This window comes from Pan paniscus, chromosome 5 (assembly GCF_029289425.2).
Source record: "Pan paniscus chromosome 5, NHGRI_mPanPan1-v2.0_pri, whole genome shotgun sequence".
NCBI classification, from domain to species: Eukaryota; Metazoa; Chordata; class Mammalia; order Primates; family Hominidae; genus Pan; species Pan paniscus.
The window spans coordinates 70160253-70448610 of NC_073254.2; the positions used below are offsets into that span (position 1 = coordinate 70160253).

General features: G+C 34.7%; 1 protein-coding gene and 1 pseudogene across 1 annotated transcript; both read right to left on the bottom strand.

Moving 5' to 3' along the window:
- Window positions 1-57290: 57290 nt before the first annotated feature.
- On the bottom strand, window positions 57291-181604 carry BMP5 (bone morphogenetic protein 5). Its single transcript, XM_003828929.7, has 7 exons — window positions 180389-181604; window positions 125679-125871; window positions 97895-98043; window positions 77674-77868; window positions 64108-64184; window positions 62658-62768; window positions 57291-59334 (listed from the first exon to the last, which is right to left on the bottom strand). Exons 1-7 carry the CDS (start codon window positions 180876-180878, stop codon window positions 59185-59187), a joined length of 1365 nt encoding a protein of 454 aa, XP_003828977.2. The 5' UTR covers window positions 180879-181604; the 3' UTR covers window positions 57291-59184.
- Window positions 181605-244193: 62589 nt separating this feature from the next.
- Window positions 244194-245031, bottom strand: LOC112440058 (nucleophosmin-like; annotated as a pseudogene).
- Window positions 245032-288358: the final 43327 nt, after the last annotated feature.

The following is a 288358-nucleotide window of genomic DNA, read 5'->3' on the forward strand; positions in this document are numbered from 1 at the left end:
TTTTTGTCTGAATCTATAGAAGGACTGAGGGGTTTGAGCCATCTCAACATGGTGGAGAAGTGAGCCTTATGGCCACAAGTTAGCTTCTGAATCCATGCTGGTTTCTGCTGCAGTCACAGGTCTGATCTGGCCCCTGCTCATTGTCCGTTTAGATACAGTTATGATACAGAAAGAGAGGCAAATGTTATTGGAATAAAGTAATTGTCAGGGAAGAGCAAAGAAGAATAGTTTGAAGGGGAATTGTTCACACTTTAAGGAAATGTAATGTGACTTCAGAAAGAAGACCCATTTGAGGATGGTGATCATTAATTTATTGAGAAACTAGCGAACATAGCTGCATTTTTCCTCCATTGATTCTGGGGCAAACAATATAGAGTTGAATCCAAGCAGGGTTGGGTTTTTGCTAAACTAGCTAAAGGTAGAATAGCAGGGTTAAGAGAGTCTCAGTCTAAGGAGTTATTGTTTTGATGGGGTCTTTGCTGGGTTAAGGGAGAGATCAAGACTTGAAGGAGACAGAGAAGAGCAAAATGTAGTGGGGCCGATGAATAGGGAAGCATTACTAGAATTGCAGTGTAAGCTGGAAAGTGGAAAGGAGGCATGATCAAAATTAGATTTATACAGGTACTGCAGTTATAATAATATCTAAATATGACAATGGATGTTGGTGACTGTGGTAATTGATAATTTGACTACATATGAATCTGGAGTTATATATCAAAACAAATACAAAAATTTGCAGCATATATAATAAAGGGCTAATAAATGTACCAAATATCTTTTTCAAATCAATAAGGAAATGAAAAACATCCCAATAAAATTGGGAAATACAGGCTTAGGCAATTCTCAGAATAGAAATACAAATTAATAATAAATATATGAAGAACTATCCAAGCAAATTAAAGCATCTGTCAAACTGGCAACAATATTTGCAAATTGTAGTATCCAGTGTTAGCAGATTTATAGTTATAAAATCACTCTTGTACAATGCTGGTGTAAAGGGTAAATCAGAACAACTTTCTCAAAGTCACTTTGGCAATTATTTTTAAGAATCTAAAAATGTGCATAGCCTTTGACTCACTAATTCTGTATCTAGGAATTTTTTCTAGGACACAATAAGAAATGTGCTTCTGATTTTTATTTCAGCATTTATTTAGCATTATATTAGTGAAACATTGGAAATATCTTAAAGTTGAAACATCTTACAGGAAATGATTAATGATAGAATGAAATATTGCACAATCTTTGAATATCATTTTCAAATAAAATTTAATAACCAAAAAATTATTTAGAAAGTACTAGGTAACAAAAGCAGGCTACAAAATGCACACAGATATTGTTCCCTGAATAATTATGTGTTCCTGTGCTGTGTTCAGGGTGTTACGTGTGTGTACAGTAGCATGCATAAAGCCTGGAAAACAAACTCAGTTGTCCTTTTATCTGGATGCTGGATGACTTAAAAAATACTTTCAAGCTGGTCTCAAACATAGCAAAACCTCATCTCTACACAAAAAGAAAATTAAATAAAAATTAGGAAAATAATTTTAGTAGTATTCATGCCCAAGACCGTATGTGAACACCCAGCTACAGCTTGAGAGCAGTCAAGTAGAAGGAGAGGTGAGATAACAAAGTTAGGAAAAGGAAGTCTTGACATTATTTGGGTTTCTGAATCTAGTCATGCATAAACAGTTCCCTATTATCCTTCCCATGATTTTATTGAATATACAAATATGTTGCTCCCACTTTTTTGTTTTCTGTTTTTCCTTATGTAGATTTCAACTGGGTTTCTATCACTTGAATCAAAGAGTGGTAGACAAGATTAACATAATCACTATTATGAATTACATAACAGTGAATTCTTGGCACATATATCTTTGTCCAATTTTTACCCATTTTCTTATAAGAGATTCCTAGAAGGGACTGAATGTATCAAAATCTTACTGGCTGCTGTGGCAGTTAAAAGAACTGTAGCATAGAGATATCATCCCAGGGCCAGCCAGCCGTATAGGCAGGGGTTCAAAACACGACCATAGGTGAATGTATCCACCAGTTCTTTTTTTTTTTTTTTTTTTTCCAGACAGAGTCTTTCTCCGTCACTCAGGCTGGAGTGCAGTGGCGTGATCTCAGCTCACTGCAATCTACGCCTCCTAGGTTCATGCTATTCTCCTGCCTCAGCCTCCTGAGTAGCTGGGACTATAGGCGCCCACGATAGCGCCCAGCTAATTTCTTGTATTTTTAGTAGAGACAGGGGTTTGCCGTGTTAGCCAGGATGGTCTTGATCTCCTGACCTTGTGATCTGCCCGCCTCAGCCTCCCAAAATGCTGGGATTACAGGCATGAGCCACCGCACCTGGCCGAATATGTCCACCATTTCTAATTTTAAAAGTCAAGAAATTGAATTTTCATTAGTGAAAACAAGTCTCAGAGATAACAGTATCAACCCTAATAGAAGTGCTAAATTATGGAGTCAGAACTATTACCATTATGCCAAGTAAAATATCCGTGGCCTTTGATCAGTGCACCTCTTTCTACAGGGAAGCAAAATCCCCCCACCCACTCTGGCAGCAATATCTGAAGACATGTTTTGTTGTCACAACAGAGGATTGCCACTAACATCTAACCAGCAGAGGCTAAGATGCTGCTAAACATCCTACAAGGCACAAAACATGGTCCCCATGACAAAGAATTATGCAGCCCTAAATGTCCATAGAGCCAAGATTGAGAAGCCTGCAATAGAGACATGTACTTGACAAGTAATTGTTTATCCTAACTGATCATTTTTATAAATGGGAAATGTTAGATACAAATTAATACTTTTTTGACCGTTATTTCTAGGATCCAATTGACCCTATTTCTAGGCTCCATTGATCACTTCCTAATACAAATGCCTCCAGTAAGGGTACAACACAGTTAAACACATTACAAATTTCTCGGTTCCAAACACATTCCACCTCTGCCTCCCTAGAATTACGACCAAGTCAACTTGATTGCAGTGCTTCATTCACATGGACAAATCTTTATCATAGTACATGCATATTTCGGTTTTTCCAGAAATAGTCAAATTGGTTGTGTCAGTTTACACTTCTTCCAACAGATTTTTACCCCATAAACTAACCAATAGCTGGCACTTCTGGACTTTAAATATTTGTCAATCTGGATATAAAGTAGTATTTTATCATTATTTTAATAAGCATTTTTTCTGAATTCTAGGGCGATTGAGAGTCTTAGCAATAGTTTTATAACCATTCTGGTTTCTTTTATTAAAATTTATCTGTAATATTCATCTTTTTTTAGTTTTTTAATGTTTCTTATAACTTTATAGAAAACCTTATAATTTCCTGGTACCGAATTATTTTTTTCTGTTTAACATCTTGCAATACAATTTAGTAATGTTTATTTATTTATTTATTTGTTTTGGTGTTTTTTGTTCATTAGTTTTTGGTTTTTGGTTTTTGAGACAGGGTCTCACTCGGGTTGTCCAAGCTGGAGTGCAGTGGTGCAATCTTGGCTTACTGCATCCTAAACATTCCGGGCTCAGGTGATTCTCCCATCTCAGCCTCCTGAGTAGCTGGGACTACAGGCACACAAACCATGTTCAGCTTTTTGTATTTTTAGTAGAGATGACGTTTCACTATGCTGGCCAGACTGGTCTCTAACTCCTGGACTCAAGCAATCCGCCTGCCTCAGCCAGACAAAGTGCTGGGATTATAGGCATGAACCACTATGCCCAGGCAGTAATGTTTCTTTATCATTGCAATACTTGGGATTGAAAAGACATTTCAGATTATCTTCATTTTTAGTCTAGGAAAATATATACCTGAGTGTTATCTACAAAAATACTACTCCCTAACAGTTTACTAATTTCATAGAAGGAGGGGTAATCATCAAGTATTATGTTTGAATAAATTTTTCACTTTTAACAAATATGTTCCAATTGTAATATAATCTTCTACTTTTACATATTTATACTTCAGGGAACTTTAATGAGTTCTTTTTTTAACCTTTTATTTCCTTTCAAATCACAGATCTTGTGTGATAAGTTTATCAATTATTACTTATATTTATGCCACTTAAGGTGGTCATAAATGTTTCACCTAATGATTTTTAAAAAGAATATGATGTAATTTACCGTTGTTCACTTTTTTTTTTTTTTTTTTTTTGAGACAGAGTCTCACTCTGTCACTCAGGCTGGAGTGCAGTGGCACGATCTCGGCTCACTGCAGTCTCCGCCTCCTGGGTTCAAGTGATTCTCCTGCCTCAGCCTCCTGAGTAGCTGGGATTACAAGCGTGCACCACCATGCCTGGCTAATTTTTGTATTTTTAGTAGAGACGGGGTTTCACCATGTTGGCCAGGATGGTCTCAATCTCCTGACCTTGTGATCCGCCCACCTCGGCCTCCCAAAGTGCTAGGATTACAGGCACGAGCCACTGCGCCCGGCCCGTTGTTCACTTTAACAGAGGTTTATTTTATTTTGTACAGAACTGCATGGCACCTCTCTCATTTGCTGGCTCAAAAAAATATTTATTGCATGCACTCTGAGTGCCAAGTAGTGTTTTAAGTACAGGAAATACACCAGGATACAAAACAAATTTAATTCCTGCCCATATGGATCTAACTTAATGGAGAGGGAGGCAAACAATAAACAAGACAAATATATAAAATGTCAGCTAGTAATAGTACTAGTAAGGCCAAAAGTGGAGTATCTGCATGGAACATAAGTGAAGGATGTGTGATTTTTCAATGGAATCGCCAGAAAAGCCTCACTGAAGTGATATCTGGGGGAAGAGAGAGGGCGGTGGATATAAGGAGAAAGGGCATTTCACCTAAAAGGTAAAATGAGAACAAAGCCCCTGAAACACGAGGCTTTAGACATGAGGCTTGGATAGCTAGAGATAGGAGAACTAGAGAGAGAAGAATGGGAGATAAGGTCAGAAAAATCATGCAGGAGCCAGATACAGATTTTTAGCTTATACCCTGAAAAAGATGGGAAAGCCCTGGAGAGTTTATAGTAGACAGTAACAACATCTGATTTAGATTTTAATTGGATCGCTAGAACTTCTGTCGCCAGGAAGTCTTCAGGAGGCAAGGGCAAAAGCAAGATCAATAAAAAGATGTTGCCTTCACTTTTCTCTCTACCCTTTATCTATCTATCTATCTATCATTTTAATAGAGACAGGATTTCACCATATTGGCCAGGCTGGTCTTGAACTCTTGGCCTCAAGTGATCCACCTGCCTTGTCCTCCCAAAGTGCTGAGATTACAGGTATGAACCAACCTCCATGCCCACCCACCCTTTCTCTTTTTAACACACTCCAGTGGTGTATTTGCTGTGACTCATTTTCCTATTAAGGACAATAATGATCTCCACCTAGGTAAATTCGGTTGTCCATTCTATTTCATCTTCACAGACCATCAGCACTTTGGCCTTGATACACTTTCTCACTTGGCTTCCAGGATAGCATAATCTCTCCCTTTATCTCCTAACTTACTGGCTTTTCCTTCTCAGTTTTCTTTGCTAGTTTCACCTCATGCCTCCAGACTCTTAATGTACAGAATCCAAGAGTTCATTTTTTGTTTTCTCATCTCCAACTAGACTGACTCCCTGCATGATCTCATCCAGTCTCCTGGCTTTAGATATCATGTAAATGATAGCAGTTCCCAAGATATATTTTTACGGAGACTTTTCTATTGAGCTATAACCTCGTATATCTGATTATCTGAATAAACTCTCCACCTAGATGTATACTAAACATGTCAAAATCACTCTGCCTAACCAAAATCCTGATGTTCATCCCTAGTCCTTCTCTATCTGCAGCCTTATTTATCTTAGTTATTCCAGTTTCATTCTCTAGGTGCTTAGGCTAGAAACCCTGGGTTCTGAAATTAGGGTTTGAAAAGTGAGCTACAAATATAAATTTAAGAATTATCAGTACATAGATTATTTTCAAAAAATTCCCTAAAAATATGTTTTGGCTGGTATTTAACAGGATAGTCATATAAAGTATTTTTGTTTCTATAAGGCACTCTTCAATACAAATGTATTTCTTACCTACATCTTATGTTAAATCTATAAACACTTAAACATTTAGTTAATTAGGCAAATAATTATTATAAATAACATTTATAAAGCATTAATTGATGAATGACTGAACTAATACAAAGTATTTATTATATGGCTAAACACAGATTTTCTGAAGAGGTTTGACTAGCTGGTCCGTTTGAAGCTAACTAAACTAACAACAGTTATTTATTTTCTTTTCTCCCCTCTTTCTTTCAGATCCTGTAATCAATCTCTTAATAATTTTTGTTTAAGGATGACTTTCCCAAAAAAAGTAAAATCATTACTCTCATACAGATAAAAAGTTAGCATCTGTAAGATACCTCATGTAATTCATTATTAATGAAATAAGTGAGCAAGCGTTAAACTGCTCAAAGGAGAAGTCAAAGAACAGACACATTTATGGATAAGGAATATTAAAACGAATTTGCAAATAGACACAAAACTGACTTATTACATAGTGGAGCAGGGAAGTCTCTACTTGACAGAATTTATTTGCATGTCTATAGAGAAAAATTATTTTGGGTCACTACTAAGTGCAATTTAAGGAGTTGTAAAATAGCTCCAAGAGAGTGAAGGGCACAGAGCCCCGCAGAATTAGAATCAGATAAGCCAGGGGAGGAGATTGTAAGTAATGCAGTTTTTCATTGGAGACACCCAGTATTCTTTTTTGCTTATTCCAAATTTTATTCTGTAAATACTTATACCCAGTATCTGTCATACAATAGAATAAAAATCCGAAAACTGGAGAGTAATAACATGAAAAGAGGAAGTTATTATTTTTCATTAATCCATATGTATTTAGCTTCTTCATAAGAAATGAAGTTATGTTAAACATAATAAACATACTTTAGTAACAACCATTCTTCAAAAATTTTTATGACATTAAAACATTGTATTTTTAGTTATCAAGTTTATATTCAAATCTTGTATTATCATAATTCAAACCACAATACCTCTAACAGACTATAACACTATTATTCTCTGTAAAAAGTAAAAAATGGCACTTGAGAAAAAATTGGTCTCCATTATCTTAAAGATTATCAATTAAATAACTCCAGTTAAATTTATATATGTGTGATATAATAAAAGATTTCTACTCCTTGTTATCCATTTCTGTCTTAGAGCTTCAAAAAACTTGGAATTTCCTGAGTGGAAATTTTCTGAGTCAGAGTATTTGTTAGGTTAATTAGGTGACTCATTATGGGACCTTACACAGATTCTGAATGGGAGTTGGTCACTGAAAACACCCACCACATGATTGTGACTAGAGGATTGAAACTTTGGAATAGCTTAGTCTCTGGCAAGAACCAGGGGTACTAGAATTTGAGCTCAATCACATGGCCAATGATTTAATAAATTATGTCTACATAATGAAACCCCAATAAAAACTCTGAACCTGGGATTCAGTGCAGCTTTTGGGTTGGTGAGCACATTGGTTTGCTAGGAGGGCAATAGGCCAGATTCTACAGAAGTGCATGGAAGCTCTGTGCCCCTACCCCACCCCAATCTCAGACCTTGCCTATATGCCTCTTCCATTTGACTGTTCCTGATATGTATCATTCATAACAAAACTGTAATTGTAAATACAGTGATTTTGGTGAATTCTGAGTCATTCTAGCAAATTATCAAATCTGAAAGGAGTGGTGAGAACTCTTGATTTTATAACTGGTCAGTCAGGTGTGCCTGTGGCCCTGAGATTTGCAGTTGATATCCGAAGTGAGTGTAGTCTTGTCTTCACAACTGTTTGTACAAACTTGTAAGGTCTGTGCTAACTCTAGGTAGTTAGTGTCAGAATTAAATGGAATTAAAAGGCATCTAGCTGTCAGAGAATTGGTTTTAGAACATATGTAGATACTGAGCAGTGTAGAATATTAAGTCAGCAATAATGGGAAAGTATTATGTTGAAGTATTATATTTAAGAAACACATAAGGAGTGACTGAACTTCTTACTGAGTCTGTCCATGTGCTATTCGATTATCTGCTCAATTCAGTTAAAATAAATCAAGCCACAAAACAAAGTAAGCTCTTCTATCTATGAGTATTGAGATCTATTGCATATAAGTTACAGTAACCTTTACTAAAGCAACTTTTCCAGAGGGTTTCCTTTTCTACCCACATAAAAACATAAAGAGGAAACTTGTGGGCCAGTTCTTCCTACTGCAAAAAGGAAAATGGCAAGTATCCAATGGTTGTGAATAGTGTAAGTGGTAAGCCTGGATGATGTCGGAAAAAAAACTACTTTTTAAGTCATCATATTTCATTACTTACACAATTTTCTGGCATCAGTGCATCTTGACTTCATCTAACCAATTTTTTCAGCCATCTACAAAATAAAAATGTAAGGCTTTTACAAAGAAATATTGGGTAAAATAAATCCAGACATAAACAGTATGTCTGCAGGATTGTTATAGCAGCTCCAATTATAATGAAAGCAATGTTTTTAAGCTTTCTTGCATTATGAACAGAATGCTCCCAGTATTACAGAATCCAGGAGTCTATTTATAATGGTCTCAGCCTCCCTCACTATACCAAATCCTTAGCATGCGAACTGAAGCCAGAAAACCAAGGATCCAAATTACACCATGCAGAATGCCAAAGCAAGTTTCTTTTTCATTTCCTAAAGCGTTAAGACTAAGAATGTAAAAAAAAAAAAAAAAAAAAGCTAAAAATATGCTTATCCTTGAATCTTCAAATGTGTAAAATAAAAAGGATTCAATCTCTATTTCTTTATTTCTTGAATCACACATGCATAAAGCAGCATTGAAAGTATTTTAAGCTGATTTTGTGGCAAAGAGGAAGCTTTGCAAAGAACTGAAACAGCACAAAGGAGTTAAGTCCACATAACACATCATCTTTGTCTTGCAAGACACAGTAGAGAGATCTCACTGATTTCAAAAGAAAAAGAAGTGCTATTATGTTAAAAGGTCTAAGCATAAAACTGCTAGAAAACAAAGTACTACAATTATATCTGCTATATGTAAATCTCAGGTAGTGAAAGGAACAAAATGATTAGATGGTTGATGAAAATCACTGTAAAACTGTGCTCTTGATAATGAGTAAAATTGGTTCCTTGAAAACCTTCATTTCCACATAAGTCATAATGAGAACACTGGTTTCATACCTACATGTTGTTAGGCCATTTTACAAACTAAAACACCCAAACTTCAGAATTTGAGCTATTTTTCTTCTGTTTTCCATTTCAACTATTGAATTAGTAGCAAACCATCACAACTGTTTGTTATTACACAAGTTAAAAGCTATGAAGCTCGGAACATATCCATTATAAAAATGTGTTACTTCCTAAAAGTACTAAAACGTTCTTTAGCCTGGAGATGTCCATAGTTTTTCTAATCCAAAAATGAATTCTGAACTGTTTAATTTCATATTTTCAATTTAGAAACAATAAATCAGTAATATTTTAGCAGACATTGGCTTTTGTTTTTTAAACTCAAGATATACATGGATGGATGTCCTTCTCCTGCTCAGTAGGCATAAAACTTATAACGTGTAACACCCAACTGGACTCACATAAGTCCTGACACCTCATGCCTACAAGCAGGAGAGATCCTAGGCAAAACTTCAAGGCAAATGAAATGTCTTCTCGTAACCCTTAAGGTCCTTTTCATAGCACTTCACAGCTTCAGAATCCCTTCTGTTCTATGATCCCATTCTTACCAAGGGCTCTTTTGAGACTTTTTATGTTTTAAAGGGTAGTTTCTGAAGAGGGCAATGCTTAACAAAAAGATATAAATTATGTTAGATACATTTCAAGTATTTCATACTACTTGATCTGCTTCCACATTAGGCTCTTTCAGCCTCTGTACAGTGGTGGGGAAAACTGTCTTTATAATAGTGAAGCTAATGATTTAAGAATGCTTAGGATTGATCATTTAACCCAGAAATATTTTGATTAAAAAATGCTGTCTTTGGGTAGATGGCACTTATTCTTTATGAAAGCCTCTTTCTAAAGCTAGAACATTTAAATTATTTCCTTGTTCAACTTATCTATTATCTGTCTCTCTTGCTCTTGTTGTATTCCTTTCTCTGCAATTCCATCCTGATTTTAATACTTTATCCTAAACTTCTAACTTTTAAGTTATTTCTTGTAGTATTCATAAACCTAAGTAACCTTGTGAAATTATATTAGAAGACAGTAGGCATTCTTACTGAGAAAATATGAATCTCAAAGACCATTTATTTTAGAAGTAATCATAAACACTACTTTCAAAATTCTCAGTCTATTTTATTACAGCACTTGACCTGGGTTAGCCCCAATAAATTCAAAAGTCTTTTAATAGTGACCTAATATTTTCTATTCATTTAAACAATATTTTATTCCTGGTGAATTACTAAGCTTTTCGATCTATTAAATAATCTCTTCTTTTTTAAACTAAATATTTTTTAAGCGTGTTCATAACACATTTCTGTGCAATTTATTTCTACATAAGTAAATAAAATTCAATTTAACAGTGTTACTTTGTTTTTATTATTTCAAATATTTTCAATGCGTTCCTGAATAAGAAAGCTTTTTAGTTTTTAAATATATTTTAAAAAGATAAGAAAATAAGTGCTATATTTTTCTTTTATGACTCTAGCAAGTCTATAACCACAAATATTCATGTATAATGATTATTTTATTTACCAAACTAATTTGGTAAATATGTGTTCTCTATGGGCATATATAAAGTTCCAATAAAAATTTCACTTATTTGGAGGAAACATTTATAGTAATCTCTAAGTATTTTTTTTTTTTTTTTGAGACAAAGTCTCTCCCTGTCGCCTTGTCTGGAGTGCAATGGTGCAATCTCAGCTCACTGCAACCTCTGCCTCCCAGGTTCAAGTGATTCTCCTGCCTCAGCCTCCTGAGTACCTGGGATTACAGGCACTCACCACCAAGCCCAGCTAATTTTTTGTATTTTTAGTAGAAAGAGGGTTTCACCATGTTGGTCAGGCTGGTCTCGAACTCCTGATCTCATGATCTGCCCGTCTTGGCCTCCCAAAGTGCTGGGATTACAGGCATGAGCCACCACGCCTGACCAGTAATCTTTAAGTATGTTTTTAATTATGTTATTTGACAGATGAAAAAAGAAACCTATTCCTGTATATCTTAATGTCTACATTAACCTGGCTTCAGTGGTCTTTATGGAATTGTCTTTTTTGTTTACTACAGGAACTTTTGAAAAGACTTATCAACTTTTCAATAGAAGACATAAACAGACAGTTAACCTAACAAGATTCTTTGAACCCCTTGCCTAAAAATCTTGGCATTTCTGCTTGTACCAATTATAGCCTCTTATGTCATAAGAATTTCCCAAAGCTAATCAAGCTTCCTCCTACAACCCCTTCTTCCTGCCCCATTCCCTCCATTGCTTTCTTTAACCAAGTTTCAGAATCTCAATAAAATTCAATCTTGCGCTTCCTAGTCTGAGACATTCCCAAATCTCTGTTGAAGTGGTGTTCTCCCACACTACAGTGAGCAATAAACTTAACTTTGTCTTATCCACAGTTGGTGATATATGAGGAGCTGGCATTCAACATAAACGTAATTGAAAACATTTTTTCTCTCCCTCAAAATACAAATATTTCTAAATTAAACACAATTTTGGACCTATCATTTAAATTGGCTGGAAAACATACTTTTTTTGGAATCTCTTTGAGAAAATCTAAATAAGTGTGTATTATAGCTTTAAAGCTTTGAAATGGTTACCTGAGTAATATGGTAGTAAAAAGTTCACCGAAAAGACAAGGTTTTTCATGTTATAAACGTAGTAATAGAAAGGAATTTTTCTCTAAACTTTTTCCAAGTTATTTTAAAGGTCTGTTTACTGTGTTTTTTATAGAATTTATGAAGTTTTACCACAAAACGCAAAGCATTGAAAAGGTCATTCACTACTATGTTCAAAGCAGTTGGAAAAAATCACATTTGTGAATTGCCCATCTTCTTTTTAGAGAGAAGAAACATACATTAATTCCTTTAAAAATTGTCATGGTTAAAGTACTTGTGGCAAGACTTTTCTGAAATTTAGATATAGGTCTACATTCATGACTCATTCCACTGGACCGTTCCATATTCCCACAGTGTTGCCCTAATGTAGAACCTCATATACTACAGTTCTGTTCAACAGCAATGACAGAGCCAAACTCGTGCTTCTTATTTTGAAAGTCCTGTGTTTCTTAAGGGTAGGATCCTTGTCTTCTACCCATTAAGTAAGCAAGAAGTATTTTAATGAAGCCAGTTAAAGGAATGAGGTAAAGGCAGGCCAAGAAAGTGGAGAGATGTCCAAATGGGGGAAACAAGTGAGAAAGAGCTCCCAGGGTTTATGGACTTCTACTAGAGGGTGAGGAATATGTGGAAACACATGCACTGTTAAGTTCAGTTAAGATGAAACAGGAAGTCAGAGATACAAAGACACACAAGTGTACTTTTATTGTCTAGAATCTTGTAGATCCTTGTCAAGCTCACTTCTTAATTACACAAACACACACAATCATCATATGACGGTCAGTTCACTTATATGCTAATTGGTAAGATTTCTTAAGGATGGTTCTAGTATCCTTTGAAATTAGCTTTAAATTGATGCCAAGGTATGAAACATTAGTTTTTATAATGGCCCATTCTAAGGATGCTTTGCTATTGCTTATTTTGAACTGTGCCTTTATGCTTTATCCCAGGTACAAGTGCCTTTCTTTAAGAAGTATTCAACTTAAACTCCTGTGTGCACACAGGCTTCAGGATATCCTTAAGTGGGTAGATTCCTTCCTTTTTAATTAAAAAGTGAGATATATCTCTTAGATCCCCTAAAACTTAACTGTACATCTTTTTCATGTGTGTAGGTAAACATTGGTCCAGAAAGTTTGAAATAAATTTTATTATATAGAGTGTGAAGATAATAGTGGGCTATCCATTTGAAAAGCACGTAACACATTTCTGGAGAGAAATTCTGGCAATTATTTGACAGCAGTTTTTCAATTGCCTGGCACCATCACTGATCTTGTTCTGATGTCTCTTCCGGGTCTGCAAGCCCATGATATTAAAACTTTTAGATTTTTATCTACCTTGAAAATATATGTCATTTTAAAAATTAGATAATGAAAAAAGTCAACTATTTTAATACCTGAAAATTTGATTAAAAAAAAAACAGTGCTACCAATTTTTGTTTGTTTCTGTTGTTTTGTTTCATTTGGAGTGGAAAAACTATAGGAGATTTTGCCAGTCATAGAGCTAGTAGAAGATGGAAAAATTGGATCAAGATTAAATGTAACAATTTATAGAATATGCAAAATTTCTAACACAATCCATACATACCATAGGCTCTCAATAAGTTTAAAATACTCACTAGGCTCTCAATAGTTTAAAACACTTACTTCCTATTCTGTGTTAATGACTACGTACCTATTTAGTTGCACTGTATAATCCTCGCACTATGAGAAAAATTAGGATATCATTAATCCCATTTTCCAGCTAGGAAACTGAAGTTAGGCAACTTTCCTAAGGACAAAGAGCTGATAAATGATAAAGGGGCTTTTTAATCTGGCAGTCTGGCTCCAGAGTCCCGGCTTTTAACCACTGAATTATACTGCTGTTTCAATTGTTGTCATTAATACAGTTGCTTACAGTGGGAAATTCTTTAAATATTCATTATATTGACAGATGAAGTAAAGAAAAAGTGGAGATGCATAAAATCAAGATATGCCATTTAAGCATATATAATTTTCCTTGTTTGACTTATATTTTAAAATGCTATATGAATAGTACCTTTGAAGTTTGACACTTAGGTTTGAATTCCGACTTTCCTATTTACTAGTTTAAGTTATTGCATCAATATGAGATTTGTTTACTCACATTTGAAACCATTTACATGTAAGGGTTATTGCAAGGATTAAGTAAGTTTTAATGCACATAAAATGCCTAGTAGATAATACACACTGAGTAAATGGTTGCTGTTGTAGCAGTCATAGGAGTTTTTATGTTCTTCCTACTCACTCTCTATTTTTTTTTTACTCCCTCTTCTCAAAGGAGAAAAGAAGAGGCACATAGGAAGATCCTGGAATGACCTAGTGGCCTTGGGCTATAACGTATTCAACTGTCTGAGGTGGGAAGACAGGCAGAAACTATATGTGCAAAGGCCCTGTGGCCAGAGGAATGATTACTAAAAGCAATGGATTGAAAAGGCAGATAATCTCAACTTTAGAAAGTGAAGAAGCAGATGAGACTGGAGAGGTATCAAGGTACCAGATCACAGGGGCTTGTCAGCAATTTAATGAAGTTAATCTTTATCCTAAGGACACTGGGAAGTCACTGAGAGATTTTTATGCAATAAGGTACATGAACAAATATGCCAGATTCGTATTTGACTGCAGTGTGGAAAATAGAATTAAGAGGCAAAAGTGGCAATCAAACAAATTAGGGTCTGGGTTTTTTTGTTTATTTTTGCAATGTCTAGTCTAAAGAAATACGATCTGGGTCTAGAAAGGTGCTGTGGGAGATGAGGTGCTTGGGGGATCTGCTTCACACTACCTAATAAATTATTACACTAGGAAATGAATTCCGTGGTAAGCATTGTTTTTTCTCATGGCAGCATCATTTCTATCTAAATCAATTATCCCCAGTTGTCATCACCCCCACATTCTCTTTTCTCAAGCAATATACTTGCACACTTTTACAAAAGACTTTATATTTCGTTGGACTTAATAAAATAAAAAACCCTCATAAAGAAAAGTCTTTAAAAGAGAGACTAAAAATTATTAATTATAGAATGAACCATAGAGAAAATCTTGTGTCTATATGTACTTGTTCCAGACAAACAATTACAAACATTTGGTGAAAGAAGTGAAATGGCTTTCTACTTACTTGGTCTATTTTTAAAGTCAGCAGGTATTTTTATTTGTTGTATAAAAATTTATTGAATTTATGAAGTGCCTGTTTGGTGCAAATTTCTATGAGTGACACTATACAAACTAAACAAAATTTTTTTCAAAATAAGAAAGGTTCTTTTTGAGAAGATGCAATTCATTCAAAAGTTTATTTAAATAAATTATGTATTATAATGACTCCAGGAAAAAATATAGCCACCTCTAGAAGTCCTACCCTTCATGGATTTTACCCATTTGCAAAGCAACAATTACATCACAATAAGTAAAAACTAAAGATTCAAGGAAGAACAAATCAGGTTTTCTAACCTAGAATGACTACAGAAGTTAATATTAACTTAAAATTAAAAGCAACATTTTGTCTCACTAGAGACCATGTTATATAGCATATAAAGGACTTATTTTGAATTGTAGCAAATGTAAACTGTAATGTCATCCTTATTATTTAAGGGGTCTCAATTTACTTATCTGTAAGTGAGGATAAGCATATTCACTTTGAATTGTGGGGACTGGAGGAAATAATGTATGCTAAATGTCTAGCTTGGTGCCTAACACATAAATGGAATTAACCATAATTAACACACTGACAGGCAGATCCCAAACTAAATCTGCATTTGAGACCAATACCTTCTCTATCTCAAATATGGATTCATTAGAATAAGCAATGTAGCACATTATTGAATGCAGGATTTGGGGTAGATATGCCAGAAATGATAAAGAAGCAGGGATGGATTGTTGTGGGGATAGGAATGGGCAGCATTTCTGAGTAGTGTGGCTCCTGACCTGAGATTTTTTTTTCCCTGGGTAGGAAGAAAAAATATAGAAAAAATTTACACATTTAAGATTTTGCATTAATTTAAAATTGTTACAACATCGTGGAGAATTAGACTAATCTCACCTATGAAAAACCTCATCTTTAGAATAAGAATTTCAGTGTAGAATGATTTAATCAAAATGTTAAAATAATGGCAAAGGATTCAGAGTCTTTCATAGAACAGCGCACTGTGTTTTAAAAGTGTGCTGTAGTTGCTGTAGATTTTCCTCTCATTTAGGGTCAGGATGTGAGGCTAGAAAAAAGGGTACAGATGATTCAAAACCACTAGATTAATTTACTTTTAACTAATGATAATTAATATCACTTCAAGACTGTTTACATTTCTGCTGTCATCCATATGCATTAGCACCAGGTTAATGTAATAACCATGAACCAAATAATAGCTTGCATAAATCTCCACTGTATTCAGATAGTAAAGTCCATTGCCCTGTTCTTACTTCCTGGAAACAACCTTTGATCTTCAGATCAACAGTAAAAATAATTACTGGCATTGGCCAAACCAGGATTAGTCATTTCTGTTCTGAGTAGCTGCACAGCTGGAGACAGATGTGCAGGTCTCTCTGCACAGATCTGAAAGGATCATCTCCAAGCGTTTATATCATGCTTGTCATTCGTTTATCAGAGGCCAAATGTTTTTCTTTGTAAACGTGTGTAAAACATTCTCAGAATTTTAAACAATAACAAATCAGGGCTGAATGTGGCCAACATGCAAAGAGGAAATCTCCCATCTGTCCAAATCAAACAGTTGTATTATTAGAAACTGAGGGCTAAAAACTGTGCACATACACAGACACACATATTATTTTAATATAGATTTTCAATAATTGGTCTAGGATAAGGATAATATACAGAGAACATGCCAAAAGTTTAAGCAAGAAGAAAACAAAGACTGTTACTATGGAAAAATGAAAATAGATTTTAAAACATGTTAATTCACGTTACTTTTTGTTAAATTTACTTTTCTTCTTTCACTTCTTACCTGTCAATGTTATTAATATTTTTAGGAACAATAAATCACATTAATTCCTTATCTCATGTGAAATTTCATATTTATGATTGATACCTTTAAATGTCATTTGTTGAAGGAAGGTTATTCATTTTTTCATTCAATAAATATTTTTTAGAATAATAAGTCCCAGGCACAAGACCAGTATTATGTTCTAGGCATTGGGGATACCATGTTCACAAGACAGACTATGATTTACAGGATCAGATGTGGACTCTCAAATTCGACTGAGAATAAAACAGACACTAAACAAGTAAATAAAGTTAATTTCAAGTTGTAATTGATGCTAGAAAGACAATGAAACAGAGCCATGTGACCAATGAGAGAGATGAGGGTGGCAGCAGCCTGTTTTAGATAAGGTACCTGATTGGTGGGATTGGAAGACCTCTCTGAGATTAGTGTCTTCAGATATGCCTTAATGATATGAAAGAACCATTCATGGGAAGGCCTAGCATTAAAAACCGTCTAGGCAGAATGAGCAGCAAGTGCAAGGGTCCTGGATAGGAATGAGCTGGATGTACTCAAGGAAGAAAGAGAAAACCAGCATAATGAGCAAATTAGCTCAGGAAAATTTGGCAGGCACTGATTTTCACTGGGCCTTGTAGGCTATGGTTAGCAGCACCAATTTTATTTTAAAGATGATTTGGTGTTTCTAAGCATATTTTGAATCTTTTCCCCTAAAGAGCATTGACAGCATGGAAAAGCTAGAACTCTCTCTTTAATAAAAGTTAACGAATAGGAAAGAAAAATAGATAGAATCAGGCCTATTCTAACATTTAAAAAATCACAGACTCCTCTTGTTTTGAAAAAGAAATATATAATCCAGCCAAATTGTTTTCTGCTCATCTCTTTAGGCTGTTGTTAAACCCATGACGAAAAGGGAAATTTCAGGTTAGATTTCACACCCCTGGGGGCTGATTTTTACATTTTATTGAGTTTGGCTCCTGGATCATATGATTTGAAAGAGCTGATTTTACCAGGGTATTACACAGACACAGACTAAATAAATTTGCAGCATTTCAGGAAATCCATTGTTTTTATTCTAGTTGGTTGCCAGAGTTGAGCCCCTTTCTTGCTCACTTGAGAAATCGCCATTCAGAGGCCTTACCTCACTTGAAATTAGCTCATGATTGACATTCTCAAAGCTAAGCAATAAGTTCCCAAAGAAATTAATAGCACTTTAAAGAATCATTAACTAAATAGTATTTTAATTTATCTTCCTAAAGTCAATAATTTTATTCTGATTACTGAATAAAATTGCTCCTGCTGTGGATCTGTGCTTTAAGAAGTGTTTCCAAGAAAATGCACTGTTTAAGTAGAATGTAAATACAGGATTACTGATGAACGCACAAGCAGAAAAAAAAGTATGAGAAGGTAAAATCCTACCCTAAGAACGGCATAACCAACATTGGAAAGTGGGAAGAACAATTAAATAAAATAGGCGATATTACAGGTGAAAAAGGTGGGCTTGCTATAGATTTAAATTGTATAGAAGAGAGTAGAAATACATTGAAATAAAGATATAGAGCAAACTTGTTCAAGCCATGGCCCATGGGCCACATGCAAACCAGGACATCTTTGAATGCGGCCCAACACAAATTTGTAAACTTTCTTAAAACATTGAGATTTTGAATTTTTTTTTTTTTTTTAGCTCATCAGCAATGGTTAGTGTTAGTGTACTTCATGTGTGGCCCATGACAATTCTTCTTCCCGTGTGGCCCAAAAAAGCCAAAAGATTGGACACCCCTGAAGTGAAATATATTCCCTTTTATTTTAGACCAGTTAACTAAATTGCCTGAGCCTGCATTTTCTCATATGTAAAACTAAGGTAATAAAAGCGATACGAGTCTGACTCTATCATAGGAAAGAAAGGAATGCAACTCTATTTTATGAAAAATTTACGGTACAATCCTGATCTGTCCTGAATAAGAGGAGAGCTAAGCTGTAAGTACATCTAAAACAAGCCACGTGTTTATCAGACTTCCCACTCTTCTTCCCTCCTGCTCCAGTACGTCTTCCATTCATTTTTTTTAAATAAGAGTTTTCTTGAGATACAATTATATATCATAAGGTTGACCGTTTTAAAGTGTTTAATTCAGTGACTTTTTAGCATATTCTCAAACTTGTGCAACCATCACCAATAATTTCAGAACACTTTCATCACTCCCCAAAAAACTTCATACCTATTAGCAATCACTCCCCATTCTCCCTCCCTCCAGCACTAGGCATCTGCTAATCTACTTTCTGTCTCTCTGGATTTACCTATTCTGGATATTTCATATAAATGGAATCATATATAGCCATTTGTATCTGACTTTTCTCACTTAACCTAAAGTATTCAAGGTTCATTCATATTTACCGTGTATCATAACTTTGTTTCTTTAATCTCTGCTTCATTCTTCTTTTCTCTGTCAATGGAAGGCCTTAGCTGCAATGGCCCACATGAAGGAAAACATGGCTGCCAATACATCCAGAGCTTAACTTCTTACAGATTCACACAATGAAGAGAATGGTTATACTCTCTGGGATCCAAATGCAGAGAGAAGAGCTCAGGATGGATAAACTTTGATAAGGCTCATCATTAGATCAATCCATGAGACTAATGTACAAGTAGCTTAGTTTTGGTTCTTCCTTGGTATCAACCAACTGTAACCAGGGAAAAATTTACCAGGTTATAAAATTGTCAGATTTGAGGAAGCCTTGTGACATAGAGGTGGAATTGGATCTGGGAGGTACATTTTTCAGAATATTTGGGGATAGTTGGTGAGTAGATGAAATAATGTGCTTAGTATAATACATATCTGTCAAACTAGTGAAGAATAATAAAAAATAATAAATTAAATACATACCAGTATAAAACTGTCAATTGGCATATCCAAGAAAAGCTTAGATATTAAAAAGAAATCATGGAAGGATAGTGGGAAAAAAAAACAGTTGCCAGGATTTTGATGAGTGAAGATTATAAACATTTTCCTTTAATGAGCACTGGTAACAACATTTAACTCTTTATCTAGGAAAATGTAGAGTTTTGTGAGATGGAGTCAAAATTTCTAATTTTCTTTGAATCAAAAGAAAGGATGTATTAAATATTGATTAAGGCAGCTTTTTATTTTATTTCAATAACTCAGTTCCTTATTTACCATAAGCATCCTAAAAACAGAGGTGTTTTTAAACACCTTATGCTACCATCACTAATAATATTGATCAATTTATAGCACAGATTGTTGACTCACTTAAATATTGTGCTGCAGCATTTTTTTCTCCATAGCCTATAAAATAGTTGAAAAAATCCTTGCATATTATAAAATTAGCATCTTTTTATCAGTAGTTTTTCTGGTTGCAAAGGAGGTTATAATTGGAGCTTGCAAATACTGACATTTTAAAACTAAATTGTTAAATCATTTGTTCCATTAAAACTATTCAAATGTAAACATCATAGCTATTTGGTACCTATCATTATAAATTTTAAAAATATATGAGAAGATAATCAGAAATTTTGCATTACTTATTTTGAAATTATACTTCCAATCTAATTCTACCAAAAAATATTCTTCATATGTTATAATCTTACCTAAATAGGTTACATATGGAACACCTTGTCATAACTATAACAAAAGGATATATATTTGGAATTAAATAACATTATTTTCTGTAACTCTAACTGTAAAATTTTTCAAGGTTCAGTTATTCAGATTATTATTGAATAAATATGTTTAATATATTAAACATAAAAATAAAATGTATTTGAAAGTGTGTGTGTGAAAATTGGTGTGATTCTAAAATTAGTTGGTGTATATGTAGATGAATATTTCCATCGCTGGAATGAGACAGGACTCAACATAAATTATACAGTTAGTTTTCACGTTGGGAATATAAATTGTATGAACTTCAGTTACCTATAAATAGTTACATAGAAAAAAAGAAGTCTATCTCTGGATTTATCACTTAATTTTTTTAATACCCCTTCAAAGTTTTGTATTAAAGTTACAATAAAACTTACCTTAAATATATATATGTGTGTGTATGAGTGTGTGCACGTGTGTGTCACCCAGACTGGAGTGCAGTGGTGCAATTATGACTCACCGCAGCCTTGGCCTCCTGGGCTCAAGCAATCCTCCTGCCTCAGCCTCCCACGTAGCTGGAATCAAGCGCAGATAATTTTTCTATTTTTTTTTTTTAAGAGATGAAGTCTCACTTTGTTGACCAGCTTATCTTGCACTCCTGAGCTCAAGTGATCCTTCTACCTTGGCCTCCCAAAGTGCTGAGATGACAAGTGTGAGCCACTGTGCCCGGCCAAAAACATTTTAAATAATATACCAGATTATATCTTATTTAAATTATTTCTAATTTTGTTGCATGAAAACAAGTTGTGTGAATTGCAAAAAGTTTTATTATACAGTCATAAGAGTAATGATCTTTTTAGTTACCCTAAGAATAAGTGTCCCTCAGTTTTGTGCCTGGATGGGGGGTTTTTACCCTTAAAAAAGTAAGAATCAGGATGGGTGAGTGAGATGTGTTTATTTCACAACTTGGGTAAAGAAACGACAATAGTGAAAGGGGTAACTGGAAAGGAGTAACAGAAAACTATGTTCTCCAGGTAGATCAGTTTTACAATAGTACAGATGGAAGTTGAGGATGTGGATCCTGATTCCTTTAAAAATTCTGGGTCTGCTTAAGTCCAGACCCAAAGGTCTGAGTGCCTCGGTTTTAAGACAGCTTGTCTTGAATGGTGGTCTCCAAATGAGGTGCACGAATCCAAAAGGATGCAGAAGACCATCACAACAACGCACAGGAATAAACCGGCGCTATATTTATATTTTGACCCAAATTAAAAAAAATTTTTTTTACATTATAAAATATATGCATTCACACTGATATCCCTTGTATCTAGCATTATAGTAAGTCCTGGGGAGAGTGAGTGCCACATGATCACTCATTTGTTTTCAGCATATTGCCAGATTGAACGCCATTGTTTGCTTATGTGAATTTTGGGATCTTATTATTATAAGTAACAGAATCTTTATAACTCTGATATGAAATGGAAAACGATCATGAAAAATTTTGTGTATCCCACATACATTCACCAGTTACTGCATGACAAAATATTTAAAGAAGTTGTTGAATATAAAACTTGTCCCAAAAAAGAATTTTAAAAAGCATAAAATACTATAATACATTTTACTATGTGAAAAATTAAGAAGGTATACTCATCAAAAATACCATAAAAAGTATATAAAAGCAAGCAACAATTCAAGAACATGTATTTCTAACTCATATTGCATATTCTGAATGTACATTTAACTTCTACAGATCAGTAAGAAAGCATAAAATACCCTGCTACCACCATTTTACATAAAAGGAATTAATAGGAATTTAACAGAGTAGGATACAAAAATGGCTCTAATCTTAAAAGATGTCCAATCCTAGTAGTAATTAGGAAAATGAGAATTAAAACCAAAATGAAATACCCTTTCATATCCACAATTTGTCAATACCATGTGCCCATGAGAACGTGAAACAACAAGAATCATTTTACTATTGCTGGCATAAGTAAAAAAGTGGGCAACATATTTGGAATATGGTATGTATCACACAGTAAGGTTGAACATGCATGTAGCATGTATCCAAGAAAGCCTACTTCTCAAGAGTTAGGTGTTAGAAGCTTTTACACGTTTTCCCAAAGGTATGCATAATAAAGTTCATAACAACCTTGTTAATAATAACAAAACAAACAACATCCGGCCAACCAAACAAAATACTTTTGAACAATCCTAAAGTCCATCAGCAGTAGAAATAGACAAATAAGTGGTGGTGTATTTATACAGTGGAGTATGATTTGATAGTGAAAATGGGTTAATGAGAATCATAGGCATCAGTACATTAAAATCATGGAGATGTACTATTGGGCAAAAGAAGTCACAAATAAATATATGGTATGATTCTATTTATATAAAGTTCAAAGCCAAATAAGCTACTGTTTACGATTTTCTACATATACGTATGTATAAAATCTGTGAGGAAAGCCAGTAAATTCAATATTATGGTTAACTGGTTGCAGGAGGAGGCATTGGAAGTGGGCAAGTAAAGTCATAGATAAGGAGCTTTTAGAGTGCAAGGTTTTATTTATTAACTTGGTAGTGGCCATATGGATATACACATTTTTTATTGTTTTAAAATTACACTTGTAAATTTTCATTCACTTTTGCATATGTGGCTTATTTTACAATTACAAAATTATTATTGCCCTCAGGGAGGGAAAGAATATGAGTTATGGATATTTCTTTTACAAAAAGACAAATGTTTCAAATGTGCTGCCCTTTTCTGCAAAAGATGACTGACCAACATTTATATGTTGCCAAAGACATATTTGGGGATGGGGAGTGAGAAACACATTTTATGTAAACTTCAAAGTAAAAATAGTGTTTGTAAAAAGGACATAAGAGAGAATTTTTCAAATTATTTTAGAAAATTTTTATCATTACAAGATTTGTGGTAAAAAATAATGTGCCTCACCTATGAAAATTATGTGTACACATAAAATTAATTTGAGAAAAGAGTATTGTTAACTAGTTTTCAAACATTCCAAATGAAAATTTTCAATGGGTTTTAAACAAGTTTAATAACATTATTAAAATAGTACAACTTCCCGGTGATGGGTGCACCAAAATCTCACAAATCACCACTAAAGAATTTACTCATGTAACCAATACCACCTGTTCCCCAATAACCTATGGATATAGAAAATAAAAATAAAATGGTACAACTTCAAAAGAATATTCAGGAAAAATCAATTGAAATCAAGGAAGACGAAAATTTCTAGCCAAATTGCAAAATTTTTTTATCTATGTATCATTGTGAATTTTCTAGTTATAATGGCAGCAAAACCAAGCTTGAAAGCCAAAAAAACCCTCAAAATCATAAAATACTCCCTCTGAATGAAGTTAAAAAAAAAATCATAAGATATGTTTAAATTGGTGTATCATACATTACTAAACAAATATTCTAAAATTCATGAAGCAAATTTAGTTATGTTGCACTTACTACAATGTTGGTATTTAAAATGGTTTCTACCATTAATAGAAAAATTAAAAATTTCTTAAATTTTATATTTCAAAAATACTGATTTCAATTTTAGCAATTTATTTCAAAATCGTATTTCAAAGCTAACAGTTTAGCTCACCTTTTAAATGTATATTTAGGGTATGCATAATGAACAATAATTTTCTGCCATTCCAGTGGTTTATGCATGTAATTTATATATGAATAAATATATGCATAGTGTATGTTCATGCTACAAAACTATAGTGATAAGAGTGCATGATTCTAAGAAGTTTGGAGACCAATGGTCTAAAAATCTTTCAGCAAATGAAATATTAAATTTGGGTTTCTTGCCATTCACCATAGACATGCGGCCAGAGGACCAGATTAGCCATCAGATTAAACAAGTATTAAAATTCCAAGTCTTTGCCATACAAATCTGTATTCTTATACAGGTATCAACTTTGCAACGTAATTGTTTTAAATATTAATATAGTTTGTTTCATTCTTCAGCATGAGTTGCTAATGAGTTGCATAGAGTTTGCAAGTGTTTTCTGGTTTTTCAATATTCAATGTACCAGTAGTTAAATAGTATGTTATATAGACTATACGACTGATTGAATTTCTAAACAAGCAGGACATGATTCAGAAGGATGAATAATTTCTAATACATGAACTGTATAACTATGATTTTAGGTCCTTTGTAGTTCCAAACATTACAAAAACATTTTATATTTCCCCATGTGAAATGTCTTCTCTATTTCTTCTGGAAAATACTTTGAAAGCGGCAGTGGCTCACGCCTGTAATCCCAGCACTTTAGGAGGCTGAGGTGGGTGGATCACCTGAGGTCGGGAGTTCAAGACCAGCCTGGCCAACATGATGAAACCCCGTCTCTACTAAAATTACAAAAATTAGCTGAACATGGCGATGCACGTCTGTGATCCCAGCTGCTCGGGAGGCTGAGGCAGGAGAATCGCTTGAACCTGGGAGCTGGGAGGCGGAGGTTGCTGAGATAGCACCACTGCACTCCAGCCTGGGCAACAGATGGAGACTCTGTCAAAAAAGAAAAAAAAAAAGAAAGTCAGTCAGCAGATGCACCAACTAATGGAGGAATTTTCCCCTGTTTTCCTCAGCCAGATTCAGTCCTTTTTTCTTTGCTTTTCTCCCTCCTTCTTGTATGTTTCATTAGATTTTTAATTATTCTTATTACTTTTACCATAATGAATTGTAATTGTACATAGCCAGTTGTTGTCATTTGCATGTGTTTGAATTCATTTATGAATTGTAAATTATTTGAGGACAGACTTTGTCTTATTTAAACTTGTAAGAGATGATTCAAGAATTATTTCTGAATAAATAAAATAGGCATATCTTCAGTATTCCTTAAATCAGTGTTTCATAAAAAAAATTCAGAAGAACAGTACTATCTTGATAGTCTCTAGGTAAAAGAGTTCCATTGTCAAATAATCTTGTTTGGTACATAATAAATATTACACTTCCCTTCTGAAAATCAAAAATGCACAATAGTCAGAATTCCTACCATAAATAAACCTGTTTAAATTTCTTAATTCAGTATTTTTCAAATAAATACTGCAAATCTCTTTTTTTTTTTTTCCTGGAACACACATTAATGTCCTGTGGAAGTGGTTTTTCTATGTAATAATACTCTGGGAAATGCAAAAATGCTACATTTCAACATTTATATTGTTCAATGTGCATGCAGAGAAAGTAATTAAGGGGGAGAACTATAATTATACTTATGTTATTCAGGGGGCCATGCTGCAGCTAAAGGAAAGGAAATGAATTCTAAATAGTTAAATTATTTATCCACGTAGAACTGTGTCTTTTGTTTATATTAAAAACATATGTTGTAAATTGAGAGATAAATTTTATTCCATGTACATTTTTAAAGGAGAAAGATATGACTTTGTCTAAGAATGACTATCATATGAAAATGAAAAAATTAAGCTTTAAATTAACTAAATCAACAGAACTCATAAATTCAGCACAACAAATTTATGCTGCCCTCCATAGTGTTAGCCATCAGAATTGCCATATTTAAAACCATGATGTTAAATATCTCTGAGGAAAGTTCACCAATCACAAAAGGAAATCATTCTCATCTATTAATTTTTGGCATCAAAGAGCATTATGAATTTGATCACCAATTTTATTCTTCAAATTTAGATTTTAATTCTTAGTCTATTTTTCTTAAAGAAATTCTTAAATGGTATAAATTGTTACTGCTGAAGTTTCTCAAAAGGACTTTATTGAGCATATGAAAGTAATTTTAGTCGATAAGATTGATTCCAAAATAAAAATTGACATTTAAATATCAGTTTCATTCCTTCAAATAGCTGCCATGGTAGGAGTGCTTCTAAATGAATTTAGTAATGAACATGTTAAACGTTTGAGATACTCTTAGGATTACATATCTTTTAGACAATTGAAATGCTAAAAATTGCAAATATAGGCCGGCGCGGTGGCTCATGCCTGTAATCCCAGCACTTTGGGAAGCCGAGTCGGGCAGATCACGAGGTCAGGAGATCAAGACCATCCTGGCTAACACGGTGAAACCCCGTCTCTACTAAAAATACAAAAAAAAAAAAAAAAAAAAAAAAAATTAGCCGGGTGTGGTGGATGGCACCTGTAGTCCCAGCTACTCAGGAGGCTGAGGCAGGAGAATGGCGTGAACCCCGGAGGCGGAGCTTTAAGTGAGCCCAGATCGCGCCACTGCACTCCAGCCTGGGCAACAGAGCGAGACTCCATCTCAAAAAAAAAAAAAAAAGAAAAGAAAAAATTGCAAATTTAAATCATCTTTATTCATTATTTCAAAAAGTATTAGTTACCTATGTAACTAAAATGAGTTAATACCACTGAAAGATTAGTTTTAGAATATCTGTGTGGATAGTAAACCAGCATAATGTTTCACTTTTTTTTTAGTATCAGAAAATGCTATTTGATGAACGTTTTTTCACATGGAAAAAAATGAGTTGTTTTATTCAATCTCAAACATGTGATTTACAAGGCAAAAGGGCTGGAATAAACATAAAAACACAAGAATCTGACCCATAAGGCTTTGAAGCTCTTTATACTGCTGATTGGGATCCAGTCCTAGTGTATTAATATACATTCTGCAAACTCTTACTCTTTACATTTGTAGAAATCTTCAACACTAATGAAAGAAGGAAGTAATTTTCAATATCCTAAATATATTATTGTGTTCTTTTGGAGAAGAGGCCAAAGGATAAAAGTCTACTTTCTTCCAAAGAAGCATCAGAATTAAGGGGAATGTATCTTAATAATGAGGAAGCATAACATTTTCTACTCTTTTACATGATTAAATTGTCTAAAGTCAGTACAGGTGTACCATATGAAAGACTGTGAAATCACCAAGATTTAGGAGAAAGCACTGGGCTAATTTTTACCCTTGAACCAAATATCTCTAAGGGATTTTCTGTCATAGAGAAAAAGAAGGAGAAAAAAACGAAAGATGGGACAAAAAAGAGAAAACTAACTTTGTACAGACTTTTGGAACACATACTTTTGCTTTTTAGAAACTTCTTTGCATGGAGTTCTCTTTCCTGTGCAAACATTATTAGTAACACATACGTATTATTAATATAAATATAGACTGGAACTGAGAAGGATATTTAACAAAGAAAAGCTTATGAGTAGTGAGAGGAAGGGATGAAGTTGTTTATAAAAGCTGGAAGATGCAACGTTCTTTCCATACATAGTGGAGTCTTGCATGTTTATTTTAATACTTGAGTTTGTTAGCTTTTTTGAAGTATTTATTAATGGCGCTTACTCTGGTTTTCAATAAAATCCATAGCTGCTTCCTATTTCTATATATACAGCACTGTCATTGTGTGAATTTTCAACAATTTACATATTTTTGCTTAAGTCAAACAAATTAGTTTTATGTTTTTAAATTTGAAAGACTGATGACTTGAAATCACACATTCATTTCTACACATTTACATGCACAGTCACAGTACTAATATGTAGACATGTCTATAAATCATGCCAAAATAGAATGCACTGAAGCATATATACTGCAGTACCTGCAGTCTATATAGTGTGACCCTTGTTTAAAAAATGCCAGTTTCACAAAGGAAAATGTTAACTTGTCTGAGAAATATTCTATTGACTTAAAATTTAATTCTATAATCTAGCCTTTTCTTGCTTTTAAGAATGTCAGCCATAATTGCTAAAGATGAAGTTTTAATCAAACTTGGTGCTTGGGCCAAATAGTCACAATTGGGAAGGGGAGTGGGTCATTCAGTGAATTCCAGAGAATAGGCAGATAGAACAAGTGTTTACCAAAAGATATGGGGGCTACTGAAATAAGAGAAGTTTAAGGAATCAAGAATTGAGCTAGAAACAGAGTTTAGTGAGCTTTAGAGATAAGTCCAAATCAGGAGTCCAGAAAACATATCAGAAAGTAGAGGCATAGAAACTGGCAGGGCAAATTACATGGCTGCAAAGCAGGGAAGGCTTCTGAACAGTCATCTAATATGCAAACTATTGCCTGAGGCTGGTGTTAAGAAATTTATTGAGGGTGGCCTATAGAACATCTGTCAAATAAAGGACTGCCACTTTGGATTGCCTTTGATATTTTCTTTTCAGGGCACATTTTTTCCCCAAGCAAATTAACTTATAAACAATTTGAGAGAAGAAAAACAATCTCTTTTAGCTTTTGTCCATTTAAAGGAGAACAAAACAAGGTGTCAGAAGACCTTGATTTTGGTTTTAGTGTTTGTATAAGTTTTCTATTGCCATAATAAATAACCACAAACTCTGGCTTAAAACAACACAAAATGCTTATCTCTAAGTTCATAAATCAGAAGTCTAAGTTGGCCCAACTGGTTTCTCTGAGTTTTACAAGGCTGCAGTCAAAGTGCCCGCAGGATAGGCTTTTACCAGGAGGCTCTAGGAAATAATCTGCTTCCAGGTTCATTCAGGTTGTTGGCAGAATACATTTCCTTGTGGTTGTAGAACTGAAGTTCTTATGTCTTGCTGGTTGTTGGCTGACGGTTGTTCTCAGTTACTAGTGGCTGCCCACATTTTCTGGCTTGTGCCCCTCTTCCTCCATTTTTCACAGTTCAGTCTCCCCTCCTGCCTCAAGTCTCCAGCCTTCCTTTTCTGCTGCATCTCTGTCTGGCTCTGCTATTTTCATTTCCTGCTTTTAAGAGTTCATGTGTGTATTAGTCTGTTCTCATGATGCTAATAAAGACATAGTTGAGACTGGGTAATTTATGAAGAAAAAGATGTTTTATGGACTCAGAGTGTCACATGGCTGGGGAGGCCTCACAATCATGGCAGAAGGTGAAAGAGGAAGGCACGTCTTACACGGTGACAAGAAAGAGAGCTTGTGCAGCAGAACTCCTTTTTATAAAACCATCAGATTTTCTGAGACTTATTCACTATCATGAGAACAGCATGGGACAGACCCACTCCCATGATTCAGCTACCTCCCACTTGGTCCCTCCCACTATATGTAGAAGCTGTGGAAGCTACAAATCAGGATGAGATTTGGGTGGGGACACAGCCAAACCATATCGATGTGATTGCTTCCGGTGTACTCAGATATTCCATGATAATCTCTCTATTTTAAAGTCACCTGACTAGCAAGCAGAATTCCATCTTAACAACAATATCTACATTAGTGTGTGATTAAGTAACCCAGGATGGGACTCTTGTGGGGACATCTTTAGAATTCTGCCTGCAATTTTTTTTTTTTTTTTGGTTCCAAGCATTTAATAAAATTATTCAATCATTACACATTAAGCTAACAAAATTGTCAATTCAGTGAACACAAATGCCAAAAAAATACATAATTTACAAAATCAAATCAGAGAAGTTATTAAACAAACAAACATCAAAAATGAAAAGTAGCAAGAACACTCTACAGAGAAGAAAAAACCTGATATCCAGATTTCGCACATCATAACGTTCAAACTGTTCCAAATTCAGCAATACGTATGAGATCTGGAAAGAAACAAGAAAGTATGGCCCATACACAAAAAAGTGATCAAAACTAATTTAATAACCAGACAATTAATTTACTAGACAAATACTTTAAATAATTCCAATATGTTCAAAGATCTAAAAGAAATCTTATCTGAATTACTAAAGAAAAACGTTAAAATGTATCACCAAATACAGAATAATAATAAAGGAATATAAACTTTTAAAAGGAGTCAAACAGAAATTATGGAGTCAAAAAGTACAACTAAAATTAAAAAAAATATTTTAGAGGGGCTACACATCAGATCTCCACATACAGAAGGAAGACTCATTAAAGTTGATCAATTGAGATTTTCCATTTGAGAAAAATAGAGAAAAAAATGATGAGAAGATAAAGAACAAATCCTCAAAGACCTATGAGACTCCATCAAGCACACTATTATGTGTGCAATAGGAGTTTCAGAAGGTGTGGGAAAAGGGCAGAAACAAATATTTAAAGACATAATGGGAGAAAACCCAAATTTAATGAAAAATATTAATCTACACATCCAAGATTCTCAACGAGCTCCAAGTAGAATAAACTAACAGAGAGCCATGCCTATACATATTATAATCAAACTGATAAAAGCAGAAACACAAATAGGAACTTGAAAGCAGCAAGAAAGTAGTGACTCCTCACATACAAGGGATTAATACATATAGTAAGATTAACATCTGATTGTGCATAATAAATTATGGAGGCCAGAAATCAATGGTATGCCATATTTAAACTGCAGAAAGAAAAGAAAAATCTGTGAAACACAAATTTTATATTTGTCAAAATGATCTTTCAGAAATAAAGAATAAATTAATACATTCTCAGATTAAAAAAATAAAAACAAAACTGAGTTTGTTGTTAACATACCTGCAGTGTAAAAAAATGCTAAAGTCCTTCAGGGTAAATTTAGAGAAAACTAAACAATAACTTGAAACCATGTGAAGGGTAAAGATAACTACATAGGTAAAAATAAAGAGCAGTATTAATTTTTTGTTTCTATCTCTTCTTGTTTTCTATATATTATTTTCTATTTGCATAACATAATATTTATAAATATGTGTTAATGGGCACACAATTTATAAAAATGTAATTTGTCATAATAATAGAATGAACAGGAGTAAAATTATATAAAAGATTGTTTTATGACCAAAAAAATTGTGTGAAGCTGGCAAAGCAGGCATCTGTTTTGTAACTCCTCTTAGATAGTATCCCATTGAAAAACTCAGAAATTAGGCCAAATAAATGTTAACTTTCACTTCCAGCTGTCTATACCTAAAATCACTTGACTTGACTTTAATATAATGTCATGTAATCAGTTGCTGCCCAGTGAATATTTGTTTTTTGAGATGAAATAAATAACCTCAATTGTTGAATACTTGAACTTATACTTTTTGGCTTTGTTTTACAAAATTGTATTATATTAATAAAAGTCCACATAATTTGTTATTACTATATTCTATTATATATCTAAGTAAAAGTTCATATGACATTCTTACAGAGTAATACTGGCACAGAGCTTTTTAAAAAAATAGCTCCACTACCAAATTCTCTAACTTCAGGACTGGTAAATCTTGCCTATTATTACATCTTCCAATGCTAGACTTATGACTTCCAAAAATATGCTTTTACTTCTCTATTTTGATGTAGAATGTACCTATTGCTTAGCTACTATAAAAGATGAGAAATTTACCAAAACTGCATTTCTCCACTTACTCACATACTTCATATTGGTGACTGTGGCAGACTGTATTTTCCAAGATAGCCTCATTAAGATCTCCCACCTCTCATCTTACAGCATGATGCTGACTTTCCACTCATCAAGATGTGGGATGTTTTTTCCCTCACCTTGACTCTCACAGACTTGTGAAAACAGTAGAGGTGTTGCTACTTGACTTCCAAGGGTAGGTCATATAAGACAACCAGCTTTCTCCTGGTTCTCTGGGGATGCTTATTCTTGGAATACAGCCAGCATGCTCTGAGGAAACCCAGATCACAAGTATAGGCTATGTTTAGGTGTTCTAGCCAATGGACCTAGTTGAGGTTCCTCCTGACAGCCAGATCCAGCACCAGACTCACCAGAAAGCTTTGGAGATGATTATTGTCCCCATCATCATCTAGCTGTAATGACGAGAGACCCAGCTTGAGAACACCTAGCAGAACCTGGTCAACCCAGAAACATGAGAGACAATAACATGATTATTGTTGTTTTAAGTTATCAGGCTTTGGGTCAGCAATAGGTAACTGGAACAGCTACAGCTGTATTTTATATTCTTAAGTTTTATTGACTCAGCATTCTGTCAGAAGTTCAATTTTAATTTGTTGAATGATTTTAAATATTTTAAAATAAAAATAGGATTTAGTTTATTATGGTTATATATTAATGAATGCAACGTAATAAAGAATAAAGAAATGAGACTAAGTACCTAGGGGAGGAAATGCATGCTTGTCACTAAGTTCCTGAAACCCAAAAATGAATGTCTCAAACACAAAGGTCTGGTAAATTCTCTGCTAATATTTTTATAGTTGTAATCAGCTATCATTCTTCTTGTACCTGAAGACTTCCTCTTTTTATGGCCCTTTTTTATTTTCCATTTTTCTTCCTTACTGTCCTTACTTTTTTTAAGTAACTTTTTTTAGAAATTAAATTACTTAAGGAACTTACTTTTCTTATGTAACTTTTTTATTAGGAATAAATGAGTGGAAATATTCTGGGTTATATACTTTTAAATGTTTTTATTTTATACTCTTGCTTTCTTGATAGAGTGGCTTGATATGAAAATTTAAGTTTAAAATATGTTTTTAATTGAAGACATTGTATTTTTTCTCATGTCCTCTATTAGTCATTAATTGATCTTAATTTCTTTGTATGTAAGCTATTTCTTGATCTCTAATGGGTGTTGGAAATTTTTTTCTTTTCGGTAGATTTTAATTTTTCACCTAAAAGCATTCAGATGTAGGTATCTCTTAGTCTATCCCTTTTGGCAATTGGGAGTCCTTTCAATTTGAAGAACTATGTCTTACTGCAGCTTGGAAAAATATATATATATATGTATACTTGATTGATTTCTACCATCTCTTTTCTCTGCTTCTGGATATTTTATAAAATGATCTCCGAGATCTATCATTTCTCTTTTACTTTCTCTCATGCTTTAATATCTCTCTTTAGCTTTGCATTTGGGGAGTTCTTTGTGTTTATGTTGTAGATCACTAGTTTGGTTTTTTAGCCTAACCCATTGTATTATTTAGTTTATTCATTTGTTTTGTCTCATTTTTGGAGATAATATTTGTCATTTTTGTCTTGATATCTAATTGTTTATTTTTAGGAACAAGTTGTTTTTAATTTATTGATATAATATCTCAAATCTCTTTAAAAATACCCTGTGTTTCTTAAGAGAATTCCCCCCAATCCCAAGATATTTGGCAACATCTGGAGACATTTTTGCTCGTCACAATTGTGAGGGTTGCTACTGTTATCTAGTGGGTAGAGGCCACGAAAGCTACTAAATAGCTAATAATTAATTCCTAGGACAGCCCCCTGTAAAAAAGAATTATCTGGCCCTGAAAGTCAACAGTGGCAAAGTTGGGAAGCCCTGGAATATAACTATTAGAAATATGAAAAATTCTCTTTATTCCATATATCGCTTTTGATTCCTCTGGATTTGATGGATATATTTTCTTCTTTCTTTTATTTTGTGGTTTTTCTTCCACCAAATATGTGTTGATCTTAGCTCCTAGTTCTCAACATGTACAAAGTTGAGTCATAGAATTTTCTTTCTGGTTGTGTTTACCTGTTTTCCCAAGAGCTTCTCCTTTAAATGAGAGGGCCAACCACTGATTTCTCTTAGAGAGCAGGGTCATGTCAACAAATCAATACCACTGTAGGGTGCTTAGGTATGGAGCAGGTAGGCTAGAGATCCCTTCAATTATCAAATTAAGAAGAGTTTTACTCTGGAGATAAAGTATTTTACTGTATTTCACTACTAGATGAAATTTTTGTTTTCTTCTTTTACTTGATATTTTCTTGGTGTCTGAAGTAAATGTCTGGAGCTATTTCAAATCCTTCTCTACTTCTCTCTCAGGCCAAAACTCATTCTAGAATACCTCTCCAGACAAGTGTTAGGTTCTAGCTTGGAGGCAAATACTACTGCTGTCAGCCATATCATCTGCATATATTCCAGAGGAGGAGAAAGAAAAAGGTCTCTCTAGGTCCAGCTATTAATAAAGCAGTTGTTTAATTAATTAATTTCCATGATGATTCCCAGGACCCTCTCCTATTCTTTGCGTTGATGTCATTGAGTTTAGAATTTCTCATGGGCTCCATCAGGATTGATTGCTCTCACTTCTGGAATCTTGGCTTGAATTCTTCTGCTCTGTTTTCTCCATTAATCCCATTCCACTTACTTTTTGGTTTCCAGGGTTTGTTAAAACTTTCTGGTCCACTGGTAGCACTTTTTTCTGTTTCCCAACACCATTATTGTATTTTAAAATGCTGATCCTAACCATTTTGATGAAACAGTGTGCAAGAGGAGAAATAAACATGGAAACGAGAAGCTACCCTGAATCAATTATAGATCCCAACTTTCATAGATGTTTGTCACTTTTTCATTGTCAGTCCCCCTGTATTAGATCATGTTCCCTGGTAGCACATCTTGAGCATGTCTTGTGCAAGTGATTTATTGACAAATGCTCCTAGGGAAATGGTATGGCAATACAGGGAGCAGGATGGGCGAGGAGGAGGAAAAATGTCAAGTCTGAAAGGCAGAAAACTGCCACACCCAAAGACGTCCAAGTCCTAATCTCTGGAACTTGTAAATACATTACCTTACATGGCAAAATGTACCTTACAGCTGTGAATAAATTAAAGATCTTGAGATAGTGAGATAATCCTGGATTAGCCAGGTAGCCCAAATATAATCACAAGGGCCCTTAAAAGTGAAAGAAGGAAGCAGGAGTATCAGAGACTGAGAAAGAATTGAAGATACTATGTTGCTGGCCTTGAAGATGAAGCAAAGAGCCACAACACAGAAAGCATATGGCTTCTAGAAGATGGAAGGCAAGGATGGCAAGGATGTGATTCTTTCTGAGAACCTTCAAAAGGAATCCAGCACTATCAACACTTTGATTTTAGCCCAAAGGAACTAATTTTGGACTTCTCAGGCAAAGTCCATGGGAGAACATCTTTGACCTGATCCCGCACGAGAGTCCTATGGTGTAAGTACTGCCTCAGAGTTGTCCCACAGATGACAAGGGGTTCAGACTTTAATACTGACACACCTATATATTTTCTGGTTATAGTTAAATTCCCAGGTATTTCTGGCTCTCCACCTGAAATTGGGAGAGCACACGATTGTCAAAAGGGATTCAGAGCTCTGAAATGAGCAGTGACATTATTTGCTAGGCCTCTCTTCACCTAATCTTCCTTTTAGATACTCAGCTATTATATATTCAGAATCATAGAGAGGCGATGCATCTCTAAATGTCCATTTCCAAGCCTAGATCCCCAGCAATCAACTGATTCTCTATAACCCTACTTTCCAGTTTTCTATCCAAAAGAGTTTTATCTTGACTAAAATACAATCCATTTCTATTCCTTGCACCATAAAATATGAACAACAAAGAAAATGTGGGGTGGGAAATCATTCTTCAGAGAAATGAAATGAAGTAGAAGGCAGCAAAAGTCTTATTCCAAGGTGGGAATCAAACAGCTTATACCATGAAGTGATGACACCTGATTAAAGATATAATCAAAGGTCATGAGTAATAGAGTGTCCTAGAGAGGAAAACATCTGGGCTATTGTGAGTCTGGTGCCAGAAAACAGTATAAATGGTATTAAAAAATCAAAGGCTAAGAGATGGGTAATTAATTCTGGATTTGAAAAGTTAACAACAAAAAAAGATACTCATTTAAATACTAAGTATTAAGCTCAAGGCAAAATTCCAATAACACCCATTTTGATGTCTGAATCTCTGCTCTTAACCTAATAAATGAGACAACCTAAATGAAGTTATTTAACTAATACATCCTTTTGCCTACTAATGCGTTTATAATTTGATTATGTCTATAAAATGTTGGCACCAGTCTAGATGCTAGAAATAAAGAAAAATAGTACTGTACGTATTCACAAACAATCTTTGCCTTCAGATAGCTTATAGTCTCATAGTGTAGGACACTTATAAGAACCTAAATATAAAATATACATATATCTTTGTAAACATAATATATTAAATATATTATTTGAGTTCTTTGATTTCATTATAAGTCTTATAATAACATAAATCTTGCAATTAGATTATTAGAGATAAGCAGGTTCAACAGGTGCTATGGTTGATTAAATAGTTATCCTGAAAATTTAGGACCGACAAAATGCCCAATCTAACTCACAAATTTCTTCCTACCAACACACTCTTCCTGATTTTACAAAGACGTTTCCTTCAGTTTTTGTTTGAGAAACTAGATTACATATCATCTTCACCATTAAAAAAGTAATCAGATCAATGTGGTAGTTAAATACATAAACATTTAACCAGCTGTTTATTATTTCACCTATCTTTCATTTTACTCATATTAATATAAAATTCAGACAATTGTGTAATGAGAATTCAAGACTCTCATTGGTATAAGAAAGGAGCTTGAAATTTAATTTTCATATTGACACTTTATATAATCTTAGATTTGGAATTGTTGGTTTGAAAATAAGATTCCATTGACAAAATAAAACTATTTTGCCATCCTAGAAACTATTCTAACTTATATTATAATTAAATAACACAATCAAGTTGTATCTATTTATGGTAATTGAGTAATTAAGTTATATTTTTTTGTTAAGAATTTCCCCCGAAGATACTCAAATTTAAATCTTTAAGATATTTATGCTTAATTTTCCTAGGTTTGAAATTGTATCCACAGATTTTGTGGTAAAATGAAAATTTTAGCAGCCTAACAGAATGCTGATAAATTGGCTCCATGTCTCTGGTTTGTCAATCTAGTTGCTGAAATCTAGAAGACAGCAATCATGATTCAACTAGATTGACCCTTTTCGTAAGCCAACAATACTTTAGTCAAAATTTTAAAATGTTAATATATGATTTTTAAAAGATCCTCATCAACATTCAAGACTAATTGAAATGATTAATATGATCCAATGACCGATATTTTATAGGTCTTTCTCTATTGCTTTTGAAATACTTCTCTTAAGCATTTGTAGTATTCTTCCTCTGCTAACAAAAAAACCTGCTGTGGCATTTATTTGTTTTTGTTTTTGTTTTTGTTTTTGTTTTCACAGGGAGTCTCACTCTGTCACCCAGGCTGGAGTGCAGTGGTGCGATCTCAGCTCACTGCAACCTCCACCTCCCAGGTTCAAGCAATTCTCCTGCTTCAGCCTCCCAAGTAGCTAGGATTACAGACATATGCCACCATGCCCGGCTAATTTTTGTATTTTTTAGTAGAGATGGGGTTTCACCACGTTGGCCAAGCTGGTCTCGAACTCCTGACCTCAGATGATCTGCCTGCCTAGGCCTCCCAAAGTGCTGGGATTACAGGCATGAGGCATTGTGCCAGGCCTATGGCACTTATTAACTCACTTTTCATTGGTTTTATGTGGCATACAGAACTTTTAGCCAATTATCAATAGTTTATTAGTTTATCATTGCTGCTCCTGTTTCAGAAGTTTGTTGTATTTTTTTTTTTTTTTTTTTTGTAGCAGCTAATGTTGTTTTTGCCATGGAGCTACAGACACAATGCCATTGGTTGGACTTTTATAAGGAAGAACATAGCTAGGGGTTCAAACTCAATATTACAGAAAGTAAATCCTTCAGGATCAAGTCTTGGCCAAGGAAAGTCCAGTAACTGACCCCATTTGTATTTTGCCATGGAGCTACAGACACAATGCCATTGGTTGGACTTTTATAAGGAAGAACATAGCTAGGGGTTCAAACTCAATATTACAGAAAGTAAATCCTTCAGGATCAAGTCTTGGCCAAGAAAAGTCCAGTAACTGACCCCATTTGTATCTCCATGTGACCCAACTGTACAAAAGTCTCTTTCCACTGAATAGCTTCCAAATTTCCTGTTATCAAATGAACCACTTTCAAATTGTATCTGAAATTTGTAACTTCATATTTAGTCTTCATTTTATTGACACTGAAATCTATTACTTGAGGTAAGGTGAAACATTGAACTAATGATCTCACCCTTACAACTTCCCAGACATAAACATACTGAGAGCAGAACCAATCAAGAATGACACCTAGTGATACATGGTATTTGGTTTTTTAAGGAGAATATAGAAGAGACAAAAGGAATTTCTGGCCTCAGAGACCCATGCAGACATTCCTAAACTGGACTAGTAAGAAATATGAGCCTTCCAATTACCTGAGAGGGAAGGAATCTGAATTGGTATGCTGTTCTAAGAAAAAATTATTATCTTAGCAAGAGGGCTAGGGGCAGACAAAGAGGAACGTAGTCTTTCTATTCTACATATTTTCCAGGATGAGCCCTTGAAGGATGTCACAAAGTGAATACTTTCCTAATGGATTTCTTTCACTATAGTATACTCTTCCAGAAAAATTTCCAGTTATAAGTGTTTTGAGTTTGTAAATGAAGTTTTAATCTTACATCTCTCACCCAAAAAATAATCAGTCATGTCAAAAATAACCTTATGTTACTTAAAACATAAACAGCCAACAAACAGTCAAATAACTGTATAATACAACTATACAGATAAGAAACAGATACCTGTATATATGAATATATAGTTGTATACAGGTACACAAATTATAAAACAAAATATATTAGCTAGTAAGAGACAATATCTAAGTCTCAGGATTTTTCTACCATGTAATTAAATTATAAACTCTCCTTTTTCCCCCAAGATCTTTACTAAGTATTTACTTAAAAAGAAATTTTAAAAATATTCTTGGGAAATAACTTAATCTTTAGGTCCCCCAAAGTGACATTTTGAGAACTTTCAACAGAAACACATTAGTTGTTCTTAATTGCCATCAGTACTCATGGAAGATAAAGTACATGATATAGGACTATATGTTTACTTTCTGCAAAATTAAAGAATAAGAGATAATGTGAAAGTAGTTTCAACTGTAAGTAAATGTTGTTTGTTTAAAGAATATTATAATAATCACTTGTGATTTGACAACCATAATGAAATTTACTTGATATGAACAGCAAAATTAACTTTAGTTTCTTCCTTTTTTATTATAAATGTAATATGGACTGTCATCTTAAAAGTAGATCTTGAGTTTCATTCCTATGGAAAAATAAACATATATTTATTCTAGAAATAAGCTGTAAAATACATTGATCTCTGTGCTTGCCCAGAGGTAACATTGCTGAGAAATGAGAGCATAGTAATATTTACATTAAGAGCCTTTCTTATATCAACAAAGTGTCAGTCGGTGGAGCCAAGATGGCCGAATAGGAACAGCTCCAGTCTACAGCTCCCAGCGTGAGTGACGCAGAAGACAGGTGATTTCTGCATTTCCAACTGGGGTACTGGGTTCATCTTACTGGGGAGTGCCAGAAAGTGGGTGCAGGACATTGGGTGCAGCGCACCGTGTATGAGTTGGAGCAGGGCGAGGCATTGCCTCACCCAGGAAGTGCAAGGGGTCAGGGAATTCCCTTTCACAGCACCTGGAAAATCGGGTCACTCCCACCCTAATACTGCGCTTTTCCAAAGGGCCTAACAAATGGCACACTGGGAGATTATATCCTGCATCTGGCTCAGAGGGTCCTACGCCCACAGAGCCTCACTCATTGCTAGCACAGGAGTCTGAGATCAAACTGTAAGGCAGCAGAGAGGCTGGGGGAGGGGTGCCCGCCATTGCTGAGGCTTGAGTAGGTAAACAAAGCGGCCAGGAAGCTTAAACTGGGTGAAGCCCACCACAGCTCAAGGAGGCCTGCCTGCCTCTGTAGGCTCCACCTCTGGGGGCAGGGCATAGGCAAACAAAAGGCAGCAGTAACCTCTGCAGACTTAAATGTCCCTGTCTGACAGCTTTGAAGAAAGTAGTGGTTCTCCCAGCATGCAGCTTGAGATCTGAGAACAGACAGACTGCCACCTCAAGTGGGTCCCTGACCCCCGAGCAGCCTAACTGGGAGGCAACCCCCAGTAGGGGCAGACTGACACCTCACACAACTGGGTACTCCTCTGAGACAAAACTTCCAGAGGAATGATCAGGCAGCAGCATTTGCAGTTTACCAATATCCGCTGTTCTGCAGCCACCGCTGCTGATACCCAGGCAAACAGTCTCTGGAGTGGACCTCCAGCAAACTCTAACAGACCTGCAGCTGAGGGTACTGACTGTTAGGAGGAAAACTAACAAACAGAAAGGACATCCACACCAAAAACCCATCTGTACATCACCATCACCAAAGACCAAAGGTAGATAAAACCACCAAGATGGGGAAAAAACAGAGCAGAAAAACCGGAAATTCTAAAAATCAGAGTGCCTCTCCTCCTCCAAAGGAACACAGCTCCTCACCAGCAATGGAACAAAGCTGGATGGAGAATGACTTTGACGAGTTGAGAGAAGAAGGCTTCAGAAGATCAAACTACACCGAGCTAAGGGAGTAAGTTTGAACCAATGGCAAAGAAGTTAAAAACCTTGAAAAAAAATTAGATGAAGAGCTAACTAGAATAACCAATGCAGAGAAGCCCTTAAAGGACCTGAAGGAGCTGAAAACCATGGCATGAGAACTACGTGATGAATGCACAAGCCTCAGTAGCTGATGCGATCAACTGGAAGAAAGGGTATCGGTGATGGAAGATGAAATGAATGAAATGAAGCATGAAGAGAAGTTTAGAGAAAAAAGAATAAAAAGAAATGAACAAAGCCTCCAAGAAATAAGGGACAGTGAAAAGACCAAATCTACGTCTGATTGGTGTACCTGAAAGTGACGGGGAGAATGGAACCAAGTTGGAAAACACTCTGCAGGATATTATTCAGGAGAACTTCCCCAATCTAGCAAGGCAGGCCAACATTCAGATTCAGGAAATACAGAGAATGCCACAAAGATACTCCTCAAGAAGAGCAACTCCAAGATACATAATTGTCAGATTCACCAAAGTTGAAATGAAGGAAAAAATGGTAAGGGTAGCCAGAGAGAAAGGTCAGGTTACCCACAAAGGGAAGCCCATCAGACTAACAGCTGGTCTCCCAGCAGAAACTCTACAAACCAGAAGAGAGTGGGGGCCAATATTCAACATTCTTAAAGAAAAGAATTTTCAACCCAGAATTTCATATCCAGCCAAACTAAGCTTCATAAGTGAAGGAGAAATAAAATCCTTTACAGACAAGCAAATGCTGAGAGATTTTGTCACCACCAGGCCTGCCTTACAAGAGCTCCTGAAGGAAGCACAAAACATGGAAAGGAACAACTGGTACCAGCCACTGCAAAAACATGCCAAATTGTAAAGACCATCAAGGCTAGGAAGAAACAGCATCAACAAATAAGCAAAATAACCAACTAACATCATAACGACAGGATCAAATTCACACATAACAATATTAACCTTAAATGTAAATGTGCTAAATGCTCCATTTAAAAGACACAGACTGGCAAATTGGATAAAGAGTCAAGACCTATTAGTGTGCTGTATTCAGGAAACCCATCTCACATGCAGAGACACAAATAGGCTCAAAATAAAGGGATGGAGGAAGATCTACCAAGCAAATTGAAAACAAAGGCAGGGGTTGCAATCCTAGTCTCTGATTAAACAGACTTTAAACCAACAAAGATCAAAAGAGACAAAGAAGGCCGTTACATAATGGTAGAGGGATCAATTCAACAAGAAGAGCTAACTATCCTAAATGTGTATGCACCCAATACACGAGAACCTAGATTCATAAAGCAAGTCATTAGAGACCTACAAAGAGACTTAGACTCCCACACAATAATAATGGGAGACTTTAACACTCCACTGTCTACATTAGGCAGATCAACGAGACAGAAAGTTAACAAGGATATCCAGGAATTTAACTAAGCTATGCACCAAGCAGACCTAATAGATATCTACAGAACTCTCCATGCCAAATCAACAGAATATACATTCTTCTCAGCAGCACACCACACTTATTCCAAAATTGACCACATAGTTGGAACTAAAGCTCTCCACAGCAAATGTAAAAGAACAGAAATTATAACTGTCTCTCAGACCACAGTGAAATCAAACTAGAACTCAGGATTAAGAAACTCACTCAAAACTGCTCAACTACATGGAAACTGAACAACCTGCTCCTGAATGACTGCTGGGTACATAACGAAATGAAGACAGAAATAAAGATGTTCTTTGAAACCAATGAGAACAAGACACAACATACCAGAATCTCTGGGACACACTCAAAGCAGTGTGTAGAGGGAAATATATAGCGCTAAATGCACATAAGAGAAAGCAGGAAAGACCTAAAATTGACACCCTAACATCGCAATTAAAAGAACTAGAGAAACAAGAGCAAACACCTTCAAAAGCTAGCAGAAGGCAAGAAATAACTAAAATCAGAGCAGAACTGAAGGAAATAGAGACACAAAAAACCCTTCCAAAAAATCAATGAATCCAGAAGCTGGTTTTTTGAAAAGATCAACAAAATTGATAGACCACTAGCAAGACTAATAAAGAAGAAAAGAGAGAAGAATCAAATAGATGCAATAAAAAATGACAAAGGAGATATCACCACTGATCTCACAGAGATACAAACTATTATCAGAGAATACTATAAACACCTCTATGCAAATAAACTAGAAAATCTAGAAGAAATGGAGAAATTCCTCGACACACATACTCTCCCAAAACTAAACCAGGAAGAAGTTGAATCTCTAAATAGACCAATAACAGGCTCTGAAATTGAGGCAATAATTAATAGCTTACCAACCAAAAAAAGTCCAGGACCAGATGGATTCACAGCCGAATTCTACCAGAGGTACAAGGAGGAGCTGGTACCATTCCTTCTGAAACTATTCCAATCAATAGAAAAAGAGGGAATCCTCCCTAACTCATTTTATGAGGCCAGCATCATCCTGATACCAAAGCCTGGCAGAGACACAACAAAAAAAGAGAATTTTAGACCAATATCCTTGATGAACATTGATGCAAAAATCCTCAATAAAATACTGGCAAAGTGAATCCAGCAACACATCCAGAAGCTTATCCACCATGATCAAGTGGGCTTCATCCCTGGGATGCAAGGCTGGTTCAACATATGCAAATCAATAAATGTAATCCAGCATATAAACAGAACCAAAGACAAAAACCACATGATTATCTCAATAGATGCAGAAAAGGCCTTTGACAAAATTCAACAGCGCTTCATGCTAAAAACTCTCAATAAATTAGGTATTGATGGGACACATCTCAAAATAATAAGAGCTATCTATGACAAACCCACAGCCAACATCATACTGAATGGACAAAAACTGGAAGCATTCCCTTTGAAAACTGGCACAAGACAGGGATGCCCTCTCTCACCACTCCTATTCAACATAGTGTTGGAAGTTCTGGCCAGGGCAATCAGGCAGGAGAAGGAAATAAAGGGCATTCAATTAGGAAAAGAAGAAGTCAAATTTTTCCTGTTTGCAGATGACATGATTGTGTATCTAGAAAACCCCATCGTCTCAGCCCAAAATCTCCTTAAGATGATAAGCAACTTCACCAAAGTCTCAGGATACAAAATCAAGGTGCAAAAATCACAAGCATTCTTATACACCAATAAAAGACAAACAGAGAGCCAAATCATGAGTGAACTCCCATTCACAATTGCTTCAAAGAGAATAAAATACCTAGGAATCCAACTTACAAGGGAGGTGAAGGACCTCTTCAAGGAGAAATACAAACCACTGCTCAACGAAATAAAAGAGGATACAAACAAATGGGAGAACATTCCATGCTCAAGGGTAGGAAGAATCAATATTGTGAAAATGGCCACACTGCCCAAGGTAATTTATAGATTCAATGCCATCCCCATCAAACTACCAATGACTTTCTTCACAGAATTGGAAAAAAAACTACTTCAAAGTTCATATAGAATCAAAAAAGAGCGCGCATTGCCAAGTCAGTCCTAAGCCAAAAGAACAAAGCTGGAGGCATCACACTACCTGACTTCAAACTATACTGCAAGGCTACAGTAAACAAAACAGCATGGTACTGTTACCAAAACAGAGATATAGACCAATGGAACAGAAGAGAGCCCTCAGAAATAATGCCGTACGTCTACAACTATCTGATCTTTGACAAACCTGACAAAAACAAGCAATGGGGAAAGGATTCCCTATTGAAGAACTGGTGCTGGGAAAACTGGCTAGCCATATGTAGAAAGCCGAAACTGGATCCCTTCCTTATACCTTATACAAAAATTAATTCAAGATGGATTAAAGACTTACATGTTAGACCTAAAACCATAAAAACCCTAGAAGAAAACCTAGGCAATACCATTCAGGACATAGGCATGGGCAAGGACTTCATGTCTAAAACACCAAAAACAATGGCAACAAAAGCCAAAATTGACAAATGGGATCTCATTAAACTAAAGAGCTTCTGCACAGCAAAAGAAACTACCATCAGAGTGAACAGGCAACCTACAAAATTGGAGAAAATTTTTGCAACCTACTCATCTGACAAAGGGCTAATATCCAGAATCTACAATGAACTCCAACAAATTTACAAGAAAAAAACAAACAACCCCATCAAAAAGTGGGCGAAGGATATCAACAGACACTTCTCAAAAGAAGACATTTATGCAGCCAAAAAACACATGAACAAATGCTCATCATCACTGGCCATCAGAGAAATGCAAGTCAAAACCACAATGAGATACCATCTCACACCAGTTAGAATGGCAATCATTAAAAAGTCAGGAAACAACAGGTGCTGGAGAGGATGTGGAGAAATAGGAAGACTCTTACACTGTTGGTGGGACTGTAAACTAGTTCAACCATTGTGGAAGTCAGTGTGGCGATTCCTCAGGGATCTAGAAGTAGAAATACCATTTGACCCAGCCATCCCAATACTGGGTATATACCCAAAGGATTATAAATCATGCTGCTATAAAGACACATGCACATGTATGTTTATTGCAGCACTATTCACAATAGCAAAGACTTGGAACCAACCCAAATGTCCAACAATGATAGACTGGATTAAGAAAATGTGGCACATATACACCATGGAATACTATGCAGCCATAAAAATGGATGAGATCATGTCCTTTGTAGGGACATGGATGAAACTGGAAACCATCATTCTCAGCAAACTATTGCAAGGACAAAAAACCAAACACCACATGTTCTCACTCATAGGTGGGAAATGAACAATGAGAACAAATGGACACAGGAAGGGGAACATCACACACCGGGGACTGTTGTGGGGTGGGGGGAGGGGGAAGGGATAGCATTAGGAGACATACCTAATGCTAAATGATGAGTTAATGGGTGCAGCACACCAACATGGCACATGTATACATATGTAACCAACCTGCACGTTGTGCACATGTACCCTAAAACTTAAAGTATAATATTAATAAAATTAAAAAAACAAAAACAAAAAAAGAAAAACAGTGTCTTTCACCACTGACAATGAGAGCAAAGCTCATGAAGCAAAATAATAACTTATGTTTATAGCTCTGTAACAGTAAGCTAAGGCCACAATAAGTCTGTGTAACAACCAACCACAAAAATCACAGCAGAATACACAAACAATCACTTATTACTCACAATCATACAAGTGTTTTTCAAGGCTTTATTCATGTAACACCCTTCAACCTTCCATTGGATAAAGTAAGTCATGTGGTCCAGTACAAAGGCGAGGAGTGGAAAAACACACTTCACCTTTTTAGTGAGAGAAACTTCAAAGTTTCAATAGCAAAGGGTATAGATGCAGGGAATGATAAACAACTGGGTCTATTAATACAGTATACCGTAAGTCTCCCTGGAGCACATAGGAGTCTCCTCCAGCTTTACCTCTGGCTGCCTTTTCTAACTCTATGGGCCCCAAGAGACATCATACTTCCCATTGTTAATTTTTATTTGCTTTTGAACGCATGTAATATCATTTCTCACTTAACGATCTTATGCAAACATTCACAATTAATTTTAATATAATCAAACCTCTCTTGATTCACAAAGGCCTCATTCAGAAAATACGTCTTTCAATCTGCCTATTTGGGGAAGTATTTTAGGAGAATGTGATGTCTGAGGCTCATTCTTTCTAGGAATGTGTGCGGTACTGCAGGCCAACATTCGAGCATCACCTTTTAATGAGGTCCTTAGTAGACACCAGTGCACAACAGTATGAATGCAATAACCAAAGAGCAAAGAATAGCAAAGTGTGTTGGGAATGCATATTCTCCTACCTGGCTTCCTGTCTCCCATCCATTCTCTAATTAAAGCTAGGGTAGTATTTACACTATTTCTTTCTTTCTACATTTTCGGCTGTATTACATCTCCTCATTTTTAAAAATTCTTCCTTACAGGCTATATACATGCAATGTGACAGAAGGTAAACAATGAAGATGAACAAATCTCAATAGTTTTAGCAATTACTTTGAACACATTTAGATGTTTATCCACAATTATCTAAACAATTTCTCCTCCCTGAAATTGTTTAGATTCCAATTCCAGAGTTTCTATAATGAGCTTATTACGTTCACAAGGATCCTAAGAAGAATCAAGAATAATCTTACACTATTAGGGTTTCTGACTTCCCATCTCATGCATTACCAAATAGCAAATAACCAATGTTTGGCTAAGAAAATGTTCAGTTTCTTTAAAATAAGTAATCTATATTTTTAAAGAATCAAGTAGCTTCATTTGAAGGTAATAAAGTACCATCTCCGTGTTCTTTTCACTGGCCTGATTAATATGGACTTGAACTGTCAGGAATTCAGGAGGAAAGTTGTGCAAACATGTTCAGGATGCTACAGAAAGACTTATCTTCAGAATATCATTATACCCTGATAAATTCAGAAACTCAGGAAACTTGATCAGTTATTCAAAAAATCATCTCAAAGATATTGTACTATTAATTCCATTATTAAAATGGCTTTCTTCAAGGCTGGTTTGTATGCAGTGAACTCTGTTAGCCAATTTGTTTGCCTTAATAACTTCTTGCTTCCTACAGTCATACTCCATGGTAAATTTTAATGGAGTTTGCACAAGATTCTCATGCCATCAGAATTATAGCTACCATTCACTAATTTTCCTCTTTGTGCCAAGAACTATATTTGAAAATATTATTACAAATATTCACAAGAACAATCAGGTAGTTTTTGTTATTATTCGCAGTTTAAAATGAGAAAACACACTCCAGGACACTGAGTCTTGTATGTTAGAAATCTAGGATTTTGTTTTTAAATAGGTGATAGGAAGTAACTGAAGAATTTTAAGCAAGAGAATGACATAATCCGAGTCACATTTTGGATAAATTATTCTGGTGGCAGAACTTAACTAATTCTTGGGTGATCTGCCATGGACAAGAATGAAAATGGATGCTTGTTAGGAGGTCATCATACTGTAGTAAGGGTGATGAGAAACACTACAGGCTAGAATTAAGGTAGTGACATTGTTAGTGAACTTCAGCTTTTTAATTAGTTTTAATGTGTAAACTTACCCTAAGACCTTTCTCAACAGTCTTTCATGCAGCCTTTACAAATATATAATAATTGACATGCATATAAATCATTTTTGTTATTCTTGCCAAGATTTGTGGTTCCCTACTATACATATATGTTTTCACACTGCAGCCTGATTACTTGTATTAGCTACAATGGCTAATGCCCTAATGAAGAGAAGCCAAAGTAAGAAAAAAACTCTCTCACTCTATGTATTTCTCTCTTTCTTTCTCTTTCTCTGTCTCTCTCTCTCTCTCTCTGTCTCTCTCTCCCTCCCCCCGCTTTCTCTCTTTCTCTCTCTCCACTGACTGAAATATCCCACATTTCAGTAGGAGGGTAGGGAAACAGAAACAATCAACTTTTTTTATCCAAATGAAAAAAATATAGCACACAACACTTCCTCTCCCATTCTTTAGTGAGAACTTAGTTACGGCACCAGAACTAGCTGCCAGGTAAGCAGCTAGTTTCCAATAGGGCAGCTATATGTCTATAATGAAGAGAAAAAAGGGATCTGAAATGACAACTGAAAGTGTACAACAAAATTCTTCCTTAACGTTTTTCTGTGTCATTCTCATAAATACAATTCTTCAATTATTTTAATTGTCGCCCAAACTTTAAACCCTTTCTCCTATTATCCATGTCCTGTTTTATCCGACTCTTTCCTACATACAGGGTATTATTTCCTGTTGCTGTCATTTAAACCTTGTTGTTTTAGTAAAAAAAATAAATAAATAAACAAATCCCCCCTTACTCCTTTCCCTTTTTTGCTTTATCCTTATATTTTCTATTAGATTGCAATTCATTCTGACTTCCAAAAACCCTAAGCCTGCATATCTTCTAATCCCATATTTAATGTTTTCTCTGCTACAGAGCCTGACTTGATCCCACCAACCAGAATAACCCTTCTTCCATTGAACATCTTGAGATCTTGACATATATCACTTCATAGGTGTTAATCATTTGATTTTTAAAAAATTTAAGCACTTTTATTATTGAATATTGCACATATGCAAAGTAATATATAAAAATAAATGTGATAGATTGTTGCGGTAATAACCCTCAATTTGTTCGAGCCTCTTGTAGCTGTGTTTTTGTGTAATTATCTCCCTCTGAGGTAAAAATCGCATATACATTTTTAAAAATTTATAAGATCAGATTTTTAACTATCATTTATACTAAGAAGTAGCATTATAAATATCTCCCTCACCTATTAAATACTGTGCCATAATTTTGGGATAACCATTATGAATTTTAAAATTTTTAAATCATTCCCTTGCTATCCCTTAATGTACATACATATATGCCTAAAATATTGAGTTTTGCTTTATTTTGAGTTTATAAAAAGTATATCATACTATATGTAATCTTCTATGATATACTTTATTTCTAAAACATTATGCTGTGGGATTCATCTATAGAATTGTGACTAATTTATTTTCACTGATATATAATGTGATATATTTGTCCATTTTCTACAGATCAATATCTGTGTGACATCCGTATTTTTAGTTATAACATACATGCATGTATTTATTATTCTCCAAGATAAAGAGTTTTGTCATAAACCTTCTCCCATAATTTCCAGGTTCAGATCTCCAGAATTGTTCCAAGGTAAAAATTTAGGAGAGGAATCTCTAGGTGGTAGGTATGTGAATGTTCTTCTTAACATTATTATATTAATGGCTTTCAAAATTATTTTACCAATTTATACTCCCACCAGCAACATAATAATACATAATAATATTCTCTTCAACCATGTTAAAACATTCTTTAAAAATTATTTGCCAATCCAGTGTGTATTGTGATATTACTTTGGTCTTTATTTGTCTTTTCATAAATGTTAGTGGAGTTGAACATTGTTTTATATATTATTTGGCCATAACTGGCTTGATAACAGTTATTTCAAAACAGATAAAGTATTTTTCTTTCTAATTGACGGTTTGGCACTCTTTATGTCCTTATGAGGAGATGCTTGAAAGAAAAAGTAAGAAAACAGACTTCTTCAATGTGTTCATTCTAGTTTAACACACAGCCATGAAAGAGGATAAGCTCTTTCAAATCAACTCCTACAATATTATTTAGGATGTAGCATTTCCTATGAGAGCTGTTAGAAACCTTGAATAATAAAACAGATAAAATACGAAGCATTTTAGAAGACTTCTTCAGGCTCTAGAGACAAAGTTTGAGGTACTAATGTTTAAAATTAGTGAAGTTGAAATAAGAGAAAGCAGCACAGATTTTAAAAAGTCATCCAAAAATTCTACATATTTTATTAAATTAGTATTGTCAAAGAATACATTATTTGTCTAATAATAACATATCTTAACCCAATAATATGTTCCACTTACGGAATGATCACACTAATACTACAACATCTAGAAGTGTTTGGATTAATATTAACATTGTTTCCCCACGACACAAATTCTTCTGGACTAGTACTAACTGTTCTTGGAAAACCAACTTTCTTGATAACTAGGTCTTAATGCAAAAAATATAGCAAGTTTACAAAAAGAAAGCAGATGTAATTTTAGCACAAAGTGAAGCTGTGTAAATCAAGTAAATCTTAAGAATATATAAAGGAACTTAATCGAAAGTAAGGCGAACTATCTTGTCAATGGTGAGAGATGAGGATGATCAAATATTAACATCTCTTCTGCAAAGGGTTTTTCAAAGCCTTTTCTTGGAGAGCCATTTTAATGTTCAGTGATATTTTAAATCAGAGAAACCTTCTTTATGTCTCTCCTAAACCTTTTATGCTACAATTTAAGCTCTTTTTTCTCACCACGTATACAGTATTGGTGAAAAATACATATTACTTTTTTTTGTTTGTTTTTCATTAAAAACTCATCTTCATGTAGCATTTACATCAATGAAATGTTATACAAATGTTCCCAGATGTTTAGCTTCATTTTTTTTCTCACTGCCGTATTCATTTTCCCAAAAGCTCCTTGGACTATCTAAAAGTTTCAGCAAGTGAAGACATTTAGTAACTAGTACCTAGATTTTATTTTCTGAAAAACATATAGAGATTTCCAAATGATCCTTCTTATTAAACAGAGATAATGTGATTCCATAAGAAACATCCCCAGCACTATGCTGATGGACTCCACCTCAATACCTGTTTTCCACAGGTAGACCCTGGTGTGATTTAGCTGAGTAGTAAAAGTTGGAGAAGGGTTCTTATTTACTTCCAGTACTTCGCACCTACAGTAGTAATCTTGCTGAGTATATGGTTTTAAATGCCATTACTTGCTGATGACTTACAGATTTATATCTCTGGCGCATATGTCTCCTGCAACATCAGGACTTACATTTCTAACTGCTTTCCGGGCATCTCACTCCAACATTAACATGCCCATAACCAAGGTCTCAACTCCTTGGAACAATTCCTTTCTGTCCTATGCTGAACCTAATAAATGATTCCTTCTTCTTTCTAGTTACTTGAGCCTTATTAACAGGAGTTCTTAACTCACTTTGGATGTTTGTCCCCCCAAATCTCATGTTGAAATGTGATCCCCAGTGTTAGAGGTAGAACCTGGGGGGGGGCGGTTTGTGTCATGAGGGCAGATGCCTCATGAATGGCATGATGTCTTCCAGGTGGTTCTGATTTCAAGCAAGATCTGGTTGTTTGAAATGATCTGGGACCTTTCTCTCCTCTCTCTTGCTCCCTCTCTTGCCATGTAACACGCTGGGTCCCCTTTATGCCTTCTGCCATAAGTAAAAGCTTCCCAAGCCCTCACCATAAGCCAAGCAGATGGTGCCATGTTTGTATAGCCTAAAGAACCATGAGCCAAATAAACCTCTTTTCTTTAGAATTCACCCAGTCTCAGGTACTTCTTTAGAGCCATGCAGAATGGAATAACACATTCGCTCTCTTCTCACACCCCATTAACTCACCTTATCAACTCTGCCTGTGAAATATTTCCAGATTCCAATTACCTCTCATCACCTCTACCATTACCACACTAGTCCAAGTTACCCTATTCTCTAGGCCTGGGTTATTTCAGTGTCTTCTAACCTGCCCTCCTTTCTTTCTGCCTTTACTGTAACACCAAGTAGTCTCCTCACATGGCCAGATTCCTTTTAAAATACAACTCATGGCCTCTTCTGCTCAAAAACTCCAAATGGCTATGCATCGCTGAGTAAAAATTCAAAGTCCTTCCAGTGGCCTTCAAGATCCTATACAACCTGGCTGCCTACTATCAGCCTACACTTATGTTCTTCCTCTTTTCCCATCAATCACTCTGCATGGCCACACTGGCCTCCTTGCTGTGTCTCTAATATGCCAACCATACTTCTGCAATTGTTGCTATCTTTGCCTGAAACGCCCTTCTCATGGATATGTACATAAATCATTCATTTTGTCTCTATGCCCAATTCTGTATCACCACTATGTGAATTAGGCAACACTTTCTACGTTGGTGGGAAGCTTTTTTCCCCTCTTATAATTTAGAAAAACGAAATCATCCTGTGGGTTTCATATTGTGTTTCTTGTTTTATCTAGATTAGCATACTCTAAAAGTGAAAGATACTTGGGATATATTGGTTTTAAAATAAGGAAATTACTCCCCTCACTTTCTCAATTTTGATGATGTTCCTTTTAGATGTGCTATTTGTTTCCCATTAAACAGTAAATTAGACCATTTTCCAGTTATTTCTAAATCATTTATTGAGCATCAACTCTGAGAATATCTTTGTGATAACTTTTTAAGGAATTGATAAATTCATGAACGTGCTAAGATTTCCCTATCTTTCAATGTAGAGGGAGTATATTTCCAAATAACTGTAGTAACTGACATAATGGGATGATGTGAAGCATGTATCAAAATAAGAGTGCTATAGTTATTTATTAGAGGGATTAAATACACATGGTTTTGTGTATTTGGTCATTTTGAAGGAATTCACAAATGAGAAAAGTCTCTAGGAATCAATAGAATATCAGCAGGCAAAACTTAGAAAGGACATTACTGGTGAATAAAAAAATGTTTTCAAGGTGCATTGGGCGATACAGAGTAGTTAAACTTATTTTCACTTAATAACAGCCCTCAATAATAGAAGGTTAGTGTGAGATGAGATTCACTGGACCCCTATGTTCAATAGCCAAGATTTTTCAAATATTTCCTCTTTCTATCGTGACATCCTTGGAGAAATGCTTGCCATCTCAAATAAACTAAAGTTCTAAGTAGAACACCTTAGAAAGGCTTATTGCCCTCAAGATGTATTGTTTGGTACAATATTGTTGACTTTCACCTTTAAAACAAGTAATTGTCAAATAACCAGCCACTATGTGACACGTGTCTTTGCTCCTCCATCTTCCTCCATGATTGTGAAGCCTCCCCAGCCATGTGGGACTGTGAGTCCATTAAACTTCTTTCCTTTATAAATTACCCATTCCTGGGTATGTGCTTATAGCAACGTGAGAACGGACTAATACACCTGTCATATTTGCTTGAAAATAATGTATATTCTGCCGTGTTCTACATATGTCCATTAAGTCATATTTGTTAATAAGGCATCTGCTGTATTCTCAGTAATCTTTTTTCTGTTAATCTATCAATTAATAATAGAGTTTGCTAAAAATCCTTCACTAAAATTGTACACTTTTGATTTATTCTTATAGTTCTAACAATTTATAATTTATTCACTTCTAAAACATAGTATTAGGTACACTTAAGCTTATTAAGCTTAAAATAATAATGATGATTGAAAACCTTATCAATATGTGTTGATCTTCATTGTCTCTAGTAATGATTGTTTTGTGTTAAAGTGTAAACACACTTTACACATATGATTAAGTCAGAGTTTTTGTTTCTGTTGTTGACTATTGTTGTCCTGATATATATTTCCCTTCATTTTACTTTAAACTTTTCTGTGGTTTTGGGTCTTTAAATAGCATGTAGCTACTGGTTGAAGTTATTATTTTTAAATCTAATATGGTAAAAGTGACTTTTCAATACACTTAAACATTTAAAATTTCATGAGTTTATCTGGATGTGTGTGGGGGCGGATGCGGTCGGGGGGGCAGTCAGGGTCTTACTCTGTCACCCAGGGAGGAGTGGCATGATCATAGTGCATTGCAGTCTCCATCTCCTAGGCTCACGTCATTCTCCCACCTTAGCCTCCCATGTATCTAGGACTACAGGCACATGCCACAATGCCAGGCTGATTTTATTTTTTTTAAGTAGAGATGGGGTCTCACTATGTTGCCCAGGCTGGTCTCGAACTCCTGAGCCCAAACCATCCTCTCTCCTTGGTCTCCCAAATGCTGGAATTACAGATGCGAGCCACCACACTCAGCCTAGATTTATTTCTATCATACTACTCTATGCAACATTTCTCCCTTTTAATGTGTCTCTTTTATCTTTTCCTCCTTTTTTTTATTTTGTTGAAATAATTGCATTTTATCACATTGCAATTACCGGTTTAGAACAGGGGTCAAAAGTTTACAATTCAAGGACCCAAATCCAATCCAACACATCTTTGTAAATAAAGTTTTATTGTAATAGACCTACACTCGTTCATTTAGGTATTGTTTATGGTTGCTTTCACACTACAGATGCAGAGTAAAGTAGTTGGAACAAAACTACGAAGCCTAAAATATTTACTGTTAGGTCTCTACAGAAAAAGTGTGCTGACCCTGATTTAGAAGATATATATTGTTTTTCTGGTATTTTGTCTTTGCACTTAAAACTTTACCATGAATTCTGAGGCCAAATCAAATTTAATCATCATCATCGAGTAAAATGCAAAACATGTATTTTCAGTTATCTACCTTCTTGCATACATTCCATAGTTTCACTGTATTTTAAACTCTATCTTAACTCTTTTAACACTATTCTAACTCTACTCTGCTTTTTTTAACCATGGTTTTTAGACAATACTATTTATTTTAATCTATCCCCCATGTTTACTATTTTTTCTTATCAGTTTTGCATATATTTCCTTTTGGAGTTTATTTTCTTTCTTCCTGAGGTATAGCCATTAGCAGTGGCTTTGCTATTAATGATAAATTCTTTTTCAATTTTTGTTTTATTGTCTCAAAAACATTTTAATTTGCCCTAATTATTGAAGATAGTTTTGCTGGATATAGAATTCTAAATGGCAGTTATTTTTCCTTATCAATTTAAAGACAGTAATTACAAGTTGACTGACTTTTAAGTTGAGAAAACAGTTTGATTGAGAAGCCAACTGTTAGCCCAAAAATTGTCCCCAATTTTCTGGAAGACTGATTAGATGGATGTTAGAGCTCCTTTAATCCCCATGTACTTTTAGTTCTCTGTTAAGATTTTCCATCTTTTTATCTGGCTTAATGCTGCCTTCTGGATAGTTTCTTCAGATCTGTCTGCCAGCTCACTATTTCTCTTGTTCCTGATATCAAAACCACTATTTATCACATCCAATAAAGCTTAAAGATTTTTCTTCTTAGATGTTCGATATGTTCATTTAAAATATGTTTATACTTACATTCTTATTCTTTCTTTTTGAAAAATCACATAAAATATACTTACTTATATTCTATATCCAATAATTCAGTAAACAGGACACTTATGAGTTTGGTGTTACCCTTTTTTATTTCTTATAGCTCTTATGGTGCCTTGTTTGTACATTTATTGTGATAGTTTTTGTTTTGTTTGTTTGTTCCTTTGGTTGTTTTGATGTGAGCTTATATTCCTTGGCATATTTTCAGTGGGATTTCCTTGAGTCCTAGATTGAACGTCAAGTTCCAAAAGATAAATTTCGCGTTTGCTTCTCTCAAATGCTTTTTCAGCTTCACTAATCAGATCTGAGACTTTTAAAACTTACATTTATGCCATAACTGCACACGAGTATATGTGTATGTGTAGATGCCATACATAGTGTGACTTCTAGTCTGAAATCTGAGCTCTGATCTGAGCTCCTGCCCTGCACAGACCTAAGGCTTTGGTTCTTGCCCCATGGAATGATCATTGACCAAAGCTCCAGGCTAATAGAAATCAGAAAATGCTACTAATACAGTACTCATTTCTCCCCCATACACACGTGTGTATTGGAGAAAGTGATATGTAGTCTAAGCTATCTTATTGGGCTTATGCTCAGGTTTGAGAATTTTTCTCCTACTCAGCTTTTTCTGTAGATACCTGAAAGAAAATAAATATAGTCCCGCTTTTTAAGTAAGTTCTACTAGATTTCACTATATAGTATTATGCACAATGAACTGAAAAATATATTGCTTATATCCCACTAAACTCTTGGGTTAGGTCCTGTTTCCAGACTGATTCTTGAGGCTGTTTATGCAGTATTATCTACTTTATTCTCTTCTCTATAATTTACAGAAGTTGAGGCTCTACTGTATCTACCCATCCCCTACCTTGACCCTTCAGATTTGATTTGATTTGATTTGATTTGATTTTTGAGATGGAGTTTCGCTCTTGTTGCCCACGTTGGAGTGCAATGGTATGATCTCAACTCACTGCAACCTCTGCCTCCCAGGTTCAAGCAATTCTCCTGCCTCAACTTCCCAAGTAGCTGGGATTACAGGCATGTGCCACCACATTCAGCTAATTTTGTATTTTTAGCAGAGATGGAGTTTCACCATGTTGGTCAGTCTGGTCTCAAACTCCTGACCTCAGGTGATCCACCCACCTCAGCCTCCCAAAGTGCTGGGATTACAAATGTGAGCTACTACGCCTGGCCCAGAATTGATTTTAGGCTAGCTGCCTTAGTGAAGTTGAAACAAGGATGCAAAAGTTAACATACATGCTTTTAATTTTTGAAATTTCTTTGTAATTTTCAAAGGCTGTATCTGATGTGACTTTTCCTGTCTTTGAAATCTCTGTATTTAAAACAGCCTTTAACAAATATCACAATAGACTTTTAAAATTTTGCAGAGCCTTTGCTGTTTTTTTAAAATTGCTAACTTGGATATAGCATCATTTTCTACTTAAATAAGCATTGACATTGATTGTTACTTTTTGTACTTTCTCTTCAATTATGATCTTAAAGAAACTTGATAAAACACAGATGTATGCCTGTATACCAACAATTTTTATGCTTTATCAGCAAAGGCATCTTCACTTCTAAATTTAAAAAATTCCAGACCAAAAAAAAAATTGTGAAAGGAAAAATAGGTAATCTGAGATGGAAATTAGATAATAGATTGAGCACTGGACTGAATGGTTATGAGATGGTTACTTGTGTTTGGGAATGAGGATTTCTTCTGCCTTGAATGGAACTGGAACATAAGCTAATTATTCATTGTAAATGTCTTGGGAGATGATATCTGCCAGCTTGTGAAGTACCCAGTAGACTCTGGCTTGGGTTTGATGATGATGATACTAGGATTATAAAATGACAGTTCTTAGTTGAGAAAAAAATAATTTTGGATTTTCTGCCTGTGTTTTCTTAATTTCTTTAGTTTAATGTAGACTATTTTTGCCTCAGTTTTAAAGAATTTGAATATTTATGATTTATGCCCTTCTATTTCCAAAAAGGATTATGGCCACTTTACAAAGTAAAAACAAGTATAAAACAGAAAAATTAAAAATAAACAATCAAAAAAGTGAGTACATCATTAACGAACTCAAAAGACCTGAATGAAGACCTGTTAAAATAGGTCAAATTATTCTGGTGTCTAGTAAGAGCTTGAGTATCACCAAGGTGATACTAAGAGTTTACTGTAATAGTTATTAGAAACTAATGTGACGAGTATATGTGCGTATTATACTACACATATGTAATTTTAGAAAATGCAAAAGCACTGATGCCAATTACCTCCCTTCTAATATGAAAAAGAACAAATGAGGTATTTCTCCATTCTAATTATTTTTTGCTATTTTTAAAATTTGTTGTTTGAACAGATTAAGAAAATCTTTAATTCATGGATTGTTGCTTTGCACATTTAATAGTGAGATAATTATTAACAACACAAAAAACAATTTTGGCAATTAAGAACAACATAAAGAATCATGTGATCCACAAACAGTTTACATTTGATAAATATTCTTATTGTCTCAATTTATGAAATACTTACATTTTGTATTCCTTTTAAATAAAGAACCAAATCAAGAACAACAGAAATTAGCATCCGTTTAATATATTTTAAAATATGGAAATATATTTAAACAGCACATTTAAGGAATAAAACAATAGACTTCCATTTCTTATTCTCTCAATGGTACACCATTAATTAAAAATATATTACTTAATGTACCCCTTAATATAGTTACTGTCAAATTTTCTTTAAGATAAACTGTATTTCAAAACAACATTTTAATATACCCGAATTACAAACAAAGCCATAACATTTTTGAAGACATTTTTGGTATACGTTTGGTTTGAAAGATCCAAAAGGATGATTAATAAATGGTGCTTTATGAATACTTTAGATTAACTGTAAATAAGCCTAACCACAGAGTCACCATAAATAGCAAGTTGTCAATCTAAAGATCATTCTTCAAAAAGTCAGTGTGTGTTAAAGAAAGGCCTTAGAGGGCATTCTAATAGATAGAGAAAATAAATTAATTTTAGAGGGAAGAACACACATGCACACACAGACACACACACACACACACACACACACACACACACAACAGGACCTTCCTGTTTGGAATTATTTGTGCTTGGAAGAAGGTTTACAAAATCCCTTTACAAAATAAGGTTTTCATTGAGCTCACTCTCAAAGATATGAAAAATGAATTTCAGCTGTTCTTTAGAAATGGCAATTCTGTCAAAGCCATTCTGGGACTTTTGGTAATTTCCTCCAGTTTAGTTTCAGTGCTTTTACTTCTAAATAAAATCCCTTGCATCACATCGATCAGCAAACTCAGTTATAAAGGAGAGCTAAAGAAAATGGTTCTTTCGGCATCTTCTGCTCTTGTACATTTTATGCATGCAGTGACTCTTGCCTGTGGGGAGGAAAGTGGAGCACATGTAAATGTTTCTTTATTTTGGACTAGGTTTTTAAATCTGAAAAAAAAAATTCTGCAGCAGTAGTGTTCTAGATAATAGGCAGACATGATTTATTTGAGGTAAGAAGGTTGTACTACAATTAGTGTTAACTTGGAAAGCTATGGACACAGGCTCAAGCCTGTCTCCTGAAGCTTTGAGCTCTTTGCAAAATCTACAATCCACAAGCCAAAAAGGAACATGCTCCTACAGTTACACCACTTCTGTTAAAGCAAACAGTTAAAACAATTCTGTGCAATCTTTCAGCTTCTATGTTCTGCCTACCGTTTATTTATTCAAATCCAGTTCAACATTTCACTTTATCTAATAAAGCAGGAACTCTAAAAGAGAAATTGTGTTTATCCAAGAGTTTTTGTTTGGGTTGTTATTTTTTTTAAGTCTTATTTCTAAATAAATATTCTATCATGGTTTTCATTGGCACAATATAACTAAATTATTCAATTTCCTTCCACAATATTAAACAGTCAAAGGAGTTCTGTCTAATCTCAGAAAATTATATAAAATTGTATTAGAAAAAAATGTTGAAATGGAATTGAATGGACTCAGCATAACCCATTGAAAATTAGACTAGATGATCTATTGTATAATGCAGTGGCCTATGAAATAGATTTTATTGATAAAGCCTCCACAAAAGAGAATATATACCTTTAAATAAATAAAAATGACTATATACATGATATTGTACATAGGAAAAGAGTCAAAATGAGCCAGACTAATTTTAGGAAATTCCCCGTTTGTCTGAAAGTATGCTTTTTATTGCAGCCATAAACCTTAATACAGATCTTTTTGTTATTATCAATATTATTTAATATTAGTGGCAGCCACATGAGCGTACTACCATATTTCTATATTTTTTCAAAATGACATTGGAGCTGTCATCAAAGTACAGAACAGAGATGGCATTTAATTTGGTTGGAGCACAACAAGGCTTTGGTACGTGGTCAGGAAACATCAGATGAACCTGGGAAAGAAAAAAGGTTTTGTTTTATTAAGAAATAAAATACACATTCTTTTACAGTTTTAAAATGGTATGCTTATTTTATCACTCATAATCAGGCACACCATTAAGCTGATCGCCCTTCTCCCATTTATTCCATGACTGGGGTGGGGGACTGAAGGATGTATTCTTAAGCATTAACACCTGGAATCAACCCAGCCAATTCAATTATGTGTTTGAACCTTGAAAAATATCTCACCAAATAAAGAAAACTTCCTCTATAGAATATTCAGTGGAAGTTTTCCTAGGGAAAGAACACAGCAACTAGCACTTTGTTGCTTTTAGTTGAAATGACTATTTCTATATATATCATGAGGAATATGGAAGTTACAAGAGCAAATCAATGAAAACACATAGTTGCAGAAAGATTTGGATCTAAGAATTATCTTTTAAAAGGAAAATTAAGCAATAAATCATACATTTTATGCCAACTCTTAATTTTCCATGGTAAAAGAAGCATAAAAATCATAATAAAATAAAATCCACGTATAATCCAATACTTGCCTTAAAGCAATGATTTCAGCTCTTCATAGAATTTTTTTATCACATTGGCTGGAGTTTAATATCCATTTACTTTTTTTCTCCCTTGCCTGCCCCCTAGACAAGTGCCAAAAAGCAGGCTAAGCTAAATCAGAAGCAAAGGGCCTAGAGACTTTACAAATGAACATCCACCTCCCCAAAAGCCTAAAAAGGTGTCTGTACATGAAAAGTGAAATGCTTAAGTAAAGGGTTGATAATAATTTTGATCAGACTGGCAGTCTGCCTATGATTTGAAATAATTGAGCAAAGAGCCAGAACACAGTTCCCCCATTTCCCACCCACCTATTTTGGCCCTTCCCCCAGAGGAGTTTATGGGAAATCCCACTGATGAGTCTTACGGGATCCACAAAAAGCAAATACAGCCTCTTACAGTTTTGGCTGTACAACGTCCTGGCTGAAATGATATAGGGGCCTTGCATGTGGACACAAACAGCAGGAAAAATGAGGTGATCTGACATGAACTTGAAATTTCCTAAGACCTCACAAAACTAAAAGTTGGATAGTTTCTACAAATTTCTGATGCTGCTTATGTCCTTCATCAGCTTTATCTTCCATAACCCACACATACATGATTGATAATCCTGCTGTTTCAATGGCCTTGGCAGCCTAACAGAAAAAAAATGGATTGTTCTTGAATGGTTTCTCAATATATTAGACACAAACATGCTTTCCTCCGTCTTTTTGTTTCATGTCCTTCACAGAACAAACATAAAGCGTGCACAACACCAGGGAAAAAAAATCAAACTTCCCGTGTATGCTCCAGTTTTGCAATGACTTATGTCCTACATCCCAGGGTAGAGATACAGAGCAGACTCTTGTTCCAAGTTTGTGTCAGATTTTTTTTATATTTGTTTTTTGATACTTTACTATAGCCATAAGAGCTGAAAATATGTATTTATTTATTTTAAAAAAGAAAAAATGAGAGAAGGGGGAGTATTTGACAAAGGGTATTTTTCAATAAGTAGGCATTGCTTAGCCTGAGGGAATCTTTGATACATTAGATCCATATCTAAGGAAGCAAAAGTCTGCTTTCATAGTCATCAAAATGATGATAAAAAGAGGCAAAGAACTTTCTGAGAAATTAAGTAGTATTACTTCAACTGATAGGAGTTATTCTATGACCTTACAGAAAGACAGTGATCATGAAGTTCTCTTCATAGGATGAAACAATAGTATTCTTCTTTATCTGATATACTTTCATGTCAACATGAATTCTCATATACAAAGAGAAAAGTTAGCTTCTTAAAAATTCTTTTAGTGGTAGAAGTTTGAATGCAAAACATCCATCCTTGCAAAGCCTACCTACACTCCACACTCCTGGAAACACTATTCCATATAAAGAAGAGCTTAAATTTACAGATAGCAAAGGTGAAGTCATATCAGACTTTAAATCCCCCTAGAAATTTACTCTTTACCTTGTATATGGCACTAAAGTAGGCATTCTCACTGGTCATGAATCAATAAAAAGAAGAATATTTATAAATCATTTATTATCAAAATGTATATTTGCTTTATCTTTCTGTTGCTCTCTAGCCCAAGGTTATTTCCAGTCTTTGATAACGTTCATGCTCTAGTTGTTATAGATTGCACTTTTTGGTGTCTAGATATTCTGTAGTATTTTATGAAGTCAATAAAGATGCCAGTAAATATCAAGTCATTCAAGTATCTGCTTTTGCCAGTTCACAGATATCATTGTTTATTCCTTAATTCAGCTTTCAGTTTTAAATTAATTGTGGGGGAAAATAGCAAACTTATGGAGAGTCGAATCTTCACAAATTCTAAGAGTAATTCTTTCTTTTTCCATAAATAAACCTCACCCACAAAGACAGGATTTTCTACTATCTACTTTTCTCTTACTGGCGTCCACCAAATAATTCCACTCCCATCAAGCCTTGATTCTAAAATAATGTGTTCTCTCTCATTCTTCTTAAATACAAAAGTTAAAATTTTTATATTAGCCCAAACATTGATTTAAAATTATGTCACATAGTCTGGTATGTTTTCTAGGAGCCTCTCATTTAGTCTTAGGGAGATTGTTCCTCTGCCAAATCGATAGGCCAGATGCTATGAGGTACATCAGACTCTCAATAGGTTTCATGAGCTCATTAGGTAGAAGGCAATCAGTTAATCACGTCAACCCTTCAGTACATTGTTCATAAAAATAAGCCTAGATTATTAGAGATTTAATCACTGCTAAGTTTCTGAGATTGAGGAATAAAGAAAAGGAAGTATAATTTCTACTTTAAAGATTACAGGAGGAGGAGGAGAACAATAAGAAATAGAAATTAGCTTCCTATTCGTATACTACATTGAAGAACTTTTATAATACCAAAGTATGTTATAGAACATTCTTAAATAATTAAAAACCCTCAGATGAAATTTAGTACAGCTATTACTCAATGTTTTTGCAATGATTACTAATGAATTGCTAGGTTAGAAACAGCCCCAGGGAACCTGTGTGCTTAGTCATACTGTGTAATGAACAAACAGTTCAAGATGACCATTTCATGTTATTACTCCAGTTTTCCTAGCTGAATCCTTCTCCATTGTGTAACTGGGATTACTCTAAACCAGCCCGAGTTTCCTGACTATACCCACAGTTGTTACTTCAGCTCTAAAAAGAAACAAATGAGTTTGAGAAGATAAAATAATGCATTAAAAATTGTAAATAGATGCTTTCCTCTAAAACAACTTTATAATATGCTTGCATTCTAAGCTTTTCTTAATCCTTCAAAAACAAAGCTTACCAGAGTCTGAACTATAGCGTGGTTGGTGGCATTCATATGGGCGTTAAGTGGAAAAGAACATTCTCCATCACAATAAAATGCAGCATATCCTTCTGGTGCTATAATCCAGTCCTGACACATACACACACACACACACACACAAAAAAAAAAAAAAACAAGAAAAAATATCACCAAAGTAAAAATTTTTTAAAAATCTTAAAAGTTATTGAAATATATTGTATCTGAATAGGTTTCTATTCTTGGTCCAACAATTATTCTAATGGAATTATCTTCCCCACACCCTTTAATTTTAAGCTGAAGTTTAGGACAAAAGTATAAATATTTTCACAAGAAATTGTCCTCTCTAATTACTCCCAAGGGGTAGTTACGTAAGATATTCATAGTATGTATTAAACATGTATTCATGAATAAAACTATTATAAGAAAATAGCATTCTAAATATTGTTTAAACAGGAAATGATGAACTCTGGAAAGTTCAAGTGAACCCGAAAGAAAAAGGAGAATCAAGTTAATTGAGATCATTCTCATTACTTCTTAAGAACTCATTCTTAGTTTTATAAGTCTGACAACATCCTAAAGCCTTAATATTTTTTCTGCATGCTGTTTTTCTTTCCATTCATGCATTAACTTTATGGTCTCTTTAGAAAAAATAAATTGGAGCAAATTCCTAAAAACTGAACATGATAAATATCGGGAAGCTAAAGAATTGGTACATGAATGGTTGCCTTGATATTTTTCCCACAGAGAAATAAAACTTGGCACAAATGTAGGAATTATTGAGTTATTCATGTGGAAAGTTTATCATAAATTTTGAATATATTTATATTTTAATAGTATTTCTCAATACAGGAACTCATATATGAGAATCCATTGTAATAGAATATTAGGAGAAGTCTTAAAATTTCATTTTAAACTGTCACCACATAGAGCCATTAAAAAATTACTTTGGTGAAATTTTCCTCCTCATCCTGTTTCTAAAGGCTATCCAAAAGATAGCAATACATTTTTAAGTGCAAGAAAAAAAAATGTCTGTCATCTTCCCCATGACAGGGACATTATAGTTGAGGGCTCTATTTCCTAGCCCAATAGTTGGAGACCCTCAGAGGCTTAGTGGAGTTACTTATACTAATATGAACAAATCTTCCATTTACAATAAAATTAAAAGTTTGGAATACTTAAACAACGGCACTCTTTTTTTTCTTTCTAAATATCTTAGTGTTCTATGTCTCATTCAGCGTAGTTTTTTTGTTTGACTGTGACACCTACTAATCATGTTTCAATGGTAAAAGGTTAATTGAGAAATGAAAATAAAGTGAATAAGCCATATTCTAAATGATCATGTCAAAAATCATTGGGTATTATATTGGAAAATTACTGCCAAAGACTATGACTTATTAAGGATTTATGATAATTCAGAAAAGAAGCACCAAAGTTGACTGAAAATTCCTACCTGCCATCCCAGATCCCGGAAGCTCACATAGAGTTCGTGCTTCTTACAGGCTTGTTTTTGCTCACTTGTGTTATAATCTGAAGATAAAAACCACATTTTGAATAAATGGTTGCTTACAGATATACTAATACTTCTTTTGTGAGATCACTGGTAAGATTTTTTAAAGGGGTTTTATTTGAAGTTGTGGAAAAATGAGTTTCAATCTTAAAGTTAGAACTACTTACTAACCATGTGAACTTCAGTCAAGTTACTTGTCCTGAGTTTCTTCTTCTGTGAGATGTAGACAATACCATTTACCTGATGAAGCTCTAACATGGATTCTGTTAGGCCATCTACTTGACAGGGCACAGCGTGGTGTCTGTCGTTCATTGAGTACCATCTGCTCAATGAATACTTATTCATTAATTCATTCATACTCTAGGGGTACTTAATATATTGAGAGAGATTATATATATATAATATTTGTGAAATAACTTGTAACATCTTCCATGAGGCAGATACTGGGATCTTACTTAGCTGATTTTATTTTAATAAATATCTTAACCTCAGGATACCACAAGTTGAGCTTCTAATCATCCCCCAAAATCCTGTCCACCTGTAGACTTTCATTCTTGACTAATGGTAGTTGCCTGGGTTAAAAAATAAAAACCAAAACAAAACAACAAGAATCAAAATAGTTCTCTTTTTTTTCTTTCATTTACACATCCAATCTGTCAGGAAATCTCACACACTATCTTCAATAAGTCCAAAATGCACCTGCTCTCACGCCCTTCATAATTGGTCTTGGTCCAAGACACCATCATCTCTGGCATGAATTACTGCAATATCCTCATTGCTAGTCTCCCTGCTTCTGCCCTTGCTCCTCTATAGCAAACTAGTCAAGTGGACCTTTTAACAAGTAAACTTAATTACATCACTTCCCTGCCAGTCCCTCTATGGTCTTCATATCATTAAGAGTGAAATATTCTCAGAGTGGTTACAAGGCTCTTTACATTTTGGTCTTATTACCCCTCTGACTCATTTGATCCTATTACCCCTCTGACTCTCTCTTCTTCTCCTTCACCTTGCTCCAGCCACCATACCTCCTTGCTGTTTCACTCACAGTCAACCTTGCTCCCACTTTAGAGCCTTTTCTCTCACTAGTCCCTCTCCCTGGATAGCTACATGGCTAATTCCTGCATCTTCATGTCCTTGCTTAAGCAACATCTCAACAAGGCCTTCACTACCCTTTTAATATTGCAACTCTCACCCTGATACACCTGATTTCTCTCACTTTGTTCTGATTTTTTTCCATCTCAATTATCACTTTTAGAAATGCTATGCCATTTCCTCATTTATTTATGCGTGGCTTCTTGTCTGTTTCCTCCCACTAAAATATAAGCTTCATAGGGGCAAGAATCTCGTTTGGCTCTGTTTTGCTCACTGATGTATCCCTAGTGCCAGGAACAGTGCCTGGCATACAATAAACATTCAAAAAAGTATCTGAGGAGTTAATGGACAAATTTCTCATAGTGTTCCATAAGTGATTTGAGGCAAGTGAAATACTAGCATTACGTATTTTGGAATGTAATCTGAATACCCATAACTTTTTATAATTGTTTTAAATTATTAAATACAAATGTAGAATTTCAATCTTGCATCTGGAATAAAGTAAAATACTGAAGAAACACAGAGATTTATGGAACATTTTTCATTCTTGTCTTGTGTTGTGTTTGCTCACATTTTGTACAAATAACATTCGAAAAACTAGTCCACTTTGATTATTTCTAAAATAAAATATTAAAGAAATAAAATTTAAAAATAATTTGTTTTACAGTTTTTGTAAAAGTGTCACCTTCCTGTTTAATTACTCTCAACCTCTAATGAAAGTGTAGGCAAGTTAGAGATCAAAGGAGCCCATCATAGAGGGCCTTGCTTCTCATGGTTACTTCAAGTAATTATTTGTTTAATGTTAATCTAAAAAACAAGCTAATGATTAAATTTTGAAATCAAGGTATTTTTCTTCTAGGTTATTTATTCCTACTATGCAATTAACTTCATTAAAACAGATTAAATAAGTAGATAATGGGAAATGGGGGAGAGAGGATTTATTTCAGACTCTACATTCTGGTTCTTCTTCAGGGAAATATCTCCCTTGCAGCTAACTTTGTTCAGGCAATGGACAAATAACACTTTAACACTAAACATGAAATGGTTAAATTTCCTCATTCGTGTTTAGAGAAAAGAAATAATTGATTCTACTATTGGTTTGTTTTCATGAACTCCTTGATATACAAAATGGGGAAAAACAAATGTTAGCTATGCATTGGACCAGGGGTCAGCAAACTTTTTAAAAGTTTTTTAAACTTATTTAAACTTTTTTTTAAAGAGACTGATAGTAAATATGTTGGGCTAAGTGGTCTCCTTGCAACTACTCAATTTTGCTGCTGTAGTATAAAAGTAACCATAGACAATATGTAAATGAATGGGTGTGGCTATATTCCAGTAAAACTACCTATGGATACTAAAATTTGAATTTCATATGATTCCCACATGCTGCAAAATATTGTCCTTCTTTTCCACGCAAACATTTTCAAATGTAAAGACCACTCTTAGTAGGTCATACAAAAACAAATGATAGGCTTAATTTGGTTATTAGGCCTTACTTTTTCAAACTCTGCATTAGGTAATAATGGGAATATTTATCTATTCATCTTTGTCTTAATTAAAAATATTAAATATGAATAACAACATTGTAGCCAATATCACATACATGTTTATAAGAAAAGCCATAAACTACAAATATGGTTATTTGAATTATATGTATATAAAAAATAAAGAAAATAAAACTTAAAAGTCAAAATATATCTGTTCCATATATATGTCTTTTTATGCAGGCTAAGTGATGTATATAATGTAACATCACATAAATGTAACAAGCAATGAAATGTATAACAGAATCTGGTTCCAAGAGTCTGATTTCATAGAGCATTAGGACCATATGCTTATTCTGTCAGAAATAAAAATTAATGGATAGTGAGTGAAGTAAATGTTGTACCCAAACTAGAAAAACCTGCAGTTAGGTTTACTCTAAATGCTTGGCAGAATAAGCTGTGGGAGGAAGGGCAAGGAAGTTAGATTTATGTCTTTTAAAATACTGATGGGCAGCCTTTAGAAGATTAGTATGAAATGGATATAATTCTACTGTTAATGAGCCTGCCTACAAATGAAGAGTCATGGCAAAAATTATTAAAATGTTCTAAAATCAACACTAGAAAAAGTAAACCAACATGTCTTATCCATAGTGCAAGTGTTATCAATAATATTTCTCTGTTTTGTCTCTTAATAGTAATAATATTAGGAAGCCCATGCCAAAATAGTAAAAATATCGCTAAATACTTTAAGCAAATTTCTTTATGGTCAATTTCTAGATATTGTATAAATTTAATCTTTAGTTTGATTTTCTTTAGTTTGATTCTTTTTGTCTTAGAATAAAATCATGAAAAACAAAATAAATATGTGGAGGTAAAAGTTGGTAAAACACAAAAATTCCTGAATATGATAAGAAGAACACTAGTACACTGTTGGTGGAAATGTAAATTAATACAACCACTTTTTTGATGTTCCTCCCAAAAGTAAAAGTAGAGCTACCATATCATCAAGCAATCTCACCACTGGGTATATATCCAAAACAAAGGAAATCAATAAGTTGAAGATATATCTGCACTCCCATATTGATTGCAGCACTATTCACAAGATACAGAAGCAACATAAGTGTCCATCAGTGTATGAATGGATAAAGAAAATGTGGTACATATACACAACAGCTTATTATTTAGCCATAAAAAGAATGAAATTGGCCTGGCGTGGTGTCTCACACCTGTAATCCCAGCACTTTGGGAGGCCAAGGCGGGCGGATCACGAGGTCAGAAGATCGACACCATTCTGGCTAACACGGTGAAACCCCGTCTCTACTAAAAATACGAAAAATTAGCCAGGCATAGTGGCGGACGCCTGTAGTCCCAGCTACTCAGGAGGCTGAGGCAGGCGAATGGCGTGAACCCGTGAGGCGGAGCTTGCAGTGAGCGAGATGGTGCCACTGCACTTCAGCCTGGGCGACAGAGCAAGATTCTGTCTCAAAAAAAAAAAAAAAGAAAGAAAGAAAGAAAAGAAAAAAAAAAGTCAATTAGAGCAAGATGGATGAAACAACTGGAAGATGTTAAGTGAGATAAGCCAGGCACAGAGAGACAAATAACCCCTGTTCTTAGTCATATGTGTAAGCTAAAAAAAAAAGATCTCCTGAAGATAGGTAGAGAGTGGAATGGTGGTTACCAAAAGCTGGGAATGGTAGCAGAAAGAGGGGATGAAGAACAATTGGTTAATGAACACAAAAATACAGCTTTTTAAAAAACTTACAGAAGAAATCAGTTGTAGTGTTCGATAATATCACAGTATGGTTACAATGGTTAGCGATAATTAATTCTACATTTCAAAATAACTAGAAGACAAGATTAGGAATGTTCCCAATGTAAAGAAATGATAAATATTTGATGTGATGGATATCTTAATAACCCTGATTTGATCATTACACATTGTATACCTCTATCAAAATATCACATGTACCCCACGAATATGTATAATTATTATGTATCAATAAAAACAAATTCCAGAAATCTGCATGGACTGTCAAAGCTCTGCATACTAGCTCCTGAAAAAAACAAATAAATAAACATGGGATAGACTTGCTGTGAACTGGACAAAGACAATCCAGGCCAAAAACCTTCATATACCATTTTTTTTTTCTTCAGAACATAGTATTAGTTTATCAAAGGGATGAAACACAGATATAGCTATAAAAGCAAAGAAAAATCAGAAATAAAACTTAACATTTAACCATGACAACAGCTTCAATGAGCTAAATATGATGATATGCTGCTGTTTCAAAGCAAAAGAGGAGATGTTAGTTTTTTCACTCTTATTTCCCAAAGAGAAAAAGGGAAAAAGGAAGTTGATACCTAAAGCATCAGGACAGAAGACCTTAATTTATTTATAAAAATTTAAAATGATAAATGAATGAAGGTACAAGAGTTGAAAAAGCAGGAATGGTGCTACCATAATGTGAATTTTGATATGACCTTGGGGGTAGAAAAATTCAGGATAAGCCCAAAAATAAATAACAATCCTACCCAAAGATAAGGGGCTTTAGAATGCTACTGTTGCTCTAGCTTAATCATTATCTTCTATACCCAGTGAATTATTCACTTGCATTTACACACAAGCCAGTAGTAAGTACTGTTGTTTATTTTGTAGATATATTAACACAATTTTGTGTTTGTGTGGGTACCAATGTGTGATGCAAGACACCACAAAATAACTCTGTAATGTGTTTGCATAACTCTGCTCAGCAAAGTATCCATGTGGATCATGTAATTAACATCCTCATTTTAGAGCTCCTTGATATAAAAATCTATCCACAAACCTGAATTTGCTAGACACCTCTAAAGGACAGTTCCCTGATGCTTCTTGCTCACTATTTCTACCTCTGACCTCACACTCAATGTTCACTATTTTTGTTAATAGGACCATCAGTCGTCTAGGCCAGAAAATTTAATAAGCTTCTTGATTTTCATTTTTTCCCCTCTGATCCTATATTAAATGGATCCACAAAGCCTCATTAGTTGATCAATTTCACTATTTAATCTAGGTATCCTGTTGGAAGCCCTTTGCACTCTTAGTTGCCTCATACTCCCTCAATGTCCTCTTCTGCTAACCTTTTCTAAAATAACACTTTATCCCTGCTCCTCTTTGACATCTCTGATTTTTTTTGGCTTATTTTATGGAATTTCTTTTTCTCCTCTGCCTGTACTTACAGTGTTGATGTTCCCCAAGGAGGCTCCATCTTATATTTTTTCTTTCTTTGTTTCCTGTGGCATTTGGTCAGCCTCATCCTACATCTAACAATTTGGCTTATAGCTATGTCTTTTCCCTACACATTCCACTTACTCTCAACACTCCCCTCTCCAGAGTCCTGGGTTATCCACCCTCTTCAAACCCCTGCTGGCCTTGTCCAGTGTGTTTTGGTTCTTACATCTCTCTCTCCAATCTATGATCTTCATTGCTTGGAGTATTATACTAGACCCTAACCATTATTTGAGTTTTCTGTCTCCACCCTTGGCATTCCATTCTGCACTCCATGGCCAAAATTAACTTTTTAAAATGCATATCTGGTTATGATTCTTCTTTTTCCAATTGCCTATGCGAAGACATCACTGCTCCTTATCATCACATACCCTACTCTTTATGATTTGGCCCCTTAATAATTTCCTAGCTGATACCACATTCCTCTCACATAAAAATACATGCATACCCCAGCCATTTGACAATGGCCCATGGCTCTACATTTCTACAACCTGAAATGGTTTCATCCATGTCTGTTAATTCTGGAAAATGTCTATTTATTCTCAGATAAGTCCCTCATGTAGTATTTTGGGCCATATAGTTAATATAGTGCATAGCATATAGTTATATAGCATATAATGCTGTGCCTGACATATAATGGGAGTTTATTTGATATTGAATAAATATTATTTATAAGAAATTATACCCAGATATATTCTTCCTGTGGATTTTTCCTAGAGAGAAATTTAACAACAGACACAATGCCTTAATGTCTACTGGCAAGTCTTTTTTAAAGTGTGTAGTTAATTGCTAATATAGATTAGCCAAATTAGGTTAAAGACTAAAATTTCTCTTGCTTCTAAAGTCTCAAAAGATAAGAAATCCTGTGACCACAGGTATGAGTACTTATAAGAGAGAGTGTGAACTTCTAGTTTTCTCTGATGTAAGAGTCTGAACTCCTTTTGTACCAGTTCTATAAAACCAATTATAATGTTCAACACTTAATGAGCATTTGCCATGTACCACTATTTTAAATTAGTTATATATAATAACTCATTTAATCCTCAGAATTCATGTAATCCTGCTCTGCAAGGCAGGTATAATTAACATTCCCACTTTATACATGAGGAAACAGTCAGAGAGAGGTAATATATCTTGTGCAAGATTATACAACTAGTAAGTAGTGAAATCAGTATTAGATATTAAGTGATGGATAGATGATAGATAAATGTATAGATACAGAGAGATAGCTAACGACATATTATATGCATCAACATACTTTTTTCAGGAGGGGTTTCCAGAATTTTTCATGATTCAGGGCACAGATAGCAACTTTTAATATTAGTTACTGTCATAATTATGTGGATTAGAAATATTCTCACTTGTGCAGCATTGCAGGATTTTCAGTACAGCATTTATTTTGAGAGTGCCAACTTGGAAAAAAAGTCTTTTTGGAGTGACATGATTAAATAAACTGATGCCAATACTAAGCTGCGACAGTTGAAAAGTATTAGCTCACATTATTTGAAATATGGCTAAACATTGTTTATAAAACCTGTAAAATATATAATTCATGTAATTAAAAGCATATAACAAAAATACATTCTCTCAAAAGAGATGAGAGAGAGGTTTGTACCCTGTTGATATCAGCATATTAAGGTAATCTATTATGTATGGATTAGGTAAACAAGGGAGAACTTTAGCTTTATTTATGATTTTATTATTTCTAAACACTAAAACACTGTATTAATTATATAATATAAAACGTTCAATGGAAATAACTTCAATTAATTATTTTCTTGTTTTGACTAATATCTGTTGTTCCAAGAGGCATAAATTTACATTGTATTTATTAGGCAAGAGATAGTGCCTATCAAATTTGAGAACAAGAATAGAATGTTTCAATTTTAGTAACTATGCATTTTATCTGATTTACAATGCTTTGACTTAAGATTTTTTAAATTGATGATGGTTTGAAAGCAATACACATTCAGTAGAAATCATACTATGAGTACCCACACAACCATTCTGTTTTTCACTTTCAGTAGAGTGTCCAATAAATTACATAAGATATTCAAAACTTAATTATGAAATAGGCCTTGTTTTAGATGAGTTTGCCCAGCTGTAGGCTAATGTAAATGTTATGAGCATGTGTAAGGGAGGCTAGGCTAAGCTATGATATTTGAGCTTATGGTACTGCAAACTTTATTTGGGTTTATTGGGATATAACCCCATTGTAAGTCGAAGACCACCTGTATACCAAAGACTTGCCCTACGAAATCACCATGGATGTAGGCAAGGCCACTACATGATTGGATTATTTTTCAAAGATTCTCAGTATCCAGCATACAATAGCAATCTTTCTTAGCAGTTCTGTAATGATCCAGGACTTGCCATTTGCCCTGTTAATTCTTTTGGATTCTTCATACAGGCATATGTCAGAGACATTTACTGGGGAGATATTGTGAATTTAGTTCCAGACCACTGCAATGAAGTGAACGTCACAATAAAGTGAGTGTCACAATATTTTTTGGTTTCCCAGTGCATGTAAAAGTTATGGTTACATTATACTACAGTCAATTAAGTGTGTAATTGGATTATATCTTTAAAAATGTACATACCTTAGTTAAAAATAATCTGTTGATTAAAAAATGCTAGTGATCATCTGAGTCTTCAGCAAGTTGTAATCCTTTTGCTAGTAAAGGGTCTTGCCTCAATGTTGATACCTGCTGACTGATCAGGTTGGTGATTGCTGAAGTTTGATGTGGCTGTGGCAATTTCTTAAAAGACAACGATAAAATTTGTCACATTGATTGACTCTTCCTTTCACAAAAGATTCTTTGTGTAGAGTGCAAGGCTGTTTGATAGCACTTTACTTTGTGAAGGCCTTCTTTTAAAATTGGAGTCCATCTTCTCAAATCCTGCCTCTACTCTAGTAAATAAACTTATTTAAAATGCTAAATCCTTTGTTGTCATTACAATTGCATTCACAATATCTTCACCAGGAAGATTTTATATCTAGAAACCACTTTTTTTGCTCGACCATAAGAAGCAACTCCTCATTCATTCTAGTTTTATTATGAGATTGCAGCAATCCAGTCATATATTCAGGTTCCGCTTGTAATTCAAGTTCTCTTGCTATTTCTACCACAACTGCAATGATTTCCTCCACGGAACTCTTGAACCCATCAAAGTCATCCAGGAGGTAGGAATCAACTTCTTCCAAACCCTGGTTAATGTTGATATTTCAACCCCTCATAAATCATGGGTGTTCTTAAATGGAATCTAGAATGGTGAACCCTTTCCAGAAGGTTGCCTAGATCCTTCAGGGGAATCACTATTTATGGAAGCTGTAGCATTACAAAATAAATCTTTAAAATAATAAAACTTGGAAGTCAAAATCACTCTTTCATGCATGGGCAGCAGAATGGATGTTGTGCTAGCAAGCATGATAAAAACCATTAGTCTACTCGTATATCTCCATCAGAGCTCTTGGGTGATCAAGTACATTGTCAATGGGCAGTAATATTTTGAAAGGAATCTTTTTTCTGGACAATAGGTCTCAACAGTGTGCCTAAAATAGTTAGTAAACCATGCTATCAACAGATGCACTGTTCATCCAGGTTTTGTTGTTCCATTTGCAGAGCCCAGGAAGAGTAGATTAAGCATGATACTTAGGGGTCCAAGGATTTTTGGAATGGTAAATGAGCATTGTCTTCAATTTAATCTCACCAGGTATATTAGCCCATAACAAGAGAGTCAGATTGTCAGAAGATTTGAAGCCAGCCATTGACTCCTCTCTAGCTATGAAAGTCCTACATAACATCTTCCAATAAGGCTTCTTAATCTCCATTAAAAATCTGTGGTTCAGTGTAGCTACCTTCATCAGTGATCTTAGATAGATCTCCTGGATACCTTGCTATAGCTTCTTCATCAATACTTGCTGTTTCACCTTGCACTTTTTTGCTATGGAGACAGCTTCTTTCCTTAAACCTCATGAACCAATATCTGCTACTTTCAGACTTTTCTTCTGCAGCTTCCTCAGCTCTCTCAGCCTTCATAGAATTGAGGAGAATCAGGGCTTTGCTCTGAATAAGGCTTTGGTATAAAGGAATGTTGTGGCTGGTTTGATCTTCCATCCAGACCACTCAAACGTTCTCCACATCAGCAAGAAAACGATTTTGCTTTCTTATCATTATTGTGTTGATGAAGTCATACTTCTAATTTTCTTCACGTACTTTTCCTTTGCAGTCACAACTTGACAACTGTTTGTTTGGCACAAGAGGCCTAGCTTTCAATCTATCTGGACTTTCAACATACCTTCCTCAATAAGCGTAATCATTACTAGCTTTTGATTTAAAGTGAGAGATGTGCAAATCTTCCTTTCATTTGAACACTTTTAGGCCATTGTCGGGTACTAACTGAACTTATTTCAATATTGTGTCTCAGGGAATAGGGAACCCAAGAAAAGGGAAAGAGATGGGGTAATGACCGATCGTTGGAGCAATCAGAACACACACAACGTTTACTTCCCATCGTATATGGGTAAAGTTTGTGGTGCCACAAAACAATTACCAATAAATATCAAAGATCACTGATAACATAAACCATAACAAATATAATAATAACAGTGAAATTTTGAAATATTGCAAAAATTACCAAAATGTGACACAGAGAAACCAAGTAAGCAAATGCTGTTGGAAAAAATGTCACCAATAGACTTGCTTAATGCAGGACTGCCACAAAACTTCAGTTTGTGAAAAACACATTATCTTTGAAACACAATAAAGCAAAATACAATAAAACATGGTATGCCTGTACTCTATTCTTTTCAACACTGAATATACTCCTTCAAGCAGTATCACGTTCTGGAGGTTTTTTAAAAAATCTTATCCACTTAGTGCCTTTATATCTTCAAGGATAGCTAGCTTAGAATTTAGCTATTGGCTCCATTTTCTTTCCTCTCATACACAAATTCAAAGAAATACCCTTTGCACTGCCTCAACATGAAACAGGAAATATCTTCCACAATGTGTCTGTTCAACCATCTTGCCAAAAACCTGAAGAGGAACAAGCAGTGCCGGGCAGTTTCTGCAGGAAACCTGGAAGTAATGGTTCTATATACCTTTACCTGAAAAACGAAGTTAGTTTTTCCTATGCTGTCAACACGTTAATTTACTCAACAAGTATTTTGGGGACTCCTATTCTGTGCTGGTTTCTGTTCTAAGCTCTCCCACAGGAATATGGAAGAAAAAAAGAACATCGGGAAGTCAGAAGGAAGAATCGTTGAAGTAGAAAAGAAATGTGATAAAGATAGCAGAAATGACTTGGGTTTTAATTCTTCTGTACTAATGGAGATTTTCAACATTTGATAACATGCTTTGCAAAAAACCCAGCAATCAGGCAAACAGGCAATACAACTTTCCTCCCTAACTCCATCCCCACCCCACCCCTTCTTATCCATAGAGCCTTTGCACAATATCTTATTGTAAAATCTTGTTACTATTACAACTTTGTTATTTATATTTGGATAATTTTTAAATTTCACTGGCATTTCAAGTCTCTGAAGTATCAAATTTTCTGTTTATATTAGCATTCCCTTTCCTTAAAGCCTTGTCTTTTAGACCAAATCCTATGAGGATTTTCCCAGACTGCTTGATTACTACCTATTGAAAGGTTAAGTCTTATAGACACAAACCAGCTACTTTCTTTCTTCTTCTTATCAAAATATGAACACACTCCAAAACCATCTACCACATATTTCACAGAAATGGTTGCCAATGACAAAATTTCAAAAAGAAAATATTGGTCTATATTAGAATAATTTTGTACTCTAAATGGTGTTAGGAAACTGGTGAAAAGTTACGTGATTTCTGCTCCATGTGTTTTATTCATCTCTGCTTATAGATGTACATTTGTTCCTTGTGGTTAGGAAGAGAAGATAAATAGAGTTAACCAATAGGGAAAAGGACTTTGATGATTTCAGTCACCGGAACACCTCTGCCAGAGTCATTATGAGCTCAAATAATAAGTATGTGACTTATACTTTTCCCTTTGTAATTTCCTCCAAAATTATTTACTATTCTATTCAAGGTTTAGCAAAACTTTTTCTTAATAAAGTCTGCTACATTAAATTAAAAACATTTCAACCAAACTTAGAACCATTCTACATGAAAAGAAAAATATACAAGTTTGACAGCCTAGTATTTACCAGGAAGAAAAGGTCTTAGAAAGTTATTTTTCTCCATCTTTCATATTAAGTAATTACAGCTTTTTGCCAAACTAAATATCTTGTGAAGATCTTTAAAAAATAGCGTTGTAATAAGGCACTAGTGTCATGCTTTACTAAAAGTGGTTAAATTTCTTTGTTGGAAAATTATTTTAAAACATCACCTTATAAGCAGCATTTAATTCAGTATAATGCAATTCCATACAGAAATCTTCCCTCCTGCTTCTGTTGCTTGCCACACAAATAGGACTTCTAACATGATTCTCCTGGTGCCTACCCTTTAGGAAAAGTCCAATGAATTCCACCTAGTAGTTTTATGGAGCATCTCTGAGCAAATAAAAACAAACAAATAAAGGTCGTCATCTATTTCTTATCTAAACACTCATGCATGTTTGAGTAATAAATAGCTGCTGTATGACCTGTCATTTTCAAGTAACCTGAGAAAAATGAAGATTTTAGGAATAATGACAAAGACTGTTTGAAGTTAGAATTTCAATTTGCTAAAATAATATATATAGGAATCATGTATCTTTTGCTTATTAGTTCATCCATCATGCCTGGCAGAGTGCTATGCATAAATTGGCCATTATCACAGAAGAATGCATATTTGACAAATAGATAAGTATGTGATACTACATTGAGATGTTCCAGGATGAGTTCCCCCTTCAAATTTATTTTTATACATGAAATCAATTTTTGGACTAAAATAGCCACCATTTTCATCTAACAGCTTACTGTTTGCATCCTGGACTAAACAAGGTACTTCTTGGTATAAATAATACGATTAAGCCACTACAAATTTTGGCAGTTAGATGCTTTCTGATCAATTGAAATTTGATCCCTCTATAATTAACAGATTAATTTGCAAAGACTGACATGAATTGTGCATTCGTAATATTTTGTTGAAAGACTGTGTGTGTGTGTGTGTGTGTGTGTAGACACACCTGAAGAAAATTATCTAGATAATAGTCCTCCAAATAATGAAAAGATAAATATTTTAATCATTGTCTTCTTATGTCTTTCTCCTGCTAATCTCAGAAAAATAAAACTGAGTAGCATAATTCACATGTATTGACTTAAGTACGAAAGAAAGGATTTTACATTTAATTTACCTGGTTGACCGTCCATTTTTGAAAGGCCCTGAGGAAGTTAGATCAGCAAGTCGTGTAGCTCAGTTCTGGCTAGATTTTGTTGATTAGCCATTTCATAATTTTATTACTGTCATCTTGACTTTAATTTGAACTGAATCTTTCAACATATGAAGGCAACTCATATGTATTTTAAAATGAATTACTGAGTGATTCACTGATGAAACATTCTGGGATGCTAGAAACATCACTGGAAGATTTAATGTACCATCCGAAGGTATACATAGAGGGTAAATTTATTGTGGCTACTTGATTTGCAGCATACGACCCCATAACTCTCTGTGCATAACTGCTGCTCAGGTTTATTCTTACCTCCAACGCTGGACATTCTGGAGGAGTCCTGATGAGAGCTGGATTTATTGCGGTTTTGATTTTTTCGTTTGTTGGCTGCTCTCACGGATCGAAGAAGTACCTCACTCGCCTTGAAGAAGGCCACCATGAATGGTTGTTTTGACTGAGGTCCCTGTCTTCCCACGAGACCAGCAGATTTTACGTTGATACTGCGTCCTAGAACGTAATACAAAAGCACTTGGTTTATGAAAAAGAAAGAACAATTACCGATGTGAATGAATTCTGAGGGTACTTTGAAAAGGGGAAAAGTTTTAAAACATTATCAGAATGCCTTCCTTACAGGCCAAGATTCTTATAAATATTGAGGCTTACTATTACAGACAATTATCCATCTATGGTGTTACATCTTGCATCATTCTTCCACCACAGAACACCCTCCAGCTGCTTTCACTCACTGAGAGCTTCTCAGACCTTGAAGTCAGGAATACTATAAATTGGAAGATTTGACTACTCATTCGCCTGGAAATGTCCACATTAAATAACAATTTTAAAAAATATTAGCTATGGGCTCTTCGGCACTAAATGCCCTGTAATTTTCCTTTAAGTTATAAAAGCTGAATACTTGGCAGGGTGTTTCTACTTTCTCCAGCCTATTCGAAGCCTTTCAAGTGTTAATTAGTGCTGATAGCCTTTCCACCTTCACTTCTGGCCAGTGCCCAGCAACCTTTACTAAGCTGCACTACACTTAAAGTTCTTCACAAGTCATTCTGGAAGCCTAGTCTGGGGATGGAGGTCTGCTTTAAGCCGCAGTTATTAAAAGTAGCGGCAAAAACTGCAATTACCTTTGCACCAACCTGATAATTATCGATATGAAGTATTGTGAAATACTTCATAAACATAGAAATTTTGGAATTCCTCCCCTTCTGAGTTTTGACACACCTAAATGTTTACTGAAAGGAATTCAGAAGAGGCAAACCAAGCCTGGAGACTCTCAGAAAGAAGAATAAACAATCCAAGTGAGCTTCAAGACTCAAATTTGCCTATAACTAGCCTGTGTCTCAGACCCTTATGTGTTCTTTGATGTGGTTATATATCAGTGAAAAGGGACACAACAAGTACCAATATAGGAGTGAGTTAAAAGTCAAGGTGCCCTAGAGATAAAGTTAATAAAGTACCTCTCCCATGTGGGTAGTAATAATAATACTTGAAACTATGTCAAATCACTTTGGAGTGGTTGCTGTGCTAGGCATCTTTCTAAGTAGTTTCCATGCATTATTTAATTGGATTCCACAAATGCCCTAGAGTTAGGTATTAATAGTATCCTCTTTTAGTAGTTTTTATTAGGCTCTTCTAATTTAAAATAATCACTGAAAATTATATTTTATATATATGTGAAAAAGAAAACCATTGATATCTGGTTCAATGAAAATCATTCAAAGATGATATTTAACCTTAAATTGTAAATTTGGTTAAGAATTACGTATATCTTATGCAAAGTTGCTACTCTAGATACAGAAGTTAACAATCTTTTAAGAGTAATATATAATGTGGTTTGAAATATGTGCATGATTGACTCTGGCTTGCCCCATGAGAGATGTGCATGTTTTCTTAAAATATTTATTCAGTAAAGACTGTGGAACAACCTCAGTCCATTATAAAACCTCACCCACCTTAGAAGAAAGGAAAGGAAAGCAAGTCCCCAAAATGGCATCAATGGCATTTTAGCAAATAAACCCTTGCTCTTAACAAAATTTATTTTGGCAGCATAAAAACTTTTGTGTATACTTCCATTGTGCAGAGAACAAGACTGTCAGAAAATGAGACCATGTCGTATAAGGCTGTGCAGCTGTTGAGAGGGACGGACACAGGGGTTCTTCAAATGTGGAGGTATTGGTTAAAAAAAAAAAAAGGCTGCATCAATTTAGACAGCATAGGTATCCTCCACAGTTGTCTTACAACCTACTGGGAAAAGTTGTCCAACTCCTACAAGTATTAAAATGGCCATCTGCCTCACAAATGCCACTATACTCAGTTCTACAAGAGAAGGGACTTACAAATAATCAAAGCAGTAAACCTTAAACAAATAAGCGTATAGATTTCTCTTTTAAATGCAAACTTACAGTGGCTCTATGCCAGAGTCTATATTTTTTAGAAAAACTCTATCACTGGCATAAATGAAAGAGGCAGTTTGATTTGTGGTCTGAGCAGTTTCCATTCTACTTCCACTGTAACAAATGTATTAATTCAGCTCAGACTTCCTCCTTCTGGCAGCCCTTTCACTGTAAAAAGAGAAATTAGAAGTTCCAGCCAAATACCATACCTTGAACTGACCCACTTCAATACATAAACACTTTTACAACATGTTTATTCAGGTGTAGCACTTGAAATTGGTTTAAGATGTTTCCAGTGACAGAGAGCTTAGCAAAGAAAAAAAAAAGAACTGAGAAACTTAACTGTTATAGAATAGAATAACTAGCAATCTGTTCTTTAAATTTTTTCTTTTTTTTTTCTGTCTTGGAGTACGACATAAAAAAGTATTTGTCGAAGCTTTTATTTTGATATTTTAATGAAGTGTTAATTTAACAGGAGCTAAATTTTAACTTGTATACATTGATGACTGCAGAAATCATTTTTAATGTATGATCTTTCTAATACTGAAATAGGTTGCTGAGAGATGTTCATAAATGGAATACAATAAAATCAATTTTCCATTCATTACAACACACACTGACTCTTTTATAGTTAAATAAGCACTTAACAAGAAGTTCCAAGTTTCCTTTGGGTTGCCAGGGGGTTTCTTTTGTTATTATTCCAAAGACTTTCAATATTTTAATTTTTATCTGTGGAGAAATAATACGGGTCTGAAGATTTATGTTCTAAAAACTGAAAAGATGTGTGTATGTTACAAATACGGGTTTCTTGGGTTTTACAAAGGTGGATATTGTATGTGAAGCAAAGTAGCCTCCAAACCAATGTGAACTCCCTTTAAAATAACTTTTAATATTATTAAGTTTCCTCTTGGTTTCCTTTTTACTTCAGCAATGGAGTGACTATTAAGATTTCATAAGTTAATGCTTGCTCAGTTACCCTTGGTCTTGAGCTACACCATAGATGCATTAACTATTTGACCTAGTCTTTCAGAAACAATACACTTATATTGATTATGTTGACTAAACCTTTTCAAAGACTGAATAGTTGTTTTAGTAGAAGTACTGAGAGAAACCCAGATTAAACCGCATGTATTAAAAAAAAAGTAAATTCTTTATAAAACTTTATTTGAACTTTTTAAATGGTATTATTAAACATACAGTATGTTTTAGATATTGCAAATATATAACTGAAGAAGCCTACCTAAAGCATTTTGATTTAGAAACACATTACCTTTACATGTGTGTATCACCATGGATTTAATTTTCAAAGCTCATTCTTGTTTTAGAGTAGTTTCTAGTTGAAAAACATACATAAAGATGAAGCATTGAATATACAGTGGAAATGAAAATTGGGGTGAGGTAACAAAAAGAACATTAAAATAAAGTATGGTAAGGATACCAGCTTGAGCCCAAGCTTAGTCACCTTAGGATTCAGACACATCCAGGCATAGCTAGAACAGTGATAGATTTGATATCCCAAGCATATATTTAAAGAAGATTGAGCAATTTTGTGGGCAAGAAGTCATCTTAAGAAAAAGATGATCTGCAGTGATTTTTTTTAAGTCTATAACTCAGAGTTACTTCTGGCACAGCTTCAATAGATGCATGTTTAACTCCTAGAAAGAAAGGGAATCAAAGAAAATCTAATACATCCCTTTTACCCAAAGTCTCTAAAATACTGGGAAGACAAGGTAGCACTACTTTGGAACTTAGTTAACAGACTGTGACACAAGTGGTGAACAAAGATTCTCTCTATATGAGAAGAATGGCTTCTGAGCAGTTCCACATTGGGTCAGGATGGCAGCAACAGAATGAGCTCCAAAATTATCTTCTGTATTAGTCATCAGCATTGACTTCAAAGAGTAGTACCAGCTCAAAGCTGAGCGGAGCAGCAATCTGACAACACTGGGAGTTTTAATGTGCATCAATAACTATACCAAAGCAAAGCAAGAGACAATGCCAGTGATGGGATAAAGTGGCTCCAATTGCAAGAGAAAAATTCCCTTGTATGATATCCATGTCTTGATGTGGACACTGGAAAGAGGGTAGGGATGTGATCTGCTAAATGGATGGGGTGGTAATAGGAGGTAAAAAGCTTGGTTGCTGGAAGCTGTTCAAGCTTAAACACACAAATGGGAGGGAAGAAGAGACAGCAGAGAGGAGATTGAAAGGGTTCTTGAAGGATGTGCCAACATTTCAGTGATCTTGCTGGTGGCAGTTAGACCCAAAGAAACATTGTTTATTCCTAATTATTTCAGGTTTGGGTATCATATAACACTTGGATTATGAAATGAAAGTGGTAACGACTATAATTGTAGGCATCCAGAGTTTGTTATTGGCATAGATATTGTCTTTTTGGATTTACAAAAACAAAACAAAACAAAAAACAAAAACATTAAATATTTGCTCGTGAAAAGTTTTTTTAAGAAATATTTATACCTTGTCCATCTTATTTTCTCCTCAAAATTATTGTACCGGAATCATAAAGAAACAATTTGAGCAGCAAATATATGGGTATATTATTTTACAGTTTTATTAACTCAGTGAACAAAGATAGGATTGGACTGATATCTTCTAAGAAATTATTATTCTATTCATAAAGAGATCAAGAAAGATGTAGATGAGGCTGGAGTGCTGAACTACTAAATTTTGTCATAATTGGGGCTGGAGATTCAATCCTTCTAGATCTGCTACTCTAACCCAAATGACTTCATATAAGTACTGAGGTCAGGGTATTGTGGTCACATTTGCCTAAGAACACAACTGAAACTATTTCAAATTTATAGTCACAGGGAAGGTAGACTGGCAAACCAAAGCTCTATCCCAGACTCACCGGTTTTGTATTTCAGACCACTCCTTTTGGAAAATATGATTTTCAAAATGTTTATTTCTTTCAAAACAGAGTTATTAAAGGAGATTCTGACATAAAACAGCTCTTCAGACACATGTTGATGTTATAAGGATAAGTGGTTCCAAATATGATCATTGAGTTTCCCTCTAGGATACACAGTTTGAAAAACATTCATTTGAGGATTTATCAGAGTCTAAACGTTGATATCACTTTGAGATGTTAGCATGCATTCCAGTTTGTTTTTTTCTCCTCTAAACCCACGGTAATTGACTGCTTAACCCAAAACACCTGTGATGGACCTTGTGCACTAATTATCTTTTCTTCATTTCAAAAAAGGCTCTTGCAGTATCTGTTATGGACTCCTTAGCAGTAGTCAAATCAGTGCATTGTCTCACATCCACACATCTATCTGATCTTCACTTATTTTCAACCTGTGATTAACTTTGATTCTGGTACTGTGAAATTATGGATTATATGACTCTAAATTATACTAGAATTCTACCCTTTTTAGAAACTGATCATTTAAAACGTACAGAATTCACCACCCAGCATACAGAATAAATCATTTTTATATGAGATTTTAAGGAATGTGAGGAAGATAGAATCTTGTCTACTTAAATTCTATATATACTTAAATTTACTATAATCTTAAATTAAGTATATTGTAATCTAGCTACAAATTTCAACTTTGTTATACTTTGATGAAAAATTTGCATCTTTTGTAGTTTTATTGTAAAAGCGCAGACCTGTTGCCAGAGTTAAGTACACAGACTTGAAGTATCACAAACAGAAATTTAGCGTTCCTCCTTATTACTTTCTTGTTTTTCAAATGGTTTACATTGCTTTATAAATTCAAACAAAAATAAGGAAAAGTTGGGATTTTAAACTATTTTTTAAGTATTAAAATTTTCTTTTAACTGTAGAGAACAGGATAAGATTTTTGAGTGATTCTTCACAGTAATTCTGGGGTTCTGTTTAACAAATGAGGTTTGGCGTACAATACCTTGGCTGGACTTTTCTTGTCTCTTCTTTTTACTGACATTTAAAAGAGTAATCTAAAAAAGAAGCCACTTTGCCAGTATTATATATTGATAATTATATATTATTGGTAATGTGTGAAAATCAAAGGAAGGGACAAATGTAATAATATGTACAAACAAGCATAGGATTCTGTGGCTCATAAGTAAAGGGGAAAAAAAAGACGGACTGGAAAAATGAAATCCAGGAAGGGCTATTATTAGTAGAAGTACCCTGACACACTGATATGAACTATGAGTTGAGAGTTTTCTGTGGATAAGAAATGTGCTTATGGCCAGGAATGGTGGCTCACGCCTGTAATCCCAGCACTTTGGGAGGCCGAGGTGGGCCAATCACGAGGTCAGAAGATCGAGAACATTCTGGTTAACACAGTGAAACCCCGTCACTACTAAAACAAAAAAAAAAAAAGAAAGAAAGAAAGAAACGTGGTTACAACTCCTGGTAACATATAGCAGTAGAAGAAATCCATTTTTCTATATGATTTGGGTATGTTAGGGATAAAGAAGTTTAAAGGGGATAGAGATTTTTTAAAGTGTTGACATTCTTTCTAAAAATTTTGCAGAAGATACTGTCGTGCCCCACAGTTTGATAAAGTGACGGGGCTTAGAAAAGAAACGGGATATTTGGTCAGAAACATTGGCAGGATAACTAAAGTCATGCAGGGGGAGAAACACAAACCCTTGAGAACCCAAGATCATGAGGCTCCAGGAAGTAGGGCCTGAGGACAGAGAAGCTGAGAACTGCAAAGCAGCATGGCCAGAGGTTTGTGCCCAGTTGTGGAAGCTGTCCAGAATGCTGAAATGTTTTATTGCATGGAGGGCAGGACTGAGGTGATGGAAAATGATTAGTTTCCTTCCATGGGACATCACTCTGAAATGAGGGGCTTGCTGTCTCGGGCATGACAAGCCCAACAAATGTGTTTTACTTGGTCCTTATTTTCAGCTGCTAGAAATATGAATCTCACGCTAGGGATTGTAGTTTACCTCCACAAAAGCACTTACTTTTTAATAGCTCTTGTCTTTATATATAGCACCTTTCCCCTGAGGTCCTATGAACTTTACAGACATCATCTGTCACATGCCCCAAAAAGATTGGTTAGCAGTTGGTCTTATAGCCCTCATTTATTTTAAGAAAGTAGAAACATTCTTTTCACAAAATCATGAGAACAGTGAATTATTTTTCTTCTTCTTCTCCAGTTATTATGTGACTTTTTAAAATAAAAATTATACATATCTTAAATGAAAGAATCTTTTCCTTCAGAAGCCTGGGGGATTTTAGTAAAACTATAGGGAAGCAGAATTTCAGCAGAAATCAACCAAAAACTTTAAAAACTCTTTCTTTGTGTTACAACATCAATGACAAAAAGCTTTTAGATGTCAAACACATTTGAGTTTGTTTCACAGCAGTGAAATTTTAGTATTCTGCATTTTACCTATAGTAATTAAAGTGGTCTTTGAAACTTAGTTACTTGGGAAACTTACTGAGTATCTAAAGGAGATACTCTTTTACCAGCTACTATATTATTCCAAAATTTTTTTTTTTTTTTTTTTTTTTTTGAGATGGAGTCTCGTTCTGTCGCCCAGGCTGGAGCGCAGTGATGTGATTTCGGCTCACTGCAACCTTAGCCTCCCAAGTTCAAGTGATTCTCCTCTTTCAGACTCCTGAGTAGCTAGGACTAGAGGCATGTGCCACCACACCTGGTGAAGTTTTTGTATTTTTTTAGTAGAGACAGGGTTTCACCATGTTGACCAGGCTGGTCTCAAACTCCTGACCACAGGTAATTCACCCACCTCGGCCTATCATACAGAAAATCGTATTTGTTAAATATTTGACCTTCCCTTTTGATTTGTACATGAACCTATCAAATGATCATAGGCTACTTCCAGGATCTTTGGATCAGTCTAGTACCAGCAAAATAGAAGAAAAATAAATTATTCGGCACCTAATAAAGAAAGTGAAAAAAAAAGTGAACTATATTTTCTAAAATATGCAGTAGAGAACTGATACTGAGATACCTAATGTAATATGCCATAGTAACTACTTCTGCAGGAACACATTTTGAATGCTGCTACCACAAAGAAATAATAAATGTTTAAAATGATGGATATGATAATCACTTTGATTTGGTCATTACACTTTGTACACATGCATTGAAACACCACATTGTACCACAAAAATATGTGCAATATTGTTTCAATTATAAATAAAAAGTAAATTTAAAAATATGGAGTTTTAGTATTTGGGGCTTATTTTCTTCACATATGAAGGCTGATCATAAAGCATTCTTCTGAGTAGAAGGAAGCAGAATTTTTCTTCACCATTTTTTCATGTATCTGGCTATGGCCAGAAGGCCATCTAGCCTGCCCCACATAAGGGACGAGTTACAAGGTGAAATCTTACACCACCATGATTCCTTGCTGGCCCCCAGAACAAAAGCATCCTGAACCATTTGCATGCAAAATAATAGCTGGTTTCCAAGAGTGTTTTCTTGTGCTCAATCTAGGTCAGCAGTGTCATCTGACCTCATAGCATAAGTACAACTTCCATATTTCTATCAGTTGTGTTACTTCAGAGAAAAATAACGTGAAGAATACTTCTACATATAAACATAACTGGTACCTGAGAGTAATAAGAAGCGTGTCTCAAAGGATCAGGGACATTGGGAATTGAAAAAGCCAATTCAACATTTCTGAAATTAAGAGAGAAGCAACAGCTGCCATGTACTGAAGACAACTATTTTATCAGTTGATTTGTATACATCTTATTTACTCCTCACAGCAAAGCAACTGTTATCCTCTTAAAATAAGGCTCAAAAAAGAGTCAGATTTTTAACTCAGCCTTGTCACACTACTAAAGTAGTATGCTTTTCCTCTAAGTACACAGTAGTCCACTTTTTAGAGATTGGTGGATACTTTCATCTTGGGTTCCTGTATAAATATTTTCACCTTGAGAAGAATGGAGGAAAAATAGCATGTCAGTGGCATACGTATTGTAGTTTCCAAGAATAATGTTATAGCTGCTTCTTTCGTTAAGTTCAGGATCAGACTTTCCTTAGTAAGTAAGTAGGAAGATGAAGACTCAATACTTCTTATTAGCCACAAGAAGGCAGGTGGCTTCCCCAGTTCCTATTCCACTCTAATTGAAACTTAGATTCAATTACTGTCACACTACAGAGAAATTAGCATACATTTTTAAGGAGTGGGGATATATAATTTAATTGTCAAAGTAGTATTAGTCTAATCCAAATTTTGATTGCCACTTCCAATATATACTACTGGATTTGATGGTTAGATGCCTTTGTTTTTTGTTTGTTTGTTTCTGCTTTGGTTTTCCTCTCTCTCTTATAATCTTATTACCGGCATGCCAAAATTTAACTCTCAGCAGTATAGATACACTGTGGTTGCTCATGCCTTATAAGGATTAAAGGTTCTCTTTTCTTCTCACTTGTGCTCTCTGCTCAGGATACAAATGCCAGCACTACTGCTAGTTTTGCAATATATCTTTGAGAGATATGTCAACAATAAGTTAAACTTAAGTAGAAAGAAAAGAAAAGAAAGAGTCAACTCTAGTGTATGATGACAATAAGTAGTATTTTATATTTTTCATGATCCTAAATTGATATTACCATGAAAATATTTACCCCACAGATCATCAGTTTAGCTAGAGTCTAGAAGAGAAAATATGACAAACAACAAAAACTAAAAAATATTTCTGACTTTGGTATTTGTTTGGTAAGACTGGTGCTCTATAGTTACTGTTCTGAATTAGGGAAAATCAAAAACAGAAATACAGATGTAGCCAAGCACTTCTGAACCCCTTTTCATTAAAAGAAACCTTAAAAATTAGTAAAATATATATTTTGCCAGATAGTGAACCACAACTAACTCCTGTTTGTAACTGCTTACTTTAAATCAATAATTTTAAAACCTTTTTTCATATATGTTTTTTAGTTGCGATGCTGAACTTTGGATAAGCAAACTATGTTAACCATATGGCTCTCATTCAAATATAAATAAACTAAATTAAAACAAAAGCTAAGGCTTCCGAATTAAGTTATTGTGATCTGCCAGTGTAAGATGTTCTTAAGTATGATCAAACCTGCAATTCTCCCCTTACAAATGTTACCTGCTTTGGGACTTGAAGAAGAGAACTGTTGTTTCTTAGTAACTAGACTATGCCAAACATTTCAGATATTATTCTTTTTAAAATGTTTACTGCTATGTAATTATCCTAAGAGGACATAACAAAGAGATGCAAGTCTTCAAAAGAAAAAAAGACTATTTTTAAAATATTGTTTATACAATGTACATGATAAAACAGCAAAATTTAGTCTTTCAATTTATTATTGAATACATTCTATAATCAATAACTATAAAGAGAAATTATTTTCTGCCTAAGAATCATCATACAAGACTAAATTAAGAAGAGGGGGTTTGTTATCAAGTTCTAAATAAAAAGATTAAATTTGACTAAATTACATGTTGAAGTGAATCATCAGCAGATGAAAAGTTTCTTTTTCTCCTTTCCTATTTATTAATTTATCAAATTAACTATAATTACACAAAGAGACAAAAAACATTGAAAAGGTTGATTTAGAAAATAAAAAATGTGACAGAATTACTGTTACATATTGTGGACCACATCACAATTAAACTCCAGGCAGAAAATATAAAAACCCAAAAATAATTCCCAACAGATACAGCAAAAATTCAATTCTCTCCCTTATAATCATTTTTAATGGCATTGTTTTATTTGGAAATTATAACAATACAATTATTTTTCAGTTCAGAATTTATAAAAGACTAATTTAATTTGTAAGAGTCAGCATATAAGAGGGTGGCTCTGAAAACAGATCATTTTCAGATTTATTCTTAAGCTACATTTACTCGTGTACAAAATGGGTTAAGAAGAAGTAGATATTTCATTTAAAGAGCTTAGCAAAATGGTTAACACTGAGTAAGCTCTCAGCAATATTAGTTTCCACTAATGTTATTTATTTGATTTCAGTTGTCCGTCACAGGAAATGCATGGTTTAAATTCTTACTGAAAATGAATTAAAGATATACCTAGAAAGTTAAACCTGGATTAACTATGTAGAATTTAAAAATACTAAATATTAGCATGAAAGAACAAATTGATATTGGCAAAAGGTATTGCTGAAATCAGCGTATAAAAAAGAGGATATTTGTGTAGACAGAAAATAAGTTGATAAGAAGAATGTTTGAAAATACATGGAGTATATTTTATGAAAATTCTATATGGCTAATAAGAGAATTAACGAGATCTCTGGTTGAACCAAGTAGAAATTTAACAGTGATCTGTTATTTATGTTCAGTTACTCCTGCCATGAAAGACATTTTGCTCATTTGTATGCAGTGGGCAAATGACAAAAAACTAAAGCATACAGGGAAGATTTATGTTCTCCGATGTGCTTTAAGACATTACGCGAGTTAGAAAACCCATGGGTCACAGCATTTGTGGGTTTGGAAAATTAACAAATACTGATTTCAGACCCCAAGGGAAATCTATGTCATATTTATTTTCAGTAGAAATCTAGTCATGTTTACCATAAATGTACAGGAATTCTCAATGACACTTTTGCTAAACATTCACATTAAAATGACCAACATAGTTGTTTCTCTTAGCCACATCTTTTAAATATTTCTCCAAGGCTTGATTTCTTGAAAAAAAAAAAAATTCAGAAAGTAACACATGGCCATAGATAATTTATGTTTTGATGTTTTTGAAATTTGATGAAAAAATTTGATAAAAGTAGAAGGCACTCTAAAATGTTATGGAAAAATTTAGATTGAGTTTTATGTTTTGCTATGATACTAAAGCATTTAGTATGGCACTTAAAAAGAAAATACAATCCTGCTAAATGCTGTAAAAAGAACTCTCTAGAAATCTTATTATAGATTTTCAACTATGAATTTATATTTGATCCCTAACACAATTACTTGAGAATGTGTATATGCCTGGGTATTCCATGTCTACACACCCATGCATGCGCACAGAAAAACATGTCTAACTTTCTCGCTTCTCTTTACCAGTTTCTCCATCACTATTTTTATACCATATCTTAAGTTGGGGTTTGAATGTAACTGTTTAATACCAGCCTCCTCTAAGACAATGCATTTCCATTCACTGTACCCTCTCTACATATAGTGTTTTTTTATACATGAATATAATGCTTAAAGTATACATATATGCTTAAAGACTACAATTGGCGTACCATTCCATGATGCAGCAAGGTTGTAAGTGACTGTAGAAATTACCTGAAAATTTATATTATGCTGTATAATTCCTAGACAAGAAGTCAACTAAATAGTGAATTCCTCAAGTCACATAGAGCTTATTCCTCACAGAACAAACAATTCTAAGGCCATTGGCTTCCATTATTCAGGCTTTTTTTTTCTTTTGTAAAGAGCCCTCAGTTTGCCTTTTATGCACATTGATTTAACTTGTGGACTGTAGAGAAAAAGTTCAATTTTATTTATTAATTTCATTTCTTCAGGTACTGGAAGATAACTATTCTTCTGCTGTCCTCCTAATTTATTCTTAAATATTAATCCAGAAGTCAAAGCTAATTATCCTTAAACATTAGACAATACATAAAGAACTACTTATTTATAACAATATTTATCTAGAGCAAATCATAAGTGTATATCTTCTTTTTTCCTTTCAGAACCTCCAGCAAGATATGTGATTCTTTCAGTTTCTTGGATATAGATACTCTCTCATTTGTTTATTTAAAACCAATTGTCATCACCATAAATTCAGCAAAAGGGGAGCCATATGGTTTTATGAACAAAAATGACTTAATTACTTCAAAAGATAAGATTCAGATAAGAGAAGGAAATATTATCAAATCTTAGAATGTTTAAAAGATCCTCAGATAAATGGACATAATTCAACTTTTTGAACTTAAATAAATAATAATGAGAAACTGTAGTCAAAACAGCAGGAGAAAAAGAAAAATATCACCCTTGATCTTTGAATTTCTTCTGCTACTTATTAGCACTGTCAGCTGATATTCAGATTACCCAGCCATATAGATCATCTAACCTTTGACACAGATAAATTAAACCTCTGACAACACAGAGGCTTAATTTGGAGCTCTTTCCCTGAGGTAAAAACGACTCTCTTAGGGATACGAAGAATAACACAACAAACTTAGGCAGATACTTCCATTTAAAAATAGCAGATTCTAGGACTTACTAAATTTAAGTAGATATTATATTAAGAACTCTGCATTTCTCACACAAATACACTTAAATTTTATAAACATAAAAGAATATTCAGTTGTAAATTATATCTTTGTTTAATATATAATCACATGTGGACTTTAGATACTGGAATATATGTTTCTAATTAGGAATATACTGCAATTCAAAAGATGTGGCAATTTTGGAAAAACTGAGTTTAACAGAATACATTTAGGAAATATTACTGGATATTTTAATTTGGAAAAGAAATGTTATCAGTATGTTAAATTACTGTGCAGGTAGGAATGAAAAACAACCCAATGTTGAAGAAAAAGATGAATCCTGTTCTTTGTTAACATAGCTGTAACAGTTGTCAATTACTGGGAATGAACAACAACAACAAAAATTATCACAGGTTGAAAAGGAGAGAACACAGAAGCATCCTGGGTAATGAAATGTAAAATTACCCACTTTCAAGATAATTGTCCTGATAACAAAAGACTTTATTTGAAGTTTGCAGAATAATATTGGTGAAAATAAAAGAGGAATAAACTGTTGGTACTTTTAGAAAATCTCTGATTTTCTAAAATCTAAATCTCAAAATCTAAAATCTCAGCTTTCCCAGCATTTTTTGGGAAATACCATTTACATGGTGGCGATTTTATGTGGTTTGCTATAAACATCAGCACAACATGTATTAGGGACCATTGGACCCTACTCTTTATCAAAGACTACTAATATTTATTTGATCTTGTGTTCTATGAACATTAAAATCCTGCTTGTAATTCAATTATCTTTGTAAGAATCCATTCTACTGTTTAACGCTTACTAATAGGTTTACTAACTCAAATACTAGTAATTTGTCCTGAGGCATTTTAAACAGGAGTTTTTTTATGCTAATGTTGGCCAGCCTTTAATAAATTAGCCCCATATATAATCCTATTGCATTAAGAAAAGCTTGTTTCCCTTATTTTCATTGATTAAATTAGTAATCTCCAAAAATATGTTGTTTTTCTAAGAACAAAATGGGTTCATTTCTATTGACTTCACACCCTAGATTGAAACAGGTTAAAACTTTCTTATTAGTAATTATTTTATCAATCAATGTTATTAAACATGAGCTTAATAACATAACTGCCTATATACTCTGCTGTCAACTCAAAGTTTCAGAATATATATCAATCTGACCTTTTCCCTGTGGACTATCACTTGTGAATTTATCTAAAATGTATTTAAATCATCTGCAAAACCTCCACAATAAAAGAACTAGTCCCAAGTTAAAGGAGTGATAACCAGAGCTAATGTAAGTGAAAAGTCTGTGCAATCTCTAGTCCAATTTATCATACAGAACTTTATTTGTGCCCTACCATGTGCCAGCTACTATCATCTAATACAACTTCACATACCTTGTGAGGTAATTACTATCACACTCATTTTATTGATGCAATGGCTAGAATGGTAAGTATTTTATCAGAGCCCAGATTTTAATCTAATTTTCCTAATGATTTCTTTTTAAAATGTTTATTTCCAGAATGTAGCTATCTGTTCATTTATCCTCCTCATTTAAATATCAAAACTTTAAATTCTAAGTTACTGTAAGCAATGTTTCTTTATTTTACATTTAAGTATCAGTGATCATATAATTTAATTTGACAGTTTAATACCTCTGAAATCTTTTTTTTTCTTGATTTGGGTACAAAATTTAGTGAAACTTTAAACTTTCTGACTTTAAACCTGAAGTTTTACCTTGATGTGGTTGAAAATTATGCTGACTTTGTTTTCAAAATGGCTCTTAAGTCCTACTTCTGAAAAATAACCTTATAATGTTTCTTGGACATTAAACAACTCTGACAAAACAACATTTTGATGACTTGAATACAAATGAATCAGAAACATACGGATTGAATTTTTCTTGATGTATAAGCAAGTTTGAATAGAAAGAAAAAAAGTCACTGGCAAAATTCATTCTGAGTATTGCCAAATCGAAAATGTCTGAAAACATAGGGCTTTTTAAAAGACATTCTAATGAACCCCAAAATGCTATCTTTGTTTTTCAATCTCTAAATTATTCTATAAACCCAAGTTTGAAAAAAAGAATTAATCTACTTGGAAGGCTTAAGCTATATAAAGCATCAAACAACGGAAAATTATAGTGTTTGGGGGGAAAACTCAAGTCTTTAAAGTTAGATTAAATTGCTATCTGTGTAATAAACTATGTGCATATGTGTATAGGAAAAATCATTACTGTAGATTTATTAGCAATGTTAATAAACACCTAGTATGTCAGTTAATTAATGTATCATTATAATGTAGGGAACTAGAAATCTTACAATAATTTAGGACAGATTTAAGCCTACTCATTTGCTATTAAAAACAAAAATAGAATTTATTTTATCATAGAGGTTTATTAACCACCATGAGAAAGTGCTTGAGAACTTTAAAACCAATTTTGTAAAATTGGATATAACATCTTGTCTGGAATGTCTAAATTTTGCCATTAAGAAGCGGCAATATATTTTTTCATTTGCTTGCTCATATGTTTGTATTATTTTGCTGAAACAAACATATGGAGCTCTGAGAATTATCTATTCAGCATGAAAAAATAATAAAATATTCTTGAACTCTCTTGCCAAATCCATTGCAGTTCATTTGTCAAATTTCTAAAAAGAGTATTTCATAAACTGACATAATTTCCACAGGCTCTCTGAGGAATCAAAATGCTACTTTTGATTTCAGCAGCCTTTTGATTCCCAAAATATATTTAGACCTTTTTGGTATTTTTTCTTCACAGGGGCAGGCTAAACAAAATTTAATAATACACATCACTGACTTTCTCCTTTCCTTATGATTTAAACTATTTAATTTCTGTATTGTGGTTTGCTCTACAAAATTCTGATCCTATGTTACATTAAACTGGTTTAGTTACTAATTCCAAAACTCACAGTTTGGAATGTCTTCTTAAGAGGAACATGTTCAGTGGCAAGTGAACTACAAGACCTTTTTAATTACAAACTCACTCAATTATCATTCAAGACATTTTCAATACCTACGACCTGCATTGTGCCACGCACTGAGGGTACAAGTGCGAATCAGTGATACAAGTCCCATGACCTCATGAAACTGACATTCATTCAAACCTGTAATCACAGTGGTGTTACTGTGATTGATTAAAGTAGTAAGTTTAGTTCTTTTTTATGGCTCACGATCAAGCTACAAGAGAATATTACATTTAATTTAGATTTCATATTCCTTACATGATTTGTTTACAGATCACTTGCCTAATAGCATCTGCAATCACATTTTATACATGAAAGTTGTTCTAGCCAATCCTGGACTGTTAAATTTTTCCAGAATATACCACGCCATTTTGACATAGTGTGCATTTACTTACTGTTTCTTCATCCAGGAATGAATTATCCTGCCCTCACCATCACTTCGCATACTTCCATGACTTCCCTTCCTCTTCATCTGTATTTCTTAGGAATCTAACTGCTGACCCAGTTTCAAGGCCACCGCTACCATGGCTCTTTTGGCTCCATCCCAGGTGTCTTTAGCCATGTATGTTCTGCTTTCCCATGGTGTCTTTGTTGTATCACTATTTTTCAGTATTAGGGCACTTTGTTATTTCTAAAATTAGCTACCTATATCTGTCTCTTAGGTGATATGCTTTTGTAACCTGCCACCTTGCATGCACAGATACTTAATAATTATATGTTGGACAAATGAATAAATGAATAGTAGTTTACAAATGAATTTGAAAGCAGACTTTCCTATCATCCTTTCATGATTTTCAACTCCTCTTGCTTAGAAGAAAACGTTAGGAATATATTACTGAAAATAAAAGATGGTCTGTCTGCTCTGAAGCAATGTCACATTGAGAACACAAGCAGTGGTAATGAGTGAAGCTGTAATAAGCTGAAGCATCTGGTTATTCATATTTATAAGGAAATGTCACATGTATATTCTCCATGAAGTTGCAGTTAATAAAACTAAGGTGCCCAGAGAATCAGTTGCTTTCCTAAGGCCCTATCTCTTCCACCTCTGGTTAAAATCTGTTTTAAGTATTGCCTAAAAGCAAAAAGCCAGCTAGCCTAGCATGTTTAACCATTTGAAAATTCTTCAAATTAGACAATATCAAAGAGATAAGGAAAAGCAACAAAAGGCTGTATATTTCAAACTGAACTCTCAAATATAGAATTTGGGAACCTTTTAAAGGAGTAAAACATTAGTTTACTCTAGGCTAAAAAATAACATACTAGTAATTTAAAGTAAAATTACCCATGTAATATAAGAGAAAATTAATCATAGAGAAAGGGAAAGTCAAAATATAGACTAGTTCTCAGAGAGAAAAAGATAAATTGAAAACAACATAGAAGTTAAATTATGGAAATAGTAAAAGAGAGAACGAATACAAGATAAGAGTGGGGGAAAAAACAAAAAGAGAAACTTTAGAAGGTCCACGTGGAGCATGAGGGAAGATGGAAATTAAAAGGAAACAGGCTGATCATATTTCATAGATTTCTTGATTTGTTTAGTTAGACATTTCAAGCATATCCCCAAAGAGGAGAGTGGGAGAAGCACATACCACTAATTTCATTTTTCTTGTTTGGGCCACATACCAGGGAAGGAACGATTGGCTTACCTCCCCAGTGCCAATTTCCCAGTCACATTTCTGACGATAAATGTACAGTAGCTTAACATTGTAAGAATTCTTGGAAGATTATTTAAATTTGTGCTTTACTCAGTCTACATTTATAATGCTTGAACTCTGAGGATCCTTTAATGATAATCTTAAAGCCATAATTTTACTCTAACCTATAATCCAGAATATTTGAATTGTTTATGAAAATTCAACATTGTAATTAAAAGCTATGGAAAAATCTGGATTTGAGAGCATAGGGAAGGTCGAAACGTTGCCTATAATACTTTCAGTGAGAACTTTCTTTTTCTAGGTCAAGATTTGAGACCCGGCCGGGCGCGGTGGCTCACGCCTGTAATCCCAGCACTTTGGGAGGCCAAGGCGGGCGGATCACGAGGTCAGGAGATCGAGACCATCCTGGCTAACACGGTGAAACCCCGTCTCTACTAAAAATACAAAAAAATTAGCCAGGCATGGTGGCAAGCGCCTGTAGTCCCGGCTACTCGGGAGGCTGAGGCGAGAGAATGGCTTGAATCGGAGAGGTGGAGCTTGCAGTGAGCCGAGATTGCGCCACTGCACTCCAGCCTGGGCAACAAACAGAGCAAGACTCCGTCTCAAAAAAAAAAAAAATATATATATATATATATATATATTTGAGACACATAAAACACGCACTAGACTAACCCTTTAATATATTCAATTTGTGTGTGAAATTCATTCCATATATACAATCTTTGCAGTCACAGCATCGGTAATGGTATTATCCATAGGCTGTGAAACTGGCTGCAGGTAAAACAACCCCATAGTGAAGTCTTAAGCATTTATAGCAATAAATCTCCTTGAAAAAGGTCCAAGACAGACACAACTTTTACTTACCTCTGTGGTTTATTAAACAAGACTTTTGTGTAACACCGCAATGAAAAATGAGGGGGGTAGACTGTAGGCCTAATGTTTTTCTTGCCTGATTCTGTGACAAGAAGAAGCAGTGAACCTTAAATAAGATACGTTCTCTTATTAATGATCTTTTTAAAAATTATCCTCCCTGTCCCTGGTGATAACATTTTTAGGGTAGAGAATAAGAGCACAATGTAGATCTCCATGATGTTTTTTATAAATATTTAAAATTAAATATTAAGTATTTAAAGGTAGGACACCATTAAATTATGTCTTATCCTCCTATCATGACAAATATAATTTTAAATGACCTGCAAGTCTAGATTTGAGTTTAGAGTGTTTGAACTTTGAGTGATCAAAGGGCAACAAAGATCTGAATATATTGGCCTTGGCTTCCTGAGCCTTCTGAGCAAATATGCCAGTATCACCATCACCACAGTCTGCAAATTCTGTTCCATATGTCTGAATTGCCTGCCCCCCAACTTCTTCCCCTAATCACATCTTCGTGTTTCAGACTATAGCTCAAATCTAGTCACCATCCTATGTTCACAGATCCATTGAACACCTCAGTGTGCTGTGATATGCATTCACTAATACTATTGTGTTATTACTACCTCGTGCATCACTCAAATGCAAGTCTCATAAAGCCATCTGCATTGGCTCACTTTTATATCTCCAGAATCTCACCAAGTGGCTCTTTTGGCTCCATCCCAGGTGTCTTTAGCCATGTATGTTCTGCTTTCCCATGGTGTCTTTGATGTGTCACTATTTTTCAGTATTAGGGCATATAGTAGGTGAGCATAAGAATTACTTCTGGACCTTCTTAAAAGTGAAGATTTCCCACAGACCCTTCCACAAGTAATTCTGGAGCAGTAGTCTTTGATCAAACATTGCAATACGTAAAGAATTAACTTGGTATTATTTTTCTGCAGTTTTTTGTGAGTCATTCCATCCCCATCTCCTCTCTCCCACTTTGTATTATTGGTAGCTCCTTTACTTCCCTAGTGTCTTTTTTGATACATATTTATCATTGTTTTAGTCAAGCTTTAAGACATAATTTGCATATAGTAATATTTATTCTTATTTGATGTACAGTTCCATAAATTTTTACAAATTGTATAGTTGTGTAACCACCACAACTATATTATTTTGGTATTGTTGTATTAGAGTAGTGCTACTTACTTACATATACAGGTCTTCAACACTAGACTAAAAATTCCTTGAGAACAGTAGCAGTACCTACGTCTTCTTTACCTCCCACCCCAGAGCCTGACAATAAATGTATTGGATAAATGTGTTCTAAATTGATTAACTAACTAATATAGTTTTGCACTACCCTATGGAATGTGTTGCCTTGGACATCATAAATATAAAACATATATTGGTTATATCACATAAAAAACGATAACTCTCAACGTGTCAAACAAGCTTCACAAAAAAATATATAAAATTCAGTGCTTACCATCCCCTGTTTCTGCACAGAGCTGTAAGCCCAAATTATTCTGGGGATTAATCACCCAATGATTGCTGGTCACAGTGATATCAAAGACAAGCCAACCCACATCTAAAGCTTGGGCCTTTCTTGTGTCTAACAAGAACAGATCTGCATCCCTAAAAAGAAAAGGAACAACAAAAAAAGTTAAAGGTTTAAATGAACATGATTATTTCCTAGACTTAAGTGAAAACATTACAAAAGCAGTTTGTAAAATAACAGCAGTTAAAGAACAAGAGGAACAAGTGACTCAAGTGATGAGTAATAAGATACAAAACCTTTGTTACTAGGCTCCCAACCAAACCTGGTACAAATTAGTAATCTCTATCTGAAAGTAATTTCCATTTTCCTGCTTTTCATTGGCCTTTATAAACTGACTTAGTGCTCTTAATTTGATCCCTGGTCATCAGTGTTCCCGGTAACCACCATCTGTAAGTAGTCCTCAAAACAAAGGATTAAACTGAATAGAGTCAAATGAAAGTAGCTGTTCCAGTTTGGATGAATGTGAATTCTCAAATGAATGGAACACAGGCAGGATGTAATCTGTTTTAGAAGGAGTTTTCTAATATTTTTTCTATTTTTATTATATAATTATTTTATGGATACCAAACACCAAGAGAGTATTACAGAGTAATACCACTGGTTTAAGGATAAATCCCATGAGTTGAGTGGCACAATCTATGAGAACTTTTGTTAATATCTTCTGCAGGCTTAAGTCCCCTTGGGACAGTAATGACTGTGAATATGAACTTACTTATATATTTTAGAATAATCTGCACAGTGTTACTGTTATTAACATTTATACTTGTATTGCTGAATCTTAATTTTAGCATTATATTTATAAATGTATAAACATTTGTTGAATTATAATGAATAATTTATTATTCTCTTACTACAGGCAGTTTCTGAGCTAAAATTACCTATTTCTGACATTTAATCTTTACAACAGCTCCTTAGTATTGAAAACATTCAGGCTTAAATAGGTTAACTGTAAAACACTGTATCTCCCTCAAGATAGAGTAGAAATAACACGATTATGCATTTTATGACCTTTGATATTGTATTGAATCTATTTAAGAGCATATTATTTATATAGAAAACAATAGAGCTATTCATTGTTTAATATTATTATACTAGGTTAAATATCAACATACTGTGTTAAATACTATTTTACTGCATTTTCTGTCTGTATACATCATAGAAGTCACTTTAAGGGTGGCTTACAAAATGTGAAAACACATTTTTAATAAATCATACTTTTTTAATGAAAAATACTCTAAAATTTAAAAGTGAACCATTTTAACAAAAACGAAGTTAAAAAATGTGTATCTTAGAAACTACATCTTCGTTTCTTAACTAGATTTTTTTCTATTAATCTAGAGAAATTCAAATAAATGTAATATGATAATGAAATAATCTAAATATCCTAATACAAACTATGAATGTTTTATTGTCTTTTCACAATTACAGTCATAGCGTTTACCAAAGGAAGGTTTGAAACGCTTGCTTTTTTCACATCTGATATAGGATTCAGTTTTAGATACTGCAGACTTATAACAAGCATATCATACAAAGCAGTAAAATGATTCCTTTAGTTCTCACTAGAATTTGTAGAACCCTTTATAGTCCCAGTGTGATAGCAGGTCAGTTAAATTCTTCCTCTTCCTCCTAAATTGAAAAATCCTCCAAATAAGCAGACAAGAAAATAAGAATTGTCTTAAAGTTTTGAGATATTTGGTAAATATCTCTGAGACCTTAATCTTGGAATTAACTCATTTATACTGTTCACTTCTTAAAGAGGAGCAGTCACCCTGTACCTTGGGAAATACTTGAGTGCTACACTGATTTCAGGTCTGCTTTCATTTGAAATATGGCAAAAATGTCCTAATCAATTCTGCAAGGCTCATAATGTCATCCCTTGGCATAATATTAATAAAGACATGAAAAACAAAAAAGAACAAGGAGGTAAACTTTCAGAAGCAAAATTAACAAATTTCTTTTGGTAGTCATTTCAATGATATTTTCTATTATTTTTAAATTGTGCCATCTCTTCAGGAAAAAAAAATTCTCCAAACTCTCCATGTTCAAATCCCAAAACTTTCCAGCATGTCTATGAAGGAGACAGTTCCAGTTTAAATGTATATATATATATATATTTTTTCTTATGGAATTTGTATTTTTTTTTCCTTTTTTTATTATTATACTTTAAGTTTTAGGGTCCATGTGCACAATGTGCAGGTTAGTTACATATGTATATATGTGCCATGCTGGTGCACTGCACCTACCAACTCGTCATCTAGCATTAGGTATATCTCCCAGTGCTATCCCTCCCCCCTCCCCCCACCCCACAACAGTCCCCAGAGTGTGATGTTCCCCTTCCTGTGTCCATATGTTCTCACTGTTCAATTCCCACCTATGAGTGAGAATATGCGGTGTTTGGTTCTTTGTTCTTGCGATAGTTTACTGAGAATGATGATGTATATATTTAGAAAAAGCATCAAGAATGGCCTAAATATCTGAATTTCAGTGATGCAAATTGCAATTCATTGGAAAGTAAATCTGGGAAGATGAAGTGGTATGGTCTAAAAAGAGCCATATATTTCTAGTTCACCTCTGAAAAGTTATGAAAGTTCAATTGATTTCATAAGTGCACAGTTTTCTATTAATGGTCAAAGCTATTTTACTTTTGACTGACAAATTATTTAATTTCTCCTTTCTCCTTTCATATACGAAGCTCTTCTGTATTACCTATAAACAACAGAATATGCTTGAGGAGAATCAAGACTATGAGTAATAAACACAGTGGTAATAATTCTGTAATTTTTACTCATATGGCCCCTTTCATAGCAGGTTCTTAAAAACAAGTCCCCCCCAACCCCATTCTGTAGAATGTTAGAGGGGATTTATTTTGAAGTATAAAATTTCTCCACTAAAATATGGCACTTATACTACCGGGAATAGTAAAATATCCTAAGTATTTCCCATGAACAGTATAAAATAAACTTGTTAAAGTTGTCCTGCCTCACCAGTTTTACTTCACTTTTTAAAAGAAATTCTTACAATATCCAATAAAAGAACATTTTAAATAGTAATGCATTTAAGAACAGTGCAATAGAGAAAATACATGTATAAAGAAAAAACATATTTATTTGTAGCAAAAATAATTCCATAAATCCTTTAAATAAGGTGCAGTTACAATACTTGAAATTAAAGCCTACATTGTAGCAAAGAAAAAGCCCATTTACATGAATGTGCATAAGCAAATATTTCAGAATGGTGTTTGTGATTATTTTCTTTCTTTTTTTTTTTTTTTTTTGAGACGGAGTCTAGCTCTGTCGCCCAGGCTGGAGTGCAGTGGCGCGATCTCAGCTCACTGCAAGATCCACCTCCCGGGTTCGTGCCATTCTCCTGCCTCAGCCTCCCGAGTAGCTGGGACTACAGGCGCCTGCCACCACGCCCGGCTAATTTTTTATATTTTTAGTAGAGACGGGGTTTCATCATGCTAGCCAGGATGGTCTCGATCTCCTGACCTCGTCATCCACCCACCTCGGCCTCCCAAAGTGCTGGGATTACAGGCGTGAGCCACCGCGTGTGATTGTTTTCTAAGGCTGTCATAACAAAATACCAGACTAGAGTTTGCAATTGATTTTCTCTCATTTCTGGAGGCTAGAATTCCAAAATCAAGGTGTCAGCAGGGTCGGTTCTTTCTGAAACCGGAGGAAAAGATCTGTTCCAGGCTCTCTCCTTGGCTCGTAGATTGTTGTCTTCTCCCTGTATCCCTTCTCATCATCTTTTCTCCTATGCATGTCTTTGTGTCTAAATTTCCTCTTTTCATAAGGACACCAGTCGTATTGGGTTAGGATTCATTCTACTGACCTCACTTTAGGTCAACTGCCTTTGCAAAGACCCTATGTCCAAAAAAGGTCACATTCTGAGTTACTGGAGGCTAGGACTTCAACATCGGGGGAGAGGGCACAATTCAACCCATAATACTAATACTAATACATAATACTAATAAAGCGGGTTTTTTTAAGGTGGGAATGTAAATATTCCTGGATGTGAATAGTCTGTCTTTATTGACAACATAGCACTTATCAAGACTGAGAGGTTTTCAAAAACAAATATGTGAAAGTAAATTTATATTAATAGAAATCATAATGACTAAAATTTGCATTTTCTTTTTCAGGTAAAATTTCATTGTTCATCTTGATTATGATATAGATCAGTATAATAATTTCCCCTATGGTTAATAAAGTCATCATGCCATTGTTAAATACAGAGTCAGGTTTAACAGATAAAGTTAGATTTGTAGTATCAAATAAGCTTATCAGATATGAAATATTTTGGAATATTAAGTTTATCTGCTCAAAGGTGAATAGTAATATATAATATACACATACATTTATTGTCAATACAAATACATTTGAGCAGGTCTGACTCATCATGACCAGAAGTTTAAACATGTCTAGTTATACATGGGCTATTGGTATGTTTGTGTATATTTACTTGCATGAGTGCCTTTTATTTTAGTGAAAGAAGAAAGAGTTTTGCATACATACCTTGAGAATCTTAAAATACCAGAAGGACACTACACTAAAGACTAAACAGCAGGAACCAAAATTCAGCAGAATTTAAGTTACTACCATTAGCATAACTCAACCAAAAATGCTAATTGGTGGAATGAGAATATAGAAGCTATATAGCCAAGAAATTAATATTTATCATCTTTTTATCAATATCAATCTAGTGCTATAAAGATTTGGAGATCAGACAGATCTTGAACAATTAAGGAATTCCTCAACCTCAATTTCCCTGTGTATTAAAAATGGTATGATAATCCCTGCCTTAAAAGGTTTGATCAAGACCAAGTGCAATACTTTGAATATCTATCTGGTTAAGAGGTAAATTACACTTAAATCTGCAATCTTTTATAGGGTCTGCCATAATACAAATGTCTCTAAATTGCTTCATTTTGACCTATGAGTTTTGGGAAAGTATTATTTAGAGAAGCACATTACCTTCAAATAACCTCGATCAGTGTTAATTTTGTATTTACAAAAAGGGGGAAGAAGAAAAAGAGAGGAGCAGAAAGAGGAGAAAAGGAGAAGGAGGAGGTAGAGAAAACAAGGCACAAAAAGTTTAGAAAGTATTTCTGGGAGTGTTGTTTCAAAACTTCAACTATTGACTGTCTTTAGAAGTTTACCTGTGGAGGCCAAAGCAACTCCATCTTGAAAGCTAATCCACTCTATTGGCTTCTGATTAACTTCTGTTCTGGGAAGCCCTCTAATATTTTCAGTTTATCTATCTTCCTTGTGTAAGAGCAGGTACTTACGCAAATTCTGCCTTTAGGTCAAACAACCTTTATGTTATCATACTTCAATTGTCCTACAGCTCCCTTCTGAACCATCTCTCCTCCCTGGGTGATGGTGTGGGAATCCACCATCTCAACTTGCTGCTGCCCGAGATACAGACATGGCTTCTGTTCCTAAGTCCCTATTAAATATTTCTTCCAAGGAAACTGGTTTTGTCAGCCTGTCTCTTCAGCCTCTCAGATTCCTGGGACTTTGGGGTAGGTTTGCACAGACCTCCCCACAGTGAAACATCACCTTTTTAAAAAGCACTTTAAAAAGCACTTATATAAGTACCCTTTCCGTATATAAGAATAGAGTTAGAGGTTGTATTGTGGATATAACATTTATGCATTTAAATAAATGCTAAAAAACAACAACAAACACACACGTATACACACACACACAACCTGTGGATTCCTGCACTTTCGATAGCATAGTATTTCCAATGACAGTATCATACACAAATATACAAAAATGCTACTTTTCAAACAACATAGATGGATCTGAAGACGATACACTTATTAACACTGTGATATATGATTAAAAATGTGATTCTAGTGATAAAGGCATAATGTCAAAGATGCATGAGACAAGTTTGAAGAAAAAGCCATCATATATATGTTTTGAGAGTGAAACAAGGAATACTATATTAATCATTTCAGACAACATGTGAGTTAAAATATGTATGCGAAATATTAACAAACTATTATAGTTTTGTCTATTTTAAGTGTATTCATTATCTACCTACGCTTATACAAAAAATCAAGTGTATAAACATTCAACTTCTTGCTCTAATTTGTTTGATCTTTTACTTGAGTAAAGGGAATATCATTTGATATGATTATATTATGATAATGTGTTCTCCTTATAATTCGATATATAAGGGATGTGAACAGGCCTAGTAGCACACCAGGCATGTAGTATTGGAAATGTTAACTTCCTCTATTTTTCTAGAGTATTCTCATTATAAGACAAAAAAAATTGACCAAGAATGTTTGATGTGAAATCAATGAGTCTGGGATTTTAACTCTGAAAGTGACCAAAATAAATCACAGAATACTAGAACTGAGTGAGATATAAATTACTTAGCCAAACTATTTTTTCATAAGGAAATTTAAAGAGAAATCAAATAATTTTCCATGTTCACTTAGCCAATGGGGGGATCAGAACCCAGTTTTCCATTTTCAGAACACTTTCTCTTATAAAATATCAGCTCCCTTTACTCCCAAACCATAATTCAATTGCTTTCCTTATCTTGAAGAAAAGCATTGATATTTGGACTGGACCACTGAAAGGTTGATCTGAGCCATTAGCCTAAAACAAGATGGGTAGAAACAGCTAAGAAGTGACTTTGGCTGTCATTTCACAAATCCATCTATCTATTAATTCATTTATTCACTTTTTCAATTTAACATATTTTCACACTCCATGGTGGTTTTATACTATATCAATTCAACTAAGCTGGAACTACTGTGTATCGTTTGGGATTAGGGTTGGCTGCAAAGGAAATTTGGGTAACATTTAGAAGGTGGCAGCGAAGCAGTAGCCATATTTATGCTTAGAAGACTACCTTGTGATCAAGTGTTATTGCAACTTAGACATATTGTGGAGATCTGCTCGTTCATCTTATTGGTGTTGAGCATGCAGCTCCTTCAGATCCCACTAATTCTCCCTATTTAGTTCCTCTGAATCTAGGGCAAGGCATCCACTTCTAAAGGAAAGGACTTGGCGGCTAGAAAGTCAACTGCATCATTGAAGTTGGAGACTTGGAGGTAGGTTCCACTTTGTCCTCATGGGTTCCAGATTATCTTCACAGGTTCTGTTTTGTCCTTGTTTCCCCCAATGCATCTTTCCTTTCTGACTCTGTCCTGTGGACCTTAAGCCCAGCTTCAGATGCAGAGCAACAGACTTAAATAGATTGGTTAGCTCTAGGAATGCATAAGGTCAAATCTCTACCATAAATCCTTGCAGAAGCATTTCCCAGGAGGATAAATCTCCACTTTGCTCTTGGCTAATTATACTGGAACACTTACTTCAGTACTGGAAGGGCAGTACTTCGTTCTCTCTGGAAAGGGTGCTCTGGATATGAATCTGTCTTCTTTGTCCATGATGCTTCTCCCCAAAATTACCACACATGAACTTCCAGAATGCCTTATTCACTTATCCATAGAATTCCATACTGCATCGCTTCTGATAAAAAATGGGCTCATGCTTACGGAAGTCACTGGTCTTCCCATGCTTCCCATCAAAAGGATGGCCTTTTGAAGACTCAGTTATGCCACAAGTTGGGTACCAATATTTTACAAGAATGAACTGATATCCTTCAGGGAAGCTTTATATGATCTAAATCAGTAACCAATATAGCAAGGATGACTGTTTCTCTCATAGCCAGATGTCTCATGGTCTGGAAATCAAGGGGTGGAAATGGAAGTGGTTCCTCTCAACTCACTATATATGATTCAACTAGCAAAATCTGTGCTTCTGACTCCCAAGACATTGGGCTATGTTGGTCCAGAGCTCTTAGTTCCCAATAGTACAATGCTAACTCTAGTGTCCATGGCAATAGTTCTATTAAATTGGAAGTTGAAACAGCTACCCGGCCACTTTGACTCCTCATGCCAGTGAATCAAGAAGCCAGTAAGTGGTTACTATATCATGTGAATCAATGATTCTAAATATCAAAGGGAAATTGGACTACTACTACCACAATATGGGTAATGAGGAGTATGCATAGAGTACAAGAGATCACCTGGAACACCACTTCGTACTCCCTTGTCATATGACAAAAGTAAATGGAAAATCACAGTTCATTGCAGGCATTATCGCTAATGGCCCAGACACTTCAACAATAAATATTTGATTTACCTTACTAGATAAGGAAAAGTGACCAGCCATGGTGCTTGTCAAAATAAACAGAAAATTGATAGCATAGTAAAAGAAGGAAATTATAAATACCAACTGCAACCATGTGACTAGCTGCAGAAATGAGTATTGTAATATGGTATTTCTTCCTTATTTTGAAATTAATATATTTATGTTTTTGTATTAAATATATATGTATTTTTGCCATTACTTTTAATGGCAAAAACCACAAGTACTTTTGCACCTACCTAATATATATTAAATAATTCTTTTTTTCCCCTTTTCTTCCCCATCTACCTCCCATCTAGTATAAGCAGTGTTGATAGTAGCTAATCACATATTTCAGTATTGAAGTTACAATACTTCAAAGGGGGAGTATGGCTCAGCTAGAAAAGGAATGAACAACATCCAAAGATGGATTAAAAGGCAGAATTACTTTGCTATTACATTTTTTATAAGTTATGAATGGTGCCGGGTGCGGTGGCTCATGCCTGTAATCCCAGCACTTTGGGAGGCCGAGGTGAGCAGATTACCCGAGGTCAGGAGTTCGAGACCAGCCTGGCTAACATGGCAAAGCCCCGTCTCCACTAAAAATACAAAAATTAGCTGGGGTGGGGGGGGTGGGGGGGGGCAGGCACCTGTAATCCCAGCTACTCAGGAGGCTGAGGCAGGAGAATCGCTTAAACCCAGGAGGCAGAGGTTGCAGTGAGCTGAGATCACGCCATTGCACTCCAGCCTACGTGACAAGAGCGAAGCTCTGCCTCAAACAAAACAAAAAAAAAAAAAAAAAAACAGGAAGAAGTTATGAATGGGTATAAAAGATGTATATTCGTGCCAAATTGACAAGGATGGACTGTTGTGGCTATGTACATTGTCATATTACCTAAACAGAAATGACAAATTCCAGAATTCCCTTGGGAATTTGTTAGGGGCTGCTTTGAAGTTAGCCATCAGAGAAATCTGCACAGGAGTTGGGTAGTGGAATGGAAGCAGCACCCAAGTTTATGATTGGATAATTGGTAAAGTGCCAGGCTTTTCTGCTGCTCGCATACATTGTCACTGATCTGCTAGCTCACCTTACTGTTGGGAGCACCTGGGCTCTTTCAGCTTCCACTGAGTAACAGCTCCGTCAGCTTCTCCAAATTCTGGCCCACAATTCCTTCTGCAAGATCACCTCCTTCAGCTTCTCTACATCCTAAGCAAAGGAGTTTGTGGAATTCATGGTGAAGCATACCAATCTCCCCTGCAGGCCACGCACATCATTAAAGTTGGAACTCCAAAGGCATGAGAAAGACATGGGTTCTAATTTGTCCTTCGGGCTCCAGCATATCCTGAAAAGTTCTAGTTCTTTTTCTCTCCAATTCTGTATCTGTTTTTCTTCCCAGCTGCCTATGGGAAGATAACTTTAGACCCATCACAAGATAGAGAAGCAACAGCCTTACAAGAACTATTTAACCAGGTCCCATGATTGCAGAAAGTAAAATCCCTATAATAAATCTCTTATTCCTTATGACTCACAATAATTTTATTTTTCTTATCAATCACAATCTAGCTTACTCCCTGTTATGGGTTAAATTGTGTCTTTCAAAAACATATGTTGAAGTACTAGTCCCTCACACTTGTGAATGTGATCTTATTTGGAAATATGCTTGCAAATGTAATCAAGTTAAGATGAGGTAAGCCATATTTCAATATAACCAGTATCCTTATAAGAAGAAGAGGAGAGACACAAAGATAGAGACACACAGAAGGAAGAGAGCCACATGAAGATAGAAGAGGAGATTGGAATTACAGTATCTTCACACAGCCAAGGAACTTCTAGGGCTACCAGAAGATGAAAACAGCAAGGAAGCATCATCCTCTAGAGGTTTTGGAGGGTGCGTGGCCTTACCAATTCCTTGATTTGGGAAACCTAGCCTTCAGAACTGTAAGAAAACAACTTCCTATTGTATTAAGCCATCACAGTTTTTAGTCATCTGTTATGGCAATTCTAGGAAACTAATATATTCCCCTGATTAGGATATTTCACATATTAAATAGGGAATGATCAACAATATCAAATACTGAGGAGAATAAGAAGAAAGAAAAAGTAAAAGATCTGGTAAAGAGGAGGCTGATGGTAGATGACTAGTTGAGTGGAGTTATGAAAATCAAATTACAGTGCATTGAGGGGTGAATTAAATATGAGAAAGAGAAGGAATTGAAAGTAAAGTTTTATATCTGTGAATATGGTTATGATGTGGAAAGGACAAATACTGTGGAATTTGGGGAAATAGGTGCAAACAGTCATGTAAAGGGATTTTTAATGTGATAATCATGAGGCTACTTATAGGATGCATTTAAGTTTGTATGTGGAAGATAGAACTTCTTGCACTATTTCAATGTAAGAAGAGATGTATGTACAGTACAGAAAATCTTCTGGAATAAGCAAATGTTTATTTACCTCTCTACAACACTATCCTTAGAGTTCAAATGCAAAATTTCATTATAAATGAAATCACCTCTTAGCAAGAGACATTGGGTAAACTAATATGCACTGGATGGGATGCCCATTCATCTTTTGCTGAAATCTCTTTTATCAAGAGTACTATATTATAGACACATGGCAAAAGTGTTTGCTTGTTTTAAAAATATAGTTGAACATTTCTCATTGGTATCAGGTGCCAATAAGCTGTAAGACTCACAGATACTTGATTTTATTTATTTAATTATTTTACTTTAGGTTCCGGGATACTAGTGCATAACCTGTAGGTTTGTTACATAGGTATATATGTGCCATGGTAGTTTGCTGCACCTATCAACCCATCATCAAAGTTTTAAGCCCCACATGATTAGCTATTTGTTCTCATGCTCTCCCTCCCCTTGACCAGATTCATCCATGTCCCTGCAAAGGACATGATCTCATTCCTTTTTATGGCTTTATAGTATTCCATGGTGTATATGTAGCACATTTTCTTTAACCAGTTTATCATTGATGGGCATTTGAGTTAGTTCCACGTCTTTGCTTTATAGCAGAATGATTTATATTCCCTTGGGTATATATCCAGTAATGGGATTGCTGGGTCAGATGGTATTTCTGGTTCTAGATCCTTGAGGAATCGCCACATTGTCTTCCACAAGGTTGAACTAATTTACATTCCCACCAACAGTGTAAAAGCATTCCTATCTCTCCACATCCTCACCAGCATCTATTGTTTCTTGACTTTTTAATAATCGCCATTCTGACTGGTGTGAGAGATGGTAGCTCACTGTGGTTTTGATTTGCATTTCTCTAATGATGAGTGACGTTGAGCTTTTTTTCATATGTTTGTTGGCCGCATAAATGTCTTCTTTTGAGAAGTGTCTGTTCATATCCTTTGCCCACTTTTTGATGGGGTTATTTTTTTTTCCTTGTAAACTTGTTTAAGTTCCTTGTAGATTCTGGGTATCAGACCTTCATCAGATGAGTAGAATACAAACATTTTCTCCCCTTCTGTAGGTTGTCTGTTCACTCTGATGATAGTTTCTTTTGCTGTGCAGAAGCTCTTTAGTTTAATTAGATCTCATTTATTACTTTTGGCTTTTGTTGCAATTGCTTTTGGCATTTTCATCATAAAGTATTTGCCCATGCCTATGTCCTGAATGGTATTGCCTAGGTTTTCTTCTAGGGTTTTTATGATTTGGGGCTTTACATTTAAGTCTTTAGTCCATCTTGAGTTAATTTTTCTATAAGGTGTAAGAAAGGGGTCCAGTTTCAGCTTTCTGCATGTGGCTAGCCAGTTTTCTCAACACCATTTATTAAATAGGGAATCCTTTCCCCATTGCTTGTTTTTGTCTGGTTTGTTGACAATCAGATGGTTGTAGATGTGTGGTGTTGTTTCTGAGGTCTCTGTTCTTTTTCATTGGTCTATCTGTCCGTTTTGGTAGCAGTGCCATGCCGTTTTGGTTAGTGCATCCTTGATGTATAGTTTGAAGTTAGGTAGCACGATGCCTCCAGCTTTGTTCTTTTTGCTTAGGAATGTCTTGGCTCTACACGTTCCTTTTTGATTCCATATGAAATTTAAAGTAGTTTTTTCTAATTCTGTGGGGAATGTCAATGGTAATTTGATGGGAATAGCACTGAATCTATAAGTTACTTTGGGCAGTATGGCCATTTTCATTATATTGATTCTTCCTATCCACAAGAATAGAATGTTTTTCCATTTGTTTGTGTTCTGTCTTATTTCCTTGAGTAGTAGTTTGTAGTTTTCCTTGAAGAGGTCCTTCACATCCCTTGTTATCTGTATTCCTAGGTATTTTATTCTCTTTGTAGCAATTGTGAATGGGATTTCATTCATGATTTGGCTCTCTGCTTGTCTATTATTGGTGTATAGGAATGCTTGTGATTTTTGCACATTGATTTTGTATCCTGAGACTTTTCGGAAGCTGCTTATCACCTTAAGGAGTTTGGGGGCTGAGACAATGGGGTTTTCTAAATGTAGAATCATGCCATCTGCAAACAGAGACAATTTGACCTCCTCTCTTCCTATTTGAATACCCTTTATTTCTTTCTCTTGCCTGATTGCCCTGGCCAGAACTTCCAGTACTATGTTGAATAGGAATGGTGAGAGGGGGCATCCTTGTCTTGTGTCGGTTTTTAAAGGGAATGCTTCCAGCTTTTGCCCATTCAGTATGAATTGGCTGTGGGTTTGTCATAAATAGCTCTTATTATTTTGAGATATTTTTCATCAATATCTAATTTATTGAGAGTTTTTAACATGAAGGGATGTTGAACTTTATCAAAGGCCTGCATCTATTGAGATGACCATGTGATTTTTGTCATTGTTTCTGTTTATGTGATGGATTACATTTATTGATTTGCGTATGTTGAACCAGCCTTCATCCCAGGGATGAAGTCAACTTGATCGTGGTGGATAAGCTTTTTGATGTGCTGCTGGAATCGGTTTGCCAGTATTTTATTGAAGATTTTCACATTGATGTTCATTAGGGATATTGGCCTGAAGTTTTCTTTCTTCATTCTGTCTCTGGAAGGTTTTGGTATCAGGATGATGCTGGCCCCATAAAAGGGAGGAAGGACTCCTCCCTTTTCAATTGTTTGAAATAGTAGCTAAAGGAATGGTACCAGCTCCTCTTTGCACTTCTGGTAGAATCCGGCTGTTAATCCATCTGCTCCTGGTATTTTTTCGGTTGGTAGGCTATTTATTACTGGCTCAATTTCAGAACTTGTTATTGGTCTATTCAAGGATTCAAATTCTTCCTGGTTAAGTCTTGGGAGGGTGTATGTGTCTAGGAATTTATCCATTTCTTCTAAATTTTATAGTTTATTTGAATAGAGGTGTTTATAGTATTTTCTGATGGTAGTTTGTATTTCTATGGGTCCAGTAGTGATATCCTCTTTATCATTTTTTATTGTGTCTATTTGATTCTTCTCTTTTTTCTTCTTTATTAGTCTAGCTGGTTGTCTATCTAGTTTGTTAATTTTTTCAGTAAACCAACTCCTGGATTCATTGATTTTTGGAAGGGTTTTTCATGTCTCCATCTCCTTCAGTTCTGCTCTGATCTTAGTTATTTTTTGTATTCTGCTAGTTTTTGGATTTGTCTGTTCTTGCTTCTCTAGCTCTTTTAAATTTGATATTAGGGTGTCAAAGTGAGATCTTTCTAGCTTTCTGATATAGGCATTCAGTGCTATATATTTCTTTTAACACTGCTTTGGCTGTGTTCCCCAAGATTCTGGTGCATTGTCTGTTTTCTCAATGGTTTCAAGGAACTTCTTGAATTCTGCCTTAATTTCATTATTTACCTAGGAGTCATTCAGGAGCAGGTTGTTCAATTTCCATGTAGTTGTGTGGTTTTGAGTGAGTTTCTTAGTCCTGAGTTCTAATTTGATTGCACTGTGTTCTGAAAGACTATTTGTTATGATTTCAGTTTTTTTTGCATTTGCTGCTGAGGAGTGTTTTACTTCCAATTATGTGGTCGATTTTAGAATAAGTGCCACGTGGCACTGAGAAGAATGTATATTCTGTTGATTTGGTGTGGAGGGTCCTGTAGATGTCTATTTGGTCCACTTGATCCAGAGCTGAATTTAAGTTCTGAATATCCTTGTTAATTTTCTGACTTGCTGATCTGCCTAATATTGACAGTGTGGTCATTATTATTGCGTGGGAGTCTAAGTCTCTTTGTAGGTCTCTAAGAACTTGTTTTATAAATTGTAATGCTTCTGTATTGGGTGCATATATATTTAGAATAGTTAGCTCTTCTCGTTGAATTGATCCCTTTACCATTATGTAATACCATTCTTTGTCTTTTTTGATCTTTGTTGTTTTGAAATCGGTTTTGTCAGAGACTAGGAATGCAACCCTTGCATTTTTTTTTCTTTCCATTTTCTTGGTAAATTTTCCTCCATCCCTTTATTTTGAGCCTATGTGTGTCTTTGCACATAGGAAGGGTCTCCTGAATACAGCACACCGATGGGTCTTGACCCTTTATCCAATTTGCCAGTCTGTGTCTTTTAATTGGGGTGTTTAACCCATTTACATTTAACGTTAATATTGTTATGCATGAATTTGATACTGCCATCATGATGCTATCTGGTTATTTTGCAAAATAGTTGTTGCAGTTTCTTCATAGTGTCATTGGTCTTTATATTTTGGATTGTTTTTGCAGTAGCTGGTACCAGTTTTTCCTTTCCATATTTAGTGCTTCCTTCATGAGGCAGGCCTGGGGGTGATGAAATGCCCCAGCATTTGCTTGTCTGGAAAGGATTTTATTTCCCCTCACTTATGAAGCTTAGTTTGGTTTGATATGAAATTCTGGGTCGAAAATTCTTTTCTTTAAGAATGTTGAATATTGCCCCCCACCCCTCTTCTAGCTTGTAGGGTTTCTACTGAGAGGTCCACTGTTAGTCTGATAGGCTTCTCTTTTTAGGTTACCTGGCCTATCTCTCTGGCTGTCCTTACCATTTTTTCCTTCATTTCAACCTTGGTGATTCTGATTATTATGTCTTGGGGTCATTCTTTTCATGGTATATCTTAGTGGTGTTCTCCGTATTTCCTGAATTTAAATGTTGGCCTGTCTTGCTAGGTTGAGGAAGTTCTGGATAATATCCTGAAGTGTGTTTTCCAACCTGGTTCCATTCTCCCCATCTCTTTCAGGTACTCCAATCAGTCCTAGGTTCAGTCTTTTTACATAGTCCCATTTTTCTCGGAGGTTTTGTTCATTCATTTTCATTCTTTTTTCTCTAATCTTGTATGCATGCCTTATTTCGGCAAGATGATCTTCGAACCCTCATATCCTTCCTTTCGCTTGGTCGATTCGTCTATTGATCCTTGTATGTGCCTCATGAAATTCTCATGCTGTATTTTTCAGCTCCATCAGGTCCTTTATGTTTCTCTCTAAACTGGTTATTCTAGTTAGCAGCTCCTGTAACCTTTTATCAAGGTTCTTAACCTCTTTGCTTTGGGTTACAACATGCTCCTTTAGCTCAGCAGAGTTTGTTACTACCCACCTTCTTCTGAAGGCTACTTCTGTCAATTTGTCCATCTCATCCTCTGTCCAGTTCTGCACCCTTGCTGGAAAGGCACTGCAATCATTTGGAGGTGAAGAGGCACTCTGGCCTTTTGGGTTTTCAGTGTTTATTCATTGATTCTTTCACATCTTCATGAGTTTCTCTGGTATTGATATTTGAGGCTGCTGACCCTTGGATGGGGTTCTTGAGGGGACTTTTTTTGTTGTTGATGCTATTGTTTCTTTCTGTTCATTTGTTTTTCTCGGAATGGTCAGGTCCCTCTTCTGTAGGGCTGCTGTGGTTTGCTGGGACTTCACTTCAGGCCCTATTAATCTGGTTCACTCCATCACCCACTGGAGATATCATTCAAGGAGGCTGGAGAAGAGCAAAGATGGGTGCCTGCTCCTTCCTCTGGTACCTCTGACCTCAAGGGGCACCGACATGATGCTAGTAGGAACACTCCTGTATATGGTGTCTGATGATCCCTGTTGGAGGGTCTCACCCAGGTGGATGGCATGGGGAGCAGGAGCAGTTTAACAAAGCACTTTGACTGTTCCTTGATCGAGGAGGTGTACTTCAGTGGGGGGAGAAACCCACTCTTCTGGGCTGCCTGACTTCCTCAGAACTAGCCGGAGGAAAGACTAAGTCTGCCGGTCTTTGGAGACTGTGACCACCCCTCCCACTAGGGGATCAGGTCCAGGGAGATCAGAGTTCTGTCCCTGAGCACCTGGTTGGAGTTTTAGAAGCTCCTGCAGGAAGGCCCTGCCCAGTGAGGAGGGATGGGTCAAGGTCAGGCCTGAAGAGGCACTCTGTCCACAGTATGCCACAGCTGATGTGTTTGGCTGTGAGGGATACTTCTTGGGACCAAGCCATCCAGCCTCCCTGGGTCCAGCTAAGGAAAAGTGCAGCCTGGAGCTATAGAGACAGCTGCTGCCCTTCTCCCGCCGTAGGAGGTTAATGTATTAGGCAGTTATCTGTCCCCGGTGTTGGCTCTCACCCTCCTCCAAAGACCTCAAATGGCTTTGACAGCAGTCAACCACAGCTGTGGTTCTGGTCACTCCTCCCTCTGTGAGCTCAGCAGGCTTAAGCAGATTCTAGCTTAGTGGCTGTTGAGAACCTGCACAGGTCCATGGCTGGGACCCTAGGCACTGGTGGCGTGGGCTTACACGTGGGATCTTCCAATCTGTGGGCTGCACAGTTCCATGGAAAAAGCATGTTTTCCCAGGTTGGATAGCATGCTCACTCACCACCTCCCTTGGCTGGGGGGTGGCGGCCCCTCTGCCCCATGAGGCCCTCAGGTGGGCCACTGCACCCCACTGCTCTTCCTTCCTCTCCGTGGGTCATACCAGCTGCCCAGTCAGTTCTGATGACAGAACCTGGATACCTCGGTTGCTGGTGTAGGATTTGCATGCTGTTGTGGTTCTTCTCAATGGGAGCCTCCTATCGCTACTGCTTCTAGTCAACCATCTTGACCCGCCCCACAGATACTTTAAAGAGCCACACTATCCATGTACCTTCATGAATCTAGGAACCACAAACATAGATGGAGTTGGTGCCTGCTTAATTTCAACGCTGACTTGCTATACTCAGGCTTTGCTTAATATCAGAAAAAAATCATTATGTTCTTTAAAGTTACCTTTCTTAAGTTATCTTCCTTCTTCTTTAAATGAAGATTAAAAGAAGATTAAATGAATATTCTCTAAATGAAAATTAAAGTAATGTCTACTTCAAAAATCTATTGCAAGGATAAAAGAATACACAAATAAAAATGATATACAAATTACTATAATTGCTACTTTCTTAACAAACTACATGTATAGTGTGTAAATGTATATGAGTTGTATGCATTATTCTTGCATCCAACTCATTATAGTCAGAAGTGATTTATGCAATTACTAATGTAAAAGTTATTTAACAATCTGTACTTAGAAACTCTGGAAATAGAAATTTATTCATCTTCTTTAACTTTAGGAATATTTTTGATACATAATCCATAATAAAACCACCTCTCAGTTCTACTGGAGAAAAAAATGGGTTGAAAACTTATAAAAAATAAGTAAAATCATTTATATAATCAAGAAGAAGGGATAAGAAAAGGAATATTAACCCTGGTTGCGGTTGTGGTTTCAATTACGTGATTATATGTATATGTGTGTATGCATGCATATATTATATACATATATATATGGAGAGAGAAAGAGAGAGAAAAAGGATACTTAACCAAGAGGATAGCCACATATGTTTTTATATACAAAGAGAAACAAAAAGGAGAAACCAATAGGATAGCCACTCTACTATCTAATCATGAAGCACTTAAACCTGGTCCAGAAAAGCTTTAAGAAATTATCTAGAAGCTACACAGACAAATTTTAGAGTAAAGGATGCCACACTACTTTATTTTCATAAAGTACAAAACTTGTAGTCCACAACTACATCTCCACTTTTCCCAAAGCTTCTATTATTATAACTATTTCACTTTCTTCCATCTCCTTTTTTCCTTGAATAGCTTATCAAGTCCAGTAAAAATATAATGATGGCCACCCAAGGAGAAAGCATACATCTCTCTCTGGGTATTTGTCATAAATACCATCATATTATTCAAGAGACTACACATTAATAATGGTAAATTCTAGAGTTTATAAGGTTCAAAGTTTCTCTCATGAGCAGCTTTTAGCTTATATGGGCTAGAATTTGAATTGGGTGTCTGATCGATGTTTTCAAATGGTAAATCGCTTTTTTCCCCCAAAATAAATGTGGGATTATGCAATTCTATAAATCTTACTAACCATTAATTTTCAGAATATCTGATTCCATGCTGCATTTAAAAGGTACAGATGAAAACTGGTAAAATAGTAATATTAGATGCAATTGAATGAAAAGCATGGCAGAAATGAAAAAAAGTTGGAATCTCACTAAGAAAATTTAATCACTTTTCACTGAGCAGAATTTTTTTAATTGCCAAGACATTTTTAATATTTAGTAGGTTTCCTGGCATTACATCATCTCATATTTTTCCCCTGCAGAGAAATTTAAACATGTGCTACCAGGAGCTCCCCTCATTCAACAAGCAAAAAGGACATGAGGCTATTACACAGACAGTTCAACCATTTTTCATGCAGTGAATGAGCAATGTACCCAGTACAAACTCCTAAGAGCTCTTTCATCTTATGAGTCTTATGATCCAAAATATTAAATGGTCAAAGCAAAATTCACTGATATATTAGTTTATGGCACAAACTATTTCCACTTTAGGTTTATATCTTAAATCTTCAAATAGAGCAAGATTTCTCAACCTTGGTACCAAGGACATTTTGGATCAAAGCACTCTTTGTGAGGCAGAGGAGCTGTCCTGTCCATTTTAGAAGGTTTAGCAGCATTCCTACCCACATTACTACTCCAGCATATCTACGCACTAAATGCTAGTAACAATACACACACATACCTGCCCCCTATCAATTGTGGATGACAAAATAAAGTGTTTCCATACATTGCTAAATGTCTCCTAGGGACCAAAATCACCCCAGGTAAGAACCTCTAAAATAGAGCATGATCCCCACACACTGAAGATATGCAAGCTATGCTTGTGTACCGTTCTAGACACTTTAGAAACAACATAATCTCCCATCTGAGTGTCCTGTTCTGGCACCCTGCTCTCAAGAGCCCAGGAAATCTTCCTGAGTGGAAAATGTCAGAGTACCTTCTGAAGTATGTCCGCAGAAGAATCACAAATCTTAGAAAAGAAGGAGGCAGGGGGAGATGATGTAAATATGAAGCTGACTGTGAACTGGAATGATGACAGCTTAACTATATATATCCAAGTACTGAAGGTGGCTAATGACATCGAGCAGGCTAGCTTAAAATGTTTTCACAATGGAGTACAGAAATTTATATTCATAGCAGAGCATTAGGAAAAGGTTGATTCTACATAGCACATTTTCTTTAGGGAATACATTAATATATATATTTGTGAAAAAATTAATTCAAGTAAAGCACTTAGCACAGCGCCAGACACATGGTGAGTGTCCATTAAATGTGTAAGTGCTGGCTGCTATTCTTATTAGTAGTAACACTGGCATTGATCATTTTATTGTATTAATTTAATTCATTATACGCTTAAACATTTTTATACACTTAAACATTTTAGTGCTTAGGAACATTTCTTCTGGCATACACCTCTGCCCTCTCTCTCTGTCTCTCTCTCTCTCTCTCTCTCCCTCCTTCCCTCTCTCTTTCTCTTTCTCTCTCTCTTTCTCTCTCTCTCTCCCTATTCTTTCCCCATTTGTTGTTTTGCCTATGGAAAGTGCCTACTCTTCTTGAAAAGTTCAGCTCAAAAGTGAACTCCTCTCAGAGGCTTTCCCTAAGGTCCCTTACCCTTCCAAGTAAAAAATTAACTAACTTTCTCTTCATTTCTATTTCCACAACACTTAGTGCATATTTACATCATCGTTCTTAGCACATTGTATTATAGTTATTAAAGTCTGTGTGTGGTAGCCCCACCACAGTCCCTGGCCTCCAGGCTATGAGCTTCTGAGGCCCTATTTACTCGGCCTTATGTCCTCTGTGCTTGCCACATGGTAGACGCTCAACAAAAGCACTCCAAGCTCAGCTGAATTATCTGGAAAATTCAATCACGTGGAAACCTCCTTTCCCAATAATGCCAGATATATGAGGTGTGACTATAGAGCAATGCCTTCTATGTAGAATTTGGGGCTGTCAGCCTTATATGAAAAGATTAAATAAGTGAAATGATGCAAAGTGTGTTAACTTTTTACCAAGTAAAATATAGATTTGGATAAGTATCAGAACATTCCTTTAAATTACACACATTTAAATATGAGTAGGGATAAATTGGGAAGGTGGGAGAAATGGTAGGAATAAAATATATAATTTTAAGAGCTATAAGTCTCACTAAGATAAATAAATAAGAAAAGAGGTGACATAATGGATCTACCATATTTTAAATTTGATTGCATAACACTGTCAAATAATTCATAGATTAGATGGTTAATAGATCAGACTGTGTCTTGAATATAAAACATATCCATAAAACATCAGTCTAAATTACTGTACAGATCTCCCTTACCCAGCCACTCCTAGGCAGTATCTTAGGGAAAGGAAACTTTACATATGTGAAAACATATATGCATTGTCAAATAAATTACATTAAAGAGTACAGTCTGCCCTGACTTTTCAATTGTTTCTGAGTTTAACTGAAAATACGAAGTAGATAAAATCCACAACTTTGACACGGAAGTTTTGAGAGGTGACTCTGCTTTAAAAATAGCCAGAGGTACTAGTTCCTTTTTCTACTTCCACTTTAGTTCTTTAAGAAATATATGAAGCCACAAATAATCAATAGTTAAAACAATCAGTAGGATTTTAAAATTACTTTTCAAATTGAAACTCCATTTTAACTGTGATCATGTGATATGTAAATAAAGTATTTTTAATGCAATACTTGTCTCAGAGAATTAAAGTCAAAGTTCCAAAGTTGTGGTAACTATTTTCCAAAACATATTTACTCTTCTCAGAGAATTCTCAGAGAATTAAAGTCAAAGTTCCAAGGCAGTGGTAAATTTTTTCGAAAACTAAAAAAGATACTATTTATCTTCATTTCCTATGAGAAAAAAATACCTTCCATGGCTTAAGAAAAAATGAGAGCAACTGATTTTTAAATCCTAGTGTTTTTTTATTTTGTTTTGTTTTGATTTTTTACTCTCTATACCTGGCAGAAGTTGGGAATGCTATTTTGTAAAGATGTGTGTAGCATAAAATCGTTTCATTACCTTTTTTCTCTCAACTATAATTATTCACATTGCTGTTTATACCAATAATGTTCATCACAAAAATTTTAAAAACACAGAAAATGTTGAAGAATTAAAATGTAAATTACCCACAGCCTGCAATGAATATTTGATGGGTTCCTTCAATCTGTTTTATATATAAATTTATTTAAAATAGTATAATAATGTATATAATAATGTTTCTTGGTTTGGGTCAATTAACATTATTATTTGAGCATTTTTCAGTGTTAGTAAATAGTTTTCAAAAATGTAATTTGGCCGGGCGCGGTGGCTCACACCTGTAATCCCAGCACTTTGGGAGGCCGAGGCGGGCGGATCACGAGGTCAGGAGACTGAAACCATCCTGGCTAACGGTGAAACCCCGTCTCTACTAAAAATACAAAAAATTAGCCAGGCGTGGTGGCAGGCGCCTGTAATCCCAGCTACTAGGGAGGCTAAGGCAGGAGAACAGCGTGAACCAGGGAGACGGAGCTTGCAGTGAGCAGAGATTGCGCCACTGCACTCCAGCCTGGATGACAGAGCGAGAGACACCGTCTCAAAAAAAATAGAAAGGTAATATGTGTTTTCTCTGTGCTATTTTTCCAAAAATTATACCTTAACTTTTTTCTTGTTCAATTATGTTCAATTTGTGAATTGTAAGCAACAATACAGCGATAAACACTTTTACATGAATCCGTCTACATCTGTCTATATCTGCAATGTTTCTGTAAGATAAATTCATAAATAAGAGCTCTCTCATCCCACACTACCCTTTCCCCATACTTCTCAAATGTATTTTAAAGAGTTTGACTATTTATCTAAAACTTGTGTTTTCAGCTATTATTCACAGAAAGATTCAATGATATTGCTATTAAATTGGGTGGCATTTATTTTATTATTACACTTCAAAACCTACCGATTTATTTTGCATATATTAAATTATGTAATAAAACTAATTATTTATTAAATAAAGACACCTAGAACATTTTACTTACTTTATCTTTACATAAAGATAGGTGTCAGAAAACTGTACCTACTGTTATTATAATAAAAAACAATTTTTTGCCATTATGTATATAGTTCTGTAAACTAACATAGATGCTCATATGAAGTTATATGAAAATATATTGATGAATGTATTTATTATCAACTATGATCTTTGCATTGGGATATGCATTAGCCCTTCCCACATCATCTGAAATTATTTTTCTTGATCTGAAATACTTTTTCATTTGTTTTTTATTTTTTCAGATTTGTAAACTGAGACTCCAAGAAATATAGAAATTTCCCTATTTGGGAATTTCAAGTCTATGCTCTTATGGCACTATATTATTATTTTCTGTGGTGACTTTAAAGTCCTTCATAGAAACCTGAAATATTCTATAAGACATATCGCTATTTCTATATGTTCTTTCCCTTAAACATCTTTCTTTGGAAGAAAAGGGGGAGTACAGAAAGTGAATCCTGCATCTATAGGTAATAACAGGGCACAGAATTGCATTTTCTTACAATGCAGAATAATGAACTTCTGTCAATGAACCAATGCTTATTTTAAAATAAAAAAAGTGTTTTGCTAGAGATTGTCATACCTGATCAACAGTATATAAAATTGAAATATGGCCAAGTGTGGTGGCTCACGCCTGTAATCCCAACACTTTGGGAGGCTGAGGCGGGTGGATCACCTGAGGTCAGGAGTTCAAGACCACCAGCCTGATCAACATGGTGAAATCCCCTCTCTACTAAAAATACAAAAATTAGCCAGGTGTGGTGGTGGGTGCCTGTAGTCCCAGCTACTCAGGAGTCTGAGGCAGGAGTATCGCTTGAAACCTGAAGGCAGAGGTTGCAGTGGGCTGAGATAGTGCCATTGCACTCCAGCTTGGGCAACAAGAGTGAAACTCCATCTCAAAAAAAAAAAAAAAAAAAAAAAGAATTGAAATACAAAGTATGAGTCTCTGTGAATATTTCAGGATTGAAAAAATAATTAGTAAAAAATTCCAAATACATTAGCAAAAACAAATATCACAGAGGACAATAAATATACTATAACCCTAGAAGATAAAGTAACAATCATAATTCAGTAACACTACTCAATAGCAGATGTTCAAAAATGTGAACTTGGTAGAACTGAATTAAGATTGAATTGAATTTTTAAAAATACTATTTGGCAAATTAAATAGAAACCTATCAAATCTATATCATCCCAGAGTTTAAAATGGCAATGGAAGAGGATGCCAGGTAAAGATATACATGCACTTTAGATTTTACAAATTAAGTCAAAGGAATTAGGAAAAATATCAGTGAAATCCTAAATCTGAGAGTAGATTTAAACACATGTTAAAATAAAGTCTTAGCCAAATTATACCAAAGAATACTGAAACAATACGTAGCTATAGTAGCAGAAACATTAAGAGTAATATTTTTTAAATCAGGTATAATTAGAAAAATATCAGAGGTGCAAGATAAACAAACATTTCATTTTTGTAAAGATAATTAAAATTTGCCAAAACTATGAAGTCACGTGAACTAAGCATCAATATCCATAAATATTCCAAAATGGACTGTTAATAAAAATAAGCATTAGTTTATTTAGAAATAGACTATAAAGTATTAATAGACTCTTAGTTCTTTATTTTTATCATTTTTGTCATGTGTTAAATTATACCATTCACATCCTTAGAAAATAGAAAGGTGAAAGTAAGCTCAAAGGGAGCTTCATTAGATGACATTAAGAAACATACTGAGCAGACAGAACAGTGGGCATACAGAAAAGATAGGAATTTTAATTGTGATCAATGTAAAATTCTGCAATTAAATACAATTAATAAATATATTCTAGAGGATAGAAAACTGGTATGCCAATCATTCCTGAAAAAAATGCTTAGGATATAAATAACCAACTATAAACTCAACATACATAAAATATATATAACTGACAAAAAATAAACATAACTCAAACATTTTAGGATATGTATATGGAAGTAGTATTCCAATTTTGAGTAATAATGATGTCAAAGCATTGAATCATACCGAGGAAAATGGTAGTGCTGAGGATAAAAATAAATAGCTTATCCTTATCTCTTCTTTAAAAAACTCATAATCCAAGTGTGAAAACAGACATAGAAAAAGATAACTATGAATAAAACAATTTGTTAGTTTTGGCAATATTATTAACTAACATTCAGAATATTATTTTCAATTCTTCTCACTAATTTTGAGATATTATTATTATGTAACATAAAAATAACATATTATAGTATTCACTATATATGCCTGGCCCTATAAGAAAATAATATTAGTATCTTAATTTTATAAATGGAACCATTAGATTGAGATTTTTAAAAAATAGTACTACACACCCAATGAATCCATAGCCAGATAATTTTGAGGAAGACTAGTTAAAATAGAATTGAGAGGGCATGTGCACATACGTGTGTGTGTGTGTGTGTGTGTGTGTGTGTGTTGTCACTGTAAAGCCTTTGTAAGACTTTAATATCCAGAATCTACAAAGAACGCAAACAAATTTACAAGAAAAAAACAAACAACTCTATCAACAAGTGGGCGAAGGATATGAACAGACACTTCTCAAAAGAAGACATTTATGCAGCCAACAGACACATGAAAAAAATGCTCATCATCACTGGTCATCAGAGAAATGCAAATCAAAACCACAATGAGATACCATCTCACACCAGTTAGAATGGCAATCATTAAAAAGTCAGGAAACAACAGATGCTGGAGAGGATGTGGAGAAATAGGAACACTTTTACACTGTTGGTGGGACTGTAAACTAGTTCAACCATTGTGGAAGATACTGTGGCGATTCCTCAAGGATCTAGAACTAGAAATACCATTTGACCCAGCCATCCCATTACTGGGCATATACCCAAAGGATTATAAATCATGCTGCTATAAAGACACATGCACATGTATGTTTATTGCAGCACTATTCACAATAGCAAAGACTTGGAGCCAACCCAAATGTCCATCAATGATAGACTGGATTAAGAAAATATGGCACATATACACCACAGAATACTATGCAGCCATAAAAAATGATGAGTTCATGTCTTTGCAGGGACACAGATGAAGCTAGAAACCATCATTCCCAGCAAACTATCGCAAGGACAAAAAACCAAACACCTCATGTTCTCACTCATAGGTGGGAATTGAACAATGAGAACACATGGACACAGGAAGGGGAACATCACACACTGGGGACTGTTGTGGGGTGGGAGGAGGGGGGAGGGATAGCATTAGGAGATATACCTAATGCTGAATGACGAGTTAATGGGTGCAGCACACCAACATGGCACATGTATACATATGTAACGAACCTGCACATTGTGCACATGTACCCTAAAACTTAAAGTATAATAATAATAAAATAAAAAAGAAATCTGCCTCAGAACTATCCACAATGACAAACACTCCTACAATCCAGAAGCCAAGGTGTAGCCTAATTGAATGTTAAGCAGCTGAAATAGCTTAAAACCAGAAAAACAATGTACATAATGGAAACCCTGATGAGTCCATCATATTGGTGGTCTTCTGTGGTTGCAATGATAATAATAATAATTTATTTAAAATAGCCAAGGTAGAGACAAAAGTCTTTGTGTATTCAAGCCAAACAACTCAGATGAATGGCACCCCCAGACTAACTTCTGAGTAAACCATACTGTGACAACATAAAGCCCTTTTGTGTGTCAGGAATATCGGGAGGTGCCGTTAGGCTGGAAGACCTGCATATATTCATATATTGTCCACAGCCTCCTTTTGGGTTCTGGTTGTCTACATGGGATGACTTTAGATGACATGTATACAGGGTGGATTCTAAACCAGAGGTAGAGCAGCATTAGTGTCTGGCTTTTTTTTTTTTTAATCTTTTGGTACCTAATTTGCAAAGCCACTCAAAATGACAAACATAAGTGATCTGATTATTATACCAGACGCATATAAAAAGTTTCTATTTCCTTACAAAGTTTTTCTGGCTCTCAAATATAATCACTGTTTTGTTTTTCTGTTGCTGTTTGTTTTTCTAAAGAATCAGAACAAGAACTTCCCTTATTTTAAAATAAACTATTAGTCTCAAACTTTGGGCACATCACAATGTCCCAAATTAGATTGTATTTAATTCAAGACCAAAATTAAATTGATTTAAAATAAAAAATTTAAAAAAAGACTTTAATATTCTGATATGCATTGTGAATCTCCGAGAGGATAGTCTAACAGGAAGGCTTTACCAATAGACATGACCTCAGAAGCTTTTTAACTTTTTCTTCATTGAGTATTGCAAGGCACTATTGCGAAATTCTGCCAAACTGGAAGACCAAGACAAATCTAAACATCAAGAACTGCAAATATTGTCAACAAGGAGAGAACAGCACCTTACAGGAGACAGGATAACAATCTTTAAATATTTTTCTCATCAAAAAAGGATATATTATTTCATCAAAAGGAAGACCTAGATGTGAGGAATGAAAGCTACTGGGAGAGAGATATCACCTCAATATAGGATTTCAAATAGATTTAGATACATGATTGATAGATAGATAGATAGATAGATAGATAGATAGATAGATAGATAGATAGATAGATAGATGATAGATAGATCTGAGCTGTCTGACAAAGGTGATTCATCACCTGAAAAAATGTGTTATCCAAGTGATTTCTGCATTTTGTTAAATATCAGAGAAAATGACTAAGGTCCCTTTTTAACACTTATTTTCAATGGTTCATTTGCAGTCATTATCAACTGAGGTTTTTATGCATTTAGTATTTCAGACTATCTGTCCATTTTTGTATCATTCCGAATTAACCAACTTATAGACAGAGGACATCAAAATACACATAAAAATGAACATACAATTTTTACACTCATGTCAGTGAAAAGTAAAGCAGTGCTTCTCTAACTTCCAGAACACCAAGTAATTTCATTATCTTAATTATACATTTCATGTGGGCAGAACAAAGTGGAAGTTTTCTGGGATGAAGGACAACTTTACAAAATAAGACAACAGACCTAGAAAGCACATTTTTAGAAGCATGAGACTATTTAGTATACGAATTGGTGTCAGGAGTAGGGAGCAGCTCTGGAATGTAGGAGAAAATTTTCAGATCGATTACTGTTACCTTTCAATATCTCTACCTGGCTCTAAATGTTACTACATTGCCACCAAAAAAATAATTTGTTTGATAGATCACATGAGTTATCAATGGCTTTTACTAGAATTTTACATATATTTGCCGGGATAATAAGTTAAATAAAAAGATTATACCTATTTGTGTATTCCTTGATGATTTGATATATGCTAATCTTAATTGTTTCATTTTCAAATCGGTTGTTGCTCCGGTCCTTGTATATCCGGAATTCAGCTGCTGTCACTGCCTCTCCATGAGGAATTTGGGTAAGATCAAATCGAAATTCTTTGTAATGCCTTCGCTGGTGAGAAAAATCCTTGTCTCTTTCAACTGAAAAAATAAAGGGGGTTGAGGGGAAAAAAGTTAGTCTTTTATAAAATATGGAAATTAATGATAAATTCTCCAGCTTTGAAAGAAAACAAACAAGCAGGATAGTATAAAACTGGAAAAACACTAAAACCACAAACTGAAACGTGTTTCCAGTTAAAGGAAATTCCACAAACCAACAGCCTTTAGTTCAAAAGCAACATAACCTCTGCGGTTTTATACAAATTCCTGGATCCTAAATGGAAAGGTTATCCAAAAATGTTTTTAAAAGTGAAGGTTGTAAAATGATTACTACTATGTATCAAGTATCAGACCATAGAAAATTTTATACAGAAATTCTGAATATGTCACTGTAACCTCCAGAGTTCCAGGTGAAATGACTGGAGAGACAGCACAGCCGTGGGAGGGAAATGGGAAAGAGGACTGAGTGGCAAGTATACAAGGACTGTGTTTATGGCCTTTCAAAATTCAAGTAAATAAAGCAAACTAATTTTTACAAGAAAGATTCCTTGTAAAATGTCTTCCCCAGAAAATTTTTTCTCTTTTTAAAATATTCTTTTCCTTAAAAACATTTTTTTTTTTCTTGAGAAAGGTCTCACTCCGTTGCCCAAGCTGGAGTGCAGTGGTATGATCACCGCTCACTGACGCCTGGACCTCCCAGGCTCAAGTGATCCTCCCACCTCAACCTCTAGAGTAGCTAGGACTACAGGCATGCACCACCACACCCAGCCAATTTTTTTATTTTTTGTAGGGGCAGGGTCTCACTGTGTTACCTAGACTGCTCTCGAAATCCTGGGCTCAAGCAATCCTCCCAATTTGGCATCCCAAAGTTCTGGGATTACTTGCATGAGCTACCCCGCCCCGTGTTTGTTTGTTTGTTTGTTTGTTTGTTTGTTTGCTTTTAAAGCATTTTTATAAATTCTTACCCCTGGTCTAGTACAAAGTCTCTCAAAAACCTCTGTCATTATTCAGAATTGAGAGGGGAACATATTTTCCCTCTTTAGTAACCTTCCAAACAAATGAAGTCAAAGAACTGTTCCTTTTGGGAATATTAAGAAATGCTGAAGAATTTAGGACAGTAAGTGTCAGACATATTATTATATAATCTGGCTGTGTAAGATAGTGTATTGTACAAGTGGTATTAATTGATTCACAAAGCTCGAAACTTGGAAATCTTTAGAAGATTAATTAAAATTTATAACACTGCTATACCTATATGAAACTTAGGATCCTAAGCTAGAAGCATTAAGATTATGGAAGGGAAAAGATGATAATGACCATCAGGAACAATGCCACGGAGCCCAGGCTGCTAGAACATCATGTTCCAAGGTCAGATGGGTGGCCACATTTGAAGCTCCTGACAAAGGAACCCACAATTCTTTGCCTTCATCCTCCATAGTAATCTCTGGTTTATTTTCCCCAGAAGAGTGGAAGGTGGTTCAAGAGAGAGCAAGAAGCTGATCCTCACCTCCATCTCAGACTCTAAAGCAGGCATACAGAAAAATGTAGCTACATTTGGGGGCATATTTTTTTAAATTTTATTTTACAGAAACCCTGGACTCAAGCCATCCTCCTGCCATAGCCTCCCAAGTAGCTGGGACTACTATAGGTGTTCCCCACTGCACCCAGTTGGAAGCATCTTTGTCCTGTGGATCTTGGCAAGGATGATGCTCTTTGGCTGTCTGACTACAGTAACACCACCTCACATGATTCATAAAATTATTCTCTTAAAATATCATTATCTTGGTCCTAAGAAAGGTCCATTTCCAGAGAGATTATTAATCAACTTTTCCTAAATAAGGACAAAAAACCCATTTGTAAGATGTTATTTTGGTCCATAATTTAAATCTCGTCTCTGGTGATAGTGCAGACTGCCATGATAGTGCAGACTGCACACTCCTCCTTCCTCTCCCTTTTGTCCATTTGACTGGGCTGTGTGAGAGTGGAAGTCTAGGGGAAGAAAATGCCTGCTACCTAAGTAGCTAGTAACTGATGTGCATGTAAGAATGCTAAAACTAGCCACAACTTTTGCTTTCAGGGAACTAAATCTAACTCACTGTATTCTTATTTTCTTATCCTAAATTTAAATGAAGTAGATGACATCATGTGACCATATCTAAATAGCATTTATATGCCAGACTATATTCTCAGTATTTTATCATCTTATTAATATTAACATATTCTGCCTCATAACAGCCTACAAGGTAGGTTCTCTTATTATCCTCATTTTAGAAATGAAGCAACTGTGGAAGCATGGGGAATAAATACCTTACCAAAAACTTTGAACCCAGGCATTTGGTGTCACCAATCCATGGTTGTTAAATGTCAGGATATGCTGCGTCTGCTTACACACTATGGCTTTGTCCTATTTTATTAACACAGACCTAAAATCTTGTATTTACAAGTCCAAAATCCAAAACATTCTGAAAACTATGAGTTTGTTTTCAAGCTCTTTTGACAGAAGAACCAGAAGTTAACTGACATGAAGTGATTTAAAGTCTCTTTTTATCCCAGTTTCTATAAATATTTATTGCTTTGCTGCAGAAATTGTCATGTGTTGGCCTAGGTGGCACTGTCCCAGACCCTGCTTGACAAATACTATATTCATGATATATGCACCAACCAGCCATTTGAAAATATATTTTCTCCATTCTGAAGGACAATATTCATAATTCTAAGTGATAACAACCATTATTCATTTTTAATTAATATTAAATTGTAAATTTAAAATTTTAACCAAAAAGCAACAAGTATAGTCCTAAAAATAAAGGCTAAGACATGAGTTTGCTAGGATCCAACCTAAAGTGTGCACCTGCTTAATGCAGATGAGTATTGAATTCATGTTATGTAAAGTAATCTACCGTTCTGGAATCCCCTGTGAGATGTTAGTGTAATAAAGTAGAAAGCTAGAATTTCAGCCATTATTATAAAATTTCAGTTTTCTAATCCAAGCTATTTAACTTAAACCCTTAAGGGGACTCATTTTCAAAGAGTTTAATAAAATTTTGTATTAAATATACCACACAGAACGAAATTGCATTGCAGACTTGTCTGGTGACTCAAATCCTTATATCCTACTGCTTTGAATCATAATTGCAACAATAAATTCCATGGGACATATTGGAATGAGTAATGGAATAAGACTTACAGCCTAATGATGCCCACAAATATTCAACAATGTAATCTCAGTTACCTCAAACAGTAACACTAGGGAGGTGGCAAATATTAATATCCCTGACTTAAGAATAAGAAATTGGGTGATGACAGCTACATGGTAACAGATGTCTGTCTCCTAAAGTTTATTATAAATCTTCGTTCAATACCTATACCACCTACATAATGACATCCTACTGTTCTGCACTTAGTTTAAACAATGTCTTTCAGCAGTACACAAAAAAGTGAAGAACAGAATAAGGAATTTGATCACCAAAAAGTATGTAGCATCTAACACATCGCAATACATAATCCAGAGAAGTCTTTTAATAAATATTAATTGAATGAAAAATTGCATGAATGGGTCAAAATCTAGTCATCTCTTTCCACTCAGCAACTCCTGCTGCATTCCCCCTTGGCTGAAGCCATGGTAACTTATTTAAGTATCATTTGCGTGGTACATATTTCATTTAATCCCCGTGACCCTACTTATGTCCACTAGTTTTATAACTTGTCAAAGAGCCCAAAACTTGTAATCAGAAGATAGATTTCATCCCAGGATTTCAATTTCCAAGCCCTCATTAACACAGCCGGAGTGTGTTTTTCTGAATATTGTTTTGTTTTGTTATGTTTTCAATCTAATTATTTCTTGGGAAAGTTGACCTTGTTTCAGTGCTTTCATTATCCTCTCTCCAAAGAACCCTTCCCCTTCCCTTTATGATGCTCCCATAATAAAGACATGCCATTCTTTCTGGACTCAGTTCATTCTTTTAGAATACACCTCCTCCTATCTTTATCTTAGCACATGTGTTTTTATTCACTTATTTAATATTGATTACATTTCTTATCTAAGGAATATTTTATGAATAAACAAATGATTATATAATTTGAGTATTATATACTATATATGTTAATGTAACATCATACTTTCACTACAACCATATGTTGAAATTTAATTATAGCTTTTAATTTTGACATAATTGTGATTCACCGGCAGAATTCCTTCATACCCAACCTTTTATTTACCAGAGCTGCTACCAAAATCAAAACTCCCAAAGTAGATGAAAAAGAACAAACACACACATTTAACACTCCTTAAATGTCAGCTTTTTAAGAAAGATCTTTGTCTTATTCACATTGTGACAAATTTGGTAAATATTAAGCATTCTGTCTTTCTGTATATTACAGTATGCTATAACCTGCTGCAGTGGTAAATGACTTGGGAAGGTTAAAAGATACACAAGTAAATGAGAAGAAAAAAAACAGAGAAGTGTATACTATTATTGGCTTTGAGATTCATGTATTCGGCCCTTTTAATTCATTCCTTAATGTGTATTTTACATCAACCAAATACCATGAATTTCCAGAATCTTTACCAGTATTTCCAGTAAAATCTGTTTTATCAGATATAGATACGCAAGACTCCATAAAAGCCCTAAACACATTCCCTCTTTGGTGGTGAAAAAGCATCTCTTAATTACCATATAAAAACAAATAAAACAAGACAAAGAAAAAGGCAGAAGGTTTGGCTCATTTAAGCCAGACCCAGACTTGTTAAAGGGGATAGAAGGACACAGAGTAAAGACACACTGAGATCAGGGGTTAATGCTTTTTTTCCTAGTACCATCCCTTATCTCAGACCAAAAATGACATTTCTCTCGTGTGAGAATAGAAAGAGTGTTTAGTAACAAACACTTGTGTCAATCAATTTGCTTCTAATAATTGTATTTAAAAGGAGACCACAGCAGCCTGTCCAAATTCTTACATGTGCTGACCTGTCTAACAAGACCAAGAGGGGGGTGCATTTTGCAATCAGCCATACATAGACTTCACTAATCCCAGACTCTTCTCTCGTTGTCATTTATGACACACACACGTTTTGAAGATTTCCAGGTGTAAGCCATTTAATATCACCATAAAAATGAAAAAAGGAAACTTTACAATGATACACTTTATGGATGGAGGTGTAGATCATCCCAAATATTATCATGTAAAATTATTCCATTCAAATAAGTCCATCAACATAGGGTTGTTTATTTATTAGAGCTGATGGTTGCCAACAGCACTCTCTAAAAAAATTAAAACAAGTTGCTTTCCTATACCCACACACATATACACAAACTCACAGAAAATAAAACATCAAAACTTCAGCAAAACGTATGCATTTTACCACCCAAATCACAAACACAACAATGATGGTAAACACACTTCCTTCTGCTTCTAGGGAGCAGGTTTCTTTGTGTGTACTCCAAACTATGTGAAATTACAGAGCTATCTAGAGAAATAGAAAACTCAACTGCACTGCTAGAAGACGAGAAATAATTTATTATTATATTTTGGTTTAAAAAGTGGTAACATCAAAGCATACAAGATGTAAAATATGAATCAAATTATTCACATCCCTTGATTAATGGACTGATAGTGAAAAGAAGCAGAATTGCCTTTATATAAGCACCAAACTATGTCCTAAGTGCTCTGAATTGTCAAAGTTCTGCAAAGGTTAAACTCTGTTTAAGACACACACTGAAGACTTTTATTGTTGAGATACAAGTTAACAGAAGTTAATGACTGATAGAAGTTGTTTTTTTTTTTTTCCTCCCAAGCAGATATCTCTCTGAATGACTTTATCACTAATAGAAACTGGATGAAATTGTCCTGGGCTAAATATTTTCATGTCTACATTATCTGAAGAGTAGAATTAATTAACAGAGGATTACAGTTTTATCTATGTAGTGATTTATCTGCAGTTTTAAGGAGATGCATTCATGGGCAATCAGTCTTAATCTCCCACACAAGAGCTGTAACTTGGAAGACACAAATAGCAGCAGTAGCTGTAAGGCAAACATAGCATTCTCCCAGGAGCCTAGCCAGCTGTTGAAAGAATACAGATCATTGTTTGCTGCTGAGTGCAAAAAATCATTAAGAGATTACTCATAGAATTATTACTAATCTGTGTTGCATTGTAAAAGTGAAAAAAAAGCAATGATATCATGTGACTACCAAGATGCATCACTTTCCAAGATATCCTTCGCTAACTAGTCCACCAAAAAACATAAACCTAGTTCTATAAAGACTTATTTATTGGTCAGTGAAATAATATGTACATGTTTTCCATGAATGGATAACCATTCCAGAGAGTGTGGCAAACTCCAGATTCCAGAAGTCTTAAGAGCCTGTTAATACACAGTAATATGTGACCTGAATGAAAGAAAATTGTCCCCCTGAATGTTTTGTTTCAAAGGATAATTTCAATTGACTTTCAAATTTTCTACAGTTATTATCCTCTTACTCATAAATACTTCATGAATACAGTTTTATAAAGAAGCAAAATCTCAAAGAATTATTAGATAGTTAAATAATTGTAATATTCTACTATAACTAAACAAATTGATTTTCAAAATCAATTTAAATATAATGCATATAATTTTGAAAATTAAGAAATTTAATTGTTGATTGAATATTAGTTTACTTTAAAAATATAATAGTTTAGAAACAAGAATTAAGCCTTACATAAAGCTCTAAAATTAGAATGAAGTTGGTCTCAAGGTGTTCCTGTTTTCTTTAAATTAGGCCTAGCAATGAGCTTTCAGTGATTATTTAGAATACTGTAATGATAACAGCTATGCATACCAAGCATTGGTATGAAAATTATATATTTAATAATTAAATTAATAACAAATAAACAATTGTAGCAATAAATTAATTAATGATGGAGTTAATATAATTAATAAATTTTAATTTTTTGTTTCTTCCCTAATTTGATCCAACAAGGTGGAGCTTCCATTATCTCCCTCATGGTACAGATAAACAATATTAACTTTCTCACTGTCACAGAGTTAGTTATCACAAAGCCGGAGATAATATCTAGGTCTTATTACTCCTAATATTCTTTGCATGAAAGTTTCAACTAATAACAACTGCTACATCTGTCTCAGGGCAAAGTTTTCCTATTCCATTCCAGAACAATGTTTCTGCTTTAGCCTTACTCACAAGCTCCTATGCTCATTCTTAGCGTGCTCTCTCCTCCTATGCATTTAGTTTCTTCCTTTTTCCTCTACCTTAAGTCAGTGTTGTGGAGACAATAGAACACTGGGAACACACTTGCAGATGAACAAAGTTGGGTGTATTGACTTGTTTCAACTTGTATTATGAGATGGATGCCACAGCAAATCTCAGTAAAAGGCTGTTAGAAAGGACTCATTAGGATTGTTAAGTAATATAGCAGAAAATTCTAAGAGGAAGGGTTTTCCTCTGACCTGAGTGCTCTTAGGAAGCAGAGGTAAATTAATCATTTGGTATCTTAATAAAATTTTCTAGAAGCTAGATGTCATTGTGGTTTTTTTAAAAATGTTTGTTATTATGGAGTTAAAAAAAACTGCAGGCTAGGTTCCTACAACAGTGGATAGATAAAAAATAGTTGTATTTACTTGACATCTTGTTTATATATTGGTGGAACACGTAGCACATATTTGAAGGTTCACAAATTGCCAAGAAATATCAATGTAATCAAATTTACTGGTTCTTACAAATTTTTTTTAAGTCTTAAAGTCATTAAGTTATTTTTATCACTGAGGATAACAATGCATTCCAAAGTATACACATAGTTTACTATTGTTTTTATTATGAGCATTTTAGAAAGGAAAAATTATTAAGTGAATGTTAGAAGCAAATACACATCTTTTTGGGTTAAATGTTAATATTAAATGTCAAAAATTAGCTTAGAATACCCACAAAGGGTGGTACTTGACTGATTCATTCTGTATAATGAAAAATGGTTAATGATGAATGAGTATATTTACTACACAAATAACAGATTTCAATGACACTATGTACAAATATTTGAGAATGTTTTGTGTTTACCTGTAACAACTTAAAATAAAGGCATAACTGTCTGATAGCCATCTTTTGGTCAATATTTAGCTCTTACATTTTCTTTAGTTGAAAAAATCTGTTCCTTTTACAGATTGTCTGGCAGCTAGAGGTCAACCATTCTAATCTCACCAGATTTCACTAAATGATCTTGTGAATTCTTCTGCTCCATCAGTAAAATAAAACAGTTTTTAACCACCTTTAGGTGATAGAGGTTACAGTAAGTCTATGTACACAAAAGACTTTCCTTTACATCTTGAAATCAGTGAGTTGATAATTTATCTACAGTGAATATTTGTGGTTACATGACAAAAACAGGTCAAAGGTTTTGTGAGTTTTCTTCTGAAATTGCTCAGTGCCTTCTCTAATGACTGATAATTGAAAACAGAGATTGGGACTATCAAATGTGGTGGGTGACAGATAAGTAGTAGATTAATGCCAATACTTGGTTACAAGACACTAAAAGGTCAGAAGTCACATGAATTAGCTATTGTGCTACTGTGAAAAGACAGACATCAAAAGTCTATTATCCCCTTTAATAGCTCTTAGCCTAGCTTGAAATCCATTCTCACTTCCTTAGATTATAATTTACAAGTAATCTCCATGCCATTTTACATATGATGTCAAAGTGAAGCCACTCACCCTAAGTATATCAATAGTTGGAGTTTACATATTTTATTTACATAATAAAGAAAGTTTGTTTTTAAAAAATCACATTTTTAGTGTATTCAATGTTTATCTTGGTATATTTTAGGAACATTTTATTTAGAAAAAAAATAATTATACTCAATGAAAAAAACCCTTGAAAAAATAAAGAAGTTGACAAGTATATGTTATTTGCTCAATATTTCTTTATGGGGGAAATGGAGTGGGTTTAAGACAGAGTTTGTGTAGTTTAAAGGATATGAGGATTTTTATAGCTGAACAAACAAATAAATATCTGAAATCAACCACTTTTAATTTTAAATTGGTATAATATAATAGAGTTCACTCAAGTTCAATTTGTGGTTCAATCTGTCATTTTGCAAAAAGACAAACTATGAATTTTTCTGCCAAATGGGTTGCATCAGTGAAGTTTGGTACATGGACGTGTAATCACAAAGAAATGTGATTATCATATGGAATAATATGTAATTAATAGAGACACATTAGTTTTACAGGTTTCTAAGATTAGGAATAAAACTATAAGAATATATTACATATACACTCTAAAATTAATATAGGAGTAGCTGATGTTCTGTTCTGTTTAGGCAAGAACTGCAAGTGGCCCACGTTTGTTTCCTAAGGAGTGATTATTTGCTTTATGTCTCCCCCAGTAGATTGTAAGCTTGATAACAGCAGCACTTTTGTTTTGCTTTCTACCGTACACTCTTCCTTACCTCAAACCCTAGCACACAGCAGGTATTCATATACATGTATAATAAATAAATATAGGAATATATGTTGGTTTTATTGTTTTTTTTCAGATTTTTTTTTATTGTTTCATAAGGGAGGCTAAATCCAGACTCTGCCATTCCAGTGAATTCAAAAGCAGAACCCCTCAACCATCTACTGTGGCACAGCCCTGCTCATGCCACAAAATAGTATTAATATTAGTTCTAATAGTATATATATATATTTTACTTCCTTCTTCAAAGGAAATTCAAATAAATAGTGATAACTAGACAGAATCCTAATGTCACACATTTATTTTCAGTTTCACACTACCTGTGTTGGTATTTAAAAACATATGCTAGCGTAATAGAATCTCTATAATTCTTTAATGAATATATTACTCTTGAGGAAGAAAAAAAGGTAATTCAAAAAATACATAACCATGCAAAAAAAATAACATTTATCTTATGGTTATTATCAGAATTGTATTAAAGTAATCCACAGAATGAATTACGCATTGTGAAACACCATATGTGACGTTTTTGAACATAATATGATAATTTCTATATTCTCATTGATTTTTTTCTTATGCATATAAAAATATTCCACCAAACTGTGTATAAGTAATATAACCAAATCTTTGGTAACATATTTATAATTTTTAAGCTTCTTTTTAAGGTATTAAAAACATTTGGTCCCTTCAAAAGTATGGTTGTTTTGTGTGTTTCTTTTATATTTGGTTGTTAGGACTGCTATTATATGTCATAAGTTTCCCTAATATCATCCTTACAAATTAAACTTTACCAGTCTTTACATTTACAGTTAGAAACTGGAATACCTAATACATGACTTGCTTAACATCTCTTTATAGCACATTATTAAAATGGTGAGTTATATGAATCAATGTATTGTATTTAAAGATGTATTGTATAATTGGAGAGTTACTTCAGAACATATGTGTATTTAATAAAGATTTAACAGGTGCCAGAATCAATAAAGAAATCACATGATCTTCCTACATTTTATTGAATGAGACCACACTGTAATTAGAGTCAAGGGATCCTTAGTGGTCTCAGTTCACAGAGTATTCACATGAACAGTCTCATATTTGGGTTGATATGGTTTCACACTCTTGGACTTTTCCTTTGTATTGGGATTTCAGGTCAACCACAAAACTCAGAGCAAAATTCAGCTACGCATCTTTGAGCAGTATCTGGTTTTGAGTTCAAATATACAAACCCTTCAAGTTTCTTAAGATGCACACCTGGAAACAACAATAAGTCTTTTGAGATTTATGTTAGACCATATTATTTTAGATTCAAATTTAATAATTTCCTGAGTCTCCAACCCAATGTTATGTTAGTTATCAGATGATCTGTTTTCTGATGCTTTTGCTGTTAAGTTTGACTTGTTCTTAATGTTATTTACTAATCCATCTAACTAACTCATATGTACTGTTACATAAAACCTAAATTTACAATAGAAAAGCCTGAATTAAAACAATTTAAGTCACATATTCTCCAAAATGGTCAGGAATTGATGATATCTACTATCTCCAGAAATGATTGTGTGAAGCAGATACAAGTTTGAGGTTAAAATAAGCATGTTTGAGTATTAGAAGTTTACAAAGCAGGTAGATTCTTAGGTTTCTCTTCACATTCTGTGCTTTTGAGTGACTGTTCTTTCCTACATGAGAAGTTTAGACTTTTTTTTTCCTAAAGAAGGGAAAACAGAGGGTTCTTCACTGGCAACACCAGGCACAGTTAGAGTGTGTTAGCATACTCAAGACAGAGGAACTAGACAAGAATATTCACCCTGAATGCTAAATTCCCGGCTTCTTTCCCCACTTGGTTGCCAGGATGTCGACAGCTAGGGTTATATCTTCTAGGCAAGAGAATGAGAATCCTCTTTTTGAAATCTGACACATCCAAGAGGAAAAGACCAAGTTTCCACAAAATAACAAAGAAACAGCATCCTAAAGGGAAAATAATACTGACAAGTCCCACCAATATGCTAAGTTGCTAATCAGCATTTTAATATCTCACTATTAAATAAGCACAGACAACCAATTATTACCAGATAGCTGAGAAAATTCTCCACCTTGAGATATAAACATAAAAATTGATTTTTTTAAGGAAAGGAACTTGAAGGAACCTACTAAAAAAACTGCTATATTATCCTTTAAGGGCTAAAAGAAATTATTGCATCCATGGAACAAGTACTTATACAAATCCTATAAAATAGAAATAGAAACAGTCAATGCTAAAACATCTCTTGGAAGTAAAGCAGAAAGTTAATCTCAGTTTGAAAGATTGAATTGAGCAAATTCTCAAAAAAGAGAGCAATTAGAAGTGGAAAATTAAAAGAAGACTTTAAAAAAAAAATGTCCAGAATTAGCCAAATAATAGTTTCTGGAAAGAGAGATGAAGAAAAAAAGAAAAAGGAAATCATCAAAGAAATAGTTCAATTCACTTATCTGAAGTACAAAAAATTTCAAGATTAAAAACCAGTGTTCCCAGCTCAGTGGACACACATTGTTGTGAACATTTAGAACACTGGAGGCAAACAGAAGATTTTACAGGCTTCCAGAGACAAAATACAAATCACATACATATAAGAAATAAATAAACCAGAAAGAAGACAAAGACATGGGTAACAGGATAGAGAAGGTCTAACACAGAGAGAGACAAAAATAATGCTTAAGAAGGGAGATTTCAGGACAACAGCTGTGCTCCAAGTATAGGAGGCAAATAGTCTGTATTGGAAAGCTATATTAAGGGCTAACATCACAAATATCCCATCTACCATTTGTACCATCTTTTGGACCTGACAAAGTCTAGGTGAGCCAAGACTTGAACTGTACCTACAGGTAGCTCTCCTGACATGTCTTCATGAAGTTCTTGCTCTCTCTTCAAAGCCATGCTGCCTCTTGGGTCATTTGAGAACACTCACTTCTCCCCAGTGAATTTTTGTTTTCTTTTTTTCCCTACTCCTGAGAGCTGTCTGTTGATCACAATGAGCCTGGAAACTGAGATTGCAGAAAAGCTCACCTCCCCTCACCATGTTTCAGTTGGCTGGACTGTACTTGGGCTTGCCACTTGGCAGATCCCCCAAATCCCCAGGACAATACCTCCCCAGAAAAGAGTCTTTAAAAACTGTTAGGCAAATTAAGCCAGGATTTTACTCAGAGGCTGTGTTTATCTCATCCTCTGAAAGAATCCACTAAGCACCTGTATTTAAATATCTAGCTTTGTGCTTCTCATCTGTTTTAATAGTAATTGGTTTTACATGTACTTATATGTGAAATATATTTGATAAAACATGACATATCTAATTGAAGAAAAATTAACTTATCCAAGTTCATAAGTATAGTAATCTATGGAGCATGCATTCAAATCGGCACGTAACCACATCAATGCCTCCTATTAAACGTGCCAGGAGGTTACTGAATTTCTTTTTGAGCTTTATCTTTTTGCTCTGTCACAGTGTTAATGCAAATTCCAAAATTCTGTGTCTCACTTTTCCTTTGGGTTTTGTTCCTTTAAAAATAAATCATAGTACAGGTGCAGTGGTCTATGCCTATAATCCCAGCACTTTGGGAGACTAAGGCAGGAGGATCACTTGAGGGCAGGAGTTTGAGACCAGCTTGTGCAACATAGCAAGACCCTGTCTCTACAAAAATTTAAAAAAAAAAAATTAGTTGGGAATGGTGGCACATGCCTGTAGTTCTAGATACTCCAGAGACTCAAGCAGGAAGATGACTTGAGCCCAGGAGTTCAAGGTTAAAGTGAGCTATGATCATGCCACTGCACTCCAGCCTGTGCGACAGAGCAAGATCCTGTCTCTAAGAAATAAAAAATAAATAAATCAGAGATATTATGAATATCTAACACTAGGGAGCATTTTCAGTAATCTGCATGGCATTGACCACAGTACAGGATGTTTAGACTCTGCAAAATGCAAGTGTTATTCCTACAATCACAACTAAGTACAACAAAAATTGCTTTTGTATAGAAACAGCAAATGTACTTAAAGTTCTGCTTCATTTTCTCGCCCCTTGATGTGTGTTCACAGCCTCAAATAAGGCATGACTTTGAAAACATATCAACATCACTAACCAGCCTATGCCACATTGGTTTTAACACATAATGAAAACAAAAATTATCTCAAACCTAAGTTGTGCTTTACATGTTTCCAGTTATGACAGGCTTTATTCTTTTTCTGCTTTTGAAGGAAACCAGCAAAACTTAAAATAACTCTAGGAAGCCATGTAAATAATCATTACACAGAACAGAGCTGACAAGGGTAATGGAAAGGATTAGGTGAACTCATTTGAAAGAGAAACTGAATGCATCTGAAAGAATGAAGGGCTAAAAAAGCTCATTAATATGTATTACCTAGTAAATTCAAGCAATATGTAAACAGGACAGCAATCTCTGAAGGATAAAAGTCTGTGTCGTTAACTATGTTAATAGTGGCACAGAAACTAAAGGATATAGTGTCTCTTTTCTTCTTACCCAAAATCATGCAGGATATCCCATATTCAATCATGGAATCCTAATGAATTTATAAAGCTTTGGTGTATATTCAGAAGTCCTACAATGTCCAGAGAGAACCACTAACAATAATGATGATGACTATAAAAATTTTAATAACAGTTATGAGACATTATGCAAAAATCTATAATTTCATTTAATACAATATGTATTTAGTAAAAGAAAAAAGAGGAAAACAGTTTTCATGTCTATTGAATGATTATCATTTAGCCACCATTTTGGGCACACGATTGGGGAACAAAAGAAGGTGGGAAAATGGGGAACAAAGGGTAACTTCCTGCAAGCAATCACCTAATTACCCTCTGAGGTGGCTTGATTCTAGATGAAATATAGGTCATGGAACTAGCATTAGTCAAATTGAGCATTTTTTCATCTGTGATTAATGTGTTGCTTGTTGAAATTTTAAATTGTCTTGTTCTCTTGAAGTCACTTTAGGGTAGACTTTACTAACAGAAACTTCCTTTCCTCGCTCCTTTAATCCTGCTTTTCATTACCCCTAGTTATATTCTGAGAAAAGAATTCAATAATAAAAGTAAATATTACTAATATTATCTGCATTCGATTGATAAGCAAAACTAGATATTCATGTATGTAATGTGCCTTGCCTCTTATCTCTGACATAGAAGGCCATATTTATTGTTTCTGAGGATTCTGAACTGACTCAAAGGGAACCTTGCACTCAGCTGCTTTCATGTTTGTTTGTCTTTTCAGGCCAATATACATTCATTTAGATTATGGCTATAAAAATTTAACTATCATTTTATTAAACTTTTTCATATGGCAGATACTATACTAGCTGTCAAGGGAATACACACCATCCTTTCCCCCAAAAAAGTAAAACTCATAATTTACAAACCCTCATTGACTTAACTATAAAAATAAATAAAATAACATGTTTAAATGGACAGAAACAGATTCTATATGTGCTTACATACCAAACAAATAACATAAAATTCCATATGGAGGCCAGGTGCAGCGAGCGGCTCACGCCTGTAATCCCAGCACTTTGGGAAGTTGAGGCAGGTGGACCACCTGAGGTCAGAAGTTCGAGACCAGCCTGGCTAACATGGCAAATCCATGTCTGTACTAAAAACTAAAACAAAAAAATAGCTGGGCATGGTGGCAGGTGCCTATAATCCCAGCTAGTCAGGAGACTGAGGCAGGAGAATCATTTGAACCCAGGAGGCAGAGGCTGAAGTGAGACGAAGTTGTGCCATTGCTCTCCAGCCTGAGCAACAAGAGTGAAACTCCATCTCAAAAAAAAAAAAAAAAATTATATGTGGAGTGAGTTTGAGAAAAATTCATTGTGAATAGCAATTCTTATTTGGTCTTTTGACACAGCTTCATTAGCAGAAAAATATTTACCTTATTTTTCAAGATATTATCGAAAAATACTTTTATGAGAACCAAGACCCTGTCCCCAATTTTTCCCACCAAATTCTCAACAATGAAAAAATAAGAAAACCCAAGATTGGATCAAAAGCATATAAAAACAGATGCAAATGTGTAACATGGGTGGGGCAAAACTTCCTAACTGAGCAGAAATTATTTCCTGGATTTCAAATGCACATGTACAGGAACACTTTGACTTGGTTAAGCAATACTGTTTAACATTTAGCATTACATACTAACTTGCAAATCAACTCAAACTGCAAATCTAGCTCTATTCATATTTACTGAGCACCTATTAGGTACAAGCTGCTCAGCTTGAAATTGTGAATGAAAAGCAGCTTTCATTGTTAACAATGCATGTTGTAGACAGTACTGTTGTGTTTAATGCTAAGCTATGTCGTTCTTTTCTCAGGAGTACATGGTCCTACTTTTCCTTCTCCCTCTGTCTGAGGCTTGGATTATGTTCAATTTCTAGAAATCCATTTTTCCTTTCTAAAATGCCAACTATAGCCTACATTGTGTTCAAGAGGGAAAGATAACAGAGCAAATTTGCAACACTTGAAAATCGCTTCAGTGGCAAGAGACTAAGAAAAGAATTTTCTGTCAGAAACAATTTGGGGAAAAGAATTACAAACAGTTTTCAATTTAAATGTGAAACTAAAGTAAGAGATGAATTTAAAGTTAAACAGCATTAGTTTGGAACTAAACAATAGGGATGTAATCTATACCACTGATGGTATGTTTTCAATACATTTTGATTTAACACAATACGGTATTTTCTTTCTTAAATATTAAATAAAATCATAACATCATCTATATGTTTATTTAAATGTAGGCTACCTAGCTCAATTTTCCCAATCAAAAAATTAACAAATTTGTAAAGTTGATTAAGATATCCAAAAGACTCACAAAATATCACAGGATAAACAATTATTTTAATTGTAGATGATGTTTATTGAGTGCGTAAAGTATTTCATGAAATAAATTGAGAACTAAAAACACATTGTTTTATTAAGTACTATATAAAAATCAATAACTACTGTTCAGACTAAGCTTGAAAGTGATTATTATTGGATTTTTGCAACAAAATTGTTAGCATTAAGTAGCAAATATTAACCAAATTATATAACGTGTGTATGTAACTATTTTGCAAAGACTAGAGAGCATATTTTAAAAGTAAAAACAAACAAACAGAAACCTTTTTCTATTACTCTAGAGAGGTTTAGATCTAGAAGTCCAGCATGAGAAGTCTAAATTGACAAAACTTGGTTAGCCAAGTTATGTGATAAATCAGTAGTCAGAATGAGATTTTTGTCTACTGACTTTGTAGATTGCCAGTTGACAATATCTGGGCTGTAAAGATCTTAACTGCCTAACCTCACCCCACCAACACACACACAAACACATACATACACACACACACACACACACACACACGTAGGCATTACTGGAAGACCTCCCAGGTTATCTTGTTTACCCTCCCAGCCTTTAGACTGGTGCCAACTAACATATTCCAGAGAGTGCTGTCAACTCTACGTTCACACAGCTGTACTTTCATGATTTTTTATTCCAGTGCAAAGAATCAGTGTTAGGAAGTTCCTTGAATCTATCTCAAATGTTGTTTCACACTAAAATCTAAAATGCTTCTTAAAGTTAACTACAGGGATATAAAAATTTTAAATCAGGCAAAATATGTAGAAAAATAAAATAACTGTAAGCAAACTTCTTCAAATTTATAAGAAGTAGGGCTGTCAAATGTGCTTTTTGGTATTGAAAGTATGGGAAGAATTGCTGAAAATTATGTAACTAGAAAAAGTTTTAAAGTAACTTTTTTTTTTTTTTTCTGAGAAAGAGTCTGCTTTTGTTTTCTAGGCTGGAGTGCAGTGGCGCAATCACTGCTCACTGCAACCTCTGCCTCCTGGGCTCAAGCCATCCTTCCCACTCAGTCTCCCGAGTAGCTGGAACTACAGGTGTGGGCGACCACAGATCATTTTTTCTTTAACTAATCATGATAATTAACACAGTATGTTTAAGAAGATTGACTTAACTTTATGCTTTCAATAAAACAGTGAAAGAAAAAAATGACTCTTTATATCCTTATAAAACTAATTTAGATAGATAGATTAGATAGATAGATGGTAGATAGATGATAGATAGATAGATGATAGATAGATAGATAGATAGATAGATAGATAGATAGATAGATAGATAGATAGATAGATAGATGATAGACAGACAGAAGAGATAGGCAGGCAGACAGACAGACAGACAGATAGATATTTACTTTGGTATACTTTGGCTAAATCAGCCAAGTCTTTTAAATCTGTTTCATTAAGTACTCCTTTATTTTTTAAATTTTTTTATTTTGAAGTTTTGTGGATACATAGTAGGTGTATATATTTATGGGATACATGAGATGTTTCAATACTGGCAGGTAATGTGAAATAAGCACATCATGAAGAATAGGGTATCCATCCCATCAAGCATTTATTCTTTGAGTTACAAGTAGTCCAATTATACTCTTTCAGTTATTTGAAAATGTGCAATTAAGTTATTATTGACTATAGTCATTCTGTTGTGCTACCAAAGAGTAGGTTTTATTCATTCTTTCTATTTTTTTGTACCCATTAACCAAACCATCCCCATCTCCCTGCCAGCCTCCCACTACCCTTCCCAGCCTCTGGTAACCATCTTTCTACTATCTATGTCCATGAGTTCAATTGTTTGGATTATTAGATCCCACAAATGTGAGAACATGCGTTGCTTGTCTTTCTGTGCCCGGATCATTTTACTTAACCTAATGATACCTAGTTTCATCCATATTGTTGCAAATGACTGGGTCTCATTCTTTTTCGTGGCTGAATAATACTCCATTGAGTACATGTTTCACAATTTCTTCATCCATTCATCTGTTGATGGACACTTAGGCTGCTTCCAAATCTTAGCTATTGTAAACAGTGCTTTAGCAAACACAGGAGTGCAGTTATCTCTTTGATATACTGATTTTCCCAGCAGTGGGATTGCCAAATCATTGGATAGCTCAATTTGCAGTTTTTCAAGGAACCTCCAAACTGTTCTCCATAGTGGTTATACTAATTTAGATCTCCAGCAACAGTGTACCAGGGTTCCCTTTTCTCCACACCCTCACAAGCGTTTGTTATTGCCTGTCTTTTGGATATAAGCCGTATTAACTGGGGTGAGCTGATATCTCATTGCAGTTTTGATTTGCACTTCTCTGATGATCAATGATGTTGAGCACCTTTTCATATACCTGTTTGCCATTTGTATGTCTTCTTTTGAGAAATATCTATCCAAATCTTTTGCCTATTTTTTTATTAAATTATTAGATTTTTTTCCTATAGAGTTGTTTGAGCTCCTTATATATTCTGGCCATTAATCCCTTGCCAGGTGGGTAGTTTGCAAATATTTTCTCCCACTCCATGTGATGTCTCTTCACTTTGTCAATTTTTTCCTTTGCTGTGCAGAAGGTTTTTAATTTGATGTGATCCCAAACCCCTGGGGATGTTTTTGACATCTGGACTTCTCCAGGTTATTTATATCATTTAAAAAATCCTTATCATTTAAAAAATCTATCCTATTATTCCCCCTTGGAAACATCTATAGAATCATTTATTTTCATGATGCTTTTGCTGCCATGCTTATCTAGAACAATTATAAACTGTAAATAACATGTTCCACATGGTGTTTTCATTCTAATTCTGTTTTGCTCAAATTCATTTATTTGTTTTTTAACAGAGCTCTTTCTTGAGACATAGTGAAATGCACAGATCTTAAGTGTACAATTGTATAATTTGATGAGTTTGACTAGATGAATACACTTATCTAACTGAATTCCCAATCAAGATATAATTTGCATCTCCATAGAAAATGTCTTGGAGATTCATTCGTGTTCTCAGGTCTATCAATGTTCATTTTCTTTTTAATGCTAAGTATTAATATTATATCATCTTGTGAGTATGCCATAACATACCTAGATTGCATAAGTCTATTGATGAATCATTGTGTCATTTCAAATTTAGGGCTATATGAATAAATCTCCAATAAATATTCTACTTATTTATTTTTATTTTATTTCTTATTTAATTTTTATTTATTTAGGGGTTTTATTTATTTACTTTTATTTGTAAGGTTTTTATTTTTTATTTATTCATCATTTATTATTAATTTATTTCAAGGCAGGATCTCACTCTGTCACCCAGGCTGGAGTACAGTGGTACAATCATAGCTCACTGCAGCCTCCTGAGCTCAAGCAATCCTCTCACCTCAGCCTCCCAAGTAGGGAGGACTACAGGCATGCACAACCACCAGGCTAATTTTTTAATGTTTTGTAAAGACAGGCTCTCAATATGTTGCCCAGGCTAGTCTTGAACCCTCATCTCAAGCCATCCTCCCACCTTGGCTTCCCAAAGTGCTGGAATTATAGGCATGAGCCACCATGCTTGGTCTGTGAACAAAGGTGTCTATTGTCTCTTGAATAACATTAATTAATACAAAGGAGCACAATTGGTGTACCATAGGTTATATGTACATTTTCTTTACCAATATTGTTGCTGTTATCCTTTTTAAATTTTGCCATTGTAGACAGTGTTATTTTAATTTACTTTTCCCTAGTGAATAATGATATTAAATACCTTTTCAGACTTTTTTTTTGCCATTCATATACCTGTAACAGGAGCTCTGCCTCCTCCTAAGTGTCTGTTCAATTTTTTGTCTGTATACTACTAGGTTATTTATCTTATAATTACTTATTTGTAGAAATCAATATATATTTTAGACACATGTGCTTGGTTCTGCATGTATATTGATAATATTTTGTCTGAAGCTCTGACTTTACTTTTCTTAATGGTGTCTTATAAACAGAAGTTTTTTATTTTGATGAAATCACAGTTCGCCTCTTTATTTCAGCTATGTTTTACAGTTTTTAATATAGAAATCTTAAACACGTTTTGTTAAATTTATTTTGATGCTACAGTAAATATTTCTTAATTTTATTTTCTAATTGTTTTATGTCAGTATACAGAAATACAATTTTTTATATTAACTTTGTATTCTGTGACCTTGCTGAATCCACTAACTATTTTTCTTTTATTAATTGTGTAGTTTTTTCTTAGGACTTTAAAAATACTTATGTTGTCAGTAAATAAAGAGTATTTTATTTCTTCTTTTTAAATCTTTATGCCTTCTATTTCTCCTGACTTATTTTCCTGGTGAAGACCTCCAATTCAATGTTGAATAGACATGGTGAGCATAGATAACCTTACTTTATTCTTTATCTGAGAGGGAATCCACTCAGTATTTTACTTTCCAATATAATGTTAACTGTAAATTTTGTATAGATTTCCTTTATGATACTGATACTATTTTTCTGGTACTCTGACGTTTTTCTTCCAGCATTTCTTATCATATAGATTGTGTTGCTTTGAAATATTTGTACTTCCATTCATTTAAAATACATCCTTATCTACTTTAGTCATGTTTTCCTACAAAAGTATGGATTTTTATCTTTTTGAAGTATTATTGCTTTGTCATCTGATTTCCAATGTTTCAAATGAGAAATGAGCCATCAGTTATATCATTGATTTACTACTCCATGTAATGTGTCTTTTTTCCTTTGGCTGCATTTAAGATTTTTCTTTGTGATTTTCAACTGCTTAAAGATGATGTAACTAGCTGTACATTTCATAGTATAGTTCTCCTTAGGCTTCACTAAGCTTTTTAGAAAAGGGGTCTCCAACCCCCAGGCCCCAGACTGGTACTGGTTGGTGGCCTGTAGGAACCGGGCCGCACAGCAGAAGGAGGTAAGCAGTGGGTGAGGGAGCATTATGGCCTGAGCCCTGCCTCCTGTCAAACCAGCAGAGCCATTAGGTTGTCATAGGAGTGAGAACCCTATTTTCAACTGTGCATGCAAGGGATCTTCATTGCATGTTCCTTATGAGAATCTAATGGCTGATGGTCTGAGATGGAACAACAGTTTCATAGCGAAACCATCCCCCACCCTGCATCCATGGAAAAACTGTCTTCCTCAAAACCAATCCCTGGTGCCACAAAGGTTAGGGGCTGCTGTTTTAGATCATTAGGTTGATGTTGATGTTTTTCACCAAATTTTCAGTTATTTTTTTCTACTTATTTATTTTCTCTTCTCTCCTTCTAGAACTTCTTAAAAGTTATTTTAATACACTGAACAGAATCTCATTGGTCACTGGAGCTATGTTTCTCTCCAAAAAAAATTTTGATTCTCTTTTCTTCGGTTTAAATTTTTTCTATTGATTTGTTTTCAAGTATAATGGCCCAGAGTCCATTATTGTGTTACTTTGCTAAGGCTGCCACAACAAAATGCCACAGACTGGTTAGCTTAAACCACAAAAATGTATTTCCTCATAGTACTAAAGACCACAAGACCAAACTCAAGGTGTCACAGGTCTGGTGGTGGTGTTTGTTGGTTTGTTTGTTTGTTTGTAGTCCTTTTCTTGGCATGCAGATGGTCACCCTCTTGCTGCCTCTTCACATGGCTGTCTCTCTGTGCATACACACCCCCTGGGGCCTTTCTGTGGGTCCAAATGTCCTCTTTTTATAAAGACATTAGCTCAGTTGAATTCCGTTTCACCTTAAAGGCTTTATGTTAACTTAATCTCATTTTAAATGGCCTTATCTCCAAATATAGTCACATTCTGAAGTACTGGGAGTTACAGCATCAACATATGAATTTGGAGAGAACAAAGTTCAGCCCATAACAGAGAGAGAGAGACAGAGAGAGAGAGAGAGAGAGATTTTTCCATCCTTAAACATATTTATGCATTTCCAAATCCTTGTCTGCTAATTCAAATATCTGTATCATCTTGCAGTCGATTTCTATTAACTGCTATTGATCGTGACTTTACAACACTTTTTAAAAAAATTTAGTTGGACATTATGAATGATATGTTGCAGAGAGTTTGCATGTTTTCATTTTCTAGTCTGTTGAGGTTTGTTCTGGAAGACAGCTAAATGTCTGGTGAATCCTCTTAGTCCCGTCAAAATTCATTTTGTGATTTCTTAGAGTGGATCTATTTCAGTTTGTTCTTAGTTCTAAGGCATGGTCCTATCTTAGGTATCTTTACTCCTAAGATGTGGCCTTTCTGGGGCCCTAACCGAATGTTCAAGAAGTCAGCAAGTTCTCTCCACCCTGATTGGACAAGAATGTCCATGTTTACATGACTTGGCTTCTGGTGTGCCTGTTCAAGTCACCTCTGTAGCAGCTGCTCTCTGCTAGGCCCTGCAGAGTCTCAGCCTACACATACAGAATGCACCACTCCCCCAGGTTTACAAGGAAAGCTCAGTGCCTCCACATAGCACCTTTATTTATAGTGTCTTTCCTAGAAAATTCGAACTGCCTCAGGAACCCCAGACTGCAATCACTGCCTCCTCAATTCACTGGCTGCTGCTCTCAGCTGAGGTTTCACCTTCTTGTATTACGCCGGCCCCTCAAAAAAAAAAAAAGGCCCCGACACAAAAAACCTGGGCAAATTGGGGTCTTCTTTTGTGTGTACACATTCTGTTGAAGATTATAATCTTCCACTGTCTGCTGTCTGATACCTAGAAAAGTTGCCTTATTTTTTTTTTTTACAATTTCATTGGAATTATTTGTTTTGTTGTGTTATGCTTCTTAGCTTTGAAGGTATAAGTCTAAAATTAATCTGCCACAGCCAAAAGAGCAAATCACATTTATATATTTCTTAAATATTTCAGCTAAAATTACATATATCAACTGTAAAATATTATTTCAATTCACCCATTTAATTGCTTCATCTTTGCTGTGAGACTGAAAAGAATCTGATTGCTTGTTTACACCAGATGTAGCCTCCTAAGAATAAACATCACTAAATTTCCCTATAATTGAAACAGATTCTTATGAAAACTTTACAGCAAAAAAAGTAAATAAAATAAAGCATTAAGATTTTTTCTAGTTTGCTTAATTTTTTTACAAGAGTAATTTGCACAGCTATATTACACCATGCAAAACACGTTTTTCTCTAATATCATAAGTTAGGATATATATATTTATAAACTTACTGATAAGTAATTAGCTTTTAAAGCAGCCTGGCTATTTCATTAAATTGTTTCATAGAGGCATACAATTTTTTAAAGTTTCCTTTAAATATTTAAGCATTTTATAAACTAGATAATTAAGACATTTCTGAAGTCAATAAAAACTACTTTAAGATTAAGAATACATCTTCATAATGACATTTGGGATCTCAGTTTTCAAATACTTGCATACCATCTTAACCATCTGATCATACTTACTGTAGTTTTTTTTTCTCCAATTCATAGTTACATTGTTTTCTGCTGTAATGTAACACATTGAGGCTGTGTGTGTTTCATATAGATTAAGCTGCCTTTATCGTTAAAGAACTAAACGGTTTTTCTACAAGCACATTCATTTAGGAATAGAGAAAAAGCAACTATAGATCTATTATTATTCCAATTTTATGGTGGAGTAATCTGAGATTAAGGGAAAAAATAATCTGAAATAGGAGAAACTTTCTGGTATACTATCATATCAAATGCAATCTTTGACACAAAGTATTAATAAATTTGTGCTGAATAAGTTAATAAGGCTTTTTAATAGTGCCTGAGCCAAGATTTAAATGCAGGTTTGCCTGACTTCAAAATTCATACTTTTATTATCCTGCCTTGAACAAAAAAAGATGATTTATTTAAATAATTTTAAAATATAAATTATGACATTCTTGTTTTTTCAAAGAGAAATTGTCCTTAAATTTTACTAGGTATCAGTCATGATTTTTCATGAAAAGTTGAACTTAGCTCCATTCACATCTCTATGAACATATACACTAAAGGTGAATGATCTAGGGAGAAGCTTGAATATGAATCTGTATTTATAATACAGGAAGGGTTGTTTTCAGTTTAATAAACTTTCCACCCACCCTTTCAACAAAGTATGATATTATTTATCCTAACACAGCATGAGCCTAAGAGTTGATTGTTCTGTCTTCTAGATTAAGCCACCTCCCCCACTAAGATTTTATATTCAGAAGAGCAAAAGCAAGTAAAGTTTGAAGCTGGTCCACTGATGATTTATCCGTTCTTTTAACTGTGCTGCTGTCATCATGCCTCATTAATCTAATTTTTATTTGGATAATCAAATAAAAACATTGGCAGATTCTCTTTCCTAACACATCAATCTAAAGATAGCAAGCTTTTTAAATTAAAACCAAAAACTATCAATATAGGGAAGATATAGTATCATAAAGCTATACAATTTTATAGCTACAACAGATTACACATATTTGTGAACTCATTTTTAATGTTATATATTTAACTTAGAAGTGATTTCCTTTCTTATAATGGATTTTTTTTCTCGAGAGTGATTTTATGAGTTCTACAAATTAACAGATTACTTTCTTTTCCAAACTTGAGATGCCAAAATAGTTTACAGCTGATTGTTAAAACTCAATGTGAATTCAATAATAGGAATACCAATGCTTTTTATTAAAATTTTTATAAATTACATTATCTTCTGAAAATTTTTTTCTTGACCTTTAAAATATGGTAAATACACAGTTTAACTCTTGCCATAAGTAGTTTTGAAACTCTAAGAATACTTATAATTTCATATAAATGAAATATACAAGAAATAAAACTTATCTAGAAAAAAAGTAATAATGTTGTTTAGAACCAACCAAAATGTTTTCCAAAAGACCTAAATGTTTAGCTAAAAATGCATATTTTGAAATATTGACTTTGACATGTTTAATTCATTTTAAGTTCATTTCAAAAACAAAAAGACAACTTGTTTATATCATATAGCTTTAGTTTAATTCACCATGTACGTGACTATCAATTATATTTATTATTGTCTATACACATGAAAAACCATAAACAAATGCTGTTCTTTAAGTTATTTGAAACATACTAAAATTTGAAGTCCCCTAAAGGACATTCAGCAAATTTTATGGCTAATATCTTAACATGGCACATGTGCATAATAAGAAACAGAGCTGTCATACTTACTTCAATGGACATTTATAATGAGATTTATATTTTTTGCCAAGAAATTTCAGTTTCATAACTAATCAGTTGTGCTGAGACAATGAAAAATAAACATGGAACTTTATTCTGAATTATTCTGAGATATGATTTTACCATACAAATTACTTGACATCTGAAGGAACTAAATCACTCTGCAGCATATTCACCTGGAACCTACAATGGGTCTATGGAGCAACTCTTGAAAAAAAACATGATCTGGATGCTTTGATGTAGTGACATAACCAGAAGGTGACGGGATTTCCGTGGATTGTGTGAATATGTAACACTTCCCTTACTGTTAAGGTGAGTGTCTCCTACTACCTTAAGATGTTTCTTATTTACCATGCAGATCTCTGGGTGATAGCAACATTGTACTGACACTTTAAAATTACTTTAATATCCAATATATGGACCTTGATTAAAATATGAAGTTGAACCACCATAAAAGAAGCCTTTGAAGGAAACACAGTGGATTGAGAATTGGTTCCTCTTATACAGGGAGAGAGGTTATGATGCTTCTCCGCTTCTATGATTTGGAGGTTACACCCTGAACCCCCTGGACTCAAGTGTATCAAATTCCTTCATGTCAGTCTTCTTGCAAAAACATATATTGGTCAATTAGGCAGGTATTCTTAACTCCTTATTCCCATACTTTTATAGAAGAAGGTATTTGGGAACAAGAACACCAAATCCAATTTCTTCTCCATCCTGATCCTACTCCTACTCCCGCTCCTCTTTCTAAGGCACAGAAAACCTTGGAGGCAGCAATGCTCCAAGGAACTATGCTCCAAGGAACTATGTAGAGACTTGGAACTATGTAGAGAGAGTTTGGAACTATGTAGAGACTTGGAATTTAGCTGGAAGAGCAAGTGCTATTTTCTAATGAGTCCCTCATGGTGAAAAATTTATTTTCTTGGGCCCCACACAGTCTTTGAATGGCCCACTAGACTAAACTCCCATAAATATAAATTGTTCATTCTTTAGTCACTAATAATAATGAAGAGTTTTTACAAGAATGTACATGAAAATACCAGTAATTCAGTGAATGTTCAACTTGGAGAGCAAAGCATAAGTGGAGCCAAGACATTGTCTTGAAATGTACAACTCAAATACTACATGCAGATAGAAAATAAAATAGAAAGGGAAATATAAATATTGATTTGATAATTTTCATTTGGTTAATATTTTATTTGGTGTTATTGAAGACACATGGTAGTTGTTCAGGATGGTTCTTACTTACATTATTAGACAGAAATGCCACCCAAAGTAGTTTAGAAAAGATGGCAACCTGAAGTGCTCATGGTAGAGTTACTTAATACCCACATTTGAAAAACTATAATAGTCTCTCATTTTCTCAACTTCTCTAGTAGACCATTTCTCTTGTCATGTACTTCTTCTTCAATTAAACTTGCACTCATATTCACACACAAATTAGTATCCTCTTTCATGTGCAACAGACCCAGTTTCTTATTTATCCAGACACTAATTTATATGCTCAAATCTCCCTGAATGTCTGCTCTTTCATTTTGATGTATTTCTTGAATGGAATGGGTTCTAACATCATGTCTCTTAAATTTGAATATCTTCATTACTGGTAGGTGCAAACATCTGATATTTTTATTGTTTTATCCACCAAAGTAATACCCAAGTTTTATATATTCAAATATATAATATTTAATAATTTTTTATTCTTTTTATTTTTATGTATATGCCTCAGCTGATATTTTATAATCGTATGTAGGTAGATTATATTTTTCAATGGTTTTCATTTCAGGGAAGCAAATATTTATAATTAAAAAGTAGCTTCAATATGAAATTATTGCTCTAAAATTTCAAAAAAAAAAGGAAAATAACCAGCAAGGGTAACCAGCAAGGGGCGCAGACCAGTCCCAAACATTGTATACCCTCTATTCCATTATCTCATAGACTAGGCACTGCAGTTCCTATTTTATCGATGTAAAATATAATATTCCAAGAGATTTGTTTGCCCAAGTTAGCACAGCTTAGAAAGTGGTGGAACTGAAATTCAAAGTCATTGCATTCCATAATACATTAAAGCCCCTGTGGTCATCTTTGCCAGACCCAGGATAAATATCCATGACTTCTCATCTTGTCCTGTCATTCTCAACCAGGGCAGTCCCAGCACTTCATTTTATGCTGTTTGTAACGTGTCCTTTTCCTATGCTGAGACAAAACTTATATGTAATGTGTCCTACTTACCCTCACTGTCTTGAAGACAGCAATACAAAATTAATCTTACAAAGTAATATAGGCATACAACAGAAGTGATCATAGTTTTACACCACCAGGAATGCAACGGCCTTAAAAGTAGACTGATAGAATTGCATTACCGTTAGTCATATTGTTTATCAAAACTGAAAATGATGCTTATTAAATTCCTGGGCCAAAAAAAAAGTGCTATTATTCATTGACTTCAATGACAAATATATTAATGGAAAAAAATTAATGTATATAAAAATGCAATAATTTTTTTTACTTTTATGTTAAGTGAGTTTAGTATCTAGGTTTTGATTTTTTCATCTACAGGAATGTCCAAAAGGTGGTCAGAAATTTTATAAAATGTAGTCAATTCTCCACTGTGTAGAATATCCATTACTGTAGAGTAACTTAGCCATCAAAATATCAGTGATGTATCTCAATATTGTAAAAATAAAAATTGCACTCTAAAATTTTTAAAAGGACTACTAGGGAAAATAGTATCACTTCTACTCCTATGGCTTTTTCATATAGATCACCAATATTGTTAAGGATGCTTTTAACTCTACTTCAATTAATTTTCCTTAAAAGGATAATTAATTGGATTTTAATTTGTACAGTTAATCTTTTAAGCCATTATTTTAAAAACAACTTTTTAAAAACTTCTATTTACTTTCCTAGTCAAAACTGGTGGTGTAGCCTAAGTTACATTTAGACTTCCCTGTGTGAGGTCAAAAGTTTCTACTTTCAACCAGAATGCTTCTTTGTGTATATTTCTATAACACTGCCTGTAAAATATTCTGTTTGTTGTTCTGTTTCCTGGAAGACCACCCTAATGTACGAATAAATATCCTGCAAAAATTCAGCTGACTCCTGGTTTCTGGTTGACCAACAGCTGTCACTTTGGTATAATCATTCAAAAGCCAAAAGAATGCAAATTTGTAAACAAAGAAAACACTGTTTCCCAGTCACTACACTTGATTCCCTATCTTTTCCATTTAGTAATAACACACAAAATTTAGATGAGTGATATACTACTTATAATTCAATATATTCATATTATTCATATATTCAAAATATACATACATTTATACACATACATGTAAGTCTAGCTACGATATGATAAATGGTATCACAATGTAAAGAAAGTTCTTGTTTATCTCATTTGCTGCTGTAACCTCAGGGTTGCAAACATTGCCTAGCAAGTAGTTAGAGGTTAATAAATATTTATTGATGACTGAGGAGTTGGGAGTTTACACTGTGGTCCGTGGATGATCATAGTTGGTTTTGTTGCAGAAAGATAACATCATCTCCTGGTTTTCAACTTCAGTCTCTATGTGATCTTTAGTCTCTGTCAGCCCTAAAATGCTATGATTCTAAATATGAGCCAGGTATCAGGTGGGACAAAGGATGCAGCAGGAATCATTTTTCCCTTATCTCCAGTCATAAAATCAAAGACTGCAGGATTAGACCAGCTCTTACAATTCATTTAGTCCAAATATGATCCTCTCTAAATCTTACCTAAGAAATTAGACTGTCACTGGTTGAACATATTCAGTAACAGAGAATAAACACACTTCATCTCTGAACCACTGTGACTGTTATTAAAAATGGGATTACCATTAATTTAGCTCTATTTTAGATTATGTCTAATCACACTTCTATGCAAAAGCAATTCAAATATTTGAAGATAACAATTAGCCTCATTGCATTTTTTTCTTCTTGAAGCTAAATGGTCCATCATTTATTCTTTCAATCAATATTTGTTGTGACCCTTCTGTGTTTCAGGCACACTGCTGTGGTCTGGGGCTATAGGAGTGAAGAAAAGAGGCAAAGTCCCTATCCTTATAGAGTTCATATTCTACCGGAGAAAACTGTAAAAGCAAGAACTAAGAATTGTTGAATATATAAATAATATCAGGTGCTGATAAAGGCCTTCTTATGTATGTGCTTACCTACACATGAACATACATATATGCAGACATGTGCACACATATACCAGGATAAGTGAATAGAGAGTAATATGAATGCTATTTTACATAAGATGATTGAGGAAGAAATCTCTGAAAAACTGGCAATTTACTAACATGAGAGTAAGCAACACACATAGATTGGAGAGGAATATTTAGGCAGTGTGAATGGCAGGTGCAAAGGCCCTGTGGAAGGACACTGTCTTATTTAAGGAAGAGCAAAAGGAGCAAACTAAAGCAGAGTGAGCTGCAGGAAGAGTTAGGAAAAATGTAAAAGGGCTAGCCAAAATAGATATTATTTAGGGATATGTAGAACAGAGTGAGGAGTTTGAATTTTATTATATGTAAGATGAAAAGCTTTTAAAAGATTTCCTTCAAGCATTCCTAATATATGATTTAGAACACCCTCACACCCTGCATTCACCTCCTATGAACATGTTAAACTTTCTCTATATATTTATTAAATTATGGAGACCAGAAGTGAATGAAAATCATCCTAGATTTCTCTGATCAACATGTAGATGAGGACTATTTCTATCCTACCCTTGATAATCTATTCTACTAATAAAACCTAAACTTACAGTACATTTTCTGGTGGACCTATCAATTTGTTTCCTCTGAAACTTGCGCTTAAACAGCATTTTGAAGTCCTTTGCATACATAGTATTTGTCAAGGTCTGTCAGGGCCATACTTTTTTAGTTTTTGACCAAGAACAGCACTTCATGTTTATCTCTAATACATCACCTTTCCTTGAAAAATCTGGATTCAAATCTCAGGTGTCATCTACAAGTTGCACAACCTTTACCAAGTTACTTGACTTTTAGCTTTTATTCATCTGTAAAATAGGGATTAATCATAGTATTTATATTGTAATTTTGTTGTTGAGGATTATATGAGCTAATACATATAAATCGCTTAGACATGCCTGGCAAATGTCAAGTAGAACATAAATATTTACCTGATAGAAAAGTTTATGTGTGTATTTATAGATAGGTAGTTAGGTAAGTAGGTAGATAGATAGATAGATAGATAGATAGATAGATAGATAGATAGATAGAGATAGATTAGAGGTAGATAGATAAATCCCTACCTAGGATATATTTAATATCCTTAATCAGGGATGCTGGGCCCCAGTGATATATACATACCTTATATATTCACACCACTGCTCAAGTTATTACTTTATCCCACAAAGTTCCTCTGTCACAAATTTTATCCAGTGTAAGCCTTATTTTGTGCACATTTTCTACCTTCTGCCTCCTCACAGTAATCCTTTCCTCTTCTGGCAAAGCATTCACAGTAATGCTTATTTGATAAAGGCACTGCCATTCATCATAAGCCATGTCTGTCTTTTATTAGAAATTCTTTCATCAAATATTTATTTAGCATCAACTAAATGTGTATCTGCAGGCTGTTTAGCATAGTGATTAAGAAAGTAGGTTCCAGTCCCATCTTCTTAAGTCATTAGTTGTGTAAATGTGGGCCTCTCCAAACCTCAATTTCCTCATTGCAAACAGGAGATAATAAACAGTTTACCTTACAAGATGTAGAATGCTTTAAATGATGAAATGTTTGTATACCATCTAGCATTTTCTGCACTGCATAGCAGCTGAATGGTAAAAGATAGCTACTGCCAAAGTTACTGTTTTGATCTAACAGACTGAATTTCTTAAAAGCAGTTTTGTGTATCCTTCTTTATATTCCTTAGAGCAAAGTGCATAGTGGCACAAAATATTAATGTTGTGGGTTTTTTGTTTTTGTTTTGTTTTGCTTTTTTTTTTACTTTAATAGAATAAGGAAAAGAACAGCTATTTATAATTTTTTTTCTCTTAATTTTCTTCTCCCCATTCTAAGCAGCTAGACAGGTCTCTGTGCTATTTTTTCTTTCAGTGGATGATTGCGCTTTAAAACAGAAAACAGAGCTTACTTGTACACAACTTCCCTTCCTGGCTTCTTTCAGTCCTATGACAATGTCATGGAGTGAGGAATATGCTATGTATGTCACAGGAGAAGGGAGAGAAGCTAATGCTTTTAAGGGAGATAGGCAGGAGCAGTAGACAAAGCAAGACTAGAGCGGTTGTCCAGAGCCAGTTCTCCCATGGAGGCAGGTGGTAGTACCTCTGGAAGAAGTGTGGAAAGCTGGCTTCCACCCCAGGGAATATTACTAGAACATTTCTGGAGAGAGGAATAGGCAGTAGAACCACTGAACTGCAAAGGAATCTGTGGACTTGGAAAATAAAGTGAACTTCTGTTTTTCTTAACAAAACTTTATAGCATGATTTAGGCCACGTGCAAGTATAACTTCGGTAAAAATAAAAATCAACTTAAGAGGATTAAGTATTACAAAAGTACTTTTAAATTTTAAACACTTGTCATGGCCACAGTGTTAATACTCTGATTAGATGTCATAGAAAGCACCTGATAATAAAAAAAATCTACATTCCCTCTAGTAAATCACAGAAAAGATTCCTTAATAGGTATGAAAAGCATCCTTTTAAGTATGGGCCATGTCAGATGTTGGGAAGTTTATTTTATTGCGAAGGTATCTTCAGTGAATGACTCTGCAAGAAAGTTGAAGATCCTTCTCATTTTTCAGTAAATTTAGAAGGAAATCGTATTAGCCCAAATTTTCATGCCTCCTATTCTATCCCCCCAAAATATTGTTTTTATATGCCAAGCACTTATTAGTAAAATGAATTTATTTCTGTTAGTATATCTATCTACTCTCATGATATTAAAATCTATCCAATTCAGGAAGCATGCTATATACAATTTGTTCTATTATAGCAATATATAAAATATTAAAATATTTAGTAGGGCTTTATAATGTACATTAAAATTTGGTAGGAAAATTACTAAACTTGCTGTTCCACTAGTTCTTAGCTGATTTTTATTTTAAGATGAGTTTTTTTGTATATTTTTGTGACGATCCAAGAAAGATTCAGTTAAGACTTTCAGATTGATAGTAAATTTATATGCAAATAGAAAGACAATATTTCGTCTCTCTTTTCTCATTCAGAAAATTGTGTCACAACTTATTTATACAAGTTTTTATTTATATAAAATTTAGTCATGAAAATCTTATATGTTCTTGTTAAGAATTCCAATTAAACTTTTCACACTATTATTTTGGTGTTTTTTTCTACTTCTACTGTCATTGGAATGTAATATTTTCATCATAGTCTCTGAGTGCTCTTTATATAGAAGAAATCCATTGTGTTTTTATTTTTAGTCTTATTTCTGCTCTCTTAGTCATACCAATTAATTTTAGTATGTTTTCAGTTGATTCCTAAAGAAAGCAATATTATCAACTGTATACAGTTAAAACTTGTAGCATTTCAAACTTCCAGACCTCTGTTAATTATTGATAGTGATAACCAGTACACTAGTTTGGTTTGCTGTCATTCTTCTGTTGTTTATTTTGCCTTAATTTGGAATTTCATTAGACATAATTTTATTATTAAAATATTTGTTGCTGGCCAGGCGCGGAGGCTCACGCCTGTAATTGCAGCACTTTGGGAGGCCGAGGTGGGTGGATCACGAGGTCAGGAGATCGAGACCATCCTGGCTAACGCGGTGAAGCCCCGTCTCTACTAAAAATACAAAAATTAGCTGGGCATGGTGGTGCCCGCCTGTAGTCCCAGCTACTCAGGAGACTGAGGCAGGAGAATCACTTGAAACTGGGAAGCGGAGATTGCAGTGAGCCGAGATCGCACCACTGCACTCCAGCCTGGGTTACAGAGGAAGACTACATCTCAAATAAATTAAAATAAAATAAAATAAAATAAAATAAAATAAAATAAAATAAAAATAAATTTGTTGCTAATTTGTGATAGATATTATTTATCATATGAGTAAATTATCTTTCTATTCCTAGCTCTCTCTCTGTCTCTCTCCCCCTCCACCTCCCCCGCTTTCTCTCTCTCTCTCTGACTCTCTTTCCTTAATAGGAAACAGAATCAAGTTTTATTGCATGCCATTAATCTCCTATTAACATCATTGCTGTACCAAGGTTAGGTGTTTAGAGCAAGCCCCTCTGGGTTCAGGAAAGAAAAAGATTCACTTTCTGTAGAGGATTTAAAAACAGTAATACAACCAACTATTAGTCATTCTGCTTTTTATTATCACCATGCCTCCAGCAATTCTAAACAGTGTCAATGACAAAATACTCCTCCCAGAAAAAATTTGTGTTGAGCAAAGTTTTAAAAATTGCTGTTGTAACTGCTGTATTTTCATAATATGTATGTAAGTTTCGAATTAGCACATTTTTATTATTTATCCTTTAATAAACATTGTATTCCATGGAAGCTAATGTAGAGAACTGCTGGTTATACAGTCAAACCCGATACACACGGGGTGAGTAAGAACTGAAGTACGGTTATATTTTTTCTTTATGATCACTGTGCTATCATTGTTTATATCAAATCTACTGTTTGCTTGCAGGAATATGTAGTACCTCATGACTTACAGACACAAATACTACCCTAAGTAAGCTCAACCAATTTCAAAACCATTATATACTTCAGAATTTTTTACCAAATATAATATAGCTTTATTTTATTTTTTGTAAGGATATTTTAGCAAACATTTTCAAATGTGAGAACTCTGGAAAACCACAACAAATCCAAAGAAACAATGACAGACTGCATCATAATTTCTGAAATTGATGGAGAAAAAGGTTTCTATGAATTTCTAACAAATTTCTTTGTGTTTAAGACATTTTCTACTTTTATATATGTTGTGTGCATGAAAAAACTTTCAAAAATAAGATTTATATAAATTATGATTTTATCAAGTAGGAGTGAAGACAGATTAGCAGATCTGGACATCCTGATACCAAACACAAATATATAAAGATCATTTTGATAAAGTCATTGACAAATTTGCAGAAACCTTGGAAATGAAAACTATTTCTTATATAATTGACCAAGATGTTGATATTGATCAATATTTTTTCATTTCAAAAAAATTAATGCAATTTAAGAGGGTTAATCTAATGTCTCTTTTTTATACTGTATTTTTTTCTTCTTTTATTGGCATTCATACACATATATGTATATGTGTGTATATATGCATATATATTTATCATTCAATAAAGATAATTTTCACTGTATTTTCTTTTTAGCCTTATTTTACTAGACTCATTTCACAATTATTGTTGAAGATAATTTTGTCACATAGAGGAGCAAGGTGTTGAAATGATTGGCTCTAAATATCAAATATTTTAGGTATGCCATAAATTCAGATTAGTTTCCTAATTTTACCTCATATGCTTCATTGAATTGATAGATTCCCTAAAATTAAATCATCCTTTCATTTCTAGAATTAAAATCAATTGATAAAGACAAACGACTCTTTTAAAAGTACTCAATTTCAATTTACAAGTATTTTAATTAAGATTTTTCCACAGTATTTTTGATTTTGATTTGCAAATAATTTTAAGTAAGATTTCTATGCAAAAGACTCTCTTTTTTATATTTTTGTATACATGTTATGCTAATTTATTAAAAAATACTATGCAGTTTTTCATATTTTTAAAATAGTCTGGACCAATTTATGTAGCATTTGATGTGTTTCTTTTTTTCTCTCCTCCCTAAAATGACAAATTTCCTCTTCTCCTTTAGAAAACAGAAAAAAACTTTTGATCATATTTTCAGCAACTACCAATATTGTTTACCTATTTATGTTTCTCATTCCTGGGACATCTTGATAAGATTTTTAATGAGGTGGGTGGGGCATGCTGGCTCATACCTGTAATTTCAACACTTCCTTTTTTAATTTTATTTATTTGTTTTTATTTTTATTCAATTAGTTATTTTTATTTATTTATTTTGGGGGAGAGTGTGGAAGGTCGAGGTGGAAGCATCACTTGAGCCCAGATGGTCAAAGCTGCAGTGAGTTAGGATGGTGCCACTGCATTCCAGCCTAGGTGACAGAGCAAGATCCTCTCTCAAAAGAAAAAAAAAGGGGGGGATTTTTAATATATTAGATATTAGCATAGAGTTAATGTAGTAATCATTAAAGTGCTAGTGAATATTTATACTATGTTATTTCTCTTTTTATTTGTTTGGGATTTTTCTATTTTTATTAAGTTTACCAGAAGTTTGTTGATTACTTGGTCTTGCAAATTAACAACCCTTAGATGAATTAATCCTATTGTTTTTGTTTTCTAACTCAGCACATTTTGCTTTCACTCCTGCATGTAGTCCTTTTAGGATTTCATGGAGTATGTTTAATCGGATGCTTAATTTATTAATATACATTTATTCTGATATTTTTCTTTTGGTACCAAACTTCCAAACACATTAATTTATCATACAGTTCTTTGGCTGCTACTTTTCTGTTTTGATAAATTTTTAAGTATTTTTTAAATGTTATTCCTTAAACATGTAATTTCCTCTCTTAATATAGCTATTTATTTTAAATAGCTCTTTTATATATTTTATGAATACTTGATTGTAAATACGGCATAATCTGCCTCTGTAATTTGCTTTTACCAATGAAATCTACCATTAGCTCTATGGCTTTTGACAAATGCAGAATCAGTGATCACCACAGTCAAGATACAGAATAGTTCCATTACCTGTTCATGGCTCTTTTGTAGTCAGTCTTTCACCCCACCTTTAATCCCTGGAAAATACTAATCTGTTCTTACATCTACAATTTTGCTTATTCTAGAATTTCATACAAATGAAATTAGACAATATATAGCCCTTTGGGTCTGGTATTTTTCACTTAGCTAGATGTATTTTAGGTTTATATTTTAGCATTATCAATTGTTCTCCCCTTTTAATGTTGCCAAGAAGTCTAATTCAATGGATGTGTCACTGTTTATTCAGTCACTGAAGGATGTTTAAGTTGTTTCCAGTTTTGGAGAATTGTGAATACAATCACTGTAAACATTCATGTACAGGCTTTTGTGTGAACCCAAGGTTCCATTTCTCTAGGTAAATACCTGGAACTGAGATTTGTGTCATAATGGCAAGCATAAGTTTAATGTTATCAAAAAATTGTAAGATATTTTCTACGTGGTTGTATTATTTTGCATACCTACCAGCAATTTATACGCGTTTTAGTTGGTCTGCATCATTGACGCACTTGGTTTTCTGAGTTCAGGGTTTTTTATTTCTTTTTCTATTTTAGCCATTTTTATGATGTGTAGTGGTATCTCATTTTAGTTTTAATTAGCAATTCTCTAATAATTGATAGTGTTGAACATTTTCTTACATGTTTATTAATTATCTATACTTTTTATATTTTTACACTTATATACCACCCGATTAGTGATTGATTTAACTGTTCCATGGAATCTCAAAAATCATGATTTCATACATATCAATATATTTCAAAGCACAATCTTCATTATGTACCATTTAATTTAATATTATTAATTGTATTATTTAAGTACAAAATTATTTTACATTTGTATGTGTGTGTGTAGGCTATTATGCAGTATTAATTTTATGGAAAGATTTCACACTACAGTTTTGCTTCTACCAATTTTTACTTACATTTCTAATCATCTTTACCTTAAACATTTTAATTTATTACTTTCCATATACAGAGTTGACACTGACGAAGCTTTGTAAAGTTTTATGTGGTTCATGATCATAGTGACTTGTTCAATGTCATTCAATTTTTTGAATCCTAGACTTACTAATATAAAATTTTGAACCCTGTTTTCTTCTCCTCATGCAGTCCTGATATACCTTATTATTTGATTTAGAGTTTATCGATCACTCAACTGCTTCTTCAGTGGCATTATTTTTGCAGCTAACACAATATGTTACTTGAATTTACATTAGTAATTGTTGCTTAAATGACATTTTAAAAACTATGCTATGATACAGTATTGAGACTCAAAAAGTTATTATGTATGATTATAAAATGTTTAAAGCTAAGAAAGGTTGATAAGATGATAAATATGTATAACGAAAACCTTACATTTAGAGACCAGGTTTAGCCAAAACAAAAATGCAGCCATACTTTCGCACTCTTTCATATCCCTTAGAAGTAACTATCAATCTAGAAGATACTAAAGAGATCAAGGTGCTAAAAGTGGGTTATGAATATCCTATGTCATTGTGATCATTTAAATAATTGCCGATGGCAAAAAGTTCCAAAACATCTTGAGATTCCGTGAAAAGACATGCTTTGACTCAAAAATCAAACTTGATACTAAACTATAAAGTATATAATTTGTGGGTAAATGCATGCAATTACTACTCAATTGAAAAATAATGTATACATTTATTTAGTAATCCTTCTCTGCAATCCCAAAATGACAGCTTTATTTATTTATTTTTGGTTTTTTTGAGACAGAGTTTCACTTTTCTTGTCCAGGCTGGAGTACAATGGTGAGATCTCGGCTCACTGCAACCTCCACCTCCCAGGCTCAAGCGATTCTCCTGCCTCAGCCTCTCAAGAGCTGGGATTACAGGCATGCGCCACCAGGCCTGGCTAATTTTTGTATTTTCAGTAGAGACGGGGTTTCACCATGCTGGCCAGGCTGATTTTGAACCCCTGACCTCAGGTGATCCACCCACCTCGGCCTCCCAAAGTGCTGGGATGACAGGCATGCACCACCACACTTGGCCAACACCTTTAAACAGTGTTATAAATGAGGTATTACATCTCTGCCATCCAAATTATTCTTCGCTCATATATACTTGAGCGTTTTATAATTAAGTTATAGAAGGTTATTTGAACATCAAGTTATTTAGACCAAATCTATTTGCTCACCTCATTTAATTCTAAAACTCTAACTCCTTGAATATTATAAACACCTCATTCTTCTCAATTTTTTTTCAGCAATTACCTATAGGATGACTTTGAGCAATTATTTTCAAAATAGAATGTTGACAGTATGTTTTTAAAATTCTTAAATATCTGGAAATGTCTTCACATGACTGCTATTTAAAAATAATGAGTTTGCTGAAAAGAGATCAAAGCAAACAACAGAAAAAAAAGTAAATAATTATTAACACCTAGTCACAGGAGGAATTTCTAAGCATAAGCTGCAAACTTAAAACTCCCCAAAGAGAAAATATAAAAGATTAATAAATCTCAGAAGAAACACAAATAAAAGAGTATATTTTAGATTATCAAGAATGTAAATACATAATATTAATTCAGGTTTCATTCTGGTAAAATAATACTAACGTTTACACTCATACAAACAGAAATTGAAACAAATTTACTGAAAAGCAATTTAGTGTATTTTTCAGGAGGCTTAAACGTGTATTTATTGCAGCACTATTTACAATGGCAAAAACTTGGGTCCAACCCAAATGCCCATCATTGATAGACTGGATAAAGAAAATGTGGCACATATACACCATGGAATACTATGCAGCCATAAAAAAGAATGAGTTCACATCCTTTGCAGGGACATGGATGAAGCTGGAAACTAACACAGGAATAGAAAACCAAGCACTGCATGTTTTCACTCATAAGTGGGAATTGAACAATGAGAACATATGGACACAAGGAGGGGAACATCACACACTGGGGCCTGTCGGCGGGTAGGGGGCAAAGGGAGGGAGAGCATTAGGATAAATGCATGCAGGGCTTAAAACCTAGATGATAAGTTGATAGGTGCAGCAAACCACCATGGCACATGTATATCTAGGTAACAAACCTGCACGTTCTGCACATGACGTGTATCCCACAACTTAAAGTAAAATTTTAAAAAAAAAGTTTAAAAAGGTATAGGATAGCAAGTGATTTAGCAGTGATATTGAAACACTGGTTAGTTTCAATTATCAGTGTTCCTGGGTTCATTTTCCTCAGGAACTCCTCAATGTAATTCTGTGTAAATGCATTAAAAAAGGTCACACCTTTTGCTCTAATAATTCGTTTTTCTAAGAACAGACTCTAAAAAACTGGTCAGGAATGTTTAAGAATATATGAGTAAAAATAGCTATTGCAACACAGCACACAATAGTAAAAACTAAAAAAATTGCATGCCCAATAATAAAATACTGTTTATGCAAATATGACAATGAATTGTCTAGCTGATATTATTCAGTCATCAAAAATATATTCATAAGGAGAAAATGAACAAATGAGAAAACTCAAAAACTTAAAAATCAAGAATTAAGTAAGGGTACAACCTTACATAAACAGTTCAACTATACAAAAAGGTATATTTTTAAAGTATAAGAGGAAATGTACAAAAACATCAACAATAATTGGCTCTAGATAATGGAATTGTAACTTTTTTCCTGCTCCTTTTTAATTTGACATAAAAATGACTACAATGTCAACAAATTAAAGTATCATAACCTTCTGTTTGCTGTATTTCCAGAATGGCTTTTATAAACAGTGCTTCTCCATAAAGGAAAGTTTCTCCCAAATACCAACGATCAATCATGTTAAACACTGTAACTTATATCCTCCTTGCAGAGATTCATAATGCTCATTAGCATAATAAACACACTGAGGAATCCTGTCCTGAAAACATAAGAACCTATTGAATTAGTTTCTTTGCATAGTTCAAATTTATTTGGCCACAAAATTTCAGACAACACCTCTGAAAAGGACAGAGAAATGTTTTGGTGGCTCATGCCTATAATCCCAGCACTTTGGGAAGCTGAGACAGGCAAATCTCACAAGCACAGGATTTGAGACCAGCCTGGGCAATATAGGGAGACTTCATCTCCAAAACAATTTTAAAAATTAGCCATGTGCAGTGGCATGGGCCTGTAGTCCCAGGTGCTTGGGAGCCTGAGGTGGGAGGACTGCTTGAGCCCAGGAGGTGAGGCTGCAGTGAGCCGAGATCACACCACTGACCTCCAGCCTGGGTAACAGAGCAAGATCCTGTCTCAAAAAATTTTTTTAAAAAGTAATGTTTTCGACGAAATTCATTTCAGGAAACCCTGACAAAGAACTCTGATTAAAAAGAGTAAATGATTGAAAGTGGCCAAGAGATTTGAATATAATTATAGTCAAGCACATGTTTTATCATATGTCAATGAAATTAGTCTAATAAAAATTAAATAAAATGTTTGACTTATTCATAAGTTCATCTGACTTCCTAAGCATGTCTCAGACTAAATAATTAGAAATCAGATATTAAGATCCTTCACACTTCTAGCATTACAATTGGGCTATTGGTAGATTGGGTACGAGTGGCTAAAGGTAAAGAGAGAGAGAGAGAGAGAAATAAAATAGAATTTTTAAGAAGCAGCAGGTGATGTCTTAAATGCTCATTTTTACTCTTAGCTACTTCTTGCCTTGCTTTTCAAAGCAGAGATTAGTTTTCAGTGTTTTAGCTAAACGTCAGTATGTTAACAACTGTACCTGCTTTTCATAATTCATTGTTTGGTTCCCTCTGTTTGGTATTGAGAGCTGAGGATAGCCGGGTCTGAACTGTCCTCATGTACTTCTGCATTTTGCTTTGAGAAATTTTGTAGCTCCAGAAATATTTTCTTTTGGAAAACAAATATATCCCAAGTCCTTACCCTTTAATTCATAAAATACATAAGGAGCAGAAATAATATATTCAGCTTTTGTGTGATACAGGGGCAATGAGTGAGCTATGGAAAGAAACTCACTTTACACATGCAAGAGATTAGGGCTGTAACTGCTACAAATCAAAGGATGTGTACTAAATATGGCATGTTATTAAATATTATCTAGAACACAGAGGAGTTTCAGTCATGACTAGCAAGATGAAGCAGAAGTTATCTGTCAGTTTCTAGCTGCAGCAAGCAGTAGGAGATTCCTAACTTGTCAGCTGTAGATGTTCCTGCAGCCCAAACTTCCACTTTAGTAGGTTTCTACTAATTTGCTGGCCAATCCCCAGTGGGGTCAGAGAAGCTGAGGCAAGGCACTCATACTTAGCAGCATGGCAGCCCTGCTTATATGGCCTTCTAGACCGGCCAGCAGGTTGGAAATCACCCAGCATACAAATACACTCACTAATACTTTATTCCAATCTCCAACCCTTCTTTTAAGGCCTATTACTATTTGCAACTTTGATATTTTACCTCTTTTCTATTTTGCCAAATGTTAATCTTGTTTATGCCAAATCTGTCTTTTAAAAGTGGGAATCAATAACACAGATCAATCTTTCCACTCCTCATTACTGACCAATTAGATTGCATGTCACAAATGTCAGTATCTTTGGTGTCTGCAAAGTGCTTCTTTTCCTCTGTTTCATGAGTATTTCCCTCCTTTGGAAGGCCAGCAACACAACTCATCTATCAAAAGCCCGTAACAGTTGAACTCCAGGGAGTAGACTCTCGGTAAACTCATTATTACAGACTTTCTTCTAAAATATTTTTATTTCATTTTATGCCATTTTATGTCCCTTACTGATGAAGTGAAAATAGTGCAAATTCAATATATAATATGTTGGAAAGTATATAGAACTTTACAAAGAATTCAACACAGCAGCCTTCTCAATAGCATTGACAAAGGCAGCACAGCATATCAGTGAATAGCTTGAGCTCTGAATCCAGTTCTTCCTATTACAGGAAGTAGGACTTCGGACAAAGAACTTCAGGGTCTCAATTTCTTCATCTATAAAATTGAGTGACTTTATGAAAAATTAAAATGTTAGCACTTGAAATGCTATTTGCATGCTCTCTTGCACATCATAAGCACTACGCTAGCTGTAGCAAACAGAATATCCACTAGAGAAGAAATCATTAAGGTCTTAACTTCTTCCACTTCTATTATTTCACTTTTATGATAGAATGCTTTGTTGATGTGAATTGATAGATGAACGCTAACAACTATGATGGTGTACCAGTACACTTATATCCATATTTTGATGCAATTTTTACTTCACGATCACAGTAAACTACCAGGAAAGAATAAGGAAGTCATAGAATATTGGTCGATTTTTCTCGACAATCAACTTAAAGTAATCATTGCCCAATCCCCAATACCGTAAGTAGATTCAAGGAAATGTATGAAAGTGGTCCTTATACCAATTCTCAGAATCCCCTTTTATTTCAATTTATAATTGTATCTCCATTGACTATTATATCCTGAAACTACATTATGTTCAATGTATACAGTAGCAAAGTAAACATTGTATACAGTCTTGTTAGCAGTAAAATATGGGTGAAAATCTTTATCCACCACAATTGAAGAAGTAAGATAGGGCCAGAGGTAAGATTTAGACAGCTCCAACAACTTAATTTTGAAAAATTGAATGCTCTTGTATCCTTATTTCCTGAATACAACACAAACAATGAATGTTTGAGACACACTTATATTTTGGAATGTACAATTAGCATCCAGTGTAAAATATAAAACCTTCTTTTCGGATATTTCCTTGAAAGTCACTGGAGCCTCCATACTAATAATTTCCCAGAGCTATACAAGCAGGCTTCTAACAGACTCTCCAAGCTTTGCTGCGACTTGGTTTTACCTTTGCTCCAGTCTTTTTGGACTAAAAGGCTTCCATAGGTTCTGTCAACTGGTAACAGGCTTTAAAAAAAAATTCTTTAAAGGGATTTTTGTTGGTGTTTTTAATTTTACTTGGTGCTAGATTTTGGGTGTGATTTATTTAAAGTATGTGACATTGAGCAAAGAAAAAAAAAAAATCCTGGCACAAGAATGAAGGATTCTGGGCCTGGACCTGGCTCCTTTGCCCTGTGATCTTGGCAGTAAAACAGGCACAGTCTTTCGCACAGTGTCTGGCCCAATAGTAGGTAATCAGCTTATATTTGTTAAATGACTGAATGAATGACCTTTCAGAACTCCAGTTTCCATAGATGTGTGTTGTGGGATCATATCTACTTCCTTGAGGGCTATATACTGTGGTAATTTAGATCAAACCACATAACGTATATAAAGATGCTTTTTAAAAATATAAGCCATTATTATTGTTGTTGTTAAAAGTTGTATACTTTTTAACTTCTTCAAAATTTTGTTACAAAGCAAAGCATAATGGTGAAGAATATAAAAACTGTCGCCAGAGCATGGCTCCAGTAATGATTCTGCCATTCACTAGCTGGGTGACTTTTATAAGTTATTTACCCTCAGAACACCCTCAATTTTTACATCAATACATTAGCAGAAATATATTTACCTATGGAATTAAGATGTGGATAAATTGAAATAACGCATAAAAATCACAGAGTCCAGTCTCTGCCATGGGAACTACATTTATTGTTGTTATTATTCCTTTAATTATCACTGCTACAACTATACTAAGACCTGAAAATTTTATATACGATAAGCAGCCACATAATGACAATGTTTAGGTCAACATGGATTGTATATATAACACTGGTCTCATAAGATTATAATGGAGCTCAAAAATTCCTATCATCTAGTGACATCATAGCCATCATAATGTAGCACAACCAATTACGTGTTTTCAGATATGTTTCAATAAACAAATACTTACCATGGTGTTACAATTTCCTACAGTTTTCAGTGCAGTAACATGCTATAGAGGTGTGTAGCTTAGGAGCAATAGGCTTTACCATCTAGCTGAGGTGTTTAGTAGGATATGCCATCTAGGTTTGTGTAAGTACACTCTATAATATTGGTACAGTGATGAAATCACCTAAAGAAACGTTTCTCAGAAGGTACACCCCCATTTTTAAAGATGATTAACCGTGAATGCATCACACATATAAAAAAAAAGCTCACTTAATTCTGATAAATAAAATTATTCCTCAATGTAAATTACTGAAGAATGATAACTTTTAATGTAAAGTGTAAAGAGAAAAACCTTAAATGGTGGTTCGAATATATCAATAAATATGTAGTTGGAATCTGTACTTATTTTAATAACTACCCATCACAATTAAAAATCTATCAGTAATTATCACTACGATTTGAGTATGTCCTCTCCTAAGCTCATGTTGAAAGTTGATTCCCAATATGGCAGCGTTTGGAATTGGAACCTTGTGAAAGGTGCTTGGATTATGAAGGCACTGCCGTTATGAATAGATAAATGTCATCTTGTGGGAGGGAGGGAGTTATTGGTCGCCTGGGAATGGATTAGTTCCCTTGAGAGCAGGCTGTAATAAGTCCAGTCTCTCTTGTGTGTCTCTGCACATACTCACGTTCCCTTCTACTTTCCACCAAGAGTTAAAACAGCATGAGACCCTCATCGAATGGGCTGCCTGATCTTAGATTTCTCAGCCTCCTGAATCATGAGCCAAACAAACTTTTCCTTATAAATTACTCAGTCTCAGGTATTGTGTTACATCAACACAAACAGACTGAGACATCATATTAATGACTTATCTTCCAGCATTTTATCAAATAATGAGAAAACAATAAATCTATGTTTTCCCACTCAATATATAATGAAATATCAAAAATAAAATGATTTTACAATGTGCATCCTGTAATAGAAGATGTCCACAGTTTATGTATGGCCTTTTGTGTGGCTTTGGAGACCAAACAAATACATTTTCATCCTGTTTAAAAAATTATAAGTTATTATAACAACTCAAGATAATTAACAAAAATATTTAATAGCCGCATCTGAAAAAAAAAACCCAAACAAATCGTCGAGGAAAGTCACAATACTTAAGGCTGAATGGTATTAAGTAGAAACAAAATTATAATAATGATTTAAGTAGTAACGAGAATAGCTGCAAATTATAAATCATAAATTCAGACATGATTTGAGTTACAGACAATACTGAAAGCTCCAGGATTGAAAGATTATTTGAATAGAGTGACTTTCCTGCTTCGAGTTTAAAAGTTTATACACCTAAATTTTCATCATGAATCAACTTCTTAAAAATTAAAACCCTCAAAGTGAGTTGACTTATGAAAATAAGCATTAAAAACTTTTCATTTTTTTTTTACATTCTTTCAAAGGGTTCTTTATAGACTGTCCATGTCTTTACAGTCAAATATCTTCTAATTGTATATTACTACCTTGGCTTCTAATTAGTTTCCCCTCCTTAACAAGCAAGGAAATGGAACAGGTAATATCTAAAATTAAAGTAAAACCATGGAATAGTTCTAGGACTCTGACCAAAGGTAATATGAAAAGCACCTTTCAGCAGCTAATCACAGAAAATGTTGCTTCTGGGTCCTCAGAGGAAAGCACCACAGTCCGTCTCATGAAGGCTCTGACATAGACTGACCTTTTCCAAAGCACTCTAGTGGGGGAACAGAGTCCATCAGCTGTCCAGCTTGAAGAAAGAGTCAATGAAATTCAAGGTTTTTCTTTTAGACAGAGGAAAAATTATGTGCATAATGTTTCAGAATTTCAGCAAGGCATTTATTTGACAAAGTCTTGTAGGCTGAATGTAGATTTCCTCTAACATTAGATCTCCATAGTATATTCTAGTAGAAATAGTTGTAATAGCAGTTGAGACCATTAATTTAGTATTTGTCTCATGTAGGCTCAAAAGTCTAGGACCTTACATTATACAGTCTTAACTCCAATTCTGTATTATGAGCTCCACTTAGATGAGGAAATAGTTTCAACGAAGTGAAATGGTTTGCTCAAGGATACGCAGCTGGAATTCAAACCAGTCTGGCTCCAAAACCCTAACACTGAAACCCTACTAAAACAGTTAAGGGAGAACCAAATGACCCTTCTTCACCCAGAGCAAAGAATACATCTACAAAAATTTTGACATAAAGCATATTTAATTAATAACCTTCATTGCTTCCCCACTAGATAAATAAGTCTTTTGTGTGTCTGCATCAAGGTTATTTGCAGAAGAGCCTACACAGTTTCTGAGTTGCACCCTCTCTTCCTCTTTTAATAATTATATGAGTGAAATTTCCAACTGTAGCAAATTTGATGGAAAACACAAACTGTACTGGAAAGGAGTTGTTCTATTCAGTGTTCCTCTGTGATTGAAGGGCAGGGAGTGGCTCTGGCCTCAAGGTTTAGTGCTTGATTATTTATGAGAACTAAATAGCTGACATACCTGCTCCACTACTAAATTCTGCCTCTCTGAGTCACAGATGGTCTGCCAGAGGAGAATAAAGGTAGCAAAGAAGAAAGACAATAATCCCTATCTAGCTCATTCTAACATTATTTTTGCCTGCAACATTAACTATGGAATGCGAATGCTGCATGTGAGAATATCATATGATTCCACTCAGAATTCAAAAAAGCTTTAACACACAGTCATGGATCATCTCAGGAGGTATGGCATACAATTGAGAATACACAGGGATTTGAAAAATATATTGCTCTTCATTTTGCTCTACATACTTGCATATATTCTTCTCGTTCCCATACTGAATTTTTTCATTGGCAATTGCAGTCTGCAGTTCATATTGTGATCTGAAAGTGCTGCTTTTTCTTGTTTTAGGGGCTTTTGTTTTCTGGGTAATTTTTGTTTCTTAATTTCAATTTTCTCTAAAATGGTTTTAATATATCACCTGAAATTATTGACCCATGTACAATTTAAGGATTTTTTCTTTCAGCATGCCATGCTTATATTTACCACTTTATTTCACCAACTCCTGAAGTAATTATCTCTCACACTAAATTATTATTCTCTCGTGAATTTTACTATAAATTAACTAAATAATACTAGGATTAACATATATATCAGTAACTTGCACTGAAATTGAAGTAATTCTAGAACACTTGCTGACTAAACAACCAATGTTTATTTATCTACATGTGCCAAATATCTTCCATTTGTACCTCAAGATCCACTCTCCACATTTCCCTATTCTGCTATTCTCACCAAGAGACTAACTTTTAGGAACTGCACCAATGGGTTCTGTGGCTCTCTGGCTTTCAGTGAGGGTGAACCAATGGAAGACCAAAGCATATGGTCTGGGTATTTATCCCTTGGTATCTGTATCCCCCCCGCTGAGTATCTAAGGATTAGATGCATGGCATCTTTCTCCCAATGCCACAGTTTCTGTCAGGGCACCTTCCCCACATATCTCTCCTCTGAGCTTTCTGGTAACTATGCCCCCTGCCCAGGAGTAGTGAAGGCTACCCTGCCATCCCAAGATACTATATGATCCCTTGTTTTGCTGCAACAAAACAAAACAAAACCTCTGCCCACAACACTATAAACATTATAACATTATTTAAACTCTCCTAAATAATTCAGTTTGCACATTCTGTCTCTTTTCTTCTGGAAATGCTGATACATCTCAGTGGGTGGGGCAGGCGGGAAGGGATGAATGGGACATGGTTTCTGTTGCCACAACATGTAATCAAACATGTAGGACTAGCATCACGGGCAAGTGACCTGCGCAGTTGCACAGGGTCCCGGGCTTAGAAGGGCCCTGCTCTTGGTGTAATACTCTGCTGCCACCATCTTGAAATTCTTAATAATTTTTGAATAAGGGGCTTGCATTTTCATTTGCATCAGGGTCCACAGATTATGTAGCTGCTCATGCAGATTATCTCAACATTCATCGAGGAAGGTGATCTTATTATCTGCACTTTTTAGATAAGCAACCAGAGGCACAAATAATTTAAATAACTTGCTCAAGTTCACGCTGCTAGTAAGCGTGGAATATGGGATTCCAATCCAAGCATTCTGGCTTCCTGTATACTACTCTATTTCTGCCATGGAAGCACAGAAAAGAAAGCAACTAAATTTACTTTATAATTGAACTTTAAAGTCATGTGAGCAGTAATATGCCATGAACTGAAGATTCTGGAGATGGCTGTGTCTCCTATATAGAAAGGGTAATCACAGAGTCAGAACAACAAATAACATTGAACTTTTCATGTCATTATAGCATTAAAATAGCTGAAGGATTTTGTACATGTTAATAAATCTTTTCTTGATTTAGACATGTGTTATAGCCCTGAATAAAATCTAAATAGGATTTACATCTGTTGATCCTGACATTTTAAAACTATTTTCTTTATTCCTAACAACTCCAGGAAACCTGTTTAACAAGAACAATAAAAGTTGCTAATTTTTTTTCTAGAAAGAAATTGAACAAACACAATATTGAAGACAAGGATCTTCATTGTCTTAGAAGTCATAAAACAGCACAATCTCCAGTTTAATTTCAACATCCAACTATTCAGAATTATACAAGGTTTTAGTTTCTCAGAGTTATGTAATATGTATTTAATTCACTGCCTTCCAAGCCGAGGTTAATGCATTCTTTTTGATTTATGGGGTTTTTTGTTTGTTTGTTTTTGTTGTTGTTTTCTCCCCAAACCACTAAAGACCTTTCTTACTAATCTACAAATAGTCATTTTTTTCTCTTTTTAAACATTGTACATTTTAATAGATTTTGTTTCTGCCTTTTAAAATTATCGTTTATCCACAACTTCTTGGTCAAGACTCATACAAACTAGGTGTTACTACTACTTGGTTATGCAGATTGTTTTAAACATCTCTGAAAAAGTCAGGTGAATACTCCACCATTATTTTTATCTTACTGTCAGACTTTGTGAGCTGAATCTTAAACATCCCAATCTGACATCAAAATCAAAACAGATCCCTTTCTCCTCTAAATAAATGAGCTGTTTGTCAGGGCTGACTAGTGTGTTTTAAAGGATATCTTAGCCAAGGGCATTATTTTAAGAGATGAGCAAATGGGGAAACCCCACAGCCCAGCCAATAAAATATGAACTTAAGGTGCAAAGAAGCACTCATAAATATTACTTAGAACAAGGGATTCATTGTTTCTCTCCAACCCTTTCAGTGGTTCCTCTGATCTCAGCCCCTCTCCTGTGCGTCAGGGAAGCCTCTTCCTTTAACCTGTGGTTTTTTAAAGCTGAGCTACTACATTATTTATGACTGTAAATGTGAGTAGCTTGTCTGTATGCTCCTTGTACACACATACTGAGATAACCCCCTCCTTCCCCACTTCGGTATTTTAGTGTGTAAGGATGAAAGGGTTTTCCCCTCGAGCTGATGTGGTTGGGGATGTTGAATTAGCTGCTGTTTGGTATGAGGTAGACTGAGGATTTCCCAGCACCTCCTCCACCTGTACAACTGAAAAGCCAGCCTTTAATGACTCATTTCATTCCTTTTCTTTCTTTCAGGCTCTTTTTCAAAAATATTTTCTTTCTTTCTCTGTCTCATCCTTATTCCTGTATGCCTCTATATCTCACTCTTCATCTCTTTATTCTTTCTCATTATCTCTTTTCAAAAAAATAATTTCTTCATGGAAGTGACAGAATATTAAATAAGGATAATAAACACAAAAGCTTTTTATAAACTAAACAGGAATGGCATGTTTGATGAGTGTTATTTTTGTTCATTGTTGATTTCTTTTTCTTTCTTTTACTTTTCTTGAAATTTTCCCTTTTAAATGTTATTTTATAAAATAAAGGCAAAACACAATTAAATTCTGTCAATGGGATCCTTAGGGAGAGATGAGGAGGCAAAGAAGAATGGGATGATGGAGAAACAATTACAGGGGATGGCAAGAGCCAGGGCAGCTCTGATGCCCTGGGGAGCTTTTCTCCCAGTGGGTGGAGGCTGCAATTGGCACATCATAACCTTTTCCTTCTCAACTGGAGAGAAAACAGGAGAGTGTACCTCAATTCTCAAACTGTAACTAATTGATTTTCAACTAATTTAAGCCTCTAGCAAACCAGGACGAAAGGCAGACCCCAGGAAGGGTGGGAGTGGTAAGGAGAGGGGTGCCAAGAGAGCCTGGGGCTACAGAGACCAAGAACAAGGAGGAAAGGCCAAAAAATACTGGGATGAGAAGGGAGGAGGGAGAGTGGTGATATTACAGAAAATGGAAGAATGAAAGGGAAGGAGAGGTGGCAGCTGAGGCAGTCCCAAGTTCTTCTTAGTTCCAGCTAATACGTCTCATTAAACTTTTAAAATTTGATATTTGTGAGTAACCACTACAATTTGAAAAAAAAAGCATTTAATTAAACTATGATTATAACTATCTCTGGCAACCCAGAGTTTGTCTGTCATGCCAATCACTTGATAATCAACCATCTTTAAAGGAGAAAAAGAATCCCATTGGTCGTGATTATGAATGTGAAGTGTTGTTGAAGAAGAGAGAAAAAGGTCTCCTCCCTCACTCAGCAATATTTTTCTCTTCAAAAGTTAAAACTTTTACAGAATGATTGTTGCTTTACCCATTATTAGCATTAGTTACTCCAGGCATAATTTATGAATATATACTATAATGGCTTTATATTATCTTTCCTTCCAACCCATCCCCTTTCAAAAAAAACTTCCATGTGTTTATGGGTGTGTTTATGTTACACAAGTGTTAATAACTCTGATGGAGAGACTACATAGATAGGCATCTTTAGGTAGATTTGTATATAAATTACTTTCCACTGGGCACTTGATTCAGCCAAAAACAATAATAAATTATCAATGATGTCTTTCAAATCTGTCAACTGAGAACATAAGCATTTTTTCCTTCCAGTACCAAGAGAACTTAATGATTAGGGTAAGTAGGCAAAAAAGGTTTAGTTTTTGAAAGCGTTTTTCTTTCATGATAACAGACTAAATATGTTTTTATATTTAAAAAATTTAACAACACATTTAAATACTTTTGTGCTTGGAATTAAAACGTATTCTTGAAATACATCTAAGAGAAAAACCATTAATAAACTCAAAGTTCAACTTTTTCCAGAGGAATATGTAGATACAAAGAATAATATAAAAGTAATTTTCCTGTTTTTACTTCCTCTAAAACATCTAGTGTTATGTCATTATGGTGATAATGTCACCAAGTAATCAAATAAAATTGGCTTCTAACTAAAAGATCTTAGAAATACACTACATGTTTTATTTGTGTAAACAAGAGATAAATATTGTAAGCAAATTATCTAATCATGTCTTTAACTTGTACTGGTATTTAATACATATACTAACACTTAGCACTTTTGACAAAGAGATGGTTAAAAAAGAAAATAAAACTAAACAGAAAAACATTTTTATTACTAACAAAATAATATTATATTGACCAAGGAAAAATTCCACTGATATTCAACAGTTTTAGGGAAAAAGCAAAGAATTCAATCTGTAAAATTTAATACTATGAGACTGATAAAAGTGGCCTAAGAATAATGAATATGATCGAAGGAATATTTCTCTTCACACAGTTAATAATTTATATTTGTTTCTTCAAAATAAACAAGTCACTAAAATAAAGGTTAAAATGATATGTTTGGTTTCATATTCAGATGTCTGCATGCCTTAGGCAATTTATTTACATTTTATTTTGCTTTTAGTAAATTCAAATCTATTTTTCACTTATGAATATAAAGCTAATCTCATCTGAATTTTAAACAGTAGGTATTCTGTTAAACATGATTCTGAGTTTGGATTAAGTTTAATTGTTCTTCGTGACCAAAACTATGTTGAAAAAAGAATTTCTGAATAGCAAGGTACCTGTGGAAAATCCATTATTTGACTTGAAAAGGACAACACACAAGCATTTTTTAAAAGGATGCTACTAGATCCTTTTTATGTAATTCTTCTAATTATGGGAAATGTCAACAGATTCTTTTCACATATTTAAATATCCAGGTGACTTCCTCAATACAAATCCCTTGCCTACTACTAATGTGACTCATTTGTACTTAGTCTCAACTATATGCATGTCTTTTAAGACAGTGAAAAAATAAAATCTAATCCTTTTTAGTCTTATAAGAACATGAAATAAACTACAGGTAATATTTGCTAACGGATATTACATTTAAAAAGCACTGACACTCTTATTGCAGCTAACAATGTTATTACACTTTCACCTTTTCTGAGTATGCTTATTTGTTTATTTGATTATAAAAGAAATGCAAAAGTTGAAGCTTTTTACTAAGCAGTGATCAACTATAAATCTTGAATGTATTTGAAGGCATGATCAAAGGATAATTAAACTGTGGTTTAATTTTCCTTAAAGTCTACCAAGAAAAACTCACCTAGTATCAGAATCAGTTTGTCAGTAATTTCATGTAAGACATTTAGTTTGGAATTATTAAATAAAGAAGAAACAACATAGTTTGTTATTGAATATAAAGCACTACTCAGAAGTTCAAGCATGATAAAAATAAATACACAGTTTCTCTAAAGCTTATAGCTAATATTGTTTCTCTAGAGTCAAATGAATAATTGTATTTCTTCATATAGGCAATAAACTAATAAACTGCTATGTTATTATAATCTGAATAATGTAACCAAAATGTCATTTATTTTTAAATGTGTTTCTCAATAATAAAAAAGTTATAGGAATCAATGAATAAAACTATTATTGGTTTTGACTTTCTTACTCTATGTAGATTTATAAAAAGTAAACACATAAATCCAAAAATCATGCTTATACTTCTCTTGTGAATGATCAGAACAATTCTAATAAAATATATTATGACATTCATGACTGAGCTATCGTTCATTAAAATATGTAACATATATATGCTTCTTTGTCAGATTTTAGATGATATGACCTGATTTTCTCAATGGTTTATGAATATATAAATTTTGCTAGGTTGAAATTTTTCTATTAAAATATTTAAACTACTTTAAATTCTTGAATAATACTTTAGAAATGTTACAAAGCAAAATGTACCACAAGCTACATTTGCATATCCCTTATACTAGGTAAAAGCAATCACATTAATTTGAAATTAAGCTATATTTTAATGACTAAAAAGTTCCATGTGAAGTCTGTTAATTATACGTAGAAGAAAAGGCCTCCAGGACACCTGATTAGTGCAACAAATTATGACTTACTCACTTAATAATGAGACCTTTGTCTCTAGCAACATAAAACGTACGATTTATTAAGTACCTTATCCTACATGCTAGGATTGCTAAGAGCAAATGAGCAGAGTATATTAAGCAACATATATTATAAAAGCATCCATGTGTTATTAAGATTTGTTGATAATCTGACTTTTCAAAGAATATTTCCTTTGAGATGTTACATGAGGAAGTTTTTAATTAAGTGTTTAATAAAACATGTTAATTTTAAGTCAAAGCAGATTGCGTTTTTAAAACAAAGTTCTAAAAGCTATAACATCGTAAAGTTCTCAATTCTTCCCAGTGGATTAAATTTGTTGATAGAGTTTTTAATCTTCAAAAATAAAATATATTCGACGTTATTTTCCTTTGACTGCCAGAAGATAGTAAATTTCACCTTCAATTTTTACTAAAACATTTAAAGAAAACAACAGCCCTTATAAAATAATTTGAAATTGGTAATCCATAATATTATTGTGAGAGGGAATATTGGGAACTAAATTATCATTTGACATTATCAGTATTTAAAAACCACCATGAAGTACCAGCTACAACTAAAACATAATTTTAAAATTTTCTCATTAATATTGTTGTGGTTTACAGAAAATTTCAAATATTTTATCTCATGTAGAAGGAAAATTTTGTATAGATAAAGACCACTAAAGCATGTTTTACATTTTTCTTGCCTGTGAAAAAAATCAAGTAGCTATAACATACTTTACTCATTACAGTTAAGAACTGTTAGATTGAAACTTTATTTCTGAAATATTTACTATAGAATTTCAGAATCCCTTCCTTGATTCCTTGATAGTAATCTTTTATGATGCTATTCAATCTTGGTTAATTTTACCTCTATATTTTTACAGTAGTTGCCTCCCCTAGATGAGAGATTTTTAAGTAGTATGTGAATATATACTTACATGTGCTTTAAATCACTTAAAAAAAAAAGTGCTTCCGAATGTCACTTTTACTTTCCCATCTGTAAGTGCTTCTTTTTTTTATTGTTGCCCATAGCATAGCTATCCTCATAAATTTCCCTGTTTTTAGACTATTGCCTTTGTATTCGTATATTTAAGCGAGGTTGAAATTTTAACAAGATCTGAAAAGACCCACACTATAAGTGTTTAAATTTAACTATTCATATTAAATACATATATATGACTTTTTGCCTAAGGCATCAATGAAAGAAAGAAAACAGAAGCTAAACAGGAGAGTTAGAGAAAATGTCTTTATATAAACATGACCACCTACCAAGCAGCTCCTTTACCATTAGGGAAAACTTCCACTTTGTAATAACATAGATTAACAAACAAATGAACAACATACCTAAGTTGACAAAGCTCATGACCATGTCAGCATCATTCAGAAAGTTGGTATCATGGAGGCTGGCTAGAGGAGGACTCTGGGTGGTCAGAGGAGTCGTCCGAGATAACTGTATGCGACGAGGATACCCATTGGGAGAGGCTGGGTATCCCTTTCTTGCCCCTCTGGTCTCTTCTGCCAAGGATGCCCTTACTGAGTACTCCGACTCTTCAGGATTTTCTTCATTGGTCATGGCATTGTAGAGATCCAGCATAAAGAGAGGTGCAGAGGACGCTTGTTTTCCAGGTGAAAATGGTCTGGGTCTGTGAGGCAAACCCAAGATAGAGAGAATTTCCCTTTGTATTTCCCGTCTTTCGTGGTTCCGTAGTCTTCTATAAATAAAACTGGAGTGAACATGATTGTCTCCCAAACCTCCTTTTGCATAACCCACTAGAACCCAGCAGCTCCAGAGGAAACCCACAATACCCTTAAGTAAAAATACAGTCAGATGCATTTTTGTCCAAAAGCAAAAGTTGATATTTTTAGTCCTTCTTGTCCTCTTTAAAAAAAAAAAAAACCTAAGGTTCTAGGAGGTACAGTTTCCCAGTAGCTGAAAAAGCAAATTTACCTATTTTTCATGACAGTGACATTTCTGAGCACAACATCCTCACCAATTTTCCTGTCCTATTTTAAATATTTTGGAATATGTCAAGAGTAGTTATTTCTAAGAAAGCTGAAACTCAGATTTCCAATTATCCACAGTTGTTAAGAGTTTTTGCTGCATTGATGTGGCAGAAGACGGCTAATATTATTTGATCAGATGACCTATGCATTCCTATATGAATTTATGATAATCAGGCCTTTGGTATTTGAATTAGCAAAAGTTGATCTTCTGATAAACTGTAGTTCCCAAAGTAATCTTCACTTGCTCTTGAGTTCTTCTCAACCCTTGAGCTCTTTCCAAAACAAATCCTGATTTCTGAATCACAGATCTATGCTGATCTGCACCTTGGTGTTGGAATATATATCTGTCCGGCAGCTTGGTGATAACTTTAACATCTTTTGTGTCGTCTTAGTGTAAAATAATACTCTAGGTTGTACTATTCAAGTAAATGTGTTTCCCTGAATTTACTTGAAATCCTTCCTGTAAGTCCATTCAATCCCTTTCTCCTTCTTACTGTTAATTCCACCTCCAGCAGGCACAAATATACCAGCCCTCTTCAAGAGAGATCTAAAGAGTAATGTAAGCACAACCCTGCTGGGAAAGAAGAGGCTTCTCATTGTAATTTGAAACTGGTAAAGCAAAAAGAACTTAACCCTTTTGCTACCAGAAAAGTCTCCATTTTCACAATTTTATAACCACGCATCTAACATGAAACAGTGATGCATGGGACATACAAATTCTAGGGGAAATAAAAGGCAGTTTTCAAGTAGTACACTGAAAATTTTGCCATCCATTTTACATAGTACTTCTTTAGATCTTTTTTCAATGACATGTACTTAATACACTTCTGTATTAAGTCTCAGGTTGTGCCTAAGTTAGCTTGATGAATCTCGGTTCTGTATTTGAGATTATTTCTAGTTTTTGTAAGTCATTAAAATGCACTTCTTAAAAAATAAAAGGATGAGTTGTAAATTGAGGTTAATTCACTGTTTCTTAATGACAGCCAGATCCTTTTAAAATAAAATACAGCAGACAATTAATCACTAATAAATATATTCTAGCTGCCAAAATAGTAGTTGTAATAATTCAATAGCAGTAATTAGATAACCTAGCTTTAAGTGTCTTTAAGTATTAAAATTTTAAGCAGAAAGTTGAAATACAAATATCCTAAGATGTAGTGTCATGATTCATAACTTTTAAGTTATTTCAGTTGAAATATACACAGACTTACAAATTAGATATTTCCCATAAATTGTACTCAATACTTTGACTTGTTTTAACCCATGCAAATAAACACAAATCAAATCGTCATGACTACATGCAGATTGAAATTTGAGTTTTTAAAATTTGATGGGTAAAATGGGGAAAGTGCACACCTTTCTAAAATACCATACTTAATCCAAGGAAATGAGCAAAGTATGTGTTTATCATTAATGTTTAATGCCTTTAAAATTTGGAAGTCTACAATGTTTTTGTGCAGCTATAATTTTCCTTACAGGCTCTCACTTAACCTTAGGGCTCACAGTACTTTCATTGTCTGGGATAGTATTCTGATACCAATGTAAATTTATCGAGCAAATTCTAGAGCTGTTATGAAGTTTTAATGTTTTTCCTTTACTCTACCTAGAGGCGCCTGGTTTCTTGTTTCTTTTTAAATATTTCCTCTGAATGTATAAAGAAAAGTCATATTTCTTAGAAGTCTTCAGTTATTGGTGAATACAGAATACTGAAAGGGTTTGCAGAATCTTATTGTACGCATCATTTTCTTATACAAAGTTATTGCACGAAAACTTGATGTTGTTATTTAATATTTGCTTTACTGAAATTTAATTATTAATAGTCATGTAGGATGCCACAGTAGCAGATGCAAATGCTGACATACATGCAACACCCTTGTAAAATAGATATCACAAAGAATAGCAATAGTGCAGGTTGAAAGTAAGTTAAGAAATACCACTTCAAAAAGAAATAGTTTAAATGGCTAAAATTCTTGACATTGCTTATTTAACATCCAAACCAAACTAAGAAACAAAGTCAAATCAATTACTTCAAGACAAAAAGTTTCTCTGCATTTATAAAACATCCTAGATAAAGCAGGCTACAGTTCTCAATATTTTAAAATATATCATCAAAGTTATGAATTTGCTTCATTTGTCTCTAGAGCACAGCATAGAGTTACAAAGTAAAAATTTACCACACTAGAGGAAGAAACAACTCTTATTATCTTCCATATGTGCGGATTTTTGTTCTAAGATACATGTGAAAAATAAAAATGAGACTAGGCATCACAAGTCTTAAAAACTCATTTTCCCAAAGCATGATTTATTATATCAATCAGTGTAATTATAATTTAATTGTTTCACCAGGCATATAGCCTACCTCTATATTGGAAATCAGTTGCTAGTATTCTTAGTCAGAATATTAAGTAATCACCCTCCCCGCCGACCTTCCCTTCCAACTCAGACTAGATTTGGCAAACACTCATTTTTCAAAAAGATCAACTTGTGCAGTGAGAGAAAGAAAATAAAGAAAAAGCCTTCCAGGAATAAGGAGGAAATAGTAATCGCCAAACAAAAAGTCAGATTCATTTTCAATTAAAAGTACATGTATTTTACTCCATCATTTGAATTCTCAGGTAGACTTGTATGTGAGAGCAATTTGAAGGATAAAGTATTTTGCAACTGAAAAGTATAAACATTCCAAATTTCAGAGTATGTATTTAAAGTTGTATAATGCATTGAACATACGGAATAAGCATATGCTGAGAAAGAAGACATGGGGACAGGAAAAACACCCAGGGCATCACAAAAATTGTGTCTAAAGATAAGCACATTTCAAAGAAAAAAAAAAGGAGCCTTGTAAAAATCTACCTTTCACAGTGTAGTATTTCCCTGGGTATATCCTAATGTTAGGAACCTTGTGGTAAGGAACAGAGACAATGCAATTCATGTAAGAAGTATTTCTCCACTGTCATTCTTTCTGATCATTTTTCTCTTTCCCTCATTAAAATCTGACACATTTCGTTCATTGATATATAAACCAACTATGTCCAATCAACCAATTTTTTTTTTTTTTTGGCTTTTTAAAAGAAACTTGCTCTGAAAAAATTTGAAGCGTTTAAGTCTGTTTTGCTCACAAGGACCTTTCTATTTCACTTTTGGCTTTTTGTTTTTGTGTTGTTTTCTCCTTGAAAACATTTCTCCTTTCTCTCTATTAGGAGAAAAATCTCCTAATATAAAGATATGACTGCAGCGAAAGACAAATACCCAATATAAATGGCATCTGCTTTCTAAATTGTCTCTCAAATTAAAACAAAATTCAAAATCCTTTGAATGTAATTATAAATCTTAAGCAAAAGCTGTCTTAGATTGTATTGGAGGGAGTAAGAGGAAAGGGTGGCGATAAGGCCACTTAGAATGTTGAAGACGCTGGAAGCAGTGGGATAATTTAGGGAAGGTATCACGTTCTAGAATCTTTTTGGTGACTACATGGACAAATGCATAACAAAGCAGCATCTATAGTATTAAATTGCTTCAGTTCACTCTCTTTGAGTGAAAAACATATAAATAGAGAATATGGTGTGGTCCAAAGGAAGGCAGAGCTGTGCCACACCACTACCATCTGACTTAGATTTGCTTGTTATAACCTGAAAGGGAACTGTAATCACGGGCAGCATAGGCTTTTTGTCCATCTTGATTTCTAGTTGTTAAGGAAGTCTTGGAAATGCATAATAAAATACAGTCACCAAAAACTTTTGAAATGTTTGGTATTATTTTTCATGGATGGTGACATTGCCGAATAGTTTTAAATGAACAGAAGATTTTTCAATATGCTTCATATTATTACATGTTCCTAAGATTGTTTTATATTATTTCTTGAGAGCAAATGTTATCCTATCAATAGATTTAAGGACATAAAATTATTATTTCAATGTAGTTATTAATCAAGGGAGATTTCTACTTTTTTTCTTGAGATTTTAACTGCAATGCAAACTGCATGAAAATAAGGGCAGAATTTATTTTGGTCACCGGTGTAAAGCAGTACATATTAGTGGCTCAGTTAATATTTGTATAACAGTCTATTTTCTTAACAAAGATGAACAATATTCCAGGGAATTTTTTAAGGGCAGGTCTCTCTGAAGTGATAGTTATAAGGATTCCTTAAGCTGATGAGTTGATGAATTGCTGCATCTCTTAGTATGCAGCCCCCCTAACCTTCTAAAGTTTCCTTTCATAAAGAAACTTGCCAGTTACACATCTTACCCCAGAGTTTTGAATCTAACTACAAACTTCTGTCAATACTAGGCAATTGTAATAACTCAGAAGAGAAAGCATTATATAAAGAATTACATTAGAACTTGCAAAATACCTTGGTCTATCATTACAAGGACAGCATATTGAATTAAAGTAGCCCTTGGCCCAAATGAGCAACTTCTACTCCTGTCAGTTAACACCTCATTCCTTTGCACTGTAATCGCTTATTGTATGTGTTTTGTTTTGTTTTGTTTTGTTGGTGCTGTTTTTATGACCCATATTACAATGCAAGAAGCCCTGAAAATGACCATTTTTAAGGAACATTAGCAATTAACAGCACACCTGCTAAGGCTCAGTAGGTACATGCAGACTTGAAACACATAGTAGACCCTGGGATGAGGTGGGGTCTGGAGCATGGAAGAATACACTAAAGGCATGTTTGTGAGTATCAAAGTAAATGCTTATAAGCCCACACTATTTATACTTTTGTAGATGGCTGACTCTAACTACAAGTATTTTACCAATAAGTTGACCAATTCAAAACCCGTGATAGTTCATGAAAGGCATGACTGCCAAGTTACCCCAAAATTCCCATTAACAGCAACTTGATCCTCAGAAGGAAGTAAAATCTACAAATGTCACTAGTCATGATATGTTCACAATGAGACAATTTAAAGAAAACTTAAAAATTATCTAATGCAAAATGGCCTTGATGGCAGACTTACTATTATCTGTAATGCTTTAATGAAATGGCCCTACTCTTCCATAGCATTCTTTTTTCCTAGGAAGCAGATAATATTTTATAGGGTCTTCTTCAAAACCTTTAAGATAAATTTACAGCCTAACAAATTGGCCCAAGATATATGACAGAAATTGTCCATCAGGAATGTAAAGAACTTGTGTATACATCATCCAAGATCCATTAATATTCTGTGATATGAGAGGATATGTACTATCTGCTTCCTAAGACATAATACCCTAAAGAAATATAATAATGGGGAACATAACAATAATTATTAATATTCAAGCTGTACATGTAAATATCCCTCTAACACGAAGGCTCTCAAACAAGGCTGCACATTAGAATCACAAACCGGGGACAGGAGGACATTTTAAGAAATACTAAGAGTAGGGCCACACCCAAGACCAATTATATCACAACTCTTGAGAATGATCCCAAGCATTAGTATTTTTCAGTACTGATTAATATGTAGCCAAAGTTGAGAATGACTAACAAATAATCTTGGCAACATATAGATCACTGCACATATAATAAGCTATATATTTCAGTATCATAACAACTTCAAATTAGAGCAAGATTTTTTTATTTTTTCCCTGATCGCTAAGTTTCTATGATATGTAAATAAATTATTCTTTAAACAGATACACAATGCTTGCATCAAGAAAAACGTTTCCATCCATTTAGAGACTAAACACTAGGCTATTCTGTACCTACTATAGCAGTAATTAAAACAGTTCCTACTCTTCCCAAAATTAGAGGTCAGTTGTTTCTAGAACAATTTCCTTAAGTGTTTGTATTTCGAATACTAAGCTTAAAATGCAGTTTCTTAGACACAAAGTGCTACTATTTCACAGAGGGAATAAGAATATATTTTTCAAAATGGTATCTACTTATTACACAGTCCTCTGCTCTTATTTGTAGTTTTTTTCTTAGATTATAATATAATGTGAATTATAAAGCCTCCTCTACTACAAAGCTTTAAAATCTAATTTTAAAAAATTCAGTCATTATTTGAACTCATATAAAAAGAACTCTTCTTATCTGTACTGGATATGTTCAGTTCTGAAGTTTTCTCATTTTCTTGGTTTTTGGAGAGAGCCGTGTGCATGGGTGTGCATGCACATGCATCTTCCTCAGAGGTGCATGTTTATTTCTGAAGTTTCCTCTTACACTGGATCTCCTTTCCGTCTTCATTTCCCAGTTACTTCCTACATTTAAAATGTATTGATTTTATCTCCTTATACTTTGCATTCTGTTTATATCTTTTGTTCCTCTATTTTACAATAAACTTTTTATCTTGAGTCTCCATTTTTAAAAGGCTTATCCCTCCTAGTTTTCTTATCTAGAACTCTCTTTCAAGTGTGTAACTGTTTTCTTTATCTCTCACCTTTCACCACCCCTTTCTTCCTACAGAGAGGGATTTAATCCTACCATCTCTTCTCCTAATCTCCAGTTCTTTCTTCTTTCTTCTAGAACAATTGTATTTTTATAGCTGCAGTTCACCAGCAAGACAGTGATGACATCGATCTGCAGTATAATAATATTCTTCCCATCTTATAACTTCATTTTACTTTTAAACTGCTTTTGCGGAAACAGATGCAAATATTGTACCCTATTTACCCAACCCAAGAAGATCAGTGTTTTCAGATGTAGATATAAATTATTTTGAAATATTCACAACTTTTTCACTATTTCTGGCCGAAACAATGATAATAATAATAATAGCAATAACAGTAATAATAACTCTAAATTTGTTTTTTAGAGATGCGTCTCACTATGTGTCCCATCCTGGAGTGCAATGGTTATTCACAGGCATGATCACAGCACACTACAAACTATAACTCCTGGGCTCAGGCAATGCCCCTACCTTTTCCTCTTGAGTAGCTAACACTTATAAGCATGTGCCACTGAATCCAGCAATAACTCTGAATTTTAACGAGATATGCAGCCTCATAGTAAGAATACAAGAAAATAACCTAAGTAGCTGTGGAAATTATATCCTGTCAGTTCTCACTTACAATGAATAATTATCTTTGACTCTAAGGAATTATCTTCTTACCATCCAATAATTTTATATTCTGGCATGAGATATTTTCTTTTAATAGTAGGCTCTAATCCAATATGCAATCTCACTTAATACTGTGTCTTCTAAAAAGTCTTCTAAGATTTGTGTTTTCCTCCAATCACTTCTAGGGAAATAAAGTTAAGCAAAATTGTCTACAATTTCTACAATAATCCAGAAACTCCACATATGTAAATATACTACATACTACATATATATTTTAAGCATGCTTCTTAAATCAGTGATAAAGGCACATTAGAAAAAGATCAATCTAATAACATCCCTTAAACAGAGTCAGACAAGTGTCAACACTCACAATTAGTCAAGCTTTTCAAGAGCTCTCTAGATGCCCAAAGTTATTTCCATGGAAATCTAGAGCAGTTCAAATATTCTCAGCTTAGTCTATAAATCTAAATATACAGATTTCAATGGGTGCTTGCCTCTACAATTGTAAGCCCAAGAACAGGCTAGCATGATCTTCCTACCAAACTGAAATATAAATCATCCATATATGATAGAATCAGAATCTCTTAGATGGATAAAATCAATAACTACAGGGCATAAGCTTAAAACTCATTACTCTATGATATGAATACTATATCTTTGCAACTATCCAAATGTCATTTGGATGCTTGAAACTTTTTAGTAGAAAGTTTCTATTCCTTATCACTTATCATGTAATCAAAGAATGTTGTAAAAATTCTTCAGTTCTCATTGCTTATGGTTTTTCCACTTCCATGACTAATGCCAGGGATATTTAAGAAGCATGGTGCTTGCCAAGGAAAGTGCATAGGGCTTGAAGCCAGGAAACAAGATTTATATCTTGTTTTTGCCACTTACTGTCTGAATGACCTTGGAAAAGTCACAATGGAATCACACAACTACAGAGTAACAGCAAAGAGTCACTTTTCTGAATCTAAGTTTCTTCATCTGTGAAATGGAGAAAAAAAGAGTACCTTATCATGAGGCTGTTGAACCCATTAAATGAGAACATGTATGAGAAAATGCTTCATAAAAGTCAACATGTTTCATAACTTATTATCATGGGCACTTCCCCCAGTAAAATTGAGATTCTTGTGAGCTTTTCCATTGGTTACTTCACACTGACAACCTGGGATTCAATGTTTGTATTTCTGTTTCATCACTTGAAGAAGAGAAAAAGACTTAAGAATTACTATGAAAAGATCATTTCACCAAATAAAATTGTTATGTCTACAGATAGACAAAGTTAGACAAAGCCAGGGATTTCATGCTGTTATCTTTCTGTACAATCTCCTAATATCCTGGAGGACATACAGCATTTCTCTCCTTGGTGATATTTCCTCATTGTTTTAACAGCACATCTCAAATCTGTTCTCATGGTATCCTACTGCAGTAGCAATAGAGACAAATAGGCTTGATTCACTAACTGCTCTTCCACTGCACAAGGAAATAAAATTAAAATGCACATCTACCCTGAGGTTTTTCATTAGTGTTAAGGGAGGCTGTCAACTTCTGAATATGATGAGTGAAAAGAGGAAAAGTTAGCTTGTTCATCCTTGAAGCAAGCAATACACAACCAACTAACAGCTTGGTAAAAGAATCATCTAAAGCATATAGATAATTGCCTACAAGGATGTGGTATTTGACAGTGGAGACGTTTACTTTACATAATTGGGGGCATTGGGTTTTGAATTAGAACTGATTCAAGCACTGGTTTTGCTACTGTCTGCTTTGTTACATGTGTAATGTCACTTAACACATCTGCCTCGGTTTCTTTACCTTAAAAAAGGGATATTAATAAGAAATATTTCAGAAGATTTTTATAATCATTAAAGGATGCAGTATGTGAATATTCTTTCATAAATGTAATCACTATCTTAGCATTTGTCACATTATTCAGATCACTGTGGAGAAGTGTATAATTTTCATACCTTTACAAAGAGATCGCCCAAAACATTTAGCATGCTACTGCACATTTAGATTTTTAAAAATATGGTAGTGAAGGGGAGGTGTAGTATACAGCATTTTCCAAAAAAATTTTACTATGGAATCACAGTATCTAAGGAGCTAAGAAGGTGATTATCCAAGGAGCTGATTGCCATCATGCAAAACATATCCTAAGACTGATTTTCAACCAGAACATCTGGAAAAGAGTACGTCTGTCTTGTTATAAATGGAGAAGCAAAATAACACAACAATTGAAAGCCTCTGCTCAGGAACTAGACTAAATTTGTATCTCACTCCACCATTTCATAATTGTATAAGCACTATCTGCCTCAGTTTCCTGATCTGTAAAATGGAGATAATGGCAGGTGCTATCACTTAGGGTTTTATGAAGATTAAATAAGTTAATAAACATAAAAAGACTTGGCATGGGTCCTGACACAAAATAAATAATAAGTGTCAAGTGTTATAATATTTTACTACTTCGTGAAGGATAGAAATTTCTTCTTATGCATTATTGTTGCCTCAGTGTTATAGGAACAGTGTTTGATATATAGATGTCCAACAGAATGAATATTCATAGAGTGAAATTTATAAATTTGCTTAAAAATATTTACAAACCATCTATAAACAATGACAACTATTAAATTAACATTATAATTATTCATATATTTTATTACTTTACTAATATTGTATCAAAGTCTAAGAAATGTATGTCACAATTGTGACTGGTCCATATAAACTTTTACACAGTTTATATGACAACACAGCTTAAAAAAATGCATTCTCCAGTTTAATACATAGCAGTCAAAATGCTTATCTACTAAAGGATATTTTCTTATGCCAATATGACCTATAACAACACTAAATTCCTTGAGAAACACACATAGAAGTAAGCAAACATAGTATGAATCCAAGGTATAAAAATCAGTTCACGGTTTTTGCTCTCTCTCTTCCCAAGTCTCACTGACCAGCCGTAGACAATTTGACTGTCATTTCCGTTCTTTCCATTGAGAAGCAAGTGAGTAGAAGAAAGATAAAATTATAACTAGTGTAACCTATTCTGTCCTAGAAGTCTTTCTTAAGTTAGCTGGTTAAGGAGTCTTACATGAATAAATAAGTCATTTAAAAAGACTTTGTCACTAACATTGATAACTGAAAAATAAATGCATTTTATTCATTTTGATAAAATCAATTATAAAAACTTATTTGGGCTTACCAAATAAAAATAGCTATCATTCAAATATGTAAAGGCTTTGTTTTAAACTTGTTTCAAATTTGCTATGAGTGGTTCATTAATTTATATTTAGTATTATTTGCCAAATATACCCAATTCATAACTTTTATATACACATTTAAAGATAAAATTCTCAAGTTCAAAAATGTAATTATAATAAATGGTAGAATTTACTTTTTCCACGTTTATGAGAGTAAAAATGAAAGTCTTTTGGTGTTCAGACCAAACTCAAAAAAAATCCCTAAACTTCTGTTTTAGAATTTTGATGCCAAGCCTTTGCTAAGGAAGTAACAATCCACAGCACTGTTGCAAACCTCTAAAGATATTAGTTTTTATACAAACACTGACAGGCTCTGACCATCAGTGGCATTAGAAGGCGCCACCATAATTGCAGTCTCCTTAAGACATAACTTATTTCAGGCTAAGTAGGAGAGCCAATATTTTGTATTTTAATTAAGAAACCTGGATTTTGTTTGTAATAATTGACTGTTAAGTCAATTCTTGCCAGGATATACTTGTAAAAGAGAATTTGTGCCTCCAATAAGCTTTCATTTAAGATTTTCTGGAACAGATTTGGAATTTGGGATCGAAATCTGTTTCAATTATTTATGTTAGCTGCTTTCATTGTAATACTAATAGCTGAAGATTGTATTTGTATGTATTTTCAATAGATGAAAATATTCATAAATGTTTATTATTTTCTTCTTGAAGAAAATGTTGAAAGATAATGATGAAATTATGTTGTCTGTTACGAACTCTCAATCCAAACTATTCTCCTTATTAACTAGTTAGACCTGAAGATAAATCACTGTTTTCATAGTGTTACAAAATAAATTAATTAATATTAAAGACAGAGTAGAACACCAAAGAGACAATCTAGTAACAAAGTATTTTAGATGTAAAACACCCATATGATGATGTTGAAAATGTCTAATTTTTGGCTGTTCAGATCAAACTATTCTATACAGTAATGCTTTAATGTTCTTATACTCAAAAAATGCTACTCAATTATAATTATTTTAAGTACATGTGATAGTAGTATTTATTAATTTAATAAAAGTTAATTGTTTTAAAAGTTAATTAGAATACATCTGAAAATTTTACCTCTGGAGAATGAGTTTCCAAAGGAAACTAGATGGAACACTGCCACCTCTTGGTTATATAAATTGTAAAGTTGCAGAAATTTACTGTAACCTTTTTGAATGGAAATGTTTAGACACACTTTAAGCTTTTAGAAATAATAATCCTATCTCTATTGCTATGAAAATATGCATCTTTAAATTTTTGCTTTTCAGTTACAGTTCTTTAAGTATTTCACTTACCATTTTACTAAGTTTGTCCAAAAACTCTTGAACTTTAGAACCTGGAAACAATTCTTCATGTTTATTTTGTAAAGAATGGCAAGTAATGACCTTGTAATGAAAAACACAAAGGGACTTTTATATCCTGGGTCTCTGTTGTGAACATTTCTATTACTTCTTTTATACCAAACCACACCACTAACCTACAGAACAGTATTTTGCAACGACACACTCAAATATGCCAAAACACTAATTACATTTCTTTCTGCTAGAAGGATTTATACCTTCTCACCCCATAAGTATTTTATGTACACAGTTTTAAATTATAGGGTAAAAAATTATACAGTAAGTACCTAGGCACATCTAGAGACTAATTTGGTGGGTGAAAAGAAATGAAAGGTTCTACATAGACATAGATTTCACGTAGGACAGGATCTGAAATTATGAGGTTGTCTCTACATGGGGTCAATGTAAAATAAAGGAAATCAAGGATGGGAAGGAAGATATACATTGATAAATAAAGTAAATAAAGGAATTGGTTCAACAACAAATTTCAAAAGTAAATAAAGGAATTGGTTCAATAACAAATTCTATTATTATTTTTCAGTACAGTTCTTACAACCTGACTGTAGTAAAAAAGCACATCTCTTGCTACATAAGTAAACAGTAAATCACATGTAATCAAAATAATGAAGTGAAATATACAGATGAGCTTAAAGGAAAATAAGAGAAATTCCTAGGCACCAACAACAAAGAAGAAATGTAAAACCAGATAATTTACAAAATGACTCAATAGATGTTTAGGGGGTTATCAGGCTCAGGAAAAGCCACATTTCTAGGGGATGCAGATTAACTGTCCATATAGAGACATGAATATTACCTTGGACTTACATGAAGATAGATGTTGAACTTGAGATCCTTATAGAGAGCTAGGAAAATAAAGGGGGGACCTCTGAGCAATTGAAGAGAGAGATAAAATAATAACCCCTAGTGAAGTAATATTTTATTTGGCCTAAGGATATAAGTGAAAAAATAAATTAAAATTCTCCTTTAAAAATTAAAACAAGGCCGGGCGTGGTGGCTCACAACTGTAATCCCAGCACTTTGGGAGGCCAAAGCAGGTGGATCACAAGGTCAGGAGTTCAAGACCAGCCTGGGCAAGACAGTGAAACCATCTCTACTAAACATACAAAAATTAGCCTAGCAGGGTGGCGGGCATCTGTAATCCCAGTTACTCAGGAGGCTGAGGCAGAGAATTGCTTGCACCCAGGAGGCAGAGGTTGCAGTGAGCCAAGATCGCGCCACTGCACTCCAGCCTGGGCAACAGAGCAAGACTCCGTCTCAAAAAATACAATACGATACGATACGATACGATATGATATGATATGATACAATAAATAAATAAAATAGTTCATGGTACTCTGCTGTCCTTAAGGTTAGTGGTAGAATTCCCAAGTCTCAATATTAAAAACTTGTTTTAAACCAATTGAACAAACATAGCATAGATACATATTAATAGTTTCCCTTTAAGCACTAGAGTCCACAGTATTCTGCACAGGGAGAAAATACTTATTAAAGAAAAGTTTAAAATCAAAAACTACAAACCATATAAGGAAGCAATCTAAACTGAGCAGGAGCTGTCAAGTAAGACAGCAGGAAGTACTGCACATCCCCAAACTGGAGGGAATAAAACCATCCAAAGTAAACTTTTAAAACTATGTTTAAAATGGTAAAGCCACAACAGAAGAAATAGAAATCATAATTTTTTAAAGCAGGACATTGATAAAAGAACAGGAGGATTTGAAAATTAATAAAAATTTAATAGAAATAAAATTATGAACACCAATTTTTTTAAAAATCAATCAATAAATGGTCAGATTTCACACAGCTGAAGGGAAAAATTTAATGAAGATAGATCTGGGAAATGTATCCACATATATTACAAAAAAAGTTACAGAAAGAAATACAAAAAAGATAGTTGGATATCTATCTTTTCAATACATGGCAGGTTTCTCTTAAACAGTGTCTTTGTCTCAATATAATATTTACAAAGAGATTTCAATAACAACTACCCTAATAGTCACTACTATTAATACTCTCAAGTATTGCTTGAAACAACCATAGAAAAAGTTTCCATGGTGCAGGTAGCCAAATAGTAAGAATGTCTTCAAAATTGTTAAAGAATATTCATATGTTCTTCAGTGTAAAAATGTGAATACCTCAAGAAAATGTTTTGGTTTAGGTCCTGATACAGATAATGGCAGCCTCTAAAATGGCCCCTGGTCCTCCTGCCCTAGTGTAATCCCCTCCCCTGAAGTGTGGGCTGAATTTATTGACTGCTCGTAATGAATAAAATACATAAGAAGTAATGGAACGTTACTTCTACTATTAGATTATAAAATGACTAACTTCCAACTTGCGTGTTCTCTCTTTCTCACTCTCAGGCTTTCTGTCTCTTGGATCACCAGCTGTCCTGTGGTGACGACTTTCAGAGGGCCTCTGAAGAGGCCCACATGGTGAGGAACTAAGGCCTACTAGCAACCACATGCGTGAGCTTCGAAGCAGATCTGAGGCCTGCCAAAAGCCACATGAATAAATTTGGAAGCAAATCCCTCTACCCACCCACCCCCATTGAACCATCAGAGGATACCACAGCTACATTCAATAACTTAACCACAGTCTCAAAAGAGACCTTAAGCCAGAGGTATCTATTTATGTTGTCACCAGATTCTTGATGCACAGAAAATGTAACATAATAAATGTTCATTGCTTTCACTTTCTATGTATAGGAATGTCTTAGTCTATTTTGCTGCTATAACAAAATACCTGAGATTGAATCATTTATAAAGAGCAGAAATTTATTTCTTATAGTTCTGGAGGCTGAGAAGTTCAAGATCAAGATGGCAGCAGTCTGTGTCTGGTGAGGGCCTTCTTGCTGAGTACTTAATATGGCAGAAAGGACACATTATTTCCTCATGCAGCAGGAAAAAGAAGGGCAAAAAGGGTCTAACTTAGTTCTCTCTGGCCCTTTTATAAGACACTGATCCGTTCATAAGATCATGACTTCCCCCAAGGCCACATCTCTTTACACCACCACAATGGAGATTAAGTTTTCAACATGAATTTTGGAGGCAATAGACACATTCAAACCACAGCAGGGAGTAATTTGTTATACAGCATTAGTAGTTTCTTTACCTAAAATATCCTTTGATTTAGAAAAATGATTAATATTAATATCTCAATATGTATAATGAAATGTTAAACAATATCACCTGATAATCCACTGTCTACAGAATATGAACCTGTCATAAATCAATCTTACAGATATTAACATTTTTATACTCATCAAAGAAAATAAATACAAAAACCTGTTTTATGATTTTCTTTAACATGAGCTAAGAAACAAGTTACTTAGAAAAGATAACTTAATGAGCAAGCCATTAATACACCCCTTGAGAAAATCTGATTTTAGGGATAAAGTATAATATAAGTCATATTACTTTAGTACATCTATAACACTGATGCTGAGAACATTGTTCATCTCTACATAAACTCCTATATGAGCATCACATGAATTTTTCTTTTAAAATTTAGTACCTGGGAAACGTGTTTCTTTTCTAATTTTATCATTCATTTACACATTCATTGAATACATACTTTATTGCCTTACCATAAGTTAGGCATTTAAGATGGTACCAGGAATACATTTATTAGAAGTAAAATATCTCTGCTTTCATGGAAGTAACTTTATTATTCTAAGGAAGAAGCAAACATTAAACAACTGACTACATATAAAAAGATGATAAAGTAGGAGTTTTATCCAATACCTTAAAATGGCAGATTCAGAAATCAAGGAGAGGTGCTAGACAAAAGTATTTTCAAAGGACGTTTATATAAAACCCAGCTAAACAACCAGTAAGTTCCTCACTTCCAGAGCAGAAACGGGTCAGAAGTAGAAAACCGGTGGGTTGTGAATTCCTCTTCTTTTTCAGGGGAAAGAGCTGAGGATGGGGATCTGCCTCTAACTTCAAACTTAATTACAGAAGCTTCAAGGAGTCTCCTCAGAGAACTTGATATGTGCACCTTAAAGTTGGAAGTTGCCGTGCCTCACATCTGGGAAGTGTTAAGACAAGAAACAACAGGCGAATGGCTCTGATGGTGAAGCAAAAGGGGGGAGCTGAGTTGGAATGAGCCTGTATTCCCAGAATTCAATAAAGCAAAACAAACTTAAAGGTTTCTATGGACCAGATGGGGGCCACAGGTAGGGGTGACTCAGTATGTTGAGTTATATTAGGGCCCATCCCATGAAGGCTACCTAAAGAATGAACTGGTTACAGTAGAGAGAAGTTAAAAGCCACCCTGGATTCCTAGAGACTACAAAAAAAAAAAAAAAGAACCATAGGTCAAAACATCACTTACATCAAGAAATAGTCAGTGAGAAAGCTATCCTACTGGAGGGCAGCAGTGGGTCATAAGAATCCACATAAGCAACTTTTCATAAATCCGCCAGCCATTTCTATGCTTTCTTTGGAAAAATGTCTATTCAGGTCCTTTGACCATTTTTTAATTATTTTTGATTTTTTTGCCATTAAATTATGCAAGTTCCTCATATATTTTCTATAGTAACCCCTTATCAGATATATAGTTTGCAATTATTTTCTCTTATTCCACAGGTTGCCTTTTCATTTAACTGATTGTTCCTTTGCTGTGCAAAAGCTTTTCAGTTTTATGTAGATATCTCTTAACTTAATTTTACTTTTGTTGCCTGTGCTTTTGATGTAATATTCAAAAAAAAAATATTGCCAAGATCAATGTCAAGGGGCTTTTCCCCTAGGTTTTCTTCTAAAACTTTTGTAATTTCAGGTCTTATGTTTTTCTTTAATCTATGTTGAGTTAACTTTTGAATATGGTGTAAGACAAAGGTACAAATGTATGAGATACTGTTTTCCTAACACCATTTATTGAAGAGATTTTTCTTTCTCATTGTGTATTTGTAATGCTCTTGTCAAAGATTCGTTGACCATATATGCATGGAGTTTTTTTTCTATACTCTATTCTGTCCTCCCTTGGTCTATGTGTCTGTTTTAGTGACAATACTATACTGTTTTGATTAATACAGCTTTGAAATATTGTTTGAAATAAGGGAGCATGATGCATCCAACTTTGTTTCTTTCTCAAGATTGCTTTGGATATTTGAGGTCTTTGTGGTTCTATACAAATTTTATGGGTTTTTTTCTACTTCTGTGAAAATGCCATTGAAATTTTGATAGGGATTGTATTGACATACAAATGGCCAACAAGTATATCAAAATGTGTCCAACATCATTAATCATCAGAGAAATGCAGGTCAAAGACAAAACAAGCTTTCACTTCGTACCTGTTAGGATGGCTATTATCAAAAAGATAGGCAGTAAGTGTTGGTGAGGATATAGAGGAAAAGGAACCCTTGTACGCTGTTGGTGGGGTTGTAAATAGAGACAGCCACATGGTAAACAGTATGGAGATTCCTCAAAAAATTAAAATAGAACTATCATATAATCCAGCAATCCTATTTCTCAGGCTATATCCAAAGAAAATAAAACAGTATCTCAAAGACATATTTGCACTCCCCTGTTGAGTGTGCATTACTCATAATGACCAAGATATGAAAACAACCTGTGCCCATCAGTGGATGAATGGATAAAGAAAATGATATATGTGTGTGGAATATTACTCAGTCAAAAAAGAAAGAAATCTTGCTATGTGACAACATGGATAAACTTAGAGGACATTATTCTCAGTGAACTAAACCAGATACAGAAAGACAAATATTATATAATCTCATTCATATGTGGAGTCTAAAAATGTTGCACTCACAGAAACAGAGTAGAATAGTGGTTTCCAGGGGCTCGGGGATGGGGGAAAGGGAAAGATATTGCTCAAAGAGTAAAAAATTTCAGTTATAAGATGACAAGTTCTGGGTATCTAATGTATAGTATGAGTAATGATGAATGTCTTAATTAATTTGATTGTGATAATCATTACAATACAATACATATATGTATATACATATATATACACTGAATCATCACATTCTATACATTGAACATATACAATTTTTATTTGTTAGTTAAATATTTTTAAAATAAAAAATAATTCACATGAGTACTTTACAAAAGAAAGGGGTCAATGTTGAATACCTGCAGGCCCAGAGAATATAAAACAAGCATGGGAAATTTTGCAAATAAGAAATAATCTGTTGCTTTCATCTTTCTGTTTTAGTTTCCTATGGCTTCCATAACAAATTACCACAAACTCGGTGGTTTATAACAACAGAAATGTATTATCTCACAGTTTTGGGGACTAGAAGTCCAAAATCAAGGTGTAAACAAGGTGTGAACAAGGTGTGAACAAGGTGTGCTCTCTCTGAGGGCTCCAGGGGAGGGCTCCTCCTTTGCCTCTATTAGCTGCTGGTGGCTGGCTGGAATCTTCAGTGTTCCTTGATTTACAGATGCATCACTGTAATCTCTGCCTCCCTCTTCACATGACCTTCCCTATGTGTCTGTCTCTCCTCTTCTTACAAGGACACCAGTTATACTGGAGTTAGGACTCACCCTACTTCAGTATGACCTCATCCTAATTAATAACATCTGCAAATAGCCTATTCCCAAATGAGAATGATGTTGTGGTTTTGTGTGGACATGCATTTTTGAGGACTCTATTCAACTCAGTACAGTTCCCTACCTGCCCATGGTTTAAATTCCCAAAGTGCTCAGAAAAGGAAGCAAGTGGTAGAGGAGGTGAGCAGTCAGCGAGGGGAAAAAAACAAAACAAAACAAAACAAAATTAAAAACTTACCATTTCACCTTCAGCCCCCACTCTTACCTCTTTCCAGCTAGATTATACATCTTCATTTTATGGCAGCCTCCACCTTTCAGTCACATTCACATTTAAGTTCCTCAAACTTGCCACAATCTCCCTTGCTATGAGGCTTTTACACTGCTGTTCCTTCCATCTGGAATACTCTTCTCTGTAATACCTACTTGCCTAAATTATGCCTATTCCTTCAGCATTCAAAAGAAATATCACTTCTTCAGGACCCAAAGTCTAGTCATCAGTGTCTTACCAGATCATGGCAAAGCTTTCATGACCAAATAAACCAAAAAATAAGTTATGGCAATAATGATACAATAAGGATATGTATATATATATACACATACATATATATACACACACACACACATATTTTACTGTATTATAATATCATATGTATATGCATATATATATGAGTATATAAATTTAAACTCAGGTATTAACATAATTGCAAAATGTGCTGTTTTGGAAAATCCATTTTTTAAATTCTTATATTTTGTCTTTCTTGCTTTTTTTCATAGAGCAGATGGAAGTTCTTTTTTATTGCCCTTAATTGTCAAAAATAAATTTAAAAATTCCAAAGGTGGCAATTTTGTGCATCAAAATTTGAAATTGTGTTTGGGAATCACAGAGACTCTAATAATAAGACTTTCACATGGGCCACTAGAGGAGGAAAAACTTGAAAAAAATACCCACCAACTAAAAAAAAAGGATTCTCCTTTCACTAACTAAAAGTGCCTGTTATCCTGTGGTTTTGACTCAGTTACTCTCAGAGCTTCTAAACCTGTTTTTTTTTTTCCTATATTTCCTTGGATCTCTACACCATATTTCTCAATCCATTCATTCACTGTAGCCTTAACCTACTACAGTCCAAATGGTCACTTAATTCGGTGTTGCTCTTCGTAAGATCTCCACATTTCTCGTCTCCTTAAATTTTTAGCATCCTCATCTGTATTAATATATTCACAGTAGCTCCTCAGGCTTGCTTAGTTGCCTCAGACTTTGACACTAATTCTATACTTTATGTATCTTCAGCTAATGCTATAATTTCTTGGGAAGTTTTTGTTTTTGTTTTCTTTGGTTTTGTTTTGTTTTGTTTTGTTTTGTTTTGTTTTGTTTTGTTTGAGACGGCGTCTCTCTCTGTCGCCCAGGCTGGAGTGCAGTGGCATGATCTCAGCTCACTGCAAGCTCTGCCTCCCAGGTTCACGCCATTCTCCTGCCTCAGCCTCCCGAGTAGCTGGGACTACAGGCACCCTCCACCGTGCCTGGCTACTTTTTTGTATTTTTAGTAGAGACAGGGTTTCACCATGTTAGCCAGGATGGTCTCTATCTCCTGACCTCGTGATCTGCCCACCTCAGCCTCCCAAAGTGCTGGGATTACAGGCGCGAGCCACTGTGCCCGGCCCTGGGAAGTTTTAATAAACCTAAAATTAATTCCCTTTCAACCTCAAAATGATTCTGTATCTATTTTCTTTTTCTCTTCTATGTCATGCAAAGAGGTGCCTCCCGAATCGTCACAATGTCCCTCTGTGGTTGCAACGCCATACCATACTGCCTTGCCAAAGTTTATCCTTCACCAGTCATTCCTTTTTCAATATTTTCTACCATCCCACCTTTATCAGTCATTTGCTCCTTCTTTTCCAATATTTCAATATAATGCAAACTTTTATGTTCACCTGTCAGTCCATCAAGTTATCATGTAATTTCTCACCTGTCCAAAATTCCACCATTTTATCACTACGTATTTGGTTATCTACTAGTATTAAGTTATTGTCCCCACAACTTAGCTGAAACTATTTCCTTACATGTCAACTCTCATCTCCTAGTTATAATATAAAATGGATGTTCTCTATCCTTAACTTTTCTTGTGTATCCCAACCACAGTTTTAAAAAATGTTTTGTAGAGAAAGGGTATCACTGTGTTGTCCAGGTTGGTCTCAAACTCCTAGTCTCAAGCAATCCTCCTACCTCATCTTCCCAAAGCACTGGGATTACAGGCATGAGCCACCACACCCCACCCTCAATAGCACTTGATACTGTAGTTATAATATTTAACAATGTTGACCCATTATTCACTGTGAATTTTTTTCTTCTCTTGAGTTATGTGGCACTGATTCTCCTTATTTCCTTTGTATATTTAGAAAAGCCTTTGATGTGTCTTTTTTATTAATTCTTTATCCTCCTATGCTTAGATAGATAGATACATACATACTTTTCATAACTTCAGCTAATACTGTGTTGAAGATTATTAGCAAACCAGCATCTCTAGTCCTGACTTATTTCTGAACTTCAAGTCCCACATTTCTAGTTGCTCACTGGGTATTCAAAACTAAATAAACCAATGGCACCTTAGACTCAATATGAACAAAATAGAATTTATTGGTCCCTCTTTAAAACCTGAGTCCCCTATATTCCATAATGCATATCCCCTACATTATAGTCAATGTCAATTAAGCATTTTCTATGCTTCTGGTACTATGCTGTGTCTTGTCAATGCCAATATAAAAGATATAGTTTCTATCCTCAGGTCTAATGGAGAAGACAGAAATATAGAATTTAGTGTATTTTAATAGAGCTAAACCCAGATTTCCGCAGGTGTTTATCCCAGACTTACGACAATACAAAACAAATTTCTGAAAGGATGCTATCTAAGCTAAGTCCTGAACAAACGTAAATCACTAGCAGAGTTCTTGTTTGTTTTTTCTTTGTGTGCTCGCCAGCTATTATTTAACAACAGTATTCAACCTTGCATGTGTATCACAGTGATCTCCAGAACTGTTTTTCAAAGATGAAGTGCCTGACCTCACCTGAAAATCCTGTTTTGGCAGGGTTAGGGTATGAGCAAAACCATTTTATCATTCCAAAGCTCCTCACTTTAAACTTTGGCACTGATTTAGGATATCATTAATTTGTCCCCTAATGGAAAGAACTAAAATCAACTACAGAGAAAGATTTATTTTAAACATAGGAAAGCACTCCTTAATCATTAAAAACTTGGGAAAGTACATGGCTGCTCTCATAGTCTTAGTCCATTTGTGCTGCTATGACAAAATACTTGAAGCTGAGTAATTGACAAATAATAGAGATTTATTTCTCACAGTTCTGGAGGCTGGAAGTCCAAGATCAAGGTGCTGGCAGTTTCTGTCTGGTGAGGGCTACTTTCAGTTTCCAAGAATAACATCTTATTGCATTCTCGGACAGGGAGGAATACTGTGTCCTCACATGGTGAAAGGGATAGAAAGGACAAATTTGCCCTCTCAGGTCCTTTTAGAGGGCACTAATTCATTTATGAGGGCAAGGCCCTCATTACCTAATTATCGCCTAAAGGCCCTACCTTTTAATATTGTAGCATTGGGGGTTATGTTTCAATAAAAATTTTGGAGGGAACACAAACATTCAAACCATAGCACATAAGTTCACTTCTTTCATGAAGTCTTTCAAGACCTTTCCCTCAATTCCAGAGACACCATCTGTGATACATCTCTATCGATGTCCTATCAATAAACTTATCTCTTGTGTCTGCCTCTTCCAACAGATAATGAGTTCCTTGAGAGCAAGGATTTTGGCTTTTTCATCTTTGGGATTCAGAACTAAACAATACTAGGCACATTGTTAGATGTTCTGTAATGTTTATGGATGAACTAATGAATAAGAATTACTCAAGTGAATATTGGCTAACAAATATGCTAAGAAAATGTAAGAGCAAATATAGAGGTCAGAAAAACCATGCTTATTCAAAGGTAGAATGCAAGGATGGTTGTAGCCAGAGATGAGGCTGGAGAGGCAAGCATAAATCTGATTGTAAAGAGCTTTGGATCCAGTGCTATAGTTTTTGGACTGTATCCTAAAAGTTATAAGGAACTTCTGAAAAACGTTTAGAAGTATACTGTCATTGAACAAATTTAAGTCATATTTTTAAGCTGTGCATTCAGGTGAGCAAAATTTTAACATACTTTTTCTGAAATGCACTTCAACCTCAATTTTGAATCTCCATTATAATTCTTTAGCCAATTCTATGGAAAAACAGTTATTTCAAATTCAAATGCTTTCTATGCAAGATTTTCTGTCCTTCTACTCCTGTTTCTCTTCAGGGGGTAATTCATGAAAGAAAGACATCTGGTCTCTGGCCATTGGCAACTGTCCATGCTGTCATCTACTGAAATGCAGAGTCAAGCAGAGCTCTTGGGATTCTAATTGGGTCAACTGGATAAATGTTATTACAGTTCACTAAGAAAAAAGATAGAAGAGTAAGACTTAGTCTGAGGAGGGGTCAGGACAGAGAATGTTATCTTTGCAGGGCTTCGATTACAGTCAGGAGATTAACTCAAGTAGGCAGATGGACATCTGGGATCTAGAGCTCAGGAGGAAAAGGTGAAATAGAGATGATGATTTTGGGATTCATCAACAAAATGTCTGGTAAAGACAGATACTCAATAAATATTTGTTTAAAAAACATTAGAAATTAAGGTTGAAACTATGGGAATGCATGTGAATAAGATGTAAAGGCTGAAAATAGAAAGTTAGGAAACTCCAACATATATGAAATGGGTTAAGGAAGCATTGTTCTTTAAATAACCAAATATGTAGGAAAAGAAACTAAGAGATAATGGTGTCACAGAAACCAAGATAGGAGAGAGTTGAAAATGATTAATTAATTACCATTATCAAATAGTTAGTGAAGTAAAGATAAGGAATAGAAATCTAGCCTATTAAGCCACAAAGAGATCATCATCAAAGACCTTTGCCTAAAAAGTTTTGGTGGAGGGGTGTAGATGGAAGCCAGATTTCAAAGGGTATGGAAAGCAAAATAATGAAAATAATGAAAATAATAAAGAAATATTTTATAAAAAATTAGAAGAGTGAAAGGAAAGGGAGAGATGGGTTTGCTACTAAAGACAAAATTAGAGTGAAATTCTGAATAGTTGGTTGCATTTAAAATCGAAAAACATAACTTTTTCACTAGTCGGTTTGTTAGTCTCAAACAGATATTTGGTTATACTCTTCTCTTCAATACATAACCTATATCAACATCAGTTGCTAAATGCTTTGAATTTCTTCCCTGTAGAAGTTTACATTTCTTTCATTCTTCTATTATGACTCCCATGAAGTATAATGTCTTTTGATTCTTCCTTAAGTCACCTTGCACAACACTCTTAATTACTAAAGTACTGCTTGGATCATGTCACACATCTTCATTGTTTTTGGTACTTTCCTATTTCCTATCAGATAAACCAAACACTACTCTTATTTATGGAGAGAAAGCAAAAAAGAATCTCAAATTGTTGCTCAGCTCAACAGCCATAAACCTCATTTTTAGAAGACTCTACCATTGTTCATGCCATTTCTTATGCCTAGAGATAATGCCCTCTTCACCTTTTCCACTATCCAAATTCCACTTATCATCTAAGACTCACTCTGGAAGTCATCTCAACAATGATATTTGCTTTAATCTCCTCAGGTGACAGAGATCCCTCTTTCCTGGTCAATGTGACAGTCCTGAATTTTTAGAGCTCCATCACCCTCTTATGCTGTTTGTGTTAAAGTTACTGGTGTCTTTAAATCTTCTGTGAGACAGTAAACAACTTGAAGATAGAGAATATGTCTTGTGTATCTTTTAGCCATCACAAAACTTTACATAGTAGATGTTCAACAACACCAGTAAATATATGAATCTGTTTGTTAGTAATGTTAGTGCAAGAAAGGTCCAAAAAAAAAAAAGCAGGTGCAAAAGAGTGAGACAGAATTATTTTACTGTCTATTCAGTAAACTGAGACATTCATAGATCATATATTAAGACTTCTTAATCAGGGTTATAAAAATCCATTTAAAAATGAATTCATGACCAGGCACGGTGGCTTATGCCTGTAATCCCAGCACTTTGGGAGGCCAAGGCGGGTGGATCATGAGGTCATGAGATCGAGACCATCCTGGCCAACGTGGTAAAACCCCATCTTTACCAAAAATACAAAAATTAGCCAGGCGTGGTGGCACATGCCTGTAGTCCCAGCTACTCGGGAGGCTGAGGCAGGAGAATCGCTTGAACCAGGGAGTCGGAGGTTGCAGTGAGTTGAGACTGTGCCACTGCACTCCAGCCTGGTGACAAAGTGAGACTCCATCTCAAAAAAAAAACATTATACACAAATGATAATGATACTAATAGTAGAGTCTCCAACATACTTTAAAAATACTATGAAGCTATGCACCTTGAAAGAATTCTTTACCTTCTGGCCAGTGCTAGAGAGGTAACAGGTCCTGCGTGCTTATTACCCTGAAGGGGTCTAGTAGTGAATGAAGTTAAGAATAATGGTCCCATGGAAAGCTTTTGAACTAAGAAATAATTCCCGTTTGAATTAACAAGTAAGTCTGGAGCTTGTTTTCTATTCAAAACAGTTTGTTGTTATATAGTAAGAGATAGGAAAAAGGTAAGCCACAGGACCTCCTCAAGAATCTTGAAGTCTAACAGGAGAGGCAGAAAAATTGATGATAGCCTGAGATTATCACCCAGCCTCAAAGATCCAGCCCTAAGCTGAACATGTCCAGGGAAGCCAGCAGAAATCACTCATGGCCCCACTGCCATTATGGACTGACTGTTGTCTCAGAGAGCCATCTCTGCAGCGCCTCTGCCTCTACAGACCAGAGATGGAAATCTTCTCTGGGATAACTCCAAGGTCTTCAGCTCTGGCTCCTCAGCCTGTGGAGCTTGAGTCTCCCAAGCATGATGGCTATGGCCTAGTGCACAGGAAGAGCCAGGTCATCTCCTCCTCCTCCTTCTCCTCCACCCTGCCAGCATTTATGCTGTCTCCACCCCTTACACCCTGCACTAATGCTCTTCAGCTCAGATTTACCACAAATCAGAGCTGTTCAGTAGAAATAATAATTCCACTCATCAGAGCCACAAATGTAATTTTAAATTTTCTGGTAGCCACATTTTTTTAATGTACAATGAAACCAGTAAAACTAATTTTCATTTTAGTAATATTTAAGCCCATATATCCAACATATTAGCATGTAAACATGTTATCAAAAGTTATTTATATAGTTTGCATTTTTATACTGTCTTTCAAATCCAGTATTGTATTTTATGCTTATAGTGCATTTCAATCCAGAGTAGCCATATTTGAATTCAGACTTGTAACACAGAGATTATCATAATGCACAGCAAATTTCTAGATATTTGACACCCATGTGGAGACTGAGAAAAGAAAAGATACTCAACACAGTAAAGTTGGGCATGTCCACCTTGCCTACTCTACAATACCCTAGTTACCAGATTCTGGAAGGAACATGTGGTCCTCTGAGCCCTTCCAGTGGTAATTATCAAGTATACTTAAGTACCCTTAGGACCTGGAGGTCCCAAATAATGTCAAATATGAAGAGTAATATTGAATATTCTCCTTATTCTTGATTCAAAAAAAAGCGTATCTGACATTTTTCTATTAAGTATAACATTTGCTCTAGATTGTTAGTATGTGCTGTCTATTATCCTTAACTTGTAATGTTTTTTCATCAACAATGAATTTTTATTCTTATCAAATGATGTATGTACTTCTATTAAGAACATCTGAAATTTTTTCATTCCTTAATCTGTTAATGTAGCAAATTTATTAATATACTTTCTAATGTCAATCCAAACTTGAAACTAGAATACAAGAATTTAATATTTGGTATATTATCTAAATTCAGTTTGCTACTATTTTGCTTAAGTGTTTTTCCCTCTATGTTCATGAGTAGACTGGCCTGTTATTTTTATTTTACTCCATCTATCTAATTTTGATATGAAGTTACTTTAGTACTGCAAAAAAAAAATCTATTCTGTAGTTTTCTACTGCCTAGGAATTTTTTTATGACCAAACTCATCTATACCTTTAAAAGTTTGTAGAACTCATTTATAAAATTGCCTAGATCTGATGTTTTCTTTGTGTAAAGATTAACTAATGATTCAATGTCTTTAAATGTTATTTAACAACCCAAGTTTTCTATTTTAAAAGTCATAAGAAAAGACAGACTAAAAGAAATGCTATACTACAGATACAGATGTAATTGCTGTCAAAATATTAAAAATTAAGATAGCTAAAGAGAAACAGAAAAGAAGAGGTTGTAGGCCCTAAGTTAAGATTTGAAAGATGATAGATAATAGGCCCGTGCTGGCCGGGAGGTGGAAATCCTGACACAATGCATCATAGGAGCATAATTTCAAAAGCATCAGCTGTGTAATATGTTCATGGAGGAGCAAATGTTCAAGTCTGGGTGCACTTCATAAAAAAAAAATAGAAGAAAATGAAAAGCAGACTGGAACTTGAATTCAGTGCTTAGGTGTTTGGACCTGACCTTAGTTATTTATAAGTTGTCAAAAATAATGGAACTGTTTCCTTGTCTTTGTTTATTGACAGATTAGAGCTGCCTAATATTGTTATGAATCAACATGTGTTGTACTCTTCTTGTTTACTTTTGTCAACATTTTCTAAGTTTACAAATTATTCTGTAGTGTTCTGAGAAAACTAGTGCTAGTAATGGTTACATCACATCTTGAGTGTCTTTCCCTTTAAAATTTTATCTGAAAGGAGAGAATCAGGCTCATGGTTAATCAGTTACTTCCTGGATGAAATAACGATTTTCACCCTACATAAAAAATAAAATGGAAAAAGTGTAAAACTTTAACTAGGAGTTACTTTATGATGGACTTACGTTATTTCTGTCCTAGCCAGTTTAATGCTAGAAATTGTTATAAAATACTGTGATACATAAAGAATAAGATACTGGTCCTGGCCCAGGAATTTAGCAGCTTGATAACTCTGAGAGAGGAGAACTGTAGGAGAGCTATAATTTATTGACTCCTGTTATGTGCCAAGCACTAAGTCAAGTGTTTTGCATATATAACTTCATTTCTCCTCGCTATAATTCTATTAGTTAGATATCATTTCTTTTGATTTAATAATGTAACCCAGGTTCTAAAATGTATACAGTCAATACAATTTTAAATTTTAATATTAATTTAAAAATAAAAGGCATAATTTTTTTCAAAAATACTTGTTAGATAAAACAACGTTTAATAACTTATACAAGGTCATACACATATTACTTGGCAGACACAGAACTGAACCCAGGTCTCTGATCCATTGACCATGCTCCAAAACATGTTTTATTGACTGTCTGCAACATGGTTCATAAAATACAATGTTGACTAGAAGAAAGAGGTGATTGTTATTTAATAAATCTAGATTTCTTATAAAACTGTGTAAACTACTTAACTCAGCACAAGGTACATAAAAAAACAGTTAATAACAGTCATTATTGCTAATATAATTAATACTATTTATTAATAAGTCTAGCCAAAATATTAAGCAGTAAAATTTCCAGTACAAAAATTGAATTACTGTGCTGGAATCACCAGATGACTATAAATTCTTCGCTTTGCTTAGGAATAAAAGAGCTCTGGGGAGAAGGATCTATGTGAAATGGATATGGAGGCTTTGTGTCTGCTGCAGAGACACAGAAGGGGTAAGAGCCAAGGCATTCTTAGGAAGAAAAGTTTAGAGTATTTGTTTTTCTTTCCCTAGGTTCAGATTTCCAGAGGCCCCAAACATACGCAAAAGAAGGAAAAAAAAATACAGAGTTGAAAGGTAAGGTTTAGATAAACGTGACTCATTTGTTCAGAGAAAGAGTTCGAGTTCCAAGAGATAATGGGAAGGAGCACCCTTGAGGACTGCGGCAGTCAGAGAAGAGGCCCAGGCTGGGTCATTTTTTTAAAAGAGACATGTCTATTAGGTTAAATAAGCCAAATAGAGATTTTGAGGGCAGAGAAAGCTTGTAAACCAAGAAATAACTCAGAATTGGTCAGGAAGCTGGTGATAGCAACACAAGCAGAGAAGGGTATGGTCTCATCTCCTCACCAAATAGCAGTCAAACTCGAGTATTCGATGTTCTGCCAAATAATATCAAGGTAGAGGTGCTCAAACTAAAATAAACATTTAAGATAAAAATTATTGTGGTTTTATCAGGTGGCGTTTAAAAACAAAGGACAAAAGCAAAGCTATAGCTTGGCCCTGTTCTCTATGTGTCTGTCAGCAGAGAAGCAAGCAAATGAGAAGGAAAAAAATAAACATAATTAATGAAGAAGAAATAATACCCATACCTCTGATTTCAGGAAAAGTTACTATAATGCCTAATTCAAAAGAAAAATTAAAAGTGCAAACAGTGAAAATATTTTATCCAAAAGAAAATTATTACTTTTTAAAGCATTTAGTAGTAAGAAACTATTATGTAACAAAGCATCTAAAGAAAATTAATTTTTAAAGCAATTTATTAAGGGAGCCAAGAAAGAGGATCACTTATTTAGTGCAATCTTGTTCCAACTGAAAATTGAAACAGAACATTTCCCACAGATTTAGAAACAATCTATTGAAAAAAATTTAAGCATCTTACCAATGCAAGAAAATTGATTCATTCCCTTCCCATTTAAAAAAAAAAAAACTCCCAGTTATTACATGCACTAATGAAGGGCAATGATCTTGAGTAGAGCCCAAGCCTGCGAGGTTATAGCCAGCTAATATGAGGAAGCAAGTTCATATAAATTTTTCTCTAAGCACTCTTTAATTTTTTTTCTATTTTGCACTTTTTTCAAGGTGGGAGGGGGGGTCCAGTGGAATTTGGATGGGTGACACTTTCTTTTATGCACGTGTTAATTTAATAAGGCCAACAGCACACTGTCAAAGTCAGTTTAGGCTGTTATAAAGGAATACCATAGACAGGGTGACTTAAACAACAGAAATTTAATTCTCACAGTTCTCACAGTTCTGGAAGCATGAAGTCCAAGATTGAGGTACTCAAAGATGAGGAGTCTGGTGAGTGCTGTCCTCCTGGTTTGCAAAGGGTCATCTTCTCCTTGTATCCTCACATAGTAGAGAGAGATCATCTCTCTCCTGTTTGATCTAAGGGCACTAATTCTATTAATGGGGGCTCCATTCTCACGACTTAATTATCTCCCAAAGGCCCATCTCACAAAACCATCATACTGGGTATTTAAGCTTCCATATATGAATTTTGAGGGTACACAAACATTCAGTGCATGGAACACACCAATAACTGTTAGAACTGTATCATTAAGAATATCTTCTAGTCTCAGGATGACAGAGGGGTAAATAAAGAGATGTCACTCTACTTTCTATGTCTTGACTTAAAATCTTCATCTCCACCACCCCAAGGAGCTCAGAAATTTAAATTTTTCTCATTAATTATACTCTTAAAGTTATTGTCCTCCCTTGAATGGGCACTAAAATGCACAGAAAGAATCCTCCCCAGACCAAAGACAGGGATGAAATTTATGAATAGTACAAACAAATAATGGCATTGACATGAATGGAAGGAAATACACATGGGCAAGAACAGAAATGTTCATGGGGCCAAGGGATAAAGGAATAAACTCATGACCATTCCAGACATGGTGCTATTTCATCTGAGTCCTCAACGAAGACCATTCTTTATTACAGAATTCTTTATTACAGAATGGTCTTCCTTTAGCTAAAAAGGATACCCATTTCAATCAACTCTGTGCTGTTTTAAGAGGCTTGGGCCAGAATTGGCACAGGAAGGAAAACAGAGAAATCTATATAGTCATTAGATGAATGAGTTGCCACAACAGATTTTGCAACTAATTTTCCTCCCTGTCAAAAATGGATCAATATACCATACTTTCTTTACCCACTTATCTATTGATAAGCACTTAGGTTGATTTAATAGTTTGGCTATTGTGAATACTGCTGCAATAAACATGGAAGTGCAAATCTCTCTTTGATGTACTGATTTTCTTTCCTTTGGATATATATCCGGAATTACTGGATCATATGGTAATTCTATTTTTAGGATTTTTTGTATGCTAAGTGAAATAAGCCAGGCACAGAAAGACAAATGAAACATGTTCTCATTCATATGTGGGAGCTAAAAAAAAAAAATATCTCAAAGAAGGAGAGAGTAGAATAGTGGTTATCAGAGTCTAGGAAGGGTAGCAGGGAGGGAAGAATAGGAAGAGCTTGGTTAATGGGTAAAATATTGCATTTAGATAGGAAGAATAAGTTCTAGGGTTCTATAGCACAGCAGGATGACTATACTTAATAATGTATTGTATAGTTCAAAATAGTTAGAAGAGAGGATTTTTAATGTTACCAACACAAAGAAATGATAGATATTTGAGGATAGAGAGTTTGATCAAAGTATCAAACTACACTTTGTAGTTTGATAATTTGATAATGACACTTTGTATACATGTATCAACATATCACATATGCCCCATGAATATGTGCAATTATTATGTCAATTAAATTTTTAGAACAAAATAAATCTATAGCAGCTGAAAAGAAAACACAGATCAATAGGATTTTCAGAAGATATGGGAAAGAAATTCTCTGTACTTTACAAAAGCAGAAAACAAAATAATTCAATTTGTGCCCCCAGGAACTTTGAGCAGCTAAAGTGCAGAGTGCATTTTGAAGAAGAGCAGAGGAAAATGAAATCAGGAAAACAGCACAGAACCAAAATGCAGACATTGCTTATGAAAGTTTTTAGCCCATCAGGAGTGGGGAGTGAAAAATTTATTAATCAGGTATTTTACACAATCAACTACCTATAGTGGTAACGTGGAGAAGACATAAAATGAGGAGATGTTGAGAGCAGGGAGAACAAGTGGAGGCAATAACACACAGGGCAAAAAGGGGTTGAACTAGAAGAAATGGAGAGAGTGGATCATTTTCAACTGTGTCACACAGATAGATTCAGTTTTAGAAATAAACTTTATCTTTTATCTGCATTTTGGTTAGCTAGGATTTGTGAAGAATTTTCCGACCTGTGAAATTAAAAAACCTTGGTCAATAAAGATTTACCTGAACCATAAAGACATGCAATGACTTCTCATAATAAATAAAAATACTTTTTATTCTTTAAAAAACGATCAAATCTTGATCATTTTAAAAGATCAAAACTTCAAATTGGCAAAATAATCATAGAAAAAATGTGTCATTCGGAGATTTCCTGGAAAAGTGAGATGCTCAGAAGTGATAGCTATAGGATTTTTATTCAATTGTAGAAATTAATTAAAGTGACCTCTCAGTTGCCTTGTCCTGAATAATGACCAGTAGAATCATTAGTTAATTATACACTATATGTTTTTAAACTATATAGACCATCAATCTATAAAAGATTTCAAATAACTGATAAAGGCAATTGTATATAATAGGACTGAGAATAAGCAGGGAGAAGAGAGTTAAGCTCTGTAAAAGAAAAGGGCTGATAAATGCAACCAAAATATGGGCTTACATAATTCTTCAAACTTAGCATTTAAAAATAAGCACTAGACTTCCTGGAAGCCAGTTATTATTTTTTAATATAAAAATTCTGGTCAGGCATGGTGGCTGACTCCTGAAATTCCAGCACTCTGGGAGGCCAAGGCGGGCTGATCACCTGAGGTCAGGAGCTCAGGGCCAGCCTGGCTAACATGGTGAAGCCCCGTCTCTACTGAAAATACAAAAATCAGCCAGGCATGATGATGGGTGCCTGTAATCCCAGTGACTCGAGAGGCTGAGGTGGAAAAATCGCTTGAACCTGGGAGGCAGAGGTTGCAGTGGGCCGAGATTGCACACAGTTGCACTGCAGCCTGGGTGACAGAGATGCCATCTCAAAAAAAAAAAAAAATCTTTTTAAATTTCATCTTAAATTTCATCTTAAATTTTCTAAAATTTTGTCATTAGCCATTTCTTTTTTTTATTTTTAATTATTATGGATACATAATGGTTGTACATATATCTGGGGTGCATGTGAAATTTTGATATAAGCATATGAAGATCAAATCAAGGTAATTAGGATATTCATCACTTCAAGTATTTATCATTTATTTATATTAGGAACTTTCTAATTCCACTATTGTAGATATTTTGATATACACAATTAATTATTATTAACCATAGTTGGCCCTATTGTGTTACTGAACACTAAACCTTATTTCTTCTATCTAACTGAATTTTGGTACCCATTAACCATCCCTTTATCATACCCAATGCCCCTGTCCTTCCCAGCCTCTGGTAACCATTATCAGCTATTTCATTTTAAATTCTTTATAGTCTCTTCCAAACTGATAATCAGACATATCCAATCGGATTTTCAGCCAGAGCTTTAAATGACATCTAAATTCATTATATTTTCCACTAAATCAATATCCTATGCTGGCTTCTTTGAAGTACCTATTAATGGCATCACCATTTTCCCAAAACACAGTAATTCACATACATTATCAAAAAAGAAAAGACTATAGAAAAAAGTAATAGAAGCACTCTTAGAATTATAGCTATAGCTATAGATATACTTTCAAACCTTTTCTATACATGCCTGCATATTATTTTAATGATGTATTTTACATACTACTCAGTGATCCATTTTTATCATTTAGCAATAGATTGTGAATATTTATGACCAAATATACAGATTTATATCTTCAGTTTTGTGACTGTATTATATAGATTGGTTCTAATTTGCTGCTTCAAAAACAAAGATTCAAGGCCAGATGTGGTGGCTCACACTTGTGATCACAGCACTTTGGGAAGCCAAGGCAGGAGGATCACTTAAGAACAGTTCAAAATCAATCTGAGCAACAAAGCCAGACCTTGCCTCTACAAAAAATTTAAAATATTAGCTGGGCATGGTGGCATGTATCTGCAGTCCCAGCTCCTTGGGAGGCTGAGGCAGGAGAATTTTTTGAGCCCATGAGTTCGAGGGTACAGTGAGCTACAATTCTGCCACTGCACCCCAGCCTGGGTGACAGAGAGAGACCCTGTCTCTAAGAAAAAAAAATAATAATCAAAAAAACAAAGCTTCAGGAAAAGGTTTTGTTCATACATATTCACATGTTTGCCTGAATAATTTATTGCTTCTGAAGGTGGAATTGCTGGTGAAAGGTATACTGTATACTTCTATTTTTATAGTTTCTGGCATGCATTCCCAAATTCCCTATCTGGAGATTTGGCTAATTTATATTTCCACTAGCAGTGAATGAATGCACCTGTTTATAGAGATTTTGGTCTTTGATCCATGGTGTTTTTTATTCCTTTTGTTTCTATCACTGTTAATTGTAAATTCACATTGTCTCAATGAGTCACAATCATGTACTCATCTACCCTACATCTTAGCAGGATGATTGCAATAATGTCCTGACTGGTCCCCAACTTCCAGTAATTTGCTCAGCATTATGGTGATACCAAATAACCAGATTGTCCATATGGGTGGCTGAGATAGTGAACCCATTGCTTTCTTTTGGTTCAATGTACACAAGCTTTGCTTCATGCACAAATTATTGAAAACATTGAATAAAATTATCTTCAGGCTATGTGCATAAGGTGTATATGAAACAAATAATTTTCATGTTGAGGCTTGAGTCCTATTCTAAGACAGTGATAATATGTATACAAATATTTCAAAATACAAAAAAAAATTAATCTGAAACACTTCTGGTTCCAAGCATTTTGGAAAAGGGATACTCAACCTGTTTATCCAAATAAGCCTATTGCTTAAGGAATAAAAATATAAAAGATTGAACTAATAGTACATATTAACAGCATGTGAGCTGGGAATATGCTAAAGACAGTTAAAGTAGTCTCCAAATAAGAGTAAAAATATTGATTACATCATTTTAGAATTCATTAAATTTAAGTTGCATGTTTCAATTTCTAAGATACCAATTAAAATAAATGTGGGCAAATCATCTCTAAACCAGAGAGAAAAAAGGTGAACTAAAGAAAAACTTGATCTGAAGGTAAGCAAGAAAAAAAGAAAAGAAACATGGAAACCCAAAATATAACATTAGAAATAAATTCAAATACAGCTGTAATTACAATACATTTAAATGGATTGAGTTCACCAGTGGAAACAAATTTTAAAAATGCCATATTGGTTGGACTTTAAAATCAAGCTATGTATTATTGGTAAGATATATCCTAAAATTTAATGAACCTTAAAGCTATTATAAAAGCATGATTTGTCATAAAGAGATTTACAACCTAATAAAAGTTTTAATTAACAAGGAAAATAAAATACCTAAAAATTTTATGCACTTAATAAGATAGCTACAAAACGGATAAGGTAAAAAAAAAAAAATTGAGAACATCACAAAAAGAAATGGAACAATCACCAACCACCAACATGGTGGGAGCATTTACATATATCTCTCAATAATGGATAAGTCAATCAAACCAGAAAGGACATGGAGCATTTAAAGAGCACAATTAACAAGCTTGATCTAATGGGATTATATAGAACTTTAAACTGGTAATTAAGGAATACACATTCTGTTAAGTTAAATGCAGACAACTGATCATGTAATAGGTCATAATCTAGTCTCAACAAATTTTAAAAATATGTAATTTAATACAGAATATATCCTCAGATCAGAATGTAAGTAAATTAGAAATCATTGTGGATAAGATAAAATGTTGTATAATTTTATTTAAAAAATTATAAGACACATGTTAACTCATAAGTCAATTAAAAATACAATGGAAATAAATATGCATCTAAAATTGATATATACATACTATATACAAAAGTTGTTAAATATAAGTAAAAGAGAATTTAAAGGGAAACATACAGTATAAATGCTTATATAAGAAGAAAGGTAGATAACTAATGTACTAATTGTGCAACTTAAGGAATTAGATTAAAGAACAGTAAAACTTTCTTTTTTAAGCCGTCACACAAGGTGAAGTGCTGTGGCACTATCATGGCTCAGTGCAGCCTCGACCTCCCGAGCTCAGTGGATCTTCTTACTTCAACCTCTGGAGTAGCTGGGACTACAGGCACACACCACCATGATCGGCTAATTTTTGTATTTTTTGTAGACACAGGTTTCACTGTGTTACCAAGGTTGGTCTCGAACTCCTGAGCCCAAGGGATCCTCCCACTTTGGCCTCCCAAAGTGCTAGGATTACAGACGTGAGCCACCATGCCCAGCCTAGTTTCTGAATATCTTCTCCCATTCTGTAGGCTCTCTGTTTACTCTGTTGATAGTTTCTTTTGCTGTGCAGAAGCTGTTTTTTTGTTTTTGTTTTTGTTTTAAGAGCAATGATCTATATTCATGTTCTGCTATCTGTTTTTTACAGTTTTTGAAATTAATCCTCAACCTCTAGACTTTTTATGAGAATTTAACTTTCTTGCATCAGAGTGATACCAGACTGTACTCTTGATAACTTTTAATGCAGGTTTTAATTATGTTATTGCATGCTTAATTTTCTTAGCTCACACAGCCAACTACTTTTGTGTTTTTAACTGTTTCTGAATCAGGTTCTCATTTATTCTCTATCCATTCTCTTAACCTTCTATCTTTCATTACTTTTAGAAGGATCTTGTAAGCGTGGAGCTGCCAAATAATGTTCCCACCTTACTGTCAAGTATCTGGGGCCCTTGGATCCTTGGATGCAGGTTATTTTAAATGTCTGAAATTACAACAGTGAAAATGAATCCAAGTGGAAGGTTTCTCCTCTCCCAGTGGTGCTCTTGCCTTCTGTGGAAGTCTTCCAGAATTCTCTGTGCTAACCTACTTCACCAAAAGGGAAAATTTCAAATTTGGCTCTCAGAGTTCTCATCAATCTATACCATCACGCACAAATTCCTGAAATGTTATGGCAAATTTACAGTATTTTCCCCTCATTCTATTATTTTTGTCATTACAGATGAGAATATAAGAGGAGGAACTAGAAGTCAGTGTTTAGGTAATCATTTTATCTGACAGTCCCTCAAATAGATTTTTTCAACTAAACATTTTAAAAATCAGGGAAGTGGTCAGGCACAGTATCTCACACCTATAATCCCAGCATTTTGAGAGGTCAAGGCGGGCGGATCACTTGAGACCAGGGGTTCCAGATCAGCCTGGGAAACAGAGTGAGACCCTATTTCTGAAAAAAAAAAAAAAAAAAAACTGGACATGGTGGCACATGCCTGTAGTCCCAGAGGTACTTGGGAGGCTGAGCAGGAGGATCACTTGAACCTAGGAAGTCCAGGCCGCAGTGAGCCTTGATCGCACCACTGCACTCCAGCTGGAGTGACAGAGCGAAATCCCCATCGCAATCAATCAATCAATCAATAAAAATAAAAAGAAGGAAAGTAACGCTAACTTTTCAGGGATTTCATGTGGCTAACACTGGTTTGTGTATCCTTGTAACACTAGCATCAAAAAGCCAATGTCACTAGGAATTGGTTATTTTTAAGTACATCAGCCCTCCTTGGCTCAAGTCCTTACTCAGAAAATGTGGGAAATCAGCCCATCTAAACAAGCTGACTCTCTCCCGTTTGTCATGATGCTAACAAAAATGAGCCAAGCAAATATTTAGTAATAGTTGACAGGCAAGACTCCCTGATTTCACAGAGACAAGGGAGGTAACCTCCCCAAAGTCAAGTACAGACCTTGGCTATAGACTCTCCTCTTACAGGGCTCACTTTACTTCCTGTTACAAAGTTTTCAGGGGTAAGCCCCTTCTCACAGGATCAGCTCACCACCCTGCACTCAGCAGGACAGACAGCTGTGCTTGAGTTGTTTACAGTCCCATCAGGTAGGCTGACCTTACAACTAACTGACAGCCAGTGTTCTCTCCTGCAGAGTTGAGATTATCCTCATTCTTTACTTGAGTAATTATCCATGATTCCTTTCATTCAAACATTTTCCTCAAAATTCACAGAAGTTGCCCTTACCTGAGAGAAGCTCCAATTTCATTGGTTGTGTCAATCAATTTTAGGACCCAAAAAATACAAAAGGACAACTGTAAACTGCTCAAAATTATGTGACTTTTTCATCTCTAGGGTCAAGTACAGTGTCAGACTCTTTCTAAGTGCTCAATAAATATCAAGAGCTCACATGATGACAGATGCTTTCTGTCATTATTTCTACATGACACAGTTAATTCCATTCTTAAAAGTTTTATCTCCTCAGTGCCCTTAATTGCAGTTTATGAGAGGATAGAATGTCCTTTCCATACAAAACAACCAAGCCATTTTAACTTTTCTTCAGTTTATTTCCATAAGGCACTCAAGAACATTTTGAAATTTAAGAGAAAAAAAAAAAAGATTATTTTGGCTCGAATGAAAATGCATTTAATTATTATTAACTAATTATAAAGAAAAAGTCAAAGGCTAATTGAAATCCTTTCTCCTAGCTTACATACAAGTTCTTTTAAAGCTAATATTAGAATTTTCATTGTAATGTAAACTGATAATGTTTATTTTCATGCAAATAAACTGCCTCACTATTAATGATGTTTTAAATTTCAACTTAAGATACTATCAGTGATGTTTGGATGGTAGAAAAAATTAGTTGCTGCATCATATTCCATGTATACAATATTTATTTCGTGCCAGCTTCAAACTGTAAAACTGGGTCAAGACAGAGACATAGGTTGTTAATAAATGTGGTATTTTTTAACAGGAACATATATTTACATGTTTACATATATTTATAAACATGTATATTTATATATAAACATGTATATTTATAATAAACATGTATACATATTAGTTCCTTAATATATCACAGCAGAGTGGCTTAAGTCCAGTGCCTTCATTCATAAGATTATTTACAAAAATTAACAAAAGGAATAGCTTCATATTTGTCAACACCAAATAATTCATCAAAATTCTAATCTTATAATATTCTAATTGTATTGTATATTTTATTTACATATTATATATACTGTGCAAAATATGGAAGATAATATGGATTGAGGGATGTACTAATAAATGTTTAAAAATCGGCTGGCTCTTAGTGGTGGTGGGGGGTCTGATGTGTATTATTTGTCAATTTTCATGGTGTAAATATTACTATATATTATATAAATTATATATTATATATTATATATTATATTATTAATATATTATTAAATTATATATAACTGTTATATATTATTATTTAACTGTATGTAAATATATTTATTTCATGGTATAATTTTTCCATATCTATCTTTCAGGTACGATTCTGAATACAAACACAATACCAACAGTTAGATGTATCTCACAATATTTATAATGGGACAAGTGAGCCTGAGGTCAACTTCCTCTGCTAGGAGGCAAAGTTGTCGGATGTGAGATGTTCCTGCAAATCATTCCACTGTCCCCTCTTCAGGTTCCTGAGTACTGGCAGGTACAGCTTTCTAATCCTAGGAAATCAGCTCCCTTCGAGTCTTAAACTTAGTAGTGCCCATAGCAACCATACGGAAGCATGAGGAAATTTTGATGAATCGATTATCTCATGCTCTGGAAATTTTCCCTGGAAGGCCGGGATGGGATCCCCTCCTTTAGCCCTCCACACATTTTGTAGGCCTTTAATTTAAACCTTTTCTGCTTAAAATTTGCTACACAACTGGCTTTGTTGGCACCCATTTACAACTTTAATTTTTTTTTAATTTCTGCATATCTGGTCGTGTTCTTTTCTCAATTCTCTTAAATATCAGCTCAAATATTACATTGTTATGAAATCTTCTTAGACAAATTTTTTTTTTCTTAAGCCGTATACCTCCTTGTCTGCGAACTCTTATAGGGGGCCCAGGTATGTACAAAGTGGTCTCACTTTAAAATGTAGACAAGTTCCATCAGGTTGGCAGGACAGGTTAGGTGTGCACAGGTTAGGTGTTGCACAAGTAACATATCTGCAAGAAGACAATAAGCACTTGGAAAGAAATTAACCAAAGATAAATACATATAGAAAAACAAAACTGGTTCAATAGCAATGCTCTCATTATCAGAGGGTCCAGGTGATTTTGATACAGTTTTCCTTTCCTATTCCTGAGGATTTATTTATGTCTAAATCCCAGGGAGATAGGGAGATACTATTGGCAAGCAACAATAAATGACTGCTTCACTAAAATTCTGAATATTATTGGTATACACACCATAAAAGTAGAAACAATTTTCCATATTTGAGGTTGCATACCATAGCTATAGAGCCTGAAGACCACCAGCTTTCCCAGCTCACAAAGGGTCTTCACACAGCTAGCAGTTTCAGCTACAACGTCTCTTTGACACCACATTTTCAGTAGTTGGTCCAACAGCAAGTTTGGCAGACTCAGATAAACCCTGTGGTTATCAATCACTTTGCTACTTATAAGTTTGGAGGCACAGGATAAAAATTCCCATAGGGCCTATGAGAATGAAAAGAGACAACAAGTGGGAGGCACAAAATTAAAGCTTTTGATAACTACTAGTAGCCCAGATGAGTCACCTACCAGGATTTTTGAGCATGCATAATCAAATTGTTTCAGAGGAAAAAGAAAAAATGGCACATGGCTACTGTGGCTAAATCACCTTACTCTAAACATCTATGAGCACCATCTATGGACTCCTAGAAATAGCTGAAAAATAGTTTTCGTCATGGGGACTATAATAGAAATAATGTTCGTTATTAAAAATATGATTCTATATTTACTTATGGGTATGCAATGATATGTATACATGTTATTTTCCTTACCTGATCTGGACTGTAAACTTCTTAAAGCTAATTTATGAATCCCACACAACACCTAGCACATTGCCTCATACGTAAGTGAACAATATATGTGTTAGATAAATGAGTGCACTTTTCTTCTACATATTTTTCTTCACTACAAAACACATACGTACATACACAAACCCTGTGAACATTGTAAATCAAATTAATTCAAATTTCACTAATGTATAATTTACAATAATAGGTATACATAAAAATATTCTCCTGAAAAACACCCAAGTACTTTCAAACGTTTTTTCTTATTTATGAATCACAAGGCTTTTTGTAGATATTAAAAGTAGTCATAGTAATTTTACATTCAAATGAAAATTTAGTATCAATAATTTAAATTAATTTTTCACTTTGTGTAGTTACTTCACTCGAAATAAAAGTAGAGAAAAAAATTAAATCCCACTTCATGGTAAGTTTTACGCTAATTTCTCTAAAATATGCTATATTTTTGAATGTCTACAATAACTCTGATTATGTTTTAAAAAACATTTAGAAGGGGTTAAATCTGCAATTTTTAAGTGTTTATATATGGATGTAGCAGGTCATTTTTCCTTTGGTAGAGGCAATTGGAGTTCCCTTTTCAAATATCAAAGTGAGTAAATACATAGGCAATTCCAATGAGTGTCTTTCAATATTCTGCTGATTTCAAAAGAAGCCAAGTGATGCCATATTATACCTTTATTTTCTCTAGAGAGAGCAGTCTGGTATAAAATATGTCTATCTTAAAGACAACATAATATTTTACAACTGCAATTTCTAAAGGAAAACATGACAAAAATATGGCCTAAGGCAATACCATTATATGAACAATGTTTTAAGTCACAATAAAAACCCTATACTTCACCAAATTTGCATGCACTTCATATTTGCCAGTAACAGTAGCCATTTAATACTATGGGAAAATGTATACACCTACACACCCACACATACATTTCTCCTTAAAATTATATCCTGAGAAGTTCTTAAAAATAACACTCTCCAAAGAGGGAGTTTTGATGAGGTTTGAGTCAGAGTGACAGGAAAATCTGCTAATCTCCTATCAGGCAGAGTTAAATAGAAGTGTTATTAGAGATTTTGATGATTTTGGAGGCAAATTTAATAATGATATAAATCAAATGTTAAAATAATCCTCTGAGGAAATTTACTTCATTTGGGAGAAAAATAAAGTTTCACCAGTAACCATAGTGAGTTGATATTATTGCAGTTGTTTTTATAAGTTGTTGCCATGACTTTTTTGACTTTTGGGCTAGATTTTACTCAAATACAACAGATGGCAACGATTACTCTTCTGTAACTTTTTTTCCCTTGAATAACTAAACAGAGCACAATAAAATAAACAGGCTTATACCCCAGAGAGTTTTGTCTTGTTTCACATTTTATTAAAACTAAAAGTGAACAAAGCAACTAAAAACAAATAATAAAGTAAGCCCTTCATGTATCTCAAACTTCACCCAGATTTTAAAAATATTAAAATGTTCTCTTTTTCACTTTTTTCCTGGCTTCAACGGACTAAAACAAAATAGAACAAAGATATTGTAAGAAAGAAAGCTGCAACACTGACAGAATGTTGCTCAAATCAGAAGCAAATGTTTAACATTTATAAAGCTTCTCCACATGATACTTCTCCCTTGCTTCAAAATTTGAGTCATCAATTTAAATATAATTAAAATTTGGAAGAAAAATTCTTATCACAGAATTTTTATTTCAAACATTTTCAGATGTATTCCTTAGTATATGATATCTCTCCATATCCTATCTCTTCTCCTTTATAAAGATCTGAGTAATTTTCAGAATCCAAACTAACAGGTACAAGGAAAGTCAAGTTTTGATTACTCATCACAAGCCTATTTCAAATAAATTAATTCTATAAGATTATTTAATGAAAATCACAAGCTTAATAGGAATATATGCTAATAAATAGAGCACTTAATTAGATGTTAGAGATTAGAGTCCCATTTCCCGGTGTTTAAAATAACATGTGTCCTTGGGTGAATCATTTAAATTTTATCTATATTTTTTCATTCTGGTAAATGAAGGTAATACATCCTCTGACAAAATAGATTTATATATCATGCTGAGATGCTGATATAATTAGACAGGGACTTTAATGCATCATAGTAATATAAATGTTAAAACTATTAGTCATCGTAATTTCATTGGCATAGATAATAGTCTTTCTTAAATAGTGTGTGGAATGGTTTCTAAAGTGCCAGGTTGCCTTTTGAGTGATCTCATCATGATTTCATTCTTTGGTTAAAAGCTTGAGAATTTGGTGGAATAAAGTGTTCTGATTGAGCAATACCCAAAGTATTTGCCTATAAAATTTTTATTTTTAAAACAAATCCTGCAAAAATTTAGTAAAATGACCATTTAAAGAAGATCAGAAAAACAATTCTTAGTGAGGGTTAAAAATCAAATCCTAATAATAATTATCGACACTAAACTATCAATTAATTGCTAGGTATTGCAAATTAGAGGCCACTGATCCTAACACAAAAAGACTAAAGTTTCTTAGTCATGATATGTTTCCTATGTGACTATGAGTGGGGAGGGCACAGAAGTGGGATAGGAAATACGTAGGTAATATTTGATGATTATTTTTAAAATTTGGAAAACTATAAAGACCAAAACAGAGACAATAATAAGCATGCATAATGCTTAGAAACAAACTGTTATATTTTTATTATATTCTTTCAAGGCATTTCATTATATGCATGTACAGAAAGTCCTCTATTTACATGTGTTTGCTTTCCTGGAAATGTATTTAAAAGTTAGAGGCCTAAAGTAATTGAATGTTTATATATTGCACTTAAATATATCAAGTTATGTTCCCAAAGAATGAAATTCACACACATACACTCACACCGCACACCTAATACAAAGCCTATTTGATATGGTTCAAATGTGCCCAGGTTTGTCTGGCAGGCAGACAAGAAGATCACAGTCAGAGTCCTCCACCAGGAAGACCCTAATAGAACCCTACTGGCTGTGCCCACTTGACGAAAGCTGGCCTCATCTCTCCGCCAACCTTTCTGCAAGAGACACAGAATCAGAAGTTCCTCAGCCCCTCCCTGCCCAGATAACCTGAGTGCCTGCACAGGGCATCAGGGAACAAAGGCTCTTCCTCCCTTTGCACACGTGCAGTAGTCATGGGCTCCATGGAGATTCCTTAGCAAACCAGAAAGAAATCAGAAGAGCAGGGCACGGTAGTAAACTGAGCAGACAATTTGTCTGTTACACAGACATAGGACCTGCAGCACATGGACCAGCTGAAACACACTGTCAAGGCTGTAGCAACCTGCCCTTTCCTGTACTCTGCTATGTGATGTCTCTAAAGCATTCTGCAAAAGATATACATCTGTATACCTGTATGTGTGTGTGTGTGTGTGTGTGTGTGTGCAGTTATGTGTCGCTTAACAAAGTAGATATGTTCTGAGAGATGCGTCATGCTTAGGCAATCTCATCATTGTGTACTCACACAAACCTGGATGGTTTAGCCTATTCCACACCTATGCTACATTGCTCCTAGGTTACAAACCTGTACAGCATGTTACTGTATTGAATAATATAGGGAACAGCAACACAATGGTAAGTACTTGTGTGCCTAAACATAGCTAAACATGGAAAACATACCATGAAAAATGGTTTTGTAATCTTATGGGACCACCATCTTATATGCAGTTCATTGTTGAACAAAAAATCCTTATGTGGTGCATGACTGTATATACATGCATAAGTTTTCTTGTACCATTGAACTATATAAGCTTATTCTAAAAAAAAAATTTGTTACCTTATGTTGCACATTGCATTGTTTTAAGTTACTCTCACTTACATTAAGAATTGTATCCTTGAATTATCATAGCATCCAGGGGAAGTTTTATTCCTACAGGTAATTTTTTTAAATCACATTAAAAGGAAACAAAGAGTCATTGGAGGAGGATGAAAGCACCCATTCAAATATTCCTGATGTAACATCCTAGTGCATGGAGGAATAGGATGGTTCCAGAATTATTTCTGGACGAATTGCATGGAAATATCTGGATGAGATTTGGGGTAGGAAATCCAGGTCGAGTTCAGGATTTTTCTAGTGCTTACTGGACATTAGATACTGGAAATGATACAAGTTCTCCTTTACTCAGTTTGCTTAGGATTTCCGGTGGATTAAAGCAATTATAAATCCATTCCTCACTAAATACTATTAAAATACATATGGGAGTAGAAGTTGTAGATGAAGACAAAAATAGGCCAGGAAAAATATGAAAAAAGATCAGGACACAAAGACTGAGGACAAGAAGTTCATAAATGAGGTCGGGAAAAAGGCAGCGTTGGGGGTGGGGGTGCAGGGGGCATCATTGCAACCTTAAATTGGAGGGAGAAAGGGTTTTAGGAAAGAGAGAGATAGTCAAATATCAGATGTCTCAGAGAGGCCAAGAGAGACAAAAAATATAGAAAACTGTCTGTTGTGCTTTTATCGAAGTAAAAAGAGAAGAAGCTGGCTCTCCATGGATGTGACAATCATATTCTTTTCAGAATCTTGATGGAGAAGGAAAAAGCAGCAATGGCATTTGTTAGCCAACTGACATCCATAGTTCCCCTCTGCATATTTGAACAAGGTCTAGTATCTTCACTTAATTAATTAGTCATTTCCTCCTTTATTCAAGGATTTCCTTGTAGAATTTACAGCTGTTCATACCCGAATGAATCTCCACTGTAAGAGTTATGTCGGCCGGGCGCGGTAGCTCACGCCTGTAATCCCAGCACTTTGGGAGGCCAGAGGCGGGCGGATCACGAGGTCAGGAAATCGAGACCATCCTGGCTAACACAGTGAAACCCCGTCTCTACTAAAAATACAAAAAATTAGCCGGGCATGGTGGCGGGCGCCTGTAGTCCCAGCTACTCAGGAGGCTGAGGCAGGAGAATGGCGTGAACCCAGGAGGCGGAGCTTGCAGTAAGCCGAGATCGCGCCACTGCACTCCAGCCTGGGTAGACAGAGCGAGACTCCGTCTCAAAAAAGAAAAAAAAAGAGTTCTGTCAATCGCACCCAAAGCCCTAAGTACACAAAGGACAATGGTAAAGTCCTCAAAGGTGTGTAACTTATTCATCTATGTAGCTCTAGAAACTGGTGTAGTACCAGACTCTTTTTGAGTGCTCAATAAATGCTTGGAGAACAACAGGATCATAAATCTTTTGTGTCACTAGCTGTGTTAGGAAACCTCAAGGAGGGACTTGGGTTTTGCACTGGGGAGTGGGTTTGTTTTGTTTTTATTTTAGTCAGATGGAAATTTAACTTGCTTATATACAAAGAAAAGAAAAGCAACAAAGAGGAGCATACAGAAGAACTAGGGTGATTACCAATGGATTGAAGTTCACTAAAGAGATGGCAGGGAATGGGATCCAGGACACAGGTGGAAGGGCAGTTCTCTCCACCAAAGTGCATGTGATGGAGATAGGGACATATATATAGACATAGATAAATGTCTATGTGACTGTGAGTGGGGAGGGCACAGAAGTGGGATAGGAAGGAATTTGAAAGAGTTTCAGTCTCTGAAGAAATAAGTCAGGTTACCTGATGACTGTGAGAACAGGGAACAGCACTTTTGACTTGAGTTGGGCTGTGATGGTTTGGAATAGTTGTTGTGGGCTGTTTGTGATAAGTGCAAGAAAATGCTTTCTACATTATGAAGACTTACACAAAGTTAGATTTGTATTGCTATGTATGCACATCTGGTCAGATGATGAAATTTAAATTTGATTGTAATAAGAAACCAAGTTGTATTGCTGTAAATATATAAAGACCTCTAAATTCTACAAGAAAGAAAAAAACTACTAATAAAAAATTTGTAAAAAAAATGTGAGAATACAAATCACAAAAGAAAAACAAGGAAATAAGTACTGGGCAAAATTCAACTTCAAGAGGATTCAAATAATATAAGTTAATGATGTCACCATTTTGCCATTCAAATAAAGTTGGGTTCTGTAAAAATTATTATACACCTAATATATGTTCAGCTAATAAAAGAAAGATTAAAAATAAAAATGCCCCAAAGAAAAAAAATTATATAATATCACTTAAAATTCCAACATCCAGGGATATTCACTGTTTATATTTTCCTGTATCTGCATTCTGATGTTTCCCATGTACATACATATGTAAATTTGTATATGCATTTGAAATACATATAATATATATTGTTCTAAAACTTGCTTATTTCACTTACTGTTCCATGAATATCTTTTCATGTTAATAAATATCCACACAATTATTGTTAATAGCTGTTTATCATCCCACACTATAAAAATAACAAAATTTATTTAAACAAACTTTTTCTTGATGTTCTGTTTACAATTTGTTTCTGTAGCAAAGGATTCATCAAGGAATAGTTTTCTACATGACATTTTTGTGCATCTGTATAATTAATTTCCTGAGGGAAAAATTCTTTAAAATGAAATTTCTGAGTCAAAGACTTCACCCATTAAACCTTTTGAAACCATTTTCCTCTAGAAAGACTGTGCCAATATTTGCTCCTAAGAGCTATGTCTGTGGTTCTTCATATCTCTCCACTCATGCCAACACTTGGTTTCATCCTTTAATCTTTGCCAAACTAATAAACAAAATATGCTGCTGCTTAATTCGCAATTTACATTTCTTTACATACAAGTGAGACTGTGATTTTTTTACTTTGTTAATGATGATGTGTATTTCTTCTTTTTAAAAATCAATATCCTTTCCCTACATAGAGTAAATACATTTAATAGTAATATTCAGTGCTGACATCATCTACTATTGGTAAAATTATAAGCTGATACAACTATTCTGGAAACATATTTGATAATACAATAAATGTAAACCAATAAAGTGACTTTTAATATGACAATGACAAATAAAAACAAACAAGCCCTTTAAAAAGCAGGCAAAAAACATGACCAGACACTTTTCACATATGCAGCCAAAAATCATATGAAAAAAAAGCTCAGCATCACTGATTATTAGAGAAATGCAAATCAAAACCACAATGAGATACCATCTCACACCAGTCAGAATGTCTATCACTTAAAAGTCAAAAAATAACCAATGCTGGCAAGGTTGTGGAGAAAAAGGAATACTTATACACTATTGGTGAAGGTGTAAATTAGTTCAACCATTGTGGAAGACAATGTAGCAATTCCTCAAAGACCTAAAAACAAAAATTCCATTCCACCCAGCAATCCCATTACTGGGTATATACACAAAAGAATATACGTTGTTCTATTATAAAGACACATGCACACGTATGTTCACTGCAGCACTATTCACAATAAAAACAACATAGAATCACCCTAAATGCCCATCAATGATAGACTGGATAAAGAAAATGTGGTACATATACACCATGGAATACTATGCATCTATAAAAAAAGAATGAGATCATGTCTTTTGCAGGAAGATGAATGGAGCTGGAGGCCATTCTCCTTAGCAAACCAATGCAGAAACAGAAAACCAAATACCACATGTTCTCACTTAAAATTGAGAGCTAAATAGTAAGAACACATGGACACATGGAGGGGAACACCACACACTGTGGCCTATTGGAGGGTGAAGGGTAGAGGGTGGGACGAGGGAGAGGATATGAAAAAATAACCAACGGTTACTAGGCTTAATACCTGGGTGACAAAATAATCTGTACAACAAACCCCCATGACACAAGTTTACCTGTAAAACAAACCTGAACTTGTACCCCTGAACTTAAAGTTTAAAATAAATAAATAAATATGACAATGTTTAGGGATATTTCTGTAAAGCATCATATTTCTACAAATAAATGATTTGTGTTACAAAATGGTACATTGTTAGCAGCGTTCCTGACACATAGTAGACATTCAATAAATATTTGTTAAAGAAATAAATGAAAAAAATCAATGTTTAATCTTATTATTTAATTGGCTTCATAAAACAATAACTACTAGACAAAAAGTGTGAAGGAATATATTATATCATCTTACTTTGCAACAGTTCTTCTGCCGCTTAGTAAACACAAGAACCAAGAGTTCGTGAAAAATGACCTTTTATTGTGGTATTAATTTTAATTTCTCTGACTAGTGAGCAGCTTATACATATTTTTATGTGTTTCTTAGTCTTACATATTTTGCATTTGATGAAATATCTGTCTTTAGCCCAGGTTTCTATTCATTTGTTTTTTCTTATTGATTTGTAGCACCATTTTATATGTTCCAGATACTAATAATTTATTATCAATATGTATTAAAAATATCATTTCCCAGTTAGTGGTTTATTTGTCTTATATTATGTCATGAGGAATTTTTAATTTTAATAAATCAAGATATATCAATAATTTTCTTTATGATTAGCAATTTTTGTATCGTTTTTAGGAAATCCTTTTCTATTCTCAGGCCAGAAAGATGTTTTCCTACACCTTATTCTAAAAGTTTAAGGTTTTTGTGTCAAATTTAAGTATTTAAGTAACCTGGATATGATATTTTAGTATGTTGTAGGCAGGGATCTAATTTTATTTGTTTTTCCATCTGTATACAAATAATCCCAGAACTCCTACTGACCCTACTGTTTCGAAATGTCACATTTGTGAATATATCAAAGTTTCACATGTGCTTTAGAACTCTCGATGCTGTTTCTTTTGTCATTATCATTCAGTTCAAAATATTTTTAGATTTCTATTAGAATTTCCCATAAGCTACTTATAAGGTGTTTTAATTTCCAAACTCATGCATTTTGAATTTTGCTTTTTGCTTCTTGGATTTAAACTAAATTGCATTGTGATCAGAGAACATGCTATGTATGACTCAATTTCTCCTACATTCATTCCATTAGTCAGAATTACTCACACAGTTTTACCTAGATACAAGAGGTCTGGGAAAGTATTCTTCCTGTGTGCTGATGGGGAAATTTTAATGGATTAGTGGGCATATGGCACTATACTGCCATATTCTAGGGCCCTGTTCTTAGATCAACCCCCTCAACTCCTTCAAATCTTTGCTCAAATTATTACCCTTTCAATGATACCCTCTTAATCCTATTTAAAATTCTTCTTCCTTTTTACTTTTTTATACCTAATACTTTTTACACATACCTATTTTTTTCTTTTTATAGAATTTTCTACCTTTAAAAATATTATACATTGTATCTATTTCTCCTGTCTTTTGTCTTTCACTTCCCATAAGACTGCAAATTCCCTAACGGATTTGTTCACTGATATATTCCAAAGGACTAAAACATGCACATAGCAGGTGCTCAGTGAATATTTGTTGAATTAATGAATGTAACCTCTAGTTTACTAGTTATTTCCTTACCTGTGCCTCATATGTTATTCAACCTATTAATTCTTCAGCTTCAACATTTCATTATTGATTTCTAGATGCTTTCCTTGATTCTTTTTGAATTCTGTTGGCTATTTTATCATCTTTTTTCTCGGCATGTTTTTCTAGTGTATCTTTATTTCTTCAAAAAAATTTATAAATAGTCATTTTAGATTATTAAGCCTTTGAGGATCTTAATTATTGTTTTTGCTTACTCTCAATCATGGTAGTTTGTTTCATTTTATATTAAATGATTTTTAAATGTGAGCTTCTCTTGAGTAGAGTAGCTACACAGTCACATAACTGTAAAAAGACTGAATTTAGGGTTGAGAAAAGGATAATTGCCATTTGGAACCCACAAGGATAATGCTCCTACTTCTTGTTAGGAATTTTCCTAGGCCTGAAAGCTTGACAATTAAAGAATATAGTCATTGCCCTACCTTTGTTTCAACTGGAGAATCAACCTCAGCAGATATGTGAACTGACGTTATTATTGATGCTTATACCCTGGACTGTGTACAGGGTCCTCATGAGTTTTAGTACCCCGCCCATGTATTCTTCAAACTGCATACAATTCTTCCTCCACTTTGGAACTGCATACAATTCTTAGGCCTGGTTTCTCTTGGTGAAGCCAATGCCTGCACGTCAACCTGCAATAATCACATTTTTCTTAAGTCTGTGAACAAGCCATATGAATTCAGGGTTTATGTCTCCAAATTTTCTCCCTGACTCTTAATTAAATTTGGGACATTTGACCTAGCACTGCCTGTTTAATCATTGCATTAAGGATATTTGAAAGTAGAGCTTTACAAGTGTTAGGATCTTTCCAGTTTAAAGAAAGCAAATTTTGTTCAATGCACCATGCCTCAAAGACTTGTAAGGATTCTCTTTTGTATAGGTATTCTAGTTTGTACCCACAAAACCTGGTTGCTTTCCTGTTGCACTTTCAATGACTCCTTGCCTTTTCTTAAGCTTGAAAAATCCCATTGCTATAAAAATCCACTAACCTACAGACACCAACCAAAGTAAAACTGTGTGCTACCTAGGATTTAAAGCCTTTTGCCCATGACTTAGCAGTAATAAATGTTCTATAACCACCAATGTTTTAAAAGCCTTGCTTATACATTGAAGTTCAAGACTCCAAATATTGGTTCTATGACAAAGCTTTATCACTCCATGTGTAATATATAACCCCAATTTGGGAGAAGGGGAAGCTCAAAATGAATGGGTCCTCTTGCAGCGACACTTGCTCCCGAAGAGGGAAGTGAGAGGAGCCGAACTGAGTATGCCCAGGTTACTCCTTCCCAAATTTACCAGTCAGTTCAATAATTCACGTCTTCTGAACAGAATGAGGAAAAGGAAAGAGAAGGTGAAAATGTGTAGAGTAACTACATTCCTTTAATAGGAAAGAAAACTTTAGGAGATAATGAAGATATACCAATTTAGTCTAGGAAAAGAGGTTCAAGGTAGGGAGGAAGAGATAATTTGGTATATTTTGTCATTCATATTATTATCCAACCCAGCTTCAAAGGAAAATCATTTTATTCAGCAAAGTGAGCTGTAGAAAGTGAAAATTGAGTCAAATGCAAATTTTATAACATTGGAGACGTTTTTATGTTTTTGTTATTTTACTTTAAGTTCTGGGATACATGTGCTGAACGTGCTTTTATTACGTAGGTGTGCATGTGCCATGGTGGTTTGCTGCACCTATCAACCCGTCATCTAGGTTTTAAGCTCTGTATTTGTCCTAATGCTCTCACTCCCCTTTCCCCACCCCCATCCCCTGACAGGCCCTGGTGTGTGATGTTCCCCTCCCTGTGTCCATGTGTTCTCATTGTTCAACTCCCACTTATGAATGAGAACATGCGGTGTTTGGTTTTCTGTTCCTGTATTAGTTTGCTGAGGATGATGGTTTCCAGCTTCATCCATGTCCCTGCAAAGGACATGAACTCATCCTGTTTTATGGTTGCATAGTATTCCATGGTGTATATGTGCCACATTTTCTTTATCCAGCCTATCATTGATGGGCATTTGGGTTGGTTCCAAGTCTTTGCTATTGTAAATAGTGCTGCAATAAACATATGTGTGCATGTATCTTTATAGTAGAATGATTTATAATCCACTGGGTATATACCCAGTAATGGAATTGCTGGGTCAAATGGTATTTCTGGTTCTAGATCCCTGAGGAATCATCACACTGTCTTCCACAATGGTTGAACTAATTTACACTCCCACCAATAGTGTAAAAGCATTCCTATTTCTCCACATCCTCGCCAGCATCTGTTGTTTCCAGACTTTTTAATGATCGCCGTTCTAACTGACATTTTTAAAAATAGACTCTGATTTATAAAAAGAGAACTTTCTTTTACCTCAGCAAAATCAGTATAGATAGAAAATTAGGTTAATATTTCTGTGACCTACATTATGTTTTATCCAAGATGATTAAATTATAATGTGCCTGACCACTATTAGTTGAAAGTCATGATTAGGGTAGTAAAAGCTTCCTTTGTCCCTGTGTCAAAGGACATCACATTTCCTAATTTCTCTTGCAGTTGTGTGTGCCTTGTGGCTGAATTCTAGAATATGAGTGGAAGTGACTTGCATCACTTTCAGGCCTGGGCCACAAAACCTCCCATACGTATCCTCCCTCCCCCAGTGTTCTTTTTCCTTGTGCTAGAAAAATGCCAAGGCAGGGGCTGCTGAGTTCAGGATACTGAAGGACTTGAAGGGATGCATTAGAGGTTCTCTAGGAGGAATTGGAACCATAATATGACCACACTAAGGTACGAGTAGAAATTTTCAGAGGCATGAAAATAAAGAAGAGTTGTAGAAATTCTGAGAGTCTCCTCTTGTGAAAGTGGTTTGTGATTTAAAAACTAGAAATTAATCAGTTTGGACTCATGACAGCATGCACACATTATGATAAGTCTTTTATTGTGCAGTATTGTGTAGTATGCCAAATTTACTAATACAGCAAGAGTTTAAATTTGCACACTATAACCCAGATGTAAAAAAAAAATGCACTTTTAAAATCTAAAAAGGATGTCACCCTGTTTCAAATTTCAATTTTTACTCAGTAGATAAAACAATCTTTCAAATACTTTCAAGGTAGCTTAGTTCTTTTAAGTTCAACAGTCTCTTCTGGGTATTTGTAATTCAGATACTGTATTACATAAACTCATTGAGTTTTTAATTATTCCTGTTTTCATTCTTCCTGCTTCCCTCTCAAGGAAATCTATGGTCTCAGGAGTTTAAGCTATGCTTCCCTACAATGAAGCTTCATTCAATTAGTCACTGAGAAATTATCTGCCCCTATCTGCTGAGATGTGCTTGGTCCCACCTGGTTCATTTGATCTTTGTGCTAGCATCAGCTGCTAAAGTCTACTGCCCCTCCGTGGCACCAAGACACACTCTTCTACAGCCTTCTCAGACAATCTGGCTCCTTTAATCACTTGTATGTCAGGCAGCAGGGCACAGGGACCTTCTAGGTTACCTACACACAATGCCCAGGCTAATAAATATATACATATATATACACACACATACATATTCTGCCATATATATATTTATATGTATATATATACTGCCATATATATATACACACACACACATATACTCTGCCTTAACAATATTTTCCTAACCTACAATCCTCTCCAACCATATGGACCTTCTGATTTTTCTTGAAGACACCTGTCTTGGGGACTTTGCACATGCTTAGAGTTCACACTCTCACTTTAGTCAGGTTTCCGCTCAAATGTTAGTCCATCGGAGAACCACTTCCTGACCACACCTCATAAAATACAGCATTCCTTCACTCTCTACCTTGTCTCCTTTACCTTTCTTTACCTATCGTTACCTAACGTGGTAACTATTGATGTATCTGCATGCCACTTTACATGCTAGCATGTAAGCTCCATGAAGGCAGAAACATGATCTGTCTTTTCTTCTGAATTTCTAGTACCTAGGAAATTATAGGCACACACAAAATATTTGTTGAATACATGAACTAGAGTATATCTTCCTGTATATACTATATATCATATACACATATAGTCAAAGACTTCAAGAGCAATAAAATATATGGAAATAGTTGTAATGTGGTGAGATTATAGGTGGATTTTCTTCCTTTTTTTTTTTTTTTTTTTGAGAAGGAGTCTCAGTCTGTCACCAGGCTGGAGTGCAGTGGCATGATCTGGGCTCACTGCAACCTCCTCCTCCTGGGTTCAAGTGATTCTCCTGCCTCAGTCTCCCGAGTAGCTGAGATTACCAGTGCATACCACCACGCCCAGCTAATTTTTGTATTTTTAGAGATGGGGTTTCACCATGTTGGCCAGGATGGTCTTGATCTCTTGACTTTGTGATCTGCCCGCTTCGGCCTCCCAAAGTGCTGGGATTACAGGTGTGAACCACCATGCCCAACCTCCATTACTTTTTAAACTATAAAGTTTAGAATTATTAATAATGATAATAGTATGCATTATAACTTGGGACTAACAGTACTTTCTCAGTCTTCAGAAGTGTTTTGTGAGGATAAAATAAGATAATACACATGAAGTTGTTCTGTAAGTTGGAAAGATTTTGATTAAGGGAAGATCCTGCATAAATGTAGTTATTTGGGCTAAGGACATATGGTAAATGTGAATTTTTAAGATAATTAAAAGCTAATAAAGACATAAATTAAACTGAGTTGATAGGTCTCTGAGTAGTCCATATTATCTACCTGTTGGATTATCTTTCATTTTACTTTACTTATTAAGATATAAGCTTCATTAACATCTCCTTCCCTCCAAGTTTCTTCTGTTTCTTAATATGTCAGATAAACTTTTGAATTATTTCCTGGGTTATATATTCTCCAAACTACTTCTTTAAAATATGTTTCATATATAAAAGCAAGCCAGAAACAAATTTTGCTAAATATTATGAACTCCAAATTTAATTAAATTATACTGGAGAAGATAAGAAATCTCTTCAGATTATATGTAGGAGAAAAAAAACCCACCTTTACAATTAATGACAAAGTAATCCTCAAAATATTAGTAATGATATTGACCTATAGCACACTGAAAAATGTAATAGATGAAAATATCAGATATTACAATACATTAGAGTGACAAAACACCTTACTTGGCTTCATATGTGGCTACCCAGGGAAGAAGCTATCCCTAAAGTTTGAATAACTTTTCTAAAATTTTCTGCAGTGTCACATCACCTTCAAACTTCTTATTTTACATTAGATAAATATTTTTCTTTCTCCAGTTTTTCTATCTTTGAACACACTGGCCTCTTCCAAGAATACTTAACTAACAGCTGTAAAGTTCATTATAGTATCATTTATGGCTATGAATTCGAGCCCATAAAGCCAAGAAGCTTAAAAGTAGACTGTTATTCCGTAGAGATACAGGATTGTTCCTACAAAAAGCTGGATGAGTAGCACAGTCTCACAGGCAGATAATTTACGCAATGATCTGAGAAATTAACAGTGAATTTTTTTAGTATTACTTTTATAACAAATACCTAGTATTCCAGCTAGAGACAATTAGACTAATCAACAATGGGCTCAGCAAAATGCCAATTAGTGTGATAAAACGCGCTTGGTGGAAAAGCACACTTCCCACCACTTCTCCAGAACCTCTTCCTCCAAGCCAAACAGCAAACCTTGATTTCATGTATTTGGATCTAACATTATTCACCAAATGATTGATTTACTTTTTTACGTATATTTTCTCTTTATGAAGTTAATAGATGTCTATTTTACAAAATGTAAACAATACAAAAAGTATCTAGGAGAAAACAACAACCACCTACCAAAGCATCACTATTCGAAGACATTCACCAACATTTTGGTACACATTCTTCCAGAATTCTATGTGTACAAATAATTGTAGACATATATCATTTCACATAAACAATTTTATTTTATACATGTTATTTTTATTCTGCTTTTTCAATTCAATATGTTATATGTGTATGAATACGGATATACATCATACTAAGAGTTAGATAGTACTCCATTATATAAACCAGCAGGGGTGAAAAATTCATATGCCTACATTACTTAGAAAGGCAAGTACTCCATTATTACATTTTTTTTCAATAATTTTCTTGAGTCTTATATTTTTTTTCTTTCAAATGAACTATGGAAACATTTTATCAAATGGAAACATTAGCATTTTGATGGAATTATGTTGAATTATAGACTGATTTAGGAAGTGTTCATATCATAGAGGCTTTCCATCCAAGCACAAGATACATCTTCCCATTTATTAAGTCATCCTTTACACACTTCCATATAACATTTTTTGGTAAATTATCCTAAGGGATTTTATTGTCATTGTTTTGTTTTACTTTGTTTTATAATTTTGTTGTTGCTATTGTAAAAAGTGATACTTTTCCTGTTACATTTCCCAAGATAGTATAGATATAGATGTAGATATTATATATGAGCTAGACCATATGCATTTGTCCCTTGCTAACCATCTTACAGAACTCTCTTGTTCCAACAGTAGAGCACTGATGTGAAGACATTGTTCTGAGTCAGACAAGAAACCATGGGCTTGAGATTGGCTCTGACAGAATGCCTTGTGTTCTCCGTGAAGCCTCAAGTATATATTCAAGTTCCAATTCTCTTAGCTATAAAATTATGATTTTAATGGAATCTACCTCATAAGGATATTAGGAGGATTAAATTTGATAAAATATGCAGTGTAATTTTCACAGTGATTTTAAGTGCTCAATAAATGTTAGTATAATAAGTAGTGATTCTAATAATTTTTTATGATTCTTATGGAATATAGTCACAAAATGAAACCTGGTATATCATTTGCAATTTATAATCTGCTATTTTTGTTTAAATACATTTGAGTAATATTAACTGATAGTAGTGAAAATGAGCATTTTAACTTGTTCCTGATAGTATTGGAACAGCTTCAAGTTTTTCACCATCATACACAGTGCTGCTGATTGTTTTAAGATTTATATTTTTAAAATCATATAAATAATGTATATATACTTTCACAAATTTTTTTTCTTTGTCGGGAATGTATATTTATTTTATAATCCTTTAATATATATTAACTTGATCATTTTTTCCTCCTCCAGATTATAATTATGGCAAATTATAATTAGTATTGTTATATGTTTTGATTTGCTTAATATTTCACATTTTGAAATAAATAGTAATAAATACCGATAATTGCAATTAGTCTGTGGTTTTATTTTTCTGTGCTGTGTTACAAATGTTGGATTTGTAAAAAAAAAAAAAAATACGTATATTTGACAAATTTTGTACGGGGTGGCTCTGGAACAGTTGAAACCATATAGAAATGTTTCATGCTTCTAGGTTTTCCTGTTAAAACTATCCAAACCTGGCACTAGTTTCTGTGATGATTATTTAACAATATTTCTAGTTTCTTCCATGGTTCTTTATTTAGATTTTATATTTCTACTCTAGTAAACTTAGTTTTACCTGTGTTGTCTGTATTTTCCTAGAAGAGTGCCCATTTCTTCTAAATTTTCAAGTTTGTTAGCATGAAATTTTACTTACTATTCTTTAATTATCTTAATTTCCTCTTTATCAGTGATTGCTTCTCTTTTCTCATCTCTAATTTGCTTAGTGTTTTTTTCTTCCCCTATCCTATCTGTCTTTACATACAGAGCACTGAATCACCTAATGAACAAAGACTTCAACAAATGCAACTTTTTCAAGTGCCAATGCTCTAAAAAAGCCAACAGACAACATATGACATTAGACTTCAATAAAAATACTTCTATGTAGTACTAAATTCAGAACCACTTTTTCAAAGAACAGGCTTCAAAGTTGAAGGGCTCTGATTCAAGTTCTTGGCTCTGGCAGTTATTGTTATATAACACAGGGTAAGTTAAGTAACCTCTCTAAGCCTCAATTTTCTTTTTTTTGTAAGTTTAGGATAGCAATATACTTATCTAATACAGCTGCTTTTCGATTTAACCTAAAAAATTCATAAAAGGTGATTAGTACATTGCCTGAACATAACAGGCAGGGAATGAAATTTAACTTCTATTTTTATAATAACTGTGATTATTTTTTCTTCTGATGATAACTAACTTGCAACAGTGGTAGGAGTGGAGAGGACTTTTCTTCCCAAATGCCAATTTTTTAACTAAAAGAATCAAGTGTGAACCATAATAACATGGTAGAAAATTACAAAAGCTCCTTTATGAGAGAACTGCTATGTAACCTCATACCTATGTGGCTCTGAGTAAGTTACTTATACCTGATGAATTTAATTCCTTATATGTAAAATAATGGAGGTAATATAAGAGGTTCAAAATTCTGGAAATATAGTAGATTCTCAAGAAAGGTTAATTTCCTTCTTTTAGGTGCACCATATAAATGAAAACACTCCCATCCTTAAAGAATTGGGGACCACCGGGGCCGGGCGCAGACCGGGGCCGGGCGCAGACCGGGGCCGGGCGCAGACCGGGGCCGGGCGCAGACCGGGGCCGGGCGCAGACCGGGGCCGGGCGCAGACCGGGGCCGGGCGCAGACCGGGGCCGGGCGCAGACCGGGGCCGGGCGCAGACCGGGGCCGGGCGCGCGGTGGCTCATGCCTGTAATCCCAGCACTTTGGGAGGCCGAGGCAGGCAGATCACGAGGTCAGGAGATCGAGACCATCCTGGCTAAAACGGTGAAACCCCGTCTGTACTAAAAATACAAAAAAAAAAATTAGCTAGGCGTGGTGGCAGGTGCCTGTAGTCCCACGTACTCGGGAGGCTGAGGCAGAAGAATGGCGTGAATCCAGGAGGCGGAGCTTGCAGTGAGCTGAGATTGTTCCACTGCACTCCAGCCTGGGTGACAGAGCAAGACTATCTCAAAAAAAAAAAAAAAAAAAAAAAGAGTTGGGGACCGGGCAGAAGCAGAATGGGCTTGTTCAGAATTACCTTCTGCTAAGTTTCTCAACTGTGAATCAAAGGAAAGTGTCTAGTTCAATCCAGTCACAAGAACATTTGATAAAACCAAGTTTCTGATGCTAGGAAGGAAGTCTGCAGTGGCAAGACACCAAGGCTCACACTGCAAATGTCAAAAGGCACTCACTCCATTTCAGCCTGGACCTGCTAGAAGCATCTTTACATCAGACTTCTACTAACATCCTTGGTCACTGTCACACTCTCACCTCTCTGACCATGTTTCATCTTCTGGTACTATCACGTCTACACTGCTATGCTACTTCAAAAATCCATTTTCCCACTGTTACCTTCACAATCAATGATTTCTGTTGACCTGAGATCTTCATTCTATTTATTTAAACCAAACTCACCTTCATTCACCTTTCCCTGCATGCTCTCTGCACCTGCATTCTTTAAGTAAAACCTGGCTCTCCTCAGAGATCAACTTTCTGCCAGAGCCTTCTCAGTTGGTGACTTCTCTTTGGCACCCTAGTTCTTTGCCCCTTCATGTTCATGTACAAAATTGCTCTTCTGAATTTTATGGCTGTTATCCTGACTTGACTATGTTCATTCCCATATTCACTGAATGTCTTGACAGAAGCTCACAGTATCCCTCCTCATCTGCCAAATGGAAAGTGTAGCCACACTGTAGATGTAGACGCTCCAAAGCCCTTTGTCTTCAGCTTGTTATCATCTCACTCCACACCATTTACCTGCATGCTACATGTAATCCCATGTCTCCAACTATAATCTATATCCTCATGGTCCCTTAATCTATTTCTATATTCCACATAGTTTGGGCTCCAGACTCTATAGATATATTCTACAGGCAGCTCACATTTAAAGTCTGAGATATGAATTTAAGCCATCTCCATACCTTTATCCACTTATCTCAGTGACTGGGTTTACTACCTGTAGTTTCCCCAGTCTAATCAGCAAATGTCATCCTGATGGATTCCCTCTTTCTTCACTTTCCAAATCTAAGCAGCCACCAAGTTCTGAGAACTGCACTTCTCAATTCTATCCACGTCACTCACCCCACTGACACTGCCTTAGCCTAGGCTTCAATTTCTCATAAACATTGCTAAAATGTCCTTTCAACTAGCCTCCTTACTTCCAATCTTAGATCCTTCAAATCTATTCCCCACAGTGCTAGGAAGATGCAATCTAGAACTCAAATCAAGTGATGCCATTTTTCTGCCTTAAATTTTAATGACTCTTCAAAGTTTCTGAAAAAATTTCAAGCTCCTTAGCATGGACTAAAAAGGCCTTTACTAACTGGCCCTCCTTCATATCTCACCAGACTCATTCACTTCATTGATCTGTTTATGTCTTCCCAATATGTCAAGCGCCTCACCTCTAGATTATTCAATATGCCAACTAACATTGCTCTAGACCATGTCTTCCAACTCCTCCATCCCTTAACAGTCTATCTCTCCCACCCAAATCTGGCCAATTCATCTTTCAGTCTGCAGGATGAATCAGTTTTTATCCTTCTCAGGAAGCTTTGCCCAAGGCTCTCCACATGCTCATCTAGAATGTTGCCCCAGTTTGGGTTAAATGCCTCTCATGATAGCTCACCTAAAACTCTGTGCCACATCCTGGGATGGCAGTAACCAGGCTCTATTGAAATTGATTGTTTACTTAACTGTGCCACAAACTCAGTCCCCTCAGTCAGCCTAAACTGTCAGTTGATTGAAGTTAGAAGCTTTGGCTTTACTCATGTCTAAAACCCTAGTGTAATGCTTTAAATTGGGTACATAAACATTTGACAAATAAAAGGAAAAAGAGAAGAAAATGGGAGGACGAGGGAAGGAAGGAGGAGGGGCAAAGGAGGGAAGGACGCTGGCTCTCTGGAGCAACTGAGGTATGGAGATAATCCCCATAGTTCCTACAAACATATCATACTTATACAGGTCTTGATCAAAATTATCAGGAAAGATCAGGCACACCATAAATATTTACAATAGAACAAAAAAATCTAGCAGGATTTTTTGGTAGGTTTTTAAATTTGATACATTTTTGATAAATTACCAGGATGGTTAATTATAGGTGGGAACTTTATCTGGTAAACAAGGCTGGCTGTCACTTTTCCCATATGATAAATGGTTCAATATATGATAAATATGACTCCAATATGATTTCTTATGTATATCATAGTATTCAGACTGAATTCTTACAACCACACAAGGCAGACACACTATATTTATACCCATTTTATAGAGGAGAAACCTGAGGCAAGATAAGATGACATAACCTGCCCAAGATCACACTGACAGGACAAGAGTTTGAACCTAGATAGTCTGATTCTTTTTTTTTTCTGAGACATGATCTCACTCTGTCACCCAGGCTGAAGTGCAGTAGTGCTATCACAACTCACTAGAGTCTCAACCGCCCATGCTCAAGCAATCCTCCCATTTTAGCCTCCTAAGTAGCTGGTGAGATCAACAGGCATATGCTGCCACAGCCAGTTAATTTTTTGGATTTATAGTAGAGACAGTGTCTCACTATGTTGCCCAGATTGGTCTCAAACTCTTGGGCCCAAGATATCCTCCCACCTCGATGTCCCAAAGTGCTGGGAATACAGGCATGAGCCACCATGCCCAGCCAACAGTCTGATGCTTCAGCTCATCCTCCTATTATGCAACACTGCCTCTATGTCTCTTTTTAAATTACATTCATCCATGTTGCATCACTTTCCATTACTGAATTTAGCAACTCTTTGTAGAAGAAACAAAAAATGACATACACACACACAATTAGCTTACAATTCAGAGGGTGGTATAGGCATTTTTAATGTTTAGAGCAGCTAGGAGTTAAGATAAGGAATGTCCAAGAATTATGGCCGAAGTATTCAACTGAGAGTTGGGGTTGGGCCTCTTACTTTCCTACCAGGTAACATCCTAAATATGTATTATTATTTAGAGCTACTCAAGAGCTGGACTCAAATGAATGCTTCCCTCCTTGCTCTTCCCTGGTTATGAGCCAAGGCATAAGACATCATTACTCTTAGAAAGCCAACAACCATAGACAGTTTTTTCTAACAGCTACTCCAGCTTCTAAGATTCTACATTAATTTTACCTTAGTTTGTCTCTTTCTGTACTGCTACAGATGATCAAGAGGTACTATTTCAAAGAAATGGCACTTGACCAATTTTTTCCCTCTGAATACAAGAAGGCTCATCCAATTTTTCCAGACCCATATTTAATAGCTGATTAAATGGAAGATGATCCATTTTTATAGCTGATTTGTAAAATCTGTATTGCATTAATAAGTTGCCTTTAAATAGTCTTTCTATAGTTAATGGAAGATACTGTATTCCTCAAACATTTGCTGATGTGCTACAGATTTTGGAGATCATAAAGCACTTACAGTTTCCCAGAATCTTCTTACTCAACCCAGTGGCTCAGTCAGTATAAACTCTACCAACTCCCTGACCTCCTAAAAATTCTAGTAGCATCATACATAGTTTACTGCATAGAATAATTATTTGGGAAAACATTGAAAAGCTGAAAACAGATATTTAAAAATAACCACACAGTTAAGTAAACATTAAACATACGAACAGATTAACAACAAAATCAATTTTAACTTTAAATGTCATATGGTAAGCATTAATTAATTTTGTTAGTCTTCTTTTCAGTACACTATTTTTCTTTTTTCTAATGTACCCTTTGGTTTTCTGAAGATTTGGACTTCTTTCCCTCCTTGTATATGTACTCTTGTAAGGAGCCTGTGGAGACTCATAAAAACGTTTTCTTGTATCCCAGATGGCTCTCTTCTTTTGATTTTCATTTTTTTTTAGAGGCAGTACTACTTAATAGCTGATGGTTAGCAGCTCTTCTACTGAGTGGGCTGTTTTTGGTGCTTAGCAGGGAATGCAACTCTCCACGGAACCATGCTTAAAGAAAAACACAATAGCTACCTATTCATATTATAGAAGCCAACTCCCTATTAGCAAAAGTTGGAAGAGTTCTTATTAATGAACAGCCACAAAACGTTTAAATTGAGTACACATACAGCTATATACACACACATACTTTAATTCATGACATTGATTAGGTTTGTCAATACTTTTTTTATACATGGAAAATTTAAGAAATAAATTTGAAACTGTGAATTAAAACGGGACCAGATTTTAGAAAAAAAAAAACAAAAACAAAAACAAAAACGGTATTTCCAAGCACCTGAATCCAGGCCTGGGCAACCACAGTTGCAATGGTCCAAATCCCCTTTAACATAGCAACAGGACAGGTCTGGTTGACAAGATTCCTCTCCCAGGACACATCACACAACCAGTCTCATTAACCTGTGTGTGTATTTTTTTTTACTTTATTAAAATTACGAGTTTATTTCATATGTGCATTTCCGTGTCCCACCATTTCCATGTCTGACCTCTATTACTGCCCTATCCTCATATTCCACGCATACTTAAAACCAAAGGATGGAGTTCCATCTTTAAAAACTAAACAGGCATTTTGGACAACATATTCTTAGCAGCAGAACCTGGACAACATTTAACAAACATGGTGGGGAATGTTCTTATTTTGCATTACAAAAATGACAGCCAGATATCAACTGTTACAAAAATGAAATAAGAGAGAAAATTTTTAATAGCCCATCAATGATAGACAGGATAAAGAAAATGTGGTTCATGTACATAATGGAATACTATGCACCCATAAAAAACAAGAGTATGTCCTTTGCAGGGACATAGATGGAGCTGGGGACCATTATCCCTAGCAAACTAATTCAGGAACAGAAAACCAAATACCGCATATTCTCACTTATAATGGGGAGCTAAATGATGAGAACACATGGACACATGGAGGGGAACATACACTGGGGCCTATTGGAATGGAAGGTGGGAGGAGGGAGAGGATCAAGAGAAGTAATTAATGGGTACTAGACTTAATACCTGGTGGCGAAATAATCTGTACAACAAATCCCCATGACACCAATTTACCAATGTAACAAAACTGCACATCCTGTACATGTACCCCTAAACTTAAAGAAAAGTTTTTAGAAAACTGTTTAAACTGCTTTCTTAAAGAGACTTCCTCCACTGCCAGAGATCTTGAATAGTCTTCTGATCAGTCACCTGGAAGCAATTTTTCACATAATTGATGAACTTGGCTTCCAGTTTGGGAAGAAAACCATCTTTTCCTATTCTTGCTTGCATTTTTGCTTTAATATCTTCTACAGAACTAGGTCTTTCTGGTGTTTTACAAGTTTTTTCCTGGTTTTTTGAACGATTCTTGACCTTTTGATCTTAGCTTTGATGGTTTTGAGTCCTTCCATTCTGATTTGACTTTCGTGCATTTTTGGCTGGAATATCTTCTACAGATTTCTTCACTGAATTTTTTTGTTCAGTTTCCTCATCATCAAAATCATCGTCTTCATTATCATCATCATCATCTTCATCAGCATCAAGTTTTACTTTTTTCTGTGGAAGGCTGCTACCACCTCCAGGGGAAGATCGCTTTCCGGATATAGTTAGGAGTTTTACATTGTCCTCCACTTCCTGATTCTGCATCTTCCTCCACAGCTACTAATATGCACGGGCCCTGAACCACACTTCAACTGTAAGACCATGGGTGGTGTTATTTCAAAGCCCCCAAGGGAAACTGTTGGCTGTACAGACATTTTCAAAGTTGCCAGTGTTACTTAATTCGACTGCCTTCATAATTCTCTGCCTCTACTTCAACAATGCACAATTCATCTTTTCCACAGGGCCCTAAACTGACCATTCTTAAAGATAACTGGTAATCATTTTCACCATTATCCACCTTAAAGTGATCATCTTTGCCGGCCTTTAGTTCACAACCAAAAAGATAATTCTGAGGCCTCACGGGGCTCATTGCCATGTCCATTGAATCTTCCATGGGGTGGTGGCACTCACTTAGGTGGGAGAGAAGGTGGACAGAGATAAACAACTACTGCTCCAGAGAACAGCTCCTCAGGACAGAATCACACCAGGGCTTAACCTGTTTTTTTCAATAAGCTACCCACTAATCATCTGTAGATGGCAATATAGTTAAGCTGTCTGTTATGGTTATGGACTGAGCTGTATCCCTCCAAAATTCATATGCTAAGGTCCTAACCCCAGAACATCAGAACGTTACCGCTTTTGGAGCTAGAATCTTTAAAAAGGTAATTTAGGTAAAATGATGTCATATGAGTGGGTCCTAATCTGATTGGTGTCCCTGTAGGAAGACGTTAGGACACAAATACCAAACATTCACAGAGGGAAGACCATGTGAAGCTATAGGGAAAAAGGCCATCTATAAGCTAAGGAGAGAGGCCTCAGAAGACATCAAAAGAATTAACACCTTGATCTCACACTTATAGCCTCCAAAACTATGAAAAAAATAAATTTCTGTTGTTTAAGCCACCCAATCTATTGTATTTTCTTATGGCAGCCCTGGCGAACTAATACAGACACATGTCTGGTTCACCAGATTCCTATCTCAGGGGACATCACGTAACCAGTCTCATTAACTTATTTTCCTTAATCACCTAGATGGCTAATCATCTATACTTGACAATACATTTAAGCTGACCTTGAACACATAGCATACTTGCAGCTTCAGACAAAGGGACTAATTGTATAAGAGGAATCAGCAAAATATTTTTAAGGTCAAGAACTAATCTCTGTTCACCAGTTAAAAATTTCTTAACATAACCCTAGTTACTCAAACGAGGGATAAAGAAAAAGCCATTCATTCTACTTTCAATGAGAATATTGTCAATATTGTCAACAGGAATATGGGCAACATTTTCATTTTAATCTAGGTTTTTCTATTTCTTACAGATTAATTGTCCTTTAGTCTTGGTATATACACAAGTGCCTTGTGTGGGAATCTCTTGTCTTACAGCCTTCTAATATTGCGTGGGTATACTGCAGTCCCCTCAGTAACAACTAATACAATCGTTCAAATGATGATTCTATATTTGAAATGGAAAGTTCAACTCTTATATTATGGAGAAGATATTTTCAGCATCTCAGAGGATGGCAAATGTTTTGGCACTGTAAAGCAAAATCCACCTCACTCACTCCCATATAATTGCTTAGTGTAACCTATTATGAAAAGAAAATGTATAAGCTCATAAATACTTTGGAAATTCATTGTGAAAAGTGGTTCAGTGAATCTTGAGAGACCCCTATTGACTTTTTTAGGTATTATGAGAAATTCACCAGTGTTTAAGATACGCTGTCTGCATTCCCTTGTGCTTGCGAGCATTTGGGTAAGTTAAGGGTGCTTGCAATCGGCGTAATGTCTTATTTATCTTTGTTTCCCAGAGCCTACTACATAGCCCATTACCATTAGAAATTCAGTAACATTCATTTAATAAAATTAAATTATGTTGGTTAGAAGTGAATTACTTACAATTAAGAGGCTCCACATTGAGGCTAGGTTCAATGTACGAGAATTTATAGAAAAGAAACGGAGACTTTTCACAGTTCCAACAGCAGAAATAGAGTGGGCTGTCAGGTTCAACTGAAACCTGGGAACCGAATGCTGCCAAGGTTCTTCCTCCATCTCTCTTCTTGTCACATTTCTTTCATTTATACACTCTCTGTCCATTTCTCTAGTTCATACAAAAGAATACATGACTGCTAGCAGAAACCAAGTTTTAAATGCAGCAGTTTTTCACCATGTATAGAAAGCCTGCTTCGATTAGTCCCCAGTCCAGATTCTTTATTGGGTTTTAAGCAGAGGAGACAGCTGCAAGTCTTAGAAGAAAACAATAAACAGATATTTCCATTAGAGTCTACAATATAAACGAGAGAATGAATAAATGAAGGAATGAACAAACACATTAATAGTTCTCTGGCACCAGAATATTAAAAGAGCACTGAGAAGACAAGAGTATATGAAAGGACTAATTTATAAATTACTCTGCTGATTCTGTAAGTCAGATGACCGTGAGGTGTTAATATATTCAATTAATATGACAAATATATATTTTCAATATGGTAAAAAAAGGTTGTTAGCAAGGGAAAATGAAAGAAAGATTAAATAAACCAAAATCCTATTCATAAATAGAAATATTTTATGATGAAGCTGGATTTTATAAAAATCCTTAAAGTGTGAACATGACTTTTGCCTTTTAAAAACTAAGTGACAATTCAAAATTTATATAAAATATGAGTAAGTTTGAATACAATATTGGAATACTGGAAAACAGAGCAAAAATTTCTTTAAAAGGTTCAAAAATTGATTTTTAAAAATTTGTTGTTGTTGTTTTGGGGCATCTGGTAAATTTACTTTTGTTTCAGATGCATTGTCACTGTTTTCCCAAAAGCAGACTTAGCCAGATTGGATATGGATTTAATGTTTTGTTTTTGTTTTTGTTTTTGTTTTTGTTTTTCACAGGATTCTTTCCTCTGTCACAAAACTTTGAAGCATACATTCTGGAGGTTTTATGAAGAATTAAAATAATATTTAAACACCATCCTATACTCTTGCCACATAGTAGTTTCTCAGTAAATATTTGTTAAAGGCATAACTCTCCTCTGCTTATTTTTTTTAATTCTCTGGCAGAAGACAGCACAGTTTTTGGACAATTTCTGAAGTGGATGAAGTGGATGACTAGTGAAGTTTAAAGAATGGAGAATGAAAGGATTTATATGATTTTAGAATTTCTGTGTTAACATTCTTAATGGTTATGTGGGAGATATTTGGTTTGTACTTTAGATAAAATTAGGTGTTCTGGGAAGTGTTGGCCTCATAGAATTGAGATCTTCCAAGCTTGAATGTTTCTAGAGCAATTTAGCGACTCACTGACATTCTTGTGCACCACCGAGAACTAACAAATGTTCAAGTCATAGAATTGTGTTAACAGAGAAGAAATCATCAGAAAATTTCAGAAAATAGTTCAGTTCTTCAAAATATCAGATAGCGTGATAATTTTCAGGAGTTTCTAGAAAAGTATGTAAATATAAATAATATAAATATATATATATATATACCTAAGATAGTGAAATAACTACTGGGAAACTTCCAAACACCAATGTGCAAACTCATCCTAATGAAATGTAAATGAGATTCTGTCAGATTGACAAGGAGACTACCATCGCTTAGTCTGCTTTCCCTATTGTCCCTGTATATTCTTAGAGTTGAAGGTGACAAGTTGAAAATAACATCCCCACTGCCTCTTCATGTCTCTTGGAGTTCTTATTTGGAACTTTTATTTCTCTTCCTCATCTTCCACACAACAGTCCTTTCAACCAAATAATCTCTCATTTATCCTAGTAAAATCCTGGATTATGATTTGCATTTTTCTTGTTTTTACTGAATACTAGGATTCACGTATTACAAATCTTCCTAGTTTATCCTGTATAGTGGAAGTATTGTTAATAAAAAGCATGATGTGTTTATGTAGAGATAGATTTCATTCTGTTTCCTTTCTCAATTTCATCTAGAAACTGCAGGTTTAATCACCCTTCTCTGACCAAAACTTACATTTACGTGGTTCTACCAACACAATTCAATGCAGGAATTAGGTTTAAAGGGCCTACATTATAAATTTCAGTTCTCAGTTTCCAAATCCCATGAACCATTCAAATAAACTTTAGATGATTTGTTTAACTATTCTCTTTCAGCATTTATTTAAAATACACAGTAACTGTTGTGCTATACTTGATTAATGGCCAATTATATGTTCTAAATTATAAATCTGGCATAGTTATTGAGCAGTTGATTTTACTTATAAAATGGAGTATATATTTTTTTATTTTGTTCAACGCTTTCTAGGGGGTTTACGTTTGAGTTATATTATCCAACTGCACATTACTACTGAGAATGCTACTAACCTGTTAAATTCCTATTAAGCAATCAAAGATGAACTTGCTATTGAAACTCATCTTAAACTTTGAGTTTCAACAGACATTACTAATTATTCTTTTCAATTTTGCAGTCTCTAAATATGTCATTGATTTATTTTTATTCAAAGGGGATTTTGAACTATTTTCATTCCACTCACCATGTCCATTCAATACCTACAATATTGTAATGATAATTCAATAGGCCTAGGATGTTACTTTTACTTACACTGCTTTTCTATCTAAGCATAAGAATTCAGAGACTTGATTTATTTCATACTATATTTTAAGCGCTTTAATAAATCAGCCTTATTTAATTTTTTTACTTCATTTAGAACTAATCTCAAATAAATTAGACCAACATTCAAACATTCATACTGTATGTTAGGAATCAGGAAAGGTATTATTTAAGAGCAACAGTACCTCTTATGGTGATAACAAAAGAAAAGCCAGATGATATTCTCAAATAATTTAATTAAAGATTTCAAATTTAGGATTAAGTGAAAATTTCCTAAGATATCTTCTGTATCCTTGAATGTATCTATTATTGGTTTTATATGTCATCTAAATATCAAAATTACAGCTAAGCTAGTGAATCTATAAAGTCATACAACTTACTCAATTAGACACTTTAATATGTAAAATGTCATACCAAAATAGTTTCTAATATTCTTACTCTTTATTCAACTGTAGATTCCTGAAAAACTAATTTCTAATGTAAAAAAAGTTGCATCAATTTAATAAACTTATGGTGTAGAATTGGCTTCTGAGCTAGTTTTTGTAGTTCGAGTCTAGCCTGTTTCAGTTTTTACATAGTCTACTTACATGTTTTAATCAAAATATTTCACAATGGGCAGTATGAAAAGAAGAGCATTAAAAAAGTGTATTTATTTGGATACAGCTGAAAATAAAGAAGAGGAAATGGGACCAATTGCCTCACTCCCTAATATTTTACTTCTGGACCCAACAGATGAAATTTCCTAAACACTTGTATTTCTCAGATTGAGTGTTGCTAACCTACCTTGGGCTAGCTCTTTTCTAGAACCCTGAGAGGTCACAGGAAAGTCATTGTACATACGATAAGATGTGGGTTAGGGACTTGGGTACATTTTACTCACGTTTTCAAGTACAGGTCTTTCCACACAAAAATTAAAACACACACACAATGACAACAACAAAAAACTTCTATTAAACAACATTAGGTGAAAATAACGACAATGACAATGTAAACAGTACATACCAGAATCCATGGGATATATTTAAAGTGGTGATTAAAGAAAAACTTGTAATACTAAATACTTTTGTCAGTAAAAATAAAATAACTGAAATAAATGAATTTATTTCCCATTTCAAAAAACTAAAAAATGAACAGCAGAGTAACAAAGTAGCCAAAAGAAAACATAAGGAAATAATAAAGGAAAAAAGAAAATAATGAGGCAGAATATGTAATAATAGTACATCCAGAAAATTAATCAAAAATACGGATTTTTTAAAAAATTAAAAATGTAGATACCACTACCTAAATTGATCAACAGAAACAAAAGAAATCATAAGAAACAAGAAATGTCAACGGAAAAGTAAACAAGAAAAAATTGTTAATCAGAAAAGAATAACTTACCGACATCTACGCAAATACATTTTAAAACTTGGATAAAATAGATAATTTTCTAGGGAAATGCCAACTACTACAATTCACCTCATTAGAATTAGAAATCTTTAAAAGACCAATCTCCAAACAATTAATACAGTTATTAAGAAACTGTATAAGTTTTCCAAGGCTGCTGTCAGAAATTTTCACAAACTTGATAATTTCAAACAAAAATTTTTTATCTCACTCTGTAGACATAAATCTACTATCAAAGGTTGGCAAGGCCACACTCCTTTTGAAGTTTCTAGGCAAGAATCCTTCCTTGCTTCTTCTAGCTTCTGGAGGCTCTGGGCAGTCCTTGGGTTGTGGTAGCCTAACTTTAATCTTTACCTGCATCTTCACATGGCCTTTTTCTCTGTCTGTGTTTTCTATCATTTTCTGTCTCTTATAAGGACACCTGCCATTGGATTTAGGGCCCACTCTAATCCAAGATCCTGTCTTAAGATCCTTACCTTAATCATATCTGCAAAGACCCAAAGACTCTTTTTACAAATAAGGTCATCTTCATAGATTCTAGAAATTAGGACTTGAACATATCCTTTTGGGGGTCACTATTCAATTGACAACAAGAACTACTACACACACACACACACACACACACACACACACACACGCAAAAACCTTAAATGGTTTTAGAGGATAATTCTGCCAAACCTTCAAAGACCAGAAATGTCCAATGCTCTATAAATTATTCCAGAGAACAGGAAGGGAAAATTTCAAAGTCCTTTTATGAAACAAATTTTACACTGATACCTAAACCTGATAAAGACTGAAAAAGAAAATTACAGGCCAATATTTCTCATATAGTCATATGTAAAAATTACTAAGTAAAACACTAGCAAACATAATCCAACACCAGATATTGAAAATAGTACACAATGACAAAGTAGATTTATTCTAAGAATGCAAGGTGGTCCAATATTAGAAAATCCATTAATATCATACACCACATTAATAAATCTATGGAAAAAATCATATGACTGTCACCACAGAGGCTAAGAAAGTCTTTGACAAAATCCAATGCCCATTAATGATAAAAAATAAAACTCAAAAACAGGAATTGAGCAATATTTCTTAATATTGTAAAATGTGTATATCTTAGTTTTAAAGCTAGTGTCTGGTTTAGTAGAGAAACATAGGAGATATTTCCCCAATATCAGTAACAAGGCAAATATGCCTACAAATATGCCTACTCTCTCCACTACTATTCTACATTGTAACAGAGATATTAGCTAATGCAATTAGACAAAAGAAATAGAGGCATATGACGGGTTTAGAAAGAAGTAAAACTATTTGCAGATGAGATAAGAGTACACCTAGAAAATCTAAGAATCAAGCATAAAACTAACTCAAAACAAAAATAATTAATTGAGGTAACAGGATATAAAATTGATGTAAAAATTAAATAAATAATAACCAAGTTGAGCTATACAGGTAGAGAAACTTTCATTTGTAATAGCAACAGAGAATATCAAATACTTAGAAAACACTTAAGAAATTGCAAAACCTGAAAGAAGAAAATTTAACGTGCCGAAAGGACACAAAGTAAGATTTGTACAAATGGGATATAATTCCCTATTCTTAGATAGGAAAATGAAGCATTATAAAGATGTTAATTCTCCTTTTATTAATTTATAAATGTAATGCAATGGCAATAAAAATACTAATAAGCATATTACGGAGTTAGAGATGTTAATACTAAAATTTATAGAGAAAAATAGCATGCAGAAATATTCATGAAAACGTGGACAAAGAACTATGAGTGGGGACTAGGAGACTGCCCAATCAAATAATAAAACATAATATAGAGTCTCTATAATTGAAACAGCATAGTACCTAGTATTGGCTCATGAAGAAAAATAGACCAGTGAAACACCATAGAAAGCCCAAACTAGACCCAAATACATATGGAAGCTTAGAAGATGATGAAGATGGCATCTTAAATCACCAGCAAAAATATGAACATTTTAATAAATTGTGCAGGGACAATTTGGCAGTCATTTAGAAAAAGGGAAAAATACATCCATACTTTGCACCACACATAAGAATAAACTCCAAATGGATTAGCAATCTAAATATAAAAATTGAAATAACACAAATACTATAAGAAAATATGGAAGAGTTCCTCTTTAACCTCAAGGTAATAAAAGGTTATCCAACCTTAACTCCAAATTCAGAGATAATAAAAGAAAAGATTGATAAATTTGACTGTATAAAAATTTTAAAAGAAAATACATGTTTTCATGGTAAAGAACACAATAAATAAATTCGAAAAGCAATGAACAAACTGGTAGAAAATATTTGCAACTTAGACCACAAACAAAGGGATAAAATCCCCAATATATAAAGAACTCTTAGTAATTGAGGGACAAAGATCCAAAAAAATGGTAGAAAAATGAGAAATAGATATAAATAGAAAATTTACATGAGCTACATAAAGATAACCTTCAATGTATGAAAAAAGTTTAAACTCAGTTATAATTAGAGAAATGTAGATTTAAAAAACACTGAGATACCATTTTTAAAGGGCAAAGTTTTAAAAATATGAGGACACGTCCTGTTGGCAAGGCTATGGAGTAAACAGGCACATTCATACATTGCTGGGGTAATACATCTCTGAACTCTTTTTGCAAATTTTCTGAGGCTAAAGATATTTTCAGATAATAATTGAAAAAAATTAACAATAAAATCTCAAAATTTCTATAAGAAGTACAGGGTGACCTAAGCTGAAAAAATAGATTACATAGAAATAATTATTTTGTCATGAAGCTGAAAAAGAGATAACATATGTGAAACTGCACTGAAAAATCATAAAATGTTATATAAATACAAGATATTTTGTAGAAATTCTGAGACAGAAGCTTAAAGGAGAGATAGACACTGTCAATGATACGAGAGATCTACAAATCCAACTTTGGGATGGGTAGTAAACCTTTAGTATAATTATTTTAGGAGCTAGTTAATTTGCTATTGTCTTTTACCAAAATTCAAACCTTCTGTATTCTACTCTGTTATGTTGTAGCTAAAACTCTGCCAACTACTTTTCCCACACTCCCTTGCCAGTTAGCTTCCTGTTAAGATCTTCCAATGGTAGGCAATGGGGGAAAACTGGAAGGCTCTGAGGAAGGGAGAAAGGTCTGTCTTCCTGTTCTCCACTTCCTGCCAGCATTGCCTCTGTAGCTGCGGACTTGTCCCATTCCCTGTTCCCTGCCACAATCCTAGCACCAGCTTCACCACACCCCCTCAGAGACACCAGCAGTAACCAGCAGCACTACTTTGGCAGTCCAAGAATCAGCTAAGCCATATGCCCACCAACTGAGTCTTAGCCTGGGACCATCCAAGCACCCACTTGTAAACTGCCTCAGCATTCTCAGTCCCACCAGGTCTCAACCCCTTCAGAAAGAGGTCTGACACCCACCAGGACCCCTACCCCCTCAACACACCTTCTTCAGAATCCCACTGCAAATTGAATAGAGCTCCCCTCAGAGCTCCAAAGCACCAGCTTCACAGAGTCCTTTAGGCAAACTCATCATTTCTGTAACCTGCCTCTTCCCTGTTTTATCCTAGCTTCTTCTTGTAGTCATTCAACTTAAATACCTTAGTATTGCCTTTACATTCTTTAAGCATTCCTACACCTATGTCACCAATTCCCATAATCTATTCTGAAATTCCTAGAGAGGTTTCTGCTTTCTGATATCTGATAAACTGTTTTAGAAGGCATTTCTGGATTTTGGGTGGAATTTTGTTTACGTTCTATTTATTTATTAATTTAACATTTATTAGGCAAATACTTGGTTACTGTGACAAACAATAAATATCTAAAGATAAAAAGGCATAGTTCCTGCCTTCAAATGTCACAATAAGTGGAGGAGGTATTTAAAGGAGCAACTACCAAGGGGATGAGCTCTATTACAGAGGAATACTGTGCTGTGAGTGCACATGATGCATGGTGTGCAAGAGAAGGCTTTCCTCAGGCCTGACATGAGAGCCTTGTGAGAGGTGACAACGTGCTGGCAGCCCTCACTCACTCTCAGTGCCTCCTCGGCCTTGGCATCTGCTCCGGCCACGCTTGAGGAGCCCTTCAGCCTGCCGCTACACTGTGGGATCCCCTCTCTGGGCTGGCCGAGGCTGGAGCCAGCTCCCTCTGCTTGTGGGGAGGTGTGGAGGGAGAGGTGCAGGTGGGAACTGGGGCTACATGCAGCGCTCACAGGCCAGTGCGAGTTCCGGGTGGGCATGGGCCCAGCAGGCCCCGCACTCTGAACGGCTCGCTGGTACCACCTGCCCTGGGCAGTGAGGGTCTTAGAACCTGGGCCAGCAGCTGTGGAGGGGGTGCCAGGTCCCCCAGCACTGCTGGCCCACCCGCGCCACGCTCAAATTCTCAGTGGGCCTCAGCTGCCTCCCTGCGGGGCAGGGCACAGGACCTGCAGCCCACCATGCCTGAGCTCCCCCCTGCAGTGGGCTCCTGCGCAGCCTGAGCCTCCCCGACAGGCACTGACCCCTGCTCCACAGCACCCAGTCCCATTGACTGCCCAAGGACTGAGGAGGGCAGGCACGTGGCGTGGGACTGGCGGGCAGCTCCACCCACGGCCCTGGCATGGGATCCACTAGGCGAAGCCAGCTGGGCTCCTGAGTTGGGTGGGAACTCGGAGAACTTTTATGTCTAACTAAAGGATTGTAAACACACCAGTCAGCACTCTGTGTCTAGCTCAAGTTTCTTAAACACACCAATCAGCACTCTGTGTCTAGCTCAAGGTTTGTAAAAAACGCACCAATCAGTGCTCTGTGTCTAGCTAATCTAGTGCGGACTTAGAGAACTTTTATGTCTAGCTAAAGAATTGTAAACACACCAATCAGTACTCTGTGTCTAGCTCAAGGTGCGGCTCAAGGTTTGTAAACGCACCAATCAGCACCCTGTATCTAGCTCAAGGTTTGTAAACGCACCAATCAGTGCTCTGTGTCTAGTTAATCTGGTGAGGACTTGGAGAACTTTTATGTATAGCTAGAGGATTGTAAATGCACCAATCAGCACTCTGTGTCTAGCTCAGGGATTGTAAATGCACCAATCAGCACTCTGTGTCTAGCTCAGGGATTGTAAATGCACCAATCAGCACCCTGTCAAAATGGACCAATCAGCTCTCTGTAAAACGGACCAATCAGCTCTCTGTAAAATGGACCAATCAGTTCTCTGTAAAATGGACCAATCAGCAGGATGTGGGTGGGGTCAGATAAGGGAATAAAAGCAGGCTGCCTGAGCCAGCAGCAGCAACCTGCTCCGTTTGCCTTCCACGCTGTGGACGCTTTGTTCTTTTGCTCTTTGCAATAAATCCTGGTGCTGTTCACTTTTTCGGTCTGCACTGCCTTTATGAGCTATAATCCTCACTGCGAAAGTCTGCAGTTTCACTCCTGAGGCCAGGAGATCACAAACCTACGAAGAGGAATGAACAATTCCGGACAGCAGTAACGAACACTCCAGATGCACCGCCTTAAGAGCTGTAACATTCGCTGCGAAGGTCTGCAGCTTCGCTCCTGAAGCCAGAGAGACCACGAACCCACCAGAAGGAAGAAACTGTGAACACATCCGAACATCAGAAGGAACAAACTCCAGACACGCTATCTTTAAGAACTGTAACACTCACCCTGAGGGTCTGTGGCTTCATCATTGAAGTGGGTGAGACAAAGAACCCACCAATTCCGGACACAGTTGCACGTCACTCAGAAGTCTGAAGGAGGGAGAGGCATGTTGTCAGAATGTCTGAAGAACATCATAGATTCAAACAATGTTGAATAAGTCGTGTGATTATAGCATAGGGGAGTGACGAGCTGAAGCTGAACAAGGAGACAACTATGGTCATGAAAGGCATTTCACGATATGCCCATTAATAGAAATTCTTCCTGAAGCATTGGAGAACCACTGAAGGCTTTAAAAAAGCTACCCCTTTTTATTATTAAAATAGTATTTTTGCATTATTTTTAACGAAAAGATTAATTAGCCCTTTGACTTACCTTCCAGAAACAAGTTGATTAATGTACAAATTTATAGAAAACAGTAATACAGATCTTAGTGTATGCTAAATGCTGTTCAAAGTAAGTTATATTTATTAACCCGTTTAATCTTCACAGCAGCCCTATTACGTAGTTATGATTATAGTTTTCATTTAACAAAGAGAAAACGGAAGCTCAGAAAGACTAACTGGCACGGGGTCCTAGAGTTTGTTAAAGTGGTGGAGTTAGGCTTTCAACCTAGCAATTATGGCTCCATGACCTATATTCTTAACAACTTGGCTACAGTGCTTCATATATCTACATATGTTGTATGCGTATGTGGGAAAATGACCTATGCTGTTGAAAACTGTGCTACAGTGCTACATATATTTACATGTGTTTGTATGTGTGTAAAAAAATGAAACAAATATTCTAATACAAATTACATACTCTACATTTTATTCTGCACCCTTTCCTTCCAATTAGTCATATACCTTGAAGATATTTTCTTAACAACACAACTTGATTCTTAGGGACTGCAAAGTATTCCATTATGTGAACATTCCAAACTGGAAGGAGGTATTTGTATATTTCTATATTGATAAATGTTTAGGTTATTTACAGGTTTGGGTCTTTGAAATAATGCTGCAACAAAACCAGTACCAGTGGAATTGTTCAAAGGAAACATTTCTAATATTGAAAAATAACACAAAAGTGCTCATCATAAATAAAAATGTTTAATAGCTTTACCATCACGAGAGTGTCTATTACCTGCACATTCTTGGCGACGTCAAGTTTTCATCAAATTTTGTTTTTAAATGTTTTGCCCATCTGACGAGTAAAAAGTGAACCCTGTAGCATTTTTTAAATAGCTCGATGTGATGAAAACGGGGTTTTGGAAAGCTCATGCTGAGACAATATGGAGTTTAGCTTGGTCACACCAAGACTCAATGCAGAAGAGATGGAGAGGAGACAATTACAATAGACTGTGTAACAGATGAAGACAGCTTAACTGGGGCAGTACCTGGAATGTATTAGGGGAAATAGATATGATAGAGGCACTATCAAAAAGTCCAGCTGTTGAGGAGGTACAGCAATAGACCTTTGTTCCTGATACTTAATATTGTGTTAAGGGTGGGAGAGACGGAGGAAGGATTCAAGAATACCTCCTAGGTTTATGAGTTGGGAAGCCAGGATGATTGTAATGAAAATAACTGTCCTAGAAAACACAGAAAAAAGCAAAGATTTGGGAGCATGCCAGATAAAACGGGAATGATTTTAAAGGTCGCGTACAAATCTAAGATGCTATAGTTTATTTATGGAAACTACCTTCATCTGTGTCAGAGGCTATTTCAAAATACTCACATCTATTTAATGTCACTTAATGAATCACGGAATTTTGCAGTGCTATGAAATCCCTTAAATCAAACTAACTAGCACACTTATGAAACCAGAGTACTATCTTACTATGCCAGAGTATTCTTTTCGTATTCTGCCATCTAGTGAACAACAATCATTTGTACAACCTGGCTTGTAAATTGCTTCTTCCAAATTTAAAATAAACACACGCACACACACACGCACACGCACCCCTTCATTTTATGCTTTCTCATTATATATACCGGCAAAATATTCTTTCATGATATTTTACAAACAAAATTCCTAAACATAGAGGAAAAAATAGAGTTCATCAGCTGAATCTGCACATTTCACCTTGGGCTCATTTTGAAATTTATATTTTTAAAGAAGGGAAATTCACAAGTTTCCTTTACATTATGCCATCTCCTTTTATCATTAAAAACAACAAAAACAAAACATTTACTTGTCAGCAACTTTCTTCTCTGTAATAAAATACCTTTATATAAATTATCTTTCTCCTCCAATGAGCATTGTTTAATATTATCAAAAGTTTTTTATCTCAAAAATTATTGTACATGATACACTAGAGATATTATTTGAATGTTGTGGAAGTACCTTGTACAAATTTATTTTCTTGATATTTAGTTCTATAAAAGCTTCCCTGATTTCTCCCAAGGTGGTCACTCATTTTGTGCTGTTAGTGTACCTTTGTGTCACTAGTATTGTGGTAGTATACTATATTTTAAATATTCATTTTCAAGCCTATCTTTGCAAAGGGCTCATGAATTTCCTGATTAAAGGGACTATGTAATATTCAGTTTTATGTCTCCAATAACTCTCATGATGCATGGTATCTATTAGTTTTCAATAAATGTTAACAAATGAATGATTTAAAATGATTGAACTGAATTATTGACAGATGTTTGAAACTTCACTAATTTTTATTCAAGTTGAAATAATATGTAAAGTAAGCAATCACAACATTCAGCTTCCTTCATGAAGCCCAGAAGAGAACTGAACATATTGCCCAAGTGCCCAGAGGGCCCTAAAATATAGATGTGTGTTCATTAGGCTAATTGGAGACAGGTAGACAAAAATCCTCCTTTGAAATTTGTCCTCATAGGCAATGGCATTATTCCCAGGCTTATCAAGTTCTTTCCCTTGGCAGATCTCTGTGGTCCATCTGCTGAACATAAATGCTGAAATGCTCTCAATGTGAACATGCCTTATGGACATCTTTATTCTGAGTGGCCATACCAGCAGAATACATAAATCTGAGCTATTTCAGATTGCAAATGGAATTGTTCTCCACAGTGTTCCATTGCCTTATAGATAATAATTTTGGATGAAAGCCCAAACTCATGAAATTAGCTCTAAGAGTTCAATTGATATTAGCAATGTACATTGCTTGCAAGTCCTCTTAATTCATCTATATATCTGAACTCATTCATTTTACTATTTCCAAGCTAATTCTATGGAGTTCAAGTAAAGACTCCATCTACTTTGTGGTTTTTGAAAATCCTGTTAGCAAATTCTGTTCTTTTAGGTAACTGTTTTCATTTTTCTTACAGTTTTAGCAACTCCAAGTTTTAAGAACTAATCATCAAGCATTAAGTTTCTCGTGGCACACACTGTGAGGAAGCTGGGGTGGGTGAGGAATGAAGCTGTAGTCATCCCAGTCTATGATTAGATAGTAATTTAAACTTAGAAGGGGAAATTAGAAATTTTCATTTGGCCCCCTGTTCCCATCCACAGTTCCTATTAAATTTATCTGTAATAAGACTGATATCTTGACAGGCCTGACACTTGTGTCTTAGTTATCAATTAATTCTGAACTTTGGAGATGAAGAAAGTAGCATAAGTTATTATTAGCCTCCTTAGATATCAACATATAACATTAATTATGTTTTCTTCTTTTCAGCTATTGCTACTGAGCTGGCTTTGATTTTCTCAATTATCATGAGGCACATGATCTGTGAAATATACTGCTTCTATTATCATCTTTACAATGAAAAGCTTGAAAAGTTACAAACAGAACCAATCAGTATGAAATAGAAAAATTAGACTCAAGCATTTTTTAAAAGGCAGAAAATTTTAAATAATTATATAAAATAATTAAAAGGAACTTTTAAAAAGATTCAACACTTAGGTAATGAGATTCATAATAATGTGAAAGAGGACAGACATGTTAAAAAGAAAAGGAGCTTTGTCTTGCAGAAAAAAAACTGGGATAATAGAACTCCCCCAAGAGAACCATGGGAAGTTGGAGGAATTCGTGGTTTTAAAGAATCAACAGGTTCTCAAGACAATAAAATACACCTGGCAATTGAGACTTCACAAGGAATGACAGTCAAGCCATTGCCTAAAGGCTTCCTGGATGACAAAGGGCCAGTAGAGCCTTGCAAGGACAGCTTCTGGTGTCCAATTTTTCTCTAGAGAGAAGACAGTCCACATGTCACACAGTCAAATTGGACACTGACTCACTAGGTAAGGCCAAAGTCTTCTGCTCTTTCAAAACAGATATTTGTTTATAGCTATTGCTTTGAATCTGTAGGATTATCTTTGTTTATAAGTATACTTATGGCCAAACCTTCCTCAACTCAGCTCCTGGGTGACTTCCTGGATTTCTAGGCACTAATGTTCAAATTGCCCAGCAACTTCAAACATGCCATTATTCTATTTAGGCATTTTTATTCTAACACCTACTTTGGTATTTATCCTTTGTTGTCCTCTTTTATTCCCAAGTATTAGAGTTTTTGATACTGCAGTTCTTTCAGATACCAATTGTTGCCCTAGATGATAAAAAACCAGCCTGATCTAATGTTCATCAGGAGTTCTGAGGGTAGAAAATGTTTGTTTCTGGGAAAAGGAATTGGAATATGTAAAGAGGATCAGGAACACGTCTTAGTGTATGTATGTGTTGTAAAGAGCTTTAATATATAGCATTACATATAAAACATCAGATTCTAGAACTTAGGAAATGGAGTATGTTGGTGAAATTTTAAAACTAAGTGAAATAAAGATGCAAACAAAAATGTTAGTAAAATTCTTACATGAATGTAGATCAGTCTGATCCTCAGACCAGCCGCATCAGCATCACCTGAATCTATTTGAAATGCAAATTCTTCTGCCCCCTCCCCTGATCTACCAGATAGAAACTCTGTGGGTGGGATCCAGCAGTCAGGGTTAGAACAAGGCCTTCAGGTGATTCTGATAAATAGTAAAGTTTGCAAACCACTGGCATAGGCTATAAATAAGTTAAAAATTCATCCCAAGTTATTTCTTAAGAATCTCATTCACACTTTATATAATAAATGAATGCTGGGAATTTGAAATGAAAGAAATAACAAGTTTAAACAGCCACATGGTAACGACTGACAACATTTGATATTAATTACAAGTTGGAATTGACAAGTGAATTATTTGTAATTGACATACATTAAGTTTGAAGGAAGCTAGAGTATTTTTAAACATCTCTTAAGTGTATAGAGACTGTCTTCTAAATAGCAGATAATAGAACTAGTATTATATTACATTTTATTTCTGCTCAGCTACTCTTATAAGGAAGTCAGTAAAATTTTCAAAGGCAACAAATTCCTCTAATGAAGCCAAGCTAACAAAGAGAAAATCAAATAAAAATCCTTTGCTTGAGAAGAAAATATCAGATGTAAGAAGAACACAGAAGAGAAATCAACATCTGGGCTGAGCAACATACTGATAAGGCTCCGATGACTGGAGGAACACCAGGGTCCTTTGCCTCACGCCGATTTAGATAAAAGAATATGGGACACACATGGAGTGGTTTTAAGGTGCAGAGAGTTAAATAGGCAAAAAATAAAGAAGGAAGAAGCTCCCCCATACAGAGACAGATGGAGGGGGCTCCAAGCCCAGAAAAGAAACCTCCAGTGCTGGGGTGGTAGGGGGCAGGCAGGGGCAGGCAGGAACAGGCGGTTATATTAGGATACTAGGAGGCTGGAGAAGGTGATGTCTGATTTGCATAGGGCCCAGGGGATTGGTTTGACCAGGTATGTCATTCACATAGCCAGCCAAAAAATTGGCCCTCTCACCCTAGCCTTTAAATATGCAAATGCAGGGTGCCATGATGTCCTGCATATGTGGGGTTATCTGGGGACAGCCATGATGGTTGCCACAGGAGGTGACAAGGAGAAGAGGGCGGAATCGCCGTATTGGATGGACCCAGTTTCTAATGGCCTGCATTCGCCTATCAAAGCTTGCCAGCCTGGCCCTTCAAGCTGCTTTTCTGCTAGACAAGAAATGTTTCTGGAGCTGCTTTAAAAGAAAAAAAAAACCTTACCAAGGGAACCCTTATCCTTTCTATCTGCCTAAAATAATTTCTTAATAATTCCTATAATAATACTCAGGTCAGTGAGCAAACCAAATTAAGCCAGAAGTCTCAGACATAGAAGTTTTCACTTACAAAATGATTGAAATTAAAGTTCTGAATAATTGCAGTGTACTGATGATGGGGGTTGCTACTGACTCTGAATCTAGGGGCATGTGTAATAAGGAAGGAAACTGATGGAGATGGAATAAATTCAGCCAATGGAGTACTAGCCACTGGTGTGAGAAAATGGAAAATGATGTCTATCTCACAGATAAAAACTTAATAAAAAGAGTTTAAGATACAGACTGTTGACAATCCACGCTGAATCATGACCCGCCATCTAAGGATGAATTAAAAGACAGATAAATAGTTTGGCAAATGTCACTTTTTCCTTTCAGTTGACCAAAGCTTGATGAAAAACATCTGCACAACTTTGCCTCAGGAAGTTGAGATCCTTAAGAAAATCCACGAGCAAACAGGCATGACTCTGAAATCAGCTGAATCATGGAGCCTATATACTGGAAGAGGAGGGAAGGCTGTAAGGTGCAGAGAAGAGCAGACTTAAAGGCAGAGGATTTAAGAGATAGAGGATGAGTTGCACGAAATGGAGAGATCCTACTGAAACCAGATTGCTTGTCTTCTGAAGACAATCTTTGCCAAGGTCTTGCTGTTTTTCACAGCTCTTAAGGTGCGTAGCACAGGAAACCTGCATGTTTTCATTCCAGTTCATGTAACTTGGTTAATTGACAAACGCTGTAAAATTAAGCCCCATAAAAATATATTGCTTCTCTAAAAATTTTAAACAAAAAGATCTATCCCCATACATTTTTTACCTATATGTTGGTTTAGAGAAAGACCCTTTGAGTACATTTGATGTCTTTTAATATAAACGTTTGGTCCTGGAGACAAGGGGCACAAATGATTGCATTTTTAAAAAACAACTCCATGATAATGGTAGAAAAGCCCCAAATAGGAAGCAATGGATTAAAAGAGAGAGAGGGAGAGGAAACAAATTTAGATTTGGTGAAAGAGAGAAAATACCTACACAAAGGAATACAGGGAGGCTGATAGTAGCTCTTCCTTTATCACCAAACCTAAATGACCTAAATAAACTGGAACCAGTTTATTCTGCTGCAATGAAGATGGTAATTTGCATCAAGTGAGTGATTAGATCTGTTCTGATTTCATTAAGTCGCTCTCAGCCAGAAACACACTTGTGAATATTTCTGGACTCTGTTCTCTTTCCTGATCCATCTGCTTATTCATACTCCAGTAAAGCACAGTTTTAGTTTCTCCCACATTATAAAATATTGTAACACTGAGTTGGGACTACTGTACCTTTATTATTCATCTTCTTAGAAATTGTTCTGTATATTTTAATGTTAGTTTATTTTCAAATTAATATCACTTTGCTTTCAGTAAAAATAACCTTGTTTTTATTGAGATTGCATTATAAAAATTTATTAAGGAAGTATAAATTAAGACAGTGTTAATAACTTAATACTACTGAGTCTTCTTGTCCAGGAGCAAAGTATGTCTTCATCTTTACTTTCACTTCAGTCTCTTTCATGCCTTTCATTAAAGTTTTTTTATAGCTATCTTGATATTGGTAGTGCACAATTATTTTTGTTTCTACAATATATTATTCCATTTTATATTTTTATCCAGTAATTATTTGGATGAAGATTTATATTTCTTTTTGTTTTCTGAATAACTTACTCACTTTTGTAATCACGTTTAGTATTTTTTTTTTTAGTTCAGAAAACATGTTCTCATGTTTTCCAGTTGTGTAATTTTAACATCTGCAAAGGCTGAAGTCTGCCTTCCTACCATTTATTTTGTGCACCTTCCTAATTGCATAAGCCAATATTTCTGGAACAGCCTGGCTAATAATGATAATAATGGCAGTTTTTATACCATTCATTACAACTGAAGAGAAAGATGCTGACTTTTAATTTGAAACATAAATTTTACTATCAAATTTTATTTTATTTATTTATTTATTTTTTTTTATTTTTTTTTTTTTTTGAGACGGAGTCTCGCTCTGTCGCCCAGGCTGGAGTGCAGTGGCGCGATCTCGGCTCACTGCAAGCTCCGCCTCCTGGGTTCACGCCATTCTCCTGCCTCAGCCTCCCGAGTAGCTGGGACTACAGGCGCCCGCTACCACGCCCGGCTAATTTTTTGTATTTTTAGTAGAGACGGGGTTTCACCGTGTTAGCCAGGATGGTCTCGATCTCCTGACCTCGTGATCCGCCCGCCTCGGCCTCCCAAAGTGTACTATCAAATTTTAAATTACTACTTCTATTTTGTTAAGATTGTTGACTTTTATTAACAATTTCTGGCCAGGTGCGGTGGTGCCTGTAATCCCGCACTTTGGGAAGCTGAGGCAGGCAGATCACTTGAGCCTAGGTGTTTGACACCAACCTGAGCAGCATGGCGAAACCCAGTCTCTAGCAAAAATATAACAATTAGCCGGGCATGGTGATGCACACCTGTAATCCCAGCTACTTAGGAGGCTGAGGCAGGAGGATTGCTTGAACCTGCGAAGTGGAGGTTGCAGTGACCTGAGATCACACCACTGGACTCTGGCCTGGATGACAGAGCAAGACCCTGTCTCAAAAAAAAAAAAAAAAAAAAAATCCATATGCTTTTTCTTCTTTATAGATCTTAAGAGTCTCACAAGTAAGGATGTAAACTTCAAGTTATGAAATATTCAATGCCAGATACAAACCAGTGACAACACATTGGTCAGCTTCTAGTTCTAAATCAAAACTACCATGCAGAACCCACTACTATCATCCCGAATTCTCTAAGTTCTGCCGTGCCAAAGAATACTCAACCTTGCTTCCTTAGAGGACAGGGAGCAGAGCTCTGAAATTGAGCTGCGTCTTTTTCACAATTAGGCTGCAAAAGAATCCATGACTTGCTCCATGTCATGATAAATAGCTATTTTTTAACAAAATAATTGATTAAATTATTCTTACCAAGCATATTAGTCATACCTGATTTATACCCAGAAGAAACGGGTCTTGAAGTTTTACCAGTGACAGGGAAACAAAAGTCAGGAATCTGGACTAATAACATGAGTAATTTCCATTAATTTCAGTCCCACAGATTCTCCCATAAATTTAGATTAGGAAAAGAAAGATATTGAAGGCAGAAATTTCCCATGACAGGTCACATATTCATTTTGCAAATATCACAGAAGAGGGGCAAATATAAATATAAATCAAGTGCCTATTATGACAAGACCTTGTGCTCAATAAGCACGGCTCTAAGGCAAACACAATAATTGCATCTCTGGTAAGAGATATTCTTCATTCTGAGACACCTTTTTCAATAAACAGAACTCAACAGTCCTAAGGCTGAGTAATGTCAAACTAAGTAAACAGAGGAACCATTTTACTTCAAAGCACATTGCATCCAAGAACTCCACATGCTAGAGGGGTTTTAACTTTCATTCTAAAGAATAGAAAAGGCCGAAGAAGTTAAGTGACTTTCCCTGTTTATTGTACAACATAATAATTATTTAGACGCTACATGTCAAGTCATCAAGTTTTAGAGATACAGCATTACTGTTAAGCCATATATGATGAGAAATGAGAAAAAAAGTATAATTTCATAATTAAATGATCTATTTTTATAATATATATAAAATTATATTATTTTTATTATATATATAAAAATATGATTTTATATATAAAAAGATCTATTTTTATAATATACATAAAAATAGATTATTTTATCACATGATATATAAAATAGATGGTTTTGTCCTCTCTAATATAATTCGTACTTACACAGGCTCTATAGTTCTTCTAGGCTGTAAAATATCCTTTGTAGAAAGAGCTAAATATTAGTACACGGAAATATTTTCAGCTCCTTATTAAAATATGAGACTGCTGAAAAACAATAATTAGACTTCAATATTTAGGAGCTTTTGCATACTTTAAATGCTATGGTTTATTTTTAATATTTTCAAGATTTTATTTTTGAAGATCATAAACCTTAATTATAATTGCAAATAATAAAAAAGCAGTGGCCAGGCATGGTGGCTCACACCTGTAATCCCAGTACTTTGGGAGGCTGAGGCAGGCATATCACCTGAGGTCAGGAGTTCAAGACCAGCCTGACTAACATGGAGAAAACCCGTCTCTACTCAAAATACAAAATGAGCTGGGTGTAGTAGCACGTGCCTGTCATCCCAGCTGCTTGGTAGGCTTAGGCAGGAGAATCACTTGAACCCGGGAGGCGGAGGTTGCAGTGAGCTGAGATCGCGCCATTGCACTCCAGCTTGGGCAACAAGAGTGAAATTTCGTCTCAAAAAAAAAAAAAAAAAGGCAGTAAAATGTGCCAGTAGAAGGAAACTAATCACTGATAGCATGCTTTTAATAGGCCAAATTAAATCAGACTTTCTAGGAACAAGAAGTGAAAGTGTCACTTTTTTGGCATGATGCTAATAAGAATATAGATATCATAAATCTTTGTAAAGACTTTTCCAGAACAATACATAATACTTCATTGGTTGTGTTTAACATTTCCATCTGCATTTGAAACATCTCACTCAAATTGATACCTTTCCCAATTATAATTAACGCAGAACCTGTGACAGTAGGATCTTGATTTATTTTAATTATTTTCTAAAACTTTTTCAAATTACTTTGTCTTTTATAATGTTGTTTCATAGCTAGATGGTACAAGAGCAGACATGCCCTTCAATCAATATTTTAATTGAATTCATTGAGTTCACTAGAAACTTGATCATACCTGCGTAAAATGATAAAATTTAGATTCTAAGCCACCCAGGCCAAGAAATGGATCCTATGGAGACTCATCAACAGACAGCCAGCCCAGGAAGTCCACATCAAACAGCAGGCTGGACATAGCCATTTCTTCACCAGAATACTAAAGCCCTATACACACACAACACTTTAATTAGAGGATCTTCCACATTCTTTAAAGAAATAAAGAATGTTTTGTCACTCTTATTTTTTTTATCCTTCCTGCCTGCCTACCTGCCTCTTTTTTTTTTTTTACTTCTTTGCTTCTCTTTTTTAAATGTTCTTTCTTTTCTTTTCTTTCTCTCTATGTCTCTCTCTCTCTCTCTCCCCTCCACTCCCTTCCATTCCTTTCTCCTTTCTCTCTGGAAAATGAAATATGTTAACAAAAATCGATGATAAAGAGACTATTTTCCAGTTCAAACTGAAAAATGAGTTGTCTTGTAGGAGAAACAAACAAACACAATGCAACATGACACTTCTTAACCAAAACTGGCCAAAATTCCAATGGATATTCACAGAAAAACCCTAAGCTTAAAATTGAGAACCTTAAATAGCTCTGTCAGACAACTTATATTTCTACAACAGAAGTTTATTCAATAAAATTGTGAGCTGGAGGGAAACAAGCAGAAGTTGACAGACGTAGAAGTGAAGGATAACAGAGTATTCAATAAATGAACCATAAATTTCAGAATGAAGGGAGACTCTAAGTTACTGTTATTATTAATCAGAAAATCCATGTCAAATTACTATTTCTGCTGAAGAGATTTTGGCAACAAGAATATACAGGCTACCTTCTGAACCAGAACCCCAAAAATGCTTCAAGGATTAATAAATGCAAAGTTAATTCCAGAAATATCTGGTCATCAGATCCTCTCACAGAAAGACATCCAAAAGACAGCTTGGTTCTGCTGCCCTATGAAAGTTGTTAGAGTTTATATAGACTCACTTTTGGTGAAAAGAACCAAAAACAAAAAAAAAAGAAACCCTAACAAATAGAGCCAGGAAAAGTCAAGAATGGAAAGTTCTCAAGCACACATGACTGATAACAAGAACTATCACAAAAGACTGCAGAAAGCACAATTTTGCAAAAAGACCATCACAAACGTATACAAGAAATACTTCTGCAAGGACATCTGCCTTGCAACTGCCTGTCCAACCTCCAGCTGGCGCCACTCTTGTTATTGATCCTTGTAGCCAAGAATAATGATGTAATGCTCCTCATTTTTTCCTTTAAAAACCTTTGCCTGTCTTCACCTCTCTGAATATGCAGAGTTCACTATGGCATGCACATTCCCATTACAGTGCTCTATTCCCAAATAACTATCATTTTCTTTTAGAGAGCTTCTCTCTGTCATTTAGATTGACAGCCCGAGCTGACAGATTATACTACTTATGCCTGAAGATTAACACAACTTTCTCTTCTAAACTTTGCCAAAGGGAAATGCCTAAAATAAGTATATGCCTCTGGATAATCACCCACCTGGTTGTAGCGCATCAACTGAGGTTTCTGGAAACACATCTGCCTCTGATCTGAGCTGCACTGCAGATCATCACTGAAATGTGATCAAGATAACTGGGGGGTTTTGCTCATTCTCTGAGAGTGGTGAAAGATCTAATGACTCCGTGATCAAAGAGGTGTGGCAAGAAGTTATCTGAAGATTTCAGACCTGCCGCCTTCTGATTCTGAAGGATTAGCTGAGAGATAAAGAAAAATATCTGGCTCCCATCAGGACATTAAGGCCACTTCATTGATACTCAGTGGCCACAATGTTTCTTCACTCACTCTGTGTTAGTGGTAAAATGTCTAATCCTCTATTGAAAATGGAGGAGAGAGACCCCAGAGCAATCTGAGATTGCTCTGGTTTTAACACTGAAGGTCCCAAATCCCAGGAAACTCCCAGGTAAACTGGTATGGTTGGGCCACTCTAGATATCTGAGATAGATGTCTTCCCCTCTGTGTAAAAAAGACCTGCAGAGATGCCAACATGAGACTGTGAATAGGCTTCCACACACGCGCAGGTGGCTCTCAGCATGGGTGGAACAGAATCACACTGTTCTGGGCCCAAATCCAGAGAGGCCCTTGTTATGACACCCTTTTATTCTGAAAACACCAAAAGTAAAAATTTGGCTCCCCAAAACAGTCACTTTAAGAATTCTAATTTTTCTTCTGAATATAACAGACAAACTTATTTTTCTCTACCCTAGCCCTGTACACTTTTAAACCGAACCATTCAATTCTGATCACTGATTTTTAGCTAAATGAGGAACACTATTTAAATAATACCCTGCAGTACCTGCATTGCACAGCACAAAAACCCTTGCACTCTGTAATAGCTAATGAATCTCAGGTAAGTAACAAATTATTTTAGATGTCACTAGAACAGCTTTATTTAAAAATCCATATCATAAAAGTAAAATCTTCCCTTCATTTTATAACTTAGTCTTTGCATTAGTTCATTCTCACATTGCTACAAAGTAACACCTGAGACTGGGTAATCTATAAGAAAAGAGGTTTAATTGGCTCACAGTTCTGCAGGCTGTAGAGGAAGCGTAGTGGCTTCTGCTTCTGGGGAGGCTTCAGGAAGCTTCCAATCATGGCAGAAGGCAAAGGGAGGTCACAGGCATCTCACATAGTGGGAGCAGGAGCAATAAAGCGGGGAGGAGGGGAAGGGGGCTACACACTTCTAAACAATCTACCATCTCTCCCAATTTCTTCACAAAGCCACTTCAGTCCTGAAACATTCACCAGGAAAAGTTTCTTTGTCTGCTTCTGAATATGATTTTCAATTTTCATGTTCGGTTAGCCTCCATCAAATTTTTCTTTCCAGCCAGCTCTTTTTTTTGTTGCCCCATATGAATAATGATTTTTCTTAAGAAGCGGTGGAAAAGAGAAGTTGAAAATAAAGAAAAAAATGATGTAGTAAAATAAACATGCTGAGAGAAAGGAAAAATATATATTTAAAGATGCATTTTATAGGGGAGGAATATTCATATGAAATCTAACTGGATCCATTAGAGGCAAAACACCAGATTAAAATATCGGAACACACCAGAAAGCTATATTTTATTAAATACTACCATAGGCATTTGCATTACATTTATCTCTTCTTTATTTCCATAGGGATGGCACCAGTTATGTATTTGGATATTAGAAATTAATATTTAATGACAGCTCAAAAGAGGAAGACCAAAAATGGAGAATCCCCCCAAATTAAGGAAGCATTCTGATTAAGAAGAAAGTATGCTTCCCAGAAGCACCCTCTAAAACTGATCTCTTTTAGTGTTGTATATAAAAATTATTTTGAAAATAAAAATGTGATTTTTAGTAATAGTTAGGAATTTATATATATATACAACAGGACTTCATGGAGTAAAGTCTATTATCCATTGCTATTTTCTGAAAATATCATACCCTCACTTATTTCTGATTTAATTTTTTCAGTTTGTTACAAGCAGGCATTAACAAGATGGAAATCATCATTGAGATCCACAATTCTCTACGTTCTATTAATTATTTCAACTGCAGAGCTCTTTTTGTTTTTTGGTCTATCTTGTATTTTTATACAAGATATTGTTAGTAACATAGAGAGTATTTCTATACTTGGTGATATAGAAAGTTTATATTTCTTTGAAGTTAACAAACTTTTCACAGAGTAAGGACCATCAATATTAGAGAATGTTCTGTGTAATGCTGTAGGGCCTCTGTTCCCTGAATCTTGAATCTTGGGAAATATTCATTCTCACAGTTTCTTGACAGTGCCTTCCCAATATTCTACAACCTTTGGGCAAAACAGTAAATACACCCTAGATGCGCTAGAAAAAGAAAGAAAAGGAAGAGGAAACACATTAAGGATAATAGAGAGACCAGAGTTTTCATTTTCAGCAACTTGTTCTAAACTATAATTGATACTTTCTCCTTCACCACTGATTCCCTATTTTCCTTACCTTCAGCCACCTTCAGCTGGTGAAGATCTTCCTCTGGCGGGGTGATTTAAACCTTTATCCTTTGTTCTGAAGAAGCCTGTGTAGGATGCAGTAGTATTGTGTTAATGTTTACTATTGGCTATAGCAGTAGAATGAAGTACCCCCGGGCATCCTTCCCTCCACCACCCACCTCCACCCTCCATCCCAGTCTTGGTTTCCACTCATCCATTTGGTTGCAACAATCCCCTTTCTTCTTCATGCTCAACATTACTTAACACAGAATTTTTTGCCTATTGCCCTAGTAAATTCATAATGACTAGGCAGCAATTCTTTTTTTTTTTTTTTTTTTTCCTGAGACGGAGTCTGGCTCTGTCGCCCAGGTTGGAGTGCAGTGGCGTGATCTCCGCTCACTGCAAGCTCTGTCTCCCAGGTTCACGCCATTCTCCTGCCTCAGCCTCCCGAGTAGCTGGGACTACAGGTGCCCGCCACCACGCCTGGCTAACTTTTTGTCTTTTTAGTACAGACGGGATTTCACCGTATTAGCCAGGATGGTCTCCATCTCCTGACCTCGTGGTCCACCCGCCCCGGCCTCCCAAAGTGCTGGGATTACAGGCGTAAGCCACCGCACTGGCCGACTAGGCAGCAATTTCTCATGCAAATTTAGGGTTGAGAGAGAACACACATTTCCCACTCTTACCTTTGTCTTAGGGAGAAAGAAATTTATACTGTCTAGTAAGTGCATTCTTTGCTCATTCTCTTACTCTTCTTTTTGGATTGGGGAATTTGGGAAAAGGAGTTTTATGATACCCTGCTCAACTTTTGGAGCTCTCCATTACAGCAACGTATCTTCCAGTTACAGATGCCCTCTCCACTATCAGGAGAAACCAGTTTGCCCCTGTCAGGGGGGCCTGTGATTCCAACAACTGGGTGGACAGACCTATGTACTTCACCAATCAAGGTTAGAAGGTCCAGCGTGGCCACATGCCTGCACCACATCTGTCTCTCCAGGTTCGGTCTCCTCTGAAGCTGGTATTTTCCCCCTCTTACGTCTGACTTCTATACCTATCTTTCAATTAGTTCCAAATTTGGATTTGGGTATGTGGTCATGGTTAACCTCTCCTAAAACCCCACACTACTGATGAAAAGGGAAAGATCATGTCCAAAGCAGAGCTTTGATTTTTCTTCTAGGTGGTGAGATAGGAATCTTCCCAACTGTTCCTACTCTTGGATTCTTAAGTGGAACAAAAAATTAGGGAATTAGGAACAAAGTTCATGAGAGAAATTTACAGTCTTAGAATCTAGGCCATTCTATAAGAAAATATAACTGTAGTTTTGTTCTATTTAACATATGTCAATTCTCAAACCATCAAGGACACAACATAATATATATTGAGCTGTAAAGGGTTTTTTTTTAGTCTTATGTGATTTTGTAGGTTATATAGAGCATCTTTCTTTCTTACTGTTTAATAAGCCAACTAACTAAAAGAATACTTTTCACAGGGACTCTAGAAGATAATCACTTTAAGGCATTAGCCAAACATTTTGGGAACCTGGAGTAGTTTTTTGTTATTAATATTTTCTTAAATTGATTGTGGTGCTGTGATGTGGATGTGTTAAGATTTATACTGTGTAAATGAATGACTGTAAACTGAAGGGCTACATTTAATTAAATTATCAAAACCTGTGCTGTAATCTCCCTTTTTAAGGAAAGAGCTATTTTCTAACTCATTTTACTGAATAACAAACTCACTGAACATATGTGAAAACTTACCTGTGAGAAAATTAGTATTTATTGTATTTGTTGCATCATGTTATAAGATTATTATTTAAGCATGAGCCATTAACATGGGTAATTTCATTTTGTGGCTTTAACGTAGGTTTCCCTATGTTTCAGATAAGAATGTTGACCCAAAGAAGTGCAGGCTTCAAATATATCACTTTGATTTGGAATGAGTTCTCTGAATATTTAAATAATATCCAAGTTGTATACATTTCTAAAGTAATTACTACATTAGATATATGGTTGTTAAACTTTAAAAATAAAAATCAATTATAATGGAAAGCCTCCTTAAGTACTTGAACTATTTATTTTGAATAAAATTGTTCAAATTATGGTTAAGCATATGTTATTAATAACTTCAGTCTTAGATAAACGGTTTTGAATTTATCATTATGTATGTTAGCCTTAACTTTTAGTTTTATGATGACATTTTTATTGATTTTCCTCTGATTTAAATTGTATTATCCTTTAACCATTTGCTGCCCTAAAAGAGGAGAAACAAATTCCATTCTGATCAAGTAATAGCTAGTTCTTTAATAATGAAAAGAATTCCACACACACCATTTGATCCCTTCTTCTGAAGCTGGTTGATAAGCTCAAAAGACCAGAGAAAGTTTTGCTGGCAGCCATAGTAGCTGTTGTAATAGAAATAGGGAAGATTTCAGGGTGAAGGAGAAATAAAGTAAACTACCTTTCTTCTTTATTTTTCTTGTAAAATAGGGTAATGGTAGGGGACGAGAACATGAGAAGATACATTAAATCCAAATTATATTCCTTTAGGATTCCCAATTGCTTACCTGTACCAGCATATCATATTTCTTTTTATCCTTCAAAAAGAGTTATTGTTTTTATTTTAACCACTTTTAAAATGTTGTATATTTGTTTGGGATATAATAAAATGTGATTGTAGTTCTGGGGCAAACAATAAGAATCATTTTAATGTGATCAATTCTTTCTCTGATTTACTATTGTAGTAGAAAATGTTTGTAATAGCAAGAAAGACTAACTTTATGCTCTGATGTCCTGTAGATGCAATTTTCCATGCACTGAGCCAAAATCTGAGTTAGAACACATGCAAAATGTTTTACAGGGCAGTAGTAGAGTGGGAAGTGGCCAAAAGGGAGTAGAAGGAAAATCAACTTGGTGTTGAGACAGACCTGCAATTGAATCCAGACTCTTCCACCTGGCATCTTGGTTTCCAGTTTACTCTGGGCAAGATACTTGACATCCATAATCCTCACATTCCTCATCTCTAAAATGGAAATAATAAGAACCATCCAATAAGGTTACTGTAAGCTCTAAGCACCTAACATATCTGGCACTTAGAAGGGATTCCATAGGTATTAAAACACTCCTCACTCCCTTTCTCTATAAAATATTTTCTATTAATAAGTATATTTTTAGTGAACAATTGATGCCAACAAAGACAGTAAATAGAAAGTATAGAGGATAACATTTCTTCCTACATAATTCATTTCAAAATAAGAAGCAAATAGATGACATATGCAAACCAAAGTCAATTTTTGCTGAATGTTTTTCCCATCTTGTAACACTTTACTTCTTGTAACACTTTACTTCATTAACCAACTTAACTGTATACAGCTTCCCTAATCCTCCTGCGATTGTTAAAATTCTTGGCAGCTGGATGTGCTAGAGATGAGAACAGATAAACTCAATTATAACCAGTGAGGCATGCTTTATTAGGATACTATCTTGCCTCTTACTACTTGAATTTAGCTTGTCAAAACTAAGACATGAAAGGCTTAACTTTCTATAACGTTTCCCTCTCATTTCACTTGTAACAGTCTTGAATATCCTCTGAAGTGCTTTTTATACCCCAGAAAAGAAATCCACATTTAGATATTTTTTAAATTTCAATGTCAAAATATCAGTAACATATTAACTTTACCAGCCAAAGTCAGAGCCAGATATAAATGATTCTTTAACTTTTTATCAGAAAGTAAGTTGAACCCAACAATTTTTAATTTGTTTATGAAGACATTCTGTTAGCAACACTAGACTCCCAGAGACACAAAGAAAACTCCAGTCAACCCTACTGCCCAACCCCTGCATCATTGCTGTTGCTTTTTAAAAATTCAGATAATATATACCATCCTTGGGCCTGGTATTTAGAATAAACTGATCTCTAAGTTCTCTTTTAATTCTAAAATATTGTATATACTATGATTGTCTTAAGTAATTATTAGGCACCATACATGAGTTTGCCCTATTAAGGTATAAAATAAGCACAAAATAAAACCTTTAATGTAGGAGATTAAAATCCATGTTTCCCTCCAACCTCAGTCCTTGACTAAAAATAACTGAGTTCACTTGCTTAAAGCACAAAGTAAGTAAATTTTCATTTGAGTTTTTACCTTAATATATACACTATGTACCAGGGAGTGAGGTTGCAAAAGTAAACACGATAACCATGATCTCTGTCCTATCAAAGCTTAAAACCTAGAGTGGGAGACAGGCAATTAATTAAAGACTTGAGATAAGAGCCTCCCTGGGACAAATCTTTGAATGTTTCAGGTTTCTGGCTTGGACAACAGAGTGAATGGCAATTATCATCAACCCTCAAGAGGGAGCACACAGAATTTTAAAAGATTAAAAGAAAAATGATGGGTTCAGTTTGTACTATATTGAGATTTTATTGTCTTTCTTAGAACTTTAAAAAATATACATTTATATGTTTTAAAATATATAAATGTATATGTTTATAATTTATATAAAATATTTTTAATGTTATATAATTTATATAAACTCTATTAATATTTTTATATAATTTATATAAAATATATATTTTTAAAATATAGTTTATATTTTTTAAAATATAAGTATATTTAAAATATATAACCTTTCTTGAATCCTAATGTTTGTGCTAAATTGGAATCATTAAATACAGAATTAAGGAAAGTGGCATCTCCTATGGACATTTTTTTGAAATTCCAATAAGCCTTCAACCATATGAGAGAGAGAGAGACCATGTTCTAGCAATGGCCAAAGCAAGAAAAGTCTCAAATGCCAAGTTCCTTCTAAGACACTGGTAAGACACAGAAAGTAAAATCTAAGTACAATTGGAAAGATGATTTTGGGGTTGGGGCCTATATCTTACTCCTTTAAAGATCAAAGTTGAAAATTACTTCTGTGATTGGAAAGAATCTAGTCATAGAACACTTAACCTCAGAAGACTGTGAGCTTGTCTCTTCATTTCATCTTTAGTCTCATGAGTTGGAAGAAATATTTGAGTCAGACACTAAAATGTGTGTCTTTCTAACTGTTCAGTAGTAGTGGGAGAGCAAATTAAAGGCCTCTTTTTGACTAGGTTGGACACAAGCTTTCTCAAAAGGACAGTAAAAATAGACATTGCTGTGGGAAAAGGAGTTCAAAACTTGGAACAGGGCTTTCAATTATCACCTAAAGTTTGAGTTGAATTAACACAGGAAAAGTTAAACATACTGTATTTTATTCATTCTAACTTCAAATTATTTCATAACAAAATAGTCAATGACCTCTGAAATTGGTATTTTAATCAGCCATCTGAAATTTACTGTCATTCTGGTGTCATTCTCAATACAACTGTTATGCCTAAGCATGTACCAACTTCATAATAGCTATTTCTTTGGTCGCAATTTTAATAGTTTTGTGCATTTGGGGCATGTATCTTGAGTGTAATCACCACAAAATGCCCTCAAAAAGAGTGTTGTGTGATTCAACAATGAATAAAGTTACCATATACCCAGAAAAATGTGGAAACAGTCTAGTGTAATGTAAGGTAAATATCTATGTCTAATAATTATAAAATAACTTTTTCACTAAGTATAAAATAAAATTTCTAAGTGATAAGAAAACATTGTATTACTGTTTAATTGGCAATGTATTTTCCTTCTTAGTCATACAAAAAAGAATATTGCCAGTTACAATGAAAGGCATCTATACTTGATGAACTGCAATAAGTTAACAAATTTCCAAAGCATGTCATTGTCTCTTCAAATATTTAATTGTGGATCTGTTTAATGTTATTTAGATCTAGTTGATTATTTCAGGTTATTTTGGAAGTAAGAGTCTAGATCTCAGTGAATCCTTTTTGTTTTCAAGGTAGTGTGCTTGTTAGTGCTACCTTGTGGCAGGAAATCCTAACTATTCTGAAAGCATTTAAAAGGGAAAACAGTTTCAAAAGTGCTGAAACTTTAAATTTTAAAGTAATACATTGTGGCAAATGTCCCAGACACTTTTATGGGCCTGGAAGAATAGTTGCGCTATACTGTACAGAAGAAGTGATATGATATATTTCGATTCTGATTAATTTTTTCCAGGGACTTTAGAGAAATATTTCTAAGTCAACATTTGTCACTTAGGAGAGATGTAAATTTCAGTAGTTCAAGTTTAGATTAGTAGCAGATTATTTATGCATGCTATAAATACAGAGCACCTATTTCTACAAGAACTACGCTGGATTTGTGGCAGATGCAAGAATAAAGAGGCAAAGCTCCTGTCATCAAGGAGCTTATAGTCTGGACAAGCTAAAATGTCTCTACAAATAACTATAACTTGAAATGATAAAGGGTTTCAAAGGACACGTGAGTCAAGGACTCTGGCAGCAAGATGCTGACATACCTTTCTATTTTGAATGAAAGTAGAAAGGGTAGAGAGATCAGACAACTAATACACTTGTGTAACATGAGGGGCTACTTTTAAAAAAGAATTTTTTTTCAAAAGCAACTTCAGTTTTCACTTTTAAATGACTTTTTAAACTAGAGGAATAAAAGAAAAATAGAAAGTATCAATATTGCTTTGACTTATGATGCCATAGCATTAAAATTTTTAAATATAATTTAAATTTGATTTGTTTTTAAATAAGATATCTCCTCTTACAATGCATTAACATCTTAAGATCCAAGTTGAAGTCATTTAAATTTTTTAATTTTTTATCTATGATTTCAAGATTCTTGCTGCAATAAATAATCAGTTTTGTACTAATATGTTAATAAAATTATTTCGTTCCTTTTCTTTGTGTGTACTTCAATTAAATACATTTTTATGTTCAGATACTTCTTTGATGATTTCTTTGCTATCACCTTTGTATGGACCTCTCATTTCACTTTCTACCACTTTGCTTCTTACCATTATTATCATTTATCTTTCTAGAGAGACCATGAGTCCTTAAGGCAGAGACTATATCCTACTCACTTTCCCTTCCTCATTACCTAAAAGAGTGTGTGGAATTTAGCAACAGTTCAATAAATGTATCTCGAATAAATGCATGCATGGAAAATGCCTATACTAACAGAAATTTAAAAATATAAAGAAAGCATAATTTAAAAAATCTTGGTCTAGTGCTATGTATGTCAAACCTCAATTCCAAAAGATTATACATTTTCCCTATATCAGATATTTTTAATTTTGTAAAATACTATTACATTTTCAAATGTAACAACTTGATACATGGAAAATCACTAAACAGAGAAACAGGGTGATACATGAATTATTTGAATTCATCTGACTGAAGTGAACCTGATTAGAATTATAAACTGTAATTGAATTATTTTCCCAGCAAGCTACTGAAAAAAGGTATGAATACTACACAAATACTCTTTATTTATTGCAAATTAAGCTTAACTGAAGTTTGTTCATTTTCATTATTTCAGAACTCTTACTGTTGCTATTGACAACCAACTATTGGTTCATTCTACAGATAAATACAGAGATAAAATAACTTATACAGATAAATAACTTTTATAATTCATTCTAAAAATGGGTGGAAAGTTAAAGGATAGGGAAATACTTATAGTATAGGGATGTAGAAGTAAATGCAGTATGCTAGGGTTTTGTTTTCATAATGTCCATGCATCCAAGAAAACACTGTAGTTGTTAATCTTATATAAAAGAGAAAGCAGATTTAAGGTTGATTTATTTAATGTTATAAAGAAAAGTGATTTTTAAATAGTGATATGGAAAAAATTATATTACTTTCCCACTTGATATAAAATAGTATTATGAGAAATAGTGATTTTTTAAAAGAGAAACAGTGTTCAAGTTATAAATATGATTTGTTTTTATGGTTCTGTATCAACTAGATGTAAGTTCTTTGGAATCAGGAACTATATCATTCACCTTTTTATCTCCAGGACATAGTCTAGTGTCAATAATTAATTGACAAATGAATGAACAGATCCCATCATTAACAAGAGCTACATTCATGATGTATTATACTGATCTATTGAGTATGTATTTATGATAGACTTATTCCTTATAAGAAACACTAAATCAATTTGTGTTAAAACATATTAAAATAAATCAGAATTGAATAAAGTAGGGTTTGAATACTTCCCTCCCAATCCTCCTTCCTCCCTCCCTAGAGTCATTAACAATTTCCCGAATGTATATAGTCCCATCTTTTTCTATGCTTATTTAAATACATATACATATATTTAAGCAAATTATAGATATTTAAACACATAGACATATATGTACTTTTAAACAAAAATTGAATCTTGTTACACATAATGCTTTTTTAATTTTATTGAGAATAAATTCATATACCATAACATTTATTCATTTTTAAAATCATTGGTTCTTAGTGATTGTACAGTTTTATACAACCATTATCACATTCAAAGTTTAGAACATTTTTATCCACTGAAAAAGAAACCTTAGCAGTCATTTCCTCTTCCCCCAGCCCCCACCCCCAAGTCATAGGCAACCACTAATCTATTTCCTGTCTCTGTAGGTTTTCCTAGTCTGGACATTTTTTAAATGGAATCATGCAATATGTGGTCTTTTGTGTCTGGCTTCTTTCACTTAGAACGTTTTGGAAGTTTATCCATTTTGCTGCATGTATCAGTACTTCCTTTCCTTTTATTGTCCAATATTATTTCATTATATGGGTATAATATATTTTGTTTATCCATTCATCAGTTAATGGACATTTGGGTAGTTTCCACTTTTTATTTCATATGAATAATGCTGCTATGAACATTTGTGCACAAGTCTTTTATGGACATTTGTTTTCATTTCTCTTGGATAGATACCTAGAAGTGGAATTGCTGGGCCATATGGTAACTTTATGTTTAACATTGACAAACTGCCAAACTATTTTCTAAAGTGGCTACACCATTTTACATCCTCAGCAAACGTAAGAGTTCTAATTTTTTCATATGCGAATCAATACTTGCTTTTGTCTATACTTAATATTACTGTCATTTTACTGGTTATAAAGAGGTATTTCATTATGGTTTTGATGTGCATTTCCCTAATGTCTAATGATGATGAACATCTACTAGTGTGCATATGGAATATTCTTTTATCTTCTTGGAAGAAATATCTATTTCAAATCGTTTGACTATTTTTAATTGGATTATTTGCTTTCCAGTTATTGAGTTATAGGAATTCTTTATATATTCTGGATACAAATTCCATATTAGATACATGATTTCCAAGTATTTTATCCCAGTCAGTAGATGGGATACCACTTCATGTAGATGGTGTTGTCTGAAGCAAAAATTTTTAATTGTAATGAAGTTCAACTTGTTAATTATTTTTCTTTTATCATTTGTGGTTTTGGTTTCATATATAAGACGTCCTTGGCTAATCCAAGGTCATGAAGATTTGTTCCTATGTTTTGTTTTGTTTTGTTTTTCCCTAGGAGTTTTATGTTTTGACTCTTACATTTTGTTCATTGGTTCATTTTGAGTACATTTTTGGATATAATGCGAGATAAGGCTCCAAATTCATTCTTCTGAATGTGGATATCTAGTTGTCCCAACATCATTTGTGGAAAAGAATATTTCTCCCACTGAATTGCTTTATTATCTTGTTGAAAATCAATTGACTACTAAAGTAAAGGTTTATTTCTGGGCTCTGTATTATATTATTATGTTGATCTACATGTCTATATTTTTGCCATCACCACACTGTCTAGATTATTAAAGCTTTGCAGTAAGTTTTAAAAGTAGATGGCAGGGTGCAGTGGCTCATGCCTGTAATCCTAGTACTTTGGGAGGCTGAGGCAGGTGGATCACCTGAGGTCAGCGGTTCAAGACCAGCCTGGCCAACATGGCAAAACACCCATCTCTACTAAATGTACAAAAAAATTAAGCAGGTGTGGTGGCACGCGCCTGTAATCCCAGCTTCTTGGGAGGTGGAGGCAGGAGAATCTCTTGAGCCTGGGAGGTGGAGGTTACAGTGAGGTGAGATGGTGTCACTGCACTCCAGCCTGGGTGATAGAGCTAGACTCTGTCTCAATAAAATAAAAAATAAAATTAGAAAGTGTGAGTTCTCCAATTTTATTTCCATTTTCAAGAATTTTTTGGCTATTCTGGGTCCCTTACATTTCCATATGAATTTTAGGATAAGCTAGTCAATTTCTAGGGGAAAAAAATCCAACTGGTATTTTGGTAGGGATTGTATTGAATCTACAGATCAATTTGAAAAATGTTGCTATTTCAACAATATTAAGTCTTCTGACCTGATTCATGAACTTGAAATGCTTTTCCATTTATTTAGATCGTCTTCAACTTTTTCAACTATGTTTTGTAGTTTTTATGGTACAAGTCTTGAAGTTTTATTGGTAAATTTATTCCCTAGTATGTTTATTCCTTTTGATGCCATTGTGAATGAAATTATTGTGGCAATTTTATTTTTAGATTGTTAGTTGTTACTGTATAGAAATGTGATTAATATTTGAATATTAATTTTGTGTCCTGCCATCTTGCTGAACTCATTTATTATGTCAAGAATTTTTAATTAATACATATTTTCAAAATTCCTTTTTTTCACTTCACAATATATGGATATGTCTGTCTTTACAAGTCAGTTCATATACGCCTTTTTAATTTCCATTTTAATAGTTGTCTGGTATTTCACATTATGATATAACAAAATATATTCATCCATTCTTCTATTGATAAGCCTTTATACTGATTTTTCTTATTTTTTGTTTTGCTATCACAAAAAAACTAAAATAAACATTTTTAATTATACCTGTAACTACTCACTTGTCCTTATCTTTTTATAGGTCAGACACCTGAAAACAGAATTGACTGGTCGTAGTATACATTTATCTAAAATTTTAGCAATTCTTCCAAAATTGTTCCTCAAAAGAGTCCAGATTTTTCTCTTATCAAAAGACATGGTAGATTCATTAAGAATGAATATCAAGGCCGGGCGCGGTGGCTCACGCCTGTAATCCCAGCACTTTGGGAGGCCAAGGCGGGCGGATCATGAGGTCAGGATATCGAGACCATCCTGGCTAACACGGTGAAACCCCGTCTCTACTAAAAATACAAAAAAAAAGTTAGCTGGGCATGGTGGCTGGCGACTGTAGTCCCAGCTACTAAGGAGGCTGAGGCGGGAGAATGGCGTGAACCCGAGAGGCGGAGCTTGCAGTGATCCGAGATTGCGCCACTGCACTCCAGCCTGGGGGAAAGAGAGGGACTCCGTCTCAAAACAAAAGAATGACCATCAAAAAGTGAGCAATTCCTCATAATTGTCCTTTAGCTGGGTTTAAAATGTCCTCTCCAAACAGCAGCAAGACCTCTGCTGTGATAGAGTGTTAAGTATAGATATTCAGTATTGCTGGTGAAGGCATCTTTCTTTTTAAACACTTTTAACTAGAAATAACAGAGAGGAACTAACATGCTGAGAAGCTTTCTGACACTTTTGCTAGCAGATTCTTAGGGGAATGTGGTTCACTAGGTCTCAAAATATAAAGCACATGTTTGCAATTCAGAAACACTTGCAAACTGGGTATAGCTGTATACTCAACAAGGACTTCTCAAAATAAATGATTACTCGAGTTTGTATATACCTACAAACTGATACATATGTCATCTATGTGAATTTTGGTGTAAAATGGTTAAACCCTCTTGCTGCTGCCAAAGGAGGTATATTTTAATCGTATTCCAAAGAAAGTATGATGGTGTCACCCACCAGGAAATGTCTGTTAGTTTACACCCCTGCTTCAAAAGAGAGTTTTGAAGTACTTCTCCATTGCCTCACCAAATTCCCATACTTTGTAGAATTGTGCAGAAAAAAAACAGAATGGGAACAAAATGTTTGATAGGAATTGCTTAACAAAGACTATATGCTGAGTAAGTATATTAGCAAAAACTAAGATCTTTCTGCCTTATTAATAAGAAGCAAGAAGTGAACTGAACCCCACGTAAGGAGACACTGGGAAATGAGAAATGCAGGCCATCCCAGCTCAGAACTTAGAAATTTTGCCACTAGATTCAGGTTTATCAGTGATTTTGTTTTTATTGAGAAAGAACTAACTAAAAGCAGAATTCAAGGTACAGGATTTCTAGTTGAAATGTATGTATTTGGGGCTAAATTAACACTAGAGTGAAAACTGAATTGCTTACAATTTGTCAAGATTTCTTTGTTCTTAATCCAAAATGTGTTTTTAGCTTTCATCTCAGCTCCAAAGCACATAACTGCTAAACAATTTCCATATGGAAGCCATTGCGTTAAGAGTTCTGGACAAAATAATGATACATGGTTGCCTTAAAGGAGTTTACTGTACAGTTGGAAAGATAGGAATGCAGATACAAAGATATAACACAAGATCCTATAAAAATCTATAGATCATTGTTTACAGAGATTTTTCATGCATTCTACATTTAATAGAATCTCTATTCTACAAACAATGTAAAGCTGTAATTAACCCTTTAAAGCTATTTGCCAAAGTAAATGTAAGTAATTACATTGCTTTACTTAATTTTTAAAGTAGCAAAGAAAACTCTTCCAACTAAGTGGATTCATCTTGTTCATTGTACCTCCAGCATTTATCATGACACTTGTTATAGTGAGGATTCACTATTCCTCATAAATATATAATATATACAGTAATGTACCACATAACAATGTTTTGGATAACAATGAACCAATATGCAACAGTGGTCTCATGACATTATAATGAAGCTGAAAAATTACTGTCGCCTAGCGGGCTAGTTATTATAACATCATAGAGCATGACCTATTCTAAGTTTAGATATGTGTAGATACACAAATTGTGTAGTAATTGCCTACAGTATTCAGTAACATGCTGAACAGGTTTTTAGCCTAGAAGCAATAGGCTATAGCATATAATCCGGTTGTGTAGTAGACTATGCCATCTAGGTTTATAAAGTAGTTACATAAAGCTTAGATGGCATAGCTGACTACATAGTGTACTTACATAGCCTACTACACAGTGCCCTAAAGTTTATGTAAATACACTGTACTTATATAACCTACTACACACTGTACTTTCATAACCTACTATACAGTATACTTAAACAGTTTATAGTACTTAGTACACTGTACTTACATACTATGCCTAAAGATATATAATCCCCTAATGTTACATTTCTTAGAAGAAATCCCTGTCATTAGGTGACACATGAATAAAATTATTATTTGTCAATTCCATGAAAATTTTAAAAGATTAGTGGAAATAATTTTTAAAATTCAGACTAATGTATAAAAACATAAAATAGAAGATAAAGATGACACAAAATTCAACCAACTTTGTAAACAATCTAAAAGTACATAGTTTTGCTCAGATTTGTGATGGCATTCTTAGAAAATTATTGTAATTGGAATTGCTATGTTTGAAGTATATTTACATGTTGCACTGCAATACTACTCTCAAAAAAGCTGACATTGCTTTACACTTCATTCACAAGTATATGAAATTCCTATTCCCCAAAATGACCCAGAACTTTGTCAATGCTTCCTTTTTGGTCAACCTGATATGTGACAAATAATCTTGCATTGTTATTTTCACTTGCATTCCTGTGATTACAAAATAAAGCATTTTCTGTTCATTTTCCTTTAATACTTCTTTATGAATTGGCTCTTCTTGAAATTTTTCTCATGAATATGTAAGTTCTTTATACAGCACTATTATATAGTACCTTTTCCATCATATATTGCAGTTTTTTCTGTTCTGTGCATTTGCTTTTAATGCCATACACTATATTACTTATTATCAATATATTTTATTATTTATGTAACAAACCAACACAAATTTTCCTCTTAGTTTGTGACTTTGATGTCATTTCAAAGGCCATTAACAACCCAAGACAACATAATTATTTCTCTGTAATATTCCTAGTTTTATTTTTTTCTTTAAACTTCAACATATCAAGTGTTTTAATGTAAGCTTGAAGTATCACTTCAAATTTTTTTCCAAGCAGCACAGTTATTCTAATCTTATTTGATAAATAGGCTAATAGCCTTGAAATGCTACATTTGTAAGACCAAAAAAAATTGTAACTGTAATTTTTTTAGTTCTATGTTATTTATCATTATGTCTATTTTGACAGTAGTTCCACGGTTTTCATACTACGGTATCTTTATAATATCTTTTGTATTATAATACTTTTTGTATTTGTATTTTGTTGAAAGCCTCCTCTCTTTTAGGTGAGCATTGCAGAGTTTCTGGACCATTCTTTCATGTTTATTTATTCTGATAAATCTTAAAATGTTTTAACGAGGTATTTCTCTCCAAATCTTATTAGAACTGGTTCTGCAATTCTCAGAATGTTGTTTACAATTCTCCATGAGGTAGTTATTTTGCTCAATTTTATTTTAACATAATTTGAATAAGTATGGAAGTCTTTGCAAGAAAAAAAGGAATAAGTAGAACAACAAATCTGAATGAGAAAATTCACAATGTCAAAAATCTTGTCAACAAAGACCCCTAGATTTTTTCTTTCCAGGGAGCCTTAGGGAAAACCAACAAAAATGAAAACAGTGCTTTTCAAACCACCAGAGGGCAGTGCACTCAAAATAATGGATATCAGCAATCCTGAACTAAAGCCCAAAGTTTCCCTTCTCTTAAAGATAAAATTTACATAACAATAGACTCTTGGTTCATTTTAAACTCTGAAATAATTACAGTCCTTAAATCTGATATTAGCAATATGACATTTATTTATAATACTTAGAGAATATTCACAGAAATATAGTCACCACTGAATTTTTCCATATTAATATTATAGTCTCTGCCTGCCCAACCACTTTGCTAAAGATCTACATAAAACCTTAAGGTGTTCTGCATGAATGAGAATTCCTTGAAAACAGGAATTGTGCTTTCTCACCAGTCGTTTCTTCTGTACATGGACAGGACTCAGTTTATTGTAATAACTCAATATCTAATAAATAAAAAACAAAATAAATGATTTGTAGTCTCGGCCCTACTCAATTTCTGCATTAATTCAAATGAAACCTGCATTACACTATGAGCTATTGCTACCCTTAGGCAAGTGGGTTCTCTGCCCTGAGCCCTGCACTTCATCTGGGCCTCTTCCAGCAACAACCCTTCTCCCTCTGGCCAGGATTACTCTCCTTCCCATGGGCAGTGCAATAGGGCTACCTTTCACATCATACTCTGGGTGTCTCAAACACAGATTCACTGAAGCCCCTGTGTAGTTCTACTTCTCTAGGCCCATCTTACCCAGAGCAGATTATGTAATGGGTGTGCACAGGGCAGACCCAACGAGTGGCTGAAGGGGTGCTATTTCTTTGGGCTGTGGACAGAATTTTATTGTGCAATCTGGGATTTATGGACCAGACAGATTCAAGGAGAATTTTTTTCTCTTTCTTCCTTATGTTTCTGGGTCATATAATTTTTAACAATAATTACGTATTACTTGTATTGTTTTTAAAACACAGAGAGAAAGATATAGAAGTAAAATCCACTTCACTTGGGGACAGATTGGATCTACAGAATGATGGGACAACTGACCTTGTATATCTTTCTGGCATGGGGACTGGTTAAACAACACTATCATCAAATGAAATTTGCAATTCTAGAAAAGGAATGGGTTTATGCACATGGCATAAGAATGCTAAATTCTGTGAAGAACAAGTTGTATTGAAGACCTGTGTAATATCTATGTGCAACTATCTAGAAAGCAGTCAGAAATTTTTGTGGAGATCTCAAAAGGAAGGTTTTGACTAGATCATGCATTTTTGAGAGGGGTCTATGTATAGCTAACAAGCAAAAAATCTACTGAGAAAAAGTGTAGAAGATACAAAAAGAATAAGAACAAAGTCAGTACCACTTTAGAATAAGAGAGAAGAAAATGACATGTTAGAATAAGAGAGAAGAAAATGACAAAGAGCTATCACTCAGGAGAAGGATCAGAAAAGCAGAAACAAAGGAAAAGTTTCAACAAATACAAAGACTTCTTGATGTCAAATGGAACAGAAAAATCATATACAATACATTCTTGCAAGCACTGTCTGGATTTGTTCATCAGGAGGTCACATGTGACCTTGGAGATAGTCATGTCAGTGAACTGTCAGAGTGAGGTCAGAGAGCTGCAGGCAGAAAAAGGAAAGAGAGGTAGAGAAAGAAAGCTAATGGAAGGTCTACCTTTTCAAGACTTCTTCCCTAGAGATGATAAGGAGAGAAAGAGTGCAATACCTTCCAGCTTGATGGGAGAGGCTACTTTCAGAAGAAGCTGTAGGTTAATAATAAGCAAATCTGAAAAAAATGTCACCTGAAAAACTGCTCCCATTGGAAACACAAATGCAACCTCTATCTCTGCTATTTTTCTGTTCTTGACTCCCATCCAGCAACATCCATCATCAAGTGGTATCAATTAGAAATCAAAGATTAAAATAAAAGAACTAATTCCTGTCAACAAGGTAGAGTTTCTCTTCCATGAAGATTAACAATAATCTTTTATTCATCATCTTTTGATCATTTTCTTGGAATGTAACTCTGGTAATTGAAATCTCAATTTATTAACAAGACAATAGACAACAGGGTTCTAAGCAGTAAGTAGTAAACTGATACGCAAATTTGCTAATGCAGAATCAGAAGCTAGTATAAGAATCCTTAAGGAAGTCAAAAAAAATGTAGGCTGACCAAAATGTTTTAGTTTCCTTTGGCATTTTCATCTTGGCTTTAACTTCTCTTCTTACAACTAAATTTGTAAGTAATGAAGATTTAGTATTGATTTGTGCCAGCATGGATTTTCATGGATTTATTATTGGTCTAATTCAAACACCACTTCTTGGCTCTTACCAGAGTCACTTTCCTCTGGCATATACTGCAGACTTCCCCTGCCCTGCTCCTCATTGTTCTCTTCTCTCACACCCAGCTTGAACCATCAGCCATTGCTAATTGAGCAGTTTACATCTTGCCGCTGAGTGGACACTGCTGTCTTTATGTAGATGTCCACAGGAAACAAGGCTGTGAACTAAATCTGATACATTTTAAAGTCCAAGAAAGGAACCCTAAGAAATTGAATCCCATTCCCTCCTTAACTGTTTCAAGCACTCTCCAAAACAACGCCTTTCTGAGCTCTTCTGTGAGACTCTCCACTCTACTTTTTGAAACTCCATTTGCTTCTCATGATATCCCACCACCCTCTCTACCCACTCCCATCCTTCTAGCACAGTGCCCTAAATCCGATTCATTCCATCCATTTAATACTCTGGGGCTGGGGACCAAGGGACAGTCAGCAATATGACTAATGAGGAACATGACCCTCCTTTCCCAAAATAAATGCTATGTGAGTTGGGGAAAAGGCAAGTGGGTACTACAAGCCTCACAGGGCC

What these genes read in the sequence shown, in the direction of transcription:
- BMP5 (XM_003828929.7), bottom strand. Translation starts at nt 180,878, where the DNA reads ATGCATCTGACTGTATTTTTACTTAAGGGTATTGTGGGTTTCCTCTGG. An exon ending in CATGAGCTTTGTCAACTTAG is followed by an intron (nt 125,872 to 180,388) that starts GTATGTTGTTCA and finishes TTATTTTTTCAG; the next exon opens with TTGAAAGAGACAAGGATTTT. An exon ending in CTGTGCAGAAACAGGGGATG is followed by an intron (nt 77,869 to 97,894) that starts GTAAGCACTGAA and finishes ATTACGTTCTAG; the next exon opens with GACGCAGTATCAACGTAAAA.